Below are 270737 nucleotides of genomic sequence, written 5' to 3' on the forward strand. Positions count from 1 at the left end.
TGCGAGAGAGCAGCAGACGGAAGCCGAAGGAGCAGCCTCCACGCCCACCGCCCCACCAACTCCCCTTGGCCCCCCTTTCGAGGTCGCCTCCATTGTGCGCCACAGCGTTCATTAATTCGATTTCCATAACAATTTATTCATAAGACAATGTCTGGCACCGTTATTTTATCTGGCGATGTGCGGTAACGGTAACGCCACTTAGCCACCCCAACCCAGCACCGCCCATCGAACCACCCACCGAACCACCCATCGAACCACCCAAGGAAAACCCACTGCCGTTGTCTGCAATCCTTTCTCGAGAGGAAAGCGCCATAAAATATTTTTATGTGCGAACACTCTATAAATGTGCTGGAGTCGTCGGTGTGAAAGGCGTGGGGAAATGGTAGCTGCAAATGCGGGAAAAGCGGAAAAAGCTGGGAAACCGGCAGCGGGTACCTTTTGGCTACCGTTGCTCTTTGCGGTTGCCATACACACGGCGAAAGACAAAATGCACTGTCAGCAAAGGTGCATCGAATGCTGGTCAATTCACAAATAACTTCAACTAGTAGAGGTCAAGGGAGCCTACGTGTCTTAGATAATATTTAAAGATATTCCGCAATTTATTTCCCAAGTTCCGGCATCGAGTGAGTCAGACTAATTAGCCGGCATTTTCTGGCAGTGTAATTAACATCATTTATGTGTGTGCGCCTGAGCACGGACGGTGTATTAGTGTGGGTGGTGCAAAAATTATCTTCAACACCTTCGAACTTTAAAATTAAATGAGGATTAGCGCCGACAACGCAAAGCTCCAGCTCCAGCTCCAGCTCCAGCTCCAGATTGGGGTCTTACCTATGGATCCAGGACTGGTGGCTGGTCCTGCGTGTGTTTACCCTTTCGCCGCCGCCGCCGCCGCCGCTGCTTTTCATTAAGGCACTTGGGATCCGGGATCTTTGCTGTCTGCATCGCTTTCTTTCACAGCTTCCACTTCAGTTTTATGCCGCTCATTTGCATTTTTCGACTGCAGCACACAGCCAGGTGACAGGTTGCCAGGTGGCCAGGAGAGAGAGTAGCTGGGATCTTTGGCCAGGTGAGTGCGTGTCGGATTTATGGCAGAAGCTTCACGGGTTTTTCTTAAGGCACTCTCCTGCCCCTCTGTTCCATTGAATTCGTTGTCCTGGGCAACCGGGCGGCGGCTAAATGGAAACAAAAAGGCGAAACCAATTACCTGCATATCATTGCCACGCCCACCGCAAATTAACAATATATTATGGGGCGGTTGGTGGATTTTTTCGTTTCGTTTCGTTTCGTTTCATTTATTTCCCTTTCTTTTTGTAAAGCGCATTTCTGTGGCCGTCCAGCCGCAAGTGCCTGGCACCGACAGGCAGCACCAAAAGTGACTTTATTGCGCCTGTCGATTGCGAATGTTTTGGTTTTTGGTTACCTTTTTTACCTTTTTTTGTAGTTGCCACTGTTGCATGTCATCGATGAGGACACGGCGGAATGTTGGTTGCAAAAGGAGGCGGTTTTGGGGCAAAACACTTTGCCAAATTGGCAAAGAAATGCAAAAGTCATGTGCGGCATTATCGAAGCACCTTATACCTTGTAATTTTGTGCTTTTTACCTCATCAGTATCCATACTGATCCATGAATAAAACCATCAATATAATATAAAATCATTTTATAGACACAAAACAACACTTAAGTAAGAAAAAACTATTGCCAACTTATAAGCTGAAAAAGCAGCGGAATCGGTTTAACCTTTCGATTTTCGGGTTGTGCTCTTGCTACCCTTGGTGAAAATAAAAACTGAGACCCCAGACATCGTCGTCGCGAATTTCCCGTTCGCCGTTTGCCGTTTGCCCTTTTCCGATTTCGGCATTGCGATTGCAAAACAACAGGACGACCTTAGCTCCATTAGCCCGATCATAGTTGTAGTTGTAACTCATGTGGGTGTCTGTCCGCATGTCCTTAAATGTGTTTGTGTGTGTGCGAGGATATGGCTGCAGGCGCTGGGCGATTGGCTTGCGATTTGATTTGTTTGTTCAGCTGTTGCCGCTTTCCGTTTGTTAAATAATTAAATTAAAGTAAACGGAACGGAATGAAACGGGCCCAAACCTGTCGTCCTCATCATTGTCGTTGTCATCCTGGTTGTCGTTAGATTGGCTTCACTGCCTTACATATGCCACATGATTCCCTGGAACTCAAACACACGAACACTCCTCAAGTTTCGCTTGGGAACCAAAGCCGAGGAAACCTTAAAGACATGATATCCATGGACATCTAATTAGTTATGAATTCTCTACGCAATTATCATTTTCAAATTGTTTTTCTTTTTTTTTTTTTTGTATAATTGATACACTGATACCGCTGATTCATCCGAAAGTCATGCGAGTGTTTCGCGTTCAGGTGACCATATCCATGATGTCCCCCCTGCGAATTCCATGCAAATCCTTTGTTATCCAGTCCGATGGACACAGAATAAACATGTTGCCAGACCACCCAGTCCAGTGTCCAGATTCCCCCATGGATTCCATTCAGCAGCCGAAAAACAGTAACAGAATCAGAAACAGAAACATTGGCCAACGCGACGTCCGCTTCCTTTTCCGCATAGCTGCGATCCTTGATGGTCTAGCCAGTGTGTCCCAGGGAATTCTTTGTATTTATATTGGGCTCCCTTCTTATTTTTTTTTGCCTTTTTCTGGTCCGTGGACTGTGTGCCTTTTGAAGCCTTTTCACAGCATCGGACAAAGGGAATTTCTGACAATGTCTGCACTCACTCAGCTATTGGCTGGAATGGGGTGTCCAGTTTCGCTTCTGGTTCGGATTGGAGCTTAACAAATTTCAATTAGCAACCAACTGAGGCATCTTGACCAAGTCGGTTGCTTTACTTCTTGGTTGGAATTTCCTGGATTTTCGCTGGCCCCTTGGTCTTTTTGCTTGTGTTTATTTGGCGAGTGCTTAATTTTATTTCGCACACCCATATTACACAACAAAAAACAATAAAATAAATAAGAAAAGAAAAAGGCAGTCGTATTTTAATGCACTGCTCAGCAGTGGCTTTTCCGCTCGCAGCGGGCGATTTTTCGCCAGTGGCGAAAGAAAAACAAAAAACGTATTTACCTCAAATTAAACATTATTATGCCAGGGGAGGCTGGTCATTTGAGGGCAGCCGCAGGGGGTGGCAGGTGGGTGGTTGGGTGGCTGGGTGGCTGGGTGGCAGGGTGGCTGGAGGTCGCGCGCGTTCTGGCTGACCGCAGTAAATCACGCCGTTAAATGGCGGCGACCGCTGGGCAGCGGAGCTCCCACTTCTGCCCCGCCCCTCGGCCTCTCGTACTTGGGCATATGTGAACGCTTTGAAGCACGTCCTGCTGCTGGTCCTTATACCCTTTTCATTTGGCATAGCTTAGGGTATATGGTTGTTTCGGGAACTTTAACGACAATCGAAATGGCTTTGGAACGCCCAGTTTCATGCAGATCGCTTTCCAGTAGTGATCCATTTCGTAACCTTTTACTTGTAAATAGTTATTAATCAAACTATTTGCGTTCGATGACTGGGTATCTGGTAGTCGAGCTGAGCTGTGCCCGCAGTCCTGGTCTGCATTTTGTCCCGGCACTTCCTGCTGGTCAGCGAGGCGACGCAAATGTGTGCTTTGGGCGGGTCATTCGCAGCCATAATGACATCCCCCCACCGCCGTCCATGTCCGAGTCACATTCACACAGGAGTTTATTTTGTAATTAACGCCTGCCGCCGTCGCCTGTTGCGCATTGTGCCCCTAGGAAGCAGGGGCGTTTGGATTGTGGGTAGGTGGGCTCGAGGGGTCCAGGGGTCACACATGATGAGTGGTGGTGAGTGGTTAATGTGGGAGACTGACCCCGCTTTGTTCTGGCCTCGCCTCCGCTCCTTTTCCTGGTTAACGACGTTGACAGGGACACCCACTTGGCCCCCTTTTTTGTGCACTCGCCGCCGCTCTTAATCAACGCCCCTTTGCTGTTGCTGCGTCCTTTCAACCGAAAACTGTCAACACCTTGCCACTATGGCCACGCCCCCGCCCTCAAGTCATTAGCCAGGATGGCGGTCACAGCCAAGGGAATGAAACAATGAATCTGAGAAACATATTGTATCCCATCAATCAGATAAGTATTGCTCTTTAAAAATAATAATTAAATGTGCTATAATTTCAACAAGACCTTTTTTTCCATTTGAAAACACGGTTATTGATATCAATGGTGGTCATAATGACTCGAGCAAGCACTCATTTCAGTTCGCATACTATTTATTGGTTTCCAGTCCCAGTAGTTAAGAGCACTCATACACCTCGCTAGGCATCCTGCAGTGCTGTTGTCCTTATTGTCCCATTCGCTGGGAATTCAGTTTGCAGCATATGAAGTGAACATGAAATGGAAACGAACGAGCTGAGTAGGTGGGTGGGTGGTAAATGAGGCTGTTTCCAGTGTCTGCATGCCGCCAACAGGTGTAAATGTGAATTAATTAACCGCAAACACTATAAACAACACCTCCACTAGGTGTGGGTCTGTGTGTGCGCCGCACGGCTTACAAATTGGCTTGGCGTTTCACTAAATTGAAATGAAATTCATTAGGCGACGACGCGTTTGGAAATCGCGGTTGTCGATTACACGGTACAAAAGCAGTTGTTAAATAAATTCATATGAATTGGTAAGCAATATGATTTAACATTCCTTTTTGTATGGAGTTTTTCATAGAGTTTAAATTGATTCACATATTTTTTTGTTTGTGTAAACAAAGGCGACACAATAGGCAACAATATGTCGCAAGAGGCAAACTTCAATAGATGGCAAATAACAAAAAAGAGAAGTCAAGAGGAGAAGTGGTGAAGTGGGGGGAAATGAGTGCGGCTCGCCTTGATTTCGAGTCAATTCAAATCAAATCATTCGGAAGCAAATCATTTGATATGTGTGGGTGGGTGGGTAGGTACACACATTTACAATTGCTCAATTCGATTTCCGTTTCAGTGCGTCGCCATCATCATCCTCATCGTCAGCGGTTCAATGGCAACTTGATCTTGTTGATGACGGCGGCAAACTGTCGCAAAATTGCCGAAATTGCCAAACGACGTCGCGCTCGGAGTTTCCGAATTTTCCGGCACACAGGTGAGTGGCTTTAATGGGCTCGTTATTCTGGGACGTGGATTACGCGATTCCGCCAATTCCGCCAATTCCGGCGATTCCGTCCCGCCCAGAATGTCCTTATTAAATGGTCTTGCACTTGATTTGCTACTCATTGAAATCAAAATAGGCCTACTTTGCAGCTATGCTTTCAATTGTGCATTTCCGACTTCAGAATCACTCTCTTCGTATAAATATTATTCTTTTACTAAGAAAGCCCTTTAGCAATCGATTGATTTAAATAGATTTTTTTCTTGGGTTTCAAGGATTGCCGATGTACAGTCTCCTTATTAATAACATGTAAGGTTATTAAAGAGTATTAGTTCGTTGGTTGCACAAAATGCTTTTCCCAAATGTTATATAGCCCTTTATGGATCTGTTTGATTGTCGTGCCTTATTGGTCCTTACAAAAAAAAATGCCCTGAAGTGGCACTGTTATTTTTATTATTGGATAACATTTGCCCGATTACGCGCACTTGAATCGATTTATTGTTATTGAGGTTCCCATGCCAGAAACCAGGAAACAGGAGCCAAAATCGAGAATCCAGCTTCTCTGCAAGCTGAAAGGAATTCGTTTTGCTGGCCATAATTACAAGTGCCAAGGGAAGTGGAAGTGGCAATAACAAGGAGAACGTTTCAGGTAAAACCGCGAGGGGGTTTCTGTCGAATCCCATTGAGTTTGGAGCTGAAGAAGTTTTGGGCTGGAGGTTGCCAATGCCAATGGGATGATTCGGTTTTCGCTTATTATTTAATTATTTGCTCAATGGCAATTCCTATCCCGGATTTCCCTCTCCCTTTCCCTGCCCCTTCTAATTATATTCCTATTTCTAATTTAATTTCCTCTGGTTGCTGCCTGCCAACCTCAGGAAAAAAATGTGCTAGGCTGGCGGAGATTCAATCACATTTGCGGCACATTTCCAGTTCATCATTAGTGCCGGACATTGACAGCATAGAGTGGGGCCATGATGCCCACAGCCTCATCATAGTTTCGCAATTATTAGCACCACCCGAAGCCCACGATATCAATCAATCATAATTACAGTGAATTGCAATTATTGTTGCATAGTTCCCGTGCCTCTGACAGTAAATTGCAATTGACGAGTGTCCCGGCTAATGGATTGAGGTGATTAGTGCACCCAGTTCATATAACCATAAAACCATTTTGGATGATACTATTGGAGATGAAAAACTCTACTTAAGGTTGTTTCTTTTGGCATTTGGATAATATGCAGTAGATAGTTGATCGATATTGCTTAACTGAAGGTATTTTACCAATGAAAACGGGTTGTACTGCGTCTTTTCATATCTAGCGTGTAGCAGGAGGTCAAAGGTCGCCGTCTTGTAAAAGGCATCCATAGATCGGATGGGGCGCATATCGCCAATCGACTTGACAGACTTGGCTACTGATACCGATAATACTTGGTATGCAAATTTGATTTGTTGGCCTGGCCACCCAGTACGTGAGGGTCTCCCATAGCAAAGGAGCTGCTAAGTGATGGTCGAGGCCGGGTGGCTTCTGCACTTTGTAACTGGTTGTGTAAACACTCCCAAAAATAAAATGTACGTAAAAGTCTAAGGCGACCGTAAAAGGATGCAAAAAAAATAAATAAAATAAGGAATGGAGGACAGAAAGGGTCAGGATCCGTCAGTCAGTGGAAGTATTCGGGTCGCAAAATCAGCATCCAGAGCGCGTCACATGGAGCGGCTTGTCGTGGTAATTGCGTAGCATTTCCATAGATTAAGGGATTTACCCAGGCTACCTCTCGGCTCCCTTTTGTGAGCTATATTACCACCAGACGGGGTCCAAGACAAAGAACCAGCCAGGGCAGGCCCAAAGATGAGCAAATGAAACCAAAACCAAAGGCAAAGAACCCTCCGCTTCTTTTTTTTTTTTTTTTGTTTCCACATCGAAAAAGGGCAGCTGAGAAAGAAAAAAATAATGTTGAAGTGTAGTAAAACGCTTGTGTTAAATACTTTTATTGAGATGGTAAGCCTTTTTATTAGCTCAGACCTAAATAAACAAGCTGAAAAGCAGGGGGTTCAATTTTTTTTTTTTTTGGTTTGGGGGCGCGCGCACGACTTTTATCTGTCCAAAGGGACCGGCGGTATGGGGTTAAGACCTGTGGGATGGTCTTAACTGGGGGTTTCGCCGAGGTCGCAGCCTCATTTAACATACTTTGAGCATGTTATGGCAGTCCTGAGAGCTGGAGAACAGATCTAGAAAAAAGAAACGACACAAATCCCATAAATTCGCTAAGAAAACAGTGAATAATACAATGGGGAAATATGCAAATAAAAGAAGGCACAAAAAAGTAGCATCAAATTACCATTGGAAATTAAGCAATTTCCACTCTTTCACAACAGATGAGATTTGCCAAGAAATTGGGGTAATTAAAGGTGCGGGGCTTTAAATTGAATAATTTAAAGTGCTTCGTACTCAATTGGCATTTAATTAAAGTAGATTTGGCATTTTAAAAGTATCTTCATTTGAAGGTAAGCTCTTCCTACACTTTTTTTTTTTTTTGGTATTAATGCATAGTACTAAATCTCAAACATCGCATATTGGAGACTCTATGGCCCATATAGCCCATACATAGTATGTAACTTCTCTTCCCGTGAGACCCTTTTAAATTCAATGTTCAGTTGATTAGGGGTCGCACACGCTGGGCCTCCAAAGCTGAGATTTGCACACACCCATGGCAGACACAGCCACACCAACACTTAAGCAAATCGTATGTGCACAAAGGCGGCGGAGGAAAGTCATAAAGTGTTGTTTAATGGTATTTTTCTTCCATTACTTACCGTTATTATGCTAATGAGGTCGTTACGCGTATTTGTGCGTATATTTTATTTATGTATTTTGAATTGTGTACGCCCGCGTGTTGTTTCGCATTCCCCTCCAACATGCACTACAAAAAAGAGATGTGAATCCAATTGAGACTCGCATGTAAGCTCAAAACAAATAACACACGCACATTTCACCACAATCTTCGTACTTTTTTCGCACAGTGCCTGTCTTGGCTGTATTTTACATACACTCGCATATTTGTACTGCCTGGCATATAGACATCAACATCATGAACAAAATCATCCTTCCAATTCGGGACTAATTCAACCATTTAAGAAAAGCAGCAAGATATCTGCTACGGATCCGATAATATGAAATCCAAATCAGCAAACACTATGGAATAGTAATCTTCTTTTATTGGGTATCCCTTGGTCTAGTCCTTTGAATTTTGTTTTTTTTTTGTGCTGTCTTTTTTCCCTCAGCTATGCTGCTGTTAAAGTTTCGCGATGAACTGGTGTGGTGGCAGTTCGCCAGCGGCAACTAAGACGACGACAACGCGTTATGAAGACAACAACTTGCCACTTGCCGCAGCAGCAAAGCCAAATGCGAAATGCAAACACAATGGGCACAAGGGGCAAAGGGCTGGGGGCATGGGCGTAGCTAATTCTGGGGGTTTGGGGCATGAATGCTGAGCGGGAATGGGTTCTAGGGAGCTCTAGCCTAGCCAGTCGACAAGAACCGCATTGGCGGTGGCAGCCAGCAAACGCGAAGCAACAAAACTTTCCTTCTGAATACGTAAAATGTTTTTGCTAAATGTGTCCCAAATGTCGGGCGGGTACCGCAAACGATTTGCAACGGGGCGGGCAACGGGGGGTGTGGAAAGAGTAGTGGGGATTGGGGAGTGGGGAGTGCGCGACTTTTCATTCGATTCGTGGCTAAATAACTTGGTTTTCCAAAACAACCTTGGTCGCTGGTCGATAGTCGTGCGGTTGTTGTCTATCGCAGCTGTTTGGATTGTTGCGCTGCCTGCCCAGAACACCACCCACCACCCAGAACACCACCCAACACCACCCACCACCACCACCACCACCTGCAAGGGCACTTCTTAAGCGCTTTCTTGTCCTGCGGTGGTCGTTTGTTTGTCGTGCACATAAATCCTGGCGCGAGCTGTCCCAAAGGCACTGCCACTGGCAGCGGTGACAGTTGTGTACGTCTCCTGGCCTACGTCCTTCGTCCGCAGTGCCTGTGCTTATGCTCCTCCAGTCGCCGTCGCCCCACCCCACCCCACACCACTCCACACCATCCCATCCTGCTGCACATCGGTGTGCGTGCTAACCGCATACTTAATTATGAAGCCCCAGTCGAAGGCAAGCCCAAAGGAATGGAAGGAATGGTTTGGAATAGACCAAAACCCACCTGGACGGCATTGGGCTAAAGGACGAAGGACCATGGAGTCCCAGCCAAGAGGACGCAGCTGCGGCTGACTTTAAAGTCATTTTCAATATCTCGAACTCCAATTGTGCACGTTTAGCGAGGCCTCAGGTGCACTGTGAGAAAAAAGCTCGCCATTTCATCGCGCTACAAAGCTGTGTAGCATTTACAGTTTTTTTTTTTTGACTATGAGTTGTATAGGAATCGAAATTTGAACAATATCCGTTGCATTACAGCATGCTGTATTTCTTAGCCTGTATCTTAAGGACTGCTCCTTTTGCAGCCTCTTCAGCTATTCGAAGCCCCCCTGTGCCCCGCCACTGGGCCTGTTGCTTAACAAGGCTAGGAAATCCACTTCAGAGGCGGTGGCCAAAAGGAAGGTTCAGGGGTGCAGCAATAGGTCTGTTTTTCCTTTTACCCACCTCGGCTTTTTCTTTATTTTTTTCACTTGCTGGCTGGCGTCAGCTGCTCGACTGGAGATTTCTTAATCTGACGTTCTAATGAATGTCATAAATTTATGGGCAAGTGCTCTCGACTTGAATCTCGATTTTGGACTGCTTTCCGTGGGATTGGCTTCGTTTCGTTGCGTTTCGTTTCGATTCGATTGGATTGGATTGCTGGCCAGTGATTTGCCCCATTGTCTGTGTCGCCATGTTCCTGCCTCCTGTTTTTCCCCCGAGGCCAGAATGTGCGATTTTTTGGGCAGGACCAGTGAGCAGGGACAACGTCTGAAGTGGTCAAGTGAAAAGTTGAGTTTTGGCACTTGTCCGGTCCCGGGACCCCCAAAAAATATATCAGCCCGAGTATTGTTTTGTTTTGCTTTCGCCTCTGACATCATCATTTTAATCATCGCCTGATGCTGGAATAACAGTTTACCCCTCGACCTCGTCCCTTACTGCCTGTCAATTTGTTCGATAAGCCAGCGCAGGGATGTCCAGAATCCAGAATCCAGTATCCAGAATCCGTAGTCCAAGAGTCAAAGAGTCCAAGAGTCCGAGATCCGGACTGGACTATACATATGTGCCGCAGGATGAGGGGACAGACATGCGACATGGACATGCACGCTACAAGATAATCACATTAAAAAGAGAGCTTCGCCAAACCCGCACCCGAGTGTCCAGTCTGGGAATCGTTGACAGATAAGGGCGCTTGTCTCTGTCGCCATGCATCATCCATGCGAGGCAGGGATGCCAAATTGGCATCTTTATCAAATGGCCTTCTTGTACTTTAATGAATTAGAAAAAGAAGCACAAAGTTGCCAAAAAAAAAGAAAAAAAAAAAAACATGGACATTTTTGCACTTCAAATGGGAAAACGATCTTTTCACAAAACTTTAGTAATTATTTATTGATGTTCAATTAAAGCTGCAATACACGCAGCTAGCCTAAAATGATGAAAAATGCAATTTTTTAAACTGACAACAATTCGATAGAATGTCAAACTCTTAATTAAATATTCCCATTGTTGTGGAATTTTGAATAAGATCTGCCCGATTTATTTTCCGTGTTTCCTCAACTTTTGGCAGCACTAGTACTGCTCAGTCTTGGCAAAAGTGGACACAGGGTGAAGTTGCCTTTGTGTCCGTTATCTGGACAGCAAAATATTGGCAAATTGCTGGCTAACAATGCCCGATAGATAAGGGGACCCCAGACCCACTCGATCAAAATGCTGTTCAGAAGGGGGGGTGAATGCTGAAGCTCCACCCGAAAACCCACCAGACTTCAACAGACTTCTCCGCCAGGAGGTCCTGGCCCATCAGGAGTCCCCTGGCTCATTATTTCATTTAGGGTTTTTATTGTTTTTCGCATGCCATTAGTCAGTTTTGATTTACATGAACGGTCGGGAGGCTTGGGCAATAAAAATAATAAAAACAACTGTCGCTCAACTTAATAAGAAACACAAGCAGAAGCCAACCTAAAAAAAAATAAAATCCAAATGAAAATAGGCAAAAAAAAAAAATATATAAATAAATGGAGAGAGAACAAGGAAAAATGGGGATAGAAATTCGGGAAAATTGTTCATTTCATTTGACGTTTTCTCGAGAGTGAGGGCCAGGAATCATTCAAAATAACTGGAAAAAACAATGAAATTAGGCCGAGCCAGGGGACTCTAGCACTGAGAAATCTAATTATTCATCCCCTTGTTTTGGTATTTTCTTGGATTTTTTTTTTTTTGTTTTTTTTTTATACGTTGTTTACTTTCGAGTTTCTAGCGGGGAAGCCCACGCAAAAAAGAATGAGGAGCCGCAGACATCTGCTCAACGCCTGTCCGTCTGCCACTGAGCAGGATTCTCCGAAAGCGGCGCATTAAGTAGAACAGTTGGAACGGCCAGGATTCGGACTGTCGTGTGTGGTGGGGGAGTGGGGGGGAGAGCTCCACCGACTGAAGGACCTGGCTAACGAAAAAACCCGACAAAGGGCCGGCGCATGCGCGAATATTTCCCGACTTTGGTGACGCCTCCGCGCTTTTCCATTGGGAGGCGCCCCGTTTTTTGGCGCTGGGAGCTCCAACGCTTGCGCCTATGAGGCGATTGCCACGCCTGCAATTTCTACCGGGGGTTCACTGTACATAAGGCACACGCTGCGCTCTCTCCGTCTCTTTCTGCATTCATCTATTACATAAAATACCTTTTTGCAATCCATCAAAGCGGCCCTAACCTCACACTCTGCCTTTCTTCTCTGCCCGTCCCAGTGCAAAAAAAAAAAAGAATAATAAAATAAAATAATCACCTGCAATCGCCTGCAGTCGCAGTCCGTCATCATTGATATTTGCCCGGGCAGTGTGGTTCAGCTCCAATTAATTAATAACCTGCCAGGGCTGAGCAAACCTTTCAGATAAACCGAGAGCGATCTTAAAGTTCCCGCTTTAAGGCATCTACGTTGGGCGCCAAATTTTCAATTATGGCCTCAAAAGTTGCTTGGCCAAGGCGAAAGTTATCCGGAACAATTTTTGGGATGGCAAACTTTGGCGCGCGACTTTTCTTTAATTTCTCTTTCGCAGTGTCTGAATGTGTTTGGGTGCCTAAACTTAAAGTTCTTTTACTTTCGGCGCTCGGAAAGTTGGCTCAGTTCATTGCCGTTGCTGGACAGGTGCAATGGCCCGATGGCATGAGGGGGGCCAAGGAGCAGAAAGGGCTATAAATTCAATCTAATATCGAATTAATCGATTATACTCGTATGTAGCCCTGTCTGCATTGCGTTTCCGTTTCCGCAACAGGAAGCCCCGGCACGCACACCCAAAACTGTAGCTAAAAACAGTAACAGTAAGCAGGTTCAAAGAGAAGGGTAAGGAGCAGAAACATAAGGCAAAGGGTTAAAGATTTATTAATAACCTGCCATTGGGGGGGTAGAGAGTTCAACTACGTAACCCCAACCTTATTGAGGACCAACAGCACCGCGAAAAAACCAAGCGGGCAAAGTTATCAGCCTAATTTTAAACCATTGGCTCGAACATTATCTCTTCAAAAGTTTCGACTTTTATTTGCCTAAGCAAAGTATGAAAATTGCAATTAATATCTTATAAATTAAACGCACATTAAGGCGCCGTTTACCTTTCTCTTTCACTTCGAAAGATTATATTGTCATTTGCACACCAACCGCCTAAGTATTAAATATGCGATAGAAAACTGTGTTTGGAAAACTAGCACACAAATGCTTATATTAATTTTATTCTACGACCGCAAAAAGTTGAACGAAACTTTTGAAACTCCGACATTTACTTTAACGTTGGAACTTCTTAGAAGTTCAGTGTGAACTTAAAGCAAGAAAGGTTATTTCCTTTAGCTCTTAATAAACTATCACACGATGTCCAACAAATGCTGATCCTCATTTATAAATATCTAAATTGCCTAATGAGTGCGCTTGAATTCCGATTAAAAACAATGATATGCAACATTATTCCGCCGAATCCCATAAGGTACGGTTTCCCAGTTAGATACTGATTAAAAAGTAAATGATGTTTGTTTTTTACGGTGCAAAACCCGTTGACGTTGTCCTCATCAGAGACGGAGTCACAGTCATTTCGTGCTGAGTTGGCGCTTCTGGTAACGAGCGGAACCAACAAATGTCCTGGAGACGGGGCTCAGGGGATCGTTTCGGTTTTTATAACGTGACAACACGCAAGGTTGGGACTCGGACTGCGACTGAGACGTGGGCATGTTGGAGAGGGGCCAACAGGAACAGGACATGAACATGTCACCGAAAATGCCTCCTTTGCCGCCGCCGCCGCCGCTGCGAATTTGATGGGACTGGAATTAAACCCTTGCACATTACCCTTAACTTCTTGCTGTTGCCATAAATTCGACGGGGACACACAGAAATCAATGTATTTCATTAATGGCCCGAATGTGTGCCGGCTCTAATAGGCTTTATTGCCATTGTTGTTATTAATATTGGCATGCAACAAGGTCGATCAGGACACGCCAACTGAAAGCCGTCAACGGAACACCAGGCATACGGGAATCCTTCCCCTTCCGCATTCGACGCATTTTGAAAATCCAATTAAATTCGGCTGGCAGCAAATCTTAATGAAATAATTACAAAAAGCCCAGTTAACCGACGGGGGGAAATAAGCCGGCTTCCGGAAAATAATATTGCGAGGCTGAAATTAAAGGCTGTTCTCCAAAGGGGAAAGCACTTTAGAGCTTTCTTCCGATTCACTATTAACTGATCTGTCAATTATCATAAATATTTATTGGATTTAATCCTTCCTTATAGCTCTGTTCTGATTTCGTAAGATATCGTATCGCAACCCATATCCTAGCCATCCAACTATATGCTGGCCAACGAAAAAATTGCCGGCCATGTCCGGTCATGGGTTGCTGGTTCATTGGGTTCGAATGGGGTCAGAGGAAGTGCTTGGCGATGGGCAGAAAAAAAATATAAGAAAAAAAGGAGCGGGTTGCGCACTTAACAAACTCGTAAATAACCAGAACAATGAGTGTGGCGATCGAGTGACGAAGGCCCAGGCGGATGTACCACAAATTGAATAAAATGCAAATTTTATTTTTCATTTTTATTTATTTTTGCGCTACACATACGTGTTTTTGTTGTGCTCTAAACAAACAAAAATAACTCAATGTGTGACAATTTGGCAATGTCACAAATGTTTATATGTGTATGTTGGCACTAACAAAAAAATTTTTGTTCAAAATTAAAATAGGTTCAATTTTCAAACATAACAAAATACTCAGATTTCACAATATTTTGGGTTGCAGTATTTGAACATTTGCGTTCGAGTCAAAACAAACTATATCGAATCCAACCGAGCGGTTTCCATTCGAATTGTATATCCTTGGTATTTTAAAATCTGTTTGTCACAGTGTCGGCCTTTTCGCCTTTCTATTATTTAGATATATTTTATTCAATTTTTTTATGGCCTGCCGACATTACGCCCGGAAATATTAACGCATGTGCGACGTCGGCAAACATCGACGACTGGGTGTGGGAGTATTTGAATGTTTGAATACAAATTCAGTTTTCCATTTTGACACACATGAATGACCAGCGAGTGGACGGGGCCCTTTCTATTATATATACGCTTGCTTTTTTGTGCGAAATTCCATTTCCAATGTCCGCCTCTCTCATATTTTTTTATGCACATTATTTTTTTTGTGTCGCTTCTTTATGCTCATATGAATAAAAAATACGCCTGGCGACTGCAGCGAAAGGTCCTTGCGGTCCTTGCTAGACAAAGGACTATAGAAATAAATTGGAATGGTGGTTTGGTTTGGCTTGCTTTGCTGGGTGGGTTAAAATCAATCGCTCCGTTTTAGCGAACGCATTTATTTTCATTTCGCCGAGATTCGGACCGCTTGATTTTCATCTAGAACGTATTCTCCAGCCTCAGCGTGCATAGAATCAGATTCAGAATCAGATTCAGATTCAGATCCAGATCCAGATTCGCAGATACCCCGATTTCGTATTCAGATTGTCCGAACCCTTGGCCTGCGGGTAATCCCCCAGCCTTTGGACCCCTGCCTACCTTTTCATATTTGGCAAATTTGAGCATATTTTATCACCATTACCGAATGCCGTGACCCGCAGGCAGGGAAACCCAACCCAAACCAACCCAACCCAACTACCCACTAGCCAACCAACTCACCCACTCACACGGAGTCCCAATATTGGCACCCGCATATGAGGCTTTGTTTAGTAAACCGACAACCCTTTTGCCAGTCGAGCCCGCATCCTCACATCCCACATTCACATCCAATCAGGATTTTCGGGGTCCTTGCTGCCACTTAGGCAAATAAATAATATTGGACAGCCTGCCAAGGAGAACCAAAAAATTTGTTTAAACAAACTGGAAAATTTATGAATATGCTGAAGTTGCTTGGGCTCAATACGGAGTGGCAGATGCTGGGATACCTAGTCCCAAGAAATTACCAAGAATCCTTCGGTATTTGTTTGGCCCCAGTTTTTGAAGACTGTAACTTGTTCATCTATGCAATATACCGTCGATGCTCTTTAAGGTTCCCAAACTCTGTCAACGTCTAGGGCAATCAATGCATTTTGAATGTAGATTATTTCATTTTTTTAGCTACTTACTTTGAAAGTACATATCAACTGAGATATCGCTGATTGACGTTTAACCCTTTGCATGCCTGTAGAGCGAGCTTTGATTGATTGAATCTAGTGAAGAGTCCATCCAGCGCCAAAAATTGTGCATCTTGCGATTTGGGAGCAACCTGCCACATCCCCGAACAAGAATATTTCCCCAAAAAAAAAAAAAAAACAAGAGCATAAAGTAATAAACACAGATTGGCTCCGGAGGACGTTGGAGCAGATGCTTCTGGGCCCAAGAAGAATCTAAGGAGTGCTTTGGGTCCACGGCAATGAAAGAAAAGAAATGTTATTTCATAATGCAAATTGTGTCTGCTTTCCATTTCTTATTCCCCCAAAATGATGGGGGCGATGGTATTAATGTCGAATGTCAAGCGAATGAAGTGACGTCCAATTGAGGCAGCGAAGGATATGGAAATGGGGCAGAAATAAGAAAAATGCGGTATTTAATGTGAATTACACCACTGTGACCACAAGGCTATTGCAGTGCCCAAGTATCGAGAGCAAGACCCTCGATCATCGTCATCGCCGGCACAAATGTAAATTTTCAATTTAAATGCAAATATCAATTTGTCAATGCGGCGCTGCGGGGCGGCTTCGAAGTAAAAAAAAAAACCAAAACAAAAATGTAAACCGTCGAAGGAAAGGCGAAATCCTTGCATTTTAACTAGTCAGGCGTGGTCAGAGGAGTGAAATATTCCTTACTCTGGAGCGCTCAATTCCCACGTGGCCGTGACAGTCAGTCCTGGCATTTAGCCATCATCATAACGCCAGGAAAGCCAGGAAAGCCAGGAAAGCACGGACTCCATGCCATACCCATCCATCCCAGTGGATCCATCCTCGCTGAATGGCGAACAAACGGCGCTGATTTCCTTGTGGGTTGCTGGTTGCCCATTGCCGCTGCTGTTTTGTGCCTAATTAGGAATTCACATCATTTTTTATTTGGGTTAAAATTATTCAAAAGTGGCAAAGACCCTGAGCTGCCATCTCGCCATCTTCGAGGCGGCTTTTATGGGCAGCCGAGGAGCTAAATCTGCGTGCGGTCAGGACAACCACCCGCCGTGCCACCCTCCTGGTCCTAACCAAGCACCCAAGTCCTTTGCCCCTGGCCATCGAAGGAGCTCCTCAAATGAACTTCACCCAACTGGACGCGGCAGTCATGAAAACATAACTGGTGCTTGCACTCTTATAGAAAAAATGAGCATCTAGGAATGGCACGATGAATACTTAGGATTTACAAATATTTACTATTTTTACCATCAAATAGTGTTCAGCTACTAATACCTACAATTTAATTTAAAGCTTTTTTAGGAAATATTTTAACTTCAAGTCCCTTAAAAATGTATTTTCTAGACAGATCAGCATAGCCATGTTACCCATTTCCTTCGCTGATGGGCCGATAAGACTATAGGTGGAAAATTAAACATATTAAAAGTTTTTACACCTTTGATGATGAATTTTTTTGCTTCTCGGCAACCCTTTTGAGTTTATTTTTTCCACTCTGCCCCTAATATTTGAAACCATGAAACCCTTCTGGCCGGGGCACTTAACAAACTGTCGCGGTGGCGGCCTAAACTGCGATGAGGAGTTCGTAACAGGAGGCTTGAGATGGAAGTTGTTGGCCTGGCCAAGTAATAAAAATGCAATTACACAGCCCGGTTAGGGCGGCCCAAGTCCACACTTAAACCCCTGCCGCCCGCCTCAATTTGATTCACTTCATCAGCAAGTAAACCGACGCATTAAAAAATATACCTATATATATACATATCTTGCCCTCTTGCTGCATGCAAAATGAGCCCGGGAGTAATAAAAACCGAAATAACCCAAAATGAAAATAAAAAGAAGGCAAGGAGCAGAGCTGAAAAAGGTGAAACCGTAACCAGTGGCCATTTCACAGAAGTGGAAGCGTTAATGAAAAGCGCCGAAAGGGTTAAAGCCCACTCAAGCCGCCCACAGAATGAACTCTACCCTCTGGACTGCGCCTTCCACCCCCCATTTTCCAGCTGGACATGTGACACGCTCGCTTAACTTGGTCCAAACTGTCAACAGGTTGATGGTCGCTCCTCCTCCCAACTGCAGCTGGAGGATTCAAGCAGACGGAGCCGACCAAAAGCTACTGTCCTGTCCTGTCCACTCCGAGTCCATCGTCATCATTAACATTTCAAACGGCGAGTCACGCAAGCAGCAGGAGCAACAAAGTAGAAAGTATAAAAAATATAAATACCCCCAAAAAACAACAGAATTTGAATCTGTTTCTCCGATTTGGTGGGCTGGGGTGGAGTGGAGTGGAGTTCCGGAGCGTGGACAGTCAGCCGTATCGCGTGTCAATTGTTGCCGAAAAGCAAAAGTCGTCAGTCAAAGTGAAAACGAAAGAATGAAAGCCAAAACGCCGATCAAAAAAATAGCTCACAGAAAGTGTAGGATTGCTGCAACGAATTTGTATGCTCTTTCAACAATATTGAAAATACAAATTAAATCCTTTTTAATAATGTTTTTTGAAAATTCCAAAGAGAGGTGCTTAAGTGCCGCAGATTTTCTCATTTACCATTTTGAATTGGCGCCCAATAGAAAAAAACTATTTTTCAGTTTCGTTCGATTTGGAAAATGTTCAACTATACCCCATTTAAATTTATCGTCATTGCGTTTGGGAGGAATAAAAATAATTACTTGAATGTTACGCTACAGCTTTCACTTCTCACATTTCACATTTTCCACGATTTCCATGCATTGCGTGGACAATTGCGTGGGCGTACTTTTCCAAGGGGGCATGGTCTCCTTTTCATGGGGCATAGTTGAAAGAGGGGGCGGGACAGGTTGAGTTTCTCGTTTCCTTTGCCCAAAATTTTTCCTTTTTTTTTGTGTAATCGCTGAACTTTTTTTTGACTTCCGCTTGACATTGTTTGATTGTCGTTTAATTGAATTTAATTAGCGTGAGGCGCAGCAAGGACGCGGTCACCACCGCCGCCCCCACCCCCGTCGCCGTCCCCGTCCCCTCGTTTCTCTCGTTTCCACTTATTAATGGCAGTTTAACTTTTATGAGTATGTTGTGGCTGACAACCGCGATTCTTTTCTCTGCTCGTAATGAAACATTTTTATACTTTCGTGGGAACTGGCTGCGGTTGTCCAGGCCACCCCAGTGTTAAATATGTGAGTCCTTCATCCTTGGATGCCCCATTCAGTTCGGCTGCCAGCCATTGTGAGTGCAGCTTATCGCTTTTCAATCAACCGAAATCGCTTAAGTGCGTATTGTATTTGCGCTTGCCACGCAATTTTCTTGTTACCGAAGGCTCCTACCTCCCGAGCCTTAACCCCACAATGCCCCAGCCAGCCACTGCTGATGGCACTTAGCACCTTGGTGACTTAACCGCACTGGCGAACGCACTAAATGAAGCTTGGCACGCACCAACAAATACTTATGCTTCTACTAGAGTACTGAATACTGTGTACTGGAACAACAACAGCCACCCTCGACTGAGGTGTATTTAAGTTTTAATTGCCGGCAATTAAAAGTACATAGATACAGTTAGAGCCGCCCACCCACACGCACACACACGCACAAAGGATGTGTGTTAGATGCAGATATGAAAACGCGCCCGTAAATGTATGCACTTGAAAAAAGCCATTGCCTAAGTAATAGTACAGAATTTATGAAGTACATATTGATGAAGTGGCACAGGAATGCCCTATTACGGCGCCTAACTATCTAGTTTGAGTTTTCTTGCAGTGCATCTTTACTCTGCGTATCGCATTGAATAGCAATTGAGATCCAGGCAAATGAAAGCACTCGATGGCAGGACTCCGCCACAGTCGCTGGCAATTAACGTTTGCGATTATGACACTGATGTGGGAATGGATGTGGAAACTGATGGGCAAATCGCGTAGGTGTTGCCAGCAGTTTCTAAATTGCAATTAACCAGCTTTTTGCTTTAAGAGGAGAATCAGCCCGCATTCGAGGGACTAATTAAAGAGCAGGAGGGTGTGGGTGGCACTTCCAGAACGCCCACTTCCAACTAACTGAAGAAGAACCTTGAACTGGAACTGGAATCGGTGAAGAGAGGAGTGGAGGTGGAGAGGGAGCTGCGCCAGAAAGTTGCGACGACTTCCCAGACACAGATGCAGACACAATCCCAAACTCCCAGCTCTTTTTGGCCACGCTTGGCATATTAAAAATATGTATAAAGCACAAACTTTTGGCCGCCTCTGTCGTACTTTCACACTTTGCCTGATTAAAACGCCGCCAAGAAAAGTCGAGGAAAAGCCAAGCCGAAGGAAATGAAAGCGAGTGGGGGTGTGGCAAAGTTTTTGGCACTGCCAGCGTTTGCGGCAGCTGCGAAAGGCTTTAACTACATTGCAAAAGCAAAAACCAAAGCCAAACAGCCGGTGTCCTTGAAAAAGTCTCGCAGGACGCAGGACTCGGGACTCGAGACACCGAACTGGCCTATGAAATCTCCGTGTTTACGTACCGACAACTTTCCGCTTTCATTTCCATAAAAATGCGTTTGCTAATTTCATAACTAAGTCAGCAAGTGCGAGGTACACCGAAAGAATTTTCGCACAGTTATAAGAACGTCTGCCAGATGGATAATAGTTTTGGTGTTTGACGCAATCGTTCGTTGGGTGGACTGATTTGCCTTCGCCTCCACGGTCCTGGCTAAAACCCAAACCAATTAATACTATTATTATTCGATCTCTTCAAGCGGGGCTTTTCCAATAATGTGTCCAAAACACGTCGCAATGATAAAATAATGACAGTTTAGTGAGGCCAATGAACATATCTAAATACCCCTATCACTATCTCAAAGATTTTTCAAAATCCATTTTTAACTAATTTTCGCATTTTTAATAAGGGGTACACCATAATTTTTTGCGAAAAATGGCAAAAATTAACATTTTCAGGCTTGAATGCAGATCGATGGGAAATTTCATTACGAGTTTAACAAGGTATCACATTCTATGTTTGAAGAATTATTTCAATTGATATTGAAAAAAAACTGATTATTTTTGACCAAAAAATCAAATTGAAATATTTTGCAAAAATTCGATATTTTCAAATAGCGTTTTCCCCATAACTTGGCCAAAACAGGTCGCAAAGATAAAATAATAACAGTTTTGTGATGCCAATGAACATATCTAACTACCCATATCACTATTTCAAAGATTTTTCAAAATCCATTTTTTAACTAATTTTCGCATTTTTAATAAGGGGTACAACCATAATTTTTTGCGAAAAATGGCAAAAATTAACATTTTCAGGCTTGAATGCAGATCGATGGGAAATTTTATTACGAGTTTAACAAGGTATCACATTCTATGTTTGAAGAATTATTTCAATTGATATTGAAAAAAAACTGATTATTTTTGACCAAAAAATCAAATTGAAATATTTTGCAAAAATTCGAAATTTTCAAATAGCGTTTTCTCCATAACTTGGCCAAAACAGGTCGCAAAGATAAAATAATAACAGTTTTGTGATGCCAATGAACATATCTAACTACCCCTATCACTATTTCAAAGATTTTTCAAAATCCATTTTTTAACTAATTTTCGCATTTTTAATAAGGGGTACAACCATAATTTTTTGCGAAAAATGGCAAAAATTAACATTTTCAGGCTTGAATGCAGATCGATGGGAAATTTCATTACGAGTTTAACAAGGTATCACATTCTATGTTTGAAGAATTATTTCAATTGATATTGAAAAAAAACTGATTATTTTTGACCAAAAAATCAAATTGAAATATTTTGCAAAAATTCGATATTTTCAAATAGCGTTTTCCCCATAACTTGGCCAAAACAGGTCGCAAAGATAAAATAATAACAGTTTTGTGATGCCAATGAACATATCTAACTACCCCTATCACTATCTCAAAGATTTTTTAAAATTCATTTTTAACTAATTTTCGCATTTTTAATAAGGGGTACACCATAATATTTTGCGAAAAATGGCAAAAATTAACATTTTCAGGCTTGAATGCAGATCGATGGGAAATTTCATTACGAGTTTAACAAGGTATCACATTCTATGTTTAAAGAATTATTTCAATTGATATTGAAAAAAAAACTGATTATTTTTGACCAAAAAATCAAATTGAAATATTTTGCAAAAATTCGATATTTTCAAATAGCGTTTTCCCCATAACTTGGCCAAAACAGGTCGCAAAGATAAAATAATAACAGTTTTGTGATGCCAATGAACATATCTAACTACCCCTATCACTATCTCAAAGATTTTTTAAAATCCATTTTTAACTAATTTTCGCATTTTTAATAAGGGGTACACCATAATTTTTTGCGAAAAATGGCAAAAATTAACATTTTCAGGCTTGAATGCAGATCGATGGGAAATTTCATTACGAGTTTAACAAGGTATCACATTCTATGTTTAAAGAATTATTTCAATTGATATTGAAAAAAAACTGATTATTTTTGACCAAAAAATCAAATTGAAATATTTTGCAAAAATTCGATATTTTCAAATAGCGTTTTCCCCATAACTTGGCCAAAACAGGTCGCAAAGATAAAATAATAACAGTTTTGTGAGGCCAATGAACATATCTAACTACCCCTATCACTATCTCAAAGATTTTTCAAAATCCATTTTTTAACAAATTTTCGCATTTTTAATAAGGGGTACAACCATAATTTTTTGCGAAAAATGGCAAAAATTAACATTTTCAGGCTTGAATGCAGATCGATGGGAAATTTCATTACGAGTTTAACAAGGTATCACATTCTATGTTTGAAGAATTATTTCAATTGATATTGAAAAAAAACTGATTATTTTTGACCAAAAAATCAAATTGAAATATTTTGCAAAAATTCGATATTTTCAAATAGCGTTTTCCCCATAACTTGGCCAAAACAGGTCGCAAAGATAAAATAATAACAGTTTTGTGATGCCAATGAACATATCTAACTACCCCTATCACTATCTCAAAGATTTTTTAAAATTCATTTTTAACTAATTTTCGCATTTTTAATAAGGGGTACAACCATAATTTTTTGCGAAAAATGGCAAAAATTAACATTTTCAGGCTTGAATGCAGATCGATGGGAAATTTCATTACGAGTTTAACAAGGTATCACATTCTATGTTTGAAGAATTATTTCAATTGATATTGAAAAAAAACTGATTATTTTTGACCAAAAAATCAAATTGAAATATTTTGCAAAAATTCGATATTTTCAAATAGCGTTTTCCCCATAACTTGGCCAAAACAGGTCGCAAAGATAAAATAATAACAGTTTTGTGATGCCAATGAACATATCTAACTACCCCTATCACTATCTCAAAGATTTTTTAAAATCCATTTTTAACTAATTTTCGCATTTTTAATAAGGGGTGCACCATAATTTTTTGCGAAAAATGGCAAAAATTAACATTTTCAGGCTTGAATGCAGATCGATGGGAAATTTCATTACGAGTTTAACAAGGTATCACATTCTATGTTTAAAGAATTATTTCAATTGATATTGAAAAAAAACTGATTATTTTTGACCAAAAAATCAAATTGAAATATTTTGCAAAAATTCGATATTTTCAAATAGCGTTTTCCCCATAACTTGGCCAAAACAGGTCGCAAAGATAAAATAATAACAGTTTTGTGATGCCAATGAACATATCTAACTACCCCTATCACTATTTCAAAGATTTTTCAAAATCCATTTTTTAACTAATTTTCGCATTTTTAATAAGGGGTACAACCATAATTTTTTGCGAAAAATGGCAAAAATTAACATTTTCAGGCTTGAATGCAGATCGATGGGAAATTTCATTACGAGTTTAACAAGGTATCACATTCTATGTTTGAAGAATTATTTCAATTGATATTGAAAAAAAACTGATTATTTTTGACCAAAAAATCAAATTGAAATATTTTGCAAAATTTCGATATTTTCAAATAGCGTTTTCCCCATAACTTGGCCAAAACAGGTCGCAAAGATAAAATAATAACAGTTTTGTGATGCCAATGAACATATCTAACTACCCCTATCACTATCTCAAAGATTTTTTAAAATCCATTTTTAACTAATTTTCGCATTTTTAATAAGGGGTACAACCATAATTTTTTGCGAAAAATGGCAAAAATTAACATTTTCAGGCTTGAATGCAGATCGATGGGAAATTTTATTACGAGTTTAACAAGGTATCACATTCTATGTTTGAAGAATTATTTCAATTGATATTGAAAAAAAACTGATTATTTTTGACCAAAAAATCAAATTGAAATATTTTGCAAAAATTCGAAATTTTCAAATAGCGTTTTCTCCATAACTTGGCCAAAACAGGTCGCAAAGATAAAATAATAACAGTTTTGTGATGCCAATGAACATATCTAACTACCCCTATCACTATTTCAAAGATTTTTCAAAATCCATTTTTTAACTAATTTTCGCATTTTTAATAAGGGGTACAACCATAATTTTTTGCGAAAAATGGCAAAAATTAACATTTTCAGGCTTGAATGCAGATCGATGGGAAATTTCATTACGAGTTTAACAAGGTATCACATTCTATGTTTGAAGAATTATTTCAATTGATATTGAAAAAAAACTGATTATTTTTGACCAAAAAATCAAATTGAAATATTTTGCAAAAATTCGATATTTTCAAATAGCGTTTTCCCCATAACTTGGCCAAAACAGGTCGCAAAGATAAAATAATAACAGTTTTGTGATGCCAATGAACATATCTAACTACCCCTATCACTATTTCAAAGATTTTTCAAAATCCATTTTTTAACTAATTTTCGCATTTTTAATAAGGGGTACAACCATAATTTTTTGCGAAAAATGGCAAAAATTAACATTTTCAGGCTTGAATGCAGATCGATGGGAAATTTTATTACGAGTTTAACAAGGTATCACATTCTATGTTTGAAGAATTATTTCAATTGATATTGAAAAAAAACTGATTATTTTTGACCAAAAAATCAAATTGAAATATTTTGCAAAAATTCGAAATTTTCAAATAGCGTTTTCTCCATAACTTGGCCAAAACAGGTCGCAAAGATAAAATAATAACAGTTTTGTGATGCCAATGAACATATCTAACTACCCCTATCACTATTTCAAAGATTTTTCAAAATCCATTTTTTAACTAATTTTCGCATTTTTAATAAGGGGTACAACCATAATTTTTTGCGAAAAATGGCAAAAATTAACATTTTCAGGCTTGAATGCAGATCGATGGGAAATTTCATTACGAGTTTAACAAGGTATCACATTCTATGTTTGAAGAATTATTTCAATTGATATTGAAAAAAAACTGATTATTTTTGACCAAAAAATCAAATTGAAATATTTTGCAAAAATTCGATATTTTCAAATAGCGTTTTCCCCATAACTTGGCCAAAACAGGTCGCAAAGATAAAATAATAACAGTTTTGTGATGCCAATGAACATATCTAACTACCCCTATCACTATCTCAAAGATTTTTTAAAATTCATTTTTAACTAATTTTCGCATTTTTAATAAGGGGTACACCATAATATTTTGCGAAAAATGGCAAAAATTAACATTTTCAGGCTTGAATGCAGATCGATGGGAAATTTCATTACGAGTTTAACAAGGTATCACATTCTATGTTTAAAGAATTATTTCAATTGATATTGAAAAAAAACTGATTATTTTTGACCAAAAAATCAAATTGAAATATTTTGCAAAAATTCGATATTTTCAAATAGCGTTTTCCCCATAACTTGGCCAAAACAGGTCGCAAAGATAAAATAATAACAGTTTTGTGATGCCAATGAACATATCTAACTACCCCTATCACTATCTCAAAGATTTTTTAAAATCCATTTTTAACTAATTTTCGCATTTTTAATAAGGGGTACACCATAATTTTTTGCGAAAAATGGCAAAAATTAACATTTTCAGGCTTGAATGCAGATCGATGGGAAATTTCATTACGAGTTTAACAAGGTATCACATTCTATGTTTAAAGAATTATTTCAATTGATATTGAAAAAAAACTGATTATTTTTGACCAAAAAATCAAATTGAAATATTTTGCAAAAATTCGATATTTTCAAATAGCGTTTTCCCCATAACTTGGCCAAAACAGGTCGCAAAGATAAAATAATAACAGTTTTGTGAGGCCAATGAACATATCTAACTACCCCTATCACTATCTCAAAGATTTTTCAAAATCCATTTTTTAACAAATTTTCGCATTTTTAATAAGGGGTACAACCATAATTTTTTGCGAAAAATGGCAAAAATTAACATTTTCAGGCTTGAATGCAGATCGATGGGAAATTTCATTACGAGTTTAACAAGGTATCACATTCTATGTTTGAAGAATTATTTCAATTGATATTGAAAAAAAACTGATTATTTTTGACCAAAAAATCAAATTGAAATATTTTGCAAAAATTCGATATTTTCAAATAGCGTTTTCCCCATAACTTGGCCAAAACAGGTCGCAAAGATAAAATAATAACAGTTTTGTGATGCCAATGAACATATCTAACTACCCCTATCACTATCTCAAAGATTTTTTAAAATTCATTTTTAACTAATTTTCGCATTTTTAATAAGGGGTACAACCATAATTTTTTGCGAAAAATGGCAAAAATTAACATTTTCAGGCTTGAATGCAGATCGATGGGAAATTTCATTACGAGTTTAACAAGGTATCACATTCTATGTTTGAAGAATTATTTCAATTGATATTGAAAAAAAACTGATTATTTTTGACCAAAAAATCAAATTGAAATATTTTGCAAAAATTCGATATTTTCAAATAGCGTTTTCCCCATAACTTGGCCAAAACAGGTCGCAAAGATAAAATAATAACAGTTTTGTGATGCCAATGAACATATCTAACTACCCCTATCACTATCTCAAAGATTTTTTAAAATCCATTTTTAACTAATTTTCGCATTTTTAATAAGGGGTGCACCATAATTTTTTGCGAAAAATGGCAAAAATTAACATTTTCAGGCTTGAATGCAGATCGATGGGAAATTTCATTACGAGTTTAACAAGGTATCACATTCTATGTTTAAAGAATTATTTCAATTGATATTGAAAAAAAACTGATTATTTTTGACCAAAAAATCAAATTGAAATATTTTGCAAAAATTCGATATTTTCAAATAGCGTTTTCCCCATAACTTGGCCAAAACAGGTCGCAAAGATAAAATAATAACAGTTTTGTGATGCCAATGAACATATCTAACTACCCCTATCACTATTTCAAAGATTTTTCAAAATCCATTTTTTAACTAATTTTCGCATTTTTAATAAGGGGTACAACCATAATTTTTTGCGAAAAATGGCAAAAATTAACATTTTCAGGCTTGAATGCAGATCGATGGGAAATTTCATTACGAGTTTAACAAGGTATCACATTCTATGTTTGAAGAATTATTTCAATTGATATTGAAAAAAAACTGATTATTTTTGACCAAAAAATCAAATTGAAATATTTTGCAAAATTTCGATATTTTCAAATAGCGTTTTCCCCATAACTTGGCCAAAACAGGTCGCAAAGATAAAATAATAACAGTTTTGTGATGCCAATGAACATATCTAACTACCCCTATCACTATCTCAAAGATTTTTTAAAATCCATTTTTAACTAATTTTCGCATTTTTAATAAGGGGTACAACCATAATTTTTTGCGAAAAATGGCAAAAATTAACATTTTCAGGCTTGAATGCAGATCGATGGGAAATTTCATTACGAGTTTAACAAGGTATCACATTCTATGTTTGAAGAATTATTTCAATTGATATTGAAAAAAAACTGATTATTTTTGACCAAAAAATCAAATTGAAATATTTTGCAAAAATTCGATATTTTCAAATAGCGTTTTCCCCATAACTTGGCCAAAACAGGTCGCAAAGATAAAATAATAACAGTTTTGTGATGCCAATGAACATATCTAACTACCCCTATCACTATCTCAAAGATTTTTCAAAATCCATTTTTTGACAAATTTTCGCATTTTTAATAAGGGGTACAACCAAAGACACTAGAATAATAAGATGCGTAACGCCATACGATTTTTTTGCACACGGTTTTTTCGGGCTGGCTCTAGAGCGTGCTCCAGGCTCTCTCAAATTTTTGTTCAAGAGCCAGAGAGAGAGAGCGCTCTAGAGCCAGCAGCTCTCTTGTACGCATCAGTGATGCCTCAGTAAAAAAAAAGGACAGATTGAGAAAAAAAAAACGGAAAAAATAGGCTGAAAATTTCAAAAAAGGATGAAAAAACAGGGCAGATATTGATTCATACGTTGCCATTGTGCCAATGCGTTTCAAATACGTTTCGGGCATTTTATAGGCTTTATTTAAGACATAACTATGTGTTCCGACATACATACATACATACATGTATGCATACATACATACATACATACATACATACATACATACATACATACATACATACATACATACATACATACATACATACATACATACATACATACATACATACATACATACATACATACATCGGTACGTACATACATACATACATACATAAATAGATACATACATAAATAGATACATACATACCTACACCGGTACATACACCGGTACATACACCGATACATACACTACACTCACTGCTCGACCGCTAAGAGAGATTACTTGAACTATTTTGCGACTCTAAATTAGAAGACATGCCTTACAGTCCTCGCTAGAACTAGTTGGGAATTATAGGGCTACAAGAAAATATTTTTCCTAAGCAAATATTAAAAGCGGCAATAACTATGTGTTCCGACAGTAAGTTAAACATTCTTCAGGCTTTAATTCAGACAATTTTTATTACTTTGTGCAAGTAACACATACATACATACATATATACATACATACATACATACATACATACATACATACATACATACATACATACATACATACATACATACATACATACATACATACATAAATACATACACACATAAAATAAGAATACGATAAGCTCAACAAAACACAGCATTTCACTTTTGTATCAAATATAACACCTAAACTATATTTTTTTTACCGAGAAATTGGGATAAAAACGCAGAATATCAATTTATTGCTAATTTTTTTCTGTGTCGGGCAAAGCTGACAAACTAATTGGAAAGAAAATACACAAAAATCCTTTGGATGCGGACTCGGACTTGGATTCGGATGCGGATCTACATGCAGAGACTCATTAGCTTTGCTTCAGTTAATGCAAAATCAAGTTGCCACCATGGTGGCCCAAATCCCAGTCCATTTGTCTACTGCGTGAGCGTTAATCATCATCCTATACGCGTAATTACAGAGTCAGCGAGAAAAAGAAAGTGTGGGAGAAAGTGTTTGTCGACTATGGAAAGGAAGAAAAATTTGGCAGGAAGGATGGAGGACGAAAGTCAAGACGCAGCATCAACTGAATATTAAAAAGACTTTTTGCATGGTGTTGATAGGAAGGAGCCCCGGGGAGATGGGATGCTTCTTTACATTCGCCAAAAACCACTGCGGTTGCAGTCACTTTTGTGGCACTGGCCAAAAGCCGCAAATATTATTAACCACGAATCAGGCGTATTCAGAAATGCCAACCCCAGAAATCCCGTCCTCCCCGAAAAGCCACTTCATTAGGCGAAAATAGAATCCATTGAAGCGGTTGTGGATTTTCGTAGCATACTTTTTGGAGCTAGCACAACTGCCGACGCTTTCGAGGAATTGAAACTGGCATGAGGTTTATTGAAACTTAAAACATACCATTTTATGAATTGTATGTGCAAACGACCATTTAAGTGCTGGAATAGTTTTAAATGTTTCCTTACAACAAAGCGCTCTACTCTTTCACAATCGGAATGTAATTTTTCAATAATTCATAGTAACCACGCTGTCCTAATTTCCACTTAAGCCCTCCAAAAATAACCCCATCGAGTGACTGGGACTTAAAGCGCCTGGATTTAGTGGGAGTCCGACTGCAAGATGAGTAGGAAGCGCCAGGACACGAACAGGAATCCGATGCGGAATGTCAACTAAGAGTGTTGAGTGTCAAAGACGGATGCCAGGGCGAATTGCTGGCAATCAAAATCCGAAATCCGCTGAAAGCTCGAGGAAAGTGGGCAGATGGGGGGAAAGGGGAGAAAACTGGCGATAACACCGAATGCTCGAAACAGAAAAGCACTTAACTCTTAAAGGCGAAATGCTTGTAAAATTTAAGCCCTACTTAATTTGCGATATACTCGTAAACAATTGCCCGCGGCAATCTCATTGTGGCACTTGTCACTGGCCTCCCGCGGTGGGTGGTGGTGGGTGTTGGGTGCTGGATGGAGCTGTGAGTGGTTTAGAGTGGCTTGAGAGTCGTACCGTGCCAAGACGCGCCCCCAGCCCTTTTCCCACGATTTTTACTAATTTTAATAAAGCCTCAGAGACAAAGGCGTCGCTGGGGTTGCTTGATGAACAGGCGAAGGCGAAGGCGAAGGCGCCGCAACTCGATATCACAAGACAAAGGCTCACATCAAGAGGAAACCACAGGCTATGGCTACACCTACGCCTTAACCCGCCATCTGCTCCTCCTCCTCCCACTCCCCAAAGTGTGTGTGCCGCAAGGAGTTGTGGGGCGGGGAAAGGGGTGCTGCCACATAGCATTCCGGCTTATTTCTTTCAATTTTGGTTTTTACTCATTTCGCGACGCGGTTTCTCATTATGCAGACATAGCTCGGGAAATGCCGATAGAGATGGCAGTGGATGACTTAACCAGGGAAATGCCAGGGAAAATTCCACTTAAACAATCTTAGAGGAGGAACGAGTGGCCACAATATAGTAAGCTGATAAAAGTTCCATTTCATTTATTACCTGTAGATAAATAAGTTATGGAGTTATTTTAAGATCTTTAGGACGGGTCTAAGTATAGGCAAATAAGTCCGTACTGGACACGAATTTTCCATCAGCGATCTGCTTTTCGGCCAAGGCCACCACTAGCCCCAAATGAATTTTTCGTGTTCGTTGGTGGAAAGCTGGGAAATTCGAGGATATAGGATGCGATGGTGGGTGGGGGGTGTGGCAGTGAACGGGAAATGTCTTTCTCTTGACAGAAACCGCGAGACCCCGCATCAGCGGCACATTTGTGTGCAGTGCCGTCGCCGCAGCCGCTGGGAATTTAACCCTTTACTCCCCGAAAACCTGCTCACCCCACCTTAACCCATTTCACAACCCACACCCGTGCCTTTTTTGTGTGTGCCAGCCAGTGGATTACTCAATTAATTTAATTATGCGCTGTCAATCATTTCGTTGCCTTGGCCCAGGCACTTGCTTACTTTCCCTGCGACTGTCTGCCCACCGGCGCCACGCCCACTCCTAGACGCCTTCTTGGCCCATTCCCCATACCCCATACCCCACGCCCATGGGCCTGGGCAAAAAGTGACTTATTTTCTTGTTGCCACTTAATTTTTGTTGTCCTTAGATTTGCGCCAACGTCTGTGGCCGCTCAGCCGCGGCCTTCCGCCCCCTTGGTCCGCCCACACCCCACCCCTTTCTCTTGGCTAACCCCTCGCCCCTCCCGTACACATTTTGCCTACACTTTGCCTGTGGCACATCTCAACGGAGTCGAAAACTGTGGAAAAAAAAATACTTTAAAATGTTTCGGCAAATATATCCCATGTATATAGTTTTATTTTTAATGATTTTTTGATTTGACCAAGCTTAGTTTATTACTAATAAAACATGCGTATAAACACAAAAGTGGCAAGCAAAAATGTAAATAAGCAATAGACATGGTGTATCAGTACTGTAGTTTTGGGCAGTGCAGCATTGAGGCACGCAACTTTAGACAAATGGCATGGGGCACAGGACGACCCCCATCCTTTTAGCAACCCCCTCCAGAGTTGAGCCACCACGCCACTGAAATAATCGCGACCGCTTGGAAATAAGAGAAATCATTTGCGTTTTTGCGTTTACGCAAGGCACGGGTTCCGAGCTGCTAATCCCCCGGCACCATCCCGAAAAGAAACCCCTTCTTGCCGGCATACGAGTACATATAGAATCCATCCTTCCTGATCCCGAGCTGCAGATTCCCATCAGCTTTGTGCTCTGCTCGTCGTAATGTTGACTTTTCCATTTGCCTAGGCAATTTGTGGCACTGTTTTTTCCGCTTCTTCAGCGGGTTTTCTTATTTTCTTATTTTTATTTTATTTTTTTGCTTTCTTTGAACCCGTCTTCTGGCGTCTTCTGCGAATATCCTGCGGGCTTTGTTTGCGCCTGTATTTGCTTAAGCTGCACATGTCTGCGTGTGTAGTGTGCCTGTGTGAATGAGTGAGTGTGTGTGTGTGTGCACGGTGTTTGCTTACATGTGTAAATTACTTTTCAATCTTGTGATTACTTTTTTCCACATTTAATTATTTTAATTACGGCCCAGCGCACACAGCAGCATCCACCGAAAACCCTTTTCCTGCGACTGGTTCAAAGAATCCGAATGGCTCCCAACTCCCTGAACCTTACCTTGCTCCACTTGAAACTTGAACTTTGGGCCCTAAACTACTAATAAAGAAACTGTGCTTCTTTGTTTTTAAATTAATCCCCATCAAGGTGACGATATCTATATATTCTTTAGCAAAATAATAGGCATATTTAGCCGACTCAAAATGAATAAACAATTTTTTGTATATAGATGTATTTTATAGCGATCATTGAGCTTCGCTGAGCTGAGAAACATGAACTACAATTCATTCAATTTTTAAATATAAATAATACGTAAAACGTAACAGAAAGATCCCTAAACATTGTTAAGTAATATCCCATAGATTAACGTTATTCGATGACTTTTGAGTATCTTAATCACTGAACTGCAAAAAAAAGCACACATTCGCGCACTAAAACAGCCAGCTGTGGATTTTAGGTTGCATTGATGATTGATGGATTGATGACGGCGACAAATGATGGATTCGCCGATTCTCGATGCGATCGGCAGTCGGATGTGACCTGAATCACCTGCTTGGAAATGCGTCAGGTGTGCTAATGGGTTTGCTAGCCTGGATCGCAATCTGCAGGTGAATTTCGGGCATCTGGATCCGAATCTTTAGCGATCTTTGTTGGGCGATGGACGACGGACTGCCGTCCACGGAGGAAATCCCTGCACTTGAGTCGTCGACGGGATAAAGTCATTTGTGGGCTGCTGCCGACGTCGCTGCTCCGAGGATATCATCGAAGTCCTCCGAAAAAGCCGCCCCGTTTCGGCCGCGGCTTTTCCTGCTACCTTTCGGAAAAGGGGGTGGCGGCGAACAGGACGAGCTCCAGTGCGCCGACTCCCAGACTGTTATACTGTAATACAGTGCTCACCCCCCGGGTTGAGTACAATTCCACTTCGGGTTTTACTCCGAAAACGGCGACGACGACGACGACGACGACGACGACGACGGCGACGCCGACTGTGACGTCGACTGCAATTTTCAGTGCGTTCGAAAGTTCGACAACTTTGGAAAACTGTCAGTTGGCAGCGAACTTAGAACAGGTAGAGACGCACGTTCCGCCTGGAAAATCGGTAGAGAAACGGAACAGGCTAGAAAGGAACATATATTGGCCCCAAACTCCCCGACACACCGTATTGGGAAAGCCGAACGCTGCTTTTTTTTGTTTTTGTATTTTGGGGGTTCGGAAAACGTGCGTCGACGTCGACAGCGACTGAAAGACGGCGACTGAAACGGCGACGATGTAAAATTTTATTACCCCAAACGCATCGAGCAGTCGGGTTTTGGACGTCCGGACTTCACCGCCGCTCGCTGCGACGCAGACTTTTATTGCAGCTGCCATATAGAGTGGGTACATTCCATGGTCTGGCCCGGAGATCCCAAAAACTTTCTGAAGACGGACACAAACTTTTACCAGAGTGCGGCATAAAAGTGCAAAAGTTTTTGTTCGCAGCGCCACGAACTAAAAGCAAAACTTCTCAGCCGCCGCGCAAAACCCCCTTCACAAAAAAAAAAAAAGAAAAACCTAAAATAAAAACAAAGTAAAAACCAGTGCAATGCAAACAAAAGCTCACAAATATAATAAACAAATACTAAAAAAGTGCGTGCTCTAATTGACATCAAGTATACGTCCCGTTAGCCGGCTTCTGTTTACCAAAACATTAAACATTTCTCGAAGACATTACCGCCGTCGCGTTGACAAAAAGTGAGTTGAGTGTTTGTTTATTTGTTTTTTGTTACTGTTTACCCAGTTTTAGTTTGGCTTATTTTTTGTGTTGGTGAGACATATCCCATATATGTATAAAACAAAGTGTTTGTGTGGAACAAGAAAACGCAACAGCAACTTGATCAGCCAGCAGCAACATCATTACCAGCAAAGCAAACAAAAATATAGAAACAAAGGCCTTGACAGAATGGTCAACCAATAAGTGCAGAGTGCTTAAATAAAAGAAAATTAAAAACAAAATCGAAATCGAAATCGTAATCGCTAAGACAACAAAATCGAAACAGAATTCGCCAAATAGGTAAAGTTCATATATAAGTATTTGAATCTTGTAATATCCCCAATAGATCTTGCAATTTTTTGTATCGAACTGATAACTGACAGTCTAGAAATATATATAAGAATATATATATATATTGTGTACACTATATACCATGCTGATCCTCACCCAGACCCGCCCCCCTGCCCCTGTGAAGGCAAAAATTTCGCAATAAAAAAAGAAAACACCAACCAGAACGAGAAATCAAACAAATAAGTACTAACAAAACAGGAAATCAAAAACAAATAGTATACAAGTACAAGAAATTCAATGCAACAAGAATAATCACATTGAGAATTTGAATAACAAAATTGAAAATTGAGCTAGCGCAAATCTCGAGTTTCGACTCGATATTATCCTAACCATTTAGATGTGGAGCTTATGTCACGTACCCACCCACTAACTATGAATTATTTTATTCCCATATTCATAGGTGATTTACAATAACGAACGTTTGCAGCGGAAGCTTCTATGTTTTCAAATTACATAGATATATTCTTGAACTCTAATCATTAGCGCATTTTGTATAAAAGTTCCCCGACTAAGGCCTAACTGTATTTGGAGAACGTAAGGTGTCGAAAAAAGAGAAATTGGTATATCTTCCAATAACATGATATATAGTTTATGGTATGCTACCATTGAATTGAGCACAAATAAGATGACTATACTAGAAATTAACCATTTTTATGACGACAACAAAACATTAACCCGCTGACACAATACTAGTAGTTTTTGATCAATTTTAGAGGTGGGATGCTAAATGCTAACATTATGATTTGATTTATGATAAACAAAAATGACTTTGACTTAGCAAAACCGAAAAGTCTCACCCAAATATTTGTTTGTCAACACTTTTTTGTTTAGTTCTGTTTCAAGACAATCTGCCGATGGTGTCATTTTTGTTATTAGGGCGCTTGCTTACTGAATATGGTTTCGATTTTGTTTAGTCTGGTGATGTATGTTGGAGGGAAATAAGTTTGGATTTCGGTTGCTGAAGCTGCATAATGATAATGCTAATGATAATGCTAATGATAATGTTGCAAAGGTGCATCCACACAAACTGCCACTTCTGCCCTCAAAAATCACCACAATATAGCTTACGTTTCGTTTGACTTTTCACCTGATCAGCGGAGCCAAAGAGCCGGAAACACGGAATAGCCACCGGGAAGATGGCGCTTTCCAAGCGGCCCCTTACAAAGGACACGCCGTTGTCCGAAAGCAACGGCAACCACACCAATGGCAATGATCACGAGACCTCCATCAAACGGCGCAAGCGTTGCAGTCGCGACGAGGACTCCAACCTGATCAATAACAACAATAATAACAGCAATAGCAACAACAACAACTTGCCGCAGAAGAAACGCAAACAGGGTGGCCAGGGCCACATTGCAGACAGTCCGGAGAGCCCCACCTGCGGCACCCTGCCCACGCCATTGGCCAAATGCAACACGGATGCGGATCAGGACGATGAGACCCTCATCCGCGAAACGCAGGCGGCGCTAAAGAGCCTCTCGGGCAGTTGGCCCGACTCAAGGGGCAATTTGTATCGGCTGCAGGAGCAGGACGAGAATCCACCGCCCTTCCAGAATCTGTTCGAGGAGAAACAAAAGTATGAGGCCATCGGCAATCCCAGCCATGCCATACAAGCCAGCTCAACAAATCCAAATCCCACACTCTTCTCACGTTTCCACAGACAAAAAGAGAACGACCAGGCGCGCCTAAACGCAGTCAGTGGTGTTGGTGGTGGTGGTGGTGTCGTCCATCTGGAGGCACAGGCGCGCGGCAAAAAGTCGCCCGATGAGGATCAGGATCCGGAACTGGAGGATACCTCCTCCTCCGCCTCGGGACAAGGCGTTTACGCCCAAGCGGCGTCGGCCTTCAAGCCGCCCATCGATATCATCAAACGAAATTATGTTGCCGCCGCTCATGCCCATTATAGTGCCTATAATGCGGCCGCTGCAGCGGAATCTGCCGCCGGATTGGCCTACTATGGCTACGCCGCTGCCGCCGCCGCTAGTCAACAGCAACAGCAGCAGCAGCAACAACATCAGCAGCAACAGCAGCAACAACAACTGAGTACCGCCTTCGATATTGCCAGTCAGCTGGGCGAGAAGCAGCGGCCCAAGGAGCCGATGGCCGATGGCAAGCAGTACACGATCCTCCAGCCGGCGGGCATCGGCAGTCGGGCTGCTTCTGTAATGCAGGACATAGCATCGCGTGAGGGCGTTGTGGGCGTTCCGCTCGTGGCCACGCCACCATCAACGGCGGCCGGCAGTCCGGCGGCAGCGGTACCAACGGCAGGACCGTCGACTCCTTCGACACCGGCACCTAGTTATTCGCCGGGTAGCCAGAATCGCGGTAAGTGGTCAAAAATAGTAAGCCATAAACCAAAAAAAACCAAAAAAAAAAAAAAAACAAAGAGAGTGATTTTCCCAGTTGATTGTGATGAGTTGGTGTGCCTCGCTGCTGAGAAGAATCCTGTGAAACTGTACTGTATTGTAAACAGAACTGTTTCTCGGCGCGATTAGTGCTTTGCAACTTGTGTGAACATGAAAACAGTGCTGTACATATCACTATGATTCAAACATAAAACAGTACTGTAAATGACCATAGACCATAAACAGTTCTGTTAACAGCAAAGTAAACTAGGTTTCAGTACTTTTGAAGTATGCAGTACAGTAGTTCACGTGCGATTCGTTGTGGTTCGGCTGGGTTTCCGTTTCGGTTCGACTGAACACTGAACGATCGGTTGATGTGCGAGACTTCTTGTTGCATTGAGTTTACCGCTTCAATTGGCAAAATCTGAGTAATGTCCCCTGTCCCTACCGCCCCCCAAAACCAACCCACTAAACACCCCTTAAGAGAGACAGAGACGGTTAGAGATGGAGATAGAGATAGAGAGAGTGTATGCGTATGTGTGAGTCTTCTGGTATGCGTATGATCATTGCCCCAAAGAAACTAAGAAATACTAGAGAGAGACACTCAATTTCCCTCCGTAATAGGCAACATTATGACGATTATTACGCCGCTGGTATTTGTTGTCATTATTATTTGCACAGACTCCTGCTCGTAACCCCACATATCTAAAAATAAAACCCTTTTTGCAGCTCATTCAGCAGCCAAAAAGACATTAAGCGATTTTGTCGTTATGAAAATGGGATCGGTAAGGGGGTGCTGTACTTTTGGTTGAAGTTGGGGGTTTCCAGCGCACAACAACTAATGGCTTGTAAACCCTTTATGCCACACAACACAGAGGCACATGGACAGACATCTTTTGGTTGAGTGCCTGAGCCTTGAGCTTTGCCTTCTACTAATTTCGCAGTACAATTTCCACAGGCGACGACGATGAGGATGTAAGGGTGGGCGGGGTAAGTGGGTGTGGCATGATTAGATATAAAGCATTATGAGCACGTTTTCCTTCAAAAACCACTTTTGCATATTTATTTTGTCATTATGTTTTGGCATTAATATGCTCAACCAGAAGCTGAAGCTACTTTTCCTCCTGTGTGTGTATGTCCTTGGTATTCATATAATTTGAATGACTTTTTAAATAGTTGACGGAAGCCTTAGATTCTAAAGCTCGCTGCGTATACGTAATAAGTCATTAGCGTGCGGCAAGCCTCATGGTTATTGTTTTAGCCTCTTTGCTAATGTGGCTTATTAGGCTTAACCCTTCAGTGTTTGTGTGCGTCTGGTTTCTAGACTCCTCTCAATCACTAGTTTTCGCCATGTTCCTTCGTTTTTTTTCCTCCGTTGCTCGCACCACACACACGGAAATTTTCTAATGTACAAACACTTTAGACCCCCTTCCCGTTGGCTTTATTTTAATTAAATTCTAATTAGAGACGAGTCGGTCCTTTTACCTTTGCTCTGCTCGCTTTTCCGGCAGCTGCAGTTTGACATTTTGTGCCCGGCCACGTAATAGACAAAAACAGGAGTAAAATATTTCGAAAAATATTTCATTAACCAACCCCCCATATCATACACACAACATACATCAGAAAATATCAGGGGGCTTGGCATTTTATCTTCGAGGAGTTGCGCTTAGAAAGCGACCAAGTTGTTTGGGTCTGGTCTGGTCTGGTATGGTATGGTCTGGTTTGGCTTGGCTTGGTTTGCTTGGGTTTGATTTTTGAAGCTGTCTCGCAACCCATTCCCGACTTCCCCTCTGGCTGACTGTCATGTGTGCGTGAGCTTTTTAAAGTAAATAATGCAAAGCTGTTTTCCATCAAATTTTAATTAATTATTTAGGGTAAAAGAATTCGTGTTGCCTGCTGTTGATGATGATGCTGTTGCTGCTACTGGTGCTGCTTCTTTCGCATTGCTGCTTTTTAACGTTTTTTTTTTCATTTTTTGGGGGGGTTCTACGTCAAGTTGTCTCTCGTTGTATAATTAATTAGAAAATAGTCACCCTCCCACTCAATCCACCTGTCTCATTCTGGCATGTCTATATATGCCCTCTCGCTCTCGCTCACGTTCTTCTTCATCGTTGAATTTAAGTTATACTGTTAATTGGTTAATTGTAGATGGCGTCAAATGCCCCACGCCGCATTGTACGGGCCAAGGACATGTCACCGGATTGTATTCGCACCATCGCAGGTACCCATCCATATATCCATATATCCCATGGAACTGTCCTTCGGTCACACAATACAAAAAATTTTCTCTTTCTTTATATATATTTTTCGATCTGCCATGAATGGGAACTTGACAGTTTGTCGGGTTGTCCGAAGCGCGATAAAGTAACCACAGAATGTAAGTTTTCCCAAGAATACCAAAAGAAAATACTTCCGTTTCGCATGCCCGTGTATGCCTAGTAGTCGCTCTATCTCTGTCTCTGCCTCTGTCTTTCACCAACTCTTTGTCTCTCTCTAACTGTCAATTTGTATCCTGCTCTTTTCTCCCTGTCTCTGTCATCGTATTTCTTAGCAAAGTCTTGAGTGTGAATGTTTGATGTGTATGAGCGGTCTATCCTCTTCTTCTTTCAGATTCTCTAAGACTTTACAATACATGCTGTACTCTGAAATATCTAGTAGATCGATTTTTAAGTTATTTTACATTGTTAGGTCACAGATAAATAAATATTTTTATCCTGCAAAGGGAAATGTTTTAAACGTTTTGTAGAAACGCATTTTATTGCGTTCTTACATGCGCATCTTTCTTTTTAAATTCTCTGATTCCATTCTATTCATTCATTTTAAAGGACGTTTTTCCTATTTTAGCTTTACTTATATTTTTGTTATTCCTATTACATTGCCTAGTAACTAAACTCGTATTGTAACTTTATGAAGTAAAAAACTTTATTTAAGCAATTTTGGATTTAATGGACAATTTGTAAAACCAAAGAGGAGTTATTAAACATTATGTTCATACGCATTCTGTAGTATATATTAAAGCAATGTGATTAAAGTAATCTACTTTAATTTAAGACTTCTTCATGCCTATCCTTCTCATTCCATCTTTGCATGATCTTAGATAGATCTACAATTTGTCTACAGTGATAGAGTCCTTAATTCTGTTGTTAGAATGCATGTAGCTTACCATTAGCTTCCGATATGGATTGGATCAGCAAGATCTTTCCCACTGGCTACAGAGTAATTTTGACTTGACCTGATAGAGGATCTTACTGCTCTTTCTCGACCTTTCTCTGTCTCTGTCTGTGTCTCTGTCTCTGTCCCTGATTGTGGAATGCCTTGTTGTTGTAGTCGTGCTGATCCTCCGAAACTGATAATTCCCATGCACTTGCAGTGCTGGCTTTGCACGAGCAGATCCTGAAATGCCCCACGCCCGGGTGCAATGGTCGTGGCCACGTGCAGCCGCATCGCAGCGTGCACCGCAGCCTCTCCGGCTGTCCGCGGGCGATAAGGCGCTCGGGCGGAACCAGCCGCCGTCCGGGAGCAGCTCCACTAGCAGCAGCAGCAGCAGGTGAACCACTCTAGCCACTCTAGCCACTCCAGTGAGCTTTCAACCCAACCCACCCAATTCAGCCGACAGTGTGTGAAAGAAGCTCCCAAAAAAGCAATACCATTCGAAACTGATCTGTGTAACGACCTGTCTCTGTTCTATCGCTCCATGTCTTGCTCTGTTCTATCTCGCACCATCTAGCCGATCTGGACAAACATGAGAAGGAGCTGCATCCACTGGACAAACTGAAGCTGGCCTCCAATCACTATCTCAACAATAATAACAGCAACTGCATCAACAATAACAGCACAAAACTGAGCGGCCCCACAACGATGCCGATTATCAAATCGGAATATAGTCCTGTTGCCACCATTAAATCGGAGTATAACAAGAGCCCCATGCACTCATATCTCTCGGGGGAAGCGGCCGCGCCCGCCCCCGCCGCCCCTTCGTCAGCATCCGCCGCCCAAGCGCCGCGTTCCGGATCGGCAAGCGGTACCACAGCCTCCAATGGAGAGAACAACCTGCATGCACCGCATCTCAGTCGCTTTGTGGGTCTACAGAGTCCGCCGCATCAGCCACATCTCAATCCTCACGGGCATCACCAGCAGCAGCAACAGCAACAACAGCAGCAACAGCAGCAACAGCAGCAGCAGCAACAGCAGCAGCAACAGCAACATACGTTGCACCAGCAGAGAGGACCCTTCATAGAGGGCAACGATGTCCCAGATCCTTCAGCCAATTATCACTCGGAACACCAGCAACAGCAGCAGCAGCAACAGCAGCAACAACAGCAGCAGCAGCAGGCCGACGAGCGGCAGCAGCAATATGAGCAAATGCGGTATGCCCAAAGTCATGTCAGCGTGGGTCCAAGCGGTGAACTAATGGCGCCCAACGGAGGAGAACTATCGCCGGGCACGGCGAGAAGCGCCTACGAACCGCATCCCGGGCATCCGCATCCGCATCCCGGACATCCACATCCACATCCGCCCGTCTCGCTGAGCTCGCTCAGCTCTCCAGCTTTTACGGTGGACGCTGTGACGGCAGCCAGTGGAGCGGGCTTTGAACGGTACGATCCCAGCGGCGTCTGTTGTCCCAGCAACGGCCAGAGGGCCACTGCGGCAACAGCGGCGACGGCGGCGGGCGCTTCTGCGGCGGCGGCTGCCTATCATTATCTGCCCCAAACCACCGACGAGATGCAGGCCCAACAGCAGAAGTATCTGCAGGAGCAGCAACTCATGCTGGCCAAGGCAGAGCACGAGGAGTTGGCCAACGGTGGGCAGCCTCTTTATCCGCGGCCCATGTATCACTATGATCCCACGATGGGCCCTCTGCCGCCGGGCTTCTCGGCCATTAATCTGTCGGTTAAGATGGCCGCTGCTCAGGCAGCAGCTGCAGCAGCAGCCTATCAAAATCAACAGCAGCAACAGCAGCAGCAGCAACAGCAGCAGCAACAGCAACACCACCAGCAACAGCAGCAACAACAGCAGCAGCAACAGCAACACGGCAAGCAGAGCAGCTCACCCGCACCCAATGTGAGCGGTGTGCCGGCGGTGGATCTCAGTGGTTCCACCTCGGTAACGAGCAGTAGTCCGCACGGTTTCAATTCGCCAGCCTCGCACAACCAGTATACCGCCCAGCGGATGGGCAACGGCAGTCCGCAGCCTGGAGCCAGTCCAAACATAGCTAGTCCCCAGGTGCCCAGTCCCCAGGGACAAACCTTGGACCTCAGCGTCACACGATTACCCCACAGGTGAGTCATTAGTCCCTTCAAAACACCAGGCCTACATATACATGTTTATTGGCCGCCTATATTATTAATCACTTGGCTTATTCATCCGCAGCATTATTACGAGCCCGCAGTACGGTGCCGATGGCCTGGTGGTGGGTCATGCTCAGGGCTTTGTGAGTGGAGCGACAGGACCTCTCGGTCCGGGCAATGGTGGGCCACCACGATCGCCGCAAATGGAACCAGTGGACTTCAGCGGGCCTCCAAGACCCCTGGGCTTTGGTCTGGTGGGACACATCAGCGGTCCACGACCATACAGCCGCGAATCCACGCCAGACAGCGGCGGATCTCACTATATCGAAACGTATCGGGATCCCAGTGGTCAGTAGAGAACCCAGAGCCCAAAAGAACGGTGTTCGTGGCATACGTTTAATCCCACTCTTCAAAACCATCGCTCTTTGCAGGCTACTCACCGCACCCTGGCTATGGGATGGTGGTGCAATCGGACTATCCGCCTGCTGGATACCACGGCTACGGCCCGGCTGCTTATCAATGCAGTAATCCGTATGCCACAGCCGTGGGCCCCGGCGGCTATCCCACGCCCGTATCCGGCGGATACTCGCCCAGTCCGGCCACCTGCTACTCGATGCCACCGCCACAACACATACCGCAGCACGACAAGTCCAAGGACGGGTAAGTCAAGTCCCCCCAGTGTGTCCCCCCAATAATTGGTGGAAAGCCGCCCATCCATCTACGTTATGATGGCCACCGCTTGATATTTGCAATCCATCCTTGTCAAAAGAAATGTGTCTCCGCAGCACCTGGAGCTCATATAAATGAACCCTTTGCCTCAGTGCCCAATATAATTATCTTAGAAGGTGTACTTTAAACCTCAGAAATGAAGCACACAGTTCGAAAGGAGAACTTTAATCTAAACCAGTCGACCTTATGAGTGATAGTTGCCAAACAAAATGCAATGCTTGGCCTGAGCTTTGGGTCCTTCGTGGACACTAAGACTTTAATATTTATGATTACGACTGAATGTGGCCGCAAAGCGGTCGTAAAACCATCCCCACAGCTACCCACAGCTACCGTGATTAAATGAAACTTTAAAACCGAAAGTTTCAAGTCCAAAGTCTTAGCCGCACGAACAGACGCAGACATATGGAGTTCTCTTATCTGAGGGCGACCACTTGGCCTGGTTTAAGTTCCAGGAGTGGGCTTGGGTCACTCACTAATCCTCCGACCGCTCTTCTCTCGCCAGATTGACGGGCTGCTCGCGCTCGGACCGCAACCATCTACAGTCGCACTCGCAGGAGCTCAAGTGCCCCACGCCCGGATGCGATGGCTCCGGACACGTGACGGGCAACTACTCCTCACACCGCAGCCTATCCGGCTGTCCAAGGGCTAACAAACCGAAGAGCAAGCCCCGCGATGGCCAGGATTCGGAACCCCTGCGCTGTCCCATTCCGGGATGCGATGGATCCGGCCATTCCACCGGCAAGTTCCTCTCCCACAGAAGGTAAGTCCTTGTTGTCCGACGGCGGTTGTGGAACAGCAGCTCAAGGTGTTCTTTACCTTCTTTTACTTTAGTGCTTCGGGCTGTCCGATTGCCAATCGGAACAAGATGCGAGTCCTGGAAGCCGGTGGCACTGTGGAGCAGCACAAGGCCGCTGTGGCAGCTGCCACGGCCATGAAGTTCGATGGTAAGTGCATCATTACTGTTTGTACATCGTTAATATCCTCGCGTTTTAATTAAATCTACCCTAATCTCCATCGACTTTTCTTCTCTTTTAACCCGATATCTATAGCCTGCACCACGGTGGGAAGCCAGGGCATTAAGAAGCCCAAGTTTGATGAGGTCACCATGGTCTATCCAAAGGGTTATACAGGTGAGTGGCCCGATCTCAGACCTCAGACGCTTCATCTCGCTCTCCTTTTCTCTCGCTGTCTCTCTCTTGCGTGTATTTTTCTGTTATGAACTGGGCTTATGGCTAGTATACCATATCCCTCCTTTATCAAAAAGAGGGGTTGGGTGATAAAGTTAGCAACAAACGAAGAAGAAAAATAAGCATCGGTTACTTAATCAATTTCCCTCAATCCAAACGAAAGATAGCACCGAAAATGAAATCAAAATCCTTCAAAATCATCCAAAATATCGTATTCTTCTTCTCAGTTGTTGCTCGCTTTTTGTCTTGAACATTTTCGGTTGGAATTTTGTGTGCGTGTGCTAAAGTCAAACGATAAAAAAGAAAGCATTAAATGAAATGAATAACGGAAAGCAAATATTCAACAAGAAATAACTTTATTTTTGGTTTTGGTTTCGGAAAATGCAACACAAAAAGAATTTTAAAACTAAATTTTGCAAATTTCCATTAAGTTTCGAAATCCTTCGAAAACCCTCAGCCTCCGACAACACCAACTCTCCCGAAAGCCAAACACTCACTAGAAATATCCTCTGAAAATCCTCCCAATAAACCCGGTACATAACAAGAACCCATTTATATCCAATACCACACACACGCACAAGTGCATCATCATGTGCATGTGCGAGTGTGTGTGTGTGTGTGTATGAGCTACGAACAAGAGAAACAAAGCAAAAGCAACAAAGAAGCTGATCAAAAGAGAAAGAAACAATTAAATTCCTAGTTTTCTAATTCTAATTTAATTCTGTGTTTCTTCTTTTCGTTTCGTTTCATGTCGTTTTTGTTGACGTTTTCTTTTAGATTACGCAACGTTTTGTATCGGTGCCGAGTATCTACTGTAAATAGAAAACGAAACCACTGAATCGCAGTCAAAACTGTCCGAATCGAATCGAAACTGAAACCACAACCAGCAACCAAAAATAAATGCAATGAAAATCCAAATGCAGCAGTATAAAAACCAAACCAAATACAATACAAATTTTAAGTGTCTGTAAATATAACCGAAAGACAGCAATGCGAACAGACCACAAATTGTCATACCAACAAATAACACAAATCAGAGAATTAAATTAAAAATAAAAATGTACATACAAAAATTGCCAGGGAGTCTGTCGATCAAGGTAAGCCCAAAGATAAGATTATAAAAGACCACTAAAACACCTACTAACACCTAACACCTAACACCCACTCATTCACAAACACAGCAAACTCTTGCAAACACTCACTGAGTCAAACGAAATTTTCCCTAACATTATCCAACCCCTTGATCTACTATTATGCAAATGTGACCAAACTAATTCCACGACCTGTGATTTAACTACTGTGATCAAGTAGCAAACGAGAACGTTAAAATTGTTAAACGATGCATTTTCTGTTCCGCATCAATGTCTGTGGGAGATTGTATGCTTGGCACAAACCGCTGCACCGTTTACAATTAGCTGAATGTTTGTGACTCACACCATCAAGACACCAACACACGCCCTCACACCACACACACAACATCACACACCAACCAACTCACACTAGTGCCAATTGAGTTGCTAGCACACGCGCACATTAACGAACCGAGGAATGCCAGACGATCCCCCGGATCAAAAAGAGAAAATACATAACAGCATAATGAGCATTCATAGATCGTAGGACCGTATCATCCACTAACAAGCCTCTGCATTGCCCTTCTATTCACTTGGAACAGGCGGCAGCGGACTGGATATTGTCATGGGTGGCGTAGGAAGCAGTGTCGGCGTGGGACTGGGTCTCAATGTTGGCATTGGGGTCACCAGCAGCAGTAGCAGCAGCAACACCGGTGGAAATAACAACAGCAGCGGCAGTAGCAACACCGGCGGAACCGAGAAGAATCCATCTGGTGGGGGTCCCTCATCGGGCGCCAATGGCAGCGATGACTTAAACACGCTGGAGGCCGAGATTTCGGAACTTCAGCGGGAAAATGCACGCGTTGAATCGCAAATGATGCGGCTTAAGTCAGACATCAATGCCATGGAGTCGCAGCTGAGCACCAGCGATCGGGTATGTAGGCTCAGGTTCGTTGACGGCAACAAATTATGAGACCAAGTCCATTTCCCACTAGGCTAAGCGCACGAACTTCGCAGACGATGGTCACACTAAAAGTTTTGCACCACCCCTAATAACGCCTCCTACTAAGACCCCACCATCCCTCCGCCCTTAAAACTTTCGACTCAAACGAGACTTTGAGTGGAGTTCTTTTTACCCATAGTATATCGCTTTTGTTGTTTTGAGTTCGGTCTGTCGTCACCTGAGCGAGTTTTGTCTTGGCACTTTTCAAGGACGTCTCTAAAACTCGGCGCAAAAAAAAGAAACAATAAACAACAAGTGAAAGAAAGTAAAGTTAAGTAAAGTGAAATAAACTTAGGGTAAAGTTGAATCGAAAACGAGGGCGCGAGCGAAAAGTTTTATCAGCCGCCGACGCAGACGTTAAATTACCCAGGATCTTGTGGTTTTCAAGCCTAACAACGCATATTTGCATGCAGAGGCCAAAGCAAATGCAAACGAACAGCAAGGCGCAAGAGATTTTGATAGCCTTGACTATATCCAATCAGCTCATATGTTCACTCAACCCCAGTTAAACAGCCTTTTCTCTTCGTGTACCAAATCCACCCGAAATGCAATGCATTTGCACTCCACCCCCTGCTGACGTCAGCCAATCGGTGACGTTGCATCCTTGCTGCATCAGACGGCGAATCAGAATCGGCGGCGTCAGGGGCAGGAGGCACACACCCCTAAGCACACACGCCCACGCCCACGCTCACACCCACACCCACACCCACGCTCACACCCACACTCCCACCCACAGCAACATCCACGTCCACGTCCACGTCCACATCCACGTCTCCCTAGAGCGCACGAGTGTGCTGGCGTGTGTGCGCTGGTCATGCGCAGGCCATGATGTTGCAGCCCAACAAGGAGGCGCCAACAAATCGCAGGACGCCATTCGATTTGCTCCTAAAAGCTGGGAAATGGGGCGAAAAAAACGAAGAAAAAAGTACAACAAAAACGAGAACAAGTCCAACACGAGGGGCAGCAATAACTGTGCTACAAAGGCGCCGGCAGCGACGTCGACGCAGCATTAACCTTTGTATTTTTGGGGCACCCCCAGGCCCCAAAAACTCCGAAAACGCCACTCTTTCTCGCTCTTTCCTGCTCTCGCCAGATTTCGTCGTCTCTTTTCGCCTGCGGTGTTCGGGTTGACTTCGTTCAGAATTCGTCTCTGTTTTCTTTTTTTTCCCCGCTTTGCTCCCCACCCCATTTCTTTTTTATTTCACTTCTGTGTGTGATAGCGCGTTCTTATTGGAATTCCCATACACATATGTGGCACATGAGCAGGGGTTTATGTACCCGGGGGAAACCCCACCCAATCAAGTAAATTGAAAACCGATTCGTGACCGTCGTCTGAGTTGCAACACACTAACCACTAACCAATATGTATACATTTCTGTTGTGCCCACTATAGGAGGCTTCTCCATTGAGCGGTCATCAGCAGCAACAACAGCGTTCCTCGGTGGCTTTGGCCTCGCCCAGTGGGCAATCGCCATTCGCCAGTGTCAGTTCCACCAGTGGTGCCAGCTCCTCGGTCAGTGGCGCCACCACAAACAGCAGCAACAATAACAACAGCTCTGGAGGTGGAGGTGGCGGTGGCGGTGTCGGTGTCGGTGGCACCACCAATGCCAACGATCTCAATCACTCGATCAGCAATTTGGCACCCAGTTCAGGCAGCAATCCCAACCAGCCCATGGAGGGCGTGGGAGCACCACCCAATGCCAATCTGAACAACTACTATGAGAGCCTGAGGAATAATGTGATCACGCTGCTGGAGCACGTGCGTCTGCCGCCACCACCACCACCGCCTGGTGCGGTCACGCCCAACTCGTCGGCATCATCGGTGGTTCATGGACTGGATAATGTGTGTGGTGCCGGTGGCCAATTGGTGACCGGTGGATCGCTGGTGGGCGGGGAGCATGCGACAGCGTACTCCACACTCCTGCCGCCGCCACCACCACCATCGTCGGGCGGTGCCGGTGCTGGCGGTGGAATGTACGGTGGTGGTGCTAATGGAGCTACTGGTCTTCATCAGGGCACTGGCTCCAGCAATGGTGGAGGACTGGGATCAAGCGGAGCCGTTGGACCGCCACCAGTGCCGCCCCATCATCATCCCTACACGGTGCATCATCCCGTTAGCTACGCCCATCCACATGGTCATCCGCATGCACATCCGCATCCGCACGAGCACTTCGACTCGTATATCTCAAAACTGCAGTCGCTATGCGTGCCTCCCGATGTTTATGCCCTTCCCGAAGATGCGGACCGGCCCGTTTACAACTCAGTGAAGCCCACCATGCACCAGGACTACGGCAAACTGATGCCGACACCCATCTAAGAACTCTGAGAATCAAAAGCCCAGTACTGGTGACCCCAACATAGAGCCACATCCCGTCCAGGGCTCAAACACGTGTAAATACTTAGGCACAAGCAAGAAGAAGTAGAATGTAAGAGGAAAAACTGACGTTATCCATAGGCCTGACTTCAAGGCAGACTATACAAATTGAAATTGGGACAGAGTGTCGGGGTCACCCGAACGTACTCGATGCCCCATTAGTAGATACATAAAGCTAATTCTTAGGGATAGACACCTAACCATTTAGTTGGTTGGGCAATGCTAGTTCCAGTCTTAGTAATTAGTAATTAGAACTGTTCCACATCCTAGATCCTAGACGCTTTCGTCGTGTGTTGATAGCAATGATGTATAAAACAAGAATGCAAGAATGCAAAACCGAACATAAGTGTGTAATTCGATTATAAATTGCAATTTTTTTGTCTGTATCAAATACTACAACTAGAAGTTATAGAAATCGATATATTATATATATAATTATATGAAATAACAACTCCCAAAAAGTATATGTTTAAATCTAGGGCATTTGTTTGCTGTTGATGTCTGGTCAATTTTTTGCATACGGAGCGCAAAATGTTCGTCACTACTTAATAGACCCTACCCGAGTTCCACGTAGTGCCCCTATAGCCCATATCCCCGCAGGCTAAGTTAAGTTTAGTGGCAAAGTCGAACACCAAAGTGGAAAACGCAGTAAAATACAACATATAAACGTGCAAATATAATCAGTACTAAACTAGTGGATGTAATCGAACGATTTTTTTTTGTTTTTTTTTTGTGTAACTGTAATATTAAAATGTAATAGTAATATCAAGCGAATATCTAAAACTATAATGGGTAAGTGTGTGAAAGAAAGTGAGATCGTTGGGTTGCGAGGCGGCAATACCTACATGAAATCGGGAAAGAAAGCACGCGTACATATGCAGATTATATCAGTATGTGTGTACATGTAAATGTCTGCTTTTCTGTAGGATCGTAAGTTTTAATGTTACCCCTTACGAAATCGGACAAGAAGCATTAACAAAAACCCCTAAGGAAATAGAACGGATAAATAGATTAAAATTCAGTGCAATACGTTCAACCAAATGAGAACAAGGCGAAAATCCAAAATCGTAATTTACTAATTGTGTAAGCTTAAGTAAACCAAGTAGTTGAACAAAAAGTCACGTTTTTTTTGTATCGTCATACGTCTAATCTTAAACCTAACTTTAACTAAATAAAAAAAGTAAAGCGTAGATCGGAGAAGAAAACCCCAGGCCGCAAGGTAATTTAGACGAATTTTAAAAAAATAAAAAACAAATGGAAAAAGTTTAAAACACAAAAAACAAATGGCACGAAGCAAATGTCGAAAGAGTACGAAAATAAATAGCAGGCTTAACTGAAATCATTGTATTAAACGAAGTAATACATTACGATGATTAATATAATTACACTAAACTAAATATAAAACTAAAATATATATATAATATAATATTGTATTGTATGACAAGAAAAATTCTGTAATTTACAAGCGAAAAATATTTTATGTGATCATTGTCTTTTTTTTTAATATTACAAGAAATAAATAATTCGAATACCAAATAAAGGATATACACAATAACGAATTGATTGTTTGCATTAAAAGGGGTTTTCATTTATATGATGGCAGTTATTGCTTATGGTCTTTTGAAGAACGTTTCAATTTGAGTATGAACTAGCTTTTAAGTGTTCTGCAAGCTCGATTATCCATTCTAATTGCTTTGCACCCAAATACTCATTTTGTGGAGCTTGCATTAGCATAAATCAGGGCCAAATTGTTTTTTTCTTTTTGGTTATATGGGATGGTGTGTTCGGACAGTGGTAATCGAATGAAAAATGCGCAGCACTTTCTTGGCAATGTTTTTAATTTCAATTAGCCACTGGCACTGACCAAAGGACCTCCCGCTGAAAGGCCGCTAAACGATGAAGGATGCTGGTCAAGCTGGGCCACGGGAACGGGAACGGGATGCCACTTGATTTATGTGGCTTCATTAGACATTCCGCACATAGCTGGTGGACCAAGTAGCCGGGGGGCTAAGTGATTGCCAAAAACTAAAACCGAGCACACGGCCAAACGCAATTAGAAGCGAACTTCAATGAGCGATAAACGAAGGGATGTGCTGTGGTGGGCGAGAATTTCCCATTTCCCGGCGAATTTGCCAGTTTTCCGATTGACCAGCATGGAATACTTTTGGTTGCCACCTCGAGCACTCAAAGTACGGACCGAGGGCAGGAAAAAAAAAGCTGGGAAAAAGGGTTCCCGGGTCCGGTTTTGGTTTGTGTTTGCCCGTGTGAGCCGCAAAAATATTTGCATAGTTACCTTTAATGTGGTTCGGTTCGGGATGGTTCAGGTCGGTTCAGAGTTCACAGCTCACAGTGTACAGTTCGCAGTTCGCAGACTCGATGCAAAGTTCTTCGAAAACAAACGAACAAAAGTTTTCTTTGCATAAACACACACACACACACACAGTTGCACAACAACTCGTACATGCTGGCATGTAATTTAAAATGAAAAATTCTATTCTTTTGACGCAATCACAAACACACACACACGCACACAAGCACCCACACATACGTCAGCGAGCATTGATTTCATTTGCATAAATAAGGAAAAAGGCGGCCTGGAAGGGGGAGTCTGGCCCCAAAGTGGTTGGGGCGAAGGCGGGATCTGTGGGCGTATTGGGGGCTACGAAAGGTCCTCTGTGCCGCCGATAACGTGAGGCAAGCGAAACTATTGCCTACTTACGGGCGGCGAACGAAAACAGTCGCACACTTGCACAGTGGGACAAAATGCCGGGTGAACTGCAAAATATATTTTGTTTAATTTTAACTGCTAGCTGAGCTCGTCATTTCCATCCAGTAACGGCTACTAGAATTTAACTGCATACTAATGCCTTGATTGATTCTTCCCTACACTATATGCTTGCATCTTCAATAAGTGTGTTAAATGAACTCGTCCACGGTGCCACGTACTGTCACTCCCCCACTCTGCCACCAGGAACCCCTTCGCCAACCCCTGCCCAATCCGCACCCACCATGCGAATGCCGAAGGGCGGCGGCAGTCAAAAATCGCATAAATTAAAAAACTGCACACACTCACGCACAGACATGCGACGGATGGGAGTTGGGGTGGTGGTGGGAGGCAATGGCAACCCTTTGTGCCAACTCCCCCGCCCCTCGCCCAGCTGTCGCTCACCACCAAGGAAGTAATAAAGTATCTCGAAAGTAACTTATTAACCATGCTGACAACGCTGCCAGCGAAGCTCCTGGAGCTCCAGACACACAGCGCGCTTCGGGATACCAGGACTCCAGGACGCCAGGACGCCAGGACTCCAGGATGTGTCTGTGCACCACACGCACACGCACACACACTCGCATTCCTCAGCTGCGGGAGAGGGGTGGGGTGGTCTGACTTGGGATTGGGGCACGGGTAGTCATGTTTCATGTTTGCTAATTGCAAGTCGATTTTTCATTTCGCATTTCTCTCCAGAGTGTCGTAGTGGACCTGGGAACTGGGAACTGGGACCTCAACCTGAAGCCAAACCTGAATCCCCATCAGAACCTGAGGTCCGCAACATGCACAGGGAAAAACGCGGGCCTAGTACTAGTAAAATCTTCTTTTTCAATGAGATCAGTGTTGTTACTAAAATGTTTGCTAAAATAGAACTTTGGGTATATAGGCAATTAAGAAAAATTGTATATGATTTCTGGATTACATAGTCTCCTTATAAAAAGTGCCATTATATTGACCATACGTATTAAAATTTTCTTTTAGTGCTATAAAGGAGCTGGACAAGGAACTGATTGAGTCGGTGGAAATTGTTGAGGTTTCCGCTGACCCACTCAACGCCGGAACCACATCAACCCGGAAGGGACTCACGCAAAAAGGCAAAAATATTTAATTTAAAGCAGCATAAAAACAAAGAAGCTGGGTGGGGTGAGTGTAGCCAGCAAATGGTTAATTTAATTACAAATTCTTTGCTTTCTTTTCCATTCGTATTAAATTTTCATGGGGTCCTGACATCAGCTTCCTGTGCGTGCGTGAGTGTGTGTGCCCTGCTGCCCATGTGGTGGTGGGTGTGTGTGTGTGTGTATGTGTATACGGGGCACCTGCTGTCACTGCCTTCTTTGCGGCATTTTGGCCGCTTAAATACCCAGGAGACTTGAGAAAAGCATCCACACTCGCAATCACCCACCCAGCCACGCACACACATGCACACATGCACATGGACACGCTGATTGTCCTTTCAATGAAAAATAGCACTCATTAATGTTGCTCATTAGCAGGACCTCGCATCCTGCTCCTCGACTCTGCCCTGCCAGTGACATTCCCTTACGAGTCTAAGAGTCTAAGGACCTTACCACCCCCACACCACATCTCCGTCGACCACCTCCAGCCTCTTGGCCATTCAGCAAGTGTCAACTGGCAAATGATTCGCCATTATTTACTAATAAAACTCATCGAGTTTCGGGCCTCTGCTAATCGAATGTGTGCTCAGCACCACCCAACCACTTTGGCTTCTGTGTCCTGGCAAGCGAAGGACTCTTAATTCGAAGCGACTCACACGTTTGCGCTGGCAAATGACCTCAATCAACGCGGTCGAGAGATCAGCTGGGGGAAATTAGGAACTTGAGTTATATAAGAACAAATCCTCAGAAGAGCAGCTGTAGGTGGGGAAAATATCGAACCATTATCGTAGTAATCTAAGCAACATTTAAAAGCTGCGAAGCGTTTGCTAATCAACTTTTGGTTCCCATAAACTTGCTGACAATGGAGCTGTGATCATCCAGTAAACAAATTGGCATCAAAACAATTCTTCCCTCTTCTTGGGACGAAAGTGAGTGTCATATTCACAAAAATAGCATCACTTTCCGGTTCCATTTGTTTGATTACATTTTGTCCAAGCCACGACATTGCTTGCGCAGAAGAGTGAATAGAGGGGGCAGGGTGCGGTAATCTTTCATATCGATTCAATAGGCGGCTTCCGGTTCGATTCCGGTGCCTGTCAATCAGCAGAGGTCCCACATGGCTTACCGGAGTGCGGGGCTGAACTCCCCGAACTCCTTTGTCAGGACTATGGGCGTCCTTAGTTGGACTTCCACTTGGACTTTTGGCTGCCAGTCAAACTCTTTTCGGCTGCCCAATTCTTTGCATTTAATTTCGTTTATTCATTCGAACGACCACAAAATGACATTTGCATTTGGGCAGCGGTCAGTCCCGAAACCCGCATCCAAAGTCCCGCATCCAGAAGCCCTAGCCCAGGTCTCATGTGCTGCCCTCCGGGGATTTCCGTTGCCCCGTACTGTGGGAAGGTCTCCGGGGTTTCGTAACAAATGAATGGCTCAGTTGCAAAAATTTGTTTTGACAACTGAAGATGCTCGCAGCAGGCCAAGTGCAAAATTTATAAAGCGCACAAGTGCGAAACTATCAAATGTCCAGGCGGCATGGTGCGGATCGCAGTGGATCACAGTGGAGCGGAGTGGCGAGGAGTGGCGAGGAGTGGCACGGAGTGGAGCTGAGTGTGTGTAATTAATTCTCTGCTGAGTCGGCAAACGTAGGCCCAGCCAAAAAAGCACAATTAAGTGCACAACAAAAACAGCAGATTTGCTGGACGTGGCATGACCAACTACACTGCTTGCCAAACGATTTGCATGGCATTTTGCATTACAAATTATATTATACAAATTGCAACCTACCTACGCTCTCTTTGAGTATGCCAATGCACGCTTTTCCAGGCTGATATCAGCTTTTACATTTCGAACTATAATTTGTAAGCTAATACGCCGCTTAAGTTACCAATTTCATTTGGTTTTGGACGGCTTAAGGCCCAGTGTGCAAGTCGGCTAAACTGCAAATGGATAACTACTATTTTTCGGATACTGTAACTGTGGCCCGTTGCCGGATTCGTCGTCAACAGCTTTATATATATATGTACGTAGTTCGAGGCCATCGTCATCGTAGCCGTGGCCAAAAAGCAATTAGCAAAGTTTTCAGTCTCCAAAACACTCACTCCTCGCATGGGAAACGGGGATGAAGTGGGGTCAGGACTGGGTTTACGGCCATCCTTAGCCGACCATCATCAATCTGGTGCAGTTGCGCACCCAATCCGTACCCAATCCCAGTTCCGCGTCGATCGGATTCCTTTGCTCCAATGCTGTTGCACCCAACTATCAGATGCCATGGAGAGAAAAATACACACAAAAGCTGACATTTGTATACAAATCTAGGAGCTATTCAGTTGGTAATTTAAATTCACTCGGCAAGAAAGCAAATTGAACAGTATGCAAAGCAATACAGTGCTTTCAAATATATTTAAATTCGATTTATATTTATTTTTCTTACATCTGCAATTACTCGTACGAGTATGTTGACAATTGATTTTGGCTTTTCTCGCTGTGCGACGGGCGCGACCAACGCTATTCGCAATTATTCATGGGTAATCTAACCCAAAATGGGACGTTAATTACTGGCGCATGTCAGTGGCATTTTCCCCATGCCCCATGCCCCATGCCCCGAAATCCTGTGCCCCTCACCACCCAGCTTCCCTTTCAATGTGTAACTGTGTGGCTGTGCGGCGTGAATTGCACAAGTACGGCCAACAATTTGCTTTTTTGTCCGACTGCAAACACTGCGGAATCCGTACACCCAGGTCCCCAGAAGTCCGCTCTCCGGCCATTTATCGGGTGATTAATTAAGCTGCAAGGACCTGCGAATGCAACGTTCTGCCGCTGACAACTCCCAGTGAAACGAGGTGGCGGTGGTGGGCCATTGAAGATTTGCGCAAATATTCAACTTGGTAACGCAAGGGAAAGAGTAACGCCTATATCAATCATATTTTTTTAATTAATAATGTCTTAGATCTATTTGTGTGGGTCAATTCATTGCAACCCCACATTTAACATTGCTTAAGTGGAATAGAAAATGTTCGAAATTAGCAATCTTATTATTAGAGGTTCAAAATGAAAGACGGTGCAGATTTGGTAAGATATTTTAGAAAATAAAACAGTTTCACACTTTGCTCATAAATCTAGTTAGTAGTTATGGTCGAAAAATATATGTATGATTCAGTTTCTGCGGACACCCAATCGTCGAATACTTAAGACGAATAAGTAAAATGCAGGAATCCGATGTAAAACCTCCAAATAAACCCAGGCATGCGGGGTAGGTTAAAAAAAAAAAAACACGTACGCGTATGTTTAGTTAAACTTATGGCTAAGTTGTGTTGGCCTAGCTGTGGCCCAGCTTGTCCGCGATGAACTTGACGAAGTCGCTGCGAAACAGGATCTTTGGATTGTCCTCGGTGGCCAGCTCCTCCACCTGGCGTAGGTCCGTCCACTTCCAGAGCAAGCGGCACGAGAAGCTAAATCGGAACGAGGCGAAGATCTCGTTAGCCTTCTTGCTGGGTATCTGATCCTTGTAGTACGCCTCCTTATTCCTCACGTTGAAGTAGTACAGCTGACCCCGCGACCTTGAGTGGGCGGACACATAGTTTTTGGTCAGCTCGCAGAACATCATTATGCCGCCCGGAACAAAAAACTTGTTGTCATCGAGCGCGTATCCGAACCTCTGCGAGTTATCCTTTAGCACATAATGCCGCATGTCCGCAAAGAAACTGCCCATATCCTGCAGCCGAAAGAAGGGTTTGCTGCGCAACGCTCCAAAGGTGCGCTCCTTGCGGTACGGCTTGTTTAGACTCCTGGCGAATTTATCGCACATGCTCACGCGCTCGCGGAACGGCCGTCTCCGGATGTCTATGCCGCCTAGACAGATGCCATCGATAATGTGCAGGGCAGCGACACGCTGAATAGTCCTGCCCTCGCCGTAGAACTCGTACACAATCTGGCCGAAGAAGATCGAGCGCGGTTGCACCTCAAAGGCGGTCTCCACCAGCTCCCACTTCTTATGCTCCGTGTAGCGTAGCAAATTGCCCCGGGATTTGCACAAGAACAGACTGCAGGCATTGATGTTCGTCTCCTCGCGTCCCACAGGCACAAAATACCAGTCCGCCACGTTTATAACAGCCGCATTGAGATTGGCCACGCCGTTCATCTCGGTAGCCGGCAGACTCAGCCAGCTGCGTTCGTTCGCCCAATTGGCAAGGAGTTCATCGAGCAGCCTGTCCGTTGGCTTGATCTCCGGTGCCTGGCGCAGCTTATCCGGCAGTCCCCATCGCTTCAGGCACTCCTGCCGCACCTCCGACTGCTTCGTCTCCTTCAGCTCCGGATTCTGGGCGAATGCTGCTATCTTGCGCAAACCGACGATCTGTTTTTTGCCAATGGCGTTATTTGAATCGATGATGTAACGCAGAAAGTCCTCGTCCTCTGCCAGCTCGTTGGCATCAAAGATCTCCAGCACGTCGTTCTCCTCCAGTTGCGACTCATCGGACAGCATCAGGTTGACCGTATTCAGATAGGCTATGATGCCCGCCGTCTCCGTGTCCGAACGTTTGTACTTGCAGACCAGGTAGCGCTCCGAATTTGCCGGTCGGCTGCTGTTTGGTTTGATGATGGCGATCTGCTGGAAGCACTTGTACATCAGATAGACCAGTCCCACACTAAACGGTGTAAACAGGTCAAACACCTTGCACACGAAGCTGCCGTTCGGTCGCAGAATCTTTAGGGCGGTGAGGAACTGACAGAGGTACAGCTGCTTGGACAGGATCTCCTGGATGTTCTCCTGACCTTCCACAGAAAAGCCCCCGTCGGCCATGGCAAAGTGAACCCCCTGGGGCGTATGCATGCGGATATATTCGTTCAGCGAATCCTGGTTGCTTTCATCGAAGATGTTGCCATCTTCCTTTACGCCGTAGAACGTATCAAAGGACTCCGGCGAGGCAGCAAAGAACTTTTCCAGCTTAAAGTCGTTTGCGCCACGCAGCGTGAAGCCGAAACCTTTGGCCTCCCAAGATTTGCGGAACAGTACGTACTCGGAGAAGCCGCCAGGGCCTGTGCAAGAACAAAAAAGAGATCAAGGTTATTACTATAATGCGAGTTTATTGGGACTGAAGTATTTATGTTAATGGAAATGAACATTTGGAAAGTAAAGTGAAACGCAAGGTATTCACCTGCACACATATCCGTGAAGTAGAGGAGCTCGTCGGGAGCCACCAGGGACTGGCCAGCGGGGTCTCGGGGATTGGTGAACATGAAGTCGCACATCGAGTCGATGTTGGCCATCTTGACGGCGGCGCGATTGAGAAAGATGGAGCTGCGGATCGTCTCGAACGGATTGCATCTGGATCTCGCCCGCCGTTTCTCGCTGTCGTTGAGATCATCGAATACGGTTTTGGCGTTGAGGATGTGATGCAGGATGGCTGGATCGCAGTAGCGTGTCTCCCCGTCGAGGGTCAGCTTCTTCTCACCGGTGACCACATGTCCCATCAGTTGATCGAGGCTATATGCGTCCGTACGGTTGCCAGGATTGTGCAGCCAAAGCACCGGTTCGGGTATCTCGAGCTCCTCGCAGGCGGGATCCCATTGGCCAGCCGAGGTCTGGACGGTGTCCAGTTTGAGGCCGAAGCCACGGCGCCCATCCTGCTGAACGGCGATGATGGGCTCCAGACGACCCTGGTTGCTCTTTCCTAAACCCTTGTCATTCTCGTAGCCCATCTTTTTCATCATCTCCATGGCCTTGTTCGAGTAGCTCTTCACCCATTCCCGCTTGATCTTCTTGGGCGTGGGTTCCGAGTTCTCATCGTCCGAAGGTTCGTCCATCTTGCACGCCGCGATGGAATCTGATCTGTGATCTGGGATTTTATGAGGTGGTATACGCGACTTTCTGCAGCGTATTAATTGATTATATACATTGACAATTAGTTCAGCTGAATGGCATTAGTTAATTAATGGGACACATCTTCCTGTGGCGAGTTATTTGTTTACAAAGAAATGTGGGCAACGACGTAGGTTCCTTGTCCACAGCCAAGTTATTACACTATATCAGTGTTGTTTGCCCTTCACGCCCTTCGGGCATCTAGATGGTTAAGACTGCGTTCCGAAAACTGTTAGTTAACCGTGATTAACACTTAAGCACATTTAGAAGCACATTTATGTTCTTTTTGGTCTAATTTTCAGCTGCAGCTGATTCGATAGGTGCGATAATTCCAGACAAAAAACGCTTAGACTTATCGATAACACACTTCTTCTTGTGGACGTACGCCGACTGGCGATAAATATCGAAGCGAAGCATAGTAAAATATACCGAAAAATGCTGTCCGCGGGCAAAATTTGAATACATTATTCAGTTAGCTTATTTTGATTTTATTTTAATGCGGGTTAATAAGAGCTCCATACAAGAACTAGAACATTATTGTAGGGGGAACATTTTCTGACCAGTTTAACCAAAGGCTTAGTCAAAGGAGTCTCTGAGTTAGATCTCTACAGAGCAGTCACCTATTTCTGGCATAAACATATCTAGCTCGGTTTTAGCTCAAGTTTAGCTTAAATTCCTGGACTGAAATGGACGGACAAACAGGTGACGAGGTTAAACCCAATCCCCTATCGCGAAAACTAAAGTTCTCCGGGATTTGTAAGCTGAGCGATGAGGAACTGGCGCATCTCTACAAGATCGATGAGCTGACGGACGAGGAGCTGGCCTCTGTGGACCTGGAGAGAAGCTCCCTGATCGATGATTATCGTCATCTGCACGAGCTTTCGATGATGTGGCAAGAGAAGAACAAAGCCGAACCGCCTTCAAACCTCTCCGAGTGGGAGTTACACAGCCAGTTGCAGCATATGGAGTACAAGCCCAAGAAGGTGTACAAATTTTTCTTGCTCAACAAGTTAGTTAAGGTCATGAGTTTCGAGACGGATCCGGGGTCCATCTACACCGAGAAGCAGTTGCAGTTCGATGTGGACTACCATGACGAGAATGCCTATCTGCTTCCGCCCAAGGATTGTCTGCGTCGCCGCCTGGAGTCCTTCTACGATCACCTGGACAACATGTTCGTCTGCGGCGATCGCAACATGGCCATCGACTTGGTGGTGCAGGGCATCCTCCGTTTGAACAAGCGCCGCGAAATGCAAAACGGTGGCCTCACCCCAAAACCAAAATCATTCAAAGGAAGTGCAATGCCAAGTGCAGGATTATCGCCCGGATCTCTGTTTTTTGATTAACTTGTTTCTATACTCTAGAAAAAGCACAAATTTTTTCGGTCTATTGTTATTGGAACAAATTTTCAATTAAAGTCAGTTTTCCCATTTAAAAATATTATTATTATTTCTCTACAAATTGCTATGTTGTGGCCAAATTGATGATGTGGGACTTTGTACAGCAAAATTCAAATTTCTTGGCAAAAAATGCAAAAATGGCAAAAAATTAAAGTTTCCAGGCTGGAATAAGACCGATAGGAATTTTTATTAGGAGTTTAACAAGGTATCACATTCTATGTTTGAAGAATTATTTCAATTGATATTGAAAAAAAACGAATTATTTTTGACCAAAAAATCAAATTGAAATATTTAGCAAAAATTCGATATTTTCAAATGGCGTTTTCCCCATAACTTGGCCAAAACAGGTCGCAAAAATAAAATAATAACAGTTTTGCGAGGCCAATGAACATATCTAACTACCCCTATCACTATCTCAAAGATTTTTCAAAATCCATTTTTTAACAAATTTTCGCATTTTTAATAAGGGGTACAACCATAATTTTTTGCGAAAAATGGCAAAAATTAACATTTTTAGGCTTGAATGCAGATCGATGGGAAATTTTATTACGAATTTAACAAGGTATCACATTCTATGTTTGAAGAATTATTTCAATTGATATTGAAAAAAAACGAATTATTTTTGACCAAAAAATCAAATTGAAATATTTAGCAAAAATTCGATATTTTCAAATGGCGTTTTCCCCATAACTTGGCCAAAACAGGTCGCAAAAATAAAATAATAACAGTTTTGCGAGGCCAATGAACATATCTAACTACCCCTATCACTATCTCAAAGATTTTTCAAAATCCATTTTTTAACAAATTTTCGCATTTTTAATAAGGGGTACAACCATAATTTTTTGCGAAAAATGGCAAAAATTAACATTTTTAGGCTTGAATGCAGATCGATGGGAAATTTTATTACGAATTTAACAAGGTATCACATTCTATGTTTGAAGAATTATTTCAATTGATATTGAAAAAAAACGAATTATTTTTGACCATAAAATCAAATTGAAATATTTAGCAAAAATTCGATATTTTCAAATGGCGTTTTCCCCATAACTTGGCCAAAACAGGTCGCAAAGATAAAATAATAACAGTTTTGCGAGGCCAATGAACATATCTAACTACCCCTATCACTATCTCAAAGATTTTTCAAAATCCATTTTTTAACAAATTTTCGCATTTTTAATAAGGGGTACAACCATAATTTTTTGCGAAAAATGGCAAAAATTTACATTTTTAGGCTTGAATGCAGATCGATGGGAAATTTTATTACGAATTTAACAAGGTATCACATTCTATGTTTGAAGAATTATTTCAATTGATATTGAAAAAAAACGGATTATTTTTTACCAAAAAATCAAATTGAAATATTTTGCAAAAATTCGATATTTTCAAATGGCGTTTTCCCCATAACTTGGCCAAAACAGGTCGCAAAGATAAAATAATAACAGTTTTGTGAGGCCAATGAACATATCTAACTACCCCTATCACTATCTCAAAGATTTTTCAAAATCCATTTTTTAACAAATTTTCGCATTTTTAATAAAGGGTACAACCATAATTTTTTGCGAAAAATGGCAAAAATTAAAATTTTTAGGCTTGAATGCAGATCGATGGGAAATTTTATTACGAATTTAACAAGGTATCACATTCTATGTTTGAAGAATTATTTCAATTGATATTGAAAAAAAACGAATTATTTTTGACCATAAAATCAAATTGAAATATTTAGCAAAAATTCGATATTTTCAAATGGCGTTTTCCCCATAACTTGGCCAAAACAGGTCGCAAAGATAAAATAATAACAGTTTTGCGAGGCCAATGAACATATCTAACTACCCCTATCACTATCTCAAAGATTTTTCAAAATCCATTTTTTAACAAATTTTCGCATTTTTAATAAGGGGTACAACCATAATTTTTTGCGAAAAATGGCAAAAATTTACATTTTTAGGCTTGAATGCAGATCGATGGGAAATTTTATTACGAATTTAACAAGGTATCACATTCTATGTTTGAAGAATTATTTCAATTGATATTGAAAAAAAACGGATTATTTTTTACCAAAAAATCAAATTGAAATATTTTGCAAAAATTCGATATTTTCAAATAGCGTTTTCCCCATAACTTGGCCAAAACAGGTCGCAAAGATAAAATAATAACAGTTTTGTGAGGCCAATGAACATATCTAACTACCCCTATCACTATCTCAAAGATTTTTCAAAATCCATTTTTTAACAAATTTTCGCATTTTTAATAAGGGGTACAACCATAATTTTTTGCGAAAAATGGCAAAAATTAAAATTTTTAGGCTTGAATGCAGATCGATGGGAAATTTTATTACGAATTTAACAAGGTATCACATTCTATGTTTGAAGAATTATTTCAATTGATATTGAAAAAAAACGAATTATTTTTGACCATAAAATCAAATTGAAATATTTAGCAAAAATTCGATATTTTCAAATGGCGTTTTCCCCATAACTTGGCCAAAACATGTCGCAAAGATAAAATAATAACAGTTTTGCGAGGCCAATGAACATATCTAACTACCCCTATCACTATCTCAAAGATTTTTCAAAATCCATTTTTTAACAAATTTTCGCATTTTTAATAAGGGGTACAACCATAATTTTTTGCGAAAAATGGCAAAAATTTACATTTTTAGGCTTGAATGCAGATCGATGGGAAATTTTATTACGAATTTAACAAGGTATCACATTCTATGTTTGAAGAATTATTTCAATTGATATTGAAAAAAAACGGATTATTTTTTACCAAAAAATCAAATTGAAATATTTTGCAAAAATTCGATATTTTCAAATAGCTTTCAAATAGTTTAACGAGGTATTACATTCCACATTTAGCCAATTATTTCAGCCAATTGATATTGACAAAATTCAGCAGTTATTTGACCAAAAAATCAGGATTTTATTTTTGCAAAAGTATGATATTTTCGAACCGGCCAATGCAGGTAGCAAAGTTGAAAGTACGACTTCTACGAAGTTTGTGCAGCTAAGCAAAAAGCTCTAGCTTCATAGGCTAGGAAAAGGAAATCAAGGAGTGCCCACTAGTAGCCTTTGAGTAAGACTTCCACAAGGCAGTCCGAAATTTCAAGGAAACACAGTTTAAGCATCGTGCTGATCACACGTTTTGAAAATTGAAATTGCTGGTTTGAAATTCCATTATAGCACTAAAATGTCCTGGCTGACGGAGATTCCATTGTCGAGAGAAGAAAGAGTGGGTCTCCAAGATATGTTTCAGTTGTCCGACGACAATGGCCTGCAGAGGAATTCCATGATGCATAACTTTCGCTTCATTTGCGATCTCAGTGGGGAGTGGCACACAACTGATGGATTGACCCAGGTCCGAGCACAAGCTCCAAAAAGCAGCCCCGCCAAACCAGGCAAACAGGAAATGGCATGGAACATACCCAGCAAAGTGTACACGTTTATGATGCTCAAGCAGCTGGTCATGGAGATGAGTTTCGTGGAGCAGCCGGAGAACATTTTCAGGGAGCAGGAGTTGGCGATTGATAAGGATTACCGCGAGGTACCGGACGTGGAGGCCCTGCATATGACGCCCAGAGAGCGCCTGAATCGCCGGCTCAAGTCGTTCTATGATCATCTGGAAGAAATGTTCGTCGGCGACGATCTCAACATGGCCAACATGGCCGTCGACGTGGTGTTCAACGGAATCTCCCGCTTGGCCGAGCGCCGAAATGAGTTGATAACCAGCTGGCAAGCCAAATAACATAAAAACTGCACGCAGTTTTGCGCCATTTAAGGTCATCCCTAATCAAACCTAAAATCAATATAAAGCATAACGAAGTCTGGGAAAAGCTGGAAAATCGTTCACTCTTCAATGTGTATTCCGGTTCTCTACCGGAATGCACCAGATTATTGTATTTTAAACCAAATTCAAATTCATTTTTACGCCCTTGATTCGTGCGCATTTGTGTGTACTTCAATTACAGAAATTACTTATTATTCACTTAACTAGTTCTTTAAAGTAATATTGGTTTGTAAGTAAGGAACTTAAGAAGGGGTAAAAAAAAAGTGGTTTCAGTTCTATTATTGATTCATTCGGGCAGTGCTTGCAGGCTCGCGACTGGGTGCTCTCCACATCCCCCTACATCTTCTCGTAGGTCTCGCTGTATGGACAGGTGAGGCAGTTGTGGGTGTAGGTATCCTCCTCCTCGTTGTAGGTATCCGGCCCGAACTCGTGCTCATGTACTTCGTGCGTCTTCTTGGTGTAGATGCTGCTGCGCACCTCCATGCGCAGTTGCTTCATCTTCTTGTTGTACTTGCGAGCCTTGCCCTCCTCCCGCCTGTCCTCGCGCGACTCATGCTGGCGCACCAGCTCCTCCTCGCTGCCCCAGACCTCCAGGGCGCGCTGGTGGATCTGCAGATGGAGATACAGCTTCATTTCGCCCCAACGCACGTTGTGTGGGTTCTTGCGACTTATGTACCGCAGCTTGGGCTCCCGCTTGTCAAAGTCGCAGTCCTTCAGCAAGTACTCCGCCTTGGCCTCAGTTCGCGTAATCAGGGCGTAGCGATCGTCCTTGTCCCGGCACTTATCGCACACCGAGTGCCCGAAGTTGTTGAACAAATAGGAGTCGGCGAACATGTCCCCGCACTCCAGGCACTCCTCATACTGCACGGGTATGGCAATGGCGTCGTCCAGGATCGGAGGGGCCTCCTCCCCGGAGTTATTGGGGCCCGCTAGGCCCGAGGCTGTGGGTAGAACAGGCTGTTCCAGCAGGAAACCCCCTCCGGAGTCTATGTACTTGGTTCCCTGCACCTTGATCACAGAGCTGCCCTGGCTGAGGGCCGCCTCGGGATGGTAGCCGCCCTCCTTGTTGCTGTCGGGGATTAGACGAGCTGCGGGTTAGGTATAATCTCTCGGGGATATGGCATAATGGATAGCCCACCTGGCCAGGTCCTTAAATGGATGCGAAACCAACTTGGCCTCCCGCAATTTCTGCGCCTTGGCCAAGTTCCTTTCGATCCTCGCCTTTTGTGCATTGGTCAGCTTGGACTTCTTCTCCGCCGGCGGAGCAGCTTCATCGGTAGACACCTCTGCAGACATTTCTATTTCACAAGCTTATCTTTTTGGGGAGCGCAAACTTCTCAGAAATTTTGTTTATAAAATGCTTCTTCTTGCCGATTTGACATTCCACGCAAGAGCATCAAGTTCAAAGCCAAATTAACTTTTACACGGAGCAAAACCAATAACTGTTTAAGTCAATAGTCAAGGAATAGTTAAGTTAATAGTTAAGGAATAGTCAATATATGAGAAATAAGTTATTTAACATATAAATACCTTAACTTCACACACTTCAACTCTAAAAACGACCTTTAAAGCATTTAAATGCTTTTAGTATTAGTTTAGTTTTAAATGGGTGGGCGTTTGGCATTTCTACCGCTTCACGGTCACACTGGTGGATTTGTTTTTATTTTGGTCGCAATGCAAAGTAAACACCGCAAACTGCTGCTGCGGTGCCTCCTGGTGCTGCCCCTCATCCTCCTGGTGGACTACTGCGGCCTGCTGACCCACCTGCACGAGCTGGACTTCGAACGGCACTTCCACTACCCGTTGAACGATGACAGCGCATCCGGATCTGGATCCAAATCCTCTGGACTGGACAAGTTCTCCTACCTGCGAGTGCCCTCGTTCACGGCGGAAGTGCCGGCTGACCAGCCTGTGCGGCTCACGCTGCTCATCAAGAGCGCTGTGGGTAACTCCCAGCGGCGGGAGGCCATCCGCCGGACGTGGGGCTACGAGGGTCGCTTCTCAGACGTCCATCTGCGACGCGTGTTCCTGCTGGGCACAGCCAATGAGAGCGAAAAAGACGTGGCCTGGGAGTCCCGGGAGCACGGCGACATTCTCCAGGCGGACTTCACGGACGCCTACTTCAACAACACGCTGAAAACCATGCTGGGAATGCGCTGGGCCAGCGAGCAGTTCAATCGCAGCGAGTTCTATCTCTTCGTGGACGACGACTACTATGTTTCGGCCAAGAATGTGCTTAAGTTTTTGGGCAGGGGGCGTCAGAGCCACCAGCCAGAGTTGCTATTCGCAGGGCACGTGTTCCAGACATCGCCGCTGCGCCACAAATTCAGCAAGTGGTACGTTTCACTGGAGGAATACCCCTTCGATCGCTGGCCGCCGTATGTGACCGCCGGAGCGTTCATGCTCTCGCGCAAGGCACTCCTCCAGCTATACGCCGCCAGCGTCCACCTGCCGCTCTTCCGGTTCGACGACGTTTACCTGGGCATCGTGGCCTTGAAAGCGGGAATTCCCCTCCAGCACTGCGATGACTTCCGCTTCCATCGGCCGGCGTACAAGGGTCCGGACAGCTACAGTTCGGTGATAGCCTCGCATGAGTTCGGGGATCCCGAGGAGATGACTCGGGTCTGGAACGAGTGCCGCTCCGCCAACTACGCGTAGCATCAAGGACTTGGCTGAAGACTCCTGGAGATTGTATATACGAACGATTCAACACCTATACAACAGCCTTATAAAGTATATTAGGAGGAGCAGATGATACCTCAACCGTTCAGTGAGACTTTAAACTAAGCAGCTGGTGGTAATAGTGCAAGATCCCAAGATTAATTCATTCTAATTGTAAGCATAATGATAAAGCAGTTGATTTATTGTGAGTAAACATCAGTTCATATTTATAGAGATTACTTAAAGTAGGTCTAATACCTTTCGATGCAATATAAAGTTGGTTAACATAAGAAAGCGAATAAAGAACATAAAATAACTTACACAGGGATTTCTAGGAAAGGCCATTTCTATTTGAAAATGCCGCGCTCTAATATGGCAGTTGTACCCGCTAAGCGTGGTTCGTGTCCCCGCTAGCTGTCATGTGCCAAAAACCCAGTGTGGCCAGAAAAAATTATAACCAAGCAAGCCCAGTGTGACCGTGAATCCGCACAGCAAAAACATCACAGAAACACAAACGCGATAGTATCGTCGCCGTATAAAAAGCGGCGGTCACCGCCGAGCGCCAGTATTAAATTTGTGACGTCAAGAGCTCCGCTTCGCGACCATCAACGGCTAAACTTCGCCAAGTGTACAGCTATACATAGAGAGGTATATAGAAGGCCGACCCCGCCAGCATCCCAGCTTAGTAATTCACTTTTGCCAATCCAAAAACCAACGCCAAAAACCAAACCAAGGTGAGTTCCATTTTGCACTCCACGCGCAGATTATAACTTTGATTTTTGTCGCTTTTTGTCCATTTTCGATGGGGGGATCGCCGGTAATTTCCTTTCCTGTGGAAAGGGGGGAAAGTGGTAAAAGGGGATCTTAACTGGTTTTTGTTGACTGCGCTTCTTCATTGATTGCAAAAATGGCAGCGGATTTGTTATAAATATTTATTGTGCTGGGCTAGTCCGTTACCTTTTACTCTTTCTCCTCGTTTCCATTTCTTTTCTTCTACTTTGTAACTCTTTTTCTGCAGCTGTTGAAGCGCTTTTGTCGTCGCCCCTTTGTTGACTATTTTTTTTTTTGTTTTTTTTTTATTATTTTTTGTTTTTTGTGTGGCTCAAACTTCAGATTTGCGCGTGTGTGTGTGTGTGTAAGTGCCGGCCGGCATTTTTCACTTCTTTTTTCACCGTCTGCTTTCCGACGTGTGTATGCATGTCCATGTGTGTGCGTGCTTGGGCGGGGCGCATGTGTTGTTGCTGCCCAATATCCTCCCCCACAGTGGGCACCACGAAAAAAGTGACACTATGTCTTGGAAATTAATTCACTTAATGCATTGGGGATCACAGAAGGTATATAAACTTAATCTGCTAAGTTTGAGCTTATGTGAAAGAAAAGTAGGTGCAAATCAGAGTCTTCTCAAAATATAGAAGTAATTAGTTGCAGGACTTTGATTTTGAATTATTAAATAGGCGTTAATAAGACGAGGGCAACGATTTTAACTATTCCATCATTCTACTCTAAAGTAGAACCATTTTAAAATCGTCTGAATTAGAGCATATCTTGCAATGAAAAATTAACTGGGAAATATAGGCATATGCACATTTCATAAGGATGAAGTCGCTATCTGTGCGACCTGGACTGTGCGATGTGTGTGCTGGCGAATTGCGAATTTAGCTGGGCGTGGTGCTGTGTCACTTGAATATCCAATATCCAGCGATTTTGAAATTGAATATATGACTAAACGCAGCCGCCTGCATAAAATGTGTATATAATGTGCACAACAAAGTGCTTAAAATTCATCGCAAGTCGCCGATTGCGCCTCCCTTTCGCCCTGTCTCTCTCTCTCTCTTTCTCGCTCTCTAGTTGCACACACTTGTGCATTTCTGCAGGAGATGAGGGTGTAAATGTAAAGCGGACGTGTCTGTCATTTCTCATTTCCCCATCTCTCCAGCTCCTTTTCTTTGCGCTCTCTCCACCCTTTCTTCTCGCCTCCTTTTTGCACTCCGTTCGTCGGCTGGTTGCCACGCATCAGCGGATTTGACTCATTTTATTTTACATATTATGTACATACATATGTCTGTTATGTATGTATATATGTGCATATTCCTATTCTTATTCCCAAAACAATTTTTGTGTCTTTTGTTTTTAACGGTCTCTTGGCGCCGTCTCACTCACACCCCCGAAAAGAGCCAAAAGATATACATATGTATATCTGTAAGAGAATTAACCAAAACAGGAAGAAAGAAAGAAAGCAAAAGAAAAGCTTACAAAGTCAGGCGAAGAAGAAGCACATCTGTGTGGGCAACGATAAATTCACCAACAAACATATGTACGTATCTATGTATTAATGTCTGTACGTACATATGCAATGTGCGATGATTCATCGGCTGCTTTTAAGCGGGACGACCATATTTCGAATTTCGAAGTTGGAAGTTGATTCACGGCGAACTTCATTGCCCCCTCCCCCATAAAAATCACCTCCTCACCGCCCCGAATCGCCATCACTCCCACTTTGTATGTATGCGAAGTTGTCGTTATTTATGTTGTTGTTGTTTCTTAGTGGCCTCTCCTTTGTTTGGTGCAAGGAGCTGACTAATACGACACTCGTCGTTTACACGATGACCAATTAATCGAAATTCAAACTGAGCGTCTAGATCGATACTACATCTTAAACACTATGCCCACAAATAGGCATTCAAGTTGATGCATTATTTGATGCTAAGATAATTTATGAAAGCTATAATCATAAAGCTTGACGTTCCGTTACCACGATCAAACAACCATAATCCCCCAATAAGTTACACATTGAAAAGAATGTGCAAACATCATTTCTAGAGCAGATATTCTTTATTGTTCAGTTGCCGTTTTCTTATTATTGGCTCACCGCTGTTATTTTGGTGCTGATAAAGAATTGTGGGCAATTCATCAGCATTATCAGGACAAAGATTAGCGAGTCAATTAATCATCAGTTAATACCAGCAAATCAATAGATTTTTGGTTTACTAAGAGTATTTGTATCAGAGTAAGGAATGTTTGTGGGATTGCAGCAAGTCAGGCATAGATTCGTTATAATAGTGCTGCATGAACCGATCGGGCTACGATACGCTTGTGAGCCGGGGAAAATGGAAGTATGGAGAGTGGGAAAATCGGCGGCCGTTAGTCAGTCAATCAACGTGATTGGCCAGCCGCTTGAGGCGCAGCTTTCCGACCATTTATGGCCATAAATGTGCAAATAAATAAATATAGATTCGCGATGCCTTTTCTCTGTTTCTCCGTTTTGCTTTTGGTGCGGTCGCTGCCCTTGTACCGATTGCATTTCAGCGCAGCTGTTTAATCGAATGCAATGCAGTCCCAATCCGAGTGATGATTTGATACCAATAAGATATCGGTGCACAAAGAGGATTCTTTGTCCGGCGCATTTGCTATTGGATCTCGGGGGGCATGCTATGTGGCACGCACACTCGAATTTCGCAACTAAAAATAAACGTGATAAAATGCAGTTTAACCGCTCGACGAAGTACACATGTCTTCTGATAAGAATGCCAGTGCTAAAAACAAAGGCCAAGAACAGCAGCAAAGCGAATTGGAGTATTAATCTGTTTCCAGTTTGAAAGGTTCGCTGAACTCCTCGCTCTCTCCGCTACGCTTCCTTTCTCTCCTTCTGATAGGAACACAGACTTGCATGACTCGTCCTTGCTGCGATTGTGTGTGCGGCTTTGAGTCATCGTTATCGCCCCACATTTCTCCACACGGCTATCGCTTGAGAAATCAACGGTCAACAAAGAGATATGACGTTTCTGTTTATAGAAAATGAATTATTTATTAAGGCGCAACACAGTAACAACCAAGGCAAACAGTGAAGAACAACAAATCGACAATCGGAAAGTTGGCTTCCTCTTACTCACCGATAGCATCGACATCCTCTTCCGACTTGGCTCCAATTAGATTTCTTTCTAACTGGAAATGTTTAAATGGGGAATTCTTTTGCATTTCAATTGTGTTTCAATTTCATTAGCTAACCGCCTTTTTTGATTAATTAATGAGCGACATAATACGTTTTTTTAAAAGTATCAAACAAATAAAACAAACAAAAAGACGAGCCATTGATATGTATTTTTAAAAATACCTACAAATCATTTATTGGTTCTATGACTTCTTGTCCTCAAAGTTTATATAAAAGGAAACCTGATATGTGTATGAACACAGTAGCTCTTATCTAACTGCCAGTGATATTTTTATATGGTTTGGCTGTTGTATTCATTAATTTAAATTTTCTTGTGTACTATTAATTTGGAATCAATTCGTGCCTAAGACTTTGTTATCTAAGTTGAAACCACTATCATAATTCCCAAATCAATTGGGTGTGTCAGCAAACTGAAACGAAGATCAAGTGATCGATCAGCAATTAAAGGTACCAGAAAAAAAATGATCCCAAAGATAAGATACGTTTTAGTATCAAGGCAAATAATTTAAGATTAATCAAAAAAAATTCTCGTTCAGATGGCCGCCCCAGCACCAGCACTCAAGGATCTGCCCAAGGTGGCCGAGAACCTAAAAAGCCAGTTGGAGGGATTCAACCAGGACAAGCTGAAGAACGCCAGCACCCAGGAGAAGATCATTCTTCCCACCGCCGAAGGTGAGTTGGCTATTGGTGAAAGGCCGAAACCATGAAAACCGAAATCTAATCCCCCGGCTCACAGATGTGGCTGCCGAGAAGACCCAGCAGTCGATCTTCGAGGGCATCACCGCTTTCAATCAGAACAACTTGAAGCACACGGAGACCAACGAGAAGAACCCGTTGCCCGATAAGGAAGGTGCGTTCGTTGTAGGCCATCTAGTATGTGGCATATACATATTATGGTCTGGCCATAAAAGGCAGGCTGCCTTAGATGGCCAATGCAGGCTCTATAATTGTGTTGTTATTTCTCCATTTCTCAACCTCTCAACTCAAATTGCAGCCATCGAGCAGGAGAAGGAGAAGAATCAGTTCATCGCCGGCATCGAGAACTTTGATGCGAAAAAGTTGAAGCACACCGAGACCAACGAGAAGAACGTGCTGCCCACCAAGGAGGTGATCGAGGCCGAGAAGCAGGCTTAAAATGGGGGCTCCAATGTGGTCCACTCCGATCCGAGATCTGAGATCCGATCCTCAGTCACCCCATCTCTCTTTTTCGACTCGCCGCATCTCACTCTTTATACGTATAAAGCTATTCCCTCTCATTTTTCAACTGCTACCAAGTTATTCGAACCGCTGCGCATGCGCGTGATAGCAAAAGTATTTTACTATTATCGTATTTCGGTTGTCCTTTTTTTTTTTGCAATATTTTTATATATATATATTTTTTTGTATTAACAAGCAAGAGAGCCAGTCTCATTCCTACAGCGTAATTAACATAAAATAAACATTCGTCTATCCCATATATTTGTGCATAAATGTTTCCAAAACACACGACACACACATCATCAGAGGAAAGATAAAACGCAGATACAAAGCAATACGACAGCCAACTCACTCAGAACATTTACACAAAAAAAAGACAGCAAATATATGAGAAATACTTTTTAAAAGACACGAAAAACGTATGAAGCGTATAAAACAGAAAAACAAAAAGAAATACGGTAGAAAGCATCTATATAAAGAGTATGTGTAATTTTTTAATGAACTTTTTTTTATATACTTTACATACGATATATTTATACTGGGAAAAATAAAAACATAAATGTAACATTTTATAACAAAAACGTACTAAATCTGCACTGGCTTTTGCTTTCTTTGGGGCGGAAAACCTCTGAAATAATACAAAATGGCTGAAATAGCCCAATTCATGATTATATGTATATTTTGATTCGTAGTAATTATACAACTGGTCCGCTTAAATGCTAGATTTCGTAGCTACTCCCGATAAACACTAACTTCTGGTGGCCACCTCTTCGGTGTCCATAGGGACACCAACAGCACCACTGCCAGAGGATGTGAGCTCCGGGGCGGCGCTCTCGCCCGAGGAATCGGCTTCGACCTCACCACTCTTGCCGGCCTCAGCGTCTGCTGCAGCGGCAGCCGCCACTCTCGCGTCCTCGTACTTGTTGGTCTCAAACTTGCTGAGATCAGCGCCCAGCAGACGCAGAATGTGGATGGTCTCGTCCTTGTGGACATAGGCGCGCAGACTGGAGGTGCCGCGCCAGCCCACCGTGTACAACGTGAACCGCTCGTCCACGTACTTGAGGATGCAGCTACCCACGCCTGAAATAGAGTACCATTAGCCAACCGTCAGAACATAAGAACCGGCCAAACTTACCCAATTCCTTACAACGCTCCTGGGTTTCCTTCTTCAGTTCGTGAGTCGACGGTGGCTGCGTGGGATCAGTGCAATTGAGCATCATCACCAGGTCCTCGCGCTCCACCTGGATTCTCCTGTTAGCGCCCATGAAGGCATTGGAGGTCTGGAGACCCTCCTGGGCCAATCGGAAGGGATGCACCGTGTGCCGGTTCTCGCAGCGCACGAATGTCTTAACGCCCGTGTTAATGATCTTGATGTTGTTTTCGTTGTTAAGCACCAAATCGCGGATGGGGTCGGAGCAGTAATAGATGTTCTTCTTTTTCTCCGTGATGCAGCGAGTCAAGAGGCATCGTTGGCTAAGGGATTCGTCCAGCTGGTAGAACTCCTTGATAGCCTCGTAGTCAGGATCTTTCTCGCCGAAGAACACATAAGGATCTTCCTTGTAGCCATGCAGACGTCGCTTTTTCCTTTGCGGTCCCCACGGGACGGACTTCTCCTCGATGGGCTTGCCCTCCTCATCCAATTGCGGATCAGCTGGAGGCTGCTTGGCCTTCTCGTTCAGCTGCACAAGCTCCACCACATCGTTCTTTTCGAAACTTAGCTGACGGCGCTTCTCCAATACGGCTACAAAGAAGCCACCGCTGTCCTGGAGATGCGGCAACACCCGCAGGCACTTGTCCAGCCCGATCTTGGCCATCTCGTCGGCTGGCAGCGGGAACATACCGGGCCGTATGATGGTGTGCAGGCTTTCAGGCACCTCATCGAAGCGGGTAAAGATCTGGTCCACCTCCTTGGTGGCCAGCTTCCAGTCAGTCATGCCTGGCTTGTACTTAAGACCTGGCACCAAGTGCCCCGCATCTACCAGCTCTAAGGCACCGTCAGCCTCTTTGATAATGCGCTGCAGCACCGCCTCGTTCTCGATGGGATTAAGTGAGCAGGTGGAGTACACCAGACGACCGCCAACCTCTAGCATCTCAGCACCACGGCGCACGATCCGGTATTGGATGCCGTGGAGATTGTAGGCCTGTGCCAAGTTCCACTTGAGCCAAATGTCTGGATTCTTGCGCAGTGTGCCGTCGCCGGAGCAAGGTACATCGCAAAGGATCTTATCAAACTTAAGGATCGCCTTTGAGCCGTCAGGCTTTGTGGTCAGGAGATTGGGAAAGACACTGCTGTCGTGATTGGTCACCAACAGGCAGGGCGAGTTAAGGCGCTTGGCCTGGTGAACCAGCATGTAGCAGCGGTTGTTGTCCACATCGTTGGCGAGTACGAAACCGGGCGGAATCTTGTGTTCCTCGGGAGCAGCGTGAAGAGCTTCTATGAGCTGGGCTGTCTTCGAACCTGGCGCGGCACACATGTCCAGAACTTTGTCCGTGGGTCGTACATCCAGGACAATCGGCGGGATCATAGATACCGCCTCCTGCCGGCTGATTCCACCCGCTGTGGTCTCCACAATAAGGAAGTTGTGCAGCCGGTAGAGCGGCTCCGAGCGTCGAATGTCCTTTCGGGTGAGGTGAAGCTGGTAGGCCAGCCCGTTTGGATACCAGGGCAGGCAAAGCGGACGTTCCACATCCTCGGGCGCCTTCTGGTGCAGCTCAGCCACCGCCCTCACATACTCGGTGAATAGCTGCGTCTCAATAATGGAAAGCAAGGCCTTGGCCTCGTCCTTGAATCCTGTCACACGGAAAGTAGTGGGCAGGTTGTCCCTGATGGATTCGAGAAACTGCGACCATTCCTCTTCGCTGGCGCAGATCTTCTGTAGGTGGTAATACTTAATGAAGAATGCATTATCCCTTTTGATCTCCTCGTAAGGCAGGGCACGACGATCGGGGCGCTCCGGACCCTTTAAAATATAAAATATTACATACATCATAATAAAATCCAAAAACGTGGAGTGTTACTCCTTTCGAATTGAGGTGACTTACGTTCTCGCGCTTTTGACGTTTGCGTGCCGCAAAGGGATTTTGTTTCTTATTTCGACCCATTTATCAATATCAATATTAAATCAACCGAATAAGTTAAAAAAAAAATCAAGCAAGCGTTTATATATTTTCTAAACGAAACCAATAAATAAAACGTGTTCGCCGGCTAACTGGCAACACTGATGGGCAAGCGTGGCCGGACTGTTGGAGATCGGCAGGGAAGATGAAATATGGTTTTAAAAAATATTAAACACCTCGGGATTTACTTTTTCCTTCCGTACCATACAGTTGGTGCATACACTTGACTTATTTTGGAAGTTTAATTTCAACCGCATGGATGAAGTTTTTAGCGCCAAAATCTTTCAGCGCTGCCATCTAAAAATTGTTTTCCTAACTATCGATAAAGTCAAGCAACTTATTCGTTTTCTAAAAACCTGAATTACCTGTTGTTTTATATAAATAAAACTACAAATGTTGTACAATGCAAGCATAATATATATTTTTTTTAAGAACCTTACCATTAAAACAAAAATAATAACCAGATTTTACATGAATAGTTATGAGTTAATCAGTATTAAAAATCCCTGTTAGCTGACTTCGATACCGATAGCTTTAATCGAATCCAAATTTCCCACATTTAAAACTATGAAATTTTTGTAAGTTATCATGGAGACGCCACCAACGCCCACCACGACCACCCCGTCATCATCGACAACTGAGGGCACCATGGACGACATCCAGTACCTGCTGCACCTAGAGGCGATTCGCCGTTTCCAGGAAGACAGCCGCAATGTAAAGCGCCAGATGGAGGAGCAACTGCACATTTGGCTTGACACCAAGTGTGAGTATCAGCGGGAATTTGGGCGGATGGCGAGGATCCTTAGGTGCGGAGCGTTGCAAGCGGCCGTGGATGCCCATCGTGGATCTGATGTCAAACAAATTGAGCAGGCGGCCAAAGATATCGCTAGTCTGCTATCCAAACTAAGCAATGATCTGCGTCCCGCTATTTTGGACTCTAACGATGTGGAGCACGGCCTGGATCAGCTGAACAGCAGCCACAAACCGCGCTTAAATCTCTGCCGGCAGCAACGAGAGTGCGCCCAGAACCAGGAAGCTCTAAGGAGTTTGCGTACCGCAGTCGATGGTTTAGAGAATGGTATGGAAATGGGCATGGCACAGGCAATAAATCGCCTTGTGGAGGACCTCCTCCCACCGCGGGAAAAAGAACAACTACCCGGTCGTCTCAAAAGTATATTTGATTGTGCGATATAAACTAGTTTATAATAATAAAAACAGAGACTTGCGAATGAAAACTATGAGCTACATACAACGATGGCAGGTCCATCCGGTGAAGAGTATTAGTAGCGACAATCTGGAACACAGATTTAATACTGGTTAATCGCAGTTCTTTAGGGAGATTAAGGGAGATTACCATTTAGAGCGCTTGGACCAGTCTTTTGGAGTCCAGTGTAGGCATTTTGAGTCAATGCGGATCTTGCGTTTGTCCATTGCGCGACGGTGCTGCTCGATGGTATCCCGGTTGATGCACACGATGTACTGGCCCTTGTAGTAGTTGATCAGGTTCAGGTTTTGCAGCGTTGAGATCACGTCCTCTTTTTTGATGGATGTGCATTCACAGATGTCGCTGTTAAGTAAAAAAGTTTTAAAAACATGCGCTGTAATCTATGATGCTACAATGAAGCACAATCGCACAATCTGGATTGAAAACTCGTTACTATAAGCTTATAACTAGTCATACTTTATTGTTATTGTGGGCTTCTCGCCGTCCGTGCTCGGGTTTTGACTGATAAATATCTCCAGTATGGTTTGCGCCCAGTACGATCGATACGAAAGCAAACCCAGATCAGACAATGGTTTCTCCGGCGATCCCGTTTTACCCTCAAACTTGGACAACTCGTAGCTGAACTCAATGAGCAGCTTGCCGTAGCCCTTGCGCTGATATGGAGGCATTGTAAGAATGCAGGCTACGTTGTAGTCCTCGGTACTTTCCTTTTCCTTGGAGAAGTACCCTACTATGTGGAAGCCGCGCGAGTCGAACTCGGTCATTACGTAGAAGAGAAACGGATCTGTATCATAGTAAAGTGTCTTGTGGTCGAGAAAGAGTTTGGCAAGCAGGCACAAGTTCTGGGCATACACCTTATTTTTGCGGCCGTCGATTTCAAAGAAAGATATTGTGTGTTTGCGGTAGATCTCGTTCCCCGGAGGATGCCTAAGATTGCACTTGGAGAGGTGCCTCTCCAGGCATTTCCTGCTCTTCCTGTACTTCAGGCAGAACTCGCAAATGTAGATGCAGGGCATTTGGCACAGCTCTTGCGGATAGGGCGAGAAATACCAGGGCTTAATGCGATGTCTACCCAGCTCAATCATCTCCACGTTCTTCATGCGGGTTACCACGTCGTCCTGGTGCGTAACCATACTGCCTGATTGCCTTGGCGTGGGCGTCTTACCATCTTGCGATCCATCACCATCCTCATTGGCCGCGCCGCTTATCAAACCATCGCCGGTCACATGCACGGGCGTAGTCGTGGGTGTCTGTGGAGTGGTAGGATGCGGATGTGACTGCTGCTGTTGACTCGATAGGCTGTGGTGTCCATGGGCCGAGCCTCCGTGGACTTTTCGTTTGCGATTAATGCGCTTCTGAAGGGCTGCAGCCAAATTATTGCCATTCACAAGCTCTCCCACACTGCTGGGTGTTCCGGGAGGAGCCACAGAGCTGGGAATGCCTGCAAGGGGAGGAACACTGCCTGATGCACCAGTGGGAGTCGAGGCGATGGCTGTCAGAACACCGGAACCAGGATGTTGCGGCGATGTAGGCCGAGAAACGCTGCCCGCCAGGGAATGGTGGCGCTGGGGTGTGGTCACTCCGGTGCTGGTTCCTGTTTGGGAACCGTCCCGCCGCGGAAATTGCACCTTTCGCGTATACAGATCCTCCTCGTTGACCCATTCGTCCAAGCGCTTGTTGACTGCGAATTGGCGCTTATAATACAAATGTTCTCACTGAACGACCCCGGTACTCACAGTCCACATAGTGCACATAAAACTGCCGGCGCCCATCCAGCTCTTTGATGCTCACAATCTCCGCCAGCGGCCAGTCGTCCGTTTTGTGCATCCTGACGGGCAAACGACATCCCTCGGTAAGGGCGGCCTGCAAGTTTGCGGTTTAAGACCTTTAGATCGAACACGAAAAACACTACAAAGCGTTGTCAAACCCACCGTTGACTCGCAAATGGAGGCCACATCGTCGTCGAACTCATATTTGTGGTTAATTTTCATTTGTTTATATTTTATGCTTTTTTTTTCGCCCTAAAACAGCAGCGTTGCCAGATGGCGAAACGCCTAGAACTATCGACAAATCGATTAACGCCACAGTGACATCAGCGGTTTAAAAATATCGATGACATGGGCAGTGCTGCGCAGCGTCGCGTCGCCTTTTCTAAGTGCTGCACAACACAACAACTATTCCAAAGAGTTCTTCGGTTCGCGTTCGGTATTTTTTCTCATGTGCCTACTGTGCAATTAAACAATTTCGCCCGCTTATTTGACAGATAATAAACAATCGTTCGACTCAGTTGGAGTTTATAGAACTTGAGTGCGTGGCTATGTGCTCCCTTCTTTTCAGTTGCTAAACCAAAAAAGAAAAACGCTGAGAAGGTCAGAGAAATGTACACAGGCGCATACCTGCGCCCGTGTGTGTGTGTGTGTGCGTGCATCCGTGTGTGCGTGCATCCGTGTGTGCTCGTGTGAGTGCGCAGAAAGTTATACAGCTGTCATCGACTGGCTTATTTATCAATAAATAACTACTGTGATCAGCGGAAAACTTCGGTTACTGGGTAATTGCGACTACAACTGCGTGCAATTGTGCGGCAGTGACCAAATGCTGTCGAGCTGAGCGGGGAATTGCTGAAAAAGCTGGGCAAAATGACGTGTTTTGCGCTAGTGTTGCCACTGACAACAGCCGCAGGGCTGCCAACTCGATGGGCATTTTCCTAAATAGCCTCTTTGGTGATACTAATTAGTTGGTAAATGGGCATGCAATATCGTGTTGATTAGTAGATGGAAGCCTAGAGAAAAGGCCGATTTACCAACCTCAACGGATTGCCCCTAAACAATAAACAGCATTTGACAACCCTGACATGCAGTGCAGTTGGCAACACTGTTTGATAGCCAAAAAAAAAAAGAAAATATGGAAAAAGACCAGTGCTTTTTAAAGAAATTCGAAGTTAGTGGGCCGCAAAGGGTCGCCGAAGACTAAACAGCACATGTCACCACCCACCGCCCCTTGCCGCATGTTCGCATAAGCACAACAACAACAAATGCTTCAAACACCCAGTCAGTGGGCCAATGTCTCGGTTTCAGTTTTGTCTCACCTTCATCCCCATTTCCCAATCAATTGCAGAGATCCGTGCGCACACATTTCCGTATTCCGCTTTGCTTGCGAGCAATTCGCATCTCCTTGCGTAAATGCCGCGGACGAAGGTTTGAGCCGGAGGAGAACTACTGACGACAGACCTGTCAAGTGCAGCAGGAGTCCCGAGTGATAAGCAATAGGTGGGATCCCTCAGTAGTTCACACCGTCTGGAAGTCGGGAGGAAGCGACAGAAAACGGCCGCACAGCCGGAAGAACACTTGCAGTCGCTGTGGCGATCCCGCGGCGGCTGGGCAGCTGGGCTACCTAGAAAAATCGCGAAGAGAAGAAACAGCTTGTAAGCAGTGGCTAGGAACTCTAGATATACCCGTTTACTAAAACAAACTTCCCCAACAGATTCGAGGAATTCGAATGGCATTTGTTTTTTTCGTTCGTTGCATGCCACCAAACGAAAGAAGATGAACAATGAACAAACGCCGTCATCATCAGACACACCGGCGGATCGTGTGGGATCTGGTGGAGCAGCTGCCAAACTGCCAACGATCATACCGGACACGCCCATCGTCTCGATTGCCGCTGGCACGATGAGCGAGAGCACCACGACGACCACCGCCACCAAGACGACGCCGACGCCGTTTCCACAGGAGCAGCTCATGACCATGATGTCGGACCATGTGGCCAAGGTGGACGCGCATCTTGACGAGGCCTGCAGGAACCAGGGGGCCAGAGACGACGACAGCCAAGGAGCGGTAGCAGTGGTTGCCAACCATGTAGCCACCAGCGGTAGTAACAGCACAGCCGGTGACCCCAAGAAGTCATCATCCCCTAGTAATAGCCATACCACTGGTAACCACGCCGCAACCGCAGAGGCTACTAAAGGCTCTACAGCAACAGGAGATTCGCCCTTCTCGCAGGTCTTTGCCATGCTGAAGGATTCGCCCAGTGCTGAACTGTCGCGACCAAACCGCAGAGTCCTCCAGTACGGGACCACTGCCAAGGGCAAGACCCAGGATGATCAGAATGTCGGCAAGCGACAGAAGAAGAAAAAGGTAAGTGCGTTCAGGCAAAGTTGCAACTTAACGTGGAAATATAGCGTATTTTTAAAAGAAACTCAGTTAAGATATTCTTTTATGAGGAGTATATATTTATTATTCGCAAAAATTCACATTTGAGTACGTTCTGGAATGCTGAAACTCTATAGAGTTCTGAGTATCAAATCTATACATGAATGACCAGTATTGAATAGAGTAGCTCAGTTTAGAAACGATTTCAAAAAATTGAAAACTTATTTTGATTTTGAAAGTATTGCACAATTTTCTGTTAGGCATGAAATCCGATTTCCATTTTAAACCAAGGTGGGTTCTAGACATTTCAAACTAGATATCAATATTGTTTATTTGTCCCCAAAACTATAAAGTGAAATAGATACTTACGGTTGCAGCTGATTAACGTTGTTTGAAAATACATTTTTTGACTAAGAAAATGTCGCAAAATTATCTTAAAATATGAATTTTGGTTAAGTTAAGTTAAGATTATCGAATGATTATCAAGCACGCTTATGTACAAGTGCCAGAATGCTTAACTTTGATGGCAAAGAAAAGTATATTTATATAAATGATATCTTTTTTACGATATAAACACATTTATTATTAATAATATTAGAAGGCTTTCTTAGCTTTAAGTACTTAACTTATTTTATAGAAATTAAAAAGGTACAATTCATGGGATATGGCACTAGAAAAAGTATGCATTGAGTTTGTACGCATACTTTTTCTAACCAGTGTATATCGAACGCCGAATTTTATTTCAAAATAAATATATCGGCAATCAATACCCCTAATGAATACATACATACACATCTACGAATATTAGATTTAGTACCGTTTACGAAGTTAATGGCAAAGTAGAATTCGAAAACACCAGCGTTGGTTGGAAATAGATGTAGAAATAGATCAAACATACGGTCATCTCGCTCTGGCCAGCTTGGTTTATAGCTTTCGAAATAGTCCTGTTACCTTGTGTTCGATCCACTGCTCGCACGCAGAATATTCAAACCAAAAGGAGAGAGAGAGAGCCAAGTTCACTGCAAGTTCTACAGATTGCAGTAGGTTTTTTGACCAGCGGTTACCATAATTATTGAAATTCATACTCCGAATCGGGCAGGCAGAAGGAACGGATAAAACCGCAAAGCGTTTGTTTATCTAACAACACATTGGCGACAACCGCGGCATTAACCACACAAGCTTCTCGTCTTATCCCGTTATTATTGCAATTATTGTTTTTTTTTTTTTTGTGTGTTAGTGTGCAACACCATTTACATATGTGTGTACGCATGTACATCGTTTATTTACTGGAACCGTGTGCTATTTAATGCCTCAATTGCTCTGCGGTCACTACTCCAGCAGTTCGCATAAGAAACTTGGAAGGGCATGTGTTAGGGATAAGTGGAGCTGCGATTTCTTTTGATTTTTTTTTAGGTTAAGTCGCCGCTATTAATGTTTTACACATGTACACTTGTGTTCGTATTGGTGAATGAAAAATAAGCAAAACTAATTTCCAAATATTTTGCACGCCTTTGCAGACAAAATACGATACTTGGGAAGATAGCGATTTTAATGATCTGGATGACGCATCATTGAAGAAGCTACTCGAAGAGGCCTACTGGTATCGAAATCCTGGCGACAGAAAAAACAAGAGCGAGCGATTTCTGGTAAGATTACTCTTATGTATGTATGTTGCTGTATAAAAGCAGTAAACTGTTTTTAATACTTCATATGTATGTGTGTATATTTCGGCTTTAATTGTCACATTGAGGCGTACAATAAAAGTCCATTCACATCTACACCCCTGCAGCAAATGCTCAAAAAGGCTGAGTACGACGAGGAGATCTCTTATCGTGCCATCAAATCCTGCCTCACACTCAACCCATCCGCACTAACGTCAAGTGCAGCAACAGGCTCTAGCGGCGGGAGCAGCAGCAGTGCAGGGCACAACAGCAGCTACAACTCCACCAATCACCGATCCACGGATCCCGGACAGCGGCACAAGCAGGGCGGCTCCCTGCAGGATCTCGTCGAGGCGGCGCACCGCAGCGAATTGGCTACAACCTCGGCGGCGGCGGCAGCAGCGACGGCGGCGACAACGGCAGCAACCCAACGTTTCAACTGTGATTACCAGCTGAGTGGCCGCTCCAATCGCCGCCAACAGCAGCACAACCAAAACGCCACCTCCTCCGCATCCGCATCCAAAAAGATCAAGAACTCAAACGTCTCGGGCCGTCAACGCGAAGGAGGCAGCCTGCCCAGCAGTGTCAACTTTGAGCCGTCAGCTGCCATGGATGCCAAGCACAACAAGCAACAGGCTCAGCCTCCGTCAGAAGCTGCAGGAGGACCGTTTTCGGTATCGGTTGGTAACAAGCACCACCACCAAAGCAGCACCGGCAGTTGCAGCAGCCTGCCGAGTCATTTGGACGAACGCGATCCTGAGGCAAGCACCCAGTTCGACTTGGACGTGGACGATGCGACGGGTGTCGGTTCCAGTGCCGCCGTTGGCGTCAGCGGCGTCCAAGACGACTTCATGTTGGAGGTAAGCGATGCTTTGTATTGGTACCTCAAAGTGGGTAAAGTGTAGGGTAAAAATGTTAGATAATTTTCCAAATGGTAGATGGGGCAGATGAGGCTTTGTACAATGCTTATTCCCCCGCTTTCCATTTCCTGTACAGCAATTGGATCCTCAGAATCCCTCGGTGAAGTTTCTGCTTGATGCCCTCAACGACAAGCCATTGGAGGCCAGGTACACCGGTGCCGGAAAAAAGTTCCTAATCGACGACCGTCTAAATTTTTCCGTCCTGGAGTTGTCTGCCAGGAGGAAGCTGCAGCAGCAGGCACAATACCTGGCCGCCCTCACCGGACAATTTGGTCTCGGCCTGGAGGAGGAGAAGCGCAAGGTAGAGGCCGGCTTCGTGTCGTTCAACGACAACTACACGGCGTGCTCCTCGGTTTACGGCGGCGGTGCTGGTTCACCAGCTGCCGTGGAGGGCAGCAAGCCCTCGACCTCCTCCTCGGCCTCGTCCAGTGGTAGCAGCTACGGTGCCTCTTCTGACACAATGTCCAGCGATTTTCGTCCTGCGAAGATTGGACGCATGGTCCCCGCCGCAGGTTCTGTGGCAGCTGCGCCGATGGGTGGCAAGACCACTACGGTGAGTTAGCTTCAGTAGCTTGTGACACTTCTTCCGACTGCAAATACAAACGCCGAGAATTCGACTACTGTTTACATCATCATCTCTTTTTGTATTACAGCGTCAGCTAGACGAGAATGGAAATGCGTTGGGCGATGGCTTTGGTGGCAGTGCAGCCAGTGGAACCAGTGCAGTCGCCAGCAGTAGCAACGGCAATGGAAACCAGTTTACAGCCCTAATAACCACTACGGTGGGATCCAGTGCACCCACCTCTTCCGCCGCACACCGTCAGAATAGCGTCTCCACTCTGCTCTCCTCGGGCACCAACACTACGACCACGGCTATGGCAGCGGCGGCGGTGGCTGCATCCTACAGCCAGTTGCAACAGGCACCGGGTGGAGCCGCGGCTGGAGCTGGTTCTGGAATTGGTATTGGTGTGCAGCAGCCTACCAAGCAGAAGGCGAAGAAGAAGTCGCAGCAGGAACGCAACACGACCACCGTCGATGTGGAGTCAGTTGCCGGTTATAGGGGCAATGATCCTGTCGAGCAGCTCGTCAAGTACATTGAAAACGATGTCAACGGTGGCGGGAACAGTGCCGCTGGACAGCGCAAGAAGGAGCGCAAGAAGCAAAACAAGCTCAAAAAGAGCAACTCGCTGGAGGAGCTACGCACCTGCTCGAAAATGGAGTTGGACGATCTGAAGCGGCAGTCGGCGACCACGGAGATGATGCGCCAGAAGAAGGGCACGAACAATACGTCCTCGGGCGGATCGTCGTCGACGGCCTCTGGTTCCTCAAGCAGTGGCAAACACAACTCGGCATCCGTGGTGGATATTAACAAAAACTGCAACAAGGAGCAGCAACAGCAGTCAACGCCGACGGTGCAAGTGCGCAACAGCAACAATCCAGGATCGCAGCAGCGTAAGGGCGAACGCCGGTCCTGGGGCACCGAAGAGTTGCATTACCTGGGTGACCACCAGGAAATGTCCGCTGCCTGGTCGGAGCCGGAGACTGTTGGCCGAAAGCAGCTGCCGCTCGCGCTGCCCGCCTTGGCGCGCATGTCCGAACTGGAAGCCCTGAATACCGTCCTGTCGGAGACCGCTGAGTTCCATGTGGTTACCAAGAAGAAGAAACCAAAGAAGCAGCGTGCCGTTACCATGGACGATGCAGCGGTGGCTGCGGCTGCCGGCACGGGCGGCAACTTGCAGCGCATGCAGCAGATCACCAAGTCCGCATCCTCCAACATTATGTCCCAGCGGATGCACTACTATACCCCCTACAACAGCAACAACGGAGCAGGCAGTGCAACCTATAAGCAACAGCAGCAACAGAGCCAACAGTACCAGGAGCACTACCAGGCGCAACAGGGGCAGCATCACCATCACCACCACCATCATCACCACCATCATCACCATCACAGCGGCTCGGCTGTTTCGAATCAGGTGGATAGCTCGCGGCGCAAGTCCACTTCCTCTATGCCGCCATCGGAGAAGTCTGACTCCAGTGATCTCGACTCGGTCCACTCGCTGCCCATTCAGACGGGCAAAAAGAAGAGCCTTGGCGGGGGCAACAACAAGCAGCGGGCGGCGCAGGCAGCCAGTCAACGCCAGGCCAAGCAAAATAATTCCGCTGCTCCCATTTCGTATGCGGATATCGCCCGAAACAAGAAGGAGGGCCTGAACAATGCCACCGCCAGCGACACAGAGCTGGAGCTGGGCGACAAGATCCAGAGCAAGTGTGGTGGCAAATCCAAGTCGCGGCCCGACTTCCCGGAACTGCCTGGTGCTGTTACGACGGGGGCTGCAAGTGGAGGTGCAGTCAATCAGGCGACTGTTGCCAGCAACCAAACTACGCCACCGTCCTCGTCCAGTTCAATCAGTTATTCGCAGAGTCTTAATGCAACACCGCCCAGCAGCAGCAGTGATGCGGAGTCCACCAACTCGCCGGAGTTGTTTGCGCAGGTGCAGATACCGACTTGCAGCATGGCTATGCCTACCCTGACAGCCTCTACGATCAGCTGTGTCAGCAGCTCTGCCGCCAGCAGCTCGTCCACATCCGGCTCACCGCCAGCTTTGCAGAAATCCAAGAGCGTGGAGCACGAAACCAGCTACAGCTGCAACAGCAGCAACTTGGATCAACAGTATCCGGCACTAGAAAGGACCGTCAAGCGGCATAGCACCAACAACGTGTCTGTGGCCGTCGCAGCCTCCACTTCGGCATCATCTTTGTACAACTTTGCAGCGGCAGCCAAGCAGCAGCTGGCGGAGAACGCCTTTGCGGCTATATCACCGCCAGCAGCAGTGAAAACTACCTCAACCGCAGTCGTAGTCCCAGCTTCAGCTCCAGCTTCAGTTCCAGCATCAGTTCCAGCTCCAGTTCAAGCTTCAGCTCCAGCTGCTGTTACAGTTTCTTGTTATTCCTCATCCTCCACACAAGGTTCCACTCAATCTTTACCTTCTGCTGCATCGTCTGCTACAGCTTTGTCGTCGACCAAGGCCAAGGCCAAGCCAAAGGAGCTATCTCCCAGCACCAGTTGCAGCAAGAAGCCATCGAAGCCTAGTCAAGATGCACCGTCAATCAGTCTGTCCACTTCCACCACGCCTAAGACCACCACCAGCACCAGCACTGCTACTACACAAAAGACCACGGCTGCCACGCAGACCGAGGGAGCAAAGAAGCTGATCAGCGGCATCCACAAGCTGCCCAGCAGCAGTTGCATTGCCAAGGGAGCCGGGGCCGTTTTGGAGGCCAGCGCCGGCAGACGTGCTGTGATCATACTCAACGATGATCGCGAAGCGGGCAGGAGCAACAATGAGTTCATATTCGGTGATTTCAACGAGGATGAGCTGAAGCTCTTTGACGATAACTTGGATGATGAGGAGGATGGCCAGCAGCACAAGCAGTCTTCGGACAAGAAACAGCAAACAGAGGCGGAATCTGATGTGGGCCAAGATGACATCGAGGACGTGGACCAAGAGCTGGAAAAGGAACTGGAATGCCTGGGACGACAACCAGGGAAGAAGCAAGAGCAACAGCAACAGCAGGATGTCAGTGCCAGCAGCGATCAGCATTTAAATGATTCTGGTGCAGCTTCGGATGCAGTCAACAGCTCAGCCAGCCTTGACATGCTCTCGATTTCTGCAGAAGCGGCACAATCGTCACCTAACGCGGGTGCAACCGCCACCTCATCCAGTGCAGCCAGTCTCATTAACTCATCCACGCCCTCGAGTGCTTCGTCCGCATCGGCGAGCACCTCCACCTCATCGTCCTCGGTCTCGATTTCATCCTTCTCGGGCGGCAACGGCGCCGCTTGTCTGGCTTCCGTTTCCGGTATGCTTGGAGGAGTGGGCAATCAATCGGGGGACAGCGGCATCTATGCTGCCGCCAACACGTCCATTAAGGAGCACGTTAACTCTTTCCTAAACAAGGCCAGCAGCAGCGAGGAGACGCTGCCGAGTCCCAACTCCATATCGATGCAACAGCTGGAAACGTGCAACGACATCGAGGCGGCCATCATAGCTGCGGCCCGTGCTGCCGCTGCTGCCCGCAGCACCAGCTTCAATCGCAACTCTCAGGAGCAGGAGGCCTTGCAGTCGCAGGTCAAGACCAAGGCGACTGCCAATTCCAATCCGGAGGCGAAGGTTGTTCTGCCCGTGTTTATGACCTATAACGACGACGACGAGAACGATGAGAGCCTGCAGGAACTGAGCTTCATGGCCGACCTTAAGGCGGATGCAGCCACGGAGGATGTGCTGCCGCCACCGCCTTCTTTTCCAGCGATGATGACCAACACGGAACTAATCGTCGACTACATCGCCAAGAGTGAGTACTCGGGTTTGGGTTTCCTTTCTGGTTTTTCCATGCTATCAACTATTAGTATTAACACACGTTTGTGAGAGAAGCCGCATTATTAACACTTCTTTGTGCACTTTTGCAGCCTGGAATGCCATTGCCAACAGCAAGTATGTAACGTACTACAACGAGCAGGAGCAGGAGACCTAGGAACCACAGAAACAGCAATCGCTGCAGCATCAGCGAAATCGGAATCAGCAACTTCGTCGTCAATCACAATAGCAACGTCAGCAATATCGGCAGCAATTTAATGAGAACACCCAACATCGTCTGAAATCAGTAGAGCACTTTAGTTGGAGTTGCGTGTTCTGAAAATTGAAATATTTTTTTTGCTGGTCCATCATTTATATATCTATACACACTATAAATTACTGATATAACGATACGCTTTTATGCTAATTAATGTAAAGAGTCTATAGACGAAATATTGATTAACTTTTGCAAGCGCGGCAGGCGAGGATCAGGGTAGACATCTAAATGGTCTAGATGGTGTGCATGCATGCGAGTGCCTGAGATTAAGAGTATAGGATCTATTTAGATGCAGGTCGATAAAGTAGGGGTGTGGTTCCGGTTCCGCATGCCCAATAGGTTAACTATTGAAGAGGGGATTTATATAGAGGAAGAGAGCATTCAGCTGTGAATAACAAGGAAATCATAACTAAGAAAAGTGAACTTACCAGATAAAAAGTGGTCGCGGGACAGGAGGACATCTATAAGTGAATATTTATTTAACAGAAGTTGACCGAAATTTAACCATTTTTTTCGCCACAAAGTGCGATGTTCAGATAGTGATGTTCAATCAAGCATTTGGATCTGGTTTTGTTAATTTACAATCTTCTGGCTCCCGAAAACGCAACGTTTTACCATTACTATTACTATTACTATTACCATTACTATTACTATTACTGTACTTTAATTATTATTATACAATTACGCCACCGTTTTTTTTTTCGTCATAGTTTCAAATGCCCAAACTGGGCGCGTTGTTGGAGGAAATCCTAATCCTAGATATTAGACAGAGTCAACGTCGGTGTATATAGTGGACCAGAAGTCGTGGAGGCAGTTCGATAATTTTGTTTATGGATCAGAAACAGACTAGAACAAGAACAGAACAGAACAGAAAGCCCCGCGGAAGATATTTGATATGTGTGTATGATAACGACTATTTAAAGTAAACTATGTAAGGCCCGCTTTTTAGCTCCGGCTAGCCATAAATAAGCCTCAAGAGGAGAGTATGTTAAACCGTATAATCGTAAACAGAGAACCACAAAATACCAGCATAAACATAATGCATACACTTACGAAAAATGCCGCCGTTTAGCAGGGAGAGCCACAGAAGGTCTCTCCGAGGGTAAAGAAGTATAGATATCGTAACCATTTAAGGAACAAGTAAAAGTAACGTCAAACAAGTTCAGTAGAGAAGAAATCAATTGGAGTCAGAGACAGAGAAACCAACAAACAATAATCGTTAAGTAAACTCGTAACATAAAGAGCGCAACTAAATTGCTATCAATAGGAATATACATTACATACGTGCATCTATTAACGTAACTTTTTTTTGATAATGCAAACGTTAACCGTTTAAAATCGAGTTTGTAAGAGGCAGGTAACAGTTAGTGTGAACAAAGTAGGAATAAAATTACGGAAAGAAATCATACATTAATTTATCTAAAGTGCGAAACGAGAATGCCTATTTAAAGCATCATTAAAACATTTAAAAATCCGATTTGGAATGCCCACCCCTAAGTCCAAATAAACAGAACGAACTGTGTGAAATGTTTTTAGATATATGTGAAACTGTTTTGCTTCAATCACTGTATATTTTGAAAATAAAAGTAAAGTATAATATCGAAAAGCGGGACATATATTCAACAGCAATCAACCCCGAGTCCTGAATTCTTGACCCTTGACCCTCTAAAAATCCGCATGGAACACTCGCCAGAGCTGTTGCTGCACTGCTCTAAACCATGCTAGCCATCCATCCGAAGCAGAATCAAAAATGAAAGCATTAGAATTTTAACGTAGTTGCTAGGAGGATGATAATATGGAACATATGAAATATTTGTATCTGTACCACACACATTAAGAGGACACTAAGGAAAACACTAGTTTACGAATTCGGCCTTTTGGCGGTTACTTTGAAGAGCGTTATATTTTCAAATTAATTGGAAGAAGGCTGCTGAAAGCGAATGTGTATCAAAATCCAGCTAACTATAGGTTTTATCTTGCGAATATTGATACCAACTTCAGGAGAATGGAAAATTGTTTAGGGAACTATATTTGATTTATTTGGGATTTTATCTTTCAATATTTCGTGTTAAACATTATTTCCTTTCACACCCAACGCTTTTTTCGAGAATATCATGTTCTATTTACAATACACATGTTTAATTTCAGCATACTCAGATTAGTCTAAGAAACGTGTTTTTAATGACGTACATTTCTCGTGTAAACTAGTGTTATATATGTACAACCACTAAGTCAAACTAAGCCAATGTACACTGCAACAATTTTAGACAATTGAGAACTAACAAGAAACAGAAACAAGATACACAAAACCGAAACTTCGAGAGTATGGAAAACAACATTAAATTAAATTATACGCTAGGTCAGTGAATAAAATTAATACTGAAATATTAAAAGTTACTTATAAACAGAAGGTATAACACGAAAAAAAGTTTCTTATGTGTGTATTTATGTAATATATATATATTGTAGTTGTGTGTATGTGTATATAAATAGTAAATTGTGACTCGAAACAGAGAAAATCACGGAGGCATATGAAGGATCAGGATAATCGGACATTCATTTTTCCCGCTATATAGTAAACCGCCTTTTTCGTAGGACGAGGTGGCTCGAGCTTGGAGTTTGAAGGTCGAAAAATCGGCCGACAGACCAACACTAGGATTGTTTTAGTTTCGCCTTTTGTTTTTACGTAGCTAGCGTATTGTTCAATTTATCGGATTCGGATATTAGATATCGGAGTGAGCGCTCGAGTTGCGTACAGTTCAGTCTGCATTATTTCTGTCTTGCGTGCACTTGTTGAGTTTGAAATACAATAATTGGGAACGGAGCGGAGTGGCGAGAATTGAAGAGCAGCGAGCGCAAGGGAACTATAATCATAGATATACATACATGTAACAAAGTCTACGACTAAGTCTATTTACTACTGATGGAACTACTAAGTAACCCCCGATCCCCAATCTCCAATCCCCAAAATTCCAACCCATCCCTAAATATAACTTATACATACCAATATTTGTACATGCGAACAAGCGAAAGGCTTTAGAATTTAATCATAAAGGTCCGAAAACCGATTACCCAATCGAGGCAGAAGCAGCAAACTGAGAAACGTATTTGATGGGGAATCGAAATTTAATTTAAAATTTGTTTAAATTATTATAAACTGGAGAGAAGTGTATTTCTGTGGAGAATCGAAATAAAATTTAACAAAAAAAAAAGAAAACAGCTGCTTTCGATTATCCTGCCTTTGCTATTCCAATGTGGAGTGGATTTCGGGGCTTGGGTATAGGTATAGAACTAGTATGTAGGTATTGCAGGTTGGAGCTGATGGTGTATAATGGTACCAGATTTCCTGCATTAGATTTCACTCTGCGCTGGCAGAAGGCAACTGAAGACATCAACTAGCGGAAAACCGACTGGATGGTAACCTGGATCCAAAGAATCCAGGCTATCGAAAACAAGGTCGCAAGACTCATCACCGGCTGCGAGTGGTTTGTGCAAAATACCACCCTGCACAGAGACCCTTGACGAGATAAACCAGCACTCGACTTGCCAGCGCTCTGAACAGATCTCGCCCAACAAGGAGGCTCAATAGAAGGCAACCGCGGGATCTCCTTTGACAAGGGCCAGGAGAAGCTGATGCTTATCATAAATTATTTGTTATCTGTGAATGGGCTGAATTAATAGACAAATAAATAGACAAAAAAAAAAATAAAAGTTTTGTTTTCCTGAAAAATTTAGCTGCTGCCGGACAACGATCAGCTGATCATTAATTGTGTTGCATACTTTTGGGCTGAACGTGATTGTCACACCAGTTCATGTTGCACCTAGTGTTGCCTACTTTCGAGGGCCACTTCATTTCAAATTCTGCAAATTCACCTCCTGGCATTTCTGCTCGCCTGGTATCTGAAATCGAAGAAGCTGCATTTTTCGGGCAAAAATTAACAAGTCATTTTGTAAGGCAACTTGGGCAATGTCCGATTCCATACACCAGGCGAACAGAAATGCCAGAAAGTTACCAACGATCATTTCGTTTTCAGCAGACACCTACTGCGGATTATGATCGCCTGATGCAAAAAGTCTGAAAGTCTGACTTTGATCCGAGTTTTGTTGGGCAATTTGGGCAATATCCGATTCCATACACCAGGCAAACAGAAATGCAAGGAAGTGGCCAACGATCATTTCGTTTTCAACAGACACCTACTGCTGATTATGATCGCCTGATGCAAAAAGTAATGAAATGTGCCCAAAACTATGAAAATCTGATCAGTTTGAACCGAGTTTTGTTGGGTAAATTGAGGGATTCTTGATTTCAGATACCAGGCGAACAGAAATGTCAGAAAGTGACCAACGATCATTTCGTTTTCAGCAGACACCTACTGCGGATTATGATCGCCTGATGCAAAAAGTCTGAAAGTCTGACTTTGATCCGAGTTTTGTTGGGCAATTTGGGCAATATCCGATTCCATACACCAGGCAAACAGAAATGCAAGGAAGTGGCCAACGATCATTTCGTTTTCAACAGACACCTACTGCTGATTATGATCGCCTGATGCAAAAAGTAATGAAATGTGCCCAAAACTATGAAAATCTGATCAGTTTGAACCGAGTTTTGTTGGGTAAATTGAGGGATTCTTGATTTCAGATACCAGGCGAACAGAAATGTCAGGAGGTGACTTTGCAGAATTTGAAATCAATTAGCTCTCGAAAGTATGCAACAAATAAATTGAACAGCTGTGGCAATTGTGTTCAGCTCAAAAGTATGCAACGAATAATTACTGATCAGCTGATTAATAAATTGAACAGCTGTGGCAATTGTGTTCAGCTCAAAAGTATGCAACGAATAATTACTGATCAGCTGATTAATAAATTGAACAGCTGTGGCAATTGTGTTCAGATCAAAAGTATGCAACGAATAATTACTGATCAGCTGATCAATAAATTGAACAGCTGTGGCAATTGTGTTCAGCTCAAAAGTATGCAACGAATAATTACTGATCAGCTGATCAACCATATCCGACAGATCCTAAAGGTATGCAATATTAATATTGCAATAATACGGGCGAAAAGTATTTTTTTTATTATTATTTTATTTATTAAGGCATACGGGGTGAACTATTAGCCCCTTTGTGAGGGGCGAAAACTATGCTGCACTATAGCTGCATTTCTCTTTCAGCGGGACCACCATACAATCTATATTAGTAATTAAACATGATAAGGTTGTTTTTATTCTTCGAATACGGCAAAATACTTTTCGTACTAAAAGCCATAAGTGTAACCATACTGGAAACGAAGAATTGCGATAGTTGCACGGAACTGGATAGTGGGACCGTTCGTTCCGTTGGCATGCCGTTATTTAGGCACACAGGCCGCCGATTTGTTTGTTTTAACAAAATTGTGTTTTTACCAACTGCCGCAGAATGTCGGAGGTCCGCATTCGGCCGCGCCAGGTCCTTATCCTGATCATCGTCTTCCTCGTGGTTCTGATGATGGTACACCGCAACGGGAAGCGCACATGCCAGGGCCCAGAGTACCTGCAGGCCATGTTCATTCAGGCGGACACGTTACCCACGATTTACGCCGTAACGCCAACGTATCCACGGCCCGCACAAAAGGCAGAGCTAACCAGGTGGAGTACATCCGTATCGCATGCAAATGCCTCCTAGTAACGCCCCGCATTCCATCAGACTATCTCACCTCTTTATGCTGCTGCCGCACCTGCACTGGATCATTGTGGAGGACATGAACGCCACCACGCCGCTGGTCAGAAACCTGCTGAAAAGAGCCGGTTTAGAAAAGCGTTCAACGTTGCTAAACATCAAGACGCCAACAGAGTTCAAGCTGAAGGGCAAGGACCCCAACTGGATCAAGCCTCGTGGCGTGGAGCAGAGAAATCTGGCTTTGGCCTGGTTGAGGAGCCATGCCGATGTCGACCGGCATTCTATAGTGTTCTTCATGGACGACGACAACTCCTATTCCACAGAACTGTTCGCCGAGATGAGCAAAATAGAGAGGGGTCGCGTGGGCGTCTGGCCGGTGGGTTTGGTCGGTAGTCTGATGGTGGAGCGACCGCTGCTCACTGAGGATGGCACCAAGGTGACCGGATTCAATGCCGCTTGGCGACCGGAAAGACCATTCCCCATCGACATGGCCGCCTTCGCCATCAGCATGGATCTCTTCATCCGGAATCCGCAGGCCACGTTCTCGTACGAGGTGCAGAGAGGATATCAGGAGAGCGAGATCCTAAGGCATCTAACCACCAGGGATCAGCTGCAGCCACTGGCCAATAGGTGCACGGATGTGCTCGTCTGGCACACGCGCACTGAGAAGACCAAACTAGCCGCCGAGGAGGCGCTCTTGAAGAAGGGCCAGCGATCCGATGGCGGCATGGAGGTCTAACGCACGGGAGCCAATTGTATATATAGCAAGCTACCTTCCTAGTGAATTTACGTAATGTGTTCCGTCTCCCTGAACTATCACTGCTTCCTCATAGTCTAGCCCCAATTTATTTAATATTTTGACTTCCTTTTATTCTATGTAATTTGTAAAAATATGGTGTAGGCAAATTATTACGATTTTAGTTTAGACTAAGCCAGACGATTTCAGAAGTGCTGTCATAAAATCAAATATATTGACAGGTCACTAGATTTCAAAACAAATTAAGTTTTTTCCAACTACACAGCGTATTTACGCACGTTTTAAATATAAAAATACTACTAGTTGTGCAATGCTCAAATCAAAGTTGTAACATCTCTACACGAAGATTATAATTTTACCTCGAAGGTTAGCCCAAATGAACTAATTTTTCTAAACTATAAGAACACTTTAAGTTGTCACATTAGATTGTATATACACCCATAGTAATTGCAAAGCTTTAAAGGATCGTTAGAAATATAAGCTTCAATTGTGTGCCTCCCAATTAACGCGAATAAAATTGATATGTATTATCAATACCTATTTCAAAAACATGTTGGCTCTTTGGCAATGAATCGATTTATTATCACCGCCCAAATGGGAATTGAAACTACAGCGATTGGTATTATAGTACAGTAAATAAGATTTATTTCCCCCGTTTCAGTTTCAGTGTATAATTTTTCATCAGTTTTGTTTAGTTCATATAAAAAGCTACACTGTGCCGCCGAACGAAGCTATCGAGTTTTCCGATTCGTTCGGCTTCTTGCAAACATATTTCATATGCTCGAATGACCAGCAGTTTTTCAAACAATCGCATCCAAATTCAAATGTATATAGCCTCCTGTAATCTCGACTTGGATTCGCTTCGTGGGTTATTCAATAGGTCTTTCATATAGTATCGTGTATATTTATAGGTAAAAAGCTCTGACAAGGCGCTTGACTTAATTGGCAACAAAAGGTACAAAGCTCAAAGGCAAAGAACCAAAAATGTGGGATCTCAGCGATTTCAGGAATCTTTACGGCTGTCAAATAAAAATGCGTTTTTCATGGGGCGTTACCGTACATACATACATTCAGATCGGCGTGAGAACACAAACGTGGTTCGCTTTTGTTTTTTTTATTTTGTATTATCTGTTTCGTGTAGAAAAAAAAACTTACGAGTAACTTTAAATACATGTACATACATATATATATTTAGATTTATATATCCGTTAGATTAATGCGTTTTAGATCTCTTAACTACAATTTGTTTAATTTTTACATACATAAGAAAATACTTTTAACACAAAACTGAGCGATTTGCGGTTGTTCGATGGAAGTGGGATGAAAGGTTATAAAAGGTTGTTAATGTTTGGCAATCTCGTAGCTCTCAGATTTCTCTACAACTTTGCAGTTAGTCGGATAACCATAGATTCCCTTGCAAAGATTGATCTCGAGTGTTACGATCCGGATGCCGAGGTGCCTCGGGTGCTTTATTTCCTTATTTTCCGTTAAAGCAGCTAAGCAGTTTGTAAACATTTTCAAATATTCAATTTCTTTAACATTAATGTACATTGAGCATTATTCATTAAGTGCCGTCTGCGGGTTACACATTCCGGTGGTTAAGTATACGAATTAGCAGTAGGAAACCAAGGATTTCGATATCAACTAAGTCAAGTCCATTCAAGTCCATTCCTTTTGTTGTTCTTCTTTTGATCTTTCCAATGTCATGGTTTTGCGGAAAGAAATGCTCGCAAGTCTTTTGTTTAGCGTTTTAAGTACTACGAATTGGTGGGGGATGATGATCAGGGGCAAACTTAATGTTAAAACTTATTTATGGCATGTTTAAGTTAGTTATACTAAAGAAATCGATCTCATTTCTTGCGGCTTACATGCATAAATCCCTCCTCTGCGCTTTAGATGCTAAATAATTGTAATTTTTTGTTTGTAAGGCATTAATTTAAGATTTCCTTCTTGCATACATTCATATATATAACTTAGGCTAGGTCCTTTTCTTATCATCTCTTTTATATTCATTTAGTTCTCCTGCTTCGTTCATCGTTCATCGGTATTTGTAATTTCTTGCTTTCATTTGTGACATTTTTTGGACTAAGGAAAAACAAAGCAAATGCAGCGATAAAAAATACTTGTTTAAACTAGAAAATGAAGCGACATTGAGTTATTATTATTTCTTTCTTCTGTGTATGCTTGCTGGTTTTTCGAGCTTAATGTGCTATGTTTTAGATGTTGTTAAGATATCGTATGCATTATAGTAAGACATTTAGTAAGATTTACGCTGTGTACGAAAGTAAATTAAAACCAACTTAGTGTGCCAATCGAATCGATCGATTTTCAAGTGCTCTTCCCCCAGCTTTGGCTTTGGCTTGTTCTCGCTAGATCATCATAAAGTTATATTTTCATACGCTTATTTTCATATTTCTTATTTCTTCCCGCCTCTTTTTCCTCTGTTTTGTGCACATTACTCGGACTCTGGAGCTGTGGATACCAGGCGCTGTGGATACCCTCCTTACACCGCCGAATTCTTTCCGATTATCTCGCCACTGCGTGAGTGCACAAATCGACCGTCGAACTCGATGGTCGAGTTCTGTTTGATGCTGCCTGTTGGCGTGCGTAGCGGCTCCTTTTCGTCCCTGCGAAAGTATTGGCAAGTTAAAATTGGTAAGTTGTCACTTGGAGTGTGATTTCTACTGCAAGCGTACTCCAGCTACTCATGCATTCCAAACTAGCTCTTCTCTAGAGTATGATGCAATTCAAGTCTGGTACAATTTTCAAGCTATTGATAGCAGTGCTAGCTGAATATGACTTATGAGGTACAGGACAGGATCTATGTACATGGTGATGTCAGTTTTCGAAAGATAGGCGGCAAAAGAAATACAACACGCTACAAAGATGCAAATATGCAGACAGGCCGAGCGGCCGAGCGGCGGCGAAAAGAAAAAATGCAGAACGGAAAGCGCGAATGGAACGGAAACGGAAATGAAAATAGCAACGGAAACGAATCGAATCAAAAACGGATACGGATACGGATACAGAAGTCGGGGTACGTACAATGGCGTGCTCATGGGCGAACCGCCCAGTTTGACGGGCGGCGGCAGTGGCAACGGCGACGGCGGTGGCTCCTTTACCAGCTGGCCACTGCAATAAGGTAGCGGAAAACGCCAACCGTAAAGACTGCTTGGTTAGATGGTTTTGGGTTGATATGGTGATTGTGGTTCGGTTTTGGTTGGATTTGGTTTGGTTTGGTTTGGTTTGGTTTGGTTTGGTTTGGTTTGGTTGGATGTGTGATTGGATGATTGGAACAATACATGATGAGGTTGATTTAGTATCGAAAAATGAGTTGAATACATAGATATGGAAGTAAATGACCAACAATGATTGAGCAGATACAAGGTGTGTATGTATAATTTTGAGTGCTTGTTGTTGTGTTTCTTTTAAATTGATCAACTTTCTGAGCAAATAACGCGGATGAATATTTGTAGGTTTTCAACATTTAACAGAATTCTTAACTAGACATCTTTAACTTTTTGCAGCTAGGCGCAGCAGATTATTTTACTTTACACACACCTAAAACGCAACAATCTTGTACAAGTAGTCAACAAATTAAGCAAATGATTGTAAGCAAAAATGGGTGTTTCTGTGTTAACGAGTGTAAGTAATAGATCTAAATTATTGACTTGGTTTGTGTTGTTCTGTGTTTGGTCTTCGGATTACATTCAATATTGCACTAAAAATGTCATGGCAAACGAAAAGGTAAATGGTAAACAAATTGAATAGTAAATTTTGTTAAGTCCCTCTGGACTTTCCGGACTTTCCGGACTTGGCGAATCACTCAGACGGATATCAGGGAATTGCGATTGAACAATAAGGACTTGGGCCGCGCATAAACCCAATTGTATTCGAATTCCTGGCGAGTGTGGCTAATTATCGCAAAATAGGAGCGTGTGGGGGAAAACACAAGTAGAATGCAAGAAGCATAAGGTTAAATTCGAGTCCGATTCTGATTTTTAGTGCAATATTTCATTCAAAAGTTTTCCATAAGTTCCATAAAGTAAAGAAAACTAAAAGAGAACAGAACAAAGTGATAAGCTCAAGGCTAATTTGACCTTTCGAATTCCGTATTGTTCGAAAGTGGGCTGGAGTCAAATATGTACTTCTCGGCTATATCACTTGGTTCTGCCTACGATATATGGAGATGCCACACATCGATGTCGCTTACCTGCCCAGCTTGGCCTCGTCGTCGATCTCAGAGGGCGATCGCTTGGCCTTGCGGCACATGGTGGCCATGACGCCCATGTGGACGGTGATGCAGCAGAGGAGGTCGACCACGAACAGGAGGAGGAGGACTCCGCCGAGTGCGATGCCTACGATGGCCGCCGAGGAGAAGACCTGTCGCTCAGCCACCTGGATGACGTCAATTCCTGCATTTTTGTTTGTAGCGTATTAGGGAGGTTGCAGACGAAAGGTCGGCGGGGGAAAGAAGTGTACTTGATTAGTAAGTGCATTCATTCAGGTCGATGTAGATTTTGGAAGGGAGTATTAACTATACGTATCTCTAGGTGGTACGGTGCCAGCACCTGGCTAACTAGCCTAGGAAAACTCCTCCAATTAACAGCTAGTCTTACACATTTAAAACTCGGATTCTTAATCGTTTAATCGTGGTTAATCGTTTAAAAGTTTTTTACATTTTTGTGTGTGTATTAATTTGTGGTTGAAATTAGTAGAAAGGTTTGTCATAACGAAATCATAACAGTAATAACAATAGTAGTAGCAATCATAAAATCCAAAAACACAAGAGGGAAATCAATTTCAAATTGCACCAATTGACATAACATGAAAAGCATTTTCAAACAAAGCAACAAACTGAGCAAACAAATTTTCATTTCTCCTCATCGCCGGATTATTTTCTTTTTGCCATATATCAAAACTGGCGGTATTACGAATAAAGCATGCAGCCGGAAAGGAGAAAACTGTGGAATTTGGGGGGTCTTTTCGCTCAGCACAAAGAGATAGTGAGAAAGTGGGTGGTGAAAGTTGGAAAATTAAGCGTTTGGTTGAAGTGTTTTAGTTTTATACAAATTGCAAAATACATAAGTAGGCCAATATGCAAAGTATACAAGCAGTGTTAAGCAGTTCAACTTAGAAATATAAGTCATTGATACCCTATGTTATATAGAGGTGTATATAGATTGTATGTACATTTTGTGTGCGGTAGTGGGATTATGAAGGTAGGGGAATCGTTTGCCTAGAGTGCCTTGCTTGGGTTTTAGAAACTATAACATAATCAATCAACATTTAACAATTAACAATGGGGTTTTTATAAACATAATTCTCTGGGTATTCAGGTGTACAATAATTTGTTTTTCTGTTTATTGAACTGATAGTATCTGCGGTTGTTCGTGTGCAGTGCAAATAAACAGGTTATGATACAAAGATATATAGGCGTTAAACACATCCTTTTTTGTTACCTGGCGGCGTCCAAAATGCTGATGGCAGCCCTGTCCCAAGTCACACACGCTCGCACAGCTTCTGTTAAAGTTTTCTCTTTATTACCCAAAGTGAACTGTTTAAGTGGTAGCCTTTATTTTTGTTTCCTTTTACCAACTTCGTTAGCGTTTTTGTGTTCGACTTCATTTGCTTACATCATTCGGGACAATGTTTGAATGTGATCTGTGTGAACAGTGAAAGGTCCTACTGCTTGCCCAAGGGCGTTAAAAAAAATCGCTTTCCCCATCTCAGCAACGTTAGGCGGGCTGAATTTTTCACTAACTATATATGTATACGTATGTATAACTAGATATTGTAAAGGTATAAATTGTATTTATGTTTTTTTTTTTTTTTTTCTGATTTAAGATATATATTTGGCTAGAAAAATCGATTTCGCTTGCTAAAAAAACGTGTATACAGGAATATCGGTTCGTCTAGATCGAGTTGCATTCTAGTTTTGACTTTCTAAATGCTTACTATCAACAGAAGGTAAAACACTTGAGTGTGGAAAAATTCGTAATGGCTTTAACTTAGTTAGAGTTACTTATTGTCCCCTCTTAACGTTTACGTGCTCAAAACAAAACAGAGACTCGGATAACTGCTCGCAACTGCCTGAAAAACAGTGTTGGAAGAAGCTTTTTGGCTAACTTTAGGAGTAAGGTATGGTGTAAATGTAATTGTAATTGTTTTCATAACTTGTACTCGTATGCATTTAATAATTTTTTTTAAATTTTCTTGTAGAATTTCGCTAAAATTTGGTATATATAATTTGGTTTTCGTTTTTTTTTTTATCTTTGTCGCTTGGCAGTGTTGTAGAATTCACGTTGAACTAAGCGGAACGGATGTACGGAATCGGAATACGTTCTATAAATGCTCTCGCTATACACATACAACTAAATAACAACTTAACATTGGCTTAGTGGTAAAACAAGGTCTCTAGCGGTTACACATAGGATTTCGGATACATTAAGTACAATTTTATAGTAGTGTAAGCAAGTGTTTCGGTTTTGGCATTTCGATTTCGTCTTTCTTTTTTTAACTAGGTACTATCATAGATTTTCGTTTTTTTATTTGTACAGTTAATGGAATCGTGACCCGCCCTAGGTAATATTTTTAATGATCATATTCTCTACTTGAGCACATTTAACGTAATTATGTCCGCTTCTTCATGCTTGTTAAGGATATGTTTTATTTTATTATTTTTTTTTTTTCGTTTTTTCATTTAGTTTTCTTATTATTTACACATTGACACACCAAACGGAAACAAGAGAAAGAAACCCATGATAATTTGTCAGCGGAAGGATCCTCCAAACACTGCTTCTTGATGACTGGAAGCAGAAGCATCGGCAGCTAAGGTCGTTTAAGCAGTGTTCGTCGTCGGCAGCAAAATCATCAGCATTGTCGGCAGAGCAGTGAAAATTACAAGCAGTTGGGCCAGGGGTGCAGCGCCACTCGCCGAAGGATGGGGATTATCTGTTGGTTTTTTCGATATCGGTTGTCGATTTTCGATATTTATATGCATTTGGCATTTGTACAGTTCGATTTGAATTGATTTTAGTAGTAGGAGTTGTTGTTGTGGTTTTTAGCACATACACACCGTAAAAGAGAGAAAAACAAGGAAGAAAAGTGGTAGAAGAAAAAGGAAGAAAAGGAAACACACAAAAGAACATTTCGTTGTTGTTGGTTGGTCATGATTTTCTTTTTCTTTTTTTTTTTTGGTTACTGAGAAGACGACGACGTTGGATCAAACACAATGTGCAAAGTGTTAGTGGTTTGTTAGTTTGCATTGTTTGTTTTTGTTTGGCTCGGTTTCGAGTTTGCGTGTGTTTGTGTTTGCTTTTGAGTGTTTGATTCTCTAACAAAAGGGCCACAAATGTGTTGTTAGTAAAGTTTTGTGGTTGTTGTTGGTTAGAATAATAGCTATGACTAAATGCCTAATTAGATGCACACACTAAGTTCACTGTTTAGCCAAAATATCAAAGATTAAATGTTGGATTTGGGGTTATGTATCGGTAGAAAACTGAGGTCTAGGCAAAAGCGATAGGAATGGGTAGTATCGGGAATAACGGTATACACAGAGAGAAATTGGCAGCTAGAGAGGCAGCACACACAAACACAAAGGTTTTAATAGCACAAACAAACAGACTACGCACAACATTTATATACTTAAAATTAACAAAGGAACATCAAATCAAGGAACAGAGACGACACAGCGAGAGCGACAGAGAGGACAAAAGTGTGAGTGGGGGTGAGCGAAAGAGATAGAGACAACGCAGGCAGAACGAATTATCGAAACCGATAAAAAATGAGTACGACAGCAGTTGCAGTAAATTACAGTTTGTTTCATTGGTTTTCTTTGAATGTTTTATTTGAGAAACGTTTTCATTTTCATCGCTTATAATTGAAAAATTCAACTAAAGAAGTAGTCGCAGTATACAAACAAAATCAAATCATATTAATTCAAATAATAATCGACGTAATAAAAAATAATAATGAAGAACTCTAGTGCGGTAGTAATCCAATTTAAAAACAGAAAATATTCTCATTTCTTGTTTTTTTCATTACATACTAGATTTACATTTAACAGGGTTCTTGTTTCGTTACGTATGTGATGAATGCAGACACACACACAAAAATATAAAATATAAAATTATAATCATAGTTTTCAAGTTTTTCATTTCCTTCATTTTGTGTCACAAAAATGTCATGTTTAGTGTGTTGGTAATTATAATTAAGTAAATGCTTAATATTGATAAGAAAAAAAAGAGCGTAAAGTAAGCTAAAATTCAATTCGGACGCGCGCATCTCGCACATTTCTACATATCGTACAACGGCTGACTGACGAGAGTGTGGTGAACTTCGCATTTGAATGCGAATTAAGAGTGGGTTTTGATCTCAGAGGGACGACAATACGATCCCGAACGAATTGTAATGCTTAGTCAAATGCGTTGCAGTACTTTTGTCATATTTTGTTTTTTTTTTGTTTGGCTCAGGTTTGGGTTGTGTGGTGTGGACATTGCGATTGGAATGTATACATTGTAATGGATTAATGGATTGTTATCAATAAGAGAAGTTAAAATAGTTAAAATGGTTAAGATGCTCGAGACAATTCAGAACTCACGAAAACATGCAAACGTAAAAGGTTTCAAAAGAGAAGACAATGAAATTAAGTCATTACGTTGAGCAAATTAGGTTAAAATCTGGGTGGGGTTTGGTTTTAGGATTTGGATGGGACATTACAAGGTAGGGGGTTTAACACTGAGTGTGAACGAAAAACAAAAGTCGAAACGCAATTGAAATAAACACTACAAAAATGTATGCAAAATTTATCGATTATATCTGGGATATTTGTATCATATTCATATATAAATATATATATATATATATATATAGAGCAGTAAAAATTATGTCTTTATCTAGATATCATGTAGATGATGTTTGTGTGTGAGTGAGTGTATGTATATATAGAGATTTTTCAGTTATATATTTTGATCTTTTTCTTTTTACTGGGATCTTGTGGACTCGATACGATTCGATTCGATATTTTCGATATTTCGAATATCGAACGATCGGTTAGCCGAAGAAACAGCGGTCGTATGACAGCTCTATGCTTACATTTTGGAAATGCAAAATGCAAGATCTCGTCGACGAGAAAATCTATATCCCACTGCGTTCGGCTGATTGATCGATCGATTTTTCTTTCTTTTTTTTGATTTTTTTTAGACTAACATTGAGGCTAGGACACTAAGTAATGTTATGCTTATTGTGGTGGCCAGCGTAATGATTGTTGTTGTTGCTGTTGTTATCGATGTGATTGTTGTTGTTGATGTGGCTGTTGTTGTTGTTGTTGTGAACAGTCGTTTGTGTAGCGCACCGACACCGGAATTAAATCCGGCCGAATAGAGCAACGTGCCGAGATTGTTATTAGCTGAATCGGACTCACCTCGTGTCGTCTTCATGATAATGGAAGCAGGAGAGGAATAGCCGATGGCGTTGTGCGCCTTCAATTCGATGCGATAGTAGGTGTTGCCCACCAGCTGGGTCATCTCGAAGGATGTGGTCTCCATCACCTCAACGGTGTTGCAGGAGTTCTCCAGTTCCGTCCAGGTGCCGCTGATCTTAACGCCCTGAAGACCAGAAGAGTGGATTAGTATGACTTCGTTGACTGCCCCGCCAATAACTAGATTAGGTCTATAAATATCACTCCAACGAGAATTCGTTTGAATCCAAAATGGAAAGTCCCCCCACTTACCGGACAGTATTTGATCTGGTATTTATCAATAGGCTCTCCATTGTCGGCGGGCACGCCCCAGCGCAGCTCAAAATGATCGGAATAGGGCGACACGACCACCGGTTCCTCTTTGTCGTGCTGGACGGGATTATGCAGTGGCTTGGGCTCCTCGGGAGCCGATCGACGTGGTGTCGACTGCTGCTGATTGACGCCCCAATTTCCCAATCCCACCTGGTTGCGGGCGGCGAATCGGAAGCTGTACTCCGTCTGTGGTCGCAGTCCCTCAACAATGTACGGCGAATCGGGTGACCAGCTGCGGTTGTAGGCCGTTGACCAGTCCGGATTTAGGGCCTCCTTGTACTGCACACTGTACGCCAGTATGGGCAGGCCCAGTTCGGTTGATGGACCGCGAATTTCAAAGGTCATTGTGGTGGCGGTCAGTTGACTGGGCCGTGCTTCGGACACAAAATCAGGCACACGTGCCTCCTTCAGTTGCATATCATGCTCGGCGGTTCCATGGATGTTGGTCGCAATGCACTTGTATCCTGAGTAATACTGCCTCGTTACCGGATGCACAATCAAATCGCTGCGGGGTCCAGAGCCAACAATCTTCAAATTGGTGTCGTACAGATCCTTGATCTTGCGACCATTCCAGTGCCATTCGATTGTGGCATTCGGGATGCCCATGGCCAGGCAGCTGAGGTTCGCCTTGCGCTGCTCCCACGAGAAAACCGGCGGCAGATCCTTCATGTGGCTAAAGTCCGGAGCAAATTCAACGGTAATGTGTCCGGTCTTGTAGGCATCGGCTCCCTTGTTCCGGGCAATACACTGGTAAAGACCATCGTCGGAACGCTCGGCATTGGCGATGCGAAGGGTGCCGGTGCTCTCGCCGCGTTCCTCATCGAAATTTGGCTCCAAAATGATGCGGGGATCGTCATCCTGCTGCCCGTTTGTGTACTCCTCCTGGGTTCCCCAACGACGGAAGGTAATCGCCGGTGCCGGACGTCCCTTGGCACGGCAGGTTATGGCAATCTCCTTGGTCCTGGCCCCGGTCACATTGTACAACTCATAGATCTGGGGACGCACCAAAACATTCAGCTTGGTCTTCTGATCCACTACGCCGGCCTTATTCTTAGCCAAGCATGTGTATGTGCCGTAATCCTCCTGGCTAACGGAGCTAATGGTAACCAGGCCAGTTTGGGGATTCACTTGGAAGCGATCGGCGGTCGCCACGTTCAGTTGTGTGGCATCGCGAATCCAGCTAATCTCCGGAACTGGCTTGCCTGTGGCTGTGCAGTTGGCTGCAAAGGGTTTGCCCTCGACGGCCTCCAGATTGGTGGGCAGCGACACGATCACCGGCTGAATGAAGACCTCCACGCGAATGGTGCGTTCCAATAGCTCACCAGTTTCGATGACGGCCGCACGGCACGTGTAGATACCTTCGTCACTTTCCTGGACATTTCGGATGAGCAGGCCATTGGTCTGCACCACATACTTGTCGTTGGTCGTGCGGATCTGTATTGGTGTGATAAACCAGTCAGTTGTGAAAATAATCTATATTATTCAGTTCTACTTACCGGGTCTCCGTTGCGCAGCCAGTCAATTGTGGGATTCGGATCGGCTTTAACCTCGCACATTACCACATAGTCTTGGCCAAGAGTGGGGTACTGATTCTCCGGGGCATTTGTCCAGGTAATGGCCACTGCAAAAAGGGCAATATGTTATTTAGTTTGATGTTTTCTGGTTTTTATGAAATTAAACTGATTGCATCTATTTGTCTTTTCTGTTCTGTTGTTACTGATTTAAAAAACCATTGCTGGACAGTAAGACAATTGCCAACTGAACAAGGATACAAGGATTGCAGTCCTAAAGTCCTTAAGATGTGCAACAAACAAATTCCTGAGCTAGGTGTGCGCAAATTGTTTGATTTCGCTTCGCATTCATTTACACAGCACACAGACGTAGAACAAAGAACAAAGAACAAGAAAGGAGAGGCTCGGAAAAATGCAAGTCAAGCAGGAGACTATTTTTCTGGTCATGTTGACAATCCAAGCGGAGCTGTACGTGGCGAATACGTAATATAATTTTAAACAAACTGTCGGGCACATGGAAGCAATTCAAGCAATTCAAGCTTCAAGCGCAAAGTCCAAGACATGTGCGCGGCCTTCTCCTCCCCTTTTCCTAAGGGTCACTAACGAGCTGCAAAGAGGGGCAGATGGACGCCCCTCCTGGCTGCCAATAAATCTGCACTGGCGAGACGACTTGGAAATTGAAAAGGGGGAACGAGCAACAGAAAAAGTGTAACGTAGTGCCTTGCAAAAGTGAAATTCCTAGATCAAATACTTGCAAACACTGCGCCAAATGCCAGTAATAAAAGCAACAAGAAGCCGATAAACGGGGTCGTCCTCCTCAGAAAAGCGGGCTATGGAAGAGTATCAGGTGTTGGGAAATCAAAGCTCGGACTACCAACCAACTGCAACTCAAGGCGTGAAGCGGAAGAGTGCCTTAAATGTAGAAAATAGTCAAAAGGCCTGAGAGGCAAGTCAAAGGAAATCCCGGAGGTGAGTTACTGGTGCAGTTGTATTCGAAAAGGCAGAGGGAGGCGGGCAGGGAATTCAGTTGGTAGCCTAAAAATGGATAAAGCACTATAGATACCCATAAGCTCTTTTACTGCATTTACAATTTAATACTCGCAATCGATAGCTTTGCATTTGGGAATAGCACTGGGCCACGTTTTATTTATAAATCTACTTTCCGCAAAATACCCTAAATATCACATATCACTGTACAGATAATCCTCTGAAAATGCAACTTTGGGTATTTCAAATAACATGGTAATCAGAACATGAAATCTAGCTGTCAGTTGAATTCCATTTCATATTTTATATCCCAAATCTGGCTTCGGTTTTGCTTCTTTTCAGGAAAGAAGAACCCGTTTGTCAACGGCTTTCAGGTGGAAGTGGATCCCACAGCCCACTTCAATATGCCATCATATTTTGCATTTGAAAAGGCAATCTTGGCCAAAAAGCTGTTAACCATCATTGGCAGCCTTTCAGTTTCAGCATGTGTGTGGCTCAAATATTTACACTTTATTTATAAATCAGTGTAATAACAAGCCATCTATGTCTGTCGGCCGCCTGTCAAGCATCCATGTATATAGGACCGAGATCTATATATATTTATATATATATATTTGTATATCGCATGTCCGCCCAAAGCCAAAGCCAAAGCCAAAATAACGGAAAGTTGTGTTAAAAACATTTTCTATTTGCAGTTTTCATTGGCAGTGTCTGGCTCTGGATGTCCTGTATCCTTCTTCGCCCAGCCAGCTATTCGAGTTCCTTCCCTACTCCTTTTTTTGCACCCACACAACATATAAAATAAATAAAAACTGGCTGCTCCTGTCACTTCCCGCCGTTCCCCGGGATTTTTCCAGCATTTTTCCTGCCCCTACATCTGTCCCTGCCCATTTTATCCCCTTGCTCTTTTCTGTTTGGCTGCATTGTCGTAGCGTGTGAGATTTTGTTGTTCAAACACTTTTCGCTAGCTGCGTTCGTTTCTGACGTCTGATGGGCAGCCGGCACACACAGATATATATGTATATATATATACCGATTTATATATATCCAGCCAAGCGGAGAGGGAAAAAAGATGAACTAGTTTACGATTTCATTATTAGTTTGAACAAGGACAAGCCTGAATGCCGGAGCCCAGGAGTCCAGGAGTCCTGCCGTCTGGATCCTGAGCTTTCTTTGCCGGTGGTGCCGGTGGCGGCGAGCAACAAACACGACTCACAACTTATTGAAAAAGTTGCTGCAACAGCTTATTAAAAAAAGTACACAAAAAATAATGGATAAGGGAATGGAACCGAAAGGCGACCAACAGGGGAGTAGCAACTTGATTTGGGGCCTGTACCTGCAATAGGTTCAAATTACCGCTGACCAGGTCGAATCCGGTCCACAAAGTGATAATAAAATGAAACAGATTGCTGCACTTATGTGTACATAACATATTTCCAGCATGTTTAATGTTTCTTCAGGTCTGCATTTCCATGTTAAATTCCAGCAATATTGTTAAAGCCCAACGGTTGATACACAAATCTCAATTAATAGTAATGTTAATTTATCATTTTTGCCGGATAACTTAAGTCCTTGTCTGTTTTGTTACTGTGCGGCAGTAAGACGAGCACATCCGTTTAAGAATCTTTAAGTTACTGGCAATGCAAAAAGCTACATTGCACACCGAAAACAGGAACAAGATAATTGGTCAGCCAAGGCAGATAGATCAAAGAATATTTATTTGCCAAGTGCAAACTGTCTAATGCCTCCAATCAACATTATTAGTGGCAATTACATGGCCGAAAATGCAAAGGATGTCGACCATTATCGACTAGCAGATGGAGCCTGCGTATTTAAATTCAAATATGTATACCAGAATAAATATTGAATTAATGCACTGCCTTCATTCTTTGTGCTAATACGGTTTAATGCACCTAATTGTGAGCTACAAATAACAAATTGCACAAGATAGCTTAAAGTGCTCGAAAACGGAAGTAGATTCTATTCTGTTGCCATACCACCAATGTAGCTTGCGTCTGTTGATGCTGTTGCTTTTCTGGCGGAAGTTTGTTTTGAGCATATGCATTTATTAAAAGCATAAATATTGAAATATTAAGCTGTGACTGGCACAAACAACGGTATGTAAATATGCCATTCCCATTCCCCCCTCTGAATTCCCACTCATGTGTGCCATGTTTTCATACACTGAAAGCACAGCTCTGCTGCTTATCAGTTTGATACGTATTATAGGTTCGATGCCATACGGATCCAAATAACCTATGGAAGGTGAATAGAATTCACTCAAGAAACAGGGGTTATCAAAAATTTGAGCTGCTTAATCACATACTTGACTGTTTGATTGAACCATATTTGTTGTAGAACAGATGCACGAGTATATATTCTTCAGGACTCAGAGTTGCGGAGTTTCAGTGTAGCAAAAGTAAATCTTGCAATTTGCCTCCAGCTCTCCGGCTGTCTGTGTTGCAGTGTGTCTGCTTATTTGCTGAACTAAATGCAACTTGTGAGTTGTCAACACAATGCCAGTTACTTCTATAGATCCCCCCATATCCTGGCCACATCCTCGCCCAAACCCTTAAGTTGCTGCTCGCTGGTGTTGATAACTAACTGCTGTTGGGCTTTGTATTTGAATGCTGGCTGGCCAACCTGGACCATGGACGAACTCGTCCATGAGCAGGGGCTCTTAAGTCGGCTTAGCACGAACAGTCCGACCGCAGAGTTGGAGAGCTCTTTAAGCAGCACCTCTGGCTTGGCATTTGGCAGCGCTCGCGCTGACCAACACTGATGTCCTGGCATTTAGTCAACACTGACTGTGTGCAAATGCGAGACTGCAGCACTGCCCCATTGCAACACGCGTGTTTACCTGCCCCTCATTGTGACGATGGGAAAAGGAGATTCCATTCCGAGGCAGTCATTGCAAGTCAAACAGTTAGCCTGACATCGATCGAGAGTGGAGTGCTGCTAGCAGTCGTATTGCTTCCATGCGCTACAAATTCTGCTCCTCTAGTTCTGGAGTTCTGTGTGCCCATATCACCGGGCACAAATTGTTGCCCGGCAAAATATTTGATTTCATTTCAAACGCACCATCCTGGGCGGCCTCTCAATACGATTCGCCCACCCCCTATCCCAATAAAGGGCCGCAACGGTTGCAGTTGCACGGTTAGAAAAATGCCGGATGGCTTTGATTTAGGATGAAAGTACTTCAATATGGCTAAGTAGTTGCACTGGCCCGCAATTCCCAACAGTTTCCAGTTTGGAAAGTAACGCCAGCACTGAGCACTGATGTTGGACATGTTTGGTTTTACCCTAATGCAATTACCAAATCCAATTCATTCACTCATTTTTCCGGTGTACCTCTGTCGTGCTCCTGCAACAGTCCAGAAATTCTCACATATCACGAGAACGAGTATTGTTGCCCCACTACTTCTTTACCTCGGCCAGCTACACCCTTCCACCAAATGTGTTTGTGCATCCGACGCAAGTAGATAGGGACAGTTGGAGAAGGGGGGTTCCAGTTGTTAGCGCCCAGTGGTTTTTGCTCCGTGTGTGCAATGAGTACGAACTTTAAATTGCTTAGAAAAATCAATCTCGTAAAAGTTTTGAGCTGCAGCGTCACTTATGTGCACTCGACTGCAGGAAGGTGGAACTGGAGAAGGGTTCAGGGGCAAGCGCTTGCTGAAAGGGCATGGAAAGAGTTGCTAGAGAGTCAACGAGCCAGCAAAATGTGTGCAGGTGAATGGGTGTGCGGGTGTGTGTTTTTCTAGCTGCTTATTGAGGGACGTGTTCTGCTTTGTATTGTTGCTGTTTCGGTGTTCTTTTTTTTTCTTTGTGTGACTGATGAAAGTGGGAGGCAGCAGGGGCAGATCCTCGCCGATTGCTTTGCACTGGACGCATCCATTTTGTTTTAGATTCGCTTACAATGCTGCGCATGTAATGAAATCCCGGCAACTGTAATTTCTTACTGCCGTAACTCTGGGAACTCTGGCATTCTGGCTGGCGGCCGTCGGGCTCTCTGGCACTCTGGCACTCGAGCAATGTGCAGGGGACACAAATTGCTAACAAGATAAATGAATCATGCAGCAGAGGAATCACGTCGAGCTTTTCCGCTTTCAAATGGCGATTACTCACAGCATGCCGGACGACGAGGGGGAGTTCAGATGGTCCCTAATCGATGGCGACAACAAGTCAAGTATGCTCGGACATGTAATGACAAATTTCGGCCACCCAAACACAACTGTTCTAAGTTTGGAACCGTCCAGCAACCAAGCAACAAAGGCGACCTGGCCAGCCACAGATTTGCTCTTTTATTTGTGGCTTCAGGGCATATTTGTCAAGATCAAATCACATAAATACCACTCTCTGATCTAATCCAAAAAGACTGTTTGAATTTGAAACAGATAAGATAATGGAGTACGCTTACTCTCAATGCTTAAAGTGTACATTACCCCTCTGTTCCTTTTTCGCATAGTGCAAATACCAAAGTGATAATAATAAAAAAAAAATAAGCATCTCCATCTTTACATTTGAATGTAACAGAGTCATTTCCCACATTAGATATTCCACACACTTGCATGAAGGTCAGGATAAATAAACGCTCGAAAACAATTTGTGGCTCTGCCGCTGGAGTGTTATTACATTCTGGAACTGGGACTTACCGTAAGTTTTAATTGTGACGCCCTTCTCGAGGATCTCCGTATTTGCATAGGAGGCGGTGCAGTAGTACTTGCCGCCCATTTCCACCGAGAGCGACGTAATCATCAGGGCCAAACTTTCACCGGGCAGCGTTTCCGTGTACATCGGCGGCTGGTTGCGTCCATTCCTTTGCGGCGGGAAAGCGCGGAAAATGCCGGAAAAGCGAGCGTGGGAGGGGCGGAAGAGCGGGCAATGAAAGCGGGTTGAATGTGTATTAGTAACGGAATAATATGCATTTCATTTGTACGATTACGAGTATAGGAGTATGGGTGTCAGTAGTACACGGGTACTCGGTATAATTATTATTATTATTATTTTTATTACGATGTTTTATGCTTATGCTTATAACAATTACCGTTGCTGTTAGTAAATTCCCTGCTCCCTGCTCCCTGCTCATTTGCATGCCTCACCAAAATGTGTTACGCATTTTTCCCCCTGGCTGTTTCCTTTAAAAATATACGTATATTCGTATGTATGTGTATATGTATAGCGCATATTCTGCAAATTTGCACGGCAACTTGAATGGGAAATGTGAAAATTCTTTGGCTTTAACAGCAAGTGCGGTTCCTGCTTTTCAAAGGGGAGATGGAAAGCCAGCTTTTCCCCATGTTGTTCGGCCAAATCAAAGCTTTAATCTCATTTGACGTCACCAATTGCAAGTAAATATTCGGTATTTTGTGTGCAATTGATTCATTTAGTGTTCACTGTTTGGATTATAAAATATGTACATAGCTTAAATGCTAAACAAAAATTTAATAAATAAATTACCCCTAACAGTGCTGTGCGTGTTCAACCGATATGCTAATCAAACCTCGATTCAAATTCCATTTCCCCACCATTCGCTTTTCTTTTGCATTTGTAAGTGTGTGCAGTTTTCCGTGACTGCTTTCAGTTTTCTTCCTTTGAGTATTTGCGAATTAGCAGGAGTAAATCGCATAAGGCAAACAAATTACTTTGGCCCCTTTCGATTCCCCTCGAATATTACCAAAAACTCCAACTATTTTCAAACTGCTGGCCATTGTGCGACTCACGTACTAATTAATTAAAAAAGTTTTCTTCGTGGCGCAGAAACTAAATATGCATAGAGGCGGTTATAATTATTGTTACGACTTTGCCAAGCAGCAATGAAAGCAACAACTACATAGACCGAGGTACACAATGAGAAAAAAGGAATGGGCAAAGGCAAAAAGCTAGAACAAAGGTGAAGATGCATTTTGTCTTTTTTCTTTCAAGGGGAAATTGCAATATTTGGAAAAGCGGCAGTCATTGAAAGCCTGCTCCTTTTTTTCTGCGGTGGATTTCAATTTTTGACAGTCGCTCGTCTATTGTTTTTTTGCATCTTTTGTTTTTACGACTGTAATTGGTTTTATATATTGCATATTGCACATGTGTGCGAGTGTTTGTTTGCATTTCCCTGTTTGTGTGAGCTCAGGCACAACCTGCGTTCGATTTGCGATTCGCAATTGTTTGCAAAAATGCAAAAACAGAACAAATATTCCGGAAAGCGGAGAACGCTGCACGGTTTTCGGTTGCCACACACACAGCCGTGTTCGCAAAAATAGCATCTAGTGCCTTCTATGCCGATGCAAAATGTTTTCGTCGACTACAAATCCACACTTTCCGTTTGATACAAGCGCTGATGGCATTGAAATGAACCATTTTCAACACGTCCACAACATATAATAAGGGATTTTAAAAACTCAAATTGTATTGTATGGACACGGCGAGCCACTTGCAACTTGAACTGACTTGTGCGCATGGAAAGCCGTCACTGTCGAGCCCAAAATTATGCTAACCAAAGTTGTTGACGCAGAAAAAAATACGACGCCTCGCAGGAAAACCGCAGCAGTGAGTGGGTGGAAAATTTTTATTTTATTTTTTGATGGGGGTGTGTGCTGTGTGGAAGAGCGGATCTGAAGACATTGTGCAAAATTTCGCTGCATATTTGCGTTGGATTTTTAATATTGCGCCAAGCACCGGGCACATTGAAAAAAAACGAGGAAAAAAATAAAACGAGCATTGAAAAAGGAAAAAGAATGGGAAATAGGAAAGAATAGGGATGAGCAAACCGTTACGCATACGTAAAAATCACATTTTTTTGTTGATTGTCTCTCGGGAGAGTTGGCGCCTTGGGGACCCGCACCATATAGCAATTTCTACTTTTTATTGCATTTCTTTTGGCCCCTTAGATGCGAATAAAGATGTCGCTGCTTTTCCTGCTGTTGTTGCTGTTTTCGCTGTTATTGAATGCATGAATGAATGAAGTTCGCGGCGGAGTGGGCGGGTTTTCCAAGGATGTGTTCTTGGATGTGTTAAGAGACGGGTGCCGAAGTCATTTATCCATGTCTCCATTCCCATTTTCCTGGAAATGGGATCATCGTACAGTTTGAAATTTTCCCGTTCATCGCCGTAATTAGCCAACGGAGCTGACTGCATAGTGACTGCCATAGCTTTCCGCTGAGATGCACACAGATGCATTCTGTTGGCACCAGGCTTCCTGGAATTATGCCTGCCCCCTGCAAGACCCGTGCACCGAAAAGATGCTGACCAAAAATCAAAAATAGGAAGAAAAAAAAAGAAGAGGAAGCCAAACCCCCGGCAAAGGCCATGCCCAAAAATGAGAGCAATGCTCGGCCGCAGAACTATGTCGAACTTAATCGTTTTAATTAACTTGGCCCGAGTATAAACGGAACCATGGGTCCTACCATCCTCATCCGTTTTTGGGAGGCGGGTGGCAGAAAGAGGCCGGCTTGTCGGTTGGTTTTTGGCAGCTTAATTACATTTCGCGCCTGCAAGTATGCACTGCATAGCATGCGTAATATGGATGGGTGGGGGGTATGGACGCTGGTCGTTTGAAGGGGGGGCGTTGGACACGGTCCAGCCCCAAAAAACAAAACGCACCAACAAACTGGCCAGGAACAACAACATACTGGCCACAGAGTGGGGAGGAGGAGCCGCAAAACCAAACCAAACCAACACAATACAATCAGCAGTTGGCGGAGAGGTCAGGAAACTGGAGGAAGCGCGATGGAAAACGGGGTTGCGACCAGGCAAGAGGGGTTGTCCACTAGGCCAGAGTTGCCACAGCATCGTTTGCAATGAAAAACTGCATTCACTTTTGCGTGGATGGAATTGAAAAGCCGGCTATCCAGCCAGGGTTGCCGCAATCATAATTAAAACTGGCAATGCCAAAGCAGAAATGATGAATGAAATGGCCTAGAGTAATAGAGGAATTTGGAAAAAATCTATATATACAGGGAGCACGACAAAAGCGTACACCGAATTTAAGTTTTTACAATTGGGCATTGCTTAAAATCAATTGTACCAGCTTCTGGTGAAACTATGAAACCTTTTTGCAAGGGTATAAGAAAAAAATAAAAAAATTATAAATAATATAGAATGTGCGGGAAAAAAAGTCCCACCTAAACTGAACCCAAGCCGAAACACAAATTTCCACTCGCCTAAGTTTGAAGAGGAAACGGGGCTAATTGGCACGCAATGGTCGGGCGGAAAATGTCCCGCCCGGCAAAAGCCCCTTGAACCCTTTCACGGATTTAAACGGGGGTCAGGTGTGAAACACTCTCGAGGGACCAAGAGTTCTTTTCTTTTTATTTTCCGTGTTATTCTCTGGATTTCCCACTCTGGTCAGTCTGCAGGCAAATTAATTAACACGATTTCGCTTTTCACACGCACACACAGCCACTGCCACACACACACACACACACACAAAACTGGGAGTTGAGATTTCGATCTGAATATTTGACCTAAGAATTTCCATTCGAATTTGCCTTTCACATTCCCTTGCGCGTTTTTCTGCAGCATTTTCTTTTTCCTTTATTGCAATTTCGTCCTTTTTTGTTGTCAAGGAAAGGATTTCACTTGATTTCGCAGAGGAGAACTTTTGTTTAATTTCATTTTGTGTACGAAAACTTCGTTGGCTTTTCATTTACCTGCTCATGAAATTTGCTTTTAATTTATCTTGCATTTTTATGGAACGACAAGATGATGAATATAAATAGGGTCAAGAGAAAGCTCTAAAAAGTTTGACAAATTAAGAATATGTAATTACTTGCAGCACCCTTTAGTTGTTCATGCTTGCTAAAATTCTCAAACTCTCTCATTCAGCATAAACCTATGTAGTCCGAAATCATTTTTGGTAGTGATAAAAAACCGACCCTAAACGTTTCCTTTTTGCTTCCGGCACACCAATAATTTAAAAATGAAGGCTCGAGATGAAGAATTGTTAGTACAACAACTAATAGGGATATTGCATGAGGAAATGGGCGTGTGTGTGAGTGCTTTTGTGTCAATGTCGAATGGAAAATGGAAATGCCAAATGCCAAATGCTACTCTTAGGTTAGGTCCTTGAAAAAAATGGGCCTGGGCAAAATGCAGCGAGGTGAGTTAACAACAATCAAGAACAAATCAAACAATTAATCATGCCAAAAACAACCACAATAAGAGGGCTGGGAAGGGGGAGGGTCAGAGGCAAAGCTAAAAGTCTAGAACTTTGGTGTTTCAGTCGCAGTCGATTTACCAGAAAATAGCGCAAGTGGCCGTCAAAATTACCAGCTACTTAACAATGTCCTTGTTGCAGTCGGTTGGAGTCCATTGGGACTTTAAAAAGTTTCGTGGGAAGTTGTTGTCAGGGGATTTTCCAAATTGTGTTGCTTGATCTTTTGATGACAATGTCACAAGGAAACGTAACGTATCTTTTTAGGTTACCGATAAACGCGATTGTTAAAGTTTCGATTAACTAGCGGTTACTGTCTCAGTTTCCGTCGCAGTTGTCCGTTTCTAATACTTGTTGCTGTTGCATTTACTGTTGCAGTTGCAGTTGCAGTTGCAGTTAAATTACTGGTTACTGTAGTATACTCTTGCAGTTGCTGTTACTGATTTACTGTTGTGTTTTTTTTTTGTTTTTGTTTTTAATATAGACGTTCGCGTCACTTACTCTTTCTTTCTATTGCCCTTGGAATCATACAGTGGATCGTAATTCCTACAATACGATATACGATACAGAAGTGAGTGTTGTGGTGTATTTTCATTGGTATGTGTTGCGTGTTCATTTATGTGTGTTCACGGAAATGTCACCGATAACCGGAGGTTAGGATAGAGCCCTGGGGGTCATTATATTCAATACTTACGGCTTGGGCAGAATGGTGTTGTTCCGGTTGTCCTTCCATTGCAGATCGGCGACCAGGGACTGCTCGGGAACTGTGGGTCGGCAGGTGAGGATCAGGGGTTTGCCCACTGGCTTGCGCTGGACTTCTTGTTTGGGATAAATCTCCAGGATGGGAGACTGCGCACGGGTCAGATCTGAAAAATGAATGCAAATAAAGTGGGTAATTAGCAAGGTTGCACTCAGAGAAAAGCATTGGAAGTTTGCACAGAAAGAGTAATAACTTCTATAATGCTCTTCAATATATTTAAGATATTTAATACCGAAGATGTGTCGCAACAAATGAACACGATTATTTGAAAGCTAGGATAGAAAACATAGACGAACTCATCTGAAATGGCGTTTTCCTTCTGATTGAGTGCTGCGGTCATCGGTCATCGGTCTTTGTTTTAATTTTATCTGCTCTTTTTCCGTGTGACTCATTTGCACAGGCGAGTAAATTTTAAATTAATTTTAATTGCCTTTGCTGTGGACGCCCACAAAGGGCGCCCTTTTGGGGCGGGAGGTGGGAGTATGTGCCAGCTGGGACCTTTGTAATTTTCACCCCACTGATTATGCACGAATATTGGCGGAGTGTGTGGGTGCCTCAATTAAATGAAATTATTCCAGCGAAATTCCAAGTGAAATAGAATCGGCATTTTATAGAAATGTGATAGAAATTAGGAGAACGCACTTGGCATTGGAGTTATTTCATCGAGAATTTAATAAAACTGCATGCAGCATTTTCCGGTGGAAAATTGTAAAATGAAATTTTATTAATGGTGGTCATTTGCAAATCGTTATTTCATCAGGACTTATGCCATTCAAATGCGCGTCAATGAATGCCAGAAACACGTTCATTTAAAATGTTCAAATTCAATTTGAAAACTAAAACTGTGTCGATGTAAGTGAAAATAATAAAGTAATATAAAACTTGTCCCAAACGGAAGCTCAATTAAAAATGTGCGCAGCACTTATTGAAATTTATTGTGAGTTTCTGTTTAAAACTTTATTTAATATTGCCATTAAAGCCATTTAAATTATTGTTGTTATTATATTCTGTCCATGAATGCTTATTGGTTGCTTTCATGTGAAGCCTGTTAACATTTTAACGACAACTTGTCCGTTGATTGCGTTTTATGTGAAATAATGTAACAATTAAAAATCATTATTTTCCTCTTTTGAAAATGTGGTCGAGTGTATGAGCGAGATATGGATGAGAACATAAAACGTTTGACGTTTGGTTTAATATTATTATTATTAATAAATACCAGTCGCGCTAAGAACTTAAAAAATAAAGCTCATAGTTGAGCTTCCTTCCCGAACTCCAGCCCTTCTTCCACCAATGTCAAGTGCATCTGTTTTATCCTCGCAAAGTACTCCATATCCTTTACTTATATAGGCTAGTTACCCATTTTCTGGGTAACAATTCCCAGCTGCTCTTTTTGCTGTCCCTTTGAAACTTGCTCCATGGCGACTAAAAGTTGGCCATTGTTCATCTAGCTAATTACCGACAATTAAACGCTCATGGAACCCTTTGTTACGAGGTCGTGGGCTGCTATATGGATAGAGGAGCTGCAGATCCTTGGGTGCCAAGGACTAACCAGACTATCCGAAAGGCAAGAAGTTCCAATGTTTTTGTCTTACAGTTTCATTTTCATTTTCATTTTCGCCCTCGTGCCCATTACAATTAAAAGCCTTTCTGGCCATTTTCTTTGACATTTTATTGGACAGTCTCAGTTGACTTGGCAGAATGGCATTTTCGGGTGGCTGGCTGGTGGCGGAATGGAGCCAAGGATAACTGCTTAGCCTTTTGGCCAAGTTCAAGTTGTGCCTGCTGCCTAATAGCCAAGTGTCTGCACATTCGTTGGCCAACTTAATGTGTGTGGTCAAGATTAAAGTGCCGCAGAGGCACAAAAAAATATAAAGTGAGCGTATTCAGTGGGGTTGTGGGGGCTGTGTACCCTCCACTAGCAGTGGCAGCTGTGATCAGTCCGTTTTTTTTCCTTCTTTTTGTCAAGCCGCAAGTGGCGCACACAGTCGAGTGCATAAATAATTTAATGTAAACGAATCCGCGCTCAGGGGTGTGGGTGCAAAAGGGGTGAAGGGGTGATGCGGCAAGGAGGGGGCATGCAACAGAGTGCATTAAACTGCCCCCCAGCTACTCCGCTTTTTGTTGCTGCCCCAACGCCCGTGTCTCCGTTTCCATCTGCAGCTCGGGCGAAATTAAATATGAGAAATTTATGCGACGCTGCCTTTTTGCATTGCAATTAATGCAAGGCAACAAAATGGCGCCACCAACTATCCCGGCAACAAAAACAAAGAAAAGCGCCGCAAAAAAACACAAATAAAAAGTGAATAATAATGAAAAGCTGAGGGCGAGTGAAAAACTCGAACCAACTTGGGGAATGAAACTATCAAATGCTCTTTTTTTGTATCCCTTTCCCGGCGAAATACTCATTTAAAATAGAGTTACTCATTAAGCTAAAATTGCTATTCATTCACAGGGAAAAAACTCTACTTCAAATATATAGAGTTGTTTTTCTTCAAAGGGTATCGCGCATGCACTGTTAGAAATGTGTAGGAATATGCGGCGTTATTTTGAGTCAGTTTCAGTATTTTTCCTGCGTGCATGCTAATATTTGTTCACGTATTTTTTAATTTGTAAATAGTTTTGTTTGACTAATGGATACTTTTTTGAATACATTGTTGTGTTTTGTAAGGCGAAATGGAGTGTGTTGATAGCGATTAATGGATTTACTTGTTTATTGATGTTTTTATTTAACACCAATAAATGTGGGTTCAGTTTGGCTAGATGCTACCGAAAGCGCATTGATAGTTCAAACATCCATTTATCCTCTTAATGCATTTTTTAAACGTTTAAATCTGATTGTCTATAGCGGTTATTTTAATGCCACTATTTATTACATTTTAACAGCTTCATCAAAGCCCCCTTTAAGTTCTGGCACCCATTCACCATATTTTTGAGGCTCTTTGTGGAGGGCAGGGCATTTCCTTTGGGACTCGGGCTATGCTTAATTTATATTTATTTTATTTTAAATGTATGCTGCATAAATAAAGGCGCAGGCTCACACATACGAATGCACATTATCTTTCTACCTCTTTGAGCCCCCGACTTTTCCCGCTTTCCCCGCTTTTCCCGCTCTCCCGATTTTCCCTGGTGAATGCGTGTTGCTTTTCCGGCGCCGCATAAATAAACAAGCGGTTAAGAATTATCGCGAGGCTCTGGGGAAAGCGGCGAGCGAGTGAGAGGGACCGATGTGAGCCGGAAAGAGATAGGGCACAGTGTGGGCGTGGCAGCTCCTGGACAATGCGCCCACTTCTCGAGCAATTAATTCATTTCGCCTGGCCAGAGAATATTGTTGAAAAACAATTAAAAATTGCACAATAAAATGGGCAAATTAACACACACACACACACGCACACGAGAGCATTCCATATACGTATTTGTAATGGCTTTAAGTCTTGAATTCATTTTTATTACCCCACTTTTTGTAGCTGTTTTAGTTTTTTTTTATTACTTTGGCCGCGCAAAAGTTAAAATTAATATTTGTTTGCTTGAAAGTTTCTGGCCCTTTTTTTGGCCAGCAGAAAATTTTGATTTATGTAATCCCCCTTTCTCCTGGGAAAAGTTAGTTTTCTGAATTATGGCTGCAAAATAGTGGCCATCTCCGTCTCGCTTGCACCTAAATATTGTCCAGCCTTCGGTTGTACCATGCCACAACCCACATGCCACGCCCCCCCTTCACCTTCTGGCCAGAGGCGTGCTCAAGTGGCGCCGACCTGAACCCAGCTCCAAAAATAGCATCTATTGGTTGGTTATCGAGAGCAGCCTAAATTTACACAAGCCACTCGAAAAAAAAGCGTGATCAAAGGAAACTCGCGACGGGGTGTTTGCTGATGGCATAGTGATTATTGCAGGAAAAGTGGAATCCTTTTTGATAATTAGCCCTGGGGCTGGGGGCTGGGGGCTGGGGGCTGTCTAGTATGGGGGGCTGTCTAGTATGCATTTCAAATCACCTGAGAGGCAAGCTTTCATAATTTCCAAGCTATTTTCCCCTCCAAGAGTTATGAATTAAGATATTCCAGCTGTTGTGCTTAGCGCGTGAGCGCCGCACATTAGACGCCGTTTCGGGCGATTCAAGGACGAATTTATTTGCACAGTAAACATTAAAGGGCGCCAGGAAGCCGCCAACCGCCAACCGCCAACCGCCAACCGCCAACCAGCCCCACTGGGGCTCCTCTTCGTTTTGGCCGCAAACATGTTTGGCATATGTGATGGCGTTTCCTTTAGGCATGCATGCGTGCCACCAAACGATTGCAGACATCCTCGACATCCCAGTGTGTTTTATTTGCACTCGTTATAATATTTCCACGTTATGTTTGCGCTCCTTTCTCGCTTTTCTTTTTGTTCTCTTGCTGCTTTTGCTCTTGCTCAGACATGTTGCATACTTTTGTGCGCGCCGGCGACAGGAAACTGGAGCAGCCGCCTCAAGTGGTCGTCGATGATGGCACCCCCCACAGACGCCAGCTGAAAATCCAGCATGCGTTTGGATTTTTTCGGCATGTGTATGCCTTTTGAATTTTTAAATAGGCCACAGAGAGGACAGGGGGCACGAGGCAGCGGCATTGACAGTCGGGCTTCGTTTTGAATACCCATTGGGGCGGCTACGCTCTGGGATTGTATGGGCTCAGCTCCCAGTTTGGAATACCAATAATATAGCAGATTAAAAAATACGATATGGCCTTTCTTTGGGAGTTGCACAGGTCCGCTTACTAACTCGAACTTGGGTCTGCTCAAAGCTTGCCAATGGGTATCACTCTCGTCAGAATCCTCAGCTGCGACCCCCTCTTTAGTTTTGGGGCCATCCTTTGGGTTCCTCTGATTTGACTTAAACTCTCTTTTCGTGCGCACTTCAGCCAAACTCAAGTGGGGCTTTCAAATGGCAAAGTGATGCGAGGGGCGGCACTATGACGATTGTCGCCGTCTGTGGCTGCACGGTAATTGCTGCCATTTGCACGCCTCGGATCTTGCCATATTCTATTCTATTCTATTCTCTAACTGTCGAATTGGAGCCGCAACAAATGCGCCAAATGTGTGCGTGCATCTATTAACCAACAAACATTTGTGTCTGTGCTTTCGTAGTGCGTTTGAGTGGATATTTACTTTCCTAATTGGCGCCCGGTTTCAAGAATTCGCCATGTAAATGCCAGACATGCCAAGTGACTCATTCAATCCCACGCACTCAGCTGCTGACCCTCAAATGGTGTGATATGTAATGATCATGATCTTTATAATCACTTCGAAGAAGAAGCTATTTATTGCTGTCTAAATTGGCACAAACTGTTTGCGCTCGGTCGCTGTGCACTTGAAGAAGTCAGTGACCCAGAAACCCAGTAACAAGTGAATTCCGGCCCCACCCAAAAATGAACCCACCCACAGTTGCCCGCCAATGTTTAAACAAATGAGGTCATTATGAGAGCAACGGAGAGGCGAATGGCAAATGCGAATGGCAAATGGCGAATAATAGCAGCAGCCAAGTGGCGACAAAGTAGTTAAAGTTTTTATCTCCCTGGAAAAACTATAAAATGGCAAATGAAAAGTTGATGAGCATTGAACAAGGCAACTGCAACTGTAACTGCAAGTGCAATGCAACAGCCACTGCCGCTGCGACTGCGACTGCAACTGCAACTGCAACATCCATTGCAATTGCCCCTGCAACTGGCAGTTGTTGAGCAACTGAGTGGCAAACTGCTAAGTGAGTACTTGGCAATTGGATGCACACGCTCCTCCGAAAACGGAGAATTAAGGGATAATATCTACCCGAAAATAGGGGGATTGTGACATCCGTGGCAAGCACGTTCTCGACGCTCCATAGATGCAACTGATTTCTGGGGCAATCAGTAATTAAACGGATTTATGGCTGCTGGCTAAGAAAAAACTTTCCCCTGGCAACGGACTGCCAGCGCGAAAAGATCCAGAAAATGGCTAATTAATGGGGTAGTTTTAGCACAGACAACAGCTTTCAAAAATACAGAAAGACGTGCCAGTTAAATATATTTGCACAAAGTCCCCTATACTTCCACTGAGCCTTCATTATAGTTTGGAGCTTCAAGGCTGAAGTACATTGAATGTTAAGTATAATTTGGGCGTCTATTTATCAAATAGCCCCAAAGCTTAAGTACTTTTCAAGGCGCCATAGTGCGAGTATACGACTTGCACAAATCGCCGCATAAGACTTCTGAATGGTCCCAGATCCCCCAAGCAATCCATTATAAGTAGCAGATCAAACTCGTGACTCTTGGTGGCAAGCTGCCCGTGGAAAGTTTTTCAATCACTGCAAAGAATGAATCAGGTACGAGGTGAAAAGGACGAGCGTCTGAAAATATGAGTGCGAAGGGGTCGAATTCTCTGCGGCGGACAAACGTTGCATATTAAAAAGAACTTTCCAGCGAAAACAGAAAATAGTCAACAACAAAAAGGCATTGCGGTGAAATGCTGGGATATTAAGCGCTTGAAACCGAAAGTTGCTGAAAGAGTCGGGTGGCACAATAAAAAGAAAACTACACGAAAAAACATCAAAAATTGCATATAGAAGTTGAGCTTATTATGCGCGTAAACTTTTGGCCGTCTCCGTCATCGCCGCTTGCTTTTAACTTACTTTGCGTATTAAGTAAACTTGACTGATAAAGTTCCGACCGGGATGGGGAATAAAAAAATAAAATCCCAGTAGAAAAAGACGCGAACGGAACCACGCGCAATGTGTGTGACCTCTGAAGAATCAAGAGGAGTGCGCCTTCACTGCTCCTTTTCATCAAGTCACCTCAGGTATAAGTTGTGCAGAGGGAAAAATTCCCCAGGACTTGTGGGATGCAACTATTAGAATGCAAAACTGCAAAATGGATAAATGGATAAGACCACCATTATTTATAGGCAATCAGCAGAGTGATCATGCTAGCTTGCGACCACCCAAACAATTAAATGGTTTTGATAACGGCAATCATACCGCCTTTCTCCATCCATACTTGAACAAATTCCACCCAGCTATATCGTCCTTTTAACGCATTTTTTCGCTCCTCCCTTCCCTGGCGTTTTATTTTGCTCTTAAGTGCTTGAATATGTCTTGTTAAGTAAGCAGTTAGTTTTTTGGGCGTACGTTGTCCCTGTTCCCCACCACCCTCTTCAAAGCCCGTGGCATGAAATGTTTCGCAAAGTGTTTCCCCCACCCCCTCAAGGCCTACGAATTTTCCTGGCTAGCAAGTTTCAGCTCCTGCACCGCCTGCAAACCCAAAGTTACAGCGTTCACTCTCCATTTTTTGCTCCTCGCTTTCTTCAACATTTTTTTGTATTTTTGTTTTACTTTTTTTTCGGTCAAAAGTTTTGTTGCCTCTTATTTTTCTTGGTCGGCCCTTTTCTGGCTGTGCTGTTCTTTTTTATTTCTCATTTGCGGCGCTAGAAACTTTAAACAAACCCGAAAAGTCAGCTTGGTTAGGAGCCAGGCAGCAAGGAAAGATGAGTCGACATAAGTAAGCCTAAGAGTGCTTCCCCAGAATCTTCCGGATTAGAGATGCCAATGCACGGGGGCGTAGGGTAGGGCTACGAAGGAAAACAAGAAAGCCTGACTTTCGATAAGTTCGAAACGGTAGGAGCAAGTGGTTAACCGGTTTCGTGTTGGCAGCGACTTGGTAAGGGATTTAAAGTCACTTCAGGGATCAAGGAGTAATTCCCAACGGGATAAGCGAGACTACATCGAAACTAATTGATGTGCATACATTTTTTGCACGATAGCATATCGATTTGTTGCTATCGATCCTTTTTGAGGGCTTTTCGGGGCCAGGCTAAATCGATGGACCTTCTATGGTAAGAGCATCGCTTAATTCGTTTGGTGCTTTTATTTTCAAAATCAATGCACGTAGAGTGAGCAATTAAAGTCCAATTGGAAAGGGTTTTAAGCAATCGTTATCGATGGCCCTTGACCAAGTATTCTTCTCGGGTATTCGCTCGCTCTTTTCATTATTTTCACTCTATTTTCGTGCAATTTCCCCTTGATTCTTGCGCTATTGCTTTTTCTCTGTGGCGCCGAACAAAAGTTCAATTGCATAAATTAACCGAAGGCACACACACATCTACACATATATTTCACATCCCACATTCCACGTTCAGCTGCCACACAGCATTTGCTTCTTCTCCATTATTGATGCATTCAATGACAATTCGTAGGATCTATGGGGAGATTGGATAGCTGGTTGGCGGGTTGGCTGGTTGGATGGATGTGGAAACGGCAATGGAAAGGGTTGAGTGGTTTCGCTCGCCAGTGAACTCATTAAAATGCCATTTAATTAATCATCGCAGCGACGACGGCAGCGAAGCCAACCAAATGCTATAATTCAACGCCCTCCTCTAATTGTTATTGGGGTTCCAAGGGCGCGAGGGGCTGTCCAGAGGGAGGCTCCAAGGGGGAGCTTCGTGGGGTACTTCATGGGGTATATATGGGTGGCTGTATCCCGTGGTCGATTGATTCATTCGCTGCTCTGCTCCGCTTGTCCGCTCATTAAACATTGGCCATTGCAGCTGCGGCATCATCAGCATTATTATCATCAACGCTGCATATCATCATCCTCATCAAACGGGGCTTATCACCGACATATATACCAACCATCAACAGTTACTCAGTCTTCCTCCTCAGAGGCGACGGGTTACTAGCAGTGTGATATCGCTGAATCGTACTTCTTGTTTTTAACCCAGAAACTTATTATGGCTCCCCGCCCCTCCCTCAGTTAGTCCCCTATCTCCTCTAGCATCTTACATTTCCTTACATTTCCCGAGCATTGGGGCGCGGACGTGGACAATTCCAATTAACTGAGCAACTTTTCGCTCAATTGAATGTCTTCGAAGTGCACTGGGAGAAAGCGAACAAGTTCTCTTCAAAAAAGTATGAACTTTCGACTAAGAAATACTACCTAGTAGATATATTATGGTGTAAACTTTGAAGTCTATTTTCCGTTTTAAAATATAATATATATAATAATATTTTGTGCACTTTTTTCGGAAGTGCGCTCTGTAGGCTTAGCCCATAGGCAGTCAACACTTTGCACTGGCCATTTGGAGCGGCCGAGAGATGAAGCGAACTATCAATCAGGTTATCAATCAAGTCCGCCGGTCCATTTTTCCCCTTCCCATCCTCTGATGATCGATTTGCGCTAGACTGCTAGATTTCTGGGCTACCTGCCCACTGCCCCGCCCCTTTTTTCGGACAGCTGGCGAGCGTTTTCCACCGCCTTTCCCGGGGGAGTGGATTTCGTCTCTGTAGCTGCAAATTATGCAGCCCGACGGGGCCATCGATCAAAAATCCGTACGCAGGAGCAGCTGGGACGGATTCCTATCTGCGGCTCATATTTTTTGCAGTCATCAATTTGGTCTTTGATTTGCCTCGCTTCTCGCTTCTCACTACTCACTACTCACAACTCGCTTTTCCCTTTTTTCATCTTTTTTCCACGTATTTTGTTTGGCCGGTTTTAATTCTTGGCTGCAACGTTTGCATTTGGGATTTAGGCTTCGAAAAGGGGGCGCCCGGTATTTGATAGTATATGCTCAATTGAGCCACCATGATGGATGGGTGGTGGATTGAAATATAGGTATATTGCAGGGGCCATAAGTCGGCTAAATATGACAGATGAGCCAAGCCCTCCTGATTTTGGATTCTCGCCCTCGTATGTCAATTTGCATTCAATCGCAAATTCAAATTGACTTAGAGTCCATAGTGTGGCACAATAATCTTATAATGGGCCGACCTCAGTTGGGAATAGAATCAAAGCTATGTGAGCTAACATTCAATTTATGCAATGAACTGGAAAAAAAGTAGCCGTAAGTGTCCTATTTAAATTGAAGTTGTATTTTATAGCCGAATAAAGCAAAAATGAAAAGTTATTTACCGTTTAATCTGGCCATAAATGTTCTTCCTACACAAAATAGTTCATAAACGCTTACAACTCAAATTCAAAATTCAAATTCAGGCGACTGAAAGCCATTCGTTTGATTGATTCAGTTATTCCCGTGGCGCCCATATAATTGCTTATCAACTCGGTGGATGGCCAATAAAAACCAAATCGACGACTATCAACAGCGAAATGGCCAAAACAATGAGCGGGAACATCGTGTGCATTAACATTAATGTCTTTTCATTTGCATTGACAAAGTTGCAGGCGGGTAGAATGGGGATGCTGAATGGGGTTAAGTGTTTCAGTACAGGAACAATACGAGAAACGAAAAAAAAAAATAATAATAACAAAGAAACACAGAAACTGAGCGTAATAAACCCGATTTTCTTACTGCCTCCGGTCCCATTCTCAATTGATCGGTATATATTCTGTACATAGAGCGTTTATGTTCTCGGTCTATGACTTTCCCTGCCTCTTTTTCCCATAGAGCTAAATTAACACCATCACACAAACTAATTGACTTCAATTAAAACAAATAATGCCAGTGCAGACTGCAGTAGTTGAATGCTCAGCGTTCAATGCTACATAGATGTTGAATGGAATCCGAACTGCAACGAGTAAATATTTCTGTTCCATTTATGCATACCCTGTAATCGGCCAGGTAAGGCGGGTATATTTCAGCACACATTCTGAGTTCTGAAGAAAGAAAAAATACTTTCCGCTCTGTCGCTCTCATGCTAAAATATCAAAAAAAAAGTAAACATAATTTTTTGGAAATATTATATTATCACTCTCAATTTAAGCAATTTTGAAATAGTCGGTACCTCTTATTCGAAATCTCCGCCATCGAAGCTCTCTTTACTTTTCGTTTCGAACTTGCAAAAACGTAAACATGTAAACAAAAACTTTTTGAAAGCCCCCCGCTTTGTTTACCCCTTTTCCCTTTCCATCGTTTATTGAACTATAGTAGAGCGCTGAAATATAGATGGTTTCAGATATAAACGCAAACAATTGCGCCTGCTCCATTTGTTCATTTGGAATTCATTTAATTTGGTGGCGTAAGTTAATATAAACAGGCATACATATAAATACGAAATGCAGGCCACAAATCATGTAAAATGTGAACAATATGTTGCTCCTATTCGATTCCAAGGGAGATTGCATTGGGTGAGATTCGGCAAAGGTTGTGGGAGTCCAAATGAATTAAATTGTCCATTATAATTAACAATTTCATGTGGTTTTCTTGTGCCTTCTCGTTGCCATTGTGGGTGGGTGGGAAGAGCGGAAATTGCACAGTTAAGAAACATTGAACATCAAACACGAATGTCCAGTGCAAGTGGAAAATTAGTTCAAGTCGGTAATGCCATTTGTCAGTTTTAGTTGACGAATTTATACACATTGAAACGAGCATCAAATCGATTGAATGCCATTTGTACGGAATAGTTCGTTTAATTGAATCGCAAATTGAAATTGATTGACTAATGGAAATGGAGGGCATGATGAACATTGCAGGGAAAGTCAAATGTGTAGAAATATTAGACTGCTGGAAATTGTTGAGAGTAACAATTGCTGCCTTGATTGACTGAGCAAGTGTTGTTGTGGAATTGTGGATGGAAATTCGAATGTTATTTCACTACATAGCTTAACTATTCAAGAATTTAAAAAACAACGCAAGTGCCCTTCAAGGCACTTTAGTTTTGCATGTGTGTTTGCATAGTATTGAAGGGTGGTGACTCCGAAAACTTCTGCGGTTCTGTGTTGCTCCTTCCGTGGGCGGTATGGGCGGTGTGGGCGCATTAAATATTTAATTAAATTCGTCCAAAAAGCCGCAGCAACCGTCTAAGAAAGTAACCAAATGAAATGCCTTTTGCGGCTGCCATTGGAATGAAATGAGCGGACGACGTGGAGACCCCGAGCCCTTCGAGTCTGAGGCTGAGTCTGAGTCTGAGTCTCAGTCTGGAACTGGTGGTGGATGTGGAAGTGGAACTCCGACATGGAGACCCCGACATTCGACCCCGAACTCTGCAGAAGAAGCACTTGAAAATGCCACTGACAACCAAAGGAAATTTATAGCAAAAATTTATGTACTCATTGTTGCTACTGCTGCTGCTGCTGCTGTGGCAGTTGCAGTTGCCGCCGTTGCTTCTGATGTTGCTGCCGCTTTGCGGCTGATGTTGCTTGTGTGGGAACGACAGCCGCCGCATTTCCAGGCGCATCAATGGGTTGGGGAGGGGGTCAGCGTCTACGCAAAATATTTGCATGCTGTTTATACTTTTATTGCAAATATCTCATTCGCCAGTTCTCGCTCCCTCTTCGGTTTTTTGCCTGACAGCAGCCCCCAAACAGACATGTGTCAAAGTTTGGGACACTGGCTGCTGCCCGAGGGCCACTTTTACACCGAGCATAAACAGAGGTCGAATAAATGCCTTTGAAATGTGGCATTGTATCGTAACTCCTTTGTTAAACTGAGTGCATTTACATTGGTAATTGGTAATATACCTTCCGCATTTGTTCAGTTCGGGATGAGCCACGGCCGCCCTTAAGTGAATTTCAGGGACCACTTTTTTTTGCAGTGCATATATATATACATATATATATAAGTCCATGTTTTTGAACGTTGCCCGCTCCGAGGCTCATAAATCACTTGGCAAAATGTGCTGCGTCTGGTCCCGGATTCGGATTCGGATACGGATTCGGGGTCTGGGTCTGGGCTTTGGGTCTCCACGGCAGTTCCATCTGCAGAGCAGCCCCAACTGCGATCCTCGGCAGCTAATTCCGCCTGATGCCTTTGCACCGAAGCATGGAAAAGGAGGAGGGACTTTCGGTTATGCCTCATTTAAATGCGGCAACTCTGACACTTTTTCAGACCCAACTCCCAACTCCTCCCGAAAAAGAGGAAAGAAAAACTTTAATTGTAATAAATTTGCCACATACTTGCGTGCGTCGGTCTGAAGTTTTACCTCCCCAGTGTAATGAAATGCTAAACAGACAACAGACACTTGTTGCCGCCCCCTCTTTAGCTTACGGCCACGCCCATGGGCACACACATGGCAGGCGAAGAAGGGGCTGGACGAAATAAAAGCCGAAAACGCAAAGGATAAAGCAGTTTTATTTTATGACACATTTTGGGCTGTCAGTATACACGTATACAGTCAAGTGCGGAATAAACAATTAGGTCTTCAACTTGATGGAAGGCAGTCATAATTGAAGCCAAGTTGATAGGCAATTGAGTCGTTGAGTTTTTCATGAGAAATGGAAATGAATGATGGGAAAGCTGTGGAAATACCCCATATTTGTTTTCAGTTTAATTGCTTTTAATTGAATTTCTAAACAGAAAATTAAACTATGAATATTTATTTACGTACCGTTTGCCAATCAAGTATTTACAAAATTTGGATTTCAGATAACACTTTGCCGAGACAAATACCACCACTAAGTAATTAATTAAAACCATTGAGACGTGACTTTAGCAGATTAAAAGCGATTTTATAACAGACAGGACTGCACCAAAAACAATGGGTAATTTTCAAAATCGGCTTATGGTCTGGCTTAATTAATTATTATTTAATGCCATTTACAAGCACAATGGACCCGCTCCATTCAAACCAGTCTATTGATTGTTATTATCGCAGGGCAGGTTAAAAGCAGCTGGAAACGGATTGATTCTAAGGATAATGGAGGCTCTGCAACTTCAGTACTTTGGGTACCAGTTTCCCAGCTCTCGAGTGAGTTGCCTTTCAATTGGGCGATTGAATAGCGCAGATAGCTGGCATTTGAGCCATTGAAGCCATAAGCACCACATTATGCCGCCCCTCTTATCATCGCTGGAAAATCTTGCACTCTCGGGGAGTCCATTAATTGGGCCACACACACTCTCACACATGGGTCGGAAAAGTGGTGAAAAGCAGCGTGAAAGCAGGAAAATGTCTCATACAAAAGCTTCCATCTGAATGCAAACGCTGCATGGCTTAATGGCATAAGCGCAGCTACCGAAGTGCTACTTAAGACGCCTCTGGATTCCTTTCGCCCACCCACCTGCCTCCTAGATGCATAGATAACTCCCGGATAGCTCCTTCTGCCAATCCAGGCATTGAGCGAAAAGGATTTGCCATCGTGAACCGACAGCTACTGCTCCTCATGCCTTGAATTCCCACTTTGACTTCGACGTGCCGGCGTCAATTGAGGAAACAAAGTGGGAGAGACCCGAGGAAGTCCCCTGTCTTGACATCCTCTCCCCGCCGATGAACAGGTCCACGTGTGTGTTCTCCAGCATCCTCTTTTATGCACTGCGAGGAAACTATTGGCGAGTGCGTTCGCTCTGTTATTATTTTAAATGTAAATAAATCGCGTGAAAGTTCACGATTTCTCCATGCTGTATGACTTTTTTCAGTGTACTGCCACTGCTTATCCTGCTCATGCATCGCTACACTTGCGTTTTTTTTTTCGCCCAACTCGACATACTCGCTTCTTTTCAATCTTTTCTTTTAGCTCCCTGCTTGTATTTCATCAACAGCGCCTGCATAATATGGTACTGCATTCATTCCGGTTCTCCCGCTTGTCTTGCCCCTTTCGATAGGGATGTGCTGTGATGTGAGTGCCCCATGCAGCGTGTGGCGCTATTAACACTTTTGTCATTATCGGGCAATGGGCTGCTGCAGTGGAAGCCTTCTGGGTCTGCAGTTTCACTCCTCCTGGAGTGGGAAACACCATGCCGCACACCAGCCATCCATTCCCTGCTTAAACGTTGCGTTACGGTTAATGTTACTCAGGTGAGAGGCACGGAAAACGGAAGTCTCAACTTCCGTTTGTCGCTTCTCGTTTCTCGCTTCTTCCCCTCGATGATGAAGCCATTCGATATAAATGCTGGTGGCCAGCCCTTCAGGACCTCGGCATCCCCACCAGAAAATCCCCCTTTGGACTCCCAACCCATTTCGCATTCATGTGCTCCTCTGGACGTGGCATGCGTATTCAAGTGTAAGCGAGTTGAAGTGTCATTTGGAATTTGGAGCACGGTTTTCCACGACTGGGCGGAATGGGGGCAGAGGAGGCAGGGGTTCTACGGATTGGTCCTCTGATTAGGGTTGCTGCACTGCTTCACAATGGCCATGGAATGTGACATGACGTGTACAAGTGCTGCCATCCCAACGGAAGTAGCGTGCACTGATACTTTTCAAAGGGAGTTTAGATACCAATGGAAAATTTAGGTTACTTTCCGAGGGCCAGAGAAAATGGATCCTGGAGTTGAGAGCGCAAAAACGCTGATGATGACAAGGATTCGTTTAATCGAGCAGCAATTTAATATTATTAGCCAAAATAGGGTGTATTTGATTAGGTGTAAGTGCCAATCGCAAATTAATAAAAACAATTGAAATTCTAATTGATTCCAACCAAATTTTTTGGTTATCTCATTTTTGAAAAATATACCATTTTTTCCTCATAGCTTGGAAAAAGGGTAGAACATATAAAATTATGACAGTTTTGTGAAGCCAATCACTGTGTTGAAGATTTTTGGAAAGCCATTTTTTAAGAAATTTTCACATTTGTACCAACATAATTTTTTTCGAAAAATTAACATTTTTAGGCTTGAATGCAGATCGATGGGAAATTTTATTACGAATTTAACAAGGTATCACATTCTATGTTTGAAGAATTATTTCAATTGATATTGAAAAAAACGGATTATTTTTGACCAAAAAATCAAATTGAAATATTTAGCAAAAATTCGATATTTTCAAATGGCGTTTTCCCCATAACTTGGCCAAAACAGGTCGCAAAGATAAAATAATAACAGTTTTGTGAGGCCAATGAACATATCTAACTACCCCTATCACTATCTCAAAGATTTTTCAAAATCCATTTTTTAACAAATTTTCGCATTTTTAATAAGGGGTACAACCATAATTTTTTGCGAAAAATGGAAAAAATTAACATTTTTAGGCTTGAATGCAGATCGATGGGAAATTTTATTACGAATTTAACAAGGTATCACATTCTATGTTTGAAGAATTATTTCAATTGATATTGAAAAAAACGGATTATTTTTGACCAAAAAATCAAATTGAAATATTTAGCGAAAATTCGATATTTTCAAATGGCGTTTTCCCCATAACTTGGCCAAAACAGGTCGCAAAGATAAAATAATAACAGTTTTGTGAGGCCAATGAACATATCTAACTACCCCTATCACTATCTCAAAGATTTTTCAAAATCCATTTTTTAACAAATTTTCGCATTTTTAATAAGGGGTACAACCATAATTTTTTGCGAAAAATGGAAAAAATTAACATTTTTAGGCTTGAATGCAGATCGATGGGAAATTTTATTACGAATTTAACAAGGTATCACATTCTATGTTTGAAGAATTATTTCAATTGATATTGAAAAAAAACGGATTATTTTTGACCAAAAAATCAAATTGAAATATTTAGCAAAAATTCGATATTTTCAAATGGCGTTTTCCCCATAACTTGGCCAAAACAGGTCGCAAAGATAAAATAATAACAGTTTAGTGAGGCCAATGAACATATCTAACTACCCCTATCACTATCTCAAAGATTTTTCAAAATCCATTTTTTAACAAATTTTCGCATTTTTAATAAGGGGTACAACCATAATTTTTTGCGAAAAATGGAAAAAATTAAAATTTTTAGGCTTGAATGCAGATCGATGGGAAATTTTATTACGAATTTAACAAGGTATCACATTCTATGTTTGAAGAATTATTTCAATTGATATTGAAAAAAACGGATTATTTTTGACCAAAAAATCAAATTGAAATATTTAGCGAAAATTCGATATTTTCAAATGGCGTTTTCCCCATAACTTGGCCAAAACAGGTCGCAAAGATAAAATAATAACAGTTTTGTGAGGCCAATGAACATATCTAACTACCCCTATCACTATCTCAAAGATTTTTCAAAATCCATTTTTTAACAAATTTTCGCATTTTTAATAAGGGGTACAACCATAATTTTTTGCGAAAAATGGAAAAAATTAACATTTTTAGGCTTGAATGCAGATCGATGGGAAATTTTATTACGAATTTAACAAGGTATCACATTCTATGTTTGAAGAATTTTTTCAATTGATATTGAAAAAAAACTGAAAAAAAAATGGCAAAAAAAAAAGTTTTCCATAGACCGCTGCTTTCAAATCTACAGACTGATACTGATAATATCAGTAATAACAGAAAATGTAGATGGAAATCGTTAAAAAAAGAAACAGCACACTGATAGCGTAAAAATGTTAATTGAAATGTACCGATAACAAAAACAAATGGGGATGACCAGCAGACTGCAGCACGACTTTAAGAAAACGAAATGCATTCGAATTTGCATCTGTTTGCTAACCACTGGCGATATGCAGATGCATATCGATATCCGATATACATACGTACAAATAACCACTTCCGCGTTCGAGAACGTCGGGAAAATAAGTGAGAGTGAACCACATGAATTATTTATCGATTGTCTGCTCACCGCACTCTTCCGCTCCCGCTTAATTTCATATGTAATCGGATTCTGGGCACGGCCATCGGACTTAAGACCCCCAAAAGCAGAAAAGGAACCGTGTTCACGCACATTCGATATTTCATATGCATGGCGTCTGCTCTTTTCTCTGAATCTGGTTTCCCAAATGGTCTACACTGACAAAAAATGGTTAATTACACATACAACGAGCGTTTTTAATAAAAATATTCTTACCAACAAAAGGTTTACGGATGTTACGACAATAACTGGGTAACAGAATTTTAAATAATGAGAAAAAATATTTGAATTGATAATCCATTTTTTAAACAACACAAAAGGAAATACAAAATAATTTAGAATTCTAAAGATTTGGTTAAAATTCCTCTTTTGAGAATCGCACAACATTTACAGCATACGAGTACTGTAATTCATTTTTTGACTTTTTTACGCTCGGAATTATCTGCGCTTAAGATTTATGCACCGAAATTGTGTGTCAATTTACTCCGTCGATACCTCATGGGCCCGCTGCGTCTCTTCCGCCCCATTTTCCCCTTATTTTCCTACCGATTTTCCCCCGCTATCCTGCCCACACATGCAAAGTAGGGAGGAAAATTGCCGGCGTCGTTGTCGCAGCGGCCCAATGATGTGGAAAATGTGAATTTATATGTGAACAGCAGCAAGTACGCGGCAGCATAAGTAATAAAAGAAAAAACGGGGGGACGAGGAGCTGCGGAGCTGGGGAAATCGACAGGAGTTCGCCCTGGTATCCTTGTCACTGATGCCAGTAAAGATAATTTTAACGATGTCGATAAACTTCAATTTCCATTGGCAGCCAAGGAGAACTCTCGGACTGGCCATTTATGAGGAACTTTTTCGCTTTTTTTCAGCCAGCATTCCTTTTTCCTGGCCATTTTTCCTCATTTTTCGAATGGCGTTTAACTGTGTAACATTCGGTAAATGCGAGGACAAGATCGATGATGGCAAAAAGAGGTGTCACACCATTCTGATTGAGTCCCTGGGCGGTCCAGTCACCGTTTCGATAATAATAATTCCTTATTGCGAATGGCACCGAATGGCAATTGGATTATTACTGGTATGGATGCGGTTTTCGCAGGACAAGGAAAAATCTGCAATTGAAAGCCCTGCGATCCATAATCTCTTATGCTGTGTAAAAGTGGTCTTGAAATGACTGTGAGCTGCGCTGGCTTGAATTTATAATTCATTTTTGGGAGAACTCGAATTCGCTTTACAAATATAATAAAGGCCATATCATATTTCTTATTTAAATAAACCCAAAAAAATTTCTAATTCCAAATGAAATACGTAATACCCATCCTCGAATTGTTTACAAATTCTCGCCTACTGACACACAAATTCATACCTTTAAACGTTTGCATTTTTGCATAACGCTTTGAACCTGTTTGCAAACGGAGGATTTTCTCAATTATTTTCCATTTTCCGCACTTCCATTTTCGGCTTATCAATTGCATGCGAATTCAAAACGACAGTGGCAATTAAAAGTGAACCCAGTAGAGCTATGAAAAATCACGGCTAAAAATTCGTTGCTGGTTGCTGTTGCAATCAAATCAGATTCCACTTTGACCAGGGCAGTAGAAAGGACTACAGAACAAAAAAGCAAACGAAAGGGGACTTCAACATTCCGTAGTTATTTAATGGGTGCCGTTTGCGTTGTCGTATTCAATTCATAACCACGTTCCAAATGGAATATGTATTTGTTCATGCACTGTCCAAAAAATTTATATAACAAAGTGCATACTAACATTAGTTGTTTGTCTGTCGAAACAGAAGGCATTAGCAATTAAATCGGACATTTTTGAAATGTTCCGTAGTTTTAATTAAAATATAGCCAATGTTAAGTTAGTAAACTAAAGTTGTATCATTTTAGCCGTTTAGTTTCAGTGCTTATTTATGCTGAATGCACGTTTATCTGCCCACATAACTGTAAGCCCGCTGGCTATTTGGGATTTTTTTATTACATATGCGCCACTTTTTGCGGTCAAATAATTTTTATTTCGATTTCAGGAAAAAAACGGTGAAAATTGAAGGATGCTGGAATGGCAAGAGGAAACAGGAGTCAATGGCAGAGGATGTCTGATGATGCCGACAATATTTTCAATAGCTTTCCCCCAGCGGTTCGTTTTATTTTTGATTTTATTATTTAGACTGGCTGAGTCTTTCTGCATTTTTTTTTACCACATTCCTATCTCTTGTTCTCACGATTCTTGCTCCTTTTATTTGTCTGTATTGCACATTTTTCATGTCACTAAAAAGGTTTCCTCGATTTTCCCCTCGAACCAAAATGCCATTGCAAGGCTTGTCTGCTGCTACTGAATAACAATTTACCCTATTTTTGTATTTTCCATTACTTTTGTATTGTATTGGTATTGTTTCCCAAATTGGTGAGTTTATTTTAGGGGAATTCAATTCATGTCCTTCAAGTTAATGTTTTGCATTTTTTTTTTAATGAAACCACACAATTTTTAGACACAGATTTATAGATTGTACTAATATTTGCATGGGGTTATAAATTCTATTTCCTTTCCGTATTATTTGATTGGTTTTTGCAGAATATTTCATAGGCAATTAATGTGTATGACTGCAGCAAATCTAAAGCACTTCCGAAATAGTGGACAGGGGATAGGGTATTTCTTGCATGCTCCTTCTTTCTGGTTGAATCTAACAGCATATAAATATTGAATATATTGAAAAAGCAGAGAAAACGGCCAGAGGAAAAAAAGGAGAACAATGTGTATGGAAAAACATATTCCCATATATGCCCTCGTATCTGTCTGCATTAGTTTGGAGGGTCGTAGGCACCTCGATCCCCGGGCATCCTGTGCCCCTGCCCTACTTTATTGCTCCCCCATCGCCACCGGCTGCCATTTAATAGCATGTGTCAAGTGCATTGAAAAAGTCTATTTACGTTGCAATTGCAACTGTGGCAGTGCCACTGTCAGTGGCAGGCACCACCCAACCCAAGCAGCCCCTTCCGGCGCCACTGGCAACACTTTGCAACACCACCTCCACCGCCCACAACCCTTTTCCTTTATGCCACGCCCAGCCATTCCGATTTCTGTTGATGATTTTGTATTTTTAGGATTTGTAGCCAGCAAGAATAGTTTCAAACAAAAAAAATAAATTCAACGAAAATGCATAGATAGCCGAAAAACAAAGGAGGCACGAAAAAAAGGAAAGAAAATTAAATTTGATGGGGAAAATATTGTTTTTGCGGTTTGGCGAAAAATCATTTTATTTCGAAATGGTGGAAATTTGTGGTCGAATTGAAATTTATATTTCATAAACAATAAAGGTAGCTGCATCAGTGATTGCCGGTGGCAGTGGTGTATGCGCGCGATTTATCGATAATCGGACCGAGTTGCCAGGCACGCATATGAATAATGGCAGTTCGCCGCCTGTTTTTGCTCATACACATTTCGCAGTCCATTAAAAGAGCCCTGAAGTGGAGGAGCACTGGGTGTTCAAAGTAGGGGGCTGCAGCTGGCAACAATTTTGCACTTAAGTGAGTTTTCTTCCCCCAGCCCCAAGTGTGTTTACGAAATATAAAATTGAAAATCAAATTATTATACGAACAATGAGAACATTTTCTTCAATTTCTCGAGGGGAAAAGTCAAGCGGTTGCCAGCACGTACCTGCAAAAGAAACAAAGAGGGAAAATGAATTGGTAAAATTGATGATTAATCGAGAAAAAGTTATGAAAATCAAAGTTAAAGCCAACGCACAAAAAGTAAAACCGGCGTCCTCATGATGTCATCAACAAATGGCAAGGACGAACTTTCACTTTTCCCTCCCCCCCTATGTATGCTGTGATTTCGTTTTCCCCCTCCTCTTTTTTTCTTATTTGGTTCCCAGTAATTGACAGTCGTGATTCAGATGCAGTCGGGAGATAAAAACTTTGCGCGCTTCCCCACCAAAAACAATCAAGACATAAAGTCACCCAAAAATCCACCCACCACCACCCAACAAACACTCCCCGCTCACACACAGCTTCCCCTAGTTTTCGGCAAGCAATGTTCGTTATGAAAATTGAAAATTTATGGCCAAAAACCGAGAAAGGAAAGTTGCCTTGCGCTATCACTTTCCCTAACCCCCGCTCATTTTCCTATAATGTAACTGAACTTAAATTGTATTAGAACAAAGTTTTGCATCGCTCATTCTTCTTTTTTTTAATGGCCCACTTAATGTTGGCCCATTTTACGACTTAATGATGAGATCACATCTTCGGCTGACATATCATTTGTGTTGTTTTAAATTAAATGTCCCTCATTGGCACACAAAAGAAATGCATTAAGTATAGTAAAGTTGCCCCAAGCCGAGTTTAGTTATATTTAGATGCATAATGTAGGATCAGCTTTTGAGGGCACAACGATTTCCACTGTTTATGAATTCATGACACTTCAAAGAGATGTCAACGCCATTTGCTCACTTGCCTCTCATTGATTCGAGACTCCGATGCGGAACTTGCCACTTGACACATTGCAATGCCTCCATCCGTATCCTTGTGAATCCCTCTGAAAGACCCACACCCAGATCCCCCTAATTTTACCATCAAGCTCTGTGTATCGACCCCTCTTTGCTGCCACTAAATGGGTCAACTTGTCTTCTTTAGCCGCACACACAAAACGGCCAATTGTCACTGAGTTTGGGAACAGTTTTGTGGAACAACGGCAGCCGGGAACACAGCCAGAAGCTCTTTTCGACGCCAATCAAAACCCCACTCCTGAATTGTTTTTTTTTTTTTTTTTTTCAGCAAAATGCGGTCTAGTAACCGTAGTTTATTTCTGGTATAACACCGTATAATACCTTACTAAATTTCACGAATTAAGGATTTAAAGGAGACTGATTATGTTTAAATATACATATGTTAAACAATAAACTTTATATATTACGTCTCATTTCTATCCGATTTTCGTTGTTTAAATAAATCGATGGTTTCCTTGATTCTTCCAGTGTGCAAATATCCCGGAACAAATATATATATATTTTATATATATCCCGTTTAGATAGTTCTTTTCCTTCTGCTGACTTTGCATGTCATCTGACTGCAGCAGCTGAGGCTGCTCCTCCACTTGATTTTCCCCGAATCCATTGTAGAAAACTCGGCAGCGCGTTTTAAGCGGAGCAATCAACTTGTCCGGAAAAACAGACAGCCAGACAGACAGAGAGAAGGACCTACGGAGGCCTTGACATTCAGGAAGAGACTCAATTATTTTCGGAGAAATCCTCTCCGCTGGCAGGAGATTAAACTTAAACAATCAACTAAAAAAGTTTTGGAGTCGTTGTTGCCTATGCTTTTTTGCCTTTTTATTTTACTTGCTCAACGTTCTCCACAAAAGAAGCCAAATGAGCTTTTAATTAGTCAGAGGAGAAGCCTTCGATGTGCTAATCAACTTTTCCTATGCAAAAAGAACTCCACAGATTAAGATTTAATTAGATAGACCACAATAGAGAGCCATCAGAATAAAGAAAAGCGGGAAACTAGAGAGAAAAAACATAAAGACGAAGCTGTAATTTCTTTGTTATGCAGGTATTTTACCCATTAGATATAAGCGGCATGATTAAATAACAAGATTTAGATTTGTTACTGAGATGAGTTCAATTAGAGCTTTGAAATGTAGAACAATACATTACATGGTCATATTTAAGCATATATTTATTTGGCAGCCGTTCGTCATCATTGAATTAAAGTCAATTGATGAGGTTGCCGATCCATGTTGCATATTGGAACGTTTTCCCTCTGTTTCCCCGAACTTACAACAATGCCATCGAAAGAGGCATGAAAACACACTCCAACTAAAAAAAAAAAAAAAAAGTAGAGACCAAAGTCGTCCATTCCACAATTCCTCAGCTTTCACTTTGTCGGCATGACTTTGAAGCAGGTTGTGCCCCTTGTTTTCTCAATTTTCCGACTGCCTCAAGTGGGTGAAAGAAGTTTAATTAGGCGCCCAAGATAAAAGGGAGAAACATATAGGGAGAGAAAAGTTCAAGCTGCCACAAAAAAAATGTTCGATTGTATTGACATGGTAAAATAATCTCTTATAAATATCTTGTTCTTTTGTAACATTAACATCTTCTTTTTTGCATTTAAGCAAGTCAAAAACTGTTACTTTATATTATATTAAAATAAATTTAAATTAAATAATCAAAGCTTTAAACAAAAGCTTATAATTTAGGGATAACGAAACATAATTTTATTTTGTGAATATAAAACTCTAGAAAAATAATGTTTTACGCTGAGATAAAATAGATACTAGACTCGTTGATATGAAAGTTATCAAATCAGAATTTGAAAGTATTTCATTTATTTCGGCAAAATGCAAATGCCAAATTTTGGCCGATTACAAAGTTGAAAATGGACATGAGGATCGGATTAACAGTCTGAAGCAACGCAAAACGAAACATTTGTAAATTAATTATGCAGCGAGTGTGGGAAGCCCAGTCCCCATGGCTGTAGAATGGACAGATCTAATTGAGTTTTGAATTACCCGAAAAGGGATTTCGGTCGGACTTTGAGTTTGCAACTTTTTGACAAACGCACCCCAGCATTGTTGGTCATTTTAGTCACACAACACACACACACATACATCACTCACATTGGGTTTTAGGGTAAAAGTTTCCATGCAACTCGAATGAAATCGTATTATTTTAATAATGTTCTGACAGTTTGCAAAACTGTCAGCGGAAACCGGAAGCCGCAACTGCCAGAGTTGCCACACCTAATTGTGTCGCAAAAAAGAATCGCAGCAAAATGCGACACATTCTGGGTGGTTATAAAGGAACGTTTACAAAGTCAGTGATTAAACTATTTATGACAGCTTTTTAAATGGCCCCTGGTCCGCGTCATTTCCACTCTCAGTGCGGCCATAAAAGTTGTGCCCGCTGCCAGGGTTGCCAACGCGGTCAGCGAAACTTGCCAGAGCAACAAAAACCCGCCAAGGGCAATAAACATTTTCTGGCTGGCAAGGAAATTAAGAAAATGAGCTCGAAATGGGGCAACAAAATAAAGGAAAAATAGTGAAACATAACAGGAAGGCAGAAGAAGTCAGCAGATCCCAATGTGCGGTTAGCAACACTGTTGCCGGGGCTGACACGCCCCTAAAATGCCTTCACGTCCTAGACACATTGTAGCTGCTTTTCGCTGCGTTTGATTTTGATTTCGAGGGCCTTTTTCCGCGAAGGCTGCCAAGCACAGTTGTGCTAAAAGGGCTAAATGCAAATATTAAACTACAGTGCATAACATCTTGAAATACAAAATTGGGATACTCCGTCGCAGTTTCCTGACCACAATAAGAAGCAACATTAATAGTTCATTATTTATTATCTATGCCGCGAACTTCAACATTCAACCGATATTACCATCATTTGATGGTACGATATGTAGTGCCTCTAAATGCCAAAACATGCTATTAATATCTGTTGAGCTCAATTCGAGACCTAAATGAACCATTAACACGGAAAGCCCGGGTCAGGCACACCGTTTTCCTTTCAGTGTAGTCGCGTGTGTGGCCTTTTTGCTGACACCGAGTTGCGTGACTCGACAGTGAGCAATCGTTGTTGGATGTTGCAGGTTGCCAGCAGCAGCAGCAACATGCAACAATGACTGTGTGTGCCCATTTTCTTAGAGAGTTTGTTACCGTTTTTCCATGTATTATTTTTCTGCGCGACAGCGGCAGAATTATTATCACAAATTGACCTCGTGCAGAAATCGAAATGAGAAACTGCATCAATTTATGACCCAATTCTGGCATTTACCCTTCGAGTTTCAAGGGGGGATCATGGTTATAAATCGTCTTGGTCGCCGTTGAATGCAGCCATCTGCATAAAATTGACATTTTGCTTTGGCTTGAGCTTTGATCGCTTTAAATGTTGTCCTGACTGCGACTGCTGTGATTTTCAAATTTCCTCGAAGCTAATGACAAAATCAATGGCAATCAGGTTTTAGTCACTAAAACACAACTAAAACGCCAAGACCCTGAAAGGCTGAGATACTGCCCTCTCCTGGCAATTAAAAGGCAATTAGCTGGCAAATGCTATCCGGCAGATGCACAGATTCAAAATGCATGAGGTCTGGTACAGGAAAAACAATGCGATTCACCCAGAACAATCAATCTGAGATACTCGAATCAAATCAAATCAAACCAAATCGATTTGAGACGTACCTGATGATCTTTTAATTAACACATAGCCTGTCGTTGAAGGATTCAGGGCATTGCAATTGAGGGCTTAACCCATTGATAGCAACGGGGGTAATTGTTATTTAGCAACATAACATAAATATTGAGCAATCCAATAAATTAAATAATTTGGAAGGCAATGCTAAATAAAAATAAAATACTACTAAAATAGTGAGTACTTAAATACTAAACATTTAATTTCTAGCTGTCCTTGCGCTCAAGAGTTCTACAGCACACTTTATAAAGTCTTAGAAGTTAACTTCGATCAGCAGTAAATTATTTTGAACATTCCGGAAAGTTACTTAGTGGGTTAAGCTAAGCGATTCGCCTAAAAACCTTCAGCAACTAAAGGATTTCCTTACGAGTACTGGTCTGAGCGATTGAGTTATTAAAGGAGAACGCATTTTCATCGCATTGGAATTTTTCCCATGCTCCCAAAATCAGAGCAACGATGATGCGGAGAAATCTCAAATGAGTTATGTGTGTCGGGCACATACGAGTATTTATCATCTTCGAGTATATATCTGTCCGCACTCAGCACTCTTACAGCTCGTATTTCGACAAATTGATTTCACACACAATTCAGACAGTCGGTTGGTTGGTTGGTTGGTTGGACCATCACTAGAGCATCAGCTCATCTCATCACACATTCTACATTCTACAGTTCTCCCATTTACTCCAACGAGCTTCATCAGCAAAAAGGCATCCGAATCCGAAAGCTGCAAGAACAATTATAATGCTGATGTTGCTGCTGGCGTTGGCTTCTTTTATACCATTTAATATGCATATAAACAAAACGCAAACCGAAATGAAAACAGAAATGGGGGGCAGTACAGTCATTATGAATCACATATCCAAGTCATGGTTGCCGTCCATCTGTGCCAGTTGTTGTGAGAAAGTTGTACAATATTGTTTCGTAAAAGGGGAGACATAGCGGGGAAATGTGACCCGACATTTGATCGATGTGGCAAATGTTGCCCAACTCGCAGCTTTAGGCGATTTCCTGTGAACTGAGGCGGGGAACAGCTTCCAAGATCACAAATCATAAGAAACTCAAGATCAGCAAAGAGTGTTAGGTTTAAATTCAATTTTAAAACTGATGAGTGCTCGTTTTGGATTTCTTTAAGTAATGGTCACAGTTTCAAAACGTAAGAAACTTCAAGCACACATTTACCAAAGTTTCCCAGGATACAATAAACCAAGTCAAAACTCAATTCCGAGCCTCAAATTCAATTAAGAAGTGCAAACAAAAATTCAATAACTTTTGACTCGGGCCATTATGGACGGCAACTGTGCCACAATTTTGTTTATAAGAATCTCTTCGAGACGCTTGAAAATCCCAAAATCCCCAAATCCCAAAAACCATTCCAATCGCCATCATAAACAAAGGATAAAAGTGAAGGCGAAACGATAGAGTTTCGCTTTTGTGCAAATAAATTTCATCGTCTAAACAATGCAAGTTGATGTGTCAATTGTAGACGGAAACTTTTCAGCCATGGAAACAACTCTGCAAAAGTGCAGAGAACGAAACGAAAACAATAATACTCCTTCGTTTCATTGGGCATCTCAATCGCAATCTTCCATCTATATATCCTCCTCATCCGTCGTCCATCCATCGACAGTTTTAATAACTTTTTTTGGTCATGTTTTCGAGTTGTTTTGTTTGGACAGCGATTGGTTGGTTCTCTATCGTTTTGTTTGCCTAATGGTAAATGGCAAATGGCGATGGCATGATGAACCAAAATATTTGATGGCTTTCAGTGTTTCCTTTCTGCGCTTAATGAAATTCTCTTGCGGTTTGTTTACAAATCAAATTTGACTAATGTGGTTTGATTGATTCTGAATCTGTTGTTGATGGTTTTGGCAATGTCTTGTTTTCTTTTACTTTTTGTTTAAGGCCGTTTAAAGTTTGCCTGCCTGCATCGATATCTCTAAATCCCTAAAGATACATTTGCAAATATTACTTTTTCTTTTTTTGGTTTTGCATATCCACACTCTCAGCTATTTTTTGTACCTTGCATTTTTTCCCGACCGGCAATTATACAAACAACCCATGTGCGCAAACACAGATACAGATACTCTTACTTCGCATGCTGTGCAAACTTTTCAAGCGTATAGTTTCAACCGCTTGCTCCCCAGAAAAAATAAAAACCGCCGGCCACCACTGTGATTCTCGCATAGTTTCGCAATCCATGGGATGCGTCGAAAACATTTAGATATTTTCCCAGTTTTTTTTCGGCCAGGAGAAGCAAAAATCGCAGTTAACATTTTCTTGTTCCCATCTGAAAGCACTTTTCGCTTGAATTGGCGATCCATTTATTGTTTTCTTTATCATTGGAGTGTGGGCTAAAGTTACTGCATGGCCCACTAGATAACTCTCGGGCACAGAATAATGAAAGCCTTGCTTTTTAATGGAGGAAAAACTCTCCAGATATTAGGTGAGCGAAAGATTGTAACTTTCAGAGGTAGATTTAATTTATGCAAATATTGGAAGCCTATTTTAATTGGATCTTTCTGCAAAAGATATAACTAGGCTTTAAGCAACAGCAATTAGCTTTGGTTGAACTTACAAATTGAGTTACTACATGGAAACTTACCCCAATCAACCATTTTCACGAAAGATACAAATGTTTCTAGCTACATGATTGGGATTTTGGGCATACGTCAGTATCTGATGGCATTTCCCAGGCAGTTAATGAGGCAATACGAATGGCTAGACACCCCGTTGATTAGTGGCTTCCCTTCACAAAGAAAAAGCAGGGAAAAAAGTGTAGAGAATCCAGAAGATTGGCGCCTGACCTTTTCATAATGTTTTCAATCAATAAGGCAAACACGAAACTGAGCCGTTAAAAGCCAACAAAGCAAATTCCCACCGGCTTGACCCAAAAATCCATGAGTAGGCCCCAAAAATATCACCCAGTGCGTAGATACTTTTGGGTCAGAATCGAATTCAAGTGGCGAATGGATACGCAACATTTATATTTTTGGCGACACCATCGCACACGAAAATGGAAAATATTTTTAGCCCCAACGAGAAAATCAATTCCAGAATGAGCTGCAGGCACTTTGAAGTCCAACCGATTGTGAATGGAGAGGCGATATATATCTACATATACATATATATATAAATATACATGACGTGTAGTGTCGTTGCCCCAGCTGCCTTAATTCATATCTAAATCTGACTGAAGCTGATTTAAATGCTCTTCTTGCTGCTGTTGTTCGGGCATAAACAAAACTATAAAAGTTCTGTTTTGGTTTTGCCAAGGCGCCACAAAAATTGAGGGGGGTTTTATGCCACCCGGCATCTGTGTTTGCGTTTGACCCGATTTATTTATAAAGAATGCAAAGCGAAGCAAAGGAGGAGTTTGAGATTGAGTTTCGGGTTTAGGGTTTTGGGTTCATGCCCAGATAGAAAATGCTCCCGGGGCCTAATTGCATTTGTTGCGTGTCAATGAGCAGCAACAACTCCCAGGGGCGGGGCTTTCAATTAAAGAACGGATAAAGGAATATCAAATAAAATCAATTAGGCGAACAGGGTCGGGGGCCTAGGTTTATTCCTGAAATGTTCCCGATTCCCTGCGGTTATGATGGGCTCAAAGGGGTTTGTCAATGCAACTTTAATATACCCACGTTATGTGCCCCTTAAGCTTTGACTATTTCGAATATATTTTGAATAAGTGTATAACTTTAAACGTTACACATGATGCCATATATGTATGTAAGTACAAGCAACATAATTCCATCGGTATTGATAGTCTATATTTAACTGGCTGAATTGACCTTTTGCCTAAGCAGCAGCGGCAATCTAAATGTATCTGCCAGATACATTTACACACGCCTATCCTCAGCCGGAGTTTCCCGATTTCCGTCCCCATTCCAAAGTGAATAACGCCAGAAAATCAATTTCAATGTCAATGCAGCTGTTTGCCATTGACAAAAACAAGCCATCGTCAACAACTGGAACATAATTGTGGCAGACACACACGAACGTGTCAAATTAATTGCCACTTTTAGTTGTTCGCACCTCTGAAGAGCTGGATATTTCTGTGAGCCGCATTCTCAGGAACTCTCTCCTCGGCAATTTTCCTAAATATACTTATGGGTACCTAGATTCCATAAATTCCCATTCGTGTATGATAGGCAATTAGAGGGCGTGGCAGTTGGGCTGTCGCCACATTTGCATTGTCACCTTTAATGAGTTTTTGCCGGCACACGGAGCATAAACAGGCCATAAAAACGCGACATATACATTCTGTTGGTAATATTTTCCCCATTCCCAGATCCCCAAAAAAAGAAATCCGAACATACATATATAGAACCCAAACCTGGAGGTGTGAAATCATCAATCATGACTTACGAGCCGTTTTTTGTGTTGTGCGTGTGTTTGGTTTCTTGCCTTTTTGTTTTTTGTTTTTTGTTTTTTTTTTTTTGATTTTTTTGATGGCCATTGACATTGACACTTACCTGGAAGAAGAAAAGTGGAAATGGTGGGAAAGAACATAATTAGTGATGTGTTTTTGTATATTTCATAAGGTTGGTCGCTATGCTAAAAAAGATTTGCATGATCGAGGTAGTTAAGGCACCTTGGGACATTTTCTTCATGTTATATATATGTATATTTATATTTGGCCTAAATCCGATTTTTCTCATAAAATCCAATAAATTATTCACAGATTTCCTAATTTAACACAAAATTCCCACAATTTGTTAGTACGCTTACCTACAGATTTCCTTCATCCCGTTAATTGAATTGTTTATTATTTTAAGCCCATCTTAGAACCTAATGCCGGAATTGCTTTAGGGCAAACCAATTTGAAAATCCCCTGGAATAATCTTTGGACACGTGACAACAACCACTTGATGGCATTTGTAATCTCCTTCACCTAATCCACTTCATTTCCGCACTCTGTCGTGGGGTTGTGGAAAATTGAATTGTAAACAACAATTATGGAACGCTTCGTTTCGAATGAGAAGTCAGAAAAGAAATCCAGGCCTTAAAGAACACAGAGACTTATGATGACAAAGTGAGACCCACCCCTAAAAAGCAACTAATTGAAAATACTTGAGCTGCTGGAATGCCGAATGCTCCTTTTTGGTGATGCAGTCAGTATCTGTAGAGATATTTCAGCTTAAATGAAGTGTTAACAGGCTGCCAAAAAATGCCTTTCGGCCGCATAAATCATATTCGCAATTTGGCAAAGTGCAGCGGCGGTTTTCTTTTTTTTCGGGGGTGGATAAGTTTTGCCGGAAAATATCGGAATGGAGAAACAAAACTTGAATTTTGATTTAGAGACTAGACATAGGAAGGCGGGCAGGCAGCCAACCCTCAAAAAAGTTGTCAAGCCGCACTCTGATTTATGTGGATGAAAAACAATAATAATAAAAAAGAGGAAATCAAATTAATATGTTGGCTAACCCCCTATAGATAATGTTTCTGAGGCGGAACGATAGCACACCAAGAACTATGCCAAAATCGCAGCGGGTCATAAATAAATAAAATCTAGGAAGACTGGGTAAAAGCTTTTTCGTCCCACACATAATCCAACCCCCAAGATGTTGCGCCTTTAATTGACATATTATGTAAACAGGATAGTTAACATTGCTCATTTCATTTGGACTCATTTATTTGCAGCTGTATTTGCTCAGATGGCGATGAAAAGGGGCGGAAACTGGGGGGGTGGGCCACAAAGTGCTCCGTTGTGTCCTCGATTTATTCCTATTGTATTCGAATTTGCCAACTCTTATGGATATCCTGAGTTATCAGAGTGCTTGATTAAAGAGAAACAAACAAGAAAATGGCTAAATTATATATAACTGATTTCTTATCCGCAAATACAGACAGTCTTCTCTTCGTTTTCTAATTGGATAGTTATGTTTCCTGTGCTTTTTTATGCTCTCTAAACCAATTCAATTTTGTTGATTGGAGTTGGCATTCCTTCTGCATTTTTACTCTCTTTTTATAGGCAGTTAGCACGAAAAAAGCCAAGAACACTGCACTAGCGTTTCCTCTCTCACTTTTCCACTCTTTATCGGTGTGTGCAATTAAGTTTTTGGAGAATGTTTTGTCAGTTGGTTGTCTGCGAAGCGATTGAAGCGTTAGATAAACTGCAGCTGCAGTTTCAAATTCATTAGATGCGCTTTCTTATCTGCTCGAATAATTAAACCAAACAAACTGCCAACTGTCGCCGAGGCAGAAAAACTTACACGAATTTCCATTACACGATCACAAAGTTGTAGGGGTTTCGGTTTCGAATTGGGATCGATGTTGTCCCGAGTTTGCCACTGTTGCATGCTATTTTTGAACACTAATTGTGGAGAGCATAAGCATAAGATACATTTGTATCCACGGCCGCTTTAAATGCCGTCTGGGGAGAAGCCGTCACTTGGATTTTCCCTCTGTATATGGAAAAGCAAAGGGAAAACCAGAATGAGCCCCCCTAAGAAAATCGTCTTGTAGCATAATTGGCATCCCTAGAACAAAAGCCACTTGCGGTCCATATATCATGGCAGATCCGCATAGTTAGGGACAGTTGGGGAGTGTGGGAAAAGCGGGCGGAATCCAGATGGAATCCCATAATATCTGTTTGTTGTCGCTGGCACTTTTTAAAAGCAGCTCTAATGACGTGATCCTTGTGTTTTGGTTTTTGATTTCTTAAATGCTTTATGGGACGTTTCGTTCAACTAGTTGTATTATATCTAAGGAGCGGGCATAATAAGATCCTCATGGTATTCTTGATTCTGTTCTTTACATTATTGTTTTTGCTTAAAATTTTACACTTATATATGCACCAAATATGCACTAGTTCACAACCAGTTTCCCTTACTTTCGCTTCACATCAGAGTGAAACTTCCTGTGCAACCTTATACCCTATCAACTGTCGCCATATCCATACCAATATCGAATGCCTATCCACTGTTTTCACGCATCAGTTGGCACCGAAAACAAGTCAAACACCTGTTGGTTCTTTTCAGCGGGAACAACTTTAAACATTGCACGCATCGCTGGCTGCATTAAAAGCGAACGAATTGAATTTAATACACGGCAAACAAAAACACGCAGAATTAAAAAACATTCGAGTGTAAGAGAGACTGGGAGGATGAAGAAAAAAGGCAAAAACATTTATGATTCATTGAGTGCAAAATGTCGTGCTCAGTTGTACGACTTCCGCTAAGGGGGCTCCAAATAACGAGTACAAAAAATTATTTACGAGTATACACAAAAAATAGGTGACCATCAAGTCAAGAGTCTTGTGTTGACAAATTGACGACTACAAAAAATGCCAAAGGAAGTCGATTCAACATCATTAGGCACACAGAGTCGGCCCCGCCCATCTCTACCAACGCCCAGATCTCTGAAGCGACAGTTGCAGGCCTTTTTCTGAGATCAGAGGGTTACAATGCAAACGAATCGCTAAGGAATATAAAAATTAATGTTGCACTAATGGTTGACAAATAAAACTCCACTATAACACTCTGCTACATCGGTAAAAGCCCATAGTTCTGTCAGCACACACATGTATTTTTGGACCCACTACAAGTTATTCGATGTCATAGGAAATATTTTTAGCAATGGAACCATCAAATGGGGTGGAAATAAAGGGGATGGAATCATGCTGTATTATTACTAGAAGTCGTTAAGGCTCTGAAAGATAGTAATATGAAAATAGATAAGCTGATTAAAATGTTACGAAAAACGAGAGAATAGGGACGTTTGGAATAGATGTTTTAACTAAGTTCGATTTAAAATAAGGTTTTTTCTTTGGTTATTGAATTTCAAATAGACATATTTATTTTTGAGCTCTTCATCCTCGAATTCCTTCCATCAGCGACACAGTTTTTTGGTTTCCCTGGCCGACTTTCTGCAATTCTGAAATTCCATTCGGAAACAGTTGGCCGAAATGAAGCCAGAGGGAGAGAAGCCAGCAGACTTTCCAAGGACCCTCTGGACGACTGTAATTCCCGGAAATGATCCACCGGGGAGAGGCACTCAACAGTAAACACTCGGCACGCGCGACTACCATAAACTATCTACGGATGGCGAAAAAAGCTGAATAATTAATAAATCTAGAAACAAATTAATGAGGCCGCAACACGCGCAACGCATCTAATATTTTCCAAGACCCGAGTTCAGCGGGTTCAGGGGCTTCACGGGGGTTACGGAGGGGGTGGTAAATGGCCCGGGCGCATGACTGCAGTACGTTACAATTTTCCGCCTATTTGTTTGCAACAAAACAGAATTAAAACAATCGTAAAAACAAAAATAACCAAGTAGCAGCGGGCATGTGGCACTCCCTTTAACCCACCAACGAGCGGCCCCGACCGTTCCATTCTTAACCCAATGGTGCCGCACAATATTTCGCTGTCGTTAAAACGGCACGCGTCAGAAATCAAATGTCAACCGACACACAATACACAACTAGAATGGCGCGCAGGGGATGGGGGAATGAATATTGAAGTACAGAGACGAAGGCTCTTGGTCATATCCTGGCAGGCTACATCCCCCTAGGCACCTTTTAACGGTGGCAAATTTATTCGCTTCGATCGAATATGTATCTACGGAATTGGCATTGTGCAGCGGCAATTACGTGTGCTGGCAATTGAACGGCGACGACCGACAGCCGTCAACAATGTCGTACAATTGCATCCGGAACCAGGATAACTAATAACCGAAGAGCGAAGAACAAGCTGATTTGGTAACTGGATGGACAAGATCTTGAGCACATTTCAGAGAACTTTTATTTGCGCCTTTGAATTGAAACGATTTCATAACAATTTAGTCGGTTTTATGCTATTTTTTCCAAACAGCTTAGGCTAAGAGCTTCACTTGCATAGCTAAAATTCGAAATAAATGGGCAAAAGGACTTGCAACTACCACAAGCTCCTTGCCGAAACCTTTCTCCCGATTTCGGGATTAATCAAACCAATCGGAAGCAAACTCAATTTGCTTGCATTCCTGCACTCTCAGGCCCCAAAAACAATTTGACGAAGCCCCCTCCACACATGAAGATGGTGATGGTTTTAATAGCCCCAGACCATAAACAAGAACGGGAAAAAGAAACCTGGCTCTGACCGAAGAAAACTGAATCACCGGAATTTAATCATCGGTCAGTTCATCGTCGTTTTTGCTCAAGGAGTGTGCGGATATCTGTGTGAAAGAGTGCTTTATGCGCTTTACTCAGAATTTGCTGCAGAGCTTAAAACATAAAGTCCGCAAGTGACGACAGACATTGGCAGCGCTTTCGCTGGAAAGTGGGAAATCCGAGGCTGGGCCTCTGCAAGTCCACAGATAAAACTGCCTGAGTTATGTGAGTGTGTGCAGCGCCGGGGCGTTTTGAATAAAAAAGGAGCATGTCACACAGGTACCCTGGAATAGTTCCCACTTGTATTATGAACTGTATCATATTCATGTTCATATTAAACACCGCAATCATTAAAGATGATTGAAATGGGGTTTTTACAGTTTCTAAACAAACCATTCGCCGATATTTTTGGTACAAAGCAAGCTGATCCTTGATTTAGCACGTGCAAAAAACGCAACTGACAGAGAAATGCAGAGAAAGGTAAATCACTAACAAAGTTTTCAGTTCTGATAAAAAATGATAAAGCCCTAAATCAAAGAATATAACCAAAGATGAGGCGAAGTAGCAGACCAAGAACTTTGCCTGCAACAAAGCAATGTGAATGAACTTTTACTTTTAGCAGACATCAAATCACCCAGCATCGCTTTCTCTCCATCTCTTTCGGGGTAAAGGTAAAGGCCATCATTAATCTTCGCTGTCCACTGGTTGCCCGACTCCCCCGGACTCCCCCCGTGCTCCTCATCTCCATCGCCCGATCCCCCGGCAGAGATAATGCCCGTTAGCCGTATCTGTATCTCGGTTTGCTGACTCAGTTTCCCACTGCCGTGCTGCAATATACTTGGGTTATTAATGGGTGAAGCTAATTATTGACAAAGCTGTTCGCCCCCTCCGGTGGCGTTATAAGTTCTGGTATCTGTACTCCGGATCCTTGTGACTGGATACTAAATTCTGAATTCTCCACTCCCGACGACTGACTAATGTCCGACAATCCAAGTGCGAGTGCATTATCCATTCTCCTGCAGCACAACAGAGCACCACGATAACAATCAATTTAAAATTCTTTCCAATACATTTGCTGCTCAAATTATGCATGACAAATGCTTAAAACTTCATGACTAAAATGCAAACACAATGAAGGGCAGGGCGCCGAAAAGAGGGGCCTGGGTTGGCCAAAGTTGATTGTTGTTATTTTGGTCTTTTCCTCGCTCCTTTTGTTGGCCGCATTGCGAATGCGCATGTGAAAAATTGCCATAAAATTATGAAAATTTACGCTAAACTATGCCCAGCGCCAAAAGAGGGGTACGAAAGGGGTGTCGAAAAGGGGTTTTCTCAGGCCCCCAGCCAACTTGGCGTCGGCTAAAAAGTTTTCGTAACTTTGGGAATGGGATAATGATGAGAATGAGAATGAAGCCGGCACACGGCTCAGTCAAGGGGTTCCCTAAAAGGGAAGAGTTCCCGTCAAAGAACTAAGTTCCCGAACTAGTTATTTTAAAGTCGCGGAACTAGTTTATCAACAAACTCCGTAAGAACTTTTGCCCACGATAACATATTCTTTATAAGCCAACGTTCTCACCAGAGAAGTGGCTTATTATATTTGAAATAGCCATTAGTACCTTCGATTTACCAACTAAACAAATGACTATCTCTTGAGTAAATCTATTATAAATTCCGAATTTCAGACTCTTAGCTTAGCTGCAGAATCCAGGTGATACCAGAGCATTCCAATATGGGAATGGGCAAATACATTTGTATGTACGCGACGTTGGAAAAAACAATTTGGATGCCCAGGTGAGTCTGAGTACCATTCGGAATCCAAGCCCAATCCCATTTCTGTTCCATCGCATCCCATTTCAGTGGAACCGAAGGGGAACAGGCAAAACCGACAGCGGAACATGGGAGACGGTATTTTGGGGACCTGCAGAGGAACTGGAGAGGGGATGTGCAGGGGCGTGGGGGTACACGTTGATAATGACGCGGGCAGCCACTGAGCACATCATATGAATGTCAGTGGAGGCTCTGGCAAATGGGTGAGAAAAATGCAAGGGCGCAGAGAAAAAAATTTGTTTTTCTCCACTTTTTTGGAAATATGACTTTTAAAATTGTTTGTCATACGGATTGTGCAATAAAGTTATTTTAGTAACTGGTACATTTCATTGCTGTGGAATTGCTTTTAACAGAAGTATTCTACAATTTGAACTTTCAAGCTCCATCCCATTTGGCTTAGTGTAAGCAGAGGGCAGAGAGCATGCAACGCTGTCGGCAGAGGTTTATTTGGTTAAATGCTGAAAATTGCCAAAAGCAGCGGAAAGTGGCGGTGTACAAAATGGGGCAAGGGGGGAACCGAGGGGAATTGCCTTATGCTTGCACTTTTTGCAGCTTTTCGTTGTTTTGTGCACATCTTGATGAGCTGCCGCTGATAGTTGAGCCTTAATGGTGGGAAAAAAACAAAAAACAAAGCGGCAAGGCAAGATAAGTGCTGCGGATGGGATGGCCTTTTGCGGATGGAACGGAATGGGATGGGACTCGGATTGAGAGGACGAGAGGCTGCCAAGGGCGCAAGGTGCATGGGAGGAGGTGGAGGTTGTGGTGGGTGTTCGTGGGAGTGGAGGAAGTCACTCAATTTGCAGTGTGGGAAAATTAATGAGTGGCGAGAGGGGCGACGATTGCGAGGATCAAGGGTATGCAAAGTGGAGCACGATTTCGTAGCAAAACCCAAACGAAGACAATTTAACCTCCGACCACAACCAAAAATCATGTACAATGGGACACTCGCAAACTGGGAACTGTATAAACAAAATTTCACACAGAATCTAAAAATTGAAGCGCAAAAATTGTTTCTATATCATTTTACCCATTTTGCCCATATATATTTCCTGGGCGGACATCTCTCCCTTTAACGGACAGTAAACGAAATAGGAACGAAATTGATTAAAAGACCAGGCTACAGAACAAAGACGAATAGCGAGACAATAAAGGGTGTGGCCTACGGGGAATGGACGAAAGGACGCAAACGGACAGTTGGGCAGACAGACAAACGGACGGACTGCAGAAGTTGGAACCTGGCCATGCACTTTGCATTACCAATTAGAAGAACCCGACGAACGGACGAGCAGAGAAGGTAAGAAAAATTGACAATTGACGCCGCAATCAGGAAGGCAAACACACATGGGCGGCGAGAGGAGGGTGTGTGTGTGTGTGTGTGTCTCATTGTTATGCAATTGCAATGGGGCAAGTCAATTAAAAACATTCTATTCCACTCCAGCAACAACCCTCGGTTTCGTCTGGCTACCGATGACCGTTTGGATTACGGCCAAAGGCGGATATCAATGACCTAACCTCACTTTCCTTATTTCCCCATGTGACCATGTGTATCTCCCTTTCTTCCCGATGACCAAACCAAACCTCCTCCGACCAACGGCTCCCGTTCGAGCAAGACATAATCCAATTAGCAATTAGTTGTGTATGCCGGGGCGTCATCGGGTTACCTGAGCACCTCCCAGATGGTTCGGTTCCGATAGGATGGAAAACAGGTAGGAAAAGACATGTGTCTTAAGGACTGGGTCCCAAATCGAATGCCTGCCAATCGGTTATAACTCAATTTCGGCTGGTTATTAGGCCCAGCACGTCTTGGGACGCCGTTTCCTGTATTCCAACGTCTGGGGTTGTAGGATCTTTATCTCAGCAATTCTTTAATAATTCAGTAACGTCGGTAGCACTGGCAAATAAGCTTTGTGTAGTGTACATTTTTGAAAACGAAAGATCTTAGTAAATAAAACGTGCACCTCATATTCCAAGTAATAAACTTTTGGATGAAGACTAAATGCGAGCCCCGATTGGACGCGATGCGGGTGGTGGACCTGAGACACATGTGGCCGAATCACTTTTTTGTGATTCGCCTGAATTTTAATTTAAAATTCATTCATCATACTTGAAGATGGAAAACCCCGAGTGGGGAAAAGCGAGGGTCGTCAGTGGCTTAACAACAATCCTTCATTTGTATTTTCTGTGCATTCTTTGTTTGCTGGGCTGTCGTTTTTGTTTTATACATACTATACCATACTACAGGAATGTATCTTGTCTTGCTGCGACTCATTGTTTAAGCTTCATTGGGATTATGCGGGCTTAACCCCTCTTTTTTGGTCCAACTCTCTCTTACCCACTCTCACTGCATTCCATAATAAGCAAGAGCAACTTAGTGTCTTGCCATATTTTCACACTAATTTAATTCTTTTATTTTTCCCTCTTAAATGAATGTTTTCTCTTTTTCTCAGTTTATTTGAACTTTTTTTAACACATGTGTCTGCGATTATACTGCTTGTAATATGCAGTGTTATGCTAAGTTCGCTGCTTTATATATTTGAATAAATATTAAAAAAAATGTTACATATAAGCCACCACTTTCCTTATGCTCTTAGGTACCCTGTTATTTTGTAAAGGCTTTTCCAGCTCATTTGCAGTTAATTTAAATGGTTTGGCCTGGGTTTTTCTGCAACAATGCCTGCTAATTATGGTGAAGTTTTTCGGGTTCACGGCTGCATTGAAAAATCAAGCAGCCATAAAGATCTGTGGAGAGATTGCCACCTATATACAAACATATGTATATAGGGAGATATGTATAGAGATATAGCACAGCAGAGCTTATTATCATTTCTGCAATCCACTTGAATCCTTTTGTTTTGCTGTCCCATCCGAATTGTTTTGTTTTATTAATTAAAGCGAAATGCAAGGCTTTCCGGGCATTACTGGATTAAAATTAAAACAAGGGAAAATCGTGAAGAAAAGAGGAAAGAGCCGGTTAGTGAGTGAGCGAGTAAGAAGCAAACAAGAAGCGGCAACAATTCTTTTCTACGCACGGCCAGACTTTGCAACATAATTGGAATTTCCTTTTTCCTGCCCATTCCATTACCCTCTCTTTCGCTCCTGGTCCAGCCCTCACTTTCTTCAGCATGCTTCATCTTTGTCTTGTCAAGTGGCACAAAAGACAAGAAAAGAAAGAACTCAAGAGTTGCCCGCTTGACCATAAGCTGTCCCATTCAGGCAACAACTTGAGCAGCAACCTGATGTTCCCTGTTCCCAGCCCCTTAGTCCCTCTCTTTCTATAGTCATCCACCCGTCCCTTTCTCCGCGCTCTAAAGGTGGGTAAAAAGAGGGTGAAGGGGGCGTGAGAGACTGACTAAGAAGTCAAAGAGATATGAGTCAGAGAATTCTGAGAATGTCCTCAGTTCGAGGAAGAGGTATTAAGTCGAGTTCATGGGCTTGGGTTTTAAACTCAAGACCCTCTCTGAATGCACAGCTTCCTCCTTGGATCTCAATAGTAATTTTATACAGAAAATGAACAGGGTATGCAAAAACATGTTGGTTCCCAAGGACTGCTTAAGCCCCACTCGTTTATCTTAAGAACTGTAATGGAAATTAACCATTTTCAAAATGCCAAATTCAGAAAAGAGCATATGATTATGATGCATAGGATGCAAACCGATATTAAAGTTGCCTTCAAATATATTACAATACTTGTACATTTGCCAGCACTCCCTTTTTTAGGTCATCTTTTGAAACACTAGTGAAAAGATGAAGATGAAGTGCAGCTCTCAAGATTCTGCAGAACCTTCCTGCCCGCTCTTGGATTTTCCATTCATCTCAAGGCCCAGCGTCCATTAATGGTATGACGAACTGTCTAACTGGCAGTTTTCCCAGGCGCGATGGCCGAAGTGAAAGCGCCACCCAATTAAGCCAGTTTCGGGCTTAGCTAATTAGGACAGTCCACCCTTTTTCACTATTTCAGCTCACCGCCTTTCCTCTGGTCATTTTCTCGGGCTTTTCTTCAAAGTGTTTTTCTCACACAAAAATATAGAACCAGCTCCCTTTTGGAGTTTAGAGCGCGGCAAACAAAAAAAAAAAAAAAAAGAGCGCAGTCAACAACATAAAAAGTTTTTAGTTTACTGCTCGAAAATTAGAGCCCAAATTACCACAAAAGGAAGGGGAGGGGGGTTTCGATGTTTTCTCACTTTCTACAATAGCGTTCTAAGCTAAGAAAAGTGCTTAAACACTTTTCCAACTATCCAATTCATGATCACTTACCGACTGAGTCATCCTGCAATGATTTTACCAATTGTTTTCTCTTTTCTGTGAGAATTTTATCTGTTTTTGGGGGAAATTGTAAATAACGTACGGGCCTGAAGGGGTGAAGATACTGAGTTAATTAAATTCGACTTTCTGCGGTATTAGAACATTTTAAAATGCCTCGCTTGAAATTCTCTGCCAGCTCCAGCTTTTGTGGTCCAAACCGGATGCGGTAATTGCTGGGAAGTCGACGCTGGATTCTTCGTGACTTTACAGTTTGCCAAGAAGTTTGCGACCCTACAAAGTGTCTGAGTTATGAATCTTCCAAGTCGATATAACTTCAGATTTGCTGCTAGTCCGGTTTAATGGGTTTAAGGCTAATTTCAATCTGCGTTTTTGTGTTCATTCTTTTGGTCTATAATTTGCACATCAATTAATATTTATATAATCAGTCTCTGAGCCTCGTTTTCTTCTCTTGCTTAATTAGCTGATTATCTCTAAGGAAATCTCTTCAAGACACTTCAATAGTTTCTTTTCTCCTACTTGCACCCAAGAAAATATTCCCATAATCCAAAGCACCTAATAACATCCCATAGCAACCAAGTCTTATTTAGCAGGCAACTCTTGCGCAATATTTATCAGTATTTGTCCAAATTTTATGGCTCCAAAGTCAGGTGCCAGAATTTTAGGAGTATCTGCGATTCTTATTATCTCATGCTCACTGAAAAATTTACGATATTTGACCAGCCACGATATAGTCTGCTCTGAGGTAAGATAAATATTGACTTTAGTTTTCTGGGAGATTGCGATAAGGAAAAGATGATTTTAGTTTTCGTGGGATGTTGTTTTCTTATATTTCTTTGGGTCTCTATTAGCTTAGCGTTCGTTTCAGGGTCGCCTATCATCAGGTACATAAGTGCAAGTGCTCAGGCAATGCGTCTGTGTGGAAATCACATAAGGAAACAACAAAGATTTGATATGACCCTGTCGACTGATAAGCGGATTTCAGCTAAGTCCGTCCTTAGTCGGTAGACTTCTGTCAGCCATAATAGTGGCTTTATACGCTTGCCTTTGGTTACATTGGTATATGGCTACCTAAGTTAATGGTTTGTAAATTTTCGGAATGATAGTTACCAGCCAAGTGGTAAATTCAGGGCATCACATAGGTTATATGACACATTCATGGGATTAAAGGTGTTTAATTCTATTTTTCCTATTCAGTTTTTTCAAAGGAATACATGAAAGACTTTTGGTATAATTAAAACGGTATTAGCTTCCTTGGCCCCATTGGAAAGCTATATATTTCCAATTTTGGCGCAATTTGTGTCATTTCTTATTATAATACGGAGTCGAAAGGCACATATTGGGGACTTGGGGAGCGTTTTTATCCGTACTCACCTATTAAAGAGCAGCTGCAGAGGAAGAACAGCGCCAAAATGACGCCGACTGAATTTAGCGGCAGTTCACCCATTTTTATCGCTGGTTGTTGCAGTTGTAGTTGTTTTCTAGGTTTTCCGCTCGCAAAATGTTCTCGTTTTAACTTCTTTGGTTTGTTTACGGTTGCACACGAAAAAAATGTTTAAAAAATTTCAGTTTGTTTTCGTTGCTCGTGATTGCACAAATTATTGTATTTTGATTAACACTGTTCGTCTGGTGTTTTTGCTGGCTGTTTTGGTGTGTGAATCTGTAAGTATATTGATAATGAAAGAAAGATGAATTAGCTAAGGCTTCAATTTAAGTGCAGACAGATTTTGCTTTTAGTTTAGATTCATGGTAACTGGCTTTTGACGTTAGTTAATTCCGGCCTGAGAAGTTCATCTGCATTTGATATTTGTCATAACTTTAGCATTTCAGATTCAAATGGCAAATGTTGGCATTTATGGATGAGCAGAAGAGGAAGACGCATCGGCACGACACGACTGCTTTTCGGCGGTGTGAGCGAGATAGTGAGCGCCGAGATGTTGTGTGTGTGCGTGTGTGTCTTGTCTCCTTTGCATTCTAAAGTCTAAAGTCGGCGGCACCGAAGAAAAAAAAAGAAGAGGGAAAATGAAGAAAATAAAACCTGCTGCGCCGCCGACTTCGCACATGTTGGCCAGTTTTTGTAACGGAAATTGCGGAGTGCTAAGCAGTCGAAACACGTATTGCGGGAAATATTGTGGGGGGAACACAGACAGGGGAAGGGAGGGGGCTTTGGAAAAGGTAGGAGCGGAATGCCTAAGCTAAATTTTAGCTATAATTTTTTATTCTCTGCAGATCGTTATCTTTTGGATACGAGAGCGAAATGTATATTTCTTATCGCCATGAACTTATTTGTTTTCGTCTCTCCAACACTTCATGACTCAAGCTTCGCCTCTCTTACTCTCTCTCTCTCTCTGTCTGCTCAACGAAGTTGCACCTATGTACGTCAAGTGTCCTTGGGTTGCAACAAGTTCTAAAGTACAGTTATCACTCGCTTGCGAGTATCTCGAAAGCAAAACGCACATATTTTAGAAATAATAGACGATTGAGTAATAGAATTCAACGTGACTTCAGTGCAATGAGTAATAATTAAGGTAGAACAAGTGATCAATAAAACTAATGTTTCATTTACACTAACGACTTGCAAGCAGTGCACAAAGTTTGCAAACAGCGAAGTTTCTAACAATTGTGCGGTGCTGCTCTAAAACCATTCCGCTGAATGATCGTCCCACTTTTGCAAATAAATGCAGTCAGATTTTTAGTCACAACAGTCCCAGCGCAAGTAAATTTGTATACAAGCGAGGGACAACTGTAGCTGCTTCTTCGCGAGCTCGTCTTGCCACTAATCCCGCCTACTTTCCACAGCGGGACTTTCCAACCGGCCCCCCCATTTGGCTTACGGTTATTACAGTTACTGGATAATCGATATTTAGGGCAGGCCTTGACTTTTTTCTATAGGAACCTCGCGTATGTGTGTCTACGGCACGCGAAATTGGGAAAATTCCTCTTTCATCTCTCTTCATTCTTGCTTTTGGCAAATTGAGACATTGTTACAAAATACCCGGGAAGCAGTTTTAAATATTCATAAAGTTTCGAAAACGCTAATTATAATGAGAGACTTGGCCAGAAGGGAACTTCTGACAACGGAAGAGTTTTTGTGAATCTGTGCAAGTTGCACAAAGTTTAGAAGTTTTCCACTTGATATTCGTGAATTATTAATGCTGTCAAATGATTTGATTGTGAGTTTCGACGCTGCCGGAAAATTGTAATTACATTTTCCGCTTTCATTTGATTGCCTAAGATTGGCACAATAGTGGGGGGAATGTAATACGATTTTGTATTCTTAATTAAAATATTGCCTGGTTAAGTTTGATAACACCCAATAAACTAATTTATTAATACGAAACTAACATATTGTTCATAAAACTCCCAAAAGTAAAGCGGCAAAACTTTTCAAATAAGCACAGTATGAAGTCGAACAAGTTAATTTACCAACTTTGACTTTATTCCGGCTTGTTAAAAATTTAAACAAATATTTTAAATTACGTTAAAACTTTTGCCAGAAGCCGCAGTAAACCAAATAAACTTTTTGTTATGCGACACAAAGGCGATTTTGATAGACAAAGGAAAAACCAAACAGGCTAAAATTGATTGTGAAATTTGAGGATCTTTTCATTTCTATTTTTCTTTTTGCTGGTTAACATGCCAGATTAGTTGTGGAAACACTTTTCGGACTTTTCCCAATGTTTAACGTTTATTTTTTGTATGTTTCATATTTCCTATATGCCAGCTGCAAGAGTGAGTCAATTTCCAGTGCTCACTGTTGGTAGTAACAACAATAAAGTTGGCAGCGAAGCGGGCCCAAAAACCTGTTTTCCGTTTTATTTTTCTTGCTTTTCAGTTGATGTTGTTCTTTTTTTTCATATATGTTGTATGCACTTTTCCAACTCGATTATTGGGTGAGTTTTCAAAGGGTTTTCATAGAGGTTTTCATTGAAATAACTTTTGCACGTGACTCATTGGAATCTTTAGCTAAAACAACAAAACAGCATAGAGTTAGAGCGAGAGAGATACATTTGTGTTGTTTTTTGTCACACGCTAAAAAAAAGTTTAGAAAAAAATATGTACAAGAATGCCGCCGTTTATTTTTGGTTTTTGGGGAGCTGTCTCGGCATGTTTTTTTTCGAGTTTCTTTCCTCCACGGCCAAAGAATGCCTATTATGAGCAGTTATAATTATTATTTATTATTACCAATTTCTCATTGTTTAACTGGCACACTAACACACACGCACACGACGCGCCACGACCGTTAACACAGACGGTGAAGAGAGCGCGAGAGAATGCGAGTAAGAAGAGGAACCACTTCTACTGTCTCTATTTTCTTTGTTTTCTCTCAGCAAGCAGAGCACTCGACGCGTTGGCCGTCGAAACGTAACTGAAAGCACCGCCAGCGCTGCGGCCGCAAAATACCACAGCTATTGCCGCGCCACAAGATCTGGCAACCCCCAATGTTGCCAGCAGATGCGACGCAGCATGTTGCCAACCAAAAGTAAACCAGCGAGGGAGATAGCATGCGTTTAAATAGCGCAAATATGAATTTTAAGGAAATAAATGTTTACAATTTATAAAATCAATAGTCACAGCTCTTTTAAATGCAATTCATTTACAAATTATAATAATAATATTATTATTGGTGATTGGCAAAATATGTTTTCAGTGCAGAGTAAAAGAGGTGGAGAGTGTCTACCGTTAGGCGGCGTAGAATTCAGCTCTTTTCTTCTCGAGTGTCAGCAAGGTCAAACGCCGATGGGCGGAGAAACAAACTGGGCGGTGGCACTTAAGCCGCATTTCATCACTTTTACGAACGACTGGTGTCAGCTTTTTGACACGTTTTTGTTGCCCAATCTTTGTAGAGCCTTGTCAACAAACTTTCAGAACGGAGCACTAAAAATATAACTACTTACTTTATTCGGGGGCACTGAGTATAATGGTATTTTAAAGAGATACATGTATATTACGCAAAGTGTACTATCATAATGACAAGAATATTAAGTTTAGCTGAGGTATTCCCGATTAATATGTAACCCGAAAACCTCATATTCCAATTAGTTTTAAAAGATTATCTGGGAACACCATCTAAACATTCTTCGAAATTAGTGCATCATGTTGCCGAAACCTCTTGCAACATTTCGGTATGAGGAAAACCATAGTTAACGTCTTATTTTTCGGCATTTGGTTATACGATCTTGCTGTCGAAGAAACCGACGAATGGTTGCGAAAATCGGGTGGGAAGGCAAGACGAATTTTCCAGCTGGCAACATTTCGGAGACGGCCACTTGTTGCCCGCGCAACATCGAGATTCGATTCGAAACAAAAACTTCTTTTATGTTCAATTGCAGCGCTGTCAATTAAACCAGCCGGCGGAAAAATCGCGACGAGGGGGGTGATTTTCCCGGTTAAGTGGAAACAAAAAAATCCCAGTTACGTTTGAATGCGTTGTGTGCAATTTACTAAATGAAATTGCGTATAGATGCCAATGCGATGTATTCTGCAGTTATCATTGTTGTTTTGTTTCGTGTGTCGTGTGTGTGACGGAGCAATTTATCACCCTATACAGAGGGATATATGTACCTACATATATCTATATACCAGCGACACCCCTCTCCCGAAACACCAATAAGTGATTTATAGGATTGTTATTTTGTCGTTGATGTCGCACTTTCGCTGCGCTTTATTTATTGCTCAGAGTCTTCCTCTTTCTCCCACCCACAAAACAAAAACCCGATCCGCCCGATTTTGAGTGTTAATTTTATTTCACAGCCGCCCGAATTTTCCGAACTTTTCACAGATGAATATTGAATTGATCGGCTGGCTGTGGGAAATGTGGTGACAATTGTTCTTCATGCTTAATTAGATAATGCGTTCGACCTTTAACCTATGATGTGCCAGCGATGTGAATATTTTTGCTACCACATTCATTTGAATAAATACGATTTAAACATTGTTTTATGTTTGGCTTAAACCGTTTGTATTAAAATGTATTAATGATTTAATAAACAAAAATGTAATAAAAATAAATTAGAGCATAGGTAAAAATTTTAAGAATCATTGGTCTTGACATCAGAAAACTGATTTAAAAACAAAGGAAATATGCCCATTTCCCTCCGAGCACTGCAATTATTTAACATTTAAGGGAACAAGTGAACAATGGCGATACGTTGATCAAGCCTACTTGAAATGGTTTCGCCTGACCTGTGACCCCGAAATCCGACTATCTGCTACCTGATTTGATGGCCAGCCAGACAAATGAAGACGTCGATTTAGTTTTCAGATGGGTGGTCCCCGAATCAATCTCCAGCTATCTCGGCAATTTTGTTCTAATTTGTAGCCCGGATCGAGTTCGGTTTTTTTGGATGAACACCTGCATTTTTTGGTGGTGCATTAAGAATATGTTCTCAAATGACGGTAACCGCAGCCCGAGATCATTAGAAAATGGTTAATAACTCTATAAGCAATTAGATCCGAAGAGCTCCCCCGAGCACTCCGCTCAATTTCTGACAGGTTTTGTCCGCGCCGAGGAACCAAAACTCAATTCCAATCTCGGTATTGGCCAGAAACTTAAGCTGGGAATCATTAGTCCACGGGAATGACAGCCATTCAGAGGCCAAAATGATGAATTATGTTTTCAAATCGAACTCACAAAGCACAAATGTCGGATACAGAGTCGAAGTGCATATTTCTAGATATACTGTGGCCCTTATGTGGACTAAGGGTCGGAGGTGCTAACGTCGGATGCTCAATAATTAATTGATATTTAAGCATTCGCATCATGAGTTTATTTTACCAGGACCTGACGGCACAAATCAAAGGTGCACTCGGCCTGGAGCAAACAAAGGATATTGTATGGTATTATGCCCTAAACTTGGGTAAGATTGTTCCTTTGAGGATATTGCCCCCACTGAATACCATAAATTATGTTTTAAAAAAAACTTTGCTAGTTCCTAATCATTTGTTTTTAAAAGAGTTTTAGGGGATAGTTTACATTATTTTTCTATTGCCATTGCTGCTGGTTTTCCAGGAGTTTATTACATTTAAGCCCTTGGTTGCCACAAATGGGTTAATGAGTATCTATTGCTGCCAAGTCCATGGAAACCCCTCAACTTTTCGAGTGCGCCCACAGAACCCTTCCGTTATTATTATACCATTAAATGGCCCTCTCTTTTCTCCAAATAACCCTTGACCCAAGCAGAGCCAAAAACAAGTCGATGAGCCTCATCGCTTTGGTCTGTTGAAAACAGTCTCATTAAACCATCAGGACAATAAATGGACATGAAATATTTTCACAGTTGACCTTTAATGGGCTGAACCCCTTGCAGTACGAAAAATCCCCCACAACGTTCTAAACTTTCCAACTTCCGTCCGAATAGCAACCGCAAAAATCCGAACAACTATGCTAGGTATTCGATGGCTGGCGATTTTTGGTGTCACAGTCGACCCTTATTTTTCAGCACCCCCCAACCCGAGTTTTATTTCTATTTTGCTCGGACTATGGATTGTTTATTTGTTTGTTGACCTTTTAGCTCTTGGCGCGTGACTGTGACCATTTGTCTACTTTTCTTGCGCACGCGTGCCCCGATATTCGTACTTCATACGTCCATTCCGAAAATATTTTGGGGTGAAATCAGCCGCCCCTTTTGTTTTAAAAACATTTCGTCCCCTTGCCATTTTCGGTTTTCAATTAAATTGCCAAAAATTATTGCTCGTGGGTGTGTGGAGAAAATGATAGTGCGAAAAGGAGCAGGGCTTGGAAAATGGATTTTTTCAATTCGACGGGGGGTTTATTAGGCAGAATGGCCGAAGTCGGAGTCACCATTGTGTAACGGCTATTGCGACCAGTTCATTTCCTGTTACGTATTTAGCGATTTGATTTAATTGAACGAATTTCAGTTTGGTATTTAAAGGTCTTTGATGGAATGGGACTCACTTTCGGGATGGGACTCATTTGGTCGGTGGTCAGCAGAGAAATGGTGGGTACCAAAATAAAACTGACTTTAACGAGGGCGAAAGGGGATTGTTTAAGGAGAGATAATGGTAAAATAGCCTGGTTAAATGTGTTCTTTTCTGGTTTATAAACAAACTCCTGTTTTCTCCATTTGAATTTTTTTTAATTGCCTCAGTGCTGTCGAATATATAAATCGTGGACAGTCGTATGATCTCAATAAGTAATCGAATACATCTGCATTCAAAATAATAGGAAATACCTAAAAAAAAAAAAAAATGCTACAATTTTCAACTTTTTTAATTATAGAAAATTGGCGAAAAATGTTTTTTTTTAACTATAATAAAAATGCAATTCATATTAAAATAATGATAGTGATATTTGACAGTTTTGTTTTGAACTTTAAGTGAAATTTTAAAATATTTACTCTGTACAATTTTAAGGGTCTGAAACATTTATTGCCGAATTTCGATTCCTGAAATATTTGTGCAAATTGTGGAAGCCAGCAATCAATTCACCTGGCGACAGTCAATCTGAGCCAAAACGTCACGGGGCATAATCCGCCGAAATTGTGCATTCAAAACAGACTTAAAACCCGAGGACCGAGGAGAATTTGAAACCAGGAATTTGGGAACAATGGACAAAGGGGTGTGGAAAGGACAATTAGCGTCGGCCGCAGCTAATTATGATCCCATCGCCGCGGGTGGTGAACAAACATATATGTACTGTACTATACTATATAGGTGAGTCTGGAGTCTGGGGTCTGGAAACTCAAACTCATTTGCGGTCCAATGCACCGGGGGGAGACCCAATTTCACTTTTCCTCGTTGCGTTGACATTTTCCGCATAGATTGTGAAACCCTTAATTAACTTTCGAGGGTAAATAAGGACCCCGGATATGTCCACTAATCCAGAGAGACTTTCGTTTTGTTTTGTTGTGTTTTGTTTGCCACGTTTGCAACGTGAGCAGGACATCCGAGACGCCACCAAAGGACCAAACAAACCAAACAAAACAAGCACAAACGGCCCATCCCCAATCTCCTGGTTTTTTGTTTCTCGCTTTCGATGTCGCGTGCTTCTCATCATCCACATATCCTCTTTAGTTTAGTTTCCCGAGAATACATGTATTTTCTATAAAGATTCCTTAAGTTAAGAACTTCTAGCTAAATACTTGAAGTATTTATTGGAACCGTCAGGTTCACTTTTAAGACATCGTTTTCTTATACAAACCTATATATTTTATTCTTTACAGTGGACCTTGGATCAATACCACACCTTCTGGAAATTGTAGACCATCAATCAAAAACTCGGCTTCTAGGTAATTATCCAGCCTATGGTATTCCCAATTGGACGATTATTTTTCTCAGTACAGTTGGCAGAAGGGCAAATAACATTCGAAATTTACACGTACTGCGGCGAATTGGGAGGGCAATCGCCGTATCCTGACCACAGACATCCTGCCAAACACCCGCACCTCCTGTCGGAAAACCCACCTGAGTCCTTCGGCTCCTTTGTCCTTTGCCGGGCACTCATTATGCCATGTGGTCAAACACAAAGTATGTCTGCATGTGGTGCGGTCCAACAACGTTACTTTGAAGCTATATATATCCACGTAACTGTATATACATGCATGTATTGTTATATGGCTATAGGCGGTATGCGAACACAAAAAATGTAACAAAATAATTCCCATGCCAACATTTCCGGGAGCTGAGCAAATTTAGGGCTTCTCACCCGTGCGAGGAATGTGTGGATAATGCGTTGCCATTTAACGCATTACTGAGCCCTGCTCATCGCAGAAAAAAGGACGCTAAAAAGGGCGTGGCTAAATTCCAACTCCAGGATACTCCGGGCATATTGCATACTTTATTATATTGAGGCATTATACACATGTAATGTTTTATAATGTCATTGCAAATTTATTTTGCATTTCTGCGAAATGTTACCATTTATCAATATTAATATTACTACTTAAATGATGCATTTTTCGAGTATACCTTTTGCCCTTGAGAGTTACGGGGTATAAACACAGCGTCTGCGGCTGTGGGTATTTTTTTTAGCCTTAATTATTAGCTTTTGGTTGGATAAGGCGTCGCTGTGTCTGGCTGTCTCGAAAGGATGCTTTTGTTGTGGTCAATGGAATACGATTTTTTCCAAGCAACCTGGGTATCCTTTTTACTCCTTGAGTGGCAGGACAAGGGCCACCTCCATAGAGGCTGAAGCTAAGTTTTATGTGGCATGAGATCAACAGCTCTGAGGAATTTCTTCATCATGCTTGATTTTTTCAAAGATGTATCCGTATAAAATTTCGTTGTAAAATATTTCCTAGAGTACTATACTCGACACAAATGTTTTTATCAAATCCCACAAAAAGTACTTTAGCGTTCCCAGAAATATCTCAAATCAGCCGAGCGTTTTTACTTTTAAATAGCTAATGGTCAATTAATCGGAGAATTGTGATTAGATCGTAGCAAATTGTGTACTTTATTACTCATCAGAGGAAAGTACCAGCATAGTTTTATTATCTAGCCAGTAACTATCTGACCAAGCCCGAAATTGGGAAACCAGAGATCCGTGCCGCGCCGTAAAATGAGAACAAGAACCGTGCGAACGTAATCGGATCGCTTTTTTGGGCATAGGAACCTGCGTTACCATCCAATTTCCAACCGCTAATCTAGGCGGGGAGTCTTGTGCGCTATTTATCGATGAGAGCGTGGCCTTTATTTCGGAATTCGGTTTAGGGTTTCGCTTTTGGAGATCCGGGTAGAAAGGAAATGTCAATATTTGTCATTACCGCGTGGCATTTTCTAGCGAATTTCTTCGACGCTTTGTCTACGGTAATTTTTTTTCCTTGTGGGGGTTTTTCGGGGTTTGGTTTCGTCGGCTTTTCCTTTGTGCCCGCAACGGCCATTAAAACCAACAAAGGCGAAACAAAGGCCGCCGTGCGCCGTGTGATTATGTAAGACGCAGTTGCACATCGGGCTCATATTTGCTTTGGCAAAATACCACACATTGCAGGCGGAAATCCACAGCCAGAGCCAGGAATCCGGGCAACCAGAACCAAAACCATAGTCAGAAACGAACGAAACACAGACGCGGCACTGTTTGGATTGGCCTCTTCCGTTTCCGATAATCGGATATAGCGGTGTTAATATATGTACGAGTATACTCAAATGGTGTGACCAGAAAACAAAGAAATTACATTTAAAACTTTTTTAAATCAAAGTCCTAGGGTTGTTTACTTTAATGGAAGCAAGATTTCAGATTTAGCAATTTAGCGCTGTCAGACATCACTTGCATTAGTTGTCAAAATCGGGAACGTCGAAAATTAGAGTCTCTGTTTTATCAAACGATTGTGAAAAATTTTCATTTTTAAAATTCGTAAGCAACACAAAGATTTTGTACATTTAAATACTTTATACGATTGGCTTTACATAGGAAGAAAATGAAGAAGGACGCAAATGATAAAATCCCCGAAAATTTCGATTTCGATGAGGAGGTCGCTCGTCTTATGGTCGAATATGACGTGATAATTGTAGCTGAATGGGATGAATCAATTTTTGATGAGATTGAATTTGAGGACAGCAACGAGGGCGACCACAATCCAACACCTAATGAGGGCAATCAGTAGGTGCGATAACGCAAAGATATATATTTAAATAATGGAGCTCTGGATACTGCATTTTTCACAATCTGTTTGTTATCATTAACTCTCATTAAAATTCTTTGCCATATTGCCATGTAGTCATCCGTCATGATCTGTTTTCAGGATCACTTATAGTCCTATAGCCCATCGCTCACTTGTGCTCTAAGCGGATTAGGTTTCATCCAAAAACGTGTACAGGACAATGGACTAAAAAGTAAAACAAAAAGGGAAACACGGGCAACCCTCGAACAATGAACCATGTGGCAAGTGGATTCGCAGCTTGTAATCCGCCACCCCCGCCTTATAAGCCCTTATATATCCTTAGGGTCTATCCAAAAATGCACTTGCTACATGGTTATTGCATCATCGCCTTATTGCCGTAATGCGATTAGCATTCATTTTTAATCGGGCCTCATTGAAATTGGGTTTTTTGTCTAAGTCTTTCGATGGCTTTGTCTTTTCGCACTTCTAGTGCTTTTAACATATACATTTCAGAAAAAAATGCCCGATAAATCATAACAACCAAAAAAGCCGATTTTGAATCTTTTTTAATGCCATTAAACTTGGAAATATTCATAGAAGCATATTACTTTTTCTTTTTAATAATTTAGATGTACATGTTTCAATAAGACTGAAATATTGTATTTTTTGTATCATGTAAATACATATATAACTTTGCTTTGGCTGCTCATTACAAAATTTTTCGGGCGGGTATTCTTGTGTGAAGTGGTCCATTGTCAGTGCCGCAGACCAGAAACGCAAACTGTCTCGAGAGCGAGCGACTTGAGGCCGACAAAGTTGTGGCAAGAGTACAGTCACCACCGTTGGCCAACCCCTGACCCCTGACCCCTCCGCAATGACAACCCCCGGTGGAACAAAGGAGTTGAATGGTCGCCAATGGAGTGGGTAAGCGTGGAGCGTGCTCAGCCTGTGAAATTGCAAACCAGAGCAACACTTTCATCGATAATCACGAGGGTCACTCGGTGGGTCAAGTGTCGTCGCAGCGCGTGCCAACCCCTTTAAAATGGGCGAAGAACACGTGAAGATCTGGAGAATTTAAATGGGGCCAGATGGGGAAATGTGTGAGCATTATATATGCAAATCAAAGGGAGTTATTGAGAAGAAGTATCTAAATTTATTGAAATTGAAATCGAAATTAAAAAGTGAATATGTTTAAATCTATTCCCAGCCAATCTGTTCCCAAACTGCAGCCCGTGAGTATGCAATAAATAATTTCAGACTGCTGGGCGAAAAAAGGCAGCACAAAAGCAGGCAACAACAAACAGATTCCATTTAGATATTCGTTTGGTTTCAATTGCAAATTTATAGTTTGTAGTTCCATCTGCAGTATCGCTCCATCTGTTTCCGTTTGCACTCGTAGTGTTTGCTTTTAACTAACGTGGCACAGCCGCATTCAAATCAGCTTAATTAAATTGTAATTGGATATGTTTTTTCGCCTAGAAACTGACACAAACAAGCGAAAACCGAGGGTTCTGGGAACGGGGAAATGGAAAATGGGAATTGGAATGGTGGTTGATGGCTGTCGCTTGATAAGCTCATCGCGTGAATTGTCTTTAAAGCTGCGGACAAGCGTCTCTATCCGTCCAGCCATCCATCTGTAGCCATTTCTATATATGCCGCCCACCAGCACACCCTAATCCCATCAGGAACAGTGATGTCAGCGAAACTGTCGAAAGAAGTCAACTGTTTTTCGTTTTTCGGTCCGTTTTGCTCCTGGCAGAATGGCTAAGCATATTATTTTGAATTTCAAATAATGCATGCCTTTATAGCTCTCATTATTGTGAGATCAAAATCTGTTCAGATTGCGCATGCATTTCCTAGAATGTAGTGTTACTGAAATACTACTCTCATACAAATACTCTCTCATACTGCATAACTTTAAAAAAAAACTTCGTTACAAACTTCGTTAACAATTCAGGCAGTCCAAGATCAGTTGAAGAAATAATATATTTAAAATAGCCAAATTGTCAGCATTTTGGTAGAGGCTGTTGCTTCTTGTTTATGCAACGAAACTAATTTAAAGTGCTTCACGCGGCGGTCCCATAATCCGCTGCCATGGTGTGCGTGTGTCTCCCCCTCTCTTTCCCACGCTTTTCCTCTCTGTCTCCTTGGCTCTGTGTGTGATAACTTCGTTAAGTTGTTGACACGCATACATTTATATATATTTCCGCATATGGGGGTAAGTAATAATAACAATATAGTCAGTAATTAAATGACACTGGCACGTGGCGCGATGAAGCCAACCACAAAGTTCACAGGATATCCAAAGGGAACACCCACACACAGAGGCCCAAAGCCCCGGACAAGAAAACTATATATCAGTGATTTTTAGGGCCAATCAAACTGGGTTGGTTACCAAATCTTTATATGCAATATACTACATACATTCGTTCAACTATTAGAACTAATTTTTTTTAGCATTCAGTTCTCTGTGCACAAAAAATGTCAAAATATTTCAAATACTCTTGAAGACCATTTAAGCCTAAGCCTAAATATAATTCTGAAAGGTAAATGCTAACCTATCTTTTAAAAGCTGTTTTCATCTAAGCATAGGTATGCAATGTGGTTACCGCTTATAAACAAGCGAATACCAAATTCTTTATGCGAATTTCCGAGTGCCGAATAATTTTGGAACAGATCTAAAGGATAAATATTTTCGTTGGAGATTATTTCGCCCATTTGATTAGAAATTCGAGCCCGTTCAGGGCGCAACAGTGTGCCATATTTGCGGCTTCGTTTCATTTGGAAATTTCGTACGACCACTGCCACTGCCACTGCCACTGCCACAGTCGCAGTTGCAAATATCGAAATGGAGAAGGGGAATCCGACTGTGGCTGCTGCGGCAAATCGTTGACATCATTCACATTCAACTATTTGCACAACAAATTCAAGTAAATCTTTGCACGAATTAAATTCCATTTGTTTACGACTCAATGAAAAGCCACAAAGCTTCTGCCAATAGGCTTTCGCTGTCAGTTTGATTTATATATATATATATATATATACTTGTACATATATATCTAGATACATACATACACATATATGAATGTATGTGCATTCGCTGGTTGAGATACGGAATTTATAGCCTGTGTTTTTGGCACAATTAAGATTTGCGCACATAAACGCCTCAACTTGTGTTGGCATTAAGTGCTTTGCTCAAAAACTTTTAATTGAAATAATTTGTAAAGGCCTCTGGGGGCCCAAGGAGACTTCAACTTTTGAACAAAAAGGCGAAATATTTCCTTATTCCATACATCCAAAAACACACGAACGTAAATACTTTTCCAAACTCTGCAGGCATTTTGACTTACAGCTAAAACAATAAAGGTTCTTCAATCACATATTTTATGCCCGAATGCCACAAGGACATCAACGTTACTAATTGATTCGTTCGTTATTGACTTCAATTTGTACGGTGGCTCTTAGGGTAAAATATTGATATTGAATACCACCTTAGACTAGTAGATAAATATCAATAAATTAAATATGGATACTTTTTCCTTTTAAGTTTATTCGATCTATACTATGTAACCCTTGTCGTTGCTAAACTTGTAGCAGAAACGCTTGAAACAAATCCTGCGCCTTATAGTAGTTGGATTTGCTTCGGTAGTTGTTGTGGTTGTAGTTGCGGTTGCAGTTTCTGTTGTGGATTCTGTTGTGGAATTCAAACTGAGAGTGGAACTAACCAAAACACTCGATGTGGAGTTAGTAGATGTTTCCGAAGCCTCCGTTGTCACTTCTGTGGAAGTTCCAGGTGCCGGAGAAGTGGTCACCAAAGTGGTGCCATTTGAAGTCGGCGGCAATGTGGTGGTTATATTACTAATTTCCAGTTCCAGGAAATTCAACAAAGAATCCATGAATTTCTGTATAGAGCTACGATCCTCGGCAGTGAAGGTTTGGGCCTCGGAAAACCCCAAAATGCAACTACTTCCCACGAGGGAAACGATCAAGAGAAGCACGAAGTGATGATCCTGGTTGAACGCTGTCATTTCGATCAAGTTAATTGTTCTAGGTTCTTTACGCACTGCGCAAATTTGCTGTCAGCACTTAAGCATTTATACTACTAGGTATCGCTATGCGGAAATTTTGGGACAGCTGGGGTTACGTGCTGAACCCCCAAAAAAATATGATAGTTCTTTGCGTTTTTGACCAGCTGGGTCACTGGCTAATCTAACAATAAAACTTGGGTTTAAAACATTCTTTGAAGATATTTGCTGGTATTAATCATCAATGTTTTTGTGGTTTTCCTACTCAATGAAAAACACAAAGCTATGAACGTTCATTCATAGTAAACAAACTAGCAATGGAGCCGCGGAGAAATGTGTGTTGAGCTTGTTATTTTATTGAGTGAAATACTAAAACAATTGGAAGTTAAGTTAATTTGACGTTGTTGAAGGGTTAGGATCTTTGATTCAGTATAATGTATATGTAATATGGAAAATGTACCTATTTAAACATTTTCTCCTAAGAAAGCTACACTGAAGCTGCCTTGTAATAGTGCAACAGCTTACTGATTTAAGCTTACTACCCGTGCAGAGGTCCACATCAAAATCGATGGTAATCTTGGGAGCACACCGCTTTACGACTGATTTCCTCAAGTTGAATCCAACGGATCAACACCCACTCATTAGCCGCAAAAGATAAGAAGATCGGTACGGAGCATGCCAAAAGAATTCTTCTGCACGCATATCGACAACGATATTGATGTTGGGGAGGCACGTTTTACAGCATGCCAGTGAGATTATCTCGCTGGGCTTGATGGCGATAAGCTGGCAAAAGACGTATAAAAGAGCTGGCAAGAGCAGCGAAATCTATCAATCACCATCAACTCAAGTTAGTGGCAACAACCATCGCTATGTGGCGCCTTCATTTGTTCCTACTCCTGTCCACCTGCTTTCTGGTTCCCCACGATGGCAAGCCCACGAAACGAACCCCAGTTGGATTTTCATCGACCACACTGGCGTCGCTGCTTCTGGAAACGGAAACTAGCAATGGAACCACGGATCTACCCACAAGTACCGAAACTACGACCCTGAGGACGCAGCGAGTGACAAACATTGGAAGATTGGCCTCCAAGGATTTAGCCGATTTGCTTTTGGCCAGTATGCAGGCACGGGGTGGCAAGTTCACCTCCTTCCAGGAATCCACCATCAAATCGCTGCGCACCGAGGAGAACAAGGATACGAAGGGCAACAATATGTTCCTGCAGATTGGCATGGATGTAATCATTGACATCTTAGTCGGAGCTCGTTATAACGCCACTTGTGGAAGGATCATCCAGGACATCGATCAGTCACAGGACCAAAACAGCCTGACCTTGACACTCAAATCGTTTTTGGCCCTCTGCTTCTTCAATAGCATCGAGTGCGCCAAGCATGAGGTGAGCCAAGTGATCAAGAGCACCCAAATGCGCCAGAGGCAGCAGAACAAGATCGTTCAGGATGACAACCAGCAGGCGGAGGGCTCGGGTCTTCGCACCGTCCGTCGCGTGGGCGTGGTCAAGGACGATCGCAACTCGGTGCTGAAGTTCCTGCAGGCACGCAACAGCACCGAACTGACCACCATCCTTAACACCCTGCTGCCGATGTGCGGAGCCTCGGCCGGCGAGACCCACAAAATCATTAGGAATTTAAGTGAGAGTAAGTATCTGGCGAGAAGCGCCAGTCTTAGTATGTAAAATTTTTTAAATACTGATTTTTAACCTATTCGATTTATTCCCTATCCTTTCAGTGGGTCCCAACAGCTTCAGCTTGTTGCAAGTGAACGCTTTCAGCATGCTTGCCGTATCACTTTTGGACAGTCTATCGACCATTGCCGAAGGTAAGACCACCGGCTTGTGCTCCGCCGCCCCCGAAAGCTGGATCGTCCGCCTGCTGGCAATGGGCGTGGACAAAGTGGTGCTAATGGGCCTGATGACCGCCCTCGATCGTACTATCAGCAACTCCACTACCGCTGAAATGGCCAATGCCGCAGAGCTCAACAGCATCAATGGTGGCGATCTCCTAGACCCAAAGTCCAAGGTTGACCAAAAGACTGCGGCCAAGCGAGCCATTCGTAAGTAAAATAAGATTATTTTTCCATTGAAAGGAGATCTGTTTTCCATTTTTTTCACAACGTTTTGAACACAATCCCTAACGTTTTTATTTAATTTTTGCAGTGGATTCTGGCGTGGGTAACGACTTCAACTGTAAGTTTGCCTCATTTTCTCCAATAGACAGACATATATAATTTGATATATTTTATATTTATATTTACAGTGGCACCATCAGTCCAAGAGATTGGCAATTCAAACACGATTACTGATCTCATCAACGCCAATGTGCCAGTGGGAGCTGTTCTCCCTGTGTTGAGTGACATCAACGGTCCTGGTTTCACCGGCAACACTTTAAATCGTAAGTTTAGATCGTGGTTAAGTTAATAATTTTTATATTTTTAACCTATGACTTTTTTGCAGAGGGATCTGATGTGGTGGTCAATGGTACAGGAAACACTTTTACCCGCTTGGTGGGCGCTAGGGTTCCGGTTTTAGCTACTGCTCCGGTTTTGGCTACAATCAACAGTGGAAGTTCCAGTTCCTCCTCTTCGAGTCCATCTACTAGTTCGGGATCATCTGGGTCTTCAACGTCGGGCTCTACTGGCTCTACTGGCTCTACTGGCTCTTCAGGTTCGGGTTCCACAGCTTCTTCCTCTGCCACACCTAGTTCTTCTGGATCGTCGGTAATTGGCAACAATGTGAATGGTAATTTCTATCTTATATATTTTTGTATATTTTTACACTTATGCGGCTGCATTATATCCATCTTAATTTTAGTTAAAGGCGATTCTATAAATGGAAATAAGAATTTCCTTTTCAAACTAATTGATCTTGGTCTGCCGATCTCCTTGGCCGCTCCAGTTCTGAGTATCATTAATCAGGGCTCTGCCACTGGTTCATCGACTGGTTCTTCCACTGGTTCTTCAACTGGTTCTTCCACTGGTTCATCCTCTGGTTCTGCGGGTGTTACTTCAACTGGTTCTTCAAGTGGCTCCCCAGGCGCCTCAGTGGGAAACAATGCAAACAGTAAGCTGACGAGTTTGTTTTGTCCTTTGAAAGTTACTTATATACCTTAAATAACTTATTTAATAGTCGACCCCAGCGTTGATATTGTTGGAAATAACAACCAAATTACCAAGGTCGCTGATGCCAACGTTGATGCATTGGCTAATATCCCGGTCCTTAGCAAAATAACTGGAGCTGGCTTTGCAAATAATCTGAATCGTAAGTACACTCCTTCTAAAAGTGGTGTTTCACTAATTAATTGCTCTTCTATGTTTTAGAAAAACCCAATATAGTTATTAGAGGTGATGGAAATAAGATTACTAAGGTCGTAGACGTCAATGCTCCCGTTTTGGCGGGTGTTTCGGCGCTCAGCAGCATCACCAATGCCGGTGGATCATCCAGTGGCGGATCAAGCAGTGGATCTTCTGGAAGCGGATCCTCCTCTTCGGGAGCTTTGGGTGCATTAAGTGGTCTCACAGGCGGCTCAGGAGGATCCTCTTCAGATGGCCTTCTCGGAGGTCTTCTTGGCAATGTCGTTGGCGACGTGGTACCCAGTGTTGGTGGAGTTGTCTCCGGCGTCGTTCAAACAGTGGAGCCCGTTCTTGGTACTGTGCTGAATACAGTGGAGCCCGTTCTTGGTACTGTGCTGAATACAGTGGAGCCCGTACTTGGTACTGTCCTAAACACAGTGGAGCCCGTTCTTGGCGGAGTTCTTGGTGGTGCGACTGGCGGTTCTTCTAGTTCCTCGAGTCCTCTTGGCGGCGTTACTAACCTTTTGGGAGGAGGCGGTTCCTCCTCCATAATTGGAAACAGTGCCAGTAGCGGTCCCAATACTTTGGTCACCGGCAACAATAACAACATCGTTCGATTGGTGGATGTCAATGGATTGGTCCTTGCCGACATTCCCATTTTGAGCAGCATAGTTAATCTTTTGGGAGGGTCGGGACTAATCGGAAACTCAGCCAACAGTAAGTTTAATGGGTTACCAGTCTCCATTTGGAACGTCCTTTAATGAATACATATTATTACTCTTGCAGAGGGTCCCAAGACTGTCGTTATCGGTGACAATAATCGTATTGTGAAGCTGATCAACGTTGATCTGTGGGTGTTGGCTTTCCTCGACGTTCTCAACATAATCCGCGGAAGTGGAGGTGTTTGCAACCAGCTTAACTGTAAGTGAAGATAGACTTGATGATGCGTGATCTCTTATTGATTGATTATACATAATTTTTAGCTGGACCTAACACTGAGATCATTGGCAATAACAACGATGTGGTTCAACTGGTTGATGTGGATTTGAGCGTGTTGCTTGTGGTTGATTTGCTGAGTCACTTGATCACCAATGTGGCCAATGACTGCAGCGGCACTACGACAGTTACACCCGTTACAAGTCCACCTACTCAGCCGCCAACTGAGCCGCCAACTGAGCCGCCAACTCAGCCGCCAACTCAGCCGCCTACTCAGCCGCCAACTGAGCCACCAACCCAGCCTCCCACTGAGCCCCCCACTCAGCCTCCAACTGAGCCACCCAGCTATGGGCCGCCCACCAATGAGCCGCCCACCAATGAGCCGCCCACCAATCAGCCACCCACCAATCAGCCACCCACCAGCAGGCCACCCACCGGTCAGCCACCCACACACCGCCCACCGTCACCCAGTCCCAACAACTGCTATCGCAGATACTGCCGCAAGTGGCGCACTCGTCCCAGCTACTTGTGCTACAAGAACTGCGGTGGTGCCTTCGTCTACAAGCCCTAAATCAGTAACCGTGCACAGCCACCACTATCGAAACCGAGAGAACCACCCAAACCACCGGCTGCACAGGTACTCAATCTTGGTATGCGTGGCTCTGCCATCCTCACTGCCTTTGGGCATTTATTTATTTTTTGTGCTTTCTAAGCAATCTGTTTAATTTATTTGAAATATATATTACACATGTTAAATCGATAACTAAAGTGGTTTGTCAAATATCAGGGATTAAGCGAAAATAAGGGATTGAGCGCTTCAGCTCAAAGGATCATAAATAAATGTTTGAAAAATCCAAATTATTTACATAAGCCGTCGCTTTAGGTGAAATTATTTGACACTTTATTCAAACACCAAATGCAATTACATTTACCCCCGCCACAGGAAAAAAGTTTAAACGAAAACAAAAAGCTACGCTTTATAAATAAAAGATAACATTATTAACAAAGACCACCCATAGACGAGCGCCGCAGCAAAATACGTAAACCTCTGAAGTTAGACAAATGGTCGTCAACCGGTGGAAATTGGGGAATTTTCCGGGGGGGAAAGCCATCCGGAACGTGCCTCACGCCGCATGAAATCATAATGAAAGCAATAAAAGCATCACCAACAACCAGAAACAGAGCCCAGAACCGACAGCCCACAACCCAAAGCAAAAGGCCCAGAGCACAGAGCACAGAGCCCAGAGCCCAGAAACAGAAACAGAAACAAAACCATTCAAGAACGATGTCGGCGCTTGAGGTGCGAGTGTCTCACCTCATAATTGATGACCTAAGTAATTTGTTATGGCTATGAAACGTGTGGCAAACACAAAAAACGCTGCCGCAGCACGACAACTGCGGAAGAGCGAAATATTGAAGCAATTATAAAATTTACAGCAAACCCAAAAAAAAAAAAGCCCACGGGGCTGACACAAAATGTGGGAAAAGTTTTCCAGGGGTGTCGTGGATGGAGTATCTTTTTGGCCTGCTAATGATAACCATCCGTGGGTTGTCGGGTGTTAAATATTATGCAACACCTCGGAGACGCAATTGGGTTGCCAAAACGACAGCAGTCCAATGATTGCCGGCACCTGGGGAACCTCAAGACGGCAAATGGCCATTTGGGGAGGTCAATCTTCTGCTCAAAAGTGGTTAGCATAAAGTATGGCCCACTTAAAACACCTCGTAAGCAGGTTGTGGAAACCGAAGAAACGTCTTATTTTGGTTGATAAATGGAATTGCTGATATTTATTACTAAATTATTTATTAGAACTTGTAAGCCCTGTAAGCTCAGACTTCCATGTTAAATTCGTAACATGGGCGTGAGTTTTTTCTATCACTTCTTAAAAGTGCAGACCAACTTAATAGAATATAGACAAACTTTTAGGGATATCCCTATTTTATATAGCACTTAAATAACATATTTTTTTGCACTTTTAAACGTACAAAACGGTGCGGCAAATCTATCTTCTCTCCTTATTGCTACTTCTTAGCTGAATTCAGCCCATTAAGTGTATATAAACTTTCCATCACTTGTTGCCAATTTGTGTTGGTGGCGAAACCCCTTTTTCACCAGACTTCAGTGGGGAACCGAGACAATCGATATCCAGCACGGGGCATTGGGCATTGAAAATGCAGCAGACTGTTAGGCGCAGACATGTTTTATGTACTTGTCAGTCAGCCAGTCAGACAGACAGACATTTGCGAGACGAGGAGCGGGACGTCGAGCAGGAGTGGAAGTTGCACGGCCGTACAAGTTGCAAGTTCCGCACAACAGTTGCGCCCATTCTCGTCTTACTTTCGCTCTGGCTTATTCTTCTTTCCGCCGTTGCCTTTTATTATTGTACATAATTTGCACGTGCTGCGAATATCTAAAATTTACGACCGGCATAGAGACACACCGAGAGCGAAAGTGCACAGGTTGGTTGTCTGCGGAGGAATCGGGGGATTTCGTTTGGTTTGGTCCTGTGTGGTGGGATGTGGGTGGGTTGGTTGGAAATGCGAGTACCAGGGGTTGGTGTTTTCGTGTACATTATTTTGCTTTCAAGCGTTGAAATAAAAGGAAAAGTCGCCGAGCTTTAAATGAGTAGCAGGCCACAGAGAAAGAAAAAAAGGAATATTGAACGAACTCATAGTTAACTTCTGAAATTTTAATTTGGTCCCAGTTGGTATTTAATCTGCTGCGAAACATGCGAAAGATGGTCCTTTTCTAAGCCATTCTGCTTGATATTTTCTCTGAGTGCAGCCACCGTCCACTGGGTCGACCCCGCCCCATTTTCGCTGTCTCTAGGTGAGTGAAATCTTCTACAAGCTGCCCCTCGGGATCCCTTCGGCCCGTCTGCCCCCATCCAGCCTGTCTGTCTGGCTGACTGGCTGACTGGCTTGCTTACTTTTACACGTTTTATGTCGAAAATAAATGTGAACTAATGCATTTTTATTAATATATACAAGCGTGCTGGGAATTCCAAGCTAGGAAATGATGTCGGCTGGGGATATATAGATACACCACGCCCCCGTGTGAAAGCCACCGCCCGCTGACGATGATTAAGCGTAAAAACCGCAAATGTTTTTTAAATGCAGTGCAAATGCTTGTGGGTCATGCCCGGTGCTTTGCTTTTTTGGCTTTAGCTTTGGCTTTGGCTTCTGGCGGGGCACGGCGGAGTGCAGAGGAGACGCTTCTTTTAAGCCAGCTAAGTGAGTAGTTTGTTGAATCGTGTTGAAATATTTAGCACAACGTCTACGTGCCGACATTGTGTGGTCGCACTCATCTGCAATTGGATTTCGGATTTACAGCGAGCCAACAGCTACGAAAAAATTGGAAAATAAAAGTGTGCCAGGACACATATCCGCGTGCGAAATGCTCGCCTGTTTGGGTGTAAATGGATATTTGGCCCTAGAGAAAGTGCCAAATGCCGATTACCCAGATGCTTCATTTGGTAAAATCAAATGGACAGGCACTTTAAAGAATATTATTTTAGGCATAGCTATATAGCTTCAGGGCACAAAAGTGCTGGACATGTATTTGGGATCTGGAATTTGGCTCTGCGACTCAGACGATATGATCCACTTTATTTCAATGCGTCCAACTGGCAAGCGAACTGAGAAATGAAAAAGCCAACAAAGTGTCAATGAGGGGGGTGTTTCTTTGAGGGGGGTGAGTGAGGGGCTGCGCGGACGGCACTTTGCATACCAAGAAGTGTGCTGGGGAGTGGGCGGAATAAATAGGAAAAGCAAATAGCGCGCCGCTCTATTGACATTTTAGGGTTTCATTGTAAAGCAATTTAAATTATTGTGTGTATTTTCTATTTCACTCAGCTTCTATTTCTTTTCTTCGCCTTTATTTGCTCCATCTCCCCATTCTCCATGTACATTATATATGTATGTGTATGTGTATGTGTGTGTGCCTGTACTTTTTGGGGTAAGAAACATTTTCAACTTAAGCATTCAGGACATCGTGTCCGCGACTCGTGTCCTGTCCTGTTCTGTTCTGTTCTGTTATCTTCTGTTCTGTGCCGTTCTGTTCTATTCTATTTTATTCTCTGGATCCTTTTGGCTGGATTTTATTTTGTGCAAATTTTTCAAATGTTATCCTTAATTTAGTTTATAAGTAGATGCCAGGCACGTTCCAGGCAAATGACATTTTATTTGTGGATTTTTATAGACTTTCCTTATGCGAACACTCGCTCATCCCCAAGAAACGCCCCATTTTTTGTGTGTCGTAGTGGGAAACCCGAAAAATAGGTCGTAATTTGTGTTTTTCTTGTGAGTTTCAATTTTTTGTATGTCCTTGCTGTGGATTTTATTTTCGGGTTTTGAAGGGCTGCAGCACATGTGTCTTTGATGAGTCGGGCACGATGTACTAGGCGTTAGAAAGTGGGCGTGGTGATTGGTTCATTTTTCGGGACTGATAAGCATCCTTCAAAATTAACCTTTCCATAGAAGGATACAAAATTTCGTATTTCATATTTCCCTCGTTTGCTTTGCATATATGTAGATGCAAAGCCGTTGAGCTGCTGTAATTTTCCTAGTTTCATATGGCCACATATGATTTTTGTAAGGTATTTGGGCATCCAAAACCTTTGAAAATTCTTGATGCGTTTTAGCCGCCTAACTGGGCAATGCCATTTATTTTTTCTTTGAATGCCTGAGCATTGCATCCAAATAAATCTAATGAAATCCAGAACGAGCCAAACCAAGAGCCAAAGCAAAGGCAAGCATTTTTGTGACGGGAGTGGGAATGGCCAAAGGTTTAAACTTTAAGGCGAAAGGTGAAAAGGGGAATGGTGTAAGGTGCAAGGCGAAGGCTGACGTGTGCCCCATGAAATTGCTCTTCTCGGCTTTCCTGCTATTCACACACTCGTACGGGTTGGAACATAAATTGCGCACAATAAAGCAAAAATTAAAAAGCGTAAACAGAAATTGCTTGCCTTCCCCAAAAAACCTTCTCTTTCAATTTTCCTTACATTTCGCCCCCGTGTTTTCTATTTTCCCCCACATTTCCAACTGTCAGCGGCGGGATTCCGTTTTGACTGTTTTCCTGTCGGAAAGTGAAAATAATATGAAAACTAAAAAAGTACATGGCATTTTCCCATGAAAACATACTTTCCTTCAGGCAGAGCAAAGGTTATTAGCTTGCACATTTGATAAATAAACTCATTATATTTTAATTAAATGCTTTACGCTAGGACCTCAGTTTTCTTTCTTTAAATTCATTTTATAAAATGAAATGCCAATTAGGTTATATGTTGTCTATACAAATGCAACAAAATATGCATGCCAAAAACTTGCGTTTCATAATGATTGTATTTATTGTAATTTCAAAATGAAATCATGCCCGAACTCCAGAAGCTAAAAAGTTACTTGCCTTTAAAAAGCGAAGGGCAAAAATTATATAAAGTAGAAAAGTCAGAAATGGGAAGAAAATGGTGGGGATGAGATCCCTTATTGGGGGCGGTATACAATGGCCCAGATAGAAAGCAGGAAGATACGTATAGACACACACCTTTATTATTATTTTTACACTTAACTTCCGGTTTACGCCTATTACGCCACCCATCGCCCCAAACAACAAAAGGAACAACCACAACCACCACCCGGATCAAATTACAAAATACAACCCCTGCTCTCTGGTGTGTGCCAGAGCTTCTGCCTCGAAGCTCCTTTCTCATCCTGGATGAAGTTATTGTCCCCTGACATTGTGTTGTTACTTTTTCTGCTTTTTTTTCAGCAGGACCGGTGTATCCTTTGTGCCACGCATTTTCACGTGTTCGTTCCGCATAGTTCCGTTTGATATGCCACAAAGGTGTCGCCGTGTCTGTGCGACTTCCCCGGCGGAATCCGACTTGGGAGAGGATGTCCTTCGGTGGCAGGATGTAACCGGAAGCCGCCGATTATGCATACGGATGCGGATGAGCCCAGCCTGCAACCTGAATATCAACGACTCCTTAGTACAGCATAGTGGAACATTTTCAGGATTTCCATTAAGCTATTTTTGATTTTCGGTTTTCAGAATCGGTTAAAATAATATATCAATTGCAGCTGAAAAACTCATCTAAGCATTAAAGATACAACTAAATTAATGGAGGACTAGACTTTTATTTCAGTGACTTACGAAAAAGCTCCTAGTTGCATTTTATTTAAGGTATATTTTTATCTATAATATATTTATAACCGAACTTAAAACGCACATCGAACCTAACCAGTCTTGTTGGGGACAAGATACATCCCTGGAAATGGGACACATCCGATACATAGTCAAGGCCTTTCACGGCGCTTAACTAAACGTCAGGATCGTTTTTGATTTTCTATTTTTTTTTTTTTTTTTTTTTTGAGGGGTGGGGGGGTTTGCGGGGTTTTGAGACTAGACGATGTGGGTTGGTTTTTGGGGGTCGGGTGGTTTGCAGGAGATATGTGAAAGAGAAGCGGCTGTCAGCTTTGATTGATGCGCTGCAAACTTCGCGTGAAATTGCACACCGAAAACACCCAAAACCAGAAACGGCAGCGGTGGTAGCAAAAACAAAAAAATGACCGGAAAGCAGTGCGGCAAAAACAAAGCGAAGGAAGCACTCAGTGCACGCAACAAACACCTGAGAAACAATTTGTACATCTCCCATATAGTTTACGTAGCTTAAATTTATGATAAATACGGCAAAAAAGTTGCAAAATAATAATACAAATACGGAAATCAATGTGATATAATAAATTATGAAAAATAAACAACACACCTTATATGCACAAATTATTCCCAGTGCATCATCATATACACACAAACACACACACACACACACTGTCCCGTCTGTGTATGACAGTGTGTGCGTTAGGCACTGTATTTGTGTAGGGCGAAATGCTTGGCTGGGCACCGGAATATCTGGGTATCTGAATATCTGGATATCGGGGGGCGGAAATGGGCTTTACTCAGTCCTCGAGTGATGCGCTTTAAAATGGGGAAATTAAAATTCCAATAATAGCATAGCTCCCAGCAGAGCCCAGGTGCTTAGCTATCGCAACACTGCCGCCTTTTCCACCTTCTCCAAACCATTTTCCGCCCGACTTTCCCGCCATCTAGTATGTATATTTATCGCGGCAAAAGAGCCTCTAAGTCTGTGCGCTTTTGCCTATATCTGTGGTGCTGTGTATGCGATAAAAATAAATTAAGCCACAAATTGCAATTTAATTTAAGGTTTTCCTTAGCCTCAATCCACCCACAAAAGCGGAAAGAGAAGTTGCGACACTTTTTCGTGGCATATTAAAATAACTTGCCACATATTTCGGTGTCGCCACGTTCCCTGTGGTGGGCGGTGGATGGTGGGCGTGGTGGTTGGGTTGGTAAATTTATGGCATTGCAATTGCAAATATAATTAAAATTTTCCAACTCGCTCTTTCTCGTGTTCAGCGTTCGTTTGGCCCGCACTTCGCTTACGTTTTTTTGCCTTTTGGAAATTATTTTTAGCGCCTGTCATCTTTGGGTTTAGCTAATTGAAGCTTAGCGGCGACTTAACAATTTAATTGGAATCGGCATAGTCAACGAAATGGGATAAAATATGGGATATATATTTGTATAGCTCTGAATATTCTTAAATCAATAGCGTAATTGACCAAGTTTTGGCAGTGGAAAATAAGCATGATTTGAATGGTAGCCTGATCAGCGGAATACAAATGTTTATTAATTAATTTCTTTTAAGTTGGACTACTAAAAAAAATACGTGGAAACCCCAAGATAAGTACTTAAGCGCTTACGTGACTAAAAATCGCATCGTGCTCCGTGAATAGTTGATACATGTAATTTACTTAGGAACCTGTTCCCATTTTATGGCCACGTGTTGCTGCATGTTGCATCACTTTTATGTGCGGCTCCCGTAACTTTTAGCCCCCAATAAACCCAAACGTACAACAACACAAAAAAAAGCAGCCACCCCACGTTGCTTTCGTCTGAGACAAGCTTTTATAGTTGATTAAGGCATATCAAATGTCAAATGTCACTAAAGTCGACAGCAATGCCTGTTGTAAAAACTAAACAAAACCCATTGTGGGCTGTGCGAATAAGAATGCGAATGGGGGCGTGGGGGGCATATGTAGCTTTATGGTGCGGTTCAGGTATATCTATATCACCTCCCTCGTAGAAATCCACCGCCCTTTCTGAATTCAGTTCGGCAATAAAAGAAAAACAAGCGGAAAAATAAAGGAAATAAGGAGTATGCGAGCAGGCAGCTTATGTGGCGGATATCGCTTTGTTACCGAAAACCCCCACCTACATTTTCCCCCACCGACTGTCTGGTTCGGCAGCTCAATTGCCAACCAGCTCTCCAGCAACACTCCGTGGCCCCTCAAAGCGGAAGCGGAAATTGAAGCATAAAATTGCCAAGTTTGCCGCAACACCAAAGCATCCAAACTCCCAAATGCTGGAATAATGGCGGAAGCGCGAAATTGTTGTCCATTATCTTAGGAGATGGATATGAAATGCAGTTGGAATGTAGCACAAATAAATTATGAAAAAGCCATAAGTGAAGACATGACTTTATAATTATACCCGTTACTCGTAAGGTATACTAGATTCGTATCTATATACTCAACAAATCCTAATCGGATTTTCCAGTGGCATACCTCTAAATGTTTCTGGCGCAATTCTCTAAAAATCTGCATTCAAATTTAGGAAAATTTTTTTTTTTAATTTTTTTGTAATTTTTTTGATGTTATGATGTAGAAATTCAAAAATGTCCAAAGGCTGAAGTTCCAAAATCCATAACTCAACCAATCCTAATCGGATTTTCCTGTGGCATACCTCTAAAAGTTTCTGAAGCAATTCTCTAAAAATCTGCATTCAAATTTGGAAATTTTTTTTTTTTTAATTTTTTTGTAATTTTTTTGATGTATGATGTTGAGGAAATTCGAAAAAATTGAAAACGTCCCAAGGCTGAACTTCTAATCTCCATAACTCAACTTATATTAATTGGATTTTGGAGTGGCATACCTCTAAATGTTTGTGGCGCAATTCTCTAAAAATCTGCATTCAAATTTAGAAATTTTTTTTTTTTTTAATTTTTTGCAATTTTTTTGATGTATGATGTTAGGAAATTCGAAAAAATTAAAAAAACGTCGCAAGTCTGAACTTCTAATCTCCATAACTCAACGTATATTAATCGGATTTTAAAGTGGCATACCTCTAAATGTTTCTGGCGCAATTCTCTACAAATCTGCATTCAAATTTGGAAATTTTTTTTTTTTTAATTTTTTTGTAATTTTTTTGATGTATGATGTTGAGGAAATTCGAAAAAATTAAAAAACGTCCCAAGGCTGAACTTCTAATCTCCATAACTCAACTTATATTAATTGGATTTTGGAGTGGCATACCTCTAAATGTTTGTGGCGCAATTCTCTAAAAATCTGCATTCAAATTTAGAAATTTTTTTTTTTTTGAATTTTTTGCAATTTTTTTGATGTATGATGTTAGGAAATTCGAAAAAATTAAAAAAACGTCGCAAGTCTGAACTTCTAATCTCCATAACTCAACGTATATTAATCGGATTTTAAAGTGGCATACCTCTAAATGTTTCTGGCGCAATTCTCTACAAATCTGCATTCAAATTTGGAAATTTTTTTTTTTTGAATTTTTTTGTAATTTTTTTGATGTATGATGTTGAGGAAATTCGAAAAAATTAAAAAACGTCCCAAGGCTGAACTTCTAATCTCCATAACTCAACTTATATTAATTGGATTTTGTAGTGGCATACCTCTAAATGTTTGTGGCGCAATTCTCTAAAAATCTGCATTCAAATTTAGAAATTTTTTTTTTTTTGAATTTTTTGCAATTTTTTTGATGTATGATGTTAGGAAATTCGAAAAAATTAAAAAAACGTCGCAAGTCTGAACTTCTAATCTCCATAACTCAACGTATATTAATCGGATTTTAAAGTGGCATACCTCTAAATGTTTCTGGGGCAAATCTGCATTCAAATTTGGAAATTTTTTTTTTTTAATTTTTTTGTAATTTTTTTGATGTATGATGTTGAGGAAATTCGAAAAAATTAAAAAACGTCCCAAGGCTGAACTTCTAATCTCCATAACTCAACTTATATTAATTGGATTTTGGAGTGGCATACCTCTAAATGTTTGTGGCGCAATTCTCTAAAAATCTGCATTCAAATTTAGAAATTTTTTTTTTTTTGAATTTTTTGCAATTTTTTTGATGTATGATGTTAGGAAATTCGAAAAAATTAAAAAAACGTCGCAAGTCTGAACTTCTAATCTCCATAACTCAACGTATATTAATCGGATTTTAAAGTGGCATACCTCTAAATGTTTCTGGCGCAATTCTCTACAAATCTGCATTCAAATTTGGAAATTTTTTTTTTTTTAATTTTTTTGTAATTTTTTTGATGTATGATGTTGAGGAAATTCGAAAAAATTAAAAAACGTCCCAAGGCTGAACTTCTAATCTCCATAACTCAACTTATATTAATTGGATTTTGTAGTGGCATACCTCTAAATGTTTGTGGCGCAATTCTCTAAAAATCTGCATTCAAATTTAGAAATTTTTTTTTTTTTGAATTTTTTGCAATTTTTCTGTTGTAGAAATTTTGTAGATATCCAAAAAAATTAAAAAAAAGCTCATAGGCTGAAGTTCTAAACTCCATAACTCAACTTATCTTAATCGGATTTTAAAGTGGCATACCTCTAAAGGTTTCTAAATTTTTTACGCAATTTCTTCTGATATTCCAGAAAATGTTGAAATTTTTCGTTTGCATGTCCACTAGCTGAGTAACGGGTATCTAGTAGTCGGGGAGCTCGACTATAGCATTCTATCTTGGTTTTTGTAACTTAACCAAAATGAGACCAAATGATACAATCTATCGATAAAATTAACGAAAAATTGTATACAGAAGTATAGGGAATATTATGACGAATTTAAAGATTATTACGAATCACTATAACATTCGCATTTGCCAATTAGTTTAATTGCTGTTGAACAAAAATCGAATCATAATTTTTTGCGAAAAATGGCAAAAAATAAAAGTTTCCAGGCTTGATTTTAATCACATTCCACTTTTGGATAATTATTCTTACTGCTCTCGAAAAAATACTGTGTATTTTATCACAAAAAAAAAAAAAACAATAATGTTGTCAACAATATGTTATTTCTAATCGTGTTAATTCTAATCATCATATCTAAGCAAAAAACAGGTAGCAAAGATAAAAGAATGGCATCTAACTGTTCTCATACCCTTTCCTCAGATTTTAGTAAATACATTATAGACAATTGAGCCAATTTGTCATGTAAATTATCCGTCCGATTTGCCGCGCTCGCTCCATTTCTTTCTCCTAGGGACCTTGAATGTGCAATGGATAAATGTTTCGGCTCCTGGTGGTAGTTCCCATACCCCTTATAAGCGCCCAAACTCTCGTAACCGATTTGGTGGTGACTTCTACCAACGATAATTAATGAAATCTGACATCAACTGGGGTAATGGTTGGATCCCAGACTGACCGAAAGGCGAGGGGCAGTACTGGACAAGGGTGAGTACACAGTGAAAATTGATGAGCACCCATATATGTAACTAATTATAAATTATTTTACTTTATTGTAACTATTTTGTTGTCGAAAAAGTAATGTAGAAATTTATAATGTGGCCAGTAAAGGAAATTGGTCAAGAAGTATATACCAACTCACAATAAGCACACTAACACTAATTTCACTTTCCTAGTGTAACCATCATTTTTCTCTGTGTGCACCAATGGACTGTGTGATCTGCAGAGGGGTTCTCTAAATGGTAGGGCTGGCGGCCTGTTCGAGTGTATCGATGAGTGAGACAGCGACGTTGAATGCCCTTAATGAGAAATCGTTTTAATTGAGTTTGCATGTTTATGGCTGCCTTTTCACTTGAGCATCGCCTGCACTTTTTGCGTGGCTGAGTGTGTGGCTGCCCCGTCCATCCAGCAATCACTTTAAAAGCCAAACCTTTGAGTGGGTTTTCTGGGTGAAAACGAGGTATGGGAAATTGGGGATTGTGAATGGGGGGAGGATGGGGGCTTTTGGGGACCGGGCCCGACGAGGTCAGCCACATATTGTCATGTACAATGGCATCGTTTGTGGGCTGGAACGGAACATAGGATGTAACCACATGCTGCTGCTCCTGATGAGGGTCAATTGTCCATTAGTGTGTGTGTTTATGTCCTTGATGCCACCCTGTAGTTGGGTGGTTTCTGTCGTTGGGTGGGGCATCTTTGTGGCATCTTGGGGGGCAACATGTGCGACAGGCACAACTTTTGACATGTCACCGCCGAAGATCCACTCTTGGGGTGGCTGCCTGCTGTTGCTGTATCTGGGGCATAATTATTTCTTGATTATGTAAATTCGGAACTCCATTGATAGTTGCTTATCCCAGTGACTCGAATTCGCGTTCGACAGCGAGAACAAAGGCACTGGCGTGATCTGAGACTTCCCAAGAGACATGCCAAGTCCCAAAGTTAGATAGCGAGCTTTGTTTGGTAGTTCAGCATATGTTTACTAGTTAGACATTCCGTTGTTTTGTCGGATTTATTCGAAAATGATAAAAAACACCTTCTGTTGCTGTGTAGAAAAAGCATTTCGCACAGGACTAAATATCGTAATCACATTAACATATCAATATTTTTGGTAGCATAATTATATCGGCACTGTTGCCGAATACAAGAATAAATTAGAATATTATTAAGTATCAATTATCTTTCGTTGCGAGCTTTCGAAGAGCAGCACGCACCTGATCATCGCTCGCGGTTATTAATATTTTCGCCACTAATCACCAGAGACAAGTCCACAATTAGTGGCACAATTAGTGCTTAGTGACATCTTGAGTCACTATCAGTGATAGTAACGTGCCAGTGCAGTGTTCTTAAAACTATCAAATTTAATTAAATTGTGCTCCGCTGTTCAGCGGCCACGTGCCGGCAAGCTTAACACAACATCCGTTGGAAAGCCTAACAAACATTTGTGAGGAGCTTACCATTTGGTTCCAGCAGCAGATAAGTTCTGGCTTATGTATCAGATAGAAGCTTTTAGTTTCTATTCTGCCCCAAGATCAATTGATATTATTGCATACTTTTAGGCGTGCGATGAAATCCGGACAATTTGACAAGCCGCAGTCAACGACTACTAGTGCTACTAATAAGAACAAGGCAATTCTAGGAGAGGAACTTAGAAATGCCGTCAACGCGCCCTCAGATAATGATACTCTACGAGTATCCGATTTTGCCGCCACAGCAGCTTCATTGGCATCTGCTTTTTCGAGCGTCAATGGGTCCACATCAGGAACCGCCTCGCGCTACCAAAGCCCTGCTTCAGGTGAAGCCTCGCAGCGCTTTCAAACAATAAAGCGCAAGTCATGCGCCTCCCCAAAGACTGATGGGAAAAAAGCTAACCTCGGCAAGAACGGTGATAACGTTCCCATACCTCAATCGAACTATAATGGCAGCTCAAACCGTTTCGAATTGCTAGCGCTTCACCCAGATGACATGGAAGTTGAGAACGCCAACGACGTGCTATGTGAGAGGCCTAGTACAAGTCATCAAGCTGCCTTTGCTGCGGCGAAGCGGGCCGCTAACTCTCCTGGCACCTCAGGTTCTCCCAACAAGACGCAGCCCAAACCACCGCCCATAGTGATGGAAGGTATTGAAAACGTCTCTCTGCTCATGCAAGAACTCAGGAAAATAATTGACATAAATAAAGTTGAAGCTAGGGCTTCACTTGGCGGTATGATGAGACTCTATGCAAATGACGCTACCACTTTTCGTAGTATTGTCAGTTGGCTTGAGCACGAAAAATATGAATTCCATTGCTACCAACTGAAGGAAGATAGGCCGTTTAAAGTCTGCATAAAAGGCTTACACCACAGCACGCTTCATAGCCAGATTAAGGAGGATCTGGAAAAATTCGGACACAAGGTGCTTGACGTCCATCTGCCCCAGAGGCGCAGTGAGCCAGGCACCCCTGTAGCCAAGCCGGTAAATATGTTCTTCGTGAATATTGCCGCCGCGGCCAATAATAAGGAGATCCTGCTAGTCAAGGCACTTTGCCATATGCGGGTTATCGTTGAGCCCCTCCGAAAGCGCAATGCTGTTGTGCAATGCCATCGATGCCAACAGTTTGGCCATACGGCTAAATACTGTCGTAAAGCGCATATTTGCGTCAAATGTGCTGGCGAGCACGCTGCCAGCAACTGTACTAGGCCGCGCAGTGAACCGTGCACGTGCTACAATTGCGGACAACAGCACCCTGCAAGCTATTCAGGGTGCCCCAAATACCAGGCGTTCCTGCAACGATCTCGGCCCAAGCGTGGAGTTGGAGCTCGGCCTACTGTGAATACCCAAACCGAGACAAATGATCAAACTAGGAGCAGACCAAGAGTAGCCACTCGTCAAGGTGTCTCCTATGCAGATGCAGCTAGGGGAGGCGTACAGGTCTCTCAACATGAACAGCAGAACAACCCAAACATAAACCAACGAACCAACAGCCGCAACCGCTCGACATCGAGATCTCGAGTTGCAGCTCAACGAGACAACAACCGCAACCGTTCAGCATCGAGATCCCGAAATACGGCATATCACTCATCTCTTGAAAATAACATTGAAAACATGATGCGAACCCTCAATGGAAATATCGATTCACTCCGCTCGTTACAGGATAAACAGACGGAGATGATGATGATGATGCTCAAACAGCAGCAACAGCAGACACAGCAGCAGGGGCAAATTCTTAATTTGCTTGCTGCCCTCCAAGCGCAACGATCAACAATATGATGCCGCTGCGCATTCTAATGTGGAACGCCGATGGCGTTTCCACGAAGCTGCCAGAGCTTGAGTGCTTTGCGCGACAAAATAAGATCGATGTCATACTAATTAGTGAGACTCACTGCCGAGGAAACTTTGTGCCAAAAATATATGGCTTTGATGCATATCCAGCTAATGATCCAAGTGTTGGCAATGCTAGAGGAGGAGCTGCGATCTTTATAAAATCTAGCTTGGTGCATTTTCCTCTGAGCCCTGTTACCAGCGAAAAAGTACAAATAGCGTCTGCAGGAATAAACACAGCGCTTGGTGTGATCAACTTTGGTGCGATTTACTGTCCTCCTCGTTTCACATGGACAACAAATGAATTTGCTGACATACTACCGCTAAATCATCGAAAATTTATAATTGCAGGAGACTGGAATGCATCTCACTGGCTCTGGGGCTCAGGAAGATGCAATCAAAGAGGTCGCGCTCTCGCGGATCTTATTCTTAGTACGGAAGTCAACACGCTGGCTACAGGCAGTCCTACTCGGTATCCGTACGGTAGGAGAGGAACTCCAAGCTGCATTGATTTTGCAGTAACGAAAGGCATTCTCGATATTCATGCTTCCATAACATCGGCTCCTGATCTCAGCTCTGATCACCTGCCTCTCATCATAACGCTGGATGTCACAGCATTGACATATCCTGCAGCAGATCGATTGATAACCAGGCACACCAACTTAGAAATGTTCTGCGGTCTTCTAGAGCAATCTCTGTATCTTGATATAGAAATCAACTCAGAAGAAGATATTGAGGACGCAATCAACCTATTTGCTGTAAAGGTGAAATCGGCAGCCATAACAGCTACACGATCGTTGACACAGAGACCCGTAGCAGCAGGTATACCCCTCACACGGGAAATTCTTATTTTAATTGCTGAAAAGAGACGACTTCGGACAAGATGGATGAGGTCCCGCCACCCTCTAGACAAATTAGAGTGGAACAGAGCTCAACATATCCTCCGTAAGAAACTGGTGGACCATAAAGCTGCATGGTTCGACGAGAGGCTTACCAACACTGGTACTGGAAGCGAAGCGAGGCATTCTCTATGGAAAGCGACGCGTAGCATAAAAAGGAGGTGCCCCAGGAAGGCACCACTAGCTAATGAGAACGGAACATGGTGTCGTTCTGACAAGGAACAAGCGGAAGTGTTTGCTAGGCACTTAGCTGAACGGTTCAAGCCCTTTAACCTTGCCAGCCAACAGGAAAAACAAGAAACGCAGGAAGTCCTTGAGCAAGCGCTGCAAATGGATGCACCGATTCTCCCGTTCGACCAATGTGAGATATCAGCGATCATAAACCGCCAATCCTCTAAAAGAGCACCAGGCCACGACATCATCTGCAACGCTACTCTGAAGGCGCTGCCTACTCACGCGATCTCTTACATAACGTTGATCTTCAACGCTATGTTGAGGTTGCATTACTTCCCTGCCCAGTGGAAATTTGGCTTAGTGAGTATGATCCACAAGCCCGGAAAGCCAGAGAGTGACCCAGCATCCTACCGGCCAATCAGTCTCCTCCCATCAATCTCGAAGATCTTTGAGAGACTTATCTCTGCCCGAATTGCTGGGATAATGTCATCCAGAAGAGCCATCCCTGATCACCAATTTGGATTTCGTGCAGGTCACAGCTCAATAGAACAACTGCACCGCATCGTTGACCAAATATTGCAAGCCTACGATGAGAAAGAATACTGCAATGCGCTCTTTTTGGACATTAAGGAAGCATTCGACCGAGTCTGGCATATTGGCCTATTGGCCAAAATAAAAATGACACTACCAGCACCGTATTACTTACTAATGCGGTCCTACTTGGCGAATAGGCAGTTCGCAGTACGTTTCCACTCCGCAACCTCAGGGATACATGAGGTCAGTGCAGGAGTGCCTCAAGGAAGTGTACTGGGTCCATTATTGTACTGTCTGTATACCAACGATATGCCGCAGCCAAATGCTAGTATGGACGCCAACCCTGACAGGATGACTCTAGCCACTTTCGCCGATGACGTCTGTGTTACTTACAGATCATCCTGCGAATATGAAGCAGCAGACGGCCTACAAGAGTACGCTGACAGGTACGAGCAATGGGCAAGAAGATGGAATATTGGCATAAATGGTCAAAAGTCAGCTAACGTGTGCTTCTCACTAAGGAGGAAAACACCACCTGCTGTTCAACTAGGTGAGGAGATGGTACAGCAGTGTAGTACGGCCAAATATCTTGGCATAACATTAGACCGCCGGCTCACATTTGCTCCCCACATAGCAGCCATCAAAACAAGGGTGAGAGCAGCTGTGACAAAGCACTGGTGGCTCCTAAGAAGCAACAGTAAACTCTCCACCCGAAATAAGCTCACCCTATACAAGCAGGTCATTGCTCCCATCTGGCAATATGGTTGCCAAATCTGGGGGATAGCAAGAGATAGCCAAATCAAAAATATTCAGGTGGCCCAGAACAAAATAGCGAGACTAATTACAGGCTGTGAGTGGTACATTCGAAATAGCGTGCTACATAGGGACCTAAAACTAGTTACGGTACTACAACAAATCAACTTCCACTCCAGTCGGTACAACTCAAGACTGATGAACCACAGGAATCGTCTCGCTAATGATCTCACCATTACTCGACCGAGGCAGAGGATCAAAAGACGTCAACCAAGAGACTTAGTGCTAAGATAACAATAGCTTAATAGCTAAATATTAATTATAAAACAACATGAGAGTATTAGACCAAAATAGAAAAAGCTATATTAAATATTCCCTATAGCCGGAGCGCCAATTGGCAGAAACAATAGAAAATAAGGTAATAAAAGGGTTCATAGCTATCCTGTATATCTTAATAAACTACAATAAAAAAAAAAAAAAAAAAGTATCAATTATTTTGTGCAGCATACTTTTAGGTCCAGATAGAGTATGAGTATGAGTTGAAGCTGAGCGCTTGCATATAAATGCAGCTAAGCGGAGACTTTTGGTGTCAGCATTTATATTTATCCCTGGGGAACAAACGACGAAAGGGGAGAATGGGGCTGGGAGCGGCTGTTTGTGCAACAAAGCAAATTGCTGTAATCCATTTTCCGGGCGCATCAGCTGCTGTTTCCAGTGCTGCAGCAGCCGCATTTCCTTTTTGCCCGCCGCTGGCCATCAAATGAAATGGATTTTTATTAGATTTTGCTTGTAAAGAAGATTTAAATTTATTTCGTTTTTGTTTGCTCCGCTTGTTTATTCCCGGAAAAAACAGTTGTTCCCTGCGCTTCTTCTACTTGTTGTTCTTATTTATTTGTTTCTTATTTCATGCTTTCCGTATTTGGTATCTTTCGCTCAGTTTGTTTACTCCTTTCGCTGCTTTTTTGCGGAAGATTAATGACGGTCGCCTTTGGGAAGAAAGTTGCGCGGGTGGCAAAATCAAGGGTTTAACCATATAGCCATCGTAAGTTTCTTAAGTTTCGTTTTCCACGTTTCTTACCTTTTGCAATTAGATATTTATATTTCTATAGCATTTCCATAGCTTTCCATATAATTAATTTCGATGGTTTTTATATAATTTCATTAAGAGTAGATTTGATTCTGTAATTTATTCTTTTAGAAAGAATTTCTTTGCATTCTATTAAATTATAATTATCATCCTACTACCGTCTTTCTATTAGTCCCAACCCATTACTCACACTGCTCTCCAAGCTCACTGTGGGCTGTACTAATCCCAAAACATCATGGATTGGCCGAGGCAGACGACACTCGACGACTGCAATTACAACATGTTAAGCATGGATTTCAATCGGCCCGGCCCACCGATATACTGTTATTTCGGTTCGGGCCATGTCAGCACAAAGAAAATCCTGGGGGGGAATTGGGGTGAAACTGGCGCCTTGTCAGGACTATAAAATGTGCAACTAATACGATTACCAGACGAGACGGACAAATGGGGAGCTGGAGCTGGAGCTGGAATCGGGATGACCGAGTCCGTGAGTTGCAGCTTTAATGTGGCTGACTGCTGGTAGAAAATGGCATGAAATGGGGAAATCTTGGGTGCCAGCATAGCCAAGGGTTGGGTTAGCTTAGTCAAATATATTTTAAATTATGATAAATTGACTTTCGGCTAAGGAAGTTGACTTGCCAACATCAATGCTTGAAGTTCAGCTCGAAGTTCAAGAATACACTGTTCTGAAAATATGTGGTTATGACTAAAAAGTAACCAGTTTCCTAATGCTTTGAAATAAATATTTTAAAGTAATGCGGATGTTTATGATCGTCACGATATTTTCATATTTAAAATTAATGTGTTTGCAAATATTTTAAATGGACTAGGTACAGTTTGTATTAGTGTTTGTTCCCAAATTTGTTAATTTTTAAATTCTAACAATATGTGTGTATTTTTTCTCTGTGTAGCATGGTGTGTGCTGCTGGTTTGGGTGGTGCTTCTTGTTTGTCGTTAGCTTGCTGGCCTCCTTGTCATCTTATTATGCAGAGTCTGGCAAAGCGTGACAATGAGACAATGTCGTCAGCATCCACCCCACATCCGCACTCGCGTTCACGTCCACATCCGCATCCGCACATACATCCACATCCGCATCCGCATCGGCAAGTGCATTAACCGGAGACTCAAGACAGCGCGTGCTAGTTGAATTTATTGCGCCGCACTCCCCCAAAACTGGATTCTGTGTCCGAGAGCAATTTGCAGTTTTACGCTTACTTAAATTGTGTCTAAAATGACAAGGGGTTGCTGCGGCTGAGCTCCACAAAAAATATATATACTATAAAAGGGGTAACAACACAGCATTACGCAACACAAAGACGCAGAGGCAATGTACTCATTCCCCCAGGAAGCGTACAATTTTTATTGTTATGTGTTTCATTTTTTGGAAAACCCGCCATTTGTTGTTACCATTTTAAGCGTTATGTTTATGTCGGTTTACTATGCCTTGCAATCGATATTAATATTCAGGGGGGGCATAGAAATTGAAAATTATGAGGGTGCTGAGTGGATTTGTTGCGTGGCTTCTGTTGCTATTTACTCGAATAACTCTCCGAATTGGTCCGATAAATCATACTTGCCACGCCTTGCATTTGGGGTATCTAGTATCTAGCAATTGGTTGACCGTTGAAATGGTCAGGCCTCAAAAGAAACAACCTCAAATAGGCATTCTGAAACCCTTTAGAAATATTTGTACATTTTAATGGAAAGAAGTCTTTAATAAAAATGAACTGAACATTGAAATAATTGTGATATTCTTAAACAATATGGAACAACTTTCCACTTAAAGCTGCCATGATTTTCAATGCCGATTATATTTATATCATAGAAGTACTACAGATTTTCGGGACTCAACCGACAGCAATAATTCGCTTAAAGCTCCAATAATAAGAGGTTTGTGGGTTGCTAAAGTGTTTTTTTTTTTTGAATCCGATAAGGAATGCGTTTCCTTTGCCCTCATCAGGCGGTTGACATGATTTGCATTTGAAAATCTTGTGGAAATTAAAAAGGGAAAACAAAGAAGGGAGACAACCGCAGCTATCGGTCGTTTGGATCTCATGTAAGCCGACATATAGGATACACATATACGTATATGTCCATCCCCCATAGCGAAATGCCACCCCAAATGCACTGCCCCTGACATTTTTTTTTTTTTGTGTTATTCGACACAAAGTCTGCGGCCTGTTACGTAATGTGATAAGAATGCAGACCAGATAGTCATCATCCCCATGGAGTCGCAGTCCCTTTCTTGGGGTACGTATGGATATATGGGGCTGCTTTTATTTTCAACTCGATTTGCATAATTTTATTTGTTTTCATTTGCCGCTCAAACAGACTCCTTCTTCTTCTCCTGCAAATTTCAATTGAATTTTGACATTAGCGTCGAGTGCCCTTAGCGCAGCATGGCTTTTTTTCCGTCACGCTGGCCAAGGGTATTGGAATCTATATGGGCGAAGCACAATCTGACAAATAGCCGAGATTTGCTACTTTAGGGGTTTTTACGGTTTTACCTGGCCAGCCAGCCGTGACAGGTTGGGTTTTTGTGGGGAGCCCCGGAAGAATGACTCACTTCATGCGTAAATTCGAGTGGACATTTGAAGAGTTTCCTTTTGTTGGCCACCTGCCAAATCCGCTTGCTAATTGCCTCAAAAAAAAAAAAAAGAAAACACTGGGATTCATGATGATGGTAGCACGGCACCAGGATATCAGGGAATTGTGTGTGACACGAAATGCGCAACATTGAAGCATCCGCCAAAGGAATTTCCTGCTGACATTTTTTAATTTTACACTTGACTGAGTGAACGGCGCGGGGGACACGGAACCGTGGATCGGCGGACCCCGGGATAAGTCCTCCCCCTGGATTAAATCCGATTATTCGAGGAGCTCGGGTGGCATCACAATATCAGCTCAAATATAAATATTTTTCTCATATTTGTGTGGCTAAAAAAAAATGCATACAAGCATACAAGTTTTCCATCAATGGTTATTGGCCGGGCTGGATGGTGTCTGAAAGTGGAATCAAAGAGTTTTCCGAAAGGAATTTCGATTATCAATCAAAAATAGTATGTCATTATTCACTGAGCTGTTGCTTAAAATTGCTGCTGCATTTTAATATGGTATCGATTGGCTCCAAGTTACATGTAATTAAAAAATGCAAAATTCTCTACTTGTACATTGTCTTTCCTGATTATTATAGTCAGTAATTCCACAAAAATCATTTTCATTTCACTGATGACAAAACCAAACAACCCATTGCCCAACGACTTACGACTTTGTTATGGAGAACAGATTCTGCTCTTGAAATGACCCCTCATTGTGAAGGGTCCGAGGTCTGAAATCTATGCAAATTGCGCTTCCTTTCGCTCTCATTTCGATAATTATGCAGTGATCTGAGCCAAAAATCCCATTCTCTGCTTTTGCCTGTTGCTAACAGTACATATTTGGACAGAGTGCCCGGAAAATCCAGGGAAATCACCACCCACCGCCCAGTGAAGTTGTCTGCTCCATCAGCATGTTTTCAGAGTCGGTCTCGTGCACTCATTGAATGTTATGAAGTCATTTGCATATTTGTTGTTTATGTTGAAAACAAGATTTCGTTATTAACTTTGCTTAATTTGTTTGCCAACGAGAGTGGAAATGGTAAGCGGGGAAAACAGGGAAAAGCGGGCGAATGGCGTGGAAAACGAAAGCGAATTGAGCCATTCAGGCGAGAGGCTGAAGAAGCCGAAAAATCGTGTTGACCGAAGCGGTTTCTTTGCCTCAATGCGTTTCGGATTTGTTTGAATCGTTCCCTTACACAGATAAATATAATAATTATTTACAATTATAAATGTACATTTTTAAAAGATCTACAATTTCATACAAATAATTATATAAAATTATTATTTATTCATATTTTGTAGTACCTTAGGTCTTAAATCCTCGCTCTTTCTGAAAATGCAAGTACATATGTATATAAGTTTATTGTTGTGTATGCTGAGGGTCCTTATTAATTGCAATTTAGATTGTGCATCCCTTAAACCTCCACTCATTTTCAACCACAACCGCCAACCTTGCAAACCCAATCCCAATCCCAAACCGAGTCTCCAACCAAATCGCAATTCTGAAAACTCCTCGAGAAACAACGGGGCAACAAAGAGCCAAAAAGGAAGCCATAAATAATGCCAAGTACTGTCTGCTCTCTCTCGGAATTGTCCGTCTGAAATCCAAAGTCCGGACTTTGGACGGGAAATTTGTGTTCCATTTAATTGCTGGCGAAATGGGACGAATAAGGGTGAGGTTGAGGATTTGGGTTGGGGGGAGATAAGATTGCGCTGAGATGGAATGAAATGCTTAAGTGGAAATTTTAGTTTGCATAAATTATGCGGCAAACGTGCAGACTGACCCCGAAGAGAGATGTTTGGTTGGTGTTGCAGCCTATTGTCTTATATATGTATATCTTTTAAAAGGCTTGCAGAAAATCTTAAAAATAACTTACTACAGTTTTATTTTTGGTTACATTGTTTGTTGAAAACAATTGTAAGGGAAGTTCGATCTGTGATACCTTTTCGGTTATCTGTTTTCGCTCAAAACATTCGCAACCTTCTGTGTTTTCGTCTGTGTCTGAGGGCCGTCTCGCCGTCCGTCTGTTCCTATTTGCCCATTGAGTTGGGTCGAGAGCATCCAGTCCTCCAGTTCACTCATCCAACTTTCCCTTTTTTGCCCCGCACTCGGAGCATCCGCTTACATCCTTGTACACATCCGCACACACATCCGCACACATCGGATGTTGCTTTGTTTGGCCAACTAAATGGCGTTTCCGAGGCGATTTCCACCTGCTTTAATCCGCGCCTGATGTGATTGGATTAGAAATATTGAGGAAATGCTTGAATGTACACCAGCTTCAGCATCAGCATCAGCATCATCATCACCATAACTATCATCTTCATAAGCTGGAAACCAATTTCCGTTCATCCTGGGCAATAAAACTTTGCCTTCAGTTGCAGGCCTCCCAACTCAACGTCAACTTCGGCCATGCAGCAAATAAAAAATAGAAAAAATGACCTGAAATAATAGCCGCAAAGTATGCATGGGCAAAAACCCTAGTCCGGCAACCCTGAAAACTTTACCAAACCAAACCGTCTTGACCAGAGCAAAAAGTTGATATCATTTTGGTCTTGCACTTGGATTCGCAGTACCAAATGGAAGCAAAAACTTGCAGCATATATTGCGGCGTGCCAGAGGCCAACAGAAAAAGGAAAGCAAAGAAAAGCATCAACAACTGCGGTAATATAAGAAAATAGAAAACAAAAGTACAGTTCGACTTTGATAAGCACGATATTAACTCGTTTATATATACATATATATAATATGTATTTAAAGAAGGTTAATTAGGACCAAACGGTTGAACTTCGAAAAGTGATCGAAAATGCAATTTTGCATTTCTACAAGGAATGTTTTTTATGGTTTTTAGATTTTTTTGTCTATGTGGCGAAACCAAGTTCAAGTTAAAGAAGTTCAACTGTGAGACGGTCGGTAGAACTTTGCGGACTGGGACGAAAGTAAAAACCAAGCCTCCGTAGGTCTGACAGTCCACTGTCAAAACTTTTTTGATTATCTTAATTGCGATTACGGGACGGCTGATGCCCCATTCCCCTTGTCCGCAAAAGCGGAAGAATGAACCCCCAAAAAAATGCCACCCGATGCGTGCATAACCCCAAAAAGTAGTCAGACAGACAGACAAATGGTAGGGAAACACAATATATATGTACAATCAGGCGGGGAGTTCTGTTTTTGGGGTCGTTTTTTGGGGGGCCAAGTGTCTGCTTCATCCGCAGAGCTGAAATTAACAAGATTGACCCCCTTGTCGCTGAACTGTAACTGTGGCAGGCAATGAAAGAAATTGGGCTATCAAAAGGAGTGGGGGAATCCCCGACCGAAAATGAAACTTTTGGGCCAAAGGATAAACAAAGTTTGCTCTTCTTTTTGTCCACTGCAATTACAAGAGCTGACCGCTGAAGTCCAGACCTCGAGCAAAGTCAGTTCCCAGAGGATTGCCACCCGATAATCGCAATTCGAAAATAATAATAATAGTGTTTCCCTTTCCCGCTCCCCATTCAATGATTATCTATGGGACACGGAAAGCTCTCAGAAGACCACCCCCCAATAAATCTTATAAATCGATAGGTCCAATGTTTGGCTATCGAAGTGAAAGTGATTCAGAAGTCCCAATTCGAAATAAAGATGTTCAAGCAAAACGTTATGATAATAGCCTAATAAATTTGAAGTTGTTGGAAAAGAAACCAAAACGATGGCACATATTCAAATCAATTTGTATAATTTCATGGGTTTTCGAAGTTACAGCTGATATCATTAATATCATCATTAAGAAAATAATTTCTTTTGGCTTTGGCTTAGCTTTGACAAGGAAAAATGCCTAAAAATATGCAGGGAGTGCTCTGTGAATCGATTGAGCGATAGCCAGTTTATCGATGTGAAAGCAAGTGGCACCGGAAAGAACGCAATGGTTTTTAAATTGCACTCGATGCCACGACTCAATGGGCAAATCAACATTCATGGCACAAAATTTCCGAGGTGAATCAGTCCGTGCAAACACACAAACACACACACACACTAGTACGCTCTTGTTTCACACAGATACTGGCACACACTCATGCACAGAAAGGTGAGTGCTTACAAACCATGAAATGCTTTTGCCCCGAAAATGTTTGCTGCCTCAGCATCAGGAAGCGAAAAACAAACAAAAGCCCGAATTATTATTATGATTACCATTAGCTGCTGGTAACGAGGATGTACGCGTATGAATACGCCGCAATTTTTCGGTTTCGCAAATGTTGCAATGAATTCCATTCTCCATAACCCCGCTTCCGTCAAATGTTCCCATTGACAGCTGGAAAAGCATTTCCATGTTAGCTCATACATAAGCAGATAGTACACGAGCTGTGTGACAGAGAATGATTTCGAAATTGGGGAAAAGGGCAAAATTTCAATAGCTAGTTTTGCTCGTACTCCACATGCGTTCAAAACCCAATTCAGTGCAGTAATATAATGGGATAAATGAAAAACAAATGATGATGATAACTGGAAATCAACCACTAGTAAATGGTAACCAGTGTTGCGTATAAATATGTACATATTCAATCGATGCAAAAACAATTATCTACAGAAAAAAATGTAAACAACAATGAAGCCCGAGTTTGCTAAAAATTTCACATGTAGACAAAACGAAAACGAAAGTGCTTGCTGCAGCACATTTTACACTTCTTACACTCTTCAATGCAGTAAAAAGCAAGAACATACGTGTTAACTCGCAAAAATGTGTACATAATGGCTTGATTGCAATTTCAATCTGAGATTGTACATACATGAAAACATATTTAACAAAATGCTTTGAACTCTGGAAATGTTTTAGGCAAATTAGTGGATTGCTAAGCTATTTATAGCAACATGACAGGTGCAATTAGAAGCACAAACTGAATGCACGTACGACTTGACAGCTTAAATTGGTGGTAAGCTGGGAAAACCCTTACAAAATGACGCAGAGTTCGTGCACGAATTGGGCGATCTGCACCCACCTGAAACGATGGGATAAACCACTTTGTGTGGGTCCAAAGACAGTCGATCCCCCATCCGGTATCCCCCTTATGCAAATAATGGGCGCAATGTGTCACTGAGCCACCAACTGACAGTTCGGATGAAGTGTCGCTGACAGGACGCGGATGCGGATACGGATACGGATATGGAAGCCAGTGCCTGCTGTGTTGGTATGCGGTATGATGGATCAATACCATACATAGACATACACTATGCACCACACACCACACATCACACAAACCACCTCCCAACCAAGTGCGAACATAAAATGTATAAAATATTGGCTGTCTACACGAATCCTAGGCAAGAAACCATACCGAACTGAATTGAAGCGGGGAATTCAATTTATATGCAAATGATATGCGAGGCGGACTGAAGACAGGCAGCAAGCCCAAACCAATACCAATATCAAAAGCCAAACCTGAACCTGAACCTGAAACCAAGCCCAAAAACCGATGCGAGGGCGTTCAGCTATGTGAATTTTAATTATATTTATTAAAAAATGTAATTATGTTAAAAAGCAAGAGCGACAGACACGTCGATGACAGGCAGAGAAAATGCAATAAATAAATATCCGTCCATCCATCCGAGCCAATTAGCTTGGTTCTTTCAGGTAAAGTAGCGAGTGCCCTCCGCCGAATCGTCCCTCACATCGTAAATTGTGGGAAGTGAATAGCTTGGCCTGTTGTAGCTCTGTCGGCTGGGTTTTTCAGTGACTTCCTCGGACTCCTCGTATACCGCCTCGGTCGCCTCGCCGGAGTAGTATTTGTCAGTGTCTTGGTCCTGGTAGCCATAGCAAGGTTTCACTGTGGTCTTCTTGGGCTTGCTCTTTTTGCCCGACTTCTTAGATAACTTGCCCTCGAAGAAGGCCAGCTCCTTCTCCTTCTTAGCCTCGAAAAATGCTAGCTCCTTTTCTTTCTTTTCGTCCCACCACTGCTTGAACTTCTCCCACTCGTTCTCCTTCTTCTCCAGCTTGGCCTCCTCCTTTTCGGTGAACAAATTGAGGAAATCCAGCTTCTTGAGCAGCTCCTTCTGCTTCTTGCCCTCGAACCAATCCAGCATGGCCTCATCCTTGGCCTCCTTGGCTTCTAGTTTTGCCTCCAGCTTGGGCAGCTTCAAAAGCCATCCGTGGGCCATCTGCAGAGCTGTGGATTTTTTTGTCGTATTTTTTATTTTGCCACAAAATATGACAAAGCTATGAGCTATTGTGTTCCATTTAGGTTCCTTGTAAAAACTCACCAAAACAGGCCATCGCCAGCAGCATTAGTTGTTGTCCGAATCTCAGCATTGTCTTTTGGCTTTCGGTTCTTGGAATCCAAACACTTGTTCGGTTTCTGTTCGGTCACAAGCAGATGGTCTGGCTACTTATAACCCGAAAATCCGAGCCACTGCATCTGGGAGCACGTGCTGCCTGCCTCGCCACTGCGATAAGCACGTGCATTTCGGTTGAGAAATCTATCAAGCTCGCGGCATTTTTGGGCCTTCTGCGATACTGGGTTCAATGCTCTGCCTGCACCGAAAGAAATACCACATTAAGCTTAGAACAACTCGACCCACTAAATGTTCAGGCTAGCGCAATGCGAAATTATCTATTTTCTTTGGTTTTCTGAATGTGTGCGCCAACATTCCAGACGCTAAGTTTTCTCTCAGTGTCTGATGGTGTACGGTCCGTCCCTGGTCAACTGTCGCTCTGATTAGTCTGGCAGTTATTTAGCAATGTCTTTGGGGGACTTTAGCCAGTTCTGGCAAAGATTTTAATGTACTGGCTTGCGACTCGAAAACCAGGCGCTGCTAATTGAGTCTGCCGTTATCTAGTGGGTGGTGTTGCCTGGCTTGTTTCTGCTGATGTGTTGAAAGTGGAAGTTAAATTGTATTTGTTTAATGCGGCTCATGCACACGGAAACCAAAAACCAGAGAGGGGGGCCTTTGACTCTGCAATGTGTGTTTGTGTTGGGCAAACAGTTTGCCAAATTAATTGCACACCAACTGTTTATTTGCCCGTTTGTCCGTTTGTGTTTTATGAGTTTCTTCCCTGTTTTTCTTGCGGAGTTTCTGTTCCCATTTGCCTAGCCCGTTTGCTTTCTCTAACTTGGCACGTTAATGAGGCTCACCAGATTGGAATGAATTACTATTGAGTTACCAGTGATTTTACCTAACAAAAATAATTATCTTCTTTGGATAAATAGAGAATATCTGCATGGAAAAGACTTTGGGCAAAACATTGAATGTGCGTTCTCTTTACAAGTTGATAATGATTAAATTCACATAAGATGTGTTATTATTATACCCGTTACTCGTAGAGTAGAAGGGTATACTAGATTCATTGAATGCACTTCCACTAGCTGAGTAACGGGTATCTGATAATCGGGGAACTCGACTATGGCATTCTATCTTGTTTTACAATGTGTTTAATTGCAGTAGAAACCTGAATGTTTCAAACATCTTAAAATCATTCGTAACATTAAATCGAAAATGTCTGGAAATAAGTTTTGCTGTGTTTAACGTTCGATGTTTAAATGATGTACATAAATTGATTTACTTGATAGTAAGTAATTGGAACTACTCTTTGTTCTACACATGTACTTGTATGTTTCAACACGCTCATTGATAACCGATAATTACATTTAATAGTGTGCCTTTTTATTACATTTTAAATTACATTTTTATTAAATACGTTGTAAATATATCATATAAAATGTGAAGTGAAAATGGAACTCCAGTTATGAGTGTCAGTCCTTTGGAGGATGGTGCAATTGTGTTACTTAGGGATTCTATTATTGTCGATATTTCCTAAATCGAGGGGCAATTGTGGAAATGGTTCCAATACGTTGTTCGAGTTGAGGACGAGATCGTCGTAGTCCTCGCTGAAGTCGTCAAAGCCACTCAACGTCGTTCTGACGGTTGTTGTTGTTGTGGTGGTGCTGGATGTCAGTGGTGCCGGGGTGGTGCGACGACGGGGCCTCCTGCCTCTGCGCCCTTTACGCCCCCTTCGCAATTTTCGCTGTGGCTTGCCAATTTCGTTCGACCGGCTATATATATTCGGATATGGCTCCATGGTGTAAACGGTGTAAGCTACTGGTGTTGATGTGGTTGTTGTAGATGTGGTGGTGCTCTGAGCAATTGTTGTTGTTGCAGTTTCAGTGGTGCTCGTGGTCGTTGCTGCCGGAGTGGTTGTTATTTCGGACTGTGGTGTTGTTGATGTTTGTGTAGTTGTTGTTGTCGTTGTAGGTACAGTTGTGGTTGGAGGTTGTGGAGTAGTGGTTGCTGTTGGTTGCGGTGAAGTTGTCGAGGTCTGCGTGGTGTTTGTTGGTGTTGGTTGTGGTTGTGGTGTAGTCGTTGTAGTTTGTGTAGCTGTGGACGTTGTTGTTGTTATCGGAGCTTGCGTAGATGTGGTAGAAGTTGATGTTGAAGTTGTGGGTTGTAGTGTTGTTGTTGAAGTTTGAACGACTGTTGAAGATTGTGGTTCTGTTGTGGTTGGTGTTTCTGTAGTGGATATTGTGGAAGATGGTGTAGTTGTTGATGACTGTGCTCCGGTTGAAGTCTGAGTAGTTGTTGTTGAGCTTTGGGGTGTTGTAATGGTTGTTGAAGTACTAGTGGTAGGTAGTTGTGTTGTTGTTGCAGCTTGTGTCGTTGTAATGGTTGGTTGTATTGTTGTCGGAATTTGTGTCGCTGTTGTGGTTGAAGCTTGTGTGGTGGATGTGTCTGCCAACGTGGTCGATGTCGACTGTGTACTTGTGGATGTGGTGATACCTGCTTGTGTAGTGGACGTGCTCGTTGGTGCTGCTGTAGATGTTGCAGAAGATGCTGTTGAAGTCGAGGTAGGCTCTGTAGTTGTCGAGGTAGTGCTGGAGGATTCTGTGGCATTTGATGCCGCTTCAGCCGCTGCAATTATTTCACTAATGTTAATTGTAATGGTTTCGTTGTTCAAGCTCGTTCCGTTTGCCGACTGAAGTTGGTTGTTTGAACTAGATATCGAGGCCAGAAACGAAGACTCCTGGCATACTGTTAAACAAACTAAAATGAGCAAGAAATTAGCATCCGTGCTTAAATCATGAGAGCCACCACTAATTACCTAATGTTGTCACCACAACGAAGGCAATTAAATGATTACGTGACGACAGCATTGTTGACGTGCTGCTTTCCTTTCCGTTTCCTTAATTAGCCCTGAATTGAAGGCTTTAGTCGAGGTGTTGCTTCTGTGACTGGGCGTACTGCTCTATAAATTTGACTAATTGAACTGATTTGCTGAGTGCTCAGATGGTCCAGTTTTATATCGATGTGAACTGGGCTCCACGTCCGGAAACGTGTGCTCCGTACGTGCGATTGCCGATTAACTTATCGCGTCTTCAGCCGATTCCAATCTCGATGCGCCAGCTGTAGCCACTCACTCTCGCTCTCAATCCCCGGATTCATTCTCCACTTTCCGCCCCTCCGCCATTGAAGAAGATTCTGAATTCCGATTCCGGAAGTGGCTTACACTTGTTGAACTTTTTAAAATATGTACTACGAACAGACCAACCGGATGCATTGCTCTTGCATTCGATTAACACCCGGGCACGTAATCTAAAACAACATCGAAAACAGATGGTCGACATACATACATACATATAACGCAAAACAAACCATTGTGAAGGCAATGCATTTTAATACGTTCATTAATGAAGTTATGGAAAAGTAACGCGATGAGGTTTTAGTTTAGTTTATTAAGGTTTCTGAAGTGTTGTACAACAAAAAAAAAAAACCAATTTAAGCCTTAACTGTCTGCACTTATGTACAAGCTGCACATAAATAAACATTTTAGTAAAATTGTGTGAAGCAGCATTAAAAACATATTGTATAAGTATATCAAACGCTTAACTAATTTCAGTTAATTGTGGTAAATAAATAGTGATTAAAAAAAATAGCTTGAATAAATCGAATGAAATGTAAACAGGCAATGCGGCATCCGATTAGCACTGATAACAGCGACGAATGCAATGGGAATTATTTAATTGTTGGTGTTCAAATAAAAAAAACATACGCAATTTTAATTATGTATTTACATGTCATTCCTCGCCCGCTTTAAAAGTTGAAATTGGCAATTATTTAGCTGAAACGTGACGAGAGGCAAATAGCGAAGTATTATGAAAACAATTCGCTAAAACAGCAAGCAAATATAAAGTAGTGTGGGTGAAGCGTCACTTTTAAAGGGGTTTAAATTAGATGTAATAAAAATACAATAATTATTTAGTATTTATACACACAAAAAAAAAAATACACGTCAGATGTGTATAAAGCCGACAAACCAAATTAAAATTAGCATGTAAAATAATATCAATTCATCGATTCATTCATGTAAGTACAGGTATATTACTCAAAGTACTAAAATATAACATTTTTACTAAAATACTTATTACTTTTTAAAAGTAAAAGGGGCTTTTCTCTATATAATTTTTTGATGGTTCAGGTGGAAAACTTGATGTCGTATGACGTAGTACAGTACTTGTACTTAGTAAAACCAATTCCCAAGCAGTGATAAATCGTAGAACACGCTCTAGATAGTGATAGTGAATACGTGAGCTTAGCCCTCAAATGTTTTCCATTGGGGCAGTATAAAAACCGAAGTCGATTCAGTTGGGCCAAGTAGTCGATGCAGTCAAACCGTACTAAAATGTTCAACAAAACGATTGTCGTGGCCCTCCTTGTGTGCGGTACGTAGTCCTTCAATCACAAGGATATGAGTTGTTTTATTTATAAGCAAATTTATATTTTTCCAGCTTGCTACCTTGGCACCATTGAGGCTCGCCCCGGACTTACCGATGTGGCCTCTGGACCAGTTGGAGCAGCCGCGCCATTGCTTACTGGAGCTGTTGGTGGACTAACTGCAGGAGCAGCTAATTCCGCTGTTCCTCAACTGAGTAGTGTTCTTGGCCAGTCAGGACCTTTGGGATTGGCTCAAGGACTTGGAGGACTTTCCGGTTAATCCCTTGAATATTTCAAAAGCTCTTAGACATCTTATTGTCAAACAAAACTATGTTTCAAGCAAAGCGTATAAAATATTACATAATTTGTCAATTTTTAATTACAAATAAAGTTACGTTTTGAGCATTTAAAAAAATGTGCAAAGATATTTTATTTTTTTAGTCATTTAATAAGCCTTCGGGAATAAGGTAACAAGTATGGAGTGCTGTCACCCTTTTAACCTCGTTTAATTATCTAAAATACTTCGTAAACTTTATACAAATTTCTCGAACAAAAATGCAAATGACGTAGAGGAAATTGTGTGTATGGATTTTATTATATTAAGTTTTTTTAAGTTTAAATTCTTAAAGATGACGTAAAATAGCTTAAGACATTTACATTTGTATCTTGCTCGTTTCTTATTATCGTATGTTGGTTCAATATCTACATATAATTTAAACATTATTTTGTCCTACCAACATTCTGTGCAACGGACTTGTAATGATTTTGAAGTTAAATATATATTAAATACTGAGTTTGTTTTAAATTATTCAAGCTTCACTGTACTCCTGGAATTAATAAGTAGAAAAAAATGCAAGCCTTTAAAGTCCATGAAAAGTTCAGGCCTTACGTAATGCAAAAACCAAGTCTAAATAAATCTTAACTACGTGAGCCGTGGTAGCACTTAACTCCACGTAGGACCAGATTTCCGACTATTTATGTAGGGCGAACTCCCCGAATAGAGCTCAGTTTGCTATTCAACTATGTCAGGCCAAAAATTATTGTTCATTGCCCTGCTAAGCCGTAAGTATTTTATCATATTTTCCCGTACGCTTAGAAAGGAAACTAAAACCTATATTTTGAAACAGTGATGATGACAGCGGCCTGGACTTTCCCCAGTCAGTCCTTAAATGTGACGAACACATCGTCGGCGAGAAAGCAGCTCATCAAGGATTTTGTGGCTAAAGTTCAGGAATTGATAAAGATATTAATGCAGAATTTGTTGAAACTTCCGGTCACGAGATAGGATTAACTTTAAATAAAAGTGTATATTTTAAAAATTTGGAATACCTCTGAAGTGTATCTTTTACAAACATAACTCCCTGGAGCATTATCCTAACAGCTTGCGCTTTCTTAAGTCGCCACATGCTTGTGGCGACTGTACGGATGATGGCCCAAGAGCCATCGGGAAAATGCCTAAAATTATGCCACAGCCCGAGCAAGAAGCACACACATCTTGTGTTCTTGCACAAGAAAATGTGTTAAGAAAATCTTAACGAAATTTCTCACGTTTGCCATAATTACGAGAAAAATACGTGACATGTGTTTTGACTGCGAAATTTACCAGGGACTCCAGCGCGGCTTAGCGATTGGGTTCTGCGGGCAGTGCCACGGGTAAGTAATGCATATGCAAGGTCGACGAAGAAAGGGGAGCAAAACGGTTGCCGAGTTGTAAATGGCAATAATACCAATAAAAATCTGTGTACAAAACCTCCATCCCCCCAACGGTGTAATTCATAAAAATCTCTTGAACAAATGTTTGTGACTCTTGGTCGTGACCGCCGCCTTCTGGAGTCAAAACATTAATGCTGTACACACACAAAATGTGGCCTTTTGGCAGGGCCTTCGATTCCATTTCGATGGCTTTGAATAATTCAGGCAAATGCGGTGCGTTCCTTTCTTGGGAGTCGTCTTAAAGTTCCCAGAAGTTTGTCCTCCTCGTCGCACTGGAGGAGACGGGAATTCTCTCAGAGGACGTTGCGTGATTGAATTGCGGCCTGATTGACAACTGACAGTTGAAATTGATTTGGCTGCAAAGTCGAGCGGTGCCGGTGGTTGAAACAAACCATCCGGATCCGGTTCAGGGAAAATGGATACATGAAGCTGGCGAGGGAACAGCGAAGTGCGAGTTGGGGTGGCGCTACAAACAGCCACACTTATTAATCCCCCGAGTGCAGGCGTGCATAAGTATCGGGCAAATGGATTAGAAACTTTTATGTGCACCGCGGTGAAATTGAGGGCCTGCACCGCGATAAAAATGCTAGGGTATCCCCAGAGGTGCTTGCACCCAATGGCAGGTGTAAATCAGCCACAGTTTGTGGAACTTTGCACAACTACTGTTCGATATGACAGAAATAATTGATTGACAAAAAATTGATAAGTCAATAATTGGTTCAATGAGTTAATAATGGCAAATATTTATTAATTCAATTGAATTAAACTATTAAAAGTACATTTTGTATATTACCCGTTTTTCTGCGTGTAGGTAAGCGAGGATGCGATTGTTGGCTAACTTCTCGGACCAAAGGATTCCGCACCCTCGAATCTGATGCTATTTAATTAAGTTGAACGGACCAAAGGGTACGGGTGGTGAGTGCTAGCATATGTACGGATAGAATGGGGTGCAGCACCACCCACTGTCCTTCAAACTCCACCCACTTGCAGCCTTCCACTATGCCACATTTGTGTGACAGTTAATGAACTCCCGTCACTCTTTCGCTTTTGTTTTCGCTAATCAAAGAGACAAGCGGCATGTGAGCGGCATACGCAATGAGGCGATGGAGTGCAGTCAATTAATTGATGGATGATGTGCATAATGAAAAGCTGTAAGGGGAATTGGCAAAGGATCCTTGGGACGGATGGGGAAATCCCCTTTTTGGGCATTTTACAACTTTGGGGCTGCAACAAAACTTAAACATCACAGTACTTATTCCACATTCTTTCATCGAGCCTATACAAAACTTCGCTGAAATACACGTATGGTGTTTTTGTACCTACCAAACTTTTTTTGCCCCACTATTCAATGGCAGAAGCTCATCAAGGAACTCCGCTCTTCGAATGCCGGTCCATTCAGTCAAAGGTTGCACATCCGGGTGTATTGATTGCTTTGACAAATCTGAGGCTCGTGTAATTTCATTACAAAACCCCCGAATCGGCTTCAGCATGGGATTACCACAAAAGCATTTTTCGAGTCCCCAAAGGGAGGTGAGATGGGCCAATGTCTGGTCTGGTCTGGTCGGGTTTTCCAGATGCTTTTTCCTCGCCGCCCTCGTTGTGTATGAAATTAAATTCAATTGTGTGACAAGTTAATCCTATTTCTCATCTCCCAACTTTTATTTAAGCTTCATTCTTTATGCATTACATGCGATCTTCGTGGGTGAGTGAGTGACACCGGTCTTGGTTTCCAAGGCGGTCCATCAATCAGTCAATCAGCCAGCCAGCCAGTTCGTCATTGAGTCAGTCACTCCTTTGGCAGACGTCATAGACTGTCAGAAATGTTTGATATATATGTATGCTGCCTGCTTTCTCCCTTGGAGCCCGTTTCAAAAAGTGAAAGCGAAGGGTTGTCTGTCTGGATGTCTGGGTGTCCCAAGGGTCGTGGATTTTGAGTGCCTCCATGACGCCAACGGTCCAGCAACACTTCATTAAACGCATAAAGCAATAAAATGTTCTCTCGATAAGCAAAACAAAGACCATCCCAAATGAAACCCCATAGAAAAAGGCTTCGAACTGTCTGACAGCTTGACGTCGCCTGCTAATGGCAGAAAAAAAACAGAATACATAGAATAAAGGAAGGCATCTGCCCGAATTGATGCTCTCAAGTCCTTGCAAGTTGGTGCCAGTGATTGGGAAGTCCTAAAGCTGCTAGAAGGCTATAATGAAAGTCAAACAGCTGGGAGGGCAAAATCTCTTTCAATTGGCATCTTGATTCGCCTACGATTGGGACAGGCACATGGTCTCATCTATGTGCATATAAATGCATTGGTATATTTTTGCTTAAAAAAAAAATTAACTTTCATTGAAAAGTTCATTTGAAGATGAAATAATCAATAGTTTATATTGGGTTTCGTTCACCACTTATTGACTTAAATTCATGTAAGAGCCAGAGAAATATTAGAATTGCACTAGTAAGTAATTTTGGAGAGTAGTTAACTTGTGCAGTTCAATCAACTTTCCCTACGCTGTTCCCGTATGTTTGTCACGTCCCCATTAACCCCATATAAAAAGTGACAGACAGGAATCAGACCTGAGCTGCGGCTTAATCCATCACATCAATGCGGAAGAGACCAGTCATCATCATCATCGTTGTCATCAGTGCTTCTCCTCTCGGCATCCACCATTTCCCACTGACCACCATTGTCGCTCCGCATCCGAATATAATATAGAGTAGCAGAGTTGTATCTTTATTACGATAATTGCTCATTGAGCAGGAAATTTTTATATGCGTGTGCCTCAGCGTGTCCTCCGATTGCAAAGCCCCTCAAATTCTTGGGGGCAGGAAAAATCAACCCAGAACCCAGCGGGGATATAATAATAGCACAACATGCGTCCAGAACAGAACAGAACAGAGTCTGTTCTCCTCTGTTGGTTACTGGTTCAGGTGGGAGTGGCAGTGGATTGTTTGGGGTCTTGGGGCTTTTAGCTGATGATGGCATTTTCCTTCTTTTTTTTTGTGGACAACGCTCAGAAACGTAAAAAAGAACATCACACACAGGAAGAGAAGAGACAGAAGATACCGATGCTAAGAGTTGTATAAGAGGAGGAACAGATCCTAGGCGTTTGGTGGTAGTGCCCGTTGTGGTGGATCATTTGCACCTACGTCATCACCATAGCCATCGCCATCACCATCGCCCATCAAACCGGTGGGCAACGAAGGCTCCCTCCAGTTCCACACGTCGATACTATCGCCGGCTCCCAAATTAAAGTCCGTCCTCCGTCGCTGCAGCAGTATACGCAAATTGAGCAGAAATCTATCCACATCCCGATGGTGATCGATGCGCAATCGGATCGCTGGCATTTGGGTGATTCGACGTCTATCTGCCGATCGGTTGATCGATCGTTGGATAATACGCTCTATTTGACCCGGCATGCGATCAAAGTTCAGGCGAATGCGAAAATTCGGACCTTGATGTGGCCGAAATGGATTCATCTTGTTGCACCGTGTAATTTAGTTATTTTCTGTGTTTTGCCTTTTTTGCCTTTTTTGGTTTACGAGATTTTGAGTGGTTTCTGATATTTTTCAGCTGGTCTTGCTTACCGGAATTTCGATCGAAAGGGACTGCTCGAATGACTGTACATTTGTTGACAGCTTGCTAACAAAAGCATGCCCGATAGGTAGATATCGCAAAGGGGACTGAGCACTTGGTATCTTCATAAAGTTCTGTTGTGGAATGGTATTAGATAAAAATACAAAAAATAAACATTATAATGAGGGAAAATTAACTAGAATTTGGCTAACTAGGACTGACATAATCAGATTGAGGAATTGAGAGACCGGTGAAACATCTATGCGAATCTGGCCCTTAGGTACACATACTTGTGTACGCTCGATGCATATTTAATTAAACTTTCACCTCTTCAAAGCCGACAAAGAATCTTTGGCGGGGGCGACAGGAGACAAGTCCAGAACACTTTGGTCTCTCGCTTCAATCATTTTCATGGGGTGGATGGATGTGCTAGTGGATGTCCTAGCTCCAGGACCTGTTACTCTCATCCTAGTTCTTGAAATACTTAAAAGCAACACGACAAGCTTTAATTAAATCAGTTTTAATTAATGCAAAATGCGAAATTTCAAAAGACGTCGCCAGGGCTTGGCTCAAATTGCCGACAACATGGAAAACAGAAAACAGAGGCGAGCGATGCCACGCCATGCGAAGAGGTCCAAAGGACCCCAAAAAGGATCTGGATCCCCTCGAACGCAACGTTTTGTTGTCGCATAATTACAACTCAATTGTAATCCAATTTTGGCCAGGCATATAAATCCGATTCAGGCACAAAGTCACGCCCCCGGCCTGGTGTCTGTGTCAACTTTTTCGGTGTCAAATAAATAAACTTTTGACAGTCGGCAGACAGGCCAGCGGGGTTTTTCCAGCTCCAACTCCGCCCGAAAAAGCCCAACCACATACCTTTCGCATATTTTGGCCACCACCGGAAATGGAAATTTGTTAACGATAGTGGGAAGGAGGGAATGTATGTACATAAGTATCTAGGGTAACAAAATCAATGACCCAACAGATGGATTAGATACCGTCATCTGACCAAGAGCTCATCCGTCCAACCCCCTTGAAGACAGAACTCTTGATAACTGCAAATTAGTTGCACATGTTCCACATGGGCCACAACTCAAAACAAGACGTGTTTGCACTAATTTGGCCAAAATCAACAGCTGTGTGTACATGTGCTGCCATCTTTTGCTCGCTGTGTGAGTGAAGAAAACTCATCATAACTTTCTTATCAGAAACTTACTTCTTGCTCTTCAGATACCCAACAGAAGCAGTCCCAAAAAAATAAAATAAAATAAAAGAAAAGGAACTAGCGAGATTCTGGGGCGAAAAACGAGAAGGAAAACAGAAAAATTGCCTAGAAAACTTGTTATAATTACACACTGGCACACACACTCACACATGCACACTCTCACACGTGCTGGATGTCCGTATGTGTATGTAAGTTTTGCACTTGAAGAAATAAATACGACTTCGGCATTAAAGAATCTATATCCCATATCTAATATATTGATATCTTGGTCATAGATATCTGGATATCTTTGAGGAAATTTTAGCTTACAAGCCCGCAAAACAATTTAATAAAAATATGTTTACTTCATACCAATATATAGTCTATCGTCTATTTCCTTTAGGTGTATGACTAACTTAGTGACTGCAGGGCAAGGAATTTGGATGGGGGGGCATGAAGAAAGGAGGAGTACGGGGGCATGCATGAACAGGCAACATATGTTGGACTTTGGAGCAAACTTTTGCGAGTTTTCGGGGCGCCCTTCTACTATCCCCCTTGTAACAGCTCCATATATTGGCACCTCCTCATCGCAGGATTTCGCCGAGCGGAATTTGTGTGTTTTGTGGTTGAGTAGACGCACAGTTTAGGCCCAGAATGCAACAGCTGCCAGAATCCCCATTCCGGAGGACGAAAATGTCCTGCCTAACTCATAGTTGGAGTTTTGCCTAGTGCCGAAAGACCTCGTGACAACTTCCTCACTAAACTCCCCGATGAGACGCGATAAGACAGATAATTGCATGTGGTAAGACCCTATGAGTAAGGTTACTATTTTTGGTGCTCAAGCTAACTTGGAAAAACATATTTGTGAAAGTTTTAAATTACTTTATTTTAGCGAAAAAATGATATATATTTATTCAGGATTTGTCCCCAACGAAATGCAATAAAAAGCAAGGGTTTCCCAGTGCCTGAAAAGATCCTCGTTAACAATCGACTACCTGATTCCAATAGCATTGTGTCCCCCTCTGAGAGTGCCACAAAAGCCCCATAATATCTTTAAAAAATAATAATGACAACAGTTTCAATGGAAGTCTGGAAACAATCAGAGCGACGGCCACATGATGCCAACTTTTCAGGGACTCTTCGCAGAAATAAAAACTTGCATCGAAAGCCGAGGGAATTGTTAACGAAGGTTTACAAAGAATGGGGTAAATCCTACGCAAAAATAAAGGCACAAACTTTTGGCCCAACTTTTTTTGGTCGAAATAAAAATAACGAAAAAAATCAATGTGGACCCGGCCAAACTGTCGGAAAATGCCCAAAAATGGTTCGGCCAGTGGAAAAAAATATGCCAATGAAATGGGCTGTTTCCCAGCCCTGGCAAATGTGTTCAGCGGATGGGGGTGTGCAAAACTGATGGCCCGTCTGGGCCAAAAGCAAAACCAGAGCCAAAGCGAAAGCCATGTACTCGCGAATGCGGGACACGTACTTGCGCTATAATTATTTCGTACGTGAGCACGTGAGCCCGCCGAAAGACAATGAGTCGCCGGATCCGGAGAAATGGAAAACGGAGACTGGAGTTCGAAGACCGGAGTCAGAGAGCGTCTGCGTCTACGGCCGGAAGAAGATGTCGGGCCCGCTGAGGTAAGCATATAGTACATTAGAGAAATGAAAGACTTGCAGTGCGAATTTTCCCCGAAAGAAAAAAGATTAATAAGATTTAGATTTAGATTTAGGCGAAACTAACCAAACAATGAATTCTATCAGTGAGTAATTAAAGCTGGCCCCCATACAACAATAAGAATAACAAAAACCATTCAGACTTTCAGTAAGTAATTAATATTTGTTTCCGTGCATCATAAGAACGAGACCAAGGCTTTAGTTTTCGACTTTTCAGCGTGACACAACATATACAAAAATTTTGGAGTAACTCCCTCCAAATAATATCCGCCTCAGGGCATCAGAGGAAAGATCTTTAGCTATCCAGCTGCCCTTAAGTATTGCCTACGTGATGGTTTTTTTGTTCAAGAAAAATTTATTGCCATTACCTTGAAAGTTGCCCAGAAAGTCTTGGCGTCATATTGGCATATTTATCATCGTTTATATTAATGGCTCTATATTAAAGAGCTTTCCTATCGATTCATATCCAATTTAACCAGCTATATAGAGGACACTAAATATAAATTAGGTAAGGTTAATTTGTAGTTTTCTATTTAAAACTAGAAAAGTAGCCCTCTGCCCTGGATAGACCTCATCCTGAGCAAGCACTTTGGAACCATATATCTAATTAAAGGACTGTCCCCTTGGTTCCCAACTGGTCCACATCTCATCCACGTCGTCATTAGCATCGTCATGATCGGAATAAATGAAAGCACCAACCGCTACAACCGCATGCAGCTTAATTCTCATAAAAGTCACATAAAGTAAATAAGTTTGATTATAAGCCACAGAAAGGGCAACACAACAGAGTGAAAAAATGGGAGCAATGGAAGTACACAGTGAGGAAAATTCAATGAACTAATATAACAAAAGCAGCAATTTAATTGTTAAGCGGTCATTTAGGAGATTTAAAAAAAAAACTGTTTTATCAAATAGAGTTGAACGATAGGCTTTATTTTTGTTTCAAAAAAACATTATTTAGAACATTGAGAAATGTAATTAATAATATTCAATCAAGAATTATTTATACGCCATCTTCATTCTCAGTGCCAATAAAGTGTAGAAGTGCCGAACGGCAGCTTCACTTGCAGGACCTGGACCAAAACAGATCCTGGCTTTGGCAGTTGTCACCGCCGCTGGAGTAATTAACATTCACAATGAAAATGAAAACGAGCAACTGCAGCGGTCTGGATGGGCGAGTGTGAATGTTTGGGCGCTTGTCTTTGTGGGCGGGTCGGGTCTTTGAGAGCGGTAAAAGTTTTTAATAACCCGCAACAACAAACACGAATGGGACCACGAAGGACAAGGCTAGGAAAAGGCGGGGGAAAAGGCGGCGAAAAGCGGGCAACGGCGGCACAGAGCAACCGCCAACAGCCACAATAATGACACACAAAACGTTGACAATGTAGTCGTGCGTGCAACGCACCCCTTCGAAACCCCTCCCAAGCCCTCGATCGCAGACCCAACCCCAATCCATACACCTCTGCCCGCAGGACCCACTTCCGCGTGCACCGGAAAAGGATTTCTGCCACAACGAAAACAGCAATGAAAACCACAAAATGTTGTCCGCTGGCACACAAAGAAAAATACAAGTATATATCAAATACATTTCATCTTAATATTCGAAACCTGAGCATCAAGACAGCAACACTTGTTAAGCTATTTAAAAATTGTAAAAAATATATTATTATTCGAAACAAATAAATACATATATATAATTGAAAGTAAGTAGATAATGTATTACACGCAGTCATTATAAATGTTCCAAGAATCTTTTGTTACATCTTATTTTTCAGTGAAGTGGGCTGATCCGTGGGTGGTTCGGGATTCCAGGGTTGGGGCGGTACGCGGCCAGCATACGCAACATCAAATTGCTGACCGCACACACAGACGGAGTGGCTTGAATGGGTATTCAATCGCATCGACTGTGCAACAATTGAAGCGGTTTTAAAATAAACGAATGCGGCTTATTACGCACATGTAGCACGCCCACCGCCCCCTCATCCACCAGCTGGACCACCACCACTGCCATACGCACATTGAAATAAATGTCAAATTGAAATTGACATGCTGTGGCGGGGGGGCTACGGTCCAGCAAAGAAGGAGGTGTGCGGAGGTGTGACGCACTGCGTCTATGGGCTCATGCGGATCCGGATGCGGAAGCGGATGCCGTGGTCAGCTTTTCACACTGTGACCAATTAAAATTGGATTAGGACTAACCGAAAGTTGAGTGAACTTTTTGCTAGTTTCAGAGAAGAAATGCTCAGTTTACATCTGCATTAAGTCACTTTTACCACCCAATCTATCTATAACATTATGGCTAGCACATTTTTTTTATTGCAGATGAGTAATTATTTTGCCGTTTTAGCTCCTCAAGAATATTAAGGCAGCCGAGAAACCAAACCACTTGAATATCAGTCAACCGAATTCGATGGACTCCCCCCTCTCCCAAGGACAAAACCCTTATCAAAGTGTCGTTTGCAATTTCGGCGTCACCTGGCGGATTTGGATTTGGGTGCTTGGACTGTGCCCCAAGCACTTTCGCCTAAAGAGTCTGCCATTCTTTGATCAGCGCGCGGCTAATAAGATTTTAAAGGGCATTTATGGAAACAAAGGAGCCACGGAGGGGCAGAAATCAAGTGAAAAATGGTAAATGGGAAATGGAAAATAGCAAAAGGGGGGCCTGGCAAGACGGGTCTAATTTTATTAATGTTGCCAATTTTCAACGGGTGGTACGTAGGGGGGTTAACAGGTAAGTGCCCCAGGGGGATGGAAAAAAAAGAAGTAGAGGGGTTGGTTGTAGCAATAAATGTGCTGCTTACGCGCGCAATTAAATATGAAATATTTAAGAGCTGGCACGGTTTCCTAGCTCTTAGCTGGTACTTTCGCCCCTCACTGGAAAAGCTGGTGGAAAACGTTTTGGGGAGTGTGAAAAGCGGGTTCCTCGGGTGGTGGCTAATTAATAATTTTTAGGCAATTCAGCAGAATGCCGGGGCTAAGGGCTTTGCAACTCAGGTGGCAAAAACTTCGACGCAACTTGACTTGACTTGATTAAGTTGCTTTTTAATGAAGTTCAAAGTGATTTTACTTGCAATTAATACACCTCACCCTCGCAGGTGTCTTTCATTTTCCAATCTCTCTAGCGTTTTCCCCCATTTCCCCCACACCTACAATGATTGATGGCCGGAAAAGCATCCCGAGGTTTAGTGGAAAACTTTGGCTATGGCTAAACTATTTCCGGATTTCGATCAGGCGACTTCAATCAGAAATCACATAGGATGGTGGGCAAAATTGAATAAAATGTGGTATTCATTATTGTTTCGTTTTGACTCGCAACTTGTGAAAGAATAACGCCTTGCCTGATGGACAAAGTCTGCTGTCAGTGGTCTGATTAATCGCCGGATGTCGTCAGGACGTACAATGCCCACTCATTTTGAAGGATAACACTTATTCCTCAACAACAATTAATTGGAGCTGCAGCAAATGGCTCCAATTCCAAAAGAATGGATGCGGGATCACGGCAAATTCCCATAGAGCATATAAATAACCATAAATGCCGAGCAACTAAACCAACCCAGCAGCAAATTTTTGCGGTTGAGTTTCTTTCCTAGCCAAGAGCTCTTTGCAAAAACATCGAGTGCCCGACAATTATTTACACTCGAAAGTTTTGCCAAGTTGGCCGAGCACAAATGAAGTTGCAACTGCTGCAGATGTAGATGTAGATGTAGATGCCAGGATACTCCAGGAGATGCCGGTAGATGTCAGGACATGCGAGCATGTGTATTCTCCAAAAGGGGACACAAGCTATTCGCAGGTGAATCAGGTGGCTCAGGTGGGGAAAGGCATGGCTAGACAGGATGCGGCTAGAGACGAGGTCGAGAATTATGCAACTTGTGCTGTGGAAGCCACAGGACGGCACTTCTTGTTGTCAACCTGGCTCCAACTCCAAGTCCACTTCTTCGAACTCCGGCGCTCTCTCTGCGCTCCCTGACACTCCACTCTGCTCCCGTTGTCCTTGCAGACAATTAAGCAGGGACAATGCGCCGCACAGGCTTTGTAAAAGCTCATGCATGCACACTGGCAGCGCTGGTCTGCAAAATCTACACATGAAGAAAACGGATTCACATATTATATCCATCAATCGCGTGCAACCACTGCCTCTCATTTATATAGAATACAACATAGAACAAGCTGCCACACTCCTCAAATACTTAATACTTAATGTACACATGTATAAAATAAATACTGCATAAATATTTTCCTCTCTACACGGAGCACACCTGGGCTCCTTCTCCGTCCGGATGTGTTAAGCCATAGAGCCGGGGAAGTTCATTGCCGAAACTTTCTGTCCTTCCAGGAAGCTCCGTCCGTCCGTTCTTCTGAAGCCATGAACGCAATTTGCCTCTCAGTGGCTCAGTGCGTTTTGCCTGTGGCAAATTACAAAGCATACCATGATTTACCTAATTGCGCCACTGCATCTCCTGGTAACACCACCCAGGTATCATTGCCTTTTGTTAGCCCTTTTTCTGGGCTCTCGGTCGAGGTGCAAGGGGTGCTGAAGAATTCGCGCTGCCGTAGGAGTCAACATTGAAACTCTAACAAGAGATCTTATCTCAAAATTAGAAAATATTTTCATTTAAAGTCAAGTATGAACCGATTTCAGTTTTAGTTGCTGTAATCTCTAAGAAAGAAAATAGAAAATCAGTTCTGTGATTGCATACTCTCCCTTTTCTTACCATGGCTTTGATTGTGGCCCAATTTTTGCAGCCATGACAAATACCCAACAATTACAAAATTGCCAGCACACAACCACACACACAATTTGGCAAACAAAATTTACAAAATTTTTCAAACCATGCACCCACACACACGCACACACACACATGGCAACGTTGTGAAATTGAGTAAATTTGCAGTCGCTTTTTTCTCGCTTCTCGTGGTTCCAGCTGGGGCTCGACTTCATTTGCCATACAGCCGAAATTCATGAGCATGCTCGACTGGGGGTCAACTATGACCACCCAGTACCACCATGCAGTACCCTGCACCACCCTGGTCCCAGAGTGGACCACCCACTGCACCACATCCCACGACCATGTTGATGATGATGGCCATGGCGATGGCAATGATGACAACATGTGTGCCTAAGCGCCGACTATAAACTGCGTTGGAAGGACCAAATGGAAGGACGCAGGACGATTGGACATCGCGGTGGGCGTTGTTGGATTGCGGGCGGGTGGTGCTGGAGAGGGTTGATTACTGTACTAGTGGGGCGGTTAGGGTTAAGTGTCACAACATGCCATTTAAAATGGGCGGATGGGTGCGGCCAGCTGCACGACAAGCGAGATGAGCAAACACTTTGCTAACATCATGAATATGAGTATTGTATGTTGGTAGGCCTGACAGAAAAGAACGCTTGTATTTTTATAAGCCCCTGAATTAAATAATTTAGCAACAATACCAAAAAACGATTCATAATCTATTCATTTCAGGAAATCCACAATTACTAAAGAATTCTGTTGTAAGAAAAATGTATGTTTTATATACATTTTTCGACTAGTTTTTATACCTAATAACTTTTGTATTTGTATGAACACTTTTATGGAACAAAAACTGCACAATAGGATCAACCAAGTGGAATGAATCGAGCTAAACCACGAGGTCATTTCGCCCAGTCTCCTTACGTCTGGGCTTCTGTTTATTCCCTTTTTATAAACATTATGAAATTATTGCTGTCGCAGGCAACATCAGCCACTAAACCCTATTCGCAACCCCTATCCATGCGAAGATAGCAACAGTGTGTCTGCCCACTTAAACATCGCTCCCGTCCAACGTCCACCTCCCACCGCCCACGACCACGCCCATTGTTACACGCTGTATGCAATCAGCCACATGCAGTGATTGTCCACTTTGCTTGTCCATGTGCGATATGTCGAGGAGCCACTGTGGCAGCCGGAGGCAGCCATTGAACCGCAGCCATCGGAACCGCCCAATAAACAGCATGATGGCGGGACGGCCGAAATGGGGGAATAGCTGAGGGTTACGGCGCTCGACGTTTATCCAGGACGAAGGACCAAGGACCAAGGACGAAGAGGACCAAACAAAACGGCCGGGCCGAGCCGAGCCGGGCCGGGCAGGACATGCAAATCGATTGATGTTGATTAGCATAAATTGTCTGGACCGCATTGTGCAATGAATAATTTTGGTGGCGCTGACGTGCCACGCCCCCGCACGTCGCCGATTGGTGGGCGGTTGGGTAGTGCTTTTGTGCACCGCTTGCAATTTTGAGCGCCCTAATGCAATTTTGTTTTGCTTAATTTGATAGGCGTTGTCAGCTGAGCTGCCAGCCTGACAATGTGTCCACCTAACAGGAGCAACAATGGCAAAATTGCAAACCAGCAACATGCAACTTGGTGCAAGCAGCAGCAGCAACTAAGGGCCCGTCTGATTGGATGTGCTCTGTGTGTGCTTGCTGCAGGACTTGCCAGGCTGCGGATGTGTGAGTTGTGAGGGCTCCTACTAAAGCCATTAACCACTGTGTTTCGGGTGTCGGCCAGACAGATATTACCAAAATAAACGGCATAGATAGTAGACGTGGGATAAGCAAAAATAACTGAGTAATTTATGCAGCTTAGCTTGAATGCACTTACTAAGCTGTCTGTTTTTATTGCAATTACAGCTTTATGATTGGGCACCTCCTCAAGGGCCAGTAGGCTCGGCTCGTTAGAGATTGAATTATTATGTTATTTGGATATCACACTTTTGGTTTTTACGTATCTTGTATATCAGCATCCCGAAGAAACTGTATCAAAGTGTTTCACACGACTAGCGAAATTTGTTTATTGTCCCATTTTCTTATTACCAACTGCTTCAATGGCGTTTCTTTGCCGCGAAAATGCCCCGAAAAACAAATGTGATACATTCAATGTGCATGCAAACAACACATTTCGGTTGAATGGGCTGTGCTGAGCTGGAGCATGCGGTGCCAAAGTTTCGCATCGAAACATCTTTAAGCGGCGAAACTTTTCTCATAACATGCGAGCACTCGCACTCACACTCGCACAACAACAATGGCAATGGCAGCGGTACACGAATATCGCACCACCCAGCCGCACACGCCCTACGGCGAAATCTTATCAAACTGACATCATTTTCATTATGTTTTGCACTTGCACAGCTTCGACTAATGCGTGTGTGTGGGTGTGTGGCTGAGTCTTTTGTGCTCGAGGTACCCAGTCCTGAGATGGTAATATGTCCTTCTGCTTCACTTTGTTTCTGCCACACTTAGCGGAAGCACGCAGCAGTTTGCAAACTCACAGCTAGTGGTTTATTGGGTAAATATAACACCAATGGAATTGATATATAGAAAGTGAATTTGAGCCACGACAAAGTGATGAGTACTGAAACACCGTGGGAATGTAAAAATCAAGCAGCAAGTTTCTCCCAGTGCATTTTGCGTCAAATTATAGGCAATTCGGTACGGAATCTCCGCACACGCGATACGCATTACACACACATGTGTGCCCGCCTTGAGTGCGTGAGTGCTAATCTGGCCCGCCAATAACTGCAAATTAGATTAGCAACGCCTCGAGGGTGGAGCTGGACTCGAGCTCGCTGCTCTCCTCCCCCCGCCCCATTGACTGCTGACCGTCCATATATCCATATCCATATCGACATCGACATGCAGCCAGCAGGCAGCAGGCAGCAGTCCAGCAACTTGACCATCGCGTGTGGCGTTGATAAATCTCGACCAGCCAGAGCATAGGGCGAAGCTCGAATGCCCAGACCCCGATCCCCACTCAATCCAATCCAATACAATCCCCGGATGCCAATATATATTACGACAGGGGGACTGGCCATTTGTTTGGCATCCCATCGCGAGACGAAACTAATAAAAATCATAAAAACTTTTCCGCTTAGCGTTCCCATTAAGATGCCCCCTTGAAGATTGTTATTATTATTATTTGAGTGCGCCTCTGCTCTGTCCTTGGCTCACTTTCACATCTTCTACACATACTTTCACCTACCCGCGCGATAATGTTGCCACACTGAAAATTAACTTAACTACTTACTGAAGATGGGCAATTCAGGGCGAGCTTTAGGAGCCAACTTTGGGATCGTTTTCACCCGGCGAAAACTTGGCGGATGCCGAATAGTATGCGTCATGTTTACGATTCTCCTGTATTTGCAAATGTTTACTCACTTACATCACGCTTTTATTTTGCTTGGCAAGAAGCATTTGTGGGAAAATTATGTGCGCTCGTAAGTCTAATCGTCTTAAAAAGTGACAAGTAGTTAGTAAAAACTATTCCTAATTTGGATTCTTATAACAACTATCAAATAAGAATGCGCTATAAAATGGATTATTATAATATATTTTTGAACTAATTATACTAAGATTTCAATAGAAGAGTGTGTTGACTAAGGGGTAAGATATGGCAAAATCGATGCTATCCTTAATCGGTAGAATCACCTCCAACTGTCGCCGTCACGTCGATAACTCACTGTACACTTTATTGCCCGTCGCTTTTGAATGGCAAAACTTCCGCTGGTGATGGCGTTGAATGGAACTGCTGACGCCAGCGACGCCGCTTTTCCAGTGGACAATGTCCAGTTGCCATATAGTAGTACATAGCACATGGCACATGGCACATGGCACTTATTCATCGACCAGCGGGTAAATGACGCCCAGTCACTTATTCGCATCGCTGGCCGGGCAGAAGGAAAAGGGGGCGGGGCGTGGCAGAGGCTATATCGTTGTCCCGCTAATCGTAAAATAAATTATTTTCCATGTGCGCGCTGCTCGCCTGATTCCGAGTCATAATTCTTGCATCACTCCTCTCCCCCAAATGGAGCATAAAAGTTTCAGTTAATTGCATGAGTGAGAAGTGCACTGGGAAAAATGTATGATGTAAAGTTACTTAGCCAACCGGCTTTAACCCGAGGTAACTGAATATTATACGCAACATTTCTAACTAACTCACACTAGACTAATATTAAGCATAAAATTGTCTTATTCCAGATTACAACTTGTATGTTCCCGATTTAAGTACTAACGAAGTGGCTACTTTGTTTCCGTGTCATATGATGAGATTTTTAGGGGGATAAACTTTTCCAGCCACAACTGGCTGGCTTTAATTGTTACTAGTCGCATTTGGAGCCCGGCCTAATCACTGGCGCCGGATTAGTCAAACTTGCAGCCACTGGACGTGGGCGGTCGGATGGTTGGGTGGTTGGGTGGCTCGGTGGGTGAGAGGTTGGGTGGTTGAGTGGTGTCCAAGTGCTGAAATGTGTAGCGCTTGCCAACGCTGTCAGTCATAATTAACACTCAGCTGGAGCTGCAGCTTTGAGTTCAGTTTTAGCTTTGGAGTCGGAGTTTGAATGGGTGGAGTATTATATGAAACCGAAATGGGTGTGAAACAAAAGTTAGCTTCATTCCAACTGCTCAAAGTTGCTAATCAAGCTTGACAGCTGCTAAGGGGAATATGGAGATGTTAATTGGGTTCCAGTATACGCCAGTATGTACAGATGCACTGAGAAATATATTTATACGAGTATATATATGTATATATATATCAGTTGGCAATCGTATCAACTGATTAGCATCCGAAGAAATATTTTATAAATTATAAAACCAAAAAGGAAGTTACATTACGTTTAAGGAAAGCATGTATTATTGAGGGCAATTTGATTCGGAATTTTCGCTGTGTACCTCATACCTGCTGCCGACAGTTTTCGCAACATGTGATGGTGTAATTAAGAATGCAACGCACTTTGAGATGTATAGAGCTGCGAGCATCGGTTTTGCGGATGGTAAACTCATTAGCCACCCCTCGCGGCCAGATAAATGCGATTTGCAATCGCGGAGATTTCAATCGCGTTGCGGTTATTGTGTTATGCCTTGCCCAACCATCCAATCCATATCCAACCATCCATTTCACTAAAAATGTTCTGCTATCTTAAATTCCAAGCGACACGTGCCAGACACAACAACAATAACAACAAATTACACTAACAATGATGCGATGGGCCTTCCCACCCCCGTCGGATGCCATGCAAATTTGAAGCGCCTGACGCAGTTCCTCCTTTGTGTCTATGGCGTCATCGGCTCTACTTGGAGTCCCCCGCATTCGTACTTGATTACCCATACATACACTTTTTCGCAACATCCGCATTCGCATCCACGTCCGCAGCAGCAGTAGCAACTTTAACTGTAAATCGATATTCAGACAGTCTGCCTGTCTGCCCCCTGCCAACCCTGCCAACAATCTTGTCCTGCCCTCCGACCTCTGACTAACTTACTGTCTCGACACCAAAGTCGGTGGTTGGGACTTAAAGATACTTGATGCCTATGCGTATTACGATGCCTAGAAACACTAGTCTGTTGTATTTATGTTCAGTAATGGTAATTTAAAAAGTAAAAAAACGAAACGAGCAATCTAGCAGGGTCAGAGACTTTAAAATTTAGGTTTCCAAAAAAAAACTTTAGTCGATTTAGAAGTCATGCCTTTATGTGTCATATCAACACACATTTGTGGTTATATATTTAGGCAGGGACTGTTTTCGCCTAGAGCCCACAGATCCCAGAATGCTGCACAGCAGCTACAATCGGGCACCGCGTCGCAAACTCATTCCGAATTTGTTTAGCAACATCCTTCAGGTGATCGCCGATGCCGACCATCCGCTTACCGAACCCGAGATCATGGAGGCGATCGCCGATCGGCTGGACCGCAGCGATGAGGAGATGAAGCGCCAGGTCACGGTAAGCCTCCACGACGCCATAATCTACGGCTATCTGCGAGTGAAGAACTATCGTTACTCGATAGTTCCCAGCCGCCTGGACCCGGACGAACATCGCGACCATAACGAGCCCAGTTCCTCAATCACCGCCGCCCCGGAACACAATCGGGTGCAGGAGAGGATCTCGAGTGGAACCAGTGCTGCCATGAATGACAGCCAGGATCGGGATGAAGAACTCACACCCAAAGGCGCTCAGGCGTTGAAAAGGCTAAATACTGAGCCGCAAGGGCAAACGAATTAATAAAACAAATTACAAATGTAAGCCTTTAATAAATTGAACGAAAATCAATAGCAACTTTATCATGTATGTATGTATTTAAGCTGCTTGCTAAGCCACATGAAATTTTATTTAAGGTAAATGCATTTGCGACTTTAGAGAGCACAATAACGAGCGAATCAACTTGCTGTAGGTAATAATTCCTCCAAGTAATCCCCAATTAGTTTAGCCAATCCTCCAAGTAATCCCCAATTAGTTTAGCAGATCCTTTGGCAGGTAAGCTAAGCCCGCAAACGACTGCAGGATAGCCTCATGGCCTGATGGCCTAATGGCTCCACTCCTTCCAGCTGATCGACGTGCGGCAACGGCAATTCCTGAATCCCAGGCGACTTGTGTGTCAGCTGCGTTGGGGCCTGACTGCCTGACTGCCTCACTGCCTCACTGCCTCCTCCTCGACTGCTTGCCAGCAGCTAAACGGGCTAATTGAAATGCAACTCGAAGGCAGAATGCCCGATGTCCCATGTCCAAGACTTGACCCAACCCCTCTGAGGTGTGATGCTGGCATTTGAGAGCCTTAAGCTTGCGGTCATATCAACAAGGATACGTTGACTAAGACGGGCGACCTCAATCGCGTCCTTTGTGTTTGATGTGGTGTCAGCTTGGGGCGCAAATCATTTACCTTCCCCCCTGATATTATATACCAATGTATGTGCAGTACATATGCTTCAGTACGTATGCTTCAGTTCGGTTTGATTAGTGATGTGAAAATAATAAGTGAAAATAAACTCACACTAAGAAATAAAATATATCATTACCTAACAATGTTGTATGTGACATTTTGTGATAACTTTTTTGGCTTTTTCAAAACTATGTATCCTTTCAGCATGAATATCTGTTTTACCATCACTAGCCGAATATGCGGAGCTATTAGTTCCTGACTGAATAAGCGATTGTGTGTGGGCAACTGTTTGAGTTCACTGATTGTTGCGACACCAACTAGCATTAAAAGGGTCCAAACAGAATGCGGCCATGGTTCTCCATGCCATCCCTATTAATTCCACACCCTCGAGGGAGGCGGAAGTCACTGCGCTTGGGATTTAGTCACGCTTATGTCCTTGGCCTTACATACGTCTCCCTCGCACTCCCACCGTTTCCATGTGTGATAATACCTGTTTGGTCTTTGGGAGCTCGGAGCTCCGAGAGGTCCTAGGTACCTAGCTCCGACTACTCTGTTTTCACGCCCGTTAAACTGGGCAAGCGAGCGTGAGGCGAGCACATTACATTGATGCAGCACCACCAACTCTTTCTCCAGAACTCCCAACTCCCAGCTCCCAGCTCCCATCTCTCGCATCTCTTGGGCAACTCATTTAGCAACTTGTGTGTGTGTGTGCGAGTGTGTGTCTGAGTGTGTATGTGTGCAGTCTTTAGTCCAGCCAACTGACTTTACTCAGCTAAATTAGATTTTGTGGTGCGTAATTTGAAAATTGTGAAATTACCCAACACTGCGGAGAGGTCGAGAGAAATGATTGTAAAGTGACGTGGCACATTAACACCCAACAATGCCAACTGGTTATTCATTGAGGGTCGCTCACTAATCTCGGATTATCCCCTATGAGCCTTCTCAGAGCCCCCAAAAACTTACCAAATTAGTGCAATCGAATTGCCAGAGCTCCAAAATAGGGAAGAGCAACCCTTGAGCAAGATTGGCCATAATTCAAGAACGAAATTCAATTCTTGTTATTTTCGCACCTCATCACAAAGGCTTAACAAGCCCGGGGCTTGAACAAGGGGAGCCTTGTTCATTTGTTTATCGCATAACTTTTGGGCCCTCGGTGGCATATTGTTTTACATGTTGCTTTGCTGGATAAACGGATTCGGCTTGTTTTTGCCTGCGGAAAAGTCGCCCTTTTTGGGTCGCAAGCGGCCCAAGCGAAAAACTGGAACCCCAAATGTGTTATGTTGCTTGTGGTCTAACGTTTATTCCATTATTTATGTACTGCACACGTTTAGGCTGCGTTTTCCATCGCATAGAGAAAATTTCATTCCCCATTTTGAAAACAGAGAACAAATGTATCAAGTAAAAATCTTAAATATATATTTAAGAAATACACTTAATTAGCAGGAACAGTAGGCAGAGATTTTTACGTATACGTTACTTGACTTAGAGCCTTCTACAGATATACATAACACATACACCCTTCATTCGATCGGCAAAATTTATCTTTCGGCAGCATACTAAAAACTGTTGTAAATTAACGTATCTGTACCGTGTTCTTCTGTTGGGTTATTGGATCTAAGTGTACAGACTGCCTATTTTCCGGTTTTCCTCCAGACTGTAATAAGATAACCACAGAAAAGCCCAACGAAGCCGTACAAAAAAATATTTATATATATTTTCAAATAATAATCCCCAGAATTGCCATCAAAAAGATCAGTCCCCGAGTCGCATCAGTGAGCGCTGTCCAGTAACCAGCATACCACGCCTTTGGGAACATCTATCGTGGCAAACGACGAGCAATGGAGGATTTGCATATAACACTCGGTGATCTACCCCAGCAAGTATTGGCTGCACGGCACAGCATGATTCTGGGCCAAAAATTGGCTGGAGCACTTGGTGAGCCACAGCATCACCATCAGCATCATAACCACCTGAATCACCAACTGAACCAGCTCAATCAGTTGAGCCACTTGAATCAGTTCCATCAGTTAAATCATTTGAATCAATTGAGTCAGCTACACCAGCATCTACACCATCAGCTTAATATGTCTTCAGGCCTGAACTTAAATTTGGGCCTGGGCAATAAGATGCAGCACCTCAGCCATCGAATACAAATGGGTCTGGGTCTTGATGTGCATCTGGATGTGGGAGTAAATTTGGACATGATTCCGGAGGGCAGTATTATCAATAGTACCAGCAGTACCAATAGTACCAGCAGTACCAGCACGTGCAGCGATCAGGGGCAAGGACATGGATCTGGGATTGGACTTGATGACCCAAAGCGGGCCCAAAGCCAAGTGCACTACGCCCATGACCCTGCCCACGATAATGGCGATTCACCGAATGTCAAGAGTTGCACTGAATTGAGCAGCCCTCAATTAGAGAGCAATATGAATGAGGGGGATTCCCTAATCGTTTCCAAGTCTTCATCGACGGAGACGGACAAGGGGGAGAAGGATAAGGAAGAGGAACTTAAGGACAAGGGGGATGTTAAAGATAAGGAGGATAACGAGGACGTTTCCCAGAAACTGGAGCCGTCTGCTTCCATGTTGTTGAAAGCAGCCAACTCCAAGCTAAATGCCAACGCCACTGTTTATACGATGCCTGCTAAAGTAGAGACCCTTTATGACGGACGACTCTTGCCCCAACCGACTCTCGATGCAACCTCGCAAGGCACTGGGGACTTTCGCCTCAATGCCGATGCGCCTGTATTCAAGCCATCTTTGCTGGGCATTGGCCCGTTGATTTCGCAACCACTGCTTCCAGTGGTTTCGCTACCCCTACTTCCGGCGGTATCGCCACACCTGCTGTCGGCCATTCCACATCCTCTACTGCCAACACTGCACGAGTGGTCAGCCCAAGGTTTTCATCCAATGCAGCGGTTCGGCACGAAGCCAAATGCCCGCTGGCGCAAACAACCGCTTCCGGACTTGTTCAACGCCGTCATCTCACTGGTGAGGGAACTCTCGCGATCGGTGAGCTATCCGGAGATCATAAACTCTCTAGCCCAGAGACTTCAGCGCCCGGCAGTGGAACTGAAGCGCCATGTACCGCACACACTGCATGCCGCCGTGAACAATGGCTATTTGAAGAAGGAGGGCAATCGCTATTCCCTGGTCTCCGAAGTGGAACAGGCTGAGATCTGGCGGCGCAACTACGAGGCTGCCATTCGGACCAAGGAGCTGGAGAAGGAGCCATTGTCCTGGCGCAAGCGTTAGTGTATGGAAACCATATTTGCCTGCCAGCCTTGATACAGCACCCGCATGTTTCAACTACATTCACAACCTAGCATCTACACGCCGCATCCCGCATCTGCATCGACGCATTTCGTATCCTTCGGCTTCATATATTTTATAATTAAGCTTGCACAGCACTCGCAGCTGTGAGCATGTAGTCCTGTGAGTTGCACAACTCTGGGTTGTGCTGTGCCGCCGACGAGCCCTGCAAATTGGTTTTACTGTACGTGACCTATGTCTGCGAAACAGCGATCCGTGTGATCCTCGATGCGTGGCCTCTGCTTAAAGACACGTGATCTTCGATCCGCGATCGACGGCCAGAAAAATAAGTCACGGTGACATATGCATATATTGTATATAAGTCCAATGGGGACGGTTTAGTCGATATGCTGCCTCCTGAGGATATTTCGTTGCCTGATGCTCTCTTTAGCGTTTTTCTGGTTCAGCGCTTTATTATTGCAAGCTATTCGGGTAAATAAAATTTTAGTTATTCATCGAACTTATTTATTGGGGGGTAAATAAATGGTTTCCACTAATTGGTGCATCGAAGTCCTTAAAAGTTAGAAATCAACAATTTATATTTGATTGGCCTGCTGCAGCTCATTGAAATCATACTATGGCCAGTAAATTTTCGCTTTTAATTTTGTGTTTATCAATTTAGCAGTCGTCCATCCATCTCTCAGTCAGTCAGGCAGTCATTTAGACGGTCGGCAGTTGTTTCGATCTGTTCAGTTAACTAGCTATTGTGTGCGGAGTGGCTAGTTCTAGAGCTCATCATGATTGTTTTGTAATTGGAATGCGACAATGCGAGGCCAACAAGGAGGATGATGATGGTTGATGGTGGGTGATGGTGGATGGTGGCTGGTGGATAAAGGATGCCATCTCCTAGTATGCAAGGACAATAACAACAGCAGCCACGGCAACGATGAAAGGCTGTCGGCGGAGGGTGGTAAGGAGGAGGAGCACGACGAGTGAATGCCAACTCAACTAACAATTTGCTTCAATTATAAAAAGCGTCGCGACAAAGTGGCGCCAAGCAAGCGTCTGGTGGGGATGAGTGGGTGGTTGCATTGGGGCATGAATGTGATGCTGTGCTGTTACTCTGGTTGTTGCTATTGCCTTTGCCTTACTGTTGCTGCTGATGAAATGCGTAAACAGTGGACAGAGTGGCCCGAGGGGTGCGGCCTGGTAGTCAGCATGGCGACGCACTGCTCCTTTGAGCCCTGAACTGCCTCCTTCTCCAAATATGCGGCTCTGTGCTGGCAACTATAGATCGCAAAAATAGTGGAAACCGATATTTAGATTTTCAATTTTAGCGTGTACTTTTTGTAAATGTTAGTTGGTCCTTTTAATGAAGAGGACCAATATTTAACAGACTTTGGAGTTGACTGTCCGTAAAATATCTACAATTTAGCTAGAAAAAAGACAAATTGGCAATTCCCTCGAGCAGTGAGGAAAGGAAAGTCAACGACCGGAATGAAAGTGGAACTGGAACTGGAGCACCGAGGAGCCTCCTCTGGCGTTAACCTCAAACCATCCTTGCCAGCTTTGTCTGTGTATATGGTCATCAACTTATTTGCATGCTGCAACTCTGGGCCCTGTCATAATTGTATTTTGTTGCCGCCAGTCAGGGATCAGCACTTCGATATGCCAGGGTCCTGTCCAAAGTTTGTTGCTTCAACGCCATTGCCACCGAACCGAACCTGTTGACTCTTTTTCCAACTGGAGGAGCAGACAGATGACAGGAACACGGAGAGCCAGGAACTTAACGCGCCCAGCTGGGAGATGATTTACTAAGCTCGGGTGATTCATAAATATTTCTTCCCAACGCTGGCTCAGGAATCTCGGGGTCCATAGCCCTTTTGCCATGTTGTAACTGTGCAGTGAGGAAAAAACCCATCGTTCGAATAAACAATTTTAAAAATCAGTTACTACATTAAAAAATATGAAAATTCTTCCCAAGGATTTTATCCTGATTTTTTGGTACAAAATAATACGATTTTTTTTTAATAACAATTAAAATACATCTGCAAAAGTGGAATGTGATAACCTTGCCGAATGCTCTAAATTTGCGACTGATCTGTGGAATCCCACTCAAAAACTACTGATAGGAACTCTCATTTATTTTCCCAAAACTCTGAAGCTTAAACTAATAGTTTTTAAAGTAAATAAACTAATTCATTTTTTTCGTTGTGTAAGAAAAGAGCTTCAATTCACCAAGTTCATAGCTGCTGTTAGGATGAGCTGAGTGCCATTTGTCATGACATTGCATGAAGAGAAGCGTGAACCAAGCGCAAAGGCATGTGTGCGAACGGAGTTGAGTTTAAATGTTAAATAGTTCACAGCCAGCTTGATCCTCCGGCACTTGAGCTGGACTGAGCTGCCCTGATGTTGCGTGTCAACGGAATGCTGAAACTGAACTGGAAGCTACGCACACGCAGGGCAGATTAGCCGATGATGCAGCTCCTGGCTGCAATCTAAACGTATGTATGGTTTTTGGAACAAAGAGAGTACACGGACCAAACGCATCTGCAGGAAGAACAATGCTCCCTCAGATTCTGGTATTCATGCCATGCAATCGTGCTCAAAGCCATTGCGTAAGTAAAGGCTCTAGACTGCATGGAATTAGTCGAGTAATAATCGAAATGGGGCCAGTATAAAAAGGGCTTACGCTTAGAGAAAAAAGGTAGATAAAAGGACATATAGAAATAATACAGTTCAATTAGCAAAGATAATACAAAGAAGAAAAAAAATCCAAATAATCAAAAACAAACAGCTGTAATAACTAATCTAACAAAGCAATAAGGTGCAATATTCAACATCACTTAATGGAATTTGACCACCGAAAATGAAACCAGCCCCACTTCCTTCCTGCGGATTGACCACCCAATTAGCGAATTAACCTCACAGACCCACACAGTTAAATACCTATACAATCGGCAATAATAACAATCATTTAATTCCAGGTTAATTGCACATACTTTGGTTTGTGCTGGGCCATAAATTGTGTGCATTCGTCGGCCGCTGCCTGGTGTTTGTGTAATTTATTCGCATATTTCAGTGGAGCGTGGAGTGACAGCCTGAAATTATGCTACAAAATGCCAGGAATGCCTACCCCCCCTCGTTATGTTTTTGGGGGAGCGGGAGTAATAGATGTGGCCCAAGTCAAGACAGAAACGAGGGCAGACATCCAGCAGGGGCACACACAAAAACTCTGGGCTGCTAAACGCATTTACGTGTCAGAACTAATTTAATGTGGCGCCCCAGGGTGAACTGAAACGAACTGAAATGGAACGGAACGGAGTGGAATGGAATGGGGTGGGTTGTGGTGTACTACAGTGGAGAACCGGAAAAGGAAAACGGAAACGCATACGCAGCGAGCCAGTGGCGCCTGACCATATTTTGCTTATTTATTTGCCTTGCAGTAATGCCCTGACACCACGACACCCGCCCTCGCACATTTCTCACCTAATAAAATTACAATGGCCACACATCCACACACCCCCTGCGATGCACCCTCACATGTTGCTCCTGCCCCGTTGGCCTTTTCGTTCCTTTTTGATGTAAATTTAATTTCGGTTTTCACATTTTGAGGTTTTCATAGCCGCATGCTGGCATTAGGAGGATGGCACAGAAGAAAAAATTGTACCAATCTATAAAGCCTTCATTAACGAGAATATCTTAGCAGCGCACTTTCATCCTACAACATTATCCGTATGGGATTTAATCTATGGGATTTTCTAATTTCAATTTTTAACTTACTAAAATGAATTTATAAAAAAATGTTTTCTTTTTTTTTAAGCACTGTAACCCAAAGCCTGATTTTTTTCTACGTGTGCACCGTCCTGTGTTCTGAGTTCTGAACTCCAAGTGAGTGTCCGTGTCCCGGTCCGGGTCCTGTCCTCCGACTCCCTCACCCCCTGGTGTCGTAGTGGTATCCCAGGGGATTCGGGGGAGCATATTCAGCTGCGGTAATGCTTCTTTCATCGCTGCTTCCTTCCACCCAACCCAGTGGTCCTGCTCCTGCTCCTGCTCCTGCTCCTGCTGCTGTTCTTTTCCTTTGCCCTGTCACTCTGTCATCAGCGTCACATATTGTTCGCCTTTTGTCCTTTCGGGGGGATGGAGTGGGCGGTGGTGAGGACGTCCTGCGTCCCCCATATGAATATGTCAACTCGATTCCCTGGCGTGTGCTCCGAATCGAGTTCCTGTTTTTTGCGCACTTTTCCCCCTTTTTTCTTGCCGATCCTGTTTCCGCTGCCGCATTGTCCGCTCGGCGGAGCTGCGATTTCAATTAAACCCCTCGCCAAACCGATGCAATTTCAATCTAATTTTCGGGACATATGCGAACCCCTAATCGAATAATCCGCAAAACTCCGCCGTGTCGTGCGGTTAACTTTGTTACCTAGCAACAGCAAAGCACTTGTGCAAAATATCAAATGGATTAGTAGATGGCCAAATAATCGAATTCATTCGGAAATGACCTGGCAAGTTCAGTGACCGAAGCCGGAAACGATTCTCTGCCATCCTCTTGGAGGAAGTTCACATGGAGGGAGTCGGGAAAAGAGTGAACAAGACCCAAACAAAGTCTGACACTCGACACAAGCTTAATTGCTGGTCCCAGAACCCGATGCCTAGCCAGATCCCGAGCCAAATCCTGGGACTCCAACTCTGACTGTGAAAAAGCGCCAAGTGCACTCGAGGTAATTTGATTTAATTGTGCGTGCCTGCTAGCAGCAACAACAAAAGCACTTAGCCAACTTGCAACAGCCTGGCAAGTTTTGTTCATATGTTTGTGGTCGCCTCTTTCTATACCCTAACATAAGGTGTAGATTTGCTTTAGCATTGTTAAGATCTCTTTTATATTGCATCGCCGTTTGATAGTATTGTTATTATTGAAATAAACTTTTTGTTTGCTTTATTGAAAGTGTTAAATAAAAAGTTAGCTGCATTAGTTTACTTTCGATATGCTTAAAAATACCTATAGTCAGACTTCAAATGGAATCCTTTCATACCACTCTATTTTTTGCATTGGTGCTCATAAGAAATTTACAAGTGTCGGGTGTTGGCTCCTTTTCCTGACTCGTGGGTCCCAGGTTAAAGGTTCCAAGTCCAAGTCTGAAGCTCTTGAACTCCATTCAGCCTGCGATGGCCCCTGCCCCTTGAACTTGCTACTTGCAACTTGCAACAGCTTCAATTTGCAACTGTTAGTCCGCACGTTGTTTTTCCTCATGTTCGCCATGGTCACCATTGTCGGTGTTTATTAACTGCGGACCTGCTTTTCTTATATATCTTCTTTTTTTTTTGTTGCCACTGGTTTCTCGCCTTCTGCATAAATCATCAACGCAATGGCCTTTAATGCATAATTTATTTACCGTTTCAGGATGCCCCCAGCTATCTCTGTCTGCGGTTTTGCTCTGGTTTTTTGTATTGTTTTTGAACATGCTTGGTTTTTAGAGCTGAGCAAATTTATAGCTGACGAGTATTTCCGCTTCCGTTTGCAATTACCCGAGCGGCTAAAATAATAACGTGCAACCATTGCCTCATCAAGAAGTCGGTCGCATAATCTATTATTCCACTGGGGACCACTCATGAAATTTTGATTCCAAGCGAATCGATATTGTCATGCCACGGGACTTCCAATAGACTTGGCTTATTGCTTCATCTACTCTAAGTGGATGGACTTATATTCAACCATACAAATTTCATTTGAAAAAAAAATTTACCTTAATTGGTTGTTTTTACAAATATTACTATATGGATAAAAGTTAAAGCACCCATTTCGCAAAAATTTTCGAATTGCCTGTCTAGTCCGCGATTATTGGCAATTGCTGACCAATTGCAAAACTACATACGCATTTCCACCCATAAATATTCATAATTCAAAGTTCATAAGGCCACTTTGCATAGGGGACCAAAAAGATTCAGGCACAGGGGAAAAGCGAGTTGGGGAAATGTTGGCTGCGGTATATATGCAACAAAATCAGTTGAAACACTATGCACATCCCTCTATTTCCTCCTTGAAATTTTCACATTACCATCGCTCCGTAGAATGTTTGATTTTCACCGCTTAATTTATGATTTAATTGCATATTTGGCGGTGCAATGCAAATATCCACCGCCCTCCACTCCTCTGTGGTTGGTGTGCAATGCCGCGCATTTCATTTAGATAACCACAAATATTTGCCACAAAACGCGTCTGCAACCAGAGGGCCAATCGGGCGTGGAAAATTTGGTGCCAAATGTGAATTATTTGTGCACCTGCACATTAAGGCAATTAAATCAGTACGAAAAGTACGAAAAATCCCATGCGACTTGATAATCTGTTAACTTTCCGGCCAAATAGTCAAAACAACAGGATTCAGTGTACTCTCATCGGTTGTAATCAAAGGTTTGTGGCGATTCGTAGGAGTTTCGATTCTTTAAGATTGTGTACGTTCTTTTTCGGGGTATTATATATATTCCTTATTTGTTGGTTTCCTTATTTGGTGGTTTCCCTCAGCTCATCGGTGCAGCGCGGATCCAAGAGTAGACATCAGTTCACCCAGTCGTCGTGATCGCAGAGAAAAGTGGTTCCGCTGGCGCTTCAGAATGCCGTATTCGACGGCATCGCGCAGGTTGACTTGCACTTGACGATAGAACTCCGGATCGTTGCGCCGGTACTGGATCCCCAGGACGGAGTTCAGCTCTGTGTCACTCATGGGTCGGTGCGCCTCCTCCAGGACATGTAGTATGGACCTCAGAAGATTGGGTACCAGATTCCGCTGTAGCGGCAGTGTACGTGTCCTATAGGTGACGGGCATGTTAGTAATATTGTTGATTTTTTGTTTTTTTATTATTTTTTTTTTTGGGGGAACCAAATGTAAAAGTGTAGAAAAATTTTGTGACCGACGCGTCGTCGGCCGGCCTCAGTCGTTATGAGCTAGGTGTGGGATCGAAAGTTCCAGCTACCTGTGACAGTAAAAGGCAACGCCAACTTTATGAATTTCCCGGCTGCTACGATCTTTGTTTTTTTGCTTTCCTGGCGGTGTGCTTCACCAGCAGAGTTACTTCCTCATGGCCAATTAATCAGAAGTCGGCTGCGGCGGGTTGAACTTAAATGACCTCGAGGCATAAACACGAAAAATGCGACAACAAAGACAACAGCCAGAGAAGCGGCAAAGAGCAGGACACACTACACATTTAAAAATGCTGATTTGAAATGCGTGCTCGAGTTGGTACATTTCCGAAAACTTTATACTGATTTTAATAAATTAAAATAACCATTAATGTGCCTGGATTTGCCCGTGTGCCTCTTATATTGTACCAGCTTGATTTCGCGTTATAAATATACGTATGTTTCTATTGAATCTTTGGGTGCAACAATTTTCCGAGTGTAGTCAGGAAGCGAAGGGCCCACAAACATCAAGTGACATTCGAGCAGAGACAAAAAGTCATTATCACGGCGACGTCGGGCCGCTCTCATCTCCGCATTTCCACCACCCGTGCCCCCGATCTCGGGCATATACATACATACATACATATATTTGTGCCCAGATCCCCTTCGCAATCGCATTCGCATTCGCCTCATGTTCAGCATATGGAGCATATGGAGCACGTGGTTTGGAGTCATAGTCATCGCCATAGTCGCCGTCGTCTTTGTCGCCATGTTTTTTGCCTTTTCCGGCATTTTGTTTACGATTCCTTTTTGTTTTTGTGCTTTCACCTAATATTTGTGCAGCTCAGGAGTGCATCGAAGGGATATGTGTAATTTGAGTTATTGGTTGCTAGAGTAGAATATAACAAACAGTATTAAATAAAAGAAACCGTCTGTAATCATGACAGTTTTAAGTTTGTGACCAAATCATGCAGAACATATTTGTTGAGATGTTTCGCTGTAAAAAAATGTTGGCTCTAACTCTGCGTTCTAAGCACTAGGTATCGTCTAGTCCAAACAACAATACAATAACGTTCTTATTTGTTTTATTTTGCGTAGAGTTTTCTGCGCTCCCCAGCGAACGCGGATTTCCTTTCGAGATGGAGTTGGCAGACGGCAGTTTTCCCTGAATGATTTTCACTTGTTTGTTCTTGTTGTGTCCTTGTTGGCTGCTTTGTTCGGTTGTTCGGCTGGCCCAAGAGAAAGCCGACCCTGTTTTGCAGGACCTCCGTCCGGGATACATATACATACGTACATATATCCCCCAGTATTACTCAGGGCCCCCTTCATCAGGAGCAGCCGCCAAGTGCAATTGTCATAAAGTGTCATTGGCTGACGTCGCGTCCTCGCGTCCTTTGTGCAGTTGTTGGTGCGGTGAATCAACTTAAATGAGTATCCGCTTTGTAACTACAAGTGCGTGGCTTCGTTTTGTTCCCTTTTAGCTAACATCTTTTAGCCAACGACCGGCGGGGCAAATGGAAAGAGTGAGTTAGAAGCCGGCCAATTGGCTTTGTGTGCGATTTAGCTTTGTTTTGGACCCCAGGTCTAGGTCTAGGACTAGAACTCGACTGAAGGATAAAGGATTCGGGATACAGGATGCAGGAGAAAAACCGTAGACAAAGAGCTCCCATTTCAGTGAAAGCAATTGAGCGAAAGAAGCCCCCAAGTCTTAATCCAAAACAACCGAAAAAGTGTATAAATAATCCTTTTTTAAGTACAGGAATTAACAATTAGTAACTTAGTATTTATATAAAGAAACATTCTCCGATGTCATTGTTTTTGTGCTTTAAAATAAAAACTGCCTTTTATATATAGACTTCATAAGTTACTTCACATTTGCCAATCAGCACCTAAGAGCTATAAGACACAGTTTTTCAAGCCCCTGCACTCCAATTATTATACAAATCCACTTTGCAACATATTTGAGCACAACTGTACTTTTTGGTATCTATGCAAAAGCGTGGGATAGCGAATGGAAAAGTGATTTATGTAGCAAAACTGCCGCATCGCACGGGTGGCTGATGAGGTGGGGTGGCTTTGAGGAGTTCAGCAGTTGAAGACGAAAAGGCTCCACTGTCCTTAAGCGGCTTATACGTAACTGCATGGGGCGAATTATGCTGCATGGCCGCAGGACTCGCATAGTGCTTTCTGACGGCAGACGGCCAGTCGCCGCCAGTCGCTGGAGTTCCACCGATCCGATCCGATCCGATTTGGTCCTCCGAATCGGGCACAACGAACTTGGCCAACTGGCACTCGGCCAATGCAATAGCTCCCTTGAAAGTGACAGCGACAGGTGGAGAATGTGCAAAGTTTGTGCGAAAAAAAATGGGGAAAAAAGACTAATAGGGCCCTGCTAAACAATGTGAAAGATACAACATTTTCGAATTCCCCATGGGAGGTACTCAGGTACCCATGTTCCCGGACATCCTGCCATGTTTTTCGCGAATTGAATATGCCGCGTTCATTTCGGGATCCGGACGGAAACAGAGAAACAATTATAAGAGGGCTAAGGTAACGGCCCCAAAACCAGCTCAAACACATAAATGCCAGCCAGGAATGATAAATTGACGCTTGACGGGAATGCAAGAATGCCAGCGAGAGCGGACTCGCGATGGGATTAAGCTGGCAGAACGACATCCACTGGGGAATGGGATCTACACTGGGAAATATGCGGAAAATTGCCAAATACTTGGTATGCTACTTATTTAATATACATATGGTACATACATATTTTAATGTTGATAGTAAATGTATTTGAAAACAATTTTTTTTACTTTAATTAGTTCGCAAACAAGATCTTAGCATACAATGATTAATTAAATATTTTACAACAATGCGTTCTTTTTCCGTGTAAAACTAGGAACTAGGGTTAGATTCGTTGGGGTTTGAGGACCAGACAACGGTCGACATTGAGCAATTGCCATGCATAAATATGGCGGCACTCACTGACACATGCACGTCGCACACACACACGCACATGGGACAACCACCTGTCAGGATGGGCAAAACATAAACAAGCGACGCAAATCAAAACAAGCGACGGCGCCTCGAATAAAATTCCGCCGAAATAAGAGAGTCCCGCAACATGTTGCCCGGATGTGTTGTAAGTTTCAGGACATGCGCATTTGGTCGGCAGCATGTTGAGCACTCCGAAATGTTGAGCAACATTTCGAGGTTTCCAGAGGACAAATGGCCAAGAGCTGAAAGCTAAACAGTTGCACCTGCGTGAAAGAATTTATGTTTTATAGAGCACTTTTCCCGACATACTTTATTTTGCCAAAGGACTAATACAAAAGCAGACCTGATTGTCTTAAAGCTTTACTAAATACTTTATAAGACTTTACTTTATACTTTAAAATACTTTACTTTATATCGTTCCCACTTATCCCGGAAATATGAATTGTTTTAAACCCTATTTGGAAGACCAGGAGAATGAGAATCCTATGTCGGAATCAGGGGGATTGGTGGCCACTGTTTGGTTATATAATTACTGTGGAATTCCAAATTAATGAGTTGCCACTTTAATCCGCGCCGCATGAATGGGTTTGCATTATGCATGGAAAAAACAAAAAGTTTTGCCATCGCGGTGTGTGCAACCATGTATATACATATATATACACACACATATATATAAATATATATGAATATTTATTCGAATATATCTTTATATCGTACATCCATGTATCTATGTGATTATTTTTTGTATCGCCCCACGTTTGGGATGAGCGAAATTACTCGGCAAAAAGAGTGTTTAATTAGCATATGGCGGCAATTAATTAATTTGCAACGCGGCCAGCACGCCAGTGAGAGTGGCCCAGCAACGAGCCTCATCCCCTTATGCAATTTTCATATTAAATCAAAGATTATTCTATAATTAAATGTGTGCAGCGCACATAAACTCACAAACACTCACACGCACACACACAGTCACCCGGAAAACTGCGAGTCGTGTGGGGATAAAGTAGTGAAAATCCTTTAAATTGGAGATGTCAGAAAAGTTGCAACTTACAACTGATTGAATAAATAAAACTCGAGCATTCCACACTGATGAGGGCCATTGAAAGAATCGACGATTGGTTAATTGTCGACTGGATGAAAAAATGAAATTAATGAGCGAAAAGAGCTGTTGGCAGTTTTATTTGCCCAGCCAACACGGTCCAGAAATTGGCCATTGAATTGGATACACACACATGCACCCTCTTACACACATTTCATATTATTTCGCCGGGTTTGCTGTTGCAGTTTGGTTTTTGGCCACCGCAAAGCTATTGACAGCATAATCGACTTGCACTTAAAAGTGACAGGCGATGTGTTAATTGAATGGCACATTATCACAGTCCAAAAATGAGCGGCCGCTGATGCCAATTACCAGATTCGTTAAACCAGACAACACTCAAATAAAGCTGCTAATTGGCCCGGAAATTCTCGAATTGATGGCTAAGTAATTTTGAGCCAGCGCATTGATAGCTCAGCCACATAATTGTTGTAATTGAAATCAAAAATTGTCCTCTTTAAACTCCCTCCTACTTACTTCCTTCCTTTCAGTACACCAAAGTCAAAAAAAAAAAAAATACATTTGCTGCGATACATATACCCATCATTACTCATCAGCCCCCCGGATGTATCTTTTTCGCTATCGACTTTATAATTTGCCTGCAATCGACATTCGTTTCGGTGGAAAATTAGTCGAGGCTTTTGTCTGCGGCAACCGGATGACAGAATTCGGCTTGCAAGTCATCGCAAGTTCATTGACATGTCATCCATCTCAATTTGGAGCCAGTGAGAGAGGGTAAGTGATGTTTCAGGCTTGATGTCAACATCCCCAAGCGTTTCTTTTCAACTGTGCCCCCTGTTGCTTTTGTCCGAAATGACACACTTTACGAGCGCTTGCCTCATTTTAATGCAAATCAATAAATTTATATACAACAAACATTCGAATTGCCTGCACAGCTGTGCAGCATTTGGTTCTTTTGTGGGTTTTCCATGCAGAGAAAGAAAAATAGATTAGTTACATTTAAAGTGTTAAGATATAGGTCAGACTGCTTTCGAAAAATAGTAAACATTACAAACCATATTTAATGTTTTCCACTTTCGAGTACTAACTAAACCCACTCTCCTCAGCTGAACTCACACCAAATGTCCTTATTTTTTCCGTGTGGGTGAGGGGCATCTACTGGCACGGGGATTTGGTTACTGAATGGGGGGGTCCAGAGCCCCTGGCACTTGAAGTTTTGATCTCGTAGCCGATGTTGCTTTTTATTTCAATTTCCGCCCACAAAATGAAGAAAAAAGTGCCCGAGAAGACAACAACAAAGACAAATTTATGCCACATTAACAGCTAAAAGCTTTCAAAATGCGTTTTGCTTACGCCAGAGGGCATCGAGTGGGGAAAAGTTGCCGAGATGGGGGTGCAGGTGGGGGTGGGTGGTTGAATGTCATTGCGGGGGTGTGATCAAGCTCGAGAAAAAGGAAAAAAGGGGTGGGGGGGCATTTTCCTGTCCTGATGGGGCGACCCAAAAAACGAAGCGCATTTCTTACGAGTTGCGGAGCTGAGTATGACCAAATTTTTGGCACATCTTGTGAAAACCCCACACACTGGGAGGGTGGGGAGTGGGGTATTCAGAAGGGCTGGGGGAAGCTGAAATGAGAGGGTGGCAAAAACAAAGGCATTAAATTTAACGCGCCAAAACTTGTGCCATTTTTGGATGCCTTCGCCTCAGTGGCTGCGACAAATTTCAGTTAGCTCATCCGTCGAGTCCTGATACACTCAGAGAATGCCTTCCTAGTTGCTTTTCAGATACAATCAATGGTATCTACATTTTACGAGCACAGCTGAATACATTGTAAGTTAACTAGTATCGATGAATAAGTTTTTGTAAGAAATCCATCTGCAAATAATTTTCCCGGCTCAAGGTGCAGCTTTCCTTCTTTTTTGGCTAATTATGACAGATTGAAATATATTTCTCCGTGCCCTAGCCCCTCTTTTTGGCCAACTGTTTCGTGCCAGGCTGGCGGGAGGCAGCTTGTACCGTCAAAAGTGCAGCTCAAAACTTCAAAACGAGCAATGTGCCAACAGCCTGCCACCGTCACTTCTACACAACACCCCACCCCCACCCCCACCCCCACACACGCCCATCACCACACCGAGGACCCTGGGTTGTGGCCCCAACCACCCTGTTTCCGCCCTTAGCCAGTTTAAATCCTGTCCTTGCATGCGCTAAAATTAAGATTTATGGAGCCTGTAAAAAACAACAGCGTCACCAAAAGCAGCAACAACAGCCATCCGTTGACGAGGGAGTCAAAGGATAGGAACAGGCAAAGGGGCGAGGGGCACGGGGAACCGGAAGGGGACGGCAAGTGGAACAGAAGCAATGAATGCGCCAAAAAATTTTAACACCCAAATGATTACAAATGAATGCAGTGCAAGGGGTGTGACAGCGACAAGGCACCAGCGAGGGAGCGAGAGAACAGATACACCCAGCACAGTTGTTCCCGTCAATTATACGTCCCTGTTCTATTCCGTTTGTTCCCCGATTATGTCGTTGGCCAATTGGTTTAACGATCCACTTGGTGAACACCTTGTGTGGGGATTGCGGCCGAAAGGGTTTAAAGTCCCCATGACAAGGTGGAGGATATTATCTATAAGAATATTAGACATAAGGATATTATCGACAAGAATATTCTATATAAGAATATTATATATAATGGTATTATCTATAAGGAATGATCTATAAGGATATTATCTACAAGGAATACCACAACATGTGCAAAGAAATACACAACTAAAAACTTTCCAAATATAACTATTACCTTTCCAAATGGATACTAATCGCTTGATATATAACACAAATTTCTACATCATAACATCAGAAAATATTAACAAATAAAATTCTAATTTTTAATGCAGACTTTTAGAGAATTGCTCCAGAAACATTTAGAGGTATACCACTTCAAAATCCGATTAAAATTAGTTGAGTTATGGACTTTGGAACTTCAGTCTTTGGGCATTTTTGAATTTCTTCTATCATCACATCAGAAAAAATTACAAAAAACTTAAAAAAAAATAAAATTTTAAATTTGAATTCAGATTTTTAGAGAATTCCTCCAGAAACATTTAGATGTATGCCACTTCAAAATCCGATTAAAATTAGTTGAGTTATGGACTTTGGAACTTCAGTCTTTGCGCATTTCTGAATTTCTACATCATCACATCAGAAAAAATTACAACAAAATTTAAAAAAAATAAAATTCTAAATTTGAATGCAGATTTTTAGAGAATTCCTCCAGAAATATTTAGATGTATACCACTTCAAAATCCGATTAAAATTAGTTGAGTTATGGACTTCGGAACTTCAGTCTTTGGGCATTTTTGAATTTCTCAACATCACATCAGAAAAAATTACAAAAAACTTAAAAAAAAATACAATTTTAAATTTGAATGCAGATTTTTAGAGAATTCCTCCAGAAATATTTAGATGTATGCCACTTCAAAATCCGATTAAAATTAGTTGAGTTATGGACTTTGGAACTTCAGTCTTTGCGCATTTTTGAATTTCTACATCATCACATCAGAAAAAATTACAAAAAACTTAAAAAAAAATAAAATTTTAAATTTGAATGCAGATTTTTAGCGAATTCCTCCAGAAACATTTAGATGTATGCCACTTCAAAATCCGATTAAAATTTTTTGAGTTATGGACTTTGGAACTTCAGTCTTTGCGCATTTTTGAATTTCTACATCATCACATCAGAAAAAATTACAAAAAAATTTAAAAAAAAATAAAATTCTAAATTTGAATGCAGATTTTTAGAGAATTCCTCCAGAAATATTTAGATGTATGCCACTTCAAAATCCGATTAAAATTAGTTGAGTTATGGACTTTGGAACTTCAGTCTTTGGGCATTTTTGAATTTCTAATCATCACATCAGAAAAAAATTACAAAAAAATTTAAAAAAAAATAAAATTCTAAATTTGAATGCAGATTTTTAGAGAATTCCTCCAGAAATATTTAGATGTATGTCACTTCAAAATCCGATTACAATTAGTTGAGTTATGGACTTTGGAACTTCAGTCTTTGCGCATTTTTGAATTTCTACATCATCACATCAGAAAAAATTACAAAAAAATTAAAAAAAAATAAAATTCTAAATTTGAATGCAGATTTTTAGAGAATTCCTCCAGAAATATTTAGATGTATGCCACTTCAAAATCCGATTAAAATTAGTTGAGTTATGGACTTTTGAACTTCAGTCTTTGGGCATTTTTGAATTTCTTCTATCATCACATCAGAAAAAATTACAAAAAAAACTTAAAAAAAAAAAAAATTTTAAATTTGAATGCAGATTTTTAGAGAATTCCTCCAGAAATATTTAGATGTATGCCACTTCAAAATCCGATTAAAATTAGTTGAGTTATGGACTTTGAAACTTCAGTCTTTGGGCATTTTTGAATTTCTCAACATCATCACATCAGAAAAAATTACAAAAAACTTAAAAAAAAATAAAATTTTAAATTTGAATGCAGATTTTTAGAGAATTCCTCCAGAAATATTTAGATGTATGCCACTTCAAAATCCGATTAAAATTAGTTGAGTTATGGACTTTGGAACTTCAGTCTTTGGGCATTTTTGAATTCTTCTATCATCACATCAGAAAAAATTACAAAAAACTTAAAAAAAAATAAAATTTTAAATTTGAATGCAGATTTTTAGAGAATTCCTCCAGAAACATTTAGATGTATGCCACTTCAAAATCCGATTAAAATTAGTTGATTTATGGACTTTGGAACTTCAGTCTTTGGGCATTTTTGAATTTCTACACCATCATCACATCAGAAAAAAGTAAAAAAAATTTAAAAAAAAATAAAATTCTAAATTTGAATGCAGATTTTTAGAGAATTCCTCCAGAAATATTTTGATGTATGTCACTTCAAAATCCGATTAAAATTAGTTGATTTATGGACTTTGGAACTTCAGTCTTTGGGCATTTTTGAATTTCTCAACATCATCACATCAGAAAAAATTACAAAAAACTTAAAAAAAAATAAAATTTTAAATTTGAATGCAGATTTTTAGAGAATTCCTTCAGAAATATTTAGATGTATGTCACTTCAAAATCCGATTAAAATTAGTTGAGTTATGAACTTTGGAACTTCAGTCTTTGGGCATTTTTGAATTTCTTCTATCATCACATCAGAAAAAATTACAAAAAACTTAAAAAAAAATAAAATTTTAAATTTGAATGCAGATTTTTAGAGAATTCCTCCAGAAATATTTAGATGTATGCCACTTCAAAATCCGATTAAAATTAGTTGAGTTATGGACTTTGGAACTTCAGTCTTTGGGCATTTTTGAATTTCTACACCATCATCACATCAGAAAAAAGTAAAAAAAATTTAAAAAAAAATAAAATTCTAAATTTGAATGTAGATTTTTAGAGAATTGCTCCAGAAACATTTAGATGTATGCCACTTCAAAATCCGATTAGGATAAGTTGAGTTTTGGACTTTAGAACTTCAATACAATATAAATTGAATTGAAAAAGCTTAAATTAAATTGGTGCTAAGACCCAAAGCCTATTAAATTAACATTTCAATTATTGCGTAGGCGTGGCATGCTAATTAATACGAACAGTTGACCACAACCCGCATAATTAATTGCCTAAAAAATATCCCATTCATAAATGAAATTTAAAGTGCATGTGTTTTCATAACGCATTTTAACTGCAGTTTCAATTAAGCATTGAAAAGCTCATTTGGTGTGCATGTAAGCAGAGATTAAAAATTCCATCTATGGAAATACATTAAGCCAAACTAAAAACCAAGACGTATGGACCATTTCTCACTTCAGGCAAGTGAAAATGTCAGATATTTTCATTAAACTACCCGATGGAAATTGAAGATGACCGCGTCAAGGGTGAAGCGGTTGCAAAAATTCAGGGGAGATGTCAACGAATCTGTCAGCACATGAACACAAGTTTACGGCCCCAGGAGAGAGGACAGGATGGGGAAAAGTTACTTTTCGACCTGCTTCTTGATTGTTGCGGGAAAGTGGGAAAGCGGGAAAATGGGCAAATGGGAAAGTGGGAAAGCGGGAAAACGGGCAACATGGAAACAACAGCCACATCATGAACGTCAGCCAAAAACAACAAGGACAGCACCAAAAAGCCGAACTAAGCGCAGGTAAATTTAATTATGCCAACGGGCGAGCATCGAGAAATAAAAGAGGAATTCAGAGAGTGCAGCATTACAAAAAAAGAGTGACCCAAACAATTTGCAGTGTAATTGGATAGTTCTGCTTTAAAGCAATTTAAGTGTAAAAATATAACAGATCTTTTAACAATTGTTTACATAGATTAGTCATACGCCGTGTGGTACGCCAAATAGGCTGGGAAAAGGATTGCCTTGATTGCCAGGGCGGCGTAATCGAAATGCGCATTTCGTGAATTTGTGAATGCACAGGGGCAAGGACAGACGCCATTAAGTTGCCATTAGGAGGCAACTAGCAGACCGCATATTTCTTGCTGCCAGCCCCCTAGAATGCAAACGACACTCAAAATTACACCCTAATGAACCGCGCTATTATGAATATTGCCTGGCGTTTTTCGGTGCAACCGAAACTGCATCTTGTTTTGCCCATTTTTGCGCACTGATAATGTTAATGACTTGGCGGCAAAATATTTAAATGCCAAGAGAGACCCACTGATGACACATTGTTTGCCTTTGCTGGCAACCAAGTTGGGTGGACGCCCCCCACAGCAGATAAATAAATCTTTGCGTCCCAGCAGGGAATCTGAAAGCCAAACCGAAGAAGGAAAGCCTGAAACCAGAAGCATTACGAAAGAGCCTGCGGTTCTCCAGCTAACTTATGGCTGCATTGCTGTAGTCCTGCAGTCCTGCAGTCCTGACATGATAATAACCTCGCTGCTGACCCGACCACCCAGCAGCAAAAGCCCTAATTCTAATTAATTTCGGGACATACCCGTGTTGTGCGAATTTATATCTTATATTGTAGAAAAAGTTTTGTATCTGCATGAAATAGCTTCCAATAATCTCAGTCAAAGTAAGTGTGGCTACACAATACAGAATAAAAACAAGTCGAACCACAGAGGTATGATTTTTTCTTTGCATAGCTGATGTAGGCGAAATGGGTGAAAGGGGTGTTAGAAGTGGACCAGCAACTGTGGCAACATTCTGACAACCCAGCCGGCGGCATTTTTCATTTTCTTTGCTGCAGTTTTTTGGCTAGCACAATGATATACGATATGGGCCAGCGCCTTCTGGTTTTCCCCTGATTTTCCCGGGTTTTCCATGATTTTTCTATCCTTTTTAACTTTTCACAGCACTTTCACTGCGGTCATAGAGAAAAATTCCGGCTCGACCCAGTTGAGTCGCAAATTAATGTCAATATTGATATTGGCCATATCATTCGGCCGGCTAAGCGCTAACGAGTTACCAGGTGCCACATCCAGACGGAGGAGCACTTCACCCCCACCCTTGACCCACTGAAGCCCCGCAAACCGTGCTGCCCATTTAGCTATTTAACAGCCAACTGGGTGTTAACTGGGAATTAGAAGGGATGCGGCGAAAATGGTCTCTAAAATGATCTAACCTTATTGTTCTACCTTAATGCCGCTGATTATAAAGTACAAGTTAACATTGTTTTAAGCTGAAATTGCAAAAACAAACTATTATGTTGCAGTGCTCTAGAACCAGCGTTTATCCAGCTACATATATGTGGAAATTTAATTTAACCGATTTTTGTCACGTTCGCTTTGGCAACATTCGCTATCCAATGTGTTTGGCCATGTTCATTCGTGTTTGGGCCGTGTTTAGTTTTCCGGCGTGTGGTTTTCGCGGTTTCCGCTGCCGTTTTGGTCTGTGCCGCTTTGGTAATTCGGTAATACATATTTCATGTCCGAATATGAGGGAACACACAAATGTAAACATATACATGTATGTTGTATATGTTTGTACATATGTACATATGGAGAGACAGTAGTATATGGTACAGTGGCCGGGGCTTTTCGGTGGCCAAAATTGTTAGCCGGCATTTTGGCTTTTAATTAAATTAAAACGTTGGCCGCGAATACCATATGCAGACGTGTTGAGAGGATTTGCCGAGATTTTCGCCGCTTGTCCGTGGACTTTGGCGCCGATTTATAGTCTAATTTGTGTGGCAGCGTTGCAATGGGTAGCGGGCATTAAAACAATTACCCAGAGGACAGGGCTTATCGGCGTGCTAAGCCGCGTATAAACCATGTTTTCTCATTTAAGCTCGGCCACGGCTGTAAAATAAACCAGACATATTGGCTGGCACAAGATCGTTACAAACATATGTTTAGTACACTGGTACTACTAACAATTAGTTAGTAACTTAAGCAGAAAACAATAAATGTATGTACCTAATAATAATTAATAATTTTTCTTTTTTGGTTTAAATGAAATCACTGTAAAATCACTCACCAATTATGCGGAAATGCCTTCAAATGCCGTTTTAAAAACGAACATTTATTTCGCAATTAGGCAGCTGTAAGCTAAACTGAAACACCATAAATAAGCAGTTTTTGGTTTGAAATGAAACCAGTGTAAAAAGTCACTCACAAATTATGTTGATCACTTTAAAAACAGCAACACTTTGTCTTTTCTCTTTTTTTTTACGCACTTTGTCGTCCCTAGAAAAAGCATCAAAAAACACACAAAGATAATCGACGCTTCTTCCTCCTCTTCTTCGCCTCGAGTACATGCAAAACTAACGGGACTTTATCCCGTTTCAGTGCGCACTTTATTTGGTTTGAAATGAAATCAGTGTAAGAACTCACTCACAAATTACATATGTATGTATGTTGACGTGCCTTCTACTTACATACATACATATGTGGAATGACCAATTTACACAGATCATTAAAATGGCAACTACACTTTTCTATCTCCTTTTACGCACTTTGCCATCACAAAAAAAAAATGCAACAAAAAACACACAAAGAAACTCAACGCTTCTTCTTCCTCTTCTTCGCCTCGAGCACATGCAAAACTAACGGGCTTTATCCCGTTTCAGTGCACGCTTTATTTCGCAATTAGGCGGCTTTAAACTAAACTGAAACACTTTAAATAAGCACCGACGACATATTCTTATGATTCTCCGACTTTGTGGTTAACGCACATAACGCAGTTTACTTATCCGGCCCGCATTGCGGAAAATCGACGATCGGTGGCGAAACGCGTCTGCACCGAGTAAAAAAAGAGAGTGAACTGAACTTTTCATTATACTGCTTCTTCCCACTTCTTTTTTCCTCCTTCTCCTCTCTTACTCACCTAGGAAGATGGCGCACGCATCTTTAGTGCTGCCTCCGACCCACAGATGGCGCTCTGTCGCCGCCTGATCTTCAGGTGAAAACCGCTTCATGAAATCCAATTTAAGTACGGTTTGAATTAATTCCTATTTTGTCCAAGATGCCCCGCGGTCCCCACGCAATTTGGCTAATTTGGCAGGCCAACAACAATGGAACCATTTTGAGCAGCTCCTTTTCTCCTGGTGGACTAAGAAGAAGCGAGATAAAGTTGGCAGCAAGATGACAGATTTTTGCGGCGACGTTTTAGGGCTGTTTTGCAGTGCTGATAATGTTTCGACTTTCACCTGGGGGTAAGAACGGCTGGAAAGGGGGCGGTGGAGTACCTCCACGGGGTGTGGGCGGGTCGGTGGTACTGCAAAGTTGCATGGGGAATAGTTTGTGCCTGGACTTTTGTTGCAACAGATACTTGCGGTGCAACTTCCACTTCGGCCGCATGCCAAACTATGCCAAAAGAAGCAGGAAAATGGCTACAAAACTTGAGCCTAGCTTGGGGTTTTACCAACCTCCCGAAAATCGCACAGGAGCGCGTTTCCAAGGAGTAAATTTCGTGAAACACAAATTCATGAATGCCTGAATCCCTTCAACTTCAGGTCGACATATTTAAGCACTCTTGCTTCAGACATATCCCTTGTGTATTCCGAATCAAAATTGAGAATATCGCAATGCATGTATGTAATGAAAACCTAACAATATTATAGGATTTCCAAAATGATGTTAACATACCTTGATATTTAAACTACATATGCTTTTCAATGTATTTTATTACCAAGATAAACACGCCTCCGTTTCGCTGGAGAGCATGAAAATGAGCGCAGATAAATTTGGAAAATACTTTACAGCTTGCTCTGTTCATCATCGCAGCTGAAAAGTTGTTCTCGGCCAGAAACAAGGCCCGAACACAACTGAGCCAAGTTCGCGGCGCATAAGCAGCTTTCCGGAAAAAAAAAACTTTACGGCTTAATACAGTGATGGCTACTATAAAATACAGCAAAATCCGAAGGTTTTTTTACCAAGAAAACAAGCATTGGTGTTTATATTATATGAAGTAATACATTTATATTTTTTGTTGTCATGCCTTGATTTCGACGAAGAGTGGTGGAGAATCAGTTAAAGGAGCCACATTGAACACTAGCCACCTATGAAGTGCTAGCAGGCAATTACGGCCTACATGTTACCGAAAAATGTTCAAATTCGGCGCTGGCTTGAAACGCTGGAAATGGCGGACGTGTGGCGGCCATAATCTCGCCGAAATAGACAAGAAAATCCGTGGCAACTCCGGGAAGCAGCAACGCGGGGCAGAAAAACAGGCAGCTGCACATATGCACGAGTATGTATGTATGTACAGTATGTGTATGTATGCAATGCACATACATGCTGTTTGTCCCAATTTGCAGATGCATTATGTGGGATTTGGCCTTTGCATTCGAATAAAATATCAAGTTGCCGAAGCTCGACTTTTGCAATTTCAATTTTCGCCATAAAAACAACAAAACTTTACCCCAGCGGCACTGGCAGCCAGTGGAGAAGCAATGCTAAACCAGGAAATGGAAATAAATCCAGATTGAAAAATGTGCGGATGGGCATGTGGGAAAACTTGGCTCTAGTCTTTTCGTTGGGTCCGTGCACCAACTTTCGAGTCAACTGGCCAAATCTAATTACATGTGGAGCAGGGCCACGAAATCATAAGTCCGAGGAAGCCGAAAACTTCACTGATTACCTTGGCCAAGTTATGTGGAAGTTAACCGAAACTTGTGCCACTTTGAAGCGTGTATGGTGATTTGCTAGAGTGCAATATTATCAGTTTACCATGCATGGTGAACGGGATCAAAGAGCCAATAGACCTCTTTGGCCTGAAACTGAAAAACATTTCCGATTTCCATATCAATCTCTGTCATTAGCATAATTCGATTTTGGGCCTTCTTTGCCATATGTTACGTCAATTGGCGAATTGGCCGAGCCCACAAATCGTTGCCACTCAGTTGACTTTTCGCATCGAATGGTGAAATAAATCCAAGCCATAACCCAAAAGTGGCTATATGGGCAGGATACGTAATGCATATATGAAGATTCCAATGTGGGTTTTAGGTTCCCGCACATATTTTATATGCAGAAGGAGGGCATTTGGAAATTGGGAATGCATGCATTATATCATTTTATACCCTTTAGTCAGTAGGTCGATGTGCAGCCTTTGTCGTTCCGATTAAAACTTTGAAATGCGTTTTAGAGACTTCGATTTGCACAAAAACCAACTGGAAATGCACAAAAATACGAACATTTTCGCCATAAACGCATGAGCCTTTGTCTTTTGTTATTAACATTCGGAATAGTATATTTTTGGGTCGGATAAGCGCCTGATCTATTACGAATTGTAGTTTCTATGTGCGACTTTTTGCATTATTTTTTGCCAGCCAGCTAGATTTATGTGACTCACTTTGCCCACTTTCACCCGGCGGGCAGAAGCAGCTGCATCTGCCCCAGCCTTTTCCGCCATTTCCCCGGCTTTCCCTCCGCTTTTCCTCTGCCCCGCCATCGCTTTTCGCTCGCCAGTTTCATCTTGGGCTTCATCTCTGGCTTTGGCTGCTACTCCTTTGGCTTTGCCAGTGGCTCCTTGTGTTTCCCAGGCAGCCACTTCTGTCCGACCAAAATGTCATATGAATATTTTCGCGCTCGACTGTCGCAGATGTGTGGTACTTAAAAGCACACCCGAAAAACTGGCGCTATGAAACTGATTTAGCCAGATTTCTATACTGGTAATTATGATTGGATTATGAAAGCGCATATATAAATATTCTGTAATCCTGTATAACTCAATAAATGTGACACACAAGTGTATGGCATAGCTTTGAGTTACTACACCATTTCTCCCAGTGCACCTATCACACACAGTATCTAAGCATTTCCATCTCTATCTAAAATTGTTTGTCTACTTGTGTTTTGCACAATTTTTGTGCATTTTGGAGCAGCTAACACAATTTGTGTGTGCCTGATCTTGTGATAGCCCCGTCTACGTTTCCATCTACGTTAGTCAGCCATGTGAGCCCCCACCCAACAGTACATACATACATTCGTATGTATGTACGTATATTCCGCCTGCTGCCACTAACTACAAGCTGACTGTCGCTATAATTTTCCAAAAGGATTTACAATGTTAAAATTACTTCCTAAGCCATCCGACCATGTCGTCGTCGTCGTCGCCGTCGTTTCGTATGAGGAGCTCCATCTGGATTGGGCTGGAAATGGGTAGCACTACCAGGACGTCGAGCGGGAATCGGATGAGCAGGAGGACACAAGGGTCTGCCGCGCTGAGAAGTCGGCAAAATGGCAAAACTCGCGAGGCTTTTCGTCTTTTTCTGCAGTTCCCAGCTAAGCGCAAATCCGCGCTAAAACCGATTGGCGATGTCATCGTGAGTCACGCCAAAACAATTGCAGTTAAATAATAAATAGTAATAATATTAAATACATAATATACAAATCAATCGCACTGCGCTCTGCAGCAGAATATCAGTGTAAAGATATTGCCAAAACTTGTAAATACGTTTTATTTTATTTTCTCTCACCCATTCGCCTTCGACTTTCGGCTGCTTGTTTTTCGCTTTTGGCCAACACGCCAATGTCGTCCTGGCTCTTGCTTTCTGGGCTTTGGGAGACCATTTTTTAGCCATCTTTCTTGCCATCCTTTGGTAAGCTTTACTTTTTACTTTTTGCCCCCTTTTTTGCGGGCATCTTGTCATCCTTAGGCTTTTGGCGTTGTTCAACTTTCGCCAGCCGCCCACATGAAATGGCAGATGTTGTCGCCGCCCCCGAATTCTTCTGTTTCCGCTTGATTCCCCTATTTCCCCCATGCCCACATCCCATATACCCCTTGATTTGCCAACTTCCCCCGAAGGCCGAAAAAAAAGGATTGCGTTCTCTAAGTCATTCTGTCGTTGCCTTTTTGAACTTTAATATACTGCAACATTCATGTGTTTGCGGAGGCGACACCCGACATCTATAGTCTCTTTCCCTCGCTCTGTTGCTGTCCCTCTCAGCGCTTCATATAGCCCTCGCTTGTCTGTCAAAACGCCGTCCCTTTCGCACACTCTGCTAAGGACAGAGGACAACTCAATTTTACAAAGCGCGTTGATGTGAGCGTGCCACCACACACACCCACACACACACACCAATTAGAGGGTGCGAAGGAGAGGGGTGTGGAGTGCGCAAAAGAGAGGGCAGAGGCCTTCTAATAGTAATGCCATTTATAATTTACTGTCGTCGATTTATAAATGAGCCTAAGCCATCAGGACCTGAGCCCCCGCCTGCGCTCCATGTCCTTGCAACCAGCTACCACCACCAGCGGCAGGATAAAGACTTTCATTCCTTAACCCCGCAGCTCTTCATCCAGCTCCGTGCATTCCGGAGACCAAGAGCAAAGCTGCCAAGTGCTTAACATAATTTTAGGCGCATTTGTGGCATTAACATGGTGGCATTTGCATGTGGCAGGGTAGCACAGTGCACTAATCAGTGTGTTGAGTGCACTGGGAGCAATTTCACACTGGTTTCTTGGTCAGTAGTGCGCTGTACCGACTGGCAGACGGAATTTCTGCCAGTGCAGTCGCATTAGAGGCCACAGGTGCGGCCTGCAATGGAAGCTCTTAAGCTGACCCGAAGTCTGGCATCTGTACTGGCCGTAATCGCAGAAGGCCCACAAATATGCGGGTATATATAGGTGCATACATATATAGAGCCGTGTGTACGGGTCTAATCGTGCCACATGACACATGCCGCACACTTATTAGAATTTCATAAAGTGGCCGCATGCTGCAGGATGCCGCAAACCATGCTAAAATCCCAGATTAATGAAGCGTTTTAAGTTTTTCTCCTATTTCTGGCCACAGAGCGGGTAAATGAACTGTTCCAGCCAGTGTAAGCACAACTTTTGTATGTCAGCTATTCAACATAATAAATAGCAGTCAATTTAAGAACATTTGACACCCATTACGAAAGCATTAATGGCGCTCGGGAGTTTTTAAGCCCATTTAAATTCCTCCACCATTCGATTGGGAGCGAAATTTAGCCATGCCATTTGCAGTAATGGTTTTCCCCAACCGAATAAGCACACAACGACTGTACTTAGCATATGCACAAGACTGTTCGTAATTTGTTATATATGGCAGAAGACGACTCAGCCCAAGTCCCAGTTGCAGTCCCAGTTTCAAACTTATAAAATTATGATACCCAGAAAGCAACAAATTTTAATTGCAGCTAAATTTTCGTAATTCACACAGCGGCAGGAGAAATGTTTGGGGGATTTGCAATGAGCAAGCCACATGCATGGCGCCAACATATCGTGGATACAAATGTATCTGGGGTAGCACTGGAGCCAGGCTCCACTGTACCCGCACCGTGCCAGCGCCACAGTAAGGCAAGACAAACGCTCTAAAACTCGCTAAAGTTTTCGGGGGCTATGCAACTGTAACTGTGTAACTTTCTCGACTCGTCTGTCTGTCTCGTGGATACCCTGGAATGCTAGGGTATGCCGTTTAAAGTGCACAATACCAGCAGCTTTGGTAATTCGGAAATAATATGTGGCCTAAGCGGCTGGCCTTGATAGAAAAGCATTCTTATGGATTTCTTCCGAAAGGCCGAAAGGCATGTGAACATGCGCAATTAAGAGGTATTTCGCGGCTGAAAACCCCCGAACTTTATCTCCACCTTTCCTCGACTGTGTGTGCGCATGCTGGCATTATAAATTTATTTAGCAAAAGCGCGTAAAGCGCATAAATTGCTGAGCGCAAGCTGCTCAAGGGGTGTCCTTCGTCCTTCCTCCTTCGTCCTGGGAAGCGGAAACGAAAAAGAAGGATGAAGGAGCCAGCGGAAAACCCAAGGAGTAAAATTCGCCACGAATGCGATGTGTGTGTGTGTGGGTGTGTGTGAAAAATTGAAATTTATTGTTACTGTAAGCTCCGTGCAAAAACACACACACACACACACACACCCAGTGCAATTGTGGGGTTAAGGTGGCCAAGGGTTAAAGCGGTGGTTTCACCTTTTGCTGTTTGCCGTTGAATCACTCCACTCGCCGACAAAATAATAATGCAATAATAATTTTTCCAACTCGTTAGCACATGAAAACGTGTACGCTCCACACACACACACACACACTCGAATCCAGAATACACACACAGAGAGAAATGAAATGAGCATCGGGGACTCCGCGTATGGCCAAAATTAATGATGCGAAACCTTTTGTGGGCGGAAAAGACACAGAAACAGAGGCTAGCTATGCGAACATTTAAGCCAAAGGAAATATTTGCAAAATTCAATACCATGGTTATTACAGATACAGATACAGATTATTTATTACTAGCCAGCGTCCTTTTTTGCCCCAAAACTTGGGGCGCCACCCCATTCGCGACACCTGCGATGCTTCAACATGGTTCCTGGCCAGATAAAACACAAGATATCCATTTGGGACAAGTGGTCGTGGCGATGACAGGACCGCCGCACAAATAATTGAAATCGATTCAGCGGCATAAATTGCTTTAATTAAACGAGCGGAAATAATAAAAGCGCCGTGACGAAAGCGCTTAGCACAGCTGTTTCGGCTGAAAAATTGTGACAGCCATCGAGGGATTTTGCTCTCCGCGATTTCGCCAAATTTAGATGCCACTGATATTTGCCAATCAATATTATGGATATCAAAGTTGACCACTGCCCTAGTGTGCTCTTTTATTATAAAAGATATATGTACACAGTTTGGGGCATTTTAATCGAACATTTTGTAGTGGTTTCATGTTTAATTTACAATTTAATATTGAGAAATCCAAACAAAGAGATAATTGGCCGATTGGTGTATGTTAACTGCAATTTGAAGGGGGCGGCGGCAGGGGGTCATATGCAAAAATATGAAGGCTGTGCATCCACATGCCTACGGCGTTGCATCCACGTCGAGTTGCTCCAACAACCTGAGGATCATCAGCTCGGTATTCAGCAGATAGTTCTCCATGGGACGCACATGCTCCACGGACGATTCCTCGGTGTAATCCACGGTCTCCGGCAGGATTAGCTCCCTCAACCGACAGACATGCTCATAAAAATACGAATCGCTTGCGTCCTGCACCTCGGCGTTGAAATCGGAGTGGGTACAGCTAAGGTGGCCATCCTGAAACATGGCCAAATCATTGAAGTTCTCGCCACTTGTGCCACTAAACAAGTTGGTTTCCCACGGATTGGCATGGCGTCCACCTTCCAGTTCGCGAATACGTCGCTCCAGCTCATCCCGCAGCTCAACACGTCGGTTTGCCCGCTCCACCAGTTCGCTCAGACTTGTCCGCAAGCCTTCCAGTTCGCGTTCAATGGTTTCTCGATCATGCCTGAACTGAGCCTGGAGAGGTTCCGCTACTGGCTGTTGTGGCTCTCCCGGCTCACCTGGCGCTCCGGGCACTTCCGCCTCCTCATCCTTGTCCTCGGAGTCCTCAGCAATGGGCTCCAGATCATCGGAGTCCGGCAAAAAGTGCGAAAAGCCTCTGGACCAGCGGAATGAGGTTTCCGTGAGCCGCTGAGCCCTGCGTATCGCGTAGTTGACGAGGACATGGATACAAATTGTGTGCGAATAGGGACCACTGGGCCTGGGCAAGTGATAGCAGCATTCCTCATCGTATATCCACTCCCTGGGCGTGTCCACGACGAAGCCCCTGGAGCGGCAGGACTTGAGGAACTCGCGACGAGTCGTGTACAAATGCTGCAACTGGGCCACGGTAATCGCACAGCTGATCCGCTCACGCATACGGCAATCGCCGCGAAAGATGTTCATGAAGGGTTCGTTGGGCTTCCACGGAGCCATGGCACTGCTCCAAAACCGCTGCAGCATGCTCAGTGGCAAGAGGGTGAGCCGAAGGCAAGCCATCAGTGGAGCCGTCGCTCTGGCCATGTCGTGCGCATTGACGGTCAGCCACCTGACAATGGCCACAATCACCTCCACCTCGGTATTGACGCCCAAGGTGTCCTGCTGCAGCATGGTCATCACATCCTCCAGCGGCATGCGCAGGAACTCATTTCCGCCGATCACGGCCAGAAAAGCATTGCCGATCCTTTGCAGCATCACCTTGCGCAGCGCCTCGAGCTGCGGATAACGCAGGGCGTTCAAGTACACCTGAAAGGCGATCTCCTCCCGATAGTGGACGGTGCACAGTAGTTCATAGCACTTCGCCAGCAGTGTGGGCATCTCCAGCTGCATGGCCGTGTGAGTGAGCACCACCAGCTTCTCCGGCGGCATCGACGGCTCCAGGGGCTGCTTCAGTCTCATCCACGTGTAGGCAGCTCGGAAGCCCACCGCCAGCAGGTCGGCGCCCTCGCGAAAGCGAAATCGATATTCGCAAATTGAGCGATCAATATCGATAACAAAATGGTGTTCGCTGTTTACCGGGCGCAGGTGGCGTTCGAAATAGTTGCTATGGAATTTCAAAAGTGTTGAGTAACACGAAAATGATGTTGTGCCCACGCAAACCCTCGTTGTTTTAGTCAGATTGGAGAGCATCGCCCTCCAGCAAGCCTTCGGATTGGCCAGTGGACAGATGTCACGTTTCCAACGCTTCACGTGCTCATGGGCCAGCTCCACTTTGCGACGCCCTTCCTCCAGGGAATCCGCCTCGCTGCGCAACGCGGGAGATGCGATCCCATCCGGATCTTGGGTGCCATTGACGTCCCCCATAATTCCTTATCGAACCAGCAATCGAAAAAAACGGAATTAATTCAAAGGAAACGATATTAAATGCAATGCACTCCTGTCTACAACAAATTTCAATTATGTATTTCTCAAGAGTGCGCACAATTAATATCCGGCACTTCAAAACACACCGCGGGGCATTGCGGAATTGGCTGGTCGACTCGATTATTCAATTACTCGATCATGCGCGCGATTGCACTTACCCAATACCAAAGTGTTGTATCAGAAGGAGTGCGCTAAAATATAAAAACGTTTACGAATTCTACACAATGTTAGGAGTAATGCTGCCCACAGCCTGATTTCACTCTGAACGAAGCAATATAGGAACTGGTGCTTCCCTTCCCTACCATGTGAAAGTAAGTGCTTGACTGGCATGGCCCACTGCGATGCGTTGTTTTGTCTATAATTTCAAGTATTTTCCCTTGAATGATTTCACACAGAACTCGAAATGTACTCGAAATATGCAGAATCGCTGATGTGGTGCTGTGAAATGTCCCTCATCCGCTCAGAATCGCCCGAGGGCTATCCGCATTCATCACTGCGCGTGATGGGATTTTGGTGATTGGTTTTGGCCATGCCCCGCCCGCCCGTAAGCCAATCACTCCTGCTGAGCATATTTCTGGGCCAGCTAATGGAATTTTAGCACAAATTAGTTGTATTGCTTAGATGCCAGCTCGTAATTTGGTAATGCCAAGTGCCAAGTGGCAAGTGGCAAGTGCCAAGTGCAAGTGGCAAGTGGCAAGTGGCAGGAACAGGAACAGGAACAGGAAGAAGAAGCCGGAGTTGACCTGCGGCATTTTTGGTAATTACGACAGAGCCCGAAGAACCGACCGCAAAAGCAATTTTCTTGGCCACGACACTTACCGCCCACTTTGGCCAAAGGAAGTTTGCCTAACCTGATCTCCACTTACCGCCGCCCCCGCTCGCTCGCATTCAATACATTCCTCGGCTTCCTGGGCAATAAAATCAAATCAACAGGGCAACAAGTGCTGCTTTTCAGCGCCCGCCAGGGTTGTCAACCCGCCGCAAAATGAAATCATTTAACCCGAGGCCAGCGCAATGCGAGCGAAAAACGAAAGGGAGCGGCTAAAAAGCGAAATAATATTGAACATGATTTATGCCATTTCACTTTGAGCTCAAGAAAAATATTTGGCGAGTGGAAAAGCGAAAAACCGCCGGGCCAAAAGCGAAAAAGGTGAAGTAGAGCAATTCTTGAGGACGACGACACACTGGCAGGAAAATGCAATATGCTGCTGGTGTAGGGGAAAAATAATTATTTTTCGGGAGCCTGGCAAAGCCAAGAAGCTCAGCTACGAACTCGATGGAATATTCTTTAGAATAAGTGCGCTAAGTAAATATTTAAGGCCTGCGCCACGTGCCCAGGAGACAATTGAAAAATTATGCTAATTTCCCGGCCTTGTGTGTGTGTGTGCTGTTGTTTTATTATTTCTTTTTTTCGCTCACTCGTGGGAGTGAGAGCGGATTGCATAACCAGTTCCAGGAGTCTAATGGAGCCGGAGCCAGCAGAGGCAATATGGAAAAATCTCACAAACCCAAAGGGTTTTCGTTGCATTCCGGCACGTTGGCAATTTATTTGCTGCTCTACCCCCTTCCCCCCTCCCGCTGGCAGTGGGCGTGGTCCAACTATTTAAGAACACACACAATAGGAGCGCTTCCAGGAGGCGAGGGGCAGGAGCTTCTTCCGTGATTAATGCCCGTCGTGGGCTTCTGTGCCTTCGTGTGCAAATTTCGTGTAATCTACTTTAAAGCCCGGCATTGCATAATTTTAGGCAGGAGACCCACCTGCCAGGCACTTCGGCCCCAGCCACACCGATATGCTAGCCAGGATTAGCTGGCCGACGAGGAGCGGCGGGATGGGCAGCAGTTTCGGGCTCGAGTCGAGCGCGCTACCTTGGACCGGTGGGTCAAAGTGGGTTAAGGTGGGTTAGAGTGGGTTAGAGCGGGTTAAAGGCGGCTATGGAGTGATATTGAAATCATTTTTGACAGGCACATTTGTCTTGGTCCTTTCAGCCGGATCAAGTTGTCCACGGTTGAGCTGGGCCTTGCTTCGAGGTTGGGCTAGGAAAAGATTACTCTCTCATCTTGGAATAAATTCGAAATGCGAGTTTTCGAAATATTTCAAAGGATTGAGACGCAGCGCTCCCAAATTCATACGCATTCGTTGCTGCTCAGGGGCCCTTTTTGATGGATTTTGGGCGAGCGGACTGGAGTGGCTCCACAAGAAAGCGGTTAAGCTCCAACTTTGTCTTGGACTTGAAGCTGAGCGGCTCTAAAATTGAATCATGACCACTTTGAGTGGCTCTTCAACGGGATGGATTGAAAATTCGAAATCGCTTGGCCATCGCCTGGGCGTGGGCATGAGCATAAAATTGTCAGGCAGCCACATAAACATTGGCAATATGGTGACCTGCGGTTATGCAGTGGGCAGTGGGTTGTGGGCTGTGGGGCACTTGGCCCAAGTTCAGAAAGGGGCGTTGGTGGCCGGTGGGTGGAAACGCCTGCGCCTGATGTCCTTGTCGTGTCGTGTTCCGCGGTTTCCCTTTAGTGGTCGTAAACAATTTTTACGGCCCAAACATTTGGCCGCCCTTTGGCCTGCGCCGTTTGCTTGCTTTTCTTTATGCTTTTATATTTACTGTGCTTATATATTTAAAACAAAATAGCGCACACCATTTTAGGCGCCTCCAACGCCGTTCCAAGGGCACTAACTTTCCCACCTACTCGAATCGGTACTTGAAAAAATATGCATTTGTTCGAAACTATTTCCATTTAAAATGCATATTAATTATGTCTTGAAAACACAAGTGGCATGACCATGCCGTATAAGTTAGATGTAAGTTAGATGAGTTAAAGTTGGGTGAGTTGATGATGTAGATGCAAGTAACTGGCACACTTTCGCTCAGTGTAATTGGGCAAACAGTGGAAACGTCTGTCGCTGACGCTAAGTAGTTGGCTCAGACGGCAGATTCGGGTTCAGATTCGGACTCGGATTCGGATTCGGATTTGAATACGCGTACTTTCAGTTAGCTCCTTGTTGATTTCACTTGCCCGCCTCCTCGCATTTTCCCTTCCGTTTTCCGAGCAAAAGTTTGGCGCATTTATTTGCGTAAATGGCAGGCCGGCAAATCTTTGCTGCATACTTTTCCGGGCAGCTTTCCCTTCAATTTTCCCCGTCCCTCAGGCAGCCTTAATTTATGCATGTCACTGACAGTCGTAACCATAGATATGGTTAGGCATAATGCCATAAGCACTCTTCAAACGCAAAAGAACAGCACATTTCCGTTTTCATTTGGGCGACGAATAAGTGGATTTGCAGCAATTTGCTGCTTTTCCACTTCACTTCGGTAGGCGTTTGCTGAGCTCTTGCTCGACAGCTGATATCCTGTGCTTGCTAGGTAGTATTAGTTCTGTGATTTTATAATATTTTATGTTCAACTTTTTAATTACGGTAGAAGTACACTTTCTTGTTTCCTTGTGCCGCTAAAGGGCATGCTCGCTAGTCGCTATTAAGCGATTTTCCCCCAAAGTCATTTCCCATTCAAATTGACATTGTGCATATTGTAGGCCACCCAGCCTGGGCTGCCGCCTCGTCCGGTCCACGAGTACCTCCTTGGGTTTCTGGACGGGATGGGACAGCACAATCCCCGGCAAGTGTCAGCGCCTCCTGTCGCCTGTCGCCACTCACAGTCACATTTACAGTCACATTCCCACTCCCATTCCCATTCCCATTCGCTTTTATTGCTGTGCACAACATTTACTGGCGAAATGGAAAATGGGAAATGTAAATGAACGAAATGAGCTGCACAGCAACAGACAAAGATAAACAAAAATAGAATTGTCCAATTGCAGGCAAGACAGGCAGTGCTAAGAAGTTGCCGTCGCCATTGCCATTGCCACTTCCACTTCCACTTCCACTGCCATTTCCATTGCCCTCATCGTTTGAAAATTTATTTTCGATTTCTATTCCCCCGCCCCCCAGGTTTTCCCGCTTTTCCTCCACATCATTGGCCTATCAATGTGCGCTGTGTTGACAGTGGCAATTGCTTGAATAAATAAGGGAGCCGAGTGCCAGAGCGCAACCTTCTGGGCAAAGTCAACATGCAGAGTGGGGCACCGCCCACTGCGCCGCCCACTGCACCACCCACTGCGCCACCCACTGCAACACCCATGCTGAGGAAGATGCTTACCATTTTCCGCTATTCTCGCTCCAAAGTCAATGCGATGCGAGTGGAAATAGTGGCAGATTTTAATTATTAGCCCCTATGTTCCACTTAAAAAAAAACCATTCGAGGAGGAGAACGCCAGTCGCCCCAGTTTCTCGCAGTGCACGTGTGTGGCAGCAAAGTTGCCGAGTGCATTTCTCATATTTTGAAATGAATTTCCATGCAGCGACTGGGAGAAATGAGCTGCTGTCTGCCGGAGAGCCAAACAAATGACCGGATGAGTGAGACAAAGCAGGGCAAACAGAGGGAGACGCACTGAGTGCAGAAAGTATTAGTGACTGAAGCTAAATAACCGAGAATTAAACAAGCATTTGCTTGCCACGTGCAAATACATGCACGTACTATTTGCTGGTTGGCCGAAACCTCGCCTAATTGCCCTGCAAATGAGCAGGGCTTGGAGTTGATTAAAAAATGTGAGTGCAACTACCGAAAGATTTCGCATCTCGAAGATAACAATATGACGGATTACTGGCCTTGCAAGCCGAATGCAATTGTCCCCATGCCCGCAAATTGGCTACCAAAAGCGGAGGCCGCCGCCTGGTTTTGCTGCCCTGTAAGCCGCTTACCGAGCCCCGTGTTTGATATACTCGCACTCTTCCCTGCAACTCGAATTGCGATACATTGCATCGGTGCATCGTGCATCGTGCAACATTCAAAGGATGCGCGTCGATTATGCGGCTTGCTACCGCGCTTATTTATTGTGCCCATGGCGCCGGGAACAATGAACGTGGCTAACACAAAAAATGATGTTGTGGAATGCGAATTACGGGGAGCTTAAGCTCTGGCCAAGGAAAAAAGCATGGCCATATGCATGACTATGGAAATGTGAAAATGCCGAAGAGCACAATACGCCGATCCGTGATAGATGGCCAAAATCCCACATCATGCATTTAAATATTGGCATTCATTTGGGTCGTTTTCGTCACTTTGCAGTTCCATTGGGTGGAATATAAATTCGTGATTTGCGCGAAACTGGTTGGTGTTGGCTGTGGCCAATAGTAACGCTAATAAAACGCTAGTTGGAGTGTAGAAATCGCGCACTTTTAAATGTAAGCATAAATAATTACTTCATCTGCTAATCGGCTCATGCACATGTAATAAATATGCGAATTACTTGGGGAAATCGGCAATCGACAATCGGCGGAAACGCTGGGTGGACAGGTGGATTGCGTCACGCGACGCTGCGCGACATATGTGTATGCAATTATTTTATTTATGCTCGAGCGCCGTCGCCAGGCACACGCACACATGCATAATTCAGGGCTCACATGCACGTACAGCTGCCAATATTTGATTTAAGCACACAGCTGTGTGTGTGTTTGTGTGTGCGCCTCAGTCGATGATAAAATCCTTGGTCCTTTCGAGGATCGCAGTGAAAAGTTGATGGGTTTTCAAGTCAAACTCGCGAATGGAGTCCTTTGGGCAGTTCGAAGTCTCACATTTCATTTAATTTTCAAAACAAAAAGTGTTCACTTAATTGCATTTGGTGAGCAACAGTTTAGTGTTTTTTTGCAGGCTATTTCATTTGCATAATTTCAGTGAACCAATGGGAACATTGTGACACACTTGGTAAAATTTCCGGGAAATCACATCCGCGCTGCACGTGATTATGTAACATCAGTGTGTTTCACGCATGGTTTGCATTAAGTTTGAATTATGCATTTCTATTTGAACTTCTTTGGCGACGTTTTTCCATTTAACTGTGTACGTATATTTTCTTTGCTATTTTTTCTATTTTTCCCATTTTTCCTATTTTTCCTATTTTTCTCCTTCGACTTTGCTACGTTTTCCGCAGCGCGATTGCTTTGCCCTTTCAGATTGGAGCGGGTATTTATTTAATGGCTCATACTTTTTGCCACAGCATGCATTAAAGGCTGGGGAAGGGGGGATCGGTGTTTTCCCAGTGCTCTTGCGGGCTTTTCCGGCAGCAGGAGGGGAAAACCGAGGGGCGGCAGCGTTGGCAGCTTGGCTTTAATCCACGGCTCGATTCCTGGCCAATAACTCACAGGTGCACATGGCAGCGTCCAAATGAAATGAAATAATGAAAACAATTTCAACGCCCGTTCATTGAACTGCATTGCGGGCGATGGAAAAGCAAAACAAGAGCATGGCCAAAGCAAAAGCAAAGCAAAGCAAAGAATAAACAAAACTCTCTGGCCAAAGACCTATTAGTTATGCTACATGGGTTTTATGGGTCTTAAGACTTAGCCACCGCCGGACAATCCGGACACGAACTGGGCAGAAATAACAGAAAACCCAGAAATACCAACAGTGGCTGATGGGGAAAATGGACAGCAAGAAAAGTCGGAGTCAGGAAAATGGACGAAGGCCCTGCATTTGTGCTGCCCATCTGTCTGTTTTATGGCCGGGAAAATCTAGAAATTCAAAACACTGCGGAAATTAGTTGTGCATGCCTCACGGATAACTATTCAAAATGCAGTTTCCTACAGTTATTTATGTAATGCTTTAATATGAACTGGATATTATATGGTGTTACCTCCAAACTCGGTTATCAGGCATTGCAAAACCAAGATCCGTGTCCATGGCGTCCTTTGTGTGTTGAGGTGCGATCGTCACTAGTGTTTACCTCGTTAGGAGCGCTTTTGGCAGCACTGACGTGCCCGGCAAAAGGAATTGGACACGCTTGCGTTGGGTCGTGTGCCGCCTGATCCCTTCGATTAAAATCAGACTCGTACGCCTTCATTACTCAGAGGCTTTATGGCAATCCGTGATTGCACATAAACTCACCTCTCGATGATGTCCGCCCAGCAAACTTCAATTCGTACATTTGATGTACATGCATGTACATTTATGCCTCAAATTCGCCTCATTTTTGAGCAACTTGAGCGCAGTTTGTTGCCTCGGCTGCCAAATCCTTTGTGCGCTCATTTCTGGCCGACTTCCTTGGGGGCGTGGCTCTGGTGGTCTCCTTCCGCCTGGCTGCTCGCTTTGTGGCAATCAAAATATCAATGCAAATTATAAGAAATCGCTGGCATCCTCAACGAATCCTGCCCTTTGCTGCTGCCTTCCAGCTGGCTTTCATTTCCGCAAAATGTCACGTACAGCGAGCGAGCAACATGTCCAAAGATGCAACAAACTAAATGTTTCGCCTTTAAAGCGTCGCGAATCCCCCAGCAGCATCCGCTGAATATCAAAGGACACAGCAGGCCATCGGGATGGCGCCGGAAGCTCTGGCATATTCGCCAAAAAGGACGAACAGGACGAACAGAAGTCGAGGAAGTCTTACGGCTGTGTGTACTATATATGCATCCATACATACACGTCTATATTGCGAGGTTGGATCACAGAGTTTCCCAAAGCTGGCTCTTCAATCAGGCATCGCATGCCATTTCCCCATTTGCAACCTGGTTGCGTTACTATTCAATCGCACTGCCTCCTTGACTTTCCTACACCTTGTTACGCTGCCCCTTTTCTATTCCGCTCTTATTTTGATAGTGGAGGGCCATCGCAACTTTGTACTGTCAAATGTCAGCCGCCCGCCAAGCGGCCACGCCCACTGCTCGATGGTAGCTGGGCGGACGTGATGTCAGCCAACGCGAGTGATGAGCAAAGAAGGCGAAATACGAAATCGGTCGAAAAAATGAAGTAACACATTGCTTTCCATTTCCAGCACACTTGAACATGCTTCCGCACTTAGGCGAGTGCGTTTAGGTGGGGGGTAGCGGGGTGCAGGTTCCACTCCCACTTCCAACTCCCAACCACCCACGCTCTAAGTCGAGTGTGCACTTCACACGCCGCCCAAGACTCACATTACCCACTTAGCATGCGATTGTCTCCAAATGCAGGCGAGGTGACCCCGAGGAGGGAGTGGGAAAGCCACCAACGAGGTGGCAAAAATTGATTAGTTAGTTAGTTGCTTGGTTAGTTAGAGCTCTTCCCAAGTGTGCGCATAATGTGCGCCAATCAACTTCAGATTAGGGGACAACCTGGCCAGCTTTCCCATGGCGCCAACGTACATCCATGTACATCAAGGCATAAACGAATTAGTTCGTTTCTGCCGCAGCAGCAACTCCGTTTATCCCGGAGTCCCGGGATAATGGCCCCAGATGCGGAGCCCCGAAAAAGTGGCCCCCAGGTGAACGCAGAGCAATGCGCGGCCTGCCAGCTGAAAATTTAATTACATCACAATGGCGGCGGCGGCGGAGAGGGGGGTTTGGGGGGGTGGAAATTTTCGGAAAGTCCAGGCCAAGACAGCGCCACATTTTTCACATTAACGAAATGCTTTTAATTGTGCACTTAACGCTCGTAAAATGTGATTTAATAGTTTCGGCGAATGCCAAAGGGCGGGACTCGCAAGGGAGAAGGTTCTTTTCTTCCGCCTACCCTCCCCCAAAGGGGGTGGGAATGTCCTTCGCCGGAAGCGGAAGTGGATGTACAAGTTGGCGGAGTTCCTATTCAGCCGCAACACAGGCAAACACTTTCGAGCACTCGCAAAAGAAAGCTCCAGCTGCGAATGTTCTTGGAGGAGAACCTTACACTCAAGATTTCTCGCTGTGCAGTGCGACTCACACAACTGCAGACAACTGACAGCCCAATTTGGAGCCGCATATAGGTGCGAGCTTATCGGAGACTCCATCTCGATGGAAACTCCGTCGCCCGACTCCGGGGAATGCTGGCAAACAATAGAGGCCAACGGTTGGGCACACGATGACGAGAAGGCGGAGTGTCGAAATCAATACGAAGTGGGTCACCAAATGGCTCCCAGTGCGGTCACTTAACCCGGAAGCGAGCCCTCAGTTCCCCGATGGCCAACAAACTGCCGCCACTGCGGAGAATTCTCGCTGAGCAGCAGGACGCCAACGGAAATCTGGCGGACACGTTGCACACGGAAAGAAAATGCTGGCCAGTTCTTTTTTTAGGAACACTTCGGAATACTGTGGCTGAAAATAAGGGGTATACCCCACATTGTGGCAATACAGTTTATTTGCTGAGCAATTTAGTTGAGTTGTATCCAAAGCTCCCACGGCAGCTCGCGAGGATTTCCCATTCAAAATGATTCACTACGAACTCCTTAGCATTGGTTGCGCTGTGCGCTGTTTCTCCTTCGGCTGGCTGTCATCCCAGTAGCCGCAGATCAGCGTGAACAGGCCGTGCTCCGTGGACAGGAAGCCGTGCATCCAACCGGCAGTCAGCGTGTTGTCCACCGCCAAACGCACCTCGTCAACAGCCTTGCCCTCCATTTCGGCCACGTAGGCAGCCACCTCGTCCAGGTGGAGTGGTCGGTGGAACACGTTGAAGGCCTCCAAAATTTGGTCAGCGTACAGGTAGCGCGTCATTGGCACGGGACTCCAAGGGAAATGCTTGGTGAAAGTGGAATTTGAGAAATCTCTCCAAAATCTAGTGAGTGAATTTTACTAGGTCTGTAGATTTAATGGGTGGCATTTCGAAATTGCTTTATATTTCTGCTTAGGCTTTTGGAATCGCCCCCTTTTCGCTGGAACAGTTTCAGTCTGTTTTTCCATTTGGCTTCCCCTCCTGGGCGACCACTTTCCCAGGATCCCACTCCATGGCCAACGAGATGGAGAGTGGCGATTATATCGTTTACATTTACATTTACACCAAGTGCAGGAAAATCGGAGCGCCACCCACTTTTGGCCCATTTAGTTGTTGGTCGTTTAGCATTCGCATTCGCATTCGAAATCACTTCTAGATTTGTCATTTGTGATAAGCAGTGCTGCCTTGGAAAAGGCACGACCCTTTGAGCCAGGAACTACTGTACAGCCACATGTATAAATTAGGAAATCACGCTCGTTCTAACTGCATTCGCAATTTGCTAACAGATGCAAATTGAAATGCAGCAGAGCACTGCGGACAATCTGTGCAATATGTTGGGAAATGTGAACAGAGTTGCACATTATTTGGCGCACTAAGCGAAAGGAAATATGCAATAAAACCACGCAGCTCATAAATTAAGTACATAATTACATAATAATTAAACAAGCTATTCGGTGCCAAGAGTTAATGAAATGTGTCAAGCTGCGCAATAAGTTTCTTTACTGTCCCGCTGCTTTAATAAAATGATGCAAAAATCGATGAAAAGCCCCCAGAAATGTGTGCTCCTCCGTCTTTGACTTTGACTAATGAAAGTGCGAAATGCCGCATGCCACACTCAATAATTGCTTGGGGCATCATTGCCTTGCATAATGCACAGGCATAAGTTCCATTTAAGTTCCATTTATTCATCCGGCTTGTAACAGGTCAAATGCCAATCACAGGCACTTTCTCCTTCCAATTCCAGCCATATTTAATGATGCCTGTGGCCAACGATGCGGCTTTTCACTTGCTGGCCGGCCATTCGATTTGAGCCGGGGATTTCCGGCAAGTATGCAAAAACACGCAATTAATTCCGATCAATTATCGAATTAGTCGGGACAACTGTGTTCAATTAATCCATGGAATTTCGGCTAATACCATTTTGCACTCGACTGCATTTCTTTGTGCCGCATAACTCACCGACTTTAACCTGCGTCAAGAGCACTCAAGGGGCTCGCTAATTGAATGCTGAATTAAGGACTAAACAAGCAAAGCACTTGGCACCTGCTTGCCCCCTGGAAAAACAACAAGCCGCAAAAGCCAAATATGTAAAAATATAAACAGCAGCAAAGAGCATCAAACAAACATTTGGCTGCAAATTAAGGTTGTCAATGTGGGTGGGATGGGTAAGCTGCTGGGTGGCAGGATGGGAAGGAGGAGCGCAACGTTTTGGGGTTTTCGGATCAGGTTCCCAATTGTCCATTGATTGAACCGTTTGTTGCGGCCCAGCCGGGGGAAATCGGGAATGGAAATGAAAAATCGAGGCGGAGGAAATGCGGA

At 42.8% G+C, this 270737-nt stretch overlaps 25 protein-coding genes and 1 pseudogene across 39 annotated transcripts; 14 read left to right on the top strand and 12 right to left on the bottom strand.

Moving 5' to 3' along the window:
- The first annotated feature begins 33326 nt into the window (after window positions 1–33326).
- On the top strand, window positions 33327–48739 carry LOC6551110 (alpha-protein kinase 1). 4 transcript variants are annotated; one of them, XM_026982185.1, is made up of 13 exons: window positions 33327–34012; window positions 35478–36707; window positions 38876–38948; window positions 39064–39104; window positions 40098–40274; window positions 40455–42006; window positions 42098–42363; window positions 42447–42675; window positions 43247–43504; window positions 43576–43688; window positions 43794–43874; window positions 45604–45935; window positions 47398–48739. In XM_026982185.1, the coding sequence occupies exons 2-13, from the start codon at window positions 35519–35521 to the stop codon at window positions 48319–48321; spliced, it is 5235 nt and encodes a 1744-aa protein (XP_026837986.1). In that variant the 5' UTR covers window positions 33327–34012; window positions 35478–35518; the 3' UTR covers window positions 48322–48739. The 4 variants fall into 4 exon arrangements, with proteins under 4 accessions (XP_026837986.1, XP_026837984.1, XP_001976841.2 ...); XM_026982183.1 differs by lacking the exons at window positions 38876–38948; window positions 39064–39104; window positions 40098–40274 and having other exon boundaries at window positions 35478–35958; window positions 36043–36707; XM_001976805.3 differs by lacking the exons at window positions 38876–38948; window positions 39064–39104; window positions 40098–40274.
- Window positions 48740–55184: 6445 nt separating this feature from the next.
- Window positions 55185–58501, bottom strand: LOC6551111 (cap-specific mRNA (nucleoside-2'-O-)-methyltransferase 1). The gene is made up of 2 exons (XM_001976806.3): window positions 57417–58501; window positions 55185–57297 (listed from the first exon to the last, which is right to left on the bottom strand). Exons 1-2 carry the CDS (start codon window positions 58063–58065, stop codon window positions 55580–55582), a joined length of 2367 nt encoding a protein of 788 aa, XP_001976842.1. The 5' UTR covers window positions 58066–58501; the 3' UTR covers window positions 55185–55579.
- A 230-nt stretch (window positions 58502–58731) lies between these two features.
- LOC6551112 lies at window positions 58732–59539 on the top strand. Its single transcript, XM_001976807.2, has one exon. The coding sequence runs from the start codon at window positions 58807–58809 to the stop codon at window positions 59461–59463; it is 657 nt and encodes a 218-aa protein (XP_001976843.1). The 5' UTR covers window positions 58732–58806; the 3' UTR covers window positions 59464–59539.
- Window positions 59540–62706: 3167 nt separating this feature from the next.
- Window positions 62707–63261, top strand: LOC6550967. The gene has a single exon (XM_001976808.1). The coding sequence runs from the start codon at window positions 62707–62709 to the stop codon at window positions 63259–63261; it is 555 nt and encodes a 184-aa protein (XP_001976844.1).
- Window positions 63262–63361: 100 nt separating this feature from the next.
- LOC6550968 (DNA repair protein complementing XP-A cells homolog) lies at window positions 63362–64899 on the bottom strand. Its single transcript, XM_001976809.3, has 3 exons — window positions 64834–64899; window positions 64442–64745; window positions 63362–64372 (listed from the first exon to the last, which is right to left on the bottom strand). Exons 2-3 carry the CDS (start codon window positions 64597–64599, stop codon window positions 63640–63642), a joined length of 891 nt encoding a protein of 296 aa, XP_001976845.1. The 5' UTR covers window positions 64600–64745; window positions 64834–64899; the 3' UTR covers window positions 63362–63639.
- LOC6550969 (beta-1,3-galactosyltransferase brn) lies at window positions 64882–66272 on the top strand. The gene has a single exon (XM_001976810.3). It carries the CDS (start codon window positions 64909–64911, stop codon window positions 65959–65961), a length of 1053 nt encoding a protein of 350 aa, XP_001976846.2. The 5' UTR covers window positions 64882–64908; the 3' UTR covers window positions 65962–66272.
- A 202-nt stretch (window positions 66273–66474) lies between these two features.
- LOC6550970 (thymosin beta) lies at window positions 66475–85287 on the top strand. 3 transcript variants are annotated; one of them, XM_026981739.1, is made up of 4 exons: window positions 66482–66698; window positions 70450–70585; window positions 70650–70763; window positions 85259–85287. In XM_026981739.1, the coding sequence occupies exons 2-4, from the start codon at window positions 70450–70452 to the stop codon at window positions 85270–85272; spliced, it is 264 nt and encodes an 87-aa protein (XP_026837540.1). In that variant the 5' UTR covers window positions 66482–66698; the 3' UTR covers window positions 85273–85287. The 3 variants fall into 3 exon arrangements, with proteins under 3 accessions (XP_026837539.1, XP_026837540.1, XP_001976847.1); XM_001976811.3 differs by lacking the exon at window positions 85259–85287 and adding an exon at window positions 70908–71700 and having other exon boundaries at window positions 66484–66698; XM_026981738.1 differs by lacking the exon at window positions 85259–85287 and having other exon boundaries at window positions 66475–66698; window positions 70650–71403.
- Window positions 71772–74546, bottom strand: LOC6550971 (tRNA (cytosine(34)-C(5))-methyltransferase). The gene is made up of 3 exons (XM_001976812.3): window positions 74153–74546; window positions 72246–74070; window positions 71772–72190 (listed from the first exon to the last, which is right to left on the bottom strand). Exons 1-3 carry the CDS (start codon window positions 74210–74212, stop codon window positions 71859–71861), a joined length of 2217 nt encoding a protein of 738 aa, XP_001976848.1. The 5' UTR covers window positions 74213–74546; the 3' UTR covers window positions 71772–71858.
- LOC6550972 (augmin complex subunit dgt4) lies at window positions 74717–75462 on the top strand. Its single transcript, XM_001976813.3, has one exon. It carries the CDS (start codon window positions 74816–74818, stop codon window positions 75419–75421), a length of 606 nt encoding a protein of 201 aa, XP_001976849.1. The 5' UTR covers window positions 74717–74815; the 3' UTR covers window positions 75422–75462.
- Window positions 75387–78100, bottom strand: LOC6550973 (histone acetyltransferase Tip60). Its single transcript, XM_001976814.3, has 5 exons — window positions 77384–78100; window positions 77189–77315; window positions 75909–77133; window positions 75582–75794; window positions 75387–75521 (listed from the first exon to the last, which is right to left on the bottom strand). Coding segments are annotated over exons 1-5 (1626 nt in total). The 5' UTR covers window positions 77444–78100; the 3' UTR covers window positions 75387–75520.
- LOC6550974 lies at window positions 77742–88419 on the top strand. Of its 7 annotated transcripts, none has more exons than XM_001976815.3 (8): window positions 77742–77821; window positions 78567–78873; window positions 78933–79585; window positions 81118–81246; window positions 81390–82121; window positions 82258–82734; window positions 82835–86534; window positions 86650–86731. In XM_001976815.3, exons 3-8 carry the CDS (start codon window positions 78995–78997, stop codon window positions 86712–86714), a joined length of 5694 nt encoding a protein of 1897 aa, XP_001976851.2. In that variant the 5' UTR covers window positions 77742–77821; window positions 78567–78873; window positions 78933–78994; the 3' UTR covers window positions 86715–86731. The 7 variants fall into 7 exon arrangements, with proteins under 7 accessions (XP_001976851.2, XP_026837533.1, XP_026837537.1 ...); XM_026981732.1 differs by lacking the exon at window positions 77742–77821 and adding an exon at window positions 77909–78000 and having other exon boundaries at window positions 86650–88419; XM_026981736.1 differs by lacking the exons at window positions 77742–77821; window positions 78567–78873; window positions 78933–79585 and adding an exon at window positions 80434–80659.
- Window positions 88420–92107: 3688 nt separating this feature from the next.
- LOC6550975 (galactosylgalactosylxylosylprotein 3-beta-glucuronosyltransferase I) lies at window positions 92108–93368 on the top strand. The gene is made up of 2 exons (XM_001976816.3): window positions 92108–92436; window positions 92495–93368. Exons 1-2 carry the CDS (start codon window positions 92228–92230, stop codon window positions 93204–93206), a joined length of 921 nt encoding a protein of 306 aa, XP_001976852.1. The 5' UTR covers window positions 92108–92227; the 3' UTR covers window positions 93207–93368.
- Window positions 93369–95647: 2279 nt separating this feature from the next.
- On the bottom strand, window positions 95648–160579 carry LOC6550976 (fasciclin-2). Of its 4 annotated transcripts, none has more exons than XM_001976817.3 (10): window positions 160360–160579; window positions 157549–157834; window positions 115352–115523; window positions 110168–110331; window positions 104514–104638; window positions 102958–104451; window positions 102649–102832; window positions 97438–97639; window positions 96270–96356; window positions 95648–95851 (listed from the first exon to the last, which is right to left on the bottom strand). In XM_001976817.3, exons 2-10 carry the CDS (start codon window positions 157619–157621, stop codon window positions 95728–95730), a joined length of 2625 nt encoding a protein of 874 aa, XP_001976853.1. In that variant the 5' UTR covers window positions 157622–157834; window positions 160360–160579; the 3' UTR covers window positions 95648–95727. The 4 variants fall into 4 exon arrangements, with proteins under 4 accessions (XP_001976853.1, XP_026838215.1, XP_015010944.1 ...); XM_026982414.1 differs by having other exon boundaries at window positions 96270–96392; XM_015155458.2 differs by lacking the exon at window positions 96270–96356.
- A 6783-nt stretch (window positions 160580–167362) lies between these two features.
- On the top strand, window positions 167363–167851 carry LOC26526614. Its single transcript, XM_026982221.1, has 2 exons — window positions 167363–167488; window positions 167546–167851. Exon 2 carries the CDS (start codon window positions 167553–167555, stop codon window positions 167736–167738), a length of 186 nt encoding a protein of 61 aa, XP_026838022.1. The 5' UTR covers window positions 167363–167488; window positions 167546–167552; the 3' UTR covers window positions 167739–167851.
- A 3433-nt stretch (window positions 167852–171284) lies between these two features.
- LOC6551153 (cell wall protein DAN4) lies at window positions 171285–171796 on the bottom strand. The gene has a single exon (XM_001976818.2). It carries the CDS (start codon window positions 171761–171763, stop codon window positions 171293–171295), a length of 471 nt encoding a protein of 156 aa, XP_001976854.1. The 5' UTR covers window positions 171764–171796; the 3' UTR covers window positions 171285–171292.
- An 833-nt stretch (window positions 171797–172629) lies between these two features.
- Window positions 172630–176571, top strand: LOC6551154 (serine-rich adhesin for platelets). The gene is made up of 10 exons (XM_001976819.3): window positions 172630–173413; window positions 173505–173828; window positions 173932–173961; window positions 174032–174166; window positions 174229–174513; window positions 174586–174834; window positions 174901–175032; window positions 175092–175781; window positions 175851–175985; window positions 176048–176571. The coding sequence occupies exons 1-10, from the start codon at window positions 172630–172632 to the stop codon at window positions 176569–176571; spliced, it is 3288 nt and encodes a 1095-aa protein (XP_001976855.1).
- A 25782-nt stretch (window positions 176572–202353) lies between these two features.
- LOC6551155 (DNA ligase 1) lies at window positions 202354–203230 on the bottom strand. Its single transcript, XM_001976820.3, has 2 exons — window positions 203136–203230; window positions 202354–203041 (listed from the first exon to the last, which is right to left on the bottom strand). Exons 1-2 carry the CDS (start codon window positions 203182–203184, stop codon window positions 202506–202508), a joined length of 585 nt encoding a protein of 194 aa, XP_001976856.1. The 5' UTR covers window positions 203185–203230; the 3' UTR covers window positions 202354–202505.
- A 1424-nt stretch (window positions 203231–204654) lies between these two features.
- Window positions 204655–206020, bottom strand: LOC6551156 (salivary glue protein Sgs-3). Its single transcript, XM_026982327.1, has 2 exons — window positions 205969–206020; window positions 204655–205910 (listed from the first exon to the last, which is right to left on the bottom strand). Exons 1-2 carry the CDS (start codon window positions 206018–206020, stop codon window positions 204655–204657), a joined length of 1308 nt encoding a protein of 435 aa, XP_026838128.1.
- A 1485-nt stretch (window positions 206021–207505) lies between these two features.
- Window positions 207506–207985, top strand: LOC6551158. Its single transcript, XM_001976823.3, has 2 exons — window positions 207506–207586; window positions 207653–207985. Exons 1-2 carry the CDS (start codon window positions 207526–207528, stop codon window positions 207856–207858), a joined length of 267 nt encoding a protein of 88 aa, XP_001976859.2. The 5' UTR covers window positions 207506–207525; the 3' UTR covers window positions 207859–207985.
- A 615-nt stretch (window positions 207986–208600) lies between these two features.
- On the top strand, window positions 208601–208863 carry LOC26526444. The gene is made up of 2 exons (XM_015155972.2): window positions 208601–208640; window positions 208706–208863. Exons 1-2 carry the CDS (start codon window positions 208601–208603, stop codon window positions 208861–208863), a joined length of 198 nt encoding a protein of 65 aa, XP_015011458.1.
- Window positions 208864–211999: 3136 nt separating this feature from the next.
- On the bottom strand, window positions 212000–212910 carry LOC6551159. Its single transcript, XM_026982102.1, has 2 exons — window positions 212875–212910; window positions 212000–212815 (listed from the first exon to the last, which is right to left on the bottom strand). Exon 2 carries the CDS (start codon window positions 212764–212766, stop codon window positions 212389–212391), a length of 378 nt encoding a protein of 125 aa, XP_026837903.1. The 5' UTR covers window positions 212767–212815; window positions 212875–212910; the 3' UTR covers window positions 212000–212388.
- Window positions 212911–226236: 13326 nt separating this feature from the next.
- Window positions 226237–226823, top strand: LOC6551161. Its single transcript, XM_001976826.3, has one exon. It carries the CDS (start codon window positions 226312–226314, stop codon window positions 226762–226764), a length of 453 nt encoding a protein of 150 aa, XP_001976862.1. The 5' UTR covers window positions 226237–226311; the 3' UTR covers window positions 226765–226823.
- A 2098-nt stretch (window positions 226824–228921) lies between these two features.
- LOC6550987 lies at window positions 228922–231188 on the top strand. The gene is made up of 2 exons (XM_001976827.3): window positions 228922–229075; window positions 229155–231188. Exon 2 carries the CDS (start codon window positions 229258–229260, stop codon window positions 230674–230676), a length of 1419 nt encoding a protein of 472 aa, XP_001976863.1. The 5' UTR covers window positions 228922–229075; window positions 229155–229257; the 3' UTR covers window positions 230677–231188.
- Window positions 231189–237051: 5863 nt separating this feature from the next.
- On the bottom strand, window positions 237052–253449 carry LOC6550988 (annotated as a pseudogene).
- Window positions 253450–257649: 4200 nt separating this feature from the next.
- Window positions 257650–259473, bottom strand: LOC6550990. The gene has a single exon (XM_026981910.1). The coding sequence runs from the start codon at window positions 259471–259473 to the stop codon at window positions 257866–257868; it is 1608 nt and encodes a 535-aa protein (XP_026837711.1). The 3' UTR covers window positions 257650–257865.
- A 9356-nt stretch (window positions 259474–268829) lies between these two features.
- On the bottom strand, window positions 268830–269273 carry LOC6550991. The gene has a single exon (XM_001976831.2). The coding sequence runs from the start codon at window positions 269198–269200 to the stop codon at window positions 268925–268927; it is 276 nt and encodes a 91-aa protein (XP_001976867.1). The 5' UTR covers window positions 269201–269273; the 3' UTR covers window positions 268830–268924.
- Between the last annotated feature and the right edge of the window lie 1464 nt (window positions 269274–270737).

The sequence above is a fragment of the Drosophila erecta genome, unplaced genomic scaffold (assembly GCF_003286155.1).
Source record: "Drosophila erecta strain 14021-0224.00,06,07 unplaced genomic scaffold, DereRS2 tig00000126-arrow-pilon, whole genome shotgun sequence".
In the NCBI taxonomy this organism is placed as follows: Eukaryota; Metazoa; Arthropoda; class Insecta; order Diptera; family Drosophilidae; genus Drosophila; species Drosophila erecta.

Bases quoted from the DNA above. Each gene is read 5' to 3' on its own strand.
- LOC6551155 (XM_001976820.3), bottom strand. From the start codon at position 203,184: ATGCTGAGATTCGGACAACAACTAATGCTGCTGGCGATGGCCTGTTTT. The intron at 203,042-203,135 runs GTGAGTTTTTAC...AAAAATCCACAG, and splicing joins GCTGGCGATGGCCTGTTTTG to CTCTGCAGATGGCCCACGGA.
- LOC6551156 (XM_026982327.1), bottom strand. From the start codon at position 206,020: ATGCTGTCGTCACGTAATCATTTAATTGCCTTCGTTGTGGTGACAACA. The intron at 205,911-205,968 runs GTAATTAGTGGT...TGCTCATTTTAG, and splicing joins CGTTGTGGTGACAACATTAG to TTTGTTTAACAGTATGCCAG.
- LOC6550973 (XM_001976814.3), bottom strand. From the start codon at position 77,443: ATGAAAATTAACCACAAATATGAGTTCGACGACGATGTGGCCTCCATT. The intron at 77,134-77,188 runs GTGAGTACCGGG...GCCAATTCGCAG, and splicing joins TTATGTGCACTATGTGGACT to TCAACAAGCGCTTGGACGAA. The intron at 75,795-75,908 runs GTATGACTAGTT...TTTACTTAACAG, and splicing joins AAGCCCACAATAACAATAAA to CGACATCTGTGAATGCACAT.
- LOC6550968 (XM_001976809.3), bottom strand. From the start codon at position 64,599: ATGTCTGCAGAGGTGTCTACCGATGAAGCTGCTCCGCCGGCGGAGAAG. The intron at 64,373-64,441 runs GTGGGCTATCCA...AATCCCCGACAG, and splicing joins CCATTTAAGGACCTGGCCAG to CAACAAGGAGGGCGGCTACC.
- LOC6550975 (XM_001976816.3), top strand. From the start codon at position 92,228: ATGTCGGAGGTCCGCATTCGGCCGCGCCAGGTCCTTATCCTGATCATC. The intron at 92,437-92,494 runs GTGGAGTACATC...GCATTCCATCAG, and splicing joins CAAAAGGCAGAGCTAACCAG to ACTATCTCACCTCTTTATGC.
- LOC6550969 (XM_001976810.3), top strand. From the start codon at position 64,909: ATGGGTGGGCGTTTGGCATTTCTACCGCTTCACGGTCACACTGGTGGA.
- LOC6551159 (XM_026982102.1), bottom strand. From the start codon at position 212,766: ATGAATCCATTTCGGCCACATCAAGGTCCGAATTTTCGCATTCGCCTG.
- LOC6550976 (XM_026982414.1), bottom strand. From the start codon at position 157,621: ATGGGTGAACTGCCGCTAAATTCAGTCGGCGTCATTTTGGCGCTGTTC. The intron at 104,452-104,513 runs GTAAGTAGAACT...ACACCAATACAG, and splicing joins GGCTGCGCAACGGAGACCCG to ATCCGCACGACCAACGACAA. The intron at 96,393-97,437 runs GTAAGCGACATC...CTAACCAAGCAG, and splicing joins GACGAGGCCAAGCTGGGCAG to TCTTTACGGTTGGCGTTTTC.
- LOC6551154 (XM_001976819.3), top strand. From the start codon at position 172,630: ATGTGGCGCCTTCATTTGTTCCTACTCCTGTCCACCTGCTTTCTGGTT. The intron at 173,829-173,931 runs GTAAGTAAAATA...TAATTTTTGCAG, and splicing joins TGCGGCCAAGCGAGCCATTC to TGGATTCTGGCGTGGGTAAC. The intron at 175,782-175,850 runs GTAAGTTTAATG...TTACTCTTGCAG, and splicing joins AATCGGAAACTCAGCCAACA to AGGGTCCCAAGACTGTCGTT.
- LOC26526614 (XM_026982221.1), top strand. From the start codon at position 167,553: ATGAAGAAGGACGCAAATGATAAAATCCCCGAAAATTTCGATTTCGAT.
- LOC6550967 (XM_001976808.1), top strand. From the start codon at position 62,707: ATGTCCTGGCTGACGGAGATTCCATTGTCGAGAGAAGAAAGAGTGGGT.
- LOC6551161 (XM_001976826.3), top strand. From the start codon at position 226,312: ATGCTGCACAGCAGCTACAATCGGGCACCGCGTCGCAAACTCATTCCG.
- LOC6551111 (XM_001976806.3), bottom strand. From the start codon at position 58,065: ATGGACGAACCTTCGGACGATGAGAACTCGGAACCCACGCCCAAGAAG. The intron at 57,298-57,416 runs GTGAATACCTTG...GTTCTTGCACAG, and splicing joins CTTCACGGATATGTGTGCAG to GCCCTGGCGGCTTCTCCGAG.
- LOC6551110 (XM_026982185.1), top strand. From the start codon at position 35,519: ATGGCGCTTTCCAAGCGGCCCCTTACAAAGGACACGCCGTTGTCCGAA. The intron at 36,708-38,875 runs GTAAGTGGTCAA...GGTTAATTGTAG, and splicing joins GCCGGGTAGCCAGAATCGCG to ATGGCGTCAAATGCCCCACG. The intron at 43,505-43,575 runs GTAAGTCCTTGT...CTTTTACTTTAG, and splicing joins AAGTTCCTCTCCCACAGAAG to TGCTTCGGGCTGTCCGATTG.
- LOC6551153 (XM_001976818.2), bottom strand. From the start codon at position 171,763: ATGACAGCGTTCAACCAGGATCATCACTTCGTGCTTCTCTTGATCGTT.
- LOC6550990 (XM_026981910.1), bottom strand. From the start codon at position 259,473: ATGCTCTCCAATCTGACTAAAACAACGAGGGTTTGCGTGGGCACAACA.
- LOC6551158 (XM_001976823.3), top strand. From the start codon at position 207,526: ATGCAGTCAAACCGTACTAAAATGTTCAACAAAACGATTGTCGTGGCC. The intron at 207,587-207,652 runs GTACGTAGTCCT...ATATTTTTCCAG, and splicing joins CGTGGCCCTCCTTGTGTGCG to CTTGCTACCTTGGCACCATT.
- LOC6550991 (XM_001976831.2), bottom strand. From the start codon at position 269,200: ATGACGCGCTACCTGTACGCTGACCAAATTTTGGAGGCCTTCAACGTG.
- LOC6550987 (XM_001976827.3), top strand. From the start codon at position 229,258: ATGGAGGATTTGCATATAACACTCGGTGATCTACCCCAGCAAGTATTG.
- LOC6550974 (XM_001976815.3), top strand. From the start codon at position 78,995: ATGAACAATGAACAAACGCCGTCATCATCAGACACACCGGCGGATCGT. The intron at 82,122-82,257 runs GTAAGCGATGCT...TTTCCTGTACAG, and splicing joins AAGACGACTTCATGTTGGAG to CAATTGGATCCTCAGAATCC. The intron at 82,735-82,834 runs GTGAGTTAGCTT...TTTGTATTACAG, and splicing joins TGGGTGGCAAGACCACTACG to CGTCAGCTAGACGAGAATGG.
- LOC6550972 (XM_001976813.3), top strand. From the start codon at position 74,816: ATGGAGACGCCACCAACGCCCACCACGACCACCCCGTCATCATCGACA.
- LOC6550970 (XM_026981738.1), top strand. From the start codon at position 70,450: ATGGCCGCCCCAGCACCAGCACTCAAGGATCTGCCCAAGGTGGCCGAG. The intron at 70,586-70,649 runs GTGAGTTGGCTA...CCCGGCTCACAG, and splicing joins CATTCTTCCCACCGCCGAAG to ATGTGGCTGCCGAGAAGACC.
- LOC6550971 (XM_001976812.3), bottom strand. From the start codon at position 74,212: ATGGGTCGAAATAAGAAACAAAATCCCTTTGCGGCACGCAAACGTCAA. The intron at 74,071-74,152 runs GTAAGTCACCTC...TATATTTTAAAG, and splicing joins AACGTCAAAAGCGCGAGAAC to GGTCCGGAGCGCCCCGATCG. The intron at 72,191-72,245 runs GTAAGTTTGGCC...ACTCTATTTCAG, and splicing joins GGAGCGTTGTAAGGAATTGG to GCGTGGGTAGCTGCATCCTC.
- LOC6551112 (XM_001976807.2), top strand. From the start codon at position 58,807: ATGGACGGACAAACAGGTGACGAGGTTAAACCCAATCCCCTATCGCGA.
- LOC26526444 (XM_015155972.2), top strand. From the start codon at position 208,601: ATGTCAGGCCAAAAATTATTGTTCATTGCCCTGCTAAGCC. The intron at 208,641-208,705 runs GTAAGTATTTTA...ATTTTGAAACAG, and splicing joins GTTCATTGCCCTGCTAAGCC to TGATGATGACAGCGGCCTGG.